Here is a 288,358-nt window from a genome sequence, read left to right on the forward strand (position 1 = left end):
GTGGTCTGTATATGTTGTGATGCACGTGTTTATTAACTTTTCACTGTAAAAAATAGTTTTTGCGCCAACTGTGAGAGCATTGGGTTTCTATTATATTTTTTATGTTCTTTTTATTCTTAGGTCCATAGAAGTTTGTATGTTTTGTGTTTGCTCTTTTTCTTCTACGATTTGTCATTTTCTTGTGTTGGGTTTAGTTACAGTAAACAGAATAGTTTGGTTTGTTCCTGACTAGCACATATATTTGCATTTGTGACACTCAGATGGTATTGCCCAGTTTTGACGATGAATACATGGAATTTACAGGTGGACGAGTAAGATCACAGCTCAATAGCTGAAGATCTTTTAGACTAATCAACAGTGAGAATCTGGAAACCGTCAGCAGGCATTTGAGCTGTTAGAATGGGACACAATCAGGATGGTACTTTTTGATATTCTCTTATGAAATACAGACTCAAAAATGTCAGTGATACGTTTAACCTATTCTCGAATGAATTTGTTATCCATTTTGAGGTACCAACCTGAGTGATTTCAGGAGATGATGTCTTACTTGGGGAATCAGTATATCTGGCAAAACAAAGAGAATGCTTCACACTTCACTCAGAAATTCTATCTAACCGCAGGATAGGAAGCACTACAAATTATACTGTAGCATCCTAAAGAATTAGCTTAAAAAATCCAGGAGAATGCTTATTAAATCTGAAATGGACTCTTCAGATAATAAAATAAAAACAATCTTGAAGGTGCTAAAAATGAGACAGAAAATTTCAGAAGATACAGACTGTCGAAGTATGTCATAATGGAAGCATGGTAGACGAAAGAGAGAGAGCACCCAATATCTTTAAATGGTAGCAGGTCATATTGGTTGCAGAGGTGCTATGGTTTAAGCTATGGACCTTGTATAGAAACCAGTGGAACAAATAGTGAAATGAAATGCATGCAACGTACATCACAAGAGATGAGACTGAAAAGGTAACAAGTCAAATGAAAAACAAAGATGCCACTGGGGTGGGCTATACGTCTATCAAAAGGATCTCTGTTGCATATTTATTCTTAGTCTGTCACACATTTAAGTAGTCTTTAGATCAAGGTTCTGTCTTTAAAAGCAATCATTAAACCATTGTCCAATGAAGGTGGTAATGCAGATGTTTTCAACTACTGGCCAGTTTCATTGCTTACAAACATCTCTAAAATCTTCGAGAAATTAGTGTTCGAGAACTATGAATCATCTTAGAAAATATAACATCCTTAATAAAAATTAGTGTGGAATAAAAAAGGGTATTTCAATTGAGTAGTCCATTTTCTTATCTGTCAATTGATTCCTTGAATCTATAAACAACAAAATATCATCTACTGGAACCTTTTGTGATCTATCCAAAGCAATCTACTGTGTGGATCACATAATCCTACTTAGGAATGCTGAGCACTGTGTCTTAAATGCTTAACTAGGGATGTGGCTAGAGTCATATCTAGATGACAGAAAGCAGAAGGTAGTACTGAATAATTCTGCAATGGCCTCCACCTTCTCACACTGGGGTACAATGAAATGTGGGGTACTGCATGACTCGGTGCTTGGTCCCTTTCTTTTCCTAATCTTCATTAATGACCTGCCGGGGTGGACACAAAGAGCACTCTTCTCTTTATTTGCAGATGACACATCCATTATGATTGACAAAGTACCCAAATGCTGTCTAGAGTATTGTGACTATTATATTCAAAGGAGCTCTAGATTGGTTCACTTCAAGCAATCTGCTCTGCATGTTAACAAGACTTATTTCGTTCAGTTTCAAACAGCAAAGAAAACATTGAAATAAAACTTGGTGACAAATGTTGAGAGATGAGTCGTCCAAATTCATTGGATTACATATTGACGACGACCTAAACTGATCAGTTCTCGTCACCAAAATATGTAAAAGATTGAATACAGCAGCATTGCCATTCACTCTGATCCATCTGTGTGTCTCTTGGAAACCATCAAAGCTCCATACCTTGGAATTTCTATTCACTTATGACAAGTGACATCAGATTCTGGGGAAACCAGTGACAAGCAAATAGTCTTTATTAAGCAGAAAGGGATCATCAGAATAAGCTATTTTCCTATATTAAAAATATGGTTCGGTTTGTTGTTATTCTGATTTATTATAATATTTTAGAAGGATTTACGGTCAATGTTTACACAATGTGTGTTATTTTATGTAATTAAAGCTTATAAATCATTATATATCAAGATCTGGTCACATGATCAAAAAAACACTGTTATTGGCAGATACTCTGTCGATGTCACAGTCTAGGAGTAAGAGGAAGCTGTCAAGTGTGTTATAGGAGCATTAGCCTAAGTTGTGAGGTTTTTAAGTACTTTTTTGGCAAACAGTTTATCAATTTAGTGACGGTAAAGGCAGTTAAACAACTTTTAAGTACCGTATTTACTCGAATCTAAACCGCATTCGAATCTAAGCCGCACCTGAAATTTGGGACTCGAAATTCAAGGTGAGAGAAAAGTTTTAGGCCGCACCTCCAAACCGAAACAAAGTTGGTCCGTTATAATATGAGACATAATTTAGGTCGAATGAATGACGATACAGCTACAGTAGTTTGGTTCGAGTCATAAGCTTAGCAGTTAAGTTTTACCAGGTAGTCATTGCTGTGCGTCAGGCGCTCCGTCCGTATTTATACGGGTACCCTTCATTTTTCACGTGCTTCGTCTGATTTTAATTGATTGCTTATTTTTCTTTGATCTGATAAGTGCCGTTCTCTTTGTTATAGGTGTTTACGTCACTCTAAGCTGAAAATGCATTACTGTATTGTGCCATGCATTGTTTGTCGCTTTCTGGTAATGAGTGTTTACGGCAAGTCGCCGCTCGCCGCATGGCTTGCTTTTGTGCACGGTACCGCCACTTACAATTAAAAAAGAGAGAGAGGAATCGTCTCATTAGCGAAACAATGCCAAGAGACTGCTATTTGTTGTTACTTACACTGCTGTCTTTGATAATGATCAACAAGAACCAAATAATAGACTTCGTATGATAGATGTTCTGAACGAGAGTTTAGCGAAAATTTTCCTCCGTTTGAAAATCTTTGCAGACGCCTCTTTTAGTACATTACATTCTGCACCGAAATTAGTCATATTAGATTTAAAAATCTAGTCCATTGCCGTGCTTCATTTCTGTCTGTATCACTATTAGGCATAAGAATAATACGACTATAAACATGACATGATGTGTATATTCTTCCGCGTTTGCTGTTGTCTCCCTCTAGTTTCGTAGTTTATTAGGCAGACAGGATTTAAATGAGATAGCAGCAAACATGAAAGAATACATGACAAAATGTTTATATTCGTATTATTCTTATGGTGAAGAGAATACTGCATGTGATTCACAATTCATAAAAGTTCTTATTAGCAACCATCTCTTCTCACAGGTAGGAAAAAATTCAGAACGTTAAGTTTCCCATATTGACAAACATCCCAAACAGTCTTGCCAGTCGGAATTTCGTAGTACATTGAAATGCTGCTACATTCGAAGATGAACAATACGAAATTTGTATTGCCTTCGTTGGATAATGGGAAATACAGAAGCGTCCGATCTTACCCGTCGGCTTTGACCCATGACGTCACAAATACCGCGGAAACGACCATAAACAACAATTCCAATATGGCGGATATAAAAACATCGAATACGTATTGTAAACACTGAAATACACAAGTTTCACAAAAAGCCTAATGACTGTAACGGGACAAGCGTGGGAAATTGGGGGTTTTTGGGTGGGGAGAAACTAAATATGTCGTTATGCGGTGGGGGGAGTCTGCAGTGCCCCCCCATCCCCCCACAGGCTTCGTTAGTGTCAAATCAATATTTTCGAATCATATGCGGCCGCTGCCGCGGCCGCATTCCAAAAAAAAAAACTCCCAACCTAACCTCAAGTGGGCTACGCTACAGATCAATATGTTCATCAAATTGCTTCATATTACGTATACATGTTCTTTAAACAAGAGTACATCAAACCATGTATTAGGTTTTCCGCGCCGTAATGACGTCACACACCACAACACGCTTACGTCACGGGTCAAAGCCGACGAGTAAGATCGGACCTTTCTGTTGACCCGGATAATGTATGAAAATGTAGTGGTCGAAACTCGGGGCGGAGAAAAAAAGCTCGTCTTCCACCTTTTTTTAAAATTTATTTTCTGACGCAGAGGTTTTGGCGCCAGTATTTATCTTTGTGCCTGCAAAGCATGTCTGTGTAGCGCTACATATATTCGACGGCAGAAGTTAGTTGTGGCGGCACCTACCAACATTTTTCAGAACTTCCGCTTATTGTGCACTCGATTCTAAGCCGCAGGCGGTTTTTTGGATTACAAAAACCGGAAAAAAGTGCGGCTTAGATTCGAGTAAATACGGTAACTATACAAACGAATTTTTGGGAATGCTGGAAGTCTTGCGAAAGCTGATGCATTTATGCTCCACCCATTTCGAGTGGCGATATGTGCAACGATGGTCATTCCGAAGCATAATTAAACTGGCTCAGAACTAAGGAATTGTAGAACTTTTACCAATGGTTCCTTGTGTTGTAGCTAGATTGTCGACTGTGAGTCATGAGCTCGGACCCAGTGTGCAAAAAATTATACTTGGCAAAACTTAATGCTGATTTCCTCTGTAGAAGGCACTCGGCAGTGACTATTTCTAGCGGGCGTTCGGCCGCACAACAGGTAACGTATCCGACTGCAGAGTAAGAGGTCACATGTTCGAAACCTAGCAGGGTCACACATTTTAAATGTTATACACGAAATACGAAGATAGCGTTAGCAAGAAAAGATTGTAGCCGTTGTTTCGATTGTGGGATGTGTTATTTATAGCTTCACATTAGTCTTTAGTCTGAGAAATGAACAACAGTGGACAAGCGCATTTACTTTATGAACAAACAATTCTCTTTTTTGGAAAGCATTGCTAGTAGTGAAGATATTACCACACGCCCAAAGTACGAGGTTATACAGAGAGATATAAAGCGTGTACAACATGCAGGCGTCACAAACGTATTGGCAGTGATGTTTGTGGGTGTAAACTAACGTTGGCGTCTGAAGCAGACCTATTACTTCCGTGAAATGGGGTAACGTGGAACACTTTTGATCTTCATCTGCACCTGGTTTGTTCAGTTTTGCCAAAATATTAATTTAAATAATTCTGAAGTACATGTGACATTACAGAGCAAATGAATATGTGAAGAAAAACAGTTTTGTAAATTTCTTTATACTAGTTTTTTACCCAAATGTTGGTGTTCCAAGTTACCCCATGGCATGGTGTTACTTGGAACACCTATGCTTTTATAATAGAAACTTGCAGTTTTGCAAGTTTGACTTATTGTGGGATACTTGCAACGTTGAAATAAAGACAAAAGAAGACTTTAGATATTTTTTATTTATAAAAACATCCAAAATTGACCACTGGTACCAGTTGTAATCATTTTGAAGCATTGCCTACTGATGTACATCCAAAATGTGTGTTACATGAGGGTGAAATCTAGTGCAAAATAGTTAAAGAATTACTTGTAAATTTAAAAATAAGCTTATATTTCCAATTGAAAACCGTAGCATCCTCTTCTTTCAAATAAAGTGGTAACAACAGGGACAACATTTTTTATGTTTATAGAGCCCATGTCATCTTGTTGAGGGAATATGTATATGTTTGATGCTTTTGTTGATTTTCTCATGAATTTCACACTACATGTGACACCATTAATGCTCTGTATTTGAGCGACAAAGTGTTTCAAAGTCTCTTTGGGTTTAAGTGACTATGGTCAATATTTCCAGTTCTGGCAGTTGTGTACTGATGAAACTGACTTTCTTCATCTTCCTGGAAGTCTTCTTCTTCTTCTTCTTCTTCTTCTTCTTCTTCTTCTTCTTCTTCTTCTTCTTCTTCTTCTTCAGGGGAACTACAGATAAGGTCTATGTCACTGCTAGAGTCATGTACAGAATAATCACTAGTCTCACTACTGGTGTTACTGCCAGTACAAATCACCTGTGATTTATTCTGTTCTCTCATTTTGTTAGTGCTCTTGACCTCATGTTGTACAGATTGTATTTGTTGGTCCCCAGGAGGGTTATTCAGTCTCTTTTTTCCAGTACTGGAACCTGAGGGCTGCCATTTTTTCTCATTTTGCTGTACCGGTAGTTGCTGAATGTCATCCACTGACACACTTCTCCCTGGTATTACAGCAAGGCGCTTTCTCTTCCTGGGCTGTGGGTTTGAGCACTGGTTAACTGAACGCTTTGCACTGGTCTGTGAGATCTCAGATCTCTTAAATTCTTCCAAAAACACTTTTAAACTGTCAGACCAAGATTCCTCATGTGCAGTCCCTTCATTTACATTTGGTAGGTTCTTCAGAACCTTATCTTTATTTAAAGGTATGATCCCAGTAGTCTCAAACACTGCTATCAAGTTTTGCTTAGACAAACCATCTTTTTCTAAATCATTCAAACATTTCTTCAGTAGATGAGAGAAACAATCTTTTAGAATGGGTCCCCTGTGTTTAGTCTTATATTCATCAAGAACCTACCGCCAAGACCTCTTAAGAGGCCTAAAATATGCTGCATCAAGCAGTTGACACAAATGGGTGCTGTTTGGTAGCAGTAGGACGAAACAAATATTGTTCCCCTTACACTCATTGATAACTTTCATTGAAATATGACTGCTGAGATTATCACCAATGAGTACTTTAGGAGAATCTTTATCCAACTTTCCGAAGTATGGCAAAGCAACACTGTGAAACCAGTCCTCAAAAATCATCCCATTGAACCAACCATTCTTAGATCTGTTGTACCGACAGCCAGTAGGGCCCCCTTCAGTCCACGAGTCATACAGATGTTCTGCTTTGTAGCAAACATAGACAGGTAGAACAACTCCAGAGGTTGAACCACAAAACAGTAGACACACTAGATAAACTTTGAGTAATCAATTATTCGGTCTGGATGCTTATATCCCCTGTGAGTAGGGCCTAATAACTTTTTTTTCCTTCGGGGGTCATCGGTCATGTTAGTTTTGTCATAGTTTACTACTACTTGAATCACCCCACTGAAAGATTTTTTCAATTCCTCAAAATATCCTTCAATCACTTTTGCAGTGAGAGCTGCTCTTGCTCGAGTTATAGTCTGGCACAAACGCTCTGACAGAACTGATCGATGTCTATCAAGGAATCCTCTTACCCAATCGATTCCAGGCATATTGGTTGTAAAACGATTCTCTACAACACCTCTTCAATCTAAAAACCCTTTCACAATGAGACGAACATTGAACTGAGTAAATGGAAACCCCCATTCACTTGCCAGCATAATTCCCTCTGCAAGACATTTTTCATTCTCAGGTGTCAATACTGTTGGTCTACCAACATTTTTCATATTTTTGCCATGTAATTTTCTGCAAAGAGTTGATGCAGTGATTCCATACTTCTTGGCTACCTTATTCAATGAAATAACACCACTCTGCATTTCTTGCAAAGCCTCCTGTAAGGTTTCGTCAGAATAATTTCTATATTTTAGAGCACCAGGGATCCTTTTATACACTCTTGGCATCTTGGACTAAAACAAAACAAACGAAATAAATAAAACTATCATATTCCATTTGTCTGTCTATGTAATTACAATGTAAAATTGTGTTTAGGTTACAACGTGGACTAACTTGAAATGCATGGGGTTACTTGTAACACCCATTCCAAGTTACCCCACAATCTATCTTTAAAATATAAAACAGTAAATACGTCAGAAAGTTTGAGAAATAATGAAAGCGTGTTGATATAGCCATGTTGACAATAAGTGAGGTTAGAAACTGATGAAGTGTCATTAATTTCACTCTCATGTATTTCGTTGTATGGCAGAAGTTTACAGAGCTATGTTTTTGGGTTAAGAAATGTCTCTGTGATTAAAATTGTTTAAAAGGTACTTACTGTAGTAGTTTACTATAAATTTGCGCCAGAAAACACACACAAAGCATTCTTTTTCTGTCTGAACATGAAACAAATGAAATTCACTTCATATCATTGTTGCCAACTACGTAGAAGCAAAGCATAACACAAGTGTTCCAAGTAACCCCACCATTCCATGTTATCCCATTACGGTACTTTATGTGAGGTGACGAAACTGATAAAGTTTAAGGATCCTAGCCGACAGTATAAAGATAAAAACATTGTTCCTCATAAAGTAAAAAGTGTTTGCTCACATTAACAAGCAAATAGTTCTCTGAACAAAGTGTATGAACAGCGGTTACAAATGTAAGTGCACTTAAACAGCAAGGAAAACACAGAATATTCTATTTTTGATTGGTGTTATGAAGTTGTGATTTGGTTATCATACGAGCGGACTGTCGATATTTTTACATATCAGTGAAAATGTTCTTTCGTGTTAGATTCGAACCAGCGATCTATGGACATGAACATGTAAAATTCGACTGTCTACCGCTGTAACAACTTTGGTACCGAACAGTTGAGGTGTAGTTGGATGAAACAGTCCCTATTTTTCTCCATTTTTAAGCCTACTCCCGTCTCCTGTTTGTATTTTATACGGAAGATACAATCTCGCGTAGTTGAGAAAATGACACCGATTAAGATTTAAACCTGCGGCATATTTTTCGAATCTCGTTGCTGGACATCGTTAAAACATCTATTAATCGATACCGGATAGTATTATCGATACTGTTGTTATATGGTATGCAGGGAACATACACGGTGACATCTCGTGGAAATCGGGTTTTTCTGCCGGATATCAGCGTCTTCCAAACACGATATTTCGACGTCATTACTTGACGTCTTCATCAGGTGTTCCCTGAGACGCTGCTGGCTTTTTTTTTTTTTTTTTTTTAATTATTCCCCCTCCTGAGGGGTAGTGGGCAGGCCATTGGAGAGCTTCTCGCTCTATTTGGCCTTAGTTTAACAATTTTTGCTTGATATTTTCTCTTTGACAATGTCCTTATAACTATTACTTACATCTACTATACATTTTGTGTAATTACAATTCTAGGTGTCCTCAGTTGGACGTATTAGGCATACTACAATTATGTGAGGTGATTGACAATATGATTTAAGAGCTAGACTTAAGTTAACAGAGAGAAGTTTGGAATATAGCTAAATTTTTGATATATTTGGAAAATTCATGATATATTTGGTACACTATTACCAGGCCATAAGTACTTCGATGGTTGACAATGTGAAGCAGAAATGTTTTAGTTATTATGATTTTGACTAAATGGGTGACCAGTTTGCTCTGCTTCCTGGCATATACGGTGCAATGTTTGGGTTGTTCTGGTGTGTGGGAGTTCACATTGGATCGGGATCCGGGTCTAGTGCCAGTAGGTGTGGTGGTGTTGGTGGTTCATTTGCTATTAGTGTTATTTGTGCAGTGTGTTCATGGTCGTGAATGGTGTCTGGGTGTGTTGCTAGTATGTTGTGTACAATTGTTCGTGGTGGAAAAGTGTATTTGAATTTCGGTTTGTTTTTGTGTCTAGGTAGGTTTGTGAATAGCTGTGTGAGGTCGGGGCGAGTTGTGAGTATGCGTCGGCCGTACTGTGAGCGGAGGACCGCTAGTCTCGTCTAAAGGGGAGTGACCTTCGCTTCTTCGTATGCTTCTTGTCTGGGGGTGGTGGGTGGCAGTCTCAGAATACTGCGTAGAATGCGTCTTTCGGTCTTATATAGTCTTTCTGTTTTTGTTCGCGACACATAGGCTAGGGGGGCAGCTGCATACTCGAAGAGGGGCCGGACGAATGTTTTGTAAGTGTTGATGGCTGTTTTGTCATTGCAGCCATAGAATTTTCCCTGGACTCTTCTAATTAAGGGCTGTCGTTGTCTGGCTTTGTTGAGTGCGTCTTTGACGTGGTGGTCCAGGTTTAGGTACTTGTCTAGAGTCACTCCCAGGTACTTGGCTTTGTCGGTTATGTTCAGTCTGGTTCCCCACAGCGTTAGCGTGATGTTTTCAGGGTTTTGTTTCGTCTTTTTGGGTCTGTCGCGGTGTTTGAACAGGATTAACTGGGTTTTGTTAGGGTTAGGCTTTGTGCGCCGTTTCTGCATCCACTGTTGTAATTTCGTCAGGTAGGTCGTCGTTTCACGGTTGATTGTTCTTGTAGATGGTCCTGAATATCAATACAACGTGTCGTCTGCATAGAGTTGGACTTGTTCGTTTGGTCTGGTGGTATTGGGTACGTCCGTGGTGTATAGTGGGTATAGTAGCGGGGAGATTATTCTGCCCTGCGCTACTCCTGCTTCCGCTACGGTCGCAGGTTCGAATCCTGCCTCGGGCATGGATGTGTGTGATGTCCTTAGGTTAGTTAGGTTTAATTAGTTCTAAGTTCTAGGCGACTGATGACCTCAGAAGTTAAGTCGCATAGTGCTCAGAGCCATTTGAACCATTTTTACTCCTGCTTGTGGGGAGAAGGGTGGTGATGTTTCGTCATTTACATGTACCTGGGATTGTCTGTCTAGTAGTAGCGATTGTATGAGTCTTACTGTCTGGGGGGGGGGGGGCAGTGCTAGTTTCAGTAATTTGTAGAGTAGGCCATCATGCCAGATATTATCAAATGCGCACTCGATGTCCAGGAAGACTGCAAGCGTGCATTGTCCCAGATTCTGGTATCTTGTTATGTCTGTGGTAAGTCTTAGTAGGGGGTCGTTTGCCGAGTGTCTTTTTCTGAAACCTGATTGGAGGTGGGAGATTATTTGTAATATGTCTGTATAGTTGGTCAGTCTGTCAGTTATTATCCTTTCGAAGGTTTTCCTGAGCACGTCTATTAGGGTCATGGGTCGTAGGATTTTGGGTCTGTTTTCGGTTTGCCTTGCTTGTGAATCATTATGGTTTTCGTCTTTTTCCACGATGTGGGGGTAATTTCGTGCGTCATGCAGTAGTTAAACAGTAAAGTCAGTAGGGGGGTTAGCGTCGTGAGGGGGCATTTCCTGAGGTGAGTTCTTTGGATGCCATTTTCGCCTGGGGCGGAGTTTTTGCCCGACATGATGGCGTCTGCTACTTCGCTTTCCGTTATTTCTTTAAGTAAGTCGTGGTCGTTTTCGGAGGGCACGGTGGGCTTGTGGAGGAGGCGGGAAAGTTCGTCCATGACTGTATGTTTGAATTGCTCGTCGAAGAGGTCTTGGGGGAAACTGTGGGCATTGACCAGTACTTCCTTGAATGCCTCCGCAATTTCTCTGTCGTTGGTGGTGGGAGTGTTGTCGATTGTCAGTTTGTATTTTCTGTCCGTGTTTTGTCCTGTGAGTGTTTTGAATTTCGTCCAGAACTTGCGTCCTTGTCTGTGGTCATGTTTACATGTATTTTACCACTGGTTTTGTCGATGTTCCGAGGCGAGTCGCTTTATTTTCGCGTTCAGTCTGTTCCATTGTGGTTTGAGCTCTGGATTGTTTGTCCATACTATTTCAGTGTGTAATTGTCTTTTGCGTCTGATGAGAAGTAGTACGCCAGGGGGGAGATGAGGTTTCCAGCGCTCGATGGTCTTGGTGGGGATGTTGTTGTTGTTGTTGTGGTCTTCAGTCCTGAGACTGGTTTGATGCAGCTCTCCATGCTACCCTATCCTGTGCAAGTTTCTTCATCTCCCAGTACCTACAGCAACCTACATCCTTCTGAATCTGCTTAGTGTATTCATCTCTTGGTCTCCCTCTACGATTTTTACCCTCCACGTTGCCCTCCAATGCTAAATTTGTGATCCCTTGACGCCTCAGAACATGTCCTACCAACCAGTCCCTTCTTCTCGTCAAGTTGTGCCACAAACTCCTCTTCTCCCCAATTCTCTTCAATACCTCCTCATTAGTTATGTGATCTACCCATCTAATCTTCAGCATTCTTCTGTAGCACCACATTTCGAAAGCTTCTATTCTCTTCCTGTCCAAACTATTTATCGTCCATGTTTCACTTCCAAACATGGCATACAAATACTTTCAGAAACGACTTCCTGACACTTAAATCTATACTCGATGTTAACAAATTTCTCTTCTTCAGAAACGCTTTCCTTGCCATTGCCAGTCTACATTTTATATCTTCTCTACTTCGACCATCATGAGTTATTTTGCTCCCCAAATAGCAAAACTCCTTTACTACTTCAAGTGTCTCATTTCCTAATGTAATTCCCACAGCATCACCCGACTTAATTCGACTACATTCCATTATCCTCGTTTTGCTTTTGTTGATGTTCATCTTATATCCTACTTTCAAGACACTGTCCATTCCATTCAACTGCTGTTCCAAGTGCTTTGCTGTCTCTGACAGAATTACAATGTCATCGTCGAACCTCATAGTTTTTATTTATTCTCCATGGATTTTAATACCAACTCCGAATTTTTCTTTTGTTTCCTTTACTGCTTGCTCAATATACAGATTGAATAACATCGGGGTCGTGCGGTAGCGTTCTCGCTTCCTGCGCCCGGGTCCCCGGGTTCGATTTCCGGCGGGGTCAGGGATTTTCTCGGCCTCGTGATGACTGGGTATTGTGTGATGTCCTTAGGTTCGTTAGGTTTAAGTAGTTCTAAGTTCTAGGGGAATGATGACCATAGATGTTAAGTCCCATAGTGCTTAGAGCCATTTGAACCATTTGAATAGCATCGGGGAGAGGCTACAACCCTGTCTCACTCCCTTCCCAACCATTGCTTCCCTTTCATGCCCCTCGACTCTTATAACTGCCATCTGGTTTCTGTACAAATTGTAACTAGCCTTTCGCTCCCTGTATTTTACCCCTGCCACCTTTAGAATTTGAAAGAGAGTATTCCAGTCAACGTTGTCAAAAGCCTTCTCTAAGTCTACAAATGCTAGAAACGTAGGTTTGCCTTTCCTTAATCTTTCTTCTAAGATAAGTCGTAGGGTCAGTATTGCCTCATGTGTTCCAACATTTCTGCGGAATCCAAACTGATCTTCCCCAAGGCTGGCTTCTACCAGTTTTTCCATTCGTCTGTAAAGAATTCGCGTTAGTGTTTTGCAGCTGTGACTTATTAAACTGATACTTCGGTAATTTGCACATCTGTCAACGTCTGCTTTACTTGGGATTGGAATTATTATATTCTTCTTGATGTCTGAGGGTATTTCGCCTGTCTCATACATCTTCCTCACCAGATTGTAGAGTTTTGTCAGGACTGCCTCTCCCAAGACCGTCAGTAGTTCTAATGGAATGTTGTCTACTCCTGGGGTCTTGTTTCGGCTCAGGTCTTTCAGTGCTCTGACAAACTCTTCACGCAATATCGTATCTCCCATTTCATCTTCATCTGCATTCTCTTCGATTCCTGTAATATTGTCCTCAAGTACATCGCCCTTGTATAGACCCTCTATATACTCCTTCCATCTTTCTGCTTTCCCTTCTTTGGTTAGAACTGGGTTTCCATCTGAGCTCTTGATATTCATACAAGTGGTTCTCTTTTCTCCAAAGGTCTCTTTAATTTTCCTGTAAGCAGTATCTATCTTACCCCTAGTGAGATAAGCCTCTACATCCTTACATTTGTCCTCTAGCCATCCCTGCTTAGCCATTTTGCACTTTCCGTCGATCTCATTTTTGAGGCGTTTGTATTCCTTTTTGCCTGCTTCATTTACTGCATTTTTATATTTTCTCCTTTCATCAATTAAATTCAATATTTCTTCTGTTACCCAAGGATTTCTATTAGCCCTCGTCTTTTTACCTACTTGATCCTCTGCTGCCTTCACTACTTCATCCCCCAGAGCTACCCATTCTTCTTCTACTGTAATTCTTTCCCCCACTTGGTGGGGATGGCTGTCTCAATGGCTGTTTTTATTGAGTCCACGATTCTGTCGTTAATTAGGTCTAACTCGGTGTCGTTAGTAATCGTCAGTGGTGCCTGTAGGTCGTTATTTATCGTCTCTTGGTATTTCTTCCTGTCTGCTTTCGAGTACAGTAGTATGGTTCTTGAGGTTGGTGGGGGTGGAGGAGGATTAATTGCGGTTGTGCTGATGAGAATAGGGAGGTGGTCGCTCGTAATGATGTCTCCTATTGTTGCTGCGGTAATGGTGTCTGTCAAACTAGGACTGTGTAGGATGTGGTCGGGAAGGTTTTCCGTGGTTAGGAAGTCCAGGAGCGCTTCGCCGTTTCTGTTGTTGCCTGTGTCGCCAAGGAGTTCGTGTCTGGCGTTAAGGGCGCCCATTAAGATGTATTCTCTGAAGGTGGCCACGTATCTGAGGAAGGCCCTCGGAATTTCCGTGCCTGGGGTGACGTATAGACAGACTATCAACAATCGGCGGCGTCTTGATCGAGGAATGGTGACCATAACTGCTTCTAGGTGATTGAATTGGGTAGGGAGCGGGGTTTCCTGTGTCGCGAGGAATTTTTTTGCGAGTATTGCAACTCCTCCCCTGCCGTCTGTTCGATGTTTCAAGTAGGTGTCGTAGTCACTGTTAACGTTGATGTGTGATTCTTTGGTCCATGTCTCGGCAATGCTCGCGATGTCGATGTCCTGCCTTGTCAGAATGTCATTTAGTAGGGGTTTTTTGTTCCTGATGCCGCCTGCATTAACGAACATCAGGTTGGCGGTGTGCCTGTTGGGGCGATTGTCCATGTTGAGTCTAGGGGAGGGAGGGGGTCAGTGAGGTCTTTAAGTCCTGAGTGTCTGCGCGTAAGAGCGGCGGGTAATGGTGGTTGTCACTTGTTGTCCTGTTTGGTTATAGATTACGTCTTTGTCGAAGAAGCGCTGGGCCACTTGTCGAATTGTGTATATTACAACCTCTTTGCGGCCTTGGAAGATGTTGGTTAGGGAGAAAGTCATGACTTTAAGGAAGTCCTCGATATTCAGGACTTCTCTTTGTGAGGAGGAGGTGTCAGCCAGCTGAAGATGGGCCTGAAGTCTTTCATTTATGGCTACTGGGGGCCTTTCCTTGCATTTGAAGGATCTTGCGGAGTGTGGTCCTCCTCAGTTTGCGCAGGAAGGGATGGAGCGGTCGTCGCTGGCGCATTCGGCCAGATGGTGGTTGCCGCCGCAGCGACTACATTTTGGGGTGGATGTGCAGTCTTTGGTGTGATGATTAAATTGTTGGCACCTCCGGCACTGTATAGGTTGTGGTTTTGGTGGGTTTGAGGGCTCGACCTTGTGGTGCGATAGGAAAATGTGCACGTCGTTTTCGAGCATAAAGTCTATGTGCTATTGGTTGTGGGAGATGACCCTGTACATCGGGCCAAATCTCCCTGTTCTGCGCGACTTGATGCGCCATGCTGCGCTGATTTCTAGGCCCTCAAGTTTCAGCTCAGAAATCACATCGTCTTTGTCAACATCGAAGTACACGTCCTTTATGACTGCACTAAACGATGGGGGTTTGGGCTTTGGCAAGGGGCCTGTCGGCCTGCTCAGTTTTTTCTCCACTATGACATTGGTTGGGAGAAATTGTCGAAGGGTTCTCTGCAGATAGTTAACATCGTAATGTTTGTCTGCAGTGAGCTTAGCGGTCCTTCCGTCCCTGAAGACGTTAAGGGAGCCGCTGTAGTCCCTAATGTGTTCCCTGATCTGCAGGGACAGACTTTTGTTGGTAATTTTTGAGAAAGTATGTCGTAGTGGTGGGTGCTTTTGTCGTTCCAGCGGGCCTTTTCGGCTCGATGACCTCCCTAGGTCCCCTTTCCGGTGTAATCCTTCTCAGATCTCTCAGATGGTGAGGAGAGAGGGTGTCGCTGTCAGATTTACGCCTTCTTCTTCGGGAGTGCTGCACTGTCCAGCCCTCGTTGTTCTCGTCTACCGTGACATTGTGAGGGTGGTGGCCGACCTCGACGTGGGGGTGATGGTTGATGGTGGGGGTGTCTGGGGGAGTCAGGTGAGTCAGGCGACTCCTGGGTCGCTGGGTCGAGTCTCCCAAACTTCGCCATGTTGGTCGGATGTGGCGTTGTGCGCGGGCGGGTTTGCTGCCTAGTGAGGGTAGTTCACACCTTTCCTCGCGGGTATCCAGCCAGTGACTGGGCCCTGAAGGAGAACTTGCCCTAACAGACTGAGGGTAGGGGGGGGCAGAGAAAGGCTCTGCGGCAGCGTGAGGGGTGAATGTTACCAACTGTGCTCCCTGCGCTCTTGTGGTGGTCCGGCTGTCCACGCGGTGTGATGTTGTGGTAGGGTGCTGTAGGATGGTGCCTCCCGATCGCAGCACAGGGACTCTCGCGACAGTTTTGCTTGTTAAGAGTCACAACAATTTGCCATTCCCTGCGCTTTGCAATCAACTGTGGAGCACCCTTCAGCTTTTTTTTGGTGTGGGAGAACCCCGCGGTGTTCGCTGTTTAGCGACTGCCGGCGTCGGGCCGCTCTGTCGTTGGTGGCGGGAAGGGGGGGAGGGGAGAGGCTGCCTGCTCTTCCCCGCTGCTGCGCTGCTACACGACCCTTCCGCGACGGCGTCCCAGTTACCTGTACCGGGTCGCATATTTATGTCTGACCTGTGCCTGGTGTTCTGTTTGCCGTTCCCTAGTCGGTCCGCGCCCGCAAGTCGCGCTATCCTGCCGCTCTAGATGTTCCCTATTCCGTCCGCGCCCACTCCGGCCGCCTCCAACTGCGATCGTGGCCTCCTGGTGTTGCCCTCTCGGTCCGCGCCCGTGAGTGGCGCTCCCCTCCCACTCTGGACGTTCCCTATTCCGTCCGCGCCCGCTCTGGCCGCCTCCAACTGCGGTGGTGGCGTCCTGGTGTTCCCTTCTCGGTCCCCGCCCGCGAGTGGCGCTCCCCTGCCGCTCTGGACATTAACACTCGCGGCCGAGCCGCCGTAGCGTGAGGTCGTCCGCACGCCGCGCCGCTCCGCTCCGCCACGCAGCAGCTGGGGGCGCTCTCAGCCGCCGCCTACGCTGCCGGGAACGCCTAAAGAAGAGGCAAAATTGTCGTGTCCAGTCAGGTCGCAATAGAAGACAGGCGAGATATTCTGGAAAGCCAGAATTATTAGGGACTGGATACCATAGGGAACGCTGCAAGGTCAGGGCCCCTGCAGTGGCGGGACAAGCCCGCGCTTTGCCAGGCCAGGCTCAGAAAAGTAGGGCATAAGTTGAGTTTCGCGAACAGAGAAAGTAGTTCTCCCACACCAACCATAACCATAGGAAAAAATGCCCTCCCTGTAAGGTATTACCACCACTAATAGCCAGGAAAATGGGGAAAATAGGACCCCACACAAAACTGGCAAACACACAACACCAGACGGGGGAAAATGCCAAGCAGAAGGCACGACCGTGCCAAACTACACACCACCACGACTCCTTTCCTCCGCTGAGCGGCGGGGACGAGAAAAGGAAAGTGAAATACTAGCAAAAGAAATGGCAAAGAAGAAAAGCGCCAAACCGGCGAATGCCAAATACACCATAGCCCGACAGAGCCGCCAAAATCGCGCTCTGTCTGCGAGCAGACCGACGACGAACACACCAGAAAACACCACACCACGACACCAGTAAGGGGCAGGGAAAAGAAAGTCACAGATCCCCACAAGAATAGCGTACAACTTCGAGAGTCGGGCGAGACAACCGCCCCCCTAGATGACAACCCGCCACCGCCACCACAACAAACACCACCAGGGGATATACCAGCAGTCCCCACCGAGGACACCGCTACGTCACACGACGACAACTCGACTCCCGCCGTCGAGGGTCAACAACAGCCCACCGACAGCAGAGAGGACGAGACAAACCCAAGAAATGTACCACCAATAGTGGTGTACCAATTAGAGGGGTACACCAAACTCAACAAAGAGATAAAAAGCAGAATATCAGGCCCCTTAAAGGCCATCTTCCGTGGTGACTCGGTCAAGTATAATTTCGAGTCCCCAAGAGATTACTATACCGTGGCAGCCTTTCTAAGAGAACGGGATGTACCGCACTTTAACCACCAACCGCCTGAGAAAAAGGAATTACACGTGGTCATCCATGGCCTACCAGCCCAAGTCCTAGAGGAGGAACTAAGAGAGGCCCTTGTAGAGGAAGGTTTCAGACCTTCATGCGTCCATCAGTTTAAAAAACGAGCACGAAAATCACGAAGACTCATCAGAGAGCCAACGTACAAAGTCTCCCTTCCCAGGGGCTCGGGCGGTGAGAGGATATACAAAGTGCGGTACATCCTTCACATGAAGGTGACGGTAGAAACCTACTGTCCCAAGGAAGGTCGCGTGCAGTGTCACCGCTGCCAGCGCCTAACGTACACGGCAAACTATTGTAATATGCCGGCGAGGTGCGTAAAGTGCGCAGGCCTCCATACCACAAAAGACTGCCAGAAACCAGAGAGCGAGCTGCCAAAGTGTGTGCTGTGCTCCGGAGACCACCCAGCATCTTGGAAAGGCTGCCCGGGACACCAAAAGTATATGCACCGCCCCAGACAGCCGACAGAGGGACAGCACAAACAGTGTGCGCCCTCGAAAAACAGACAACCCCGATAAAACACAAGAAAGGGGGAAAGACAAACCCCAACCAGGATCTAAAAGACACACCACAGATACAACACGACCAAATGAACAGAGAAAACAACCCAATAAGAGTCCCCACTCCAGGGGAAACAATACAAAAGGCGACGAATGACAAAACAGAAAGAACGACACGCAAAACGGACAGACCAGTCACACACCCAACAGAGGGCGCACGCTCCCCATGCCCCCAACGCTCACAACAAACGCCTCTCCCTGCGCGACGACAGGTCCATCCGGACATTGCTGCAGCCGCACAGGCGGAGGTGGCAGGCACAGACACGAACATACCAACACCTCGCCGCCGCTCCTTCAGAGAGGCATTAACACCACCAACGACCGATACAACACCAAACCACATCCAAACAAACACTACAAACCAACGCAGACGCAAAAAGAGACAACACAAAACGAACAGAAAAACACTGCCACACCACACACAAATGGAAAACGAATGCTCGTGGACACCCTGTGGGAGATTATAAACACGATCCATACCCTCGAGCAGGACTCAAACATCATCACAACAATATTTAACACGGCAAACGCGCTCCGTCAAACATCGGGCCGGACGGAAAAAACACACACAATACTACAGGGTCTGCTTAGTGCGTTCATGTAAAGATGGCGCAACGAGGCAGACAAAACACTGACACAACACTTTGCATCTGGAATGCAAACGGCATCAGAAACAAGAAAACGGAACTACAAACGTTCATATCGGATCACAATGTGGACGTCCTGTTAGTCTCCGAAACACACCTCCGGCCCTGCGATACTTTTAAACTACGGAACATGACGGGTTACTGCACCGACAGACAAAATCAACGAGGAGGCGGTAGGGCCGTGTTCCTAAAACGGAAAATTCCGCACGATGTGGTGGTCGCACCCCCAGTGCAGGACATTGAGGTCACTCTGCTCACAATAAACACGGAAAGAGGGAAACTGACGGTGGGGGCAGCATAACTAGCCCCAAACGGCCAGTTGCTGGAAGAAGACCTCAGAGTGATCTTCGACAGGCACCAAAGGGTGGCGTTGGGCGGGGACCTAAATGCTAAAAATCCAGCGTGGAATTCCCACACAACGAACCCGAAAGGAACAAAACTCCTGCAACTGGAGGACGCGTACCACTACATCGTCTGCGGCCCAGACGACGCGACACACATCCCTGTCATAGCCGGACACAGACCGGACGTCCTGGACGTACTGCTGACGAAAAACATCGGAGACGACGTCACGCTAGATACGATCCAGGACCTAACGTCTGACCACAATCCGGTACTAGTGAGACTCCGCAGGATGAACTCTCTCCCGGATGTCCCGAGAAAAGAGATAAAAATGAACTGGGAACAGTATCGCAGGGTCCTCACAGACACAATAGACCCAACACTGGACCTGTCGTCAGAGGAAAAGCTGGACGATGCTGTCGAATACCTGACATCTGAAATACAAAAAGCCATAAAACAGACCAGGACAACCACAATACTACCGGATAGACACGAAACAGAACTCCCTCCGCTACTGCGGGAGCTCCGATGCCAGAAAAACAGGCAGAGAGAACTGTGGCAAAGAAGCAGGGACCCGCGGGAGCGGAGAGAAATGATCAGACTGTCTCGCGAACTCGAAAAGCGGCTGAAAGAGTGGCGCGCAGAAACCTGGGAAGACAGGATGGAGACATTCTGCCTCCAAACCCAGGACGAGTGGCAACTGGTCAAAAACATTCGACAGCAGCGACCAGCCAAAAGGGCTATGCTAGGACCCCAGGGAACCGTGTTTGATGCCTTGTCGAAAGCCGAACTGTTTGCGGACTCGTACGAGGAGCAAAACACAACACTACAGATCGACCTCACAGCCGCTGAACAGCTTGAGGAAGAAAATGTCACACAAATAGTTCAAAATCTCCGAGACACACCGACACAAACAGCACCAGAACTCACAACACCGACACATATAAGGAAAATAATAGCCTGCAGAAAAGGCAGATCCGCACCAGGAATAGACGAAATTTCAAACATACATCTAAAGAACCTCTTCAGGAAACCACTAGACCTGCTAACACGCATAATAAATAGCTGCATGCTGCTACAAAAATTCCCTGCGGCCTGGAAGGCAGCAAAAGTTATTATAATCCCAAAGGCAGGGAAAGACCCAAAACTACCGGCGAATCATCGCCCTATCAGTTTACTCTCCACAATGGGGAAAACACTTGAAAGAGTAGTATAGGACAGGATCAACAAATGTCTCATAGACAATGAAACCATCAGACCGGAACAATTCGGGTTCCAGAAAAAGGTCTCTGCAGAGCTACAAGTCCTTCGACTAACAGAACATATTACACACACTTTCAACTATACAAATTCAACAGCAGCAGTATTCCTCGACTGGGAAAAGTCATACGACAAGGTTTGGCATGACAACCTGACCTTAAAGATACACCACAATACGACGATCCCCGACGTGTACACAAAACTAGTAGACAGCTTTCTGACAGACCGGACGTTTCTTGTTGAGGTAGACGGAAAACGCTCCTCAAGAAAGACCCTGAGGGCCGGTATCCCCCAGGGGTCGGTACTATCACCCACACTGTTCAACATATACGCAAATGACATCCCCGTCACCGCATGCCAGGATAGGCCAATTCGCGGATGACACAGCCTTCTACACGAGTGGCAGGCAGCACCATTCGAACATAGCACGCCTCCAAAGGCAGCTAGACATGGTAGAAGACTGGTGTAGGGGAAACAAAATGACACTAAACGCAGACAAAACTACAGCTGTCTATCTCACAAGAAAGCGGCCGGTACTCAGAAACCAGCTGTCTCTAAACGCCCAGGAATTACCGTGGAGAGACTCCGTGAAATACCTGGGTGTAACATTAGATAAAAAAAATGTTGTTTCACCTTCACATCGGGGAAAAGCGGAAGAGAGGTATAAACCTCGCAAAAGCCCTCCTGCCCTTCTTCCTCAGCAGGGAGATGTGGATGTAAACAAAGAGAACTCTATACAAAACAACAGTCCTCCCAGCACTAACGTACGTGTGTTCTGCGTGGGGAATCACGTGCCAGACCAATCACAAAAAGTTGCAAAGGGTGCAAAACAAGGTACTAAGGTGGATTCTGGATGCCCCACCATGGACACCCGTACGCGAACTCCACGAAACAGTGGAAATCGAGATGATACAAGATACAGTTAAAAGACTAGTAACAACACTATTTGACAAACTAGAAGAAATTAGAGAAAACTGTAGACAACTCAGGGGCACAGGTACTGTGATACCCCGAACGTGGCACAGGCAGTGTGTGCCACGCCAAATCATACAAGACCCCATAGATTAGCAAGCAATAGTGAAAAGCCTAATAGTTTAATAAGATTTAGTTTCTAGCTTAGTCCAGTAGCACTCCCCTTAACATAATATACCCTTGTTATTGTCCTTGAAAATCCTTGCTCCCTTGTTGGGAACCAATAGGGAACAGAAATATGTTTAAATTGTTTTTGCCTTGATTAGTAGTTAATTTGTCTAGCTGATTGTGCTCCCTTGTTGAAACCCAATAGTGTTAGATAAATGTGTAAATTGCGATACCCTTGGTTTACCGTTTTTATACCCAAGCAACTTAGCGTAGAACCCAAACTAAAACTAAGATGTAGTAGTGACTAAGCCCACTCCCCCCCACCACCCCCCCCACCCCACCCCACCCCACCCCACTCCACTCCACTCTCTGTCGGCTGCGCGACCACCCTTAGCTACATAGAGTAAACTAGACTAAACCACACTAGACTAAAAGTTTTGGGAATAAATGTTAAAGTGAGACGCAGACCTGCTGCAGACCAACGAATGTACGACGCCCGTACCCAGCGGGCAAGCGGCGGGAAACAACGAGCACAGCGGCCGCCACGGAACGACGACCAAATCTCGCCGAGCGGCCGACTGGCGCAACTCTACAAAAGGAAAGCAATGGGAAGCAGCACCCACTGCACAGAACCAAACAACAAAAACCCACGCCTCATAAATCGAGGATGGTCGGGGGCCGCAAGGCCTTATTGTTACCGACCATGCCCTCCAAAGCCAACGATTTGTTTTTGTCAATAAAAATTAATCACAGAGAATAACAAAACCAAACCACACACAAATACACGTAGATTCGGCGAAGCCGAAGGAACTATAAACACCACGTGACACACAAAAAAAAATGGACGTTCACGGGGCACCACCAGTCTGCGCTGAGCCGCCGTAGCGAGAGGACGCTCTGGCTCAACGCAGCTGCTATTGTCTCGCTCGCGCTATTGTTCTCGCGCGTCTTTGTCTGAGCGCCTTTCTTAAGGCGCGTTGGTCAACGGCGTCTGCGTGGCAGAAGCAAAAGCGTGTCTCTCCTGCTGACCACTCGCACGCGAGTTTGTTGGCGGCAGAATTGTCGTGTTAACTGCTACCGGCTGTGGCACAAATCGATTCAGGAATCGAATTGCGTCACGCCTAGGGAACGTTAGGGCACGCCGTGATCCAGGACCCCCCTTCACGTGGGACCAGTCCGCGATCACAAGAGTTAGAAATCTCCATCTTTTCTTTCTCAATTATAGGTGCCCCATGGACCCGAAAAATAGCGGCCTAACCGCCATGGAGGATTCAGTCCCGACAGACAGCGCTCTGTCGGCGGCAACATCCGCCACACAACCCGCCTCTAGCGATACCACGTCCTTGGTCGACGCTTATTGCGCCCCCCCCCCCCCCCCCTCCCCGGGCTACCGCCACCTCTCTGGCATCGAACTGTTTGCGATTATGAATCGCCTGACAAAGGCAACCAAAGTCCCAGAACGAGAGGCCGCGGAAAAAGCTTACGAAATGTTCGTTCGCAGTGGCAGCTGAGGAGGTTATGGACGCAGAACCAACCCCCAAAGCGCGTAAACAGACACGCCCCCCCACCAGTTGTCATGAAGTGGGACGACGACTACATGGACTTTCGTAATAAAATTAAGGAAGTCATAGAGGTTAAGTCCTACAAGGTTACAGGGAACGACCTCTACAAGGTCTTCCCAACTACAATAGACGAGCATAAAGAGCTGATGGAGTTCGTTAGGGCCCAGGGACTCCACTGCTACACACATAATACAGAGACCCTAAAACTACTGAAAGTAGTGATACGCCATCTCCCACTTAAGATGGACCCCAACCACATAAAACAGGAGCTTGCTGAACAGGGATACGCAGGACCCATAAGAAGATGCCGTTGTTCCTTGTCGTCCTGGTGGACAGCGAGGACAACAGAAAAATTTTTCAGCTCGATAGAATAGCGGACATCGACATCCAAGTCGAACTGCTCAAGGCCAAGGGCAAGAGGCCACAGTGTTACTCCTGCCAAGGCCTAGACCATGTGGCACACAACTGCACCATGCCCGCAAGATGCGTGAAGTGTGCAGGTGCGCATCAAAGCCGGGATTGCGCAAAAAAGCGCGAAGAGCAGCCCAAATGCTGCAACTGCAGCGAGCCGCACGTTGCCAGCAGCTGCAGGGGCTGTAACGCATTCAAGTCCCGCAGACGTGGAAAGGCTGCCAAGAAAGTGCAGCCAGGAGTCAGTTTTGCGTCCGTTGCCGGGGGACGGGCTGCTGAACAGCAGGCCCTGCCTCGCGGTGAACGTCGCCCACCTACCTGCAACCTGCAACCGCCTACCAACCCACAGCCGGAACCCAGTGCCACTGGGCTACCCCCACCGCCCTCCCCGACCCGCGCCGAAAATGGACAGGCTGCCCCCACTGTGCAGAGTCCCGTCACAAAACAGTGCCAGCCTAGTACTGCCCCAGCGCCACCCGCCCCCGCGGCCGCGAGCGCTATCACCGATGATCTGCAGACGCTACTGCAAACACTCAACAAAATCATGACCCAACTACCCACTCTAGTCTCCGCAGCTGCGACGGCCCTCCAGGCCATCGCCCAGCCCCCCAGGCCATCGCCCAGCCCCCCAGTCATGGATAACGACCATACCCATGGCCTGACTATTTGCGTTTTCAACGCAAACAGTCTTGTACCCCAGCAGGGTGAATTTAGGGAATTGCTACACAGCGAGGCAGTGGACATCTGCCTCGTCTGTGAAACATTCCTAAAAACACGTCAGGGTGGCAAACTACAGCTGCTACCGCACCGACCGGCCGACCCACGGTGGCGGTACGGCGGCATATGTCAGGTCGTCCCTGCAGCACTACCCTGTGCAACTGCAACAACTCGAACACCTTGAAGCCACCGGCGTGACCGTTAACACGTCGTCGGCAAGATCACTTTCGTGGCGGCATACCGGCCGCCGCGGGGTGTTCTGCAAGAGGCCGATTTCAACACCCTACTGGCCATGGAGGGGCGGCTGTTCATCGGGGGGGGGGGGACTTTAACGCAAAGTCCACCCGCTGGAACTCCCGCCTCACCAATGTCAGCGGGTGCCGACCTGGACGCGCCGCCCTCAGACACGGCGCCATCATTCTAGGGCCCTACGACCCGACCCACATCCCAGTGCGCGGACAACCTGACGTTCTCGACGTTGCTATACTGAGGGGAGTCGATCGGTTTACGACTGCCGAGACGAGGACAGCTCTGTCATCAGACCACTTGCCAGTGATCTTTGACATAGACGTCGTCGTCGGCGCGGCGGTGCGGGCCGGTCGTCCATTCTTCAGGAAAGTCAACGTCGAGCACTTCCAAGCCGAGGTTCGGAAGTACCTCACAAATGCCACTGATCCGGAGGAGGTCGGGGCGGAAGCTGCCATCACCTCCCTAAACCAGGCGCTCCTGCGAGCTGCAGAGACTGCCACACCTGGTCGCACTCGTCAGCCACAAGACAGGTCGCGTCGCCACCCGCAAAAAATACGGAAGTTTATAGTGGCGAAAAACCATCTCTTCCGCGTGTGGCAAATAACGAGACAGCCAGCAACGAAACGCCGCATAAACCGCATGCGTCATGCCATCACTGCGGCCGACCGCGAACACCGCAACCAAGTATGGGCCGACCTTGTCGAGTCCCTCGACCCGGACGACGGCAGTGCATGGCGCGTCGTGAGAGGCTTTCTGCGCCGCAAGCAGCGCATTCCTCCCCTGCAACTCGGACAGGATCACGTCTGCGAGCCGGATGCCAAGGCAAGTGTCCTAGCGGACACTTTCGAGGCAAACTTCCGGCCCGTAGTAGAAGACATTGACGAGGCCCACGTCCGGCTAGTGGAAGAACGTCTCCCAGTCTTCCTCGACGCACGAGAAGAGGGTGACAGCATAGACCCCATCACCGCTGAAGAAGTCGCTCTGCAACTCCGATCACTCAACGCCCGGAGGGCAGGCGGCATCGACGGCATCCCAAACTCACTCCTTAGGAATCTATCCCAGGAGTATGAGCCATACCTAGCCACAGTCTTCAACCAAATCCTTGCCTCGGGTACCTACCCCTCGGTGTGGAAACATGCCGAGGTGGTGGCCATCCCGAAGCAGGATAAGGACCCCCAGTCGCCATCCAGCTACAGGCCCATCAGCCTCCTCCCATGTCTCTCGAAGGTTTTCGAGAGACTATACATGCGGCGACTTCTACAACACGTGGACCAGGAACACATACTGCCAGACGAGCAGTTTGGTTTTCGCAGAGGTCACTCCACGACCCACCAGCTGCTCCGCCTCGTGGAACCCGCGATGAGGGCGCTGCAGACGAGGGAATACCTTGGGGCGGTATTCCTGGACGTCTCACACGCCTTCGACTCCGTGTGGCACGACGGCCTCGTCTACAAGTTGTTTGTACTCGGGGTACCGACGTCGCACGGAGTCCTTCTCAGGTCCTAACTATCTGGCAGGACCTTCCACGTCCGGGCAGAACAGGGAACGTCCACCAACAGGCCCATCCGTGCCGGCGTACCGCAGGGGTCGGTACTCGGCACCCTACTTTACTCGCTCTTTACCGCCGACGCACCGCGAGTGGACAGCGTAGAGTTGGCCCTCTACGTGGACGACACTGCTCTGTTCACCAGGAGCATGAACGCGCATACCATGGGGCGTCGCCTCCAGCAAGGATGTGAAGCGCTTGGTGCTTGGGCCACCATGTGGCGCCTTAAATTCAAGGCTGGCAAGAGCCAGGCGGTGGCGTTCACGAAGCGCAGAGTGCCACCAAATCTAGAAGCCTTACACATCGCGGGAGGCCCCATCCCGTGGTCAAAAACAGCTACCTACCTCGGGGTGAGACTAGACCAGCGGCTCACCTGGGCCCCACACATTCAGTGAATCCGAAACAAGGCGATAGGGCGGCTTCGTGCACTCTATCCCTTATTAAACCCGGAGTCCACATTGCCCTCGCGCCACGGCGTCACGCCGTATCTGACACTGGTACGCCCAGTGTTAGAGTACCCGGCCGTGGCGTGGGGCAATGCCGCCGACTCCTCCATACGATCGCTACAACGCGTACAAAACAAGGCGCTGAAGCTTGCGCTACGCCTTCCCAAGTTTTACCCCACCACCTTTCTCCACGAAGACACTGGTATCCTGACGTTGCGAGACCGATTCCGAGTCCTAGCACGTCAGTTTTATCAAAAAGCGGGTCAATCCCGCAATCGGCTCATTCAAGGCTTGGGCCAGCAGCCACACCACCGACCAACTACACATTGGCCGGACCTGTTGCGGGAATAACCCATTCCCCAACAACACCAGGACACACATGATAACAACCGAGAGAACCCCACCAACGCTTAGGATGTCTTTTCAAAAACATTTATTTCAGGTTCTGCAGGCACAGCACACAAGTGCTTACCCTGCCCACACACGTGCTTCAGGTAGTCGGAGTCGGACGTTCACGGACGCCACGCACGCGGCACGCTGCCGTTCACGCACGCGGAAGCAACTTGTCGTGTTCCTGTACCTGTTGGTTGTGCAGTGCTTTCTTCAGGAATAAAACACTGCACGCCTAGGGACCGTTAGTGAGGGATTTTGCGAGTCAGGGCCCCCTTCGCATGGGACAAGCCCGCGCTCACAGAGGCCAAGGCTAGCTTTCCTTCCTCTATGTGCAAATCTCTTCGCCTTTATTGGCACTATGTTTGACACGCGTAAGGCGCCCCGCTCGTCTGAGGCTTCGAAGAAGAAGCAAGAACTCGACGCCAAGAGGGACACTGACTTGCATCACACTGGCAATGCAACGTCCAACCAAGCCAAGCAAGATCCAAATGAAAGCTTGAAGCTTCTTACCGACTTCATGCCAACGACTATTATGTGTTCTACGCCAACAGAACAACTTCCTGGACCTGCCAAGAGGAAAAAGACGGACGAGACAACCCCGAACTCGTCAGCTAGCGAAAACCGACACAAGAAGTCCCGCCCCATCGCCGATGAGGTGGGATTCATTCCAGCCACTCGGACGGCTCCTGCCCAAATGATTGCAAGTGCTGCTCCTATATCAACAAACAACTCTTTCGTGGCGCCGAACCAACCGACCGAAGTGACACCTTGGCCACCACGGCCCAGACTTCTACAAAAGCACAGAAACCTCCTCCCATCATCATTGAATTCAAGGAGGCGTATAAGATACTATTCCAAACTAGTATGGGCCTTCTTTGCAACCCTTTTCAATTCAGAACAGCTGGTAAAGACCTCTATACGCTTCAAATCGCAAGTACTACGGATTTTATGAAAGTCACAGAAGAAATACCAAAAAGGCAATGGGGATTTTCTACCTATTCGCCTGACAAGCCCATCAAAAAAGTCATTCGAGGGTTTCCCTTCAGTTTCTCGTGTGATGATTTGAGGGAAGAACTGGAAGCCATCGGAATTGTCCCCAGGTCAATCTCCAGAGTGCAATCGCCTAGAACGCATAAAGACACCCCCTCTTTATGGTAGTGCTCACCAACACTTCAGATAACCGAAAATTACTGACAATGAAGATCATAGCCAACACAGACGTCGTAATTGAGGAACCTCGGGGCCAACGTGGCCCCACCATCTGCTATCGATGCCAAGGCATTGGCCATGTAGCCAGACACTGTGCAATGCCCTTCAAGTGTGTGAAGTGCGGCCAAGAACACACTTCCAAAGATTGCCCTAAGGACAAAGACACTCCTCCCACATGTGTCCGTTGCAACGAAGCTCATCCTGCTAGCTACCTTGGCTGTGAGTCATTAAAGCCTATAGGACTAGACAAAAGGCAACCACTCACCAGGGTCTCACTCATGCTATTGCAGCTGCCAGGAGAAGTACAAATGTAGCAACAACCAATAATGCTTCACCCTCTAAGGCCAATGCCTCCACTGCAGGCATACAGAGAATCAACCTACACCACCATAGGCGTACTCAGTTTACTCCCCATCGCCCAGCTCCCCCTCCTCCGACCATTGCTGCACCTCAGCAGCACACAATCCGTGCCGGACCACCAACAACTCAGGCACAACACAATACTTCCCGCCAAGAGTTTAATCTGACCTGAGTCATGCAAGTCATGAGAGAGCTATCACTGATGCCCTTCAGGCTATCATGGCTACTATTCCGCAACAGATTTCTGCTGCAGTTCAAGTTGCACTACAGGCCATTCCAAAGCCAACCTCCACCACCCAACATGGCAGCTAGATTTGGGATAGCTGTGTGCACATGGAACGCCAATGGAATTCGCAATCAAGTAGGAGAGTTCCGTCAATTCCTCCAAGATGAAAGAATCGACATGTGCCTGGTCACCGAGACACACTTGAAACCCGACATCCAAGTACGAGTCGCCAACTACAGCTGTTTCTGGACGGACCGGCCAACTGCTGGTGGAGGAACAGCAGTATATGTAAGAAACTCCTTGATGCATCACCAACTGCCACTTCCAGTTGCAGTCCAGACATCAAGAGGCCGCATACAATTCATTGAAGTGTACAGCCGCCCCCCCCCCCCACCCCCCCGTGGCCATCTAGAATAAGCAGACTTTGAAGTGCTACTGTCACAACAAGGGAATATTGTTCTTGCTGGTGACCTTAATGCCAAAAATACCAACTGGAATAGCCGCATCACTAACATCAGCGGACGTCGTCTCCTGCGAGTTGCTGAAAGAAACCACGCCATCATCGTGACCCCACTTGCTTTCCGAATAGAGGCCAGAGTGACGTGATGGATATAGCCATCATTAAGGGATTTCCCAATGGTGTTACTGCCACTACCAGAAGGGCCCTTACATCTGACCACGAACCTGTCATTTTTGATGTCGACATCGTCGGCATCAATAAACTGCCTAGACACTATCTTGATATTCGAGGAATCAGCTGGGAAATGTATCGTCAACTGCTTGAAAGAGACCTCCTGGATACACCAGACCCAAGGACAGCAGGAGCAGAAGCCACTCTATTATACCTAACGTCTAAAGCACTAGACACTGCAACAGAAGCTACACCTCCGAGACGGCCTATACCACCAAAAACTCAGCAACTGCCTCCACCTATCATAGCAGCCATCAGGGAAAAAACCGAGCATTCAGAGAATAGCAGGCAACGCGCAATCCAGCCACAAAGCGCCTAGTAAATCGACTACAACGAGAAATTAAGGCAGAAGTAGAAAAACACAGGAATCAAGTCTGGGCAGATAAGGTTGCACTCCTACAATTACAAGACCAATCGGCCTGGAAGGTGACGAAGTCTCTACTAAGAAGCGGACAGAAGTTACCCCCACTACATGTGGGCAACCATATAATCAGCGAACCAGATGCCAAAGCAAATGCTTTGGCAGATGTATTCGCAAAAAACTTCACACCGATGAATGACCCTGCCGACGCTGACCACATTGGCCTAGTCAACGAGACACTTCCAAGATTCGTCGCCAGTCGAGCCGAAGATGACCATATTCAACCGATCACGACAGCAGAAGTTACAAAACAGCTCGAAGAATTAAATGGAAAGAAGGCTGGAGGACCAGACCTTCTAACTAATGAGCTGTTGAAGCAATTACCACCTACTGCAGTACCAATAATAGCGGCCGCGTTCAGTGAGATCCTGCCAACTGGTGAGTTCCCCCTTACATGGAAACATCCAGAGGTCGTCGCCATACCGAAGGCAGGAAAGGACCCTCGATCACCTGCTAGTTACAGACCAATCAGTCTTTTACCTGCCATATCGAAACTTTTTGAACGTTTATATATAAAGAGACTTCAACAGCATGTGGAAGCAGAGCATCTGATACCAGACGTCCAGTTCGGCTTTCGCCAAGGCCTTTCCACCACCCAGCAGCTCCCCCGCTACGCCGTCCCCCACCCCCCGCCACACGGCCTCTGCCACTGGCGGCGGGAGCAGGAGGCCGCACATGAGCGGGAGCCGCCACCGTCTCTCCTCCAGGTGCTCCCATTGTTCCCTCGGTGCTGTCTCCCCTTTTCGCGGTATCTTGAAAACCGGACTTTTCATGTCCATACTTAAGATGGTATATCGTCCACCAGACCAATCAAAGCAGGAGTACCTCAGGGCAGTGTTCTGGGACCACCGTTATACATCTTGTATACATCCGACTTACCATCGATGGCCGGAACACACTTATCTTTATATGCCTATGATACAGCCATTTACTCCCGAAGTATGAATGCTGCACACCTCCAGGCAAGACTGCAACAAGCATGTAATAAGCTGAGTGAATGGGCAATGAAATGGCGACTGTCTTTCAACGCCACAAAGACGCAGGCAATAGCAATCTGTAGAAGACCGCTTCCACCTAACATCCAGCCCATTGAGATAAGGGGCACCCCAGTTACGTGGTCAAAAACAGCAAAATTCTTGGGTGTGACCCTTGATAGGCAACCTCATATAGAAGACATTCGAGGGAAAGCCAGGAGAAGAATGAGACAGCTCTACCCATTATTAAATCCAGCCTCAACACTACCATCAAGACTGGGGGTGATATTGTACCTCACACTGGTGTAACCAATTTTAGAGTACGCTGCTGTCGTGTGGGGCAATGCTGCTCCAACCCACATACAACGGCTACAAAGAATTCAGAATCATGCTTTGAAAAGAGCACTCCATCTTCCATACCAGTTCCCAACGAATGAACATCACCAACTCGCGGGTGTACCCTATTTGAAAGACCAATTTAGAAGCAGTGGAAAAACCTATGAAAACACGCAACAGTCAGATAACGAACTTGTACGACAACTTGGACACAGGGTGCACTACCTGGCTTCCACTAGATGGACCGATGACCTACGCAAAAAACTAGATTACACATCTTGTGTGTATATTTTTATACAATTTTAATAATTTTAATTTTTTAACAATTTAATAATTTTACTTTTAATTTAAATATTGTTTTATTTTAACTCTAATTTATTTTATTTTAATTATATTTTAATCTTATTTTATTATATTTATCATTTATTTATTTATTTATTATTATTATTATTATTATTATTTTATCAAAAGGTGAATGAATGAGTGTTAGAATGTTAACTGTATATGTATGTGTGAGTACAATGTATATATTGTGTGAATGTGTGAGTGAATGGAAAAAAAATTAATTAAAAAATAAAAAAAATTAAAAAATAAATGAATTAATAAATAAATAAATAAAATAAAAAATAAAAATAAATAAAAAACAAAATTTACCACACAACTAATGTATTTTAAATCATTTAAAAGCAGAAAAAATATGACAACCAAAAAGCTAATGTTTTAATGTCAATTTTTATTATTGAAGGTGTAGCCGCATGGCTTGAACTTCTATTCTCAGACTGGGCATTTTTTTTTTATTTTTTATTTATTTATTTATTTTTTAGCACATTTCATTCCCTTCTCGGATGGAGAAGGGCGGGCTGTTTTAGAGCGTGCATATAGCTCTTTTCAGCCATTGGGTGAAGTTTGTTCTGTTGGGACACTGTTTATTTTGTTTGCAAGGGGTGCAAAAAAAAGGGGGCGGTTTCTCCCAATTGGGAATTTATTTATTTGCAGGAGTTTGTTGGGGACAGTTCTGGTATTTACCTTAGCGGCCAAGGAAAACCTGCAAAACCCGGCCAGAACTGCCTGTCTTCTCTTTATTTGCCGTCCTGTCAGCTTTGGCGCTGGCGGTCACGGCGGGAAAGAGCGGCTTCGCGCCTTCTGTTGCAGTCCGCCTCCTGCCTTCTTTCTCGTTCTTCTCGTTCCTTCTTGAACTTTTCTGTGCGGGCTTCTGTCTTCTGCCTTACGAGCTCCCGGCTTTGCATATAATTCAGCTGGTACTCGTCGCGCTCGGCCACGTCCAGGATCGCGCTGTACAGGATTTCACTATCTACCAGGTAGTCCTGGAAGTTAACGAATTCCTTGGTCTGGACTGCCGCGTCCTTACGTGATGATGGCGCTGTGCTGGTTGTTGCCGCAGCCTGCGTGGTTCGGATGACCGTCATTCTCTTCGGCCAGACCGTTTGAGTGGCCTGGTCACGATCTGAGTGGCCCGCTTTGGTAGCAAGCCCATCGCCCCTGCGCTGGTCGCAGGTTTGTATTGCCTGCATCTCCTTGAATGGGATGCAGCGGAGGGACTCTCAGAGGGTGAGGCAGGCGGCCTGCATCTCCACATGTAGGACCATGCAGAATCTGGTTTCCGCCTCCCTGAGGGCCAAGTCGACGTCGGGACCCGCTGCCGCCGTCTGCTCCCCCGCTACGCCGTCCCCCACCCCCCCGCCACACGGCCTCTGCCACTGGCGGCGGGAGCAGGAGGCCGCACATGAGCGGGAGCCGCCACCGTCTCTCCTCCAGGTGCTCCCGTTGTTCCCTCGGTGCTGTCTCCCCTTTTCGCTGTGGTCTCTGCCCCCCGATGTTTTCAGTGGCTATGGGACGTTGCCGTCTCCTCCTTCTTCTTCGGTGTCGCCTCTTTCCTTGAGGCGTCGTTTCTGCTGCTGTGGCAGGATTCCGGCCATTGAAGACCTGGCATCTGTGCCAGTTTGCGACGTGCTCTCTGCCGCAGCGGGCGCACGTCGTCTGCTCTTCTTTGGTGCTGGTGCAGGTGTGGCTGTCATGTTGACGTCCGCATTTGATGCACCTGGCGGCGTTGCGGCAGTACTTTGCCACATGCCCTTCCTCCTGACACTTGAAGCATTGGGGCTTCGTGTACAGGTGGGGGGGGGGGGGAGTTTCCGGCTCCATGCGAAAGCCTAAACACTTTCGGACGCCTAATATTTCCCCGCCGTTGTCTACCGCTGTGGCGACGATGAACAGCGGCAGTTTATTTCTTGTTGGCGGCGCAGCCCTTCTTTCACAGCTTGCTCCATAAGAAGCCAAGGCAGTCCCCTCAGGAGCGCCTTGGTGACTTGTTTGCGATGAATCTTGCGATCCATCGCACTTCTTGTCGGGGCGTCCACTAAATGCGCGGCCAAAAGGTCCTTCAGGGCCCTGTAGTCGCTCCAGTTTGCTGCCTGGAGCTTTATGGTGGCGTCGGAGTCAGCTGACTCGACGACGACCTCCTTGACGCATCTCTGCCCCATCTCATCAAAGATTTCCACCCACTCGACCTTCCTGCACTTGATGTACTGGGCGGGAGCGGGTGAAACTTCTTTTTCTGCCACCGAGCTGCCGCCCCTCGTGGCATCGCGTCCTATGCTACTCATCTACACCATACCGCGCGCTGGGGTTTCGACAATTTGCTTCCTTGCTGTTAAAACAGCACACGACAATTTGCCACCCCTCGCGCAGTGCGGCCTCCACAGTCAACTCTCTCACAAAGGCCGCCGCCGCGTGCTACACTGACCCGCGCGCTACGGCTGCCACAACTCGACTCTGAGACTGGGCAATCCTTGATGCCCCAATATATTCTGCAGCGCGGACGTTCCCTATTCCGTTCGCGCCCGCTCTGGCCGCCTCCAACTGCGGTCGTGGCCTCCTGGTGTTCCCTTCTCGGTCCACACCCGCTCAAGGTGTTCCCTATTCCGTCCGCGCCCACTCCGGTTGCCTCCAACTGCGGTCGTGGCCTCCTGGTGTTGCCTTCTAGGTCCGCGCCCGTGAGTGGCGGTCCCCTGCCGCTCTGGACGTTCCCTATGCCGTCCGCGCCCGCTCTGGCCGCCTCCGACTGCAGCTGAGGCTTCCTGGTGTTCCCTTCTTGCTTCGTGCCCACAGTGTGCTGATGTCTGAGGCTCGTTGTTGGTGTTGGAACAATGCTACAGCCCGACAATTGGCAAAATTTCAACGCCTGAACAGCAGAGTGCAACCAAATCATGACACTCGCAAGGTTGTAAATTTGAGTGACAGAACACTGGATGAAGCTACCCTGAAGGTTCTTGGCAGGGGCCTAAATTTCGCTGTCACTCCTAGAGATCTACCGGTAGCCAATTTCATCAGCCCTGTGGAACAAGTCGTCAACACACTACCCTCAAGTACGGCTGAAGAGATTTGGAGAGAGAGACGCAGAGCCCTTACCAGATCCAGGTCGCCTAAGTCTAACATCTCAAGAGACGAGAGGATAGCCCTCAGGAGATTATGAGAAGATGACGACATAGTGGTATTACCAGAAAACAAAGAGAACTCCAGTCATACTGCAGAAAGGTGACTATGATCTGAAGATCCGGCGACTTCTGGAGGACCTGGCTTACAAACCACTAGAGCAGGATCCAACTGACAGGGTGGACAGAAAAACCAAGTCTCTGCTGAACGAAACTGGCTGGCCTGAGACAGTTATCAAACAACTGAAATCCAAGGCCCCAGTACCACCCAGACTCTATGGACTACCTAAAATCCACGAAGAGGGTGTACCACTATGAGCCATTGTGAGCAATATTGGGGCAGCCACCTACCTAGCTGCAACATATCTCAAGAAAATGTTGGCATCATATGTGGGGAAGTGTGCACACCACACCCGCAACTCACGGGACTTTGTGAAACGTCTTAAAAACCTACGTTTCTCAGATGCAGATTTAATGGTCAGTTTTGACGTGGTGTCCCTGTTCACCAGAGTGCCCCTTAAGGACACGCTTGACTTAATCAGTGAGAAGTTTGATGGAGCTGTGCTGGATCTGTTTAAGCATATTCTAACATCGACTTACTTCCTATGTGGAGGTAAATTCTATGAACAGACTGAAAGGGTGGCGATGGGTAGCCCCTTGTCACCAGTAGCGGCCAACCTGTTTATGGAGAAGTTCGAGGACGAGGCTCTTACAACTGCCACTTACCAGTCAACATGCTTCCTGAGATATGTCGATGACACATTTGTCATTTGGCCCCACGGTCGCGAAAAACTGGGAAACTTCCTGGACCACCTGAACTCAAGGCATCCGAACATTAAATTCACCATGGAGCTAGAAAAGGACGGTCAGCTTCCGTTTCTGGATGTCCTGGTGAAGAAGAAGGCGGATGGCACCTTCAGCCACAGTGTGTACCGAAAGCCAACACACACAGACTTATACCTGCAGGCCGACAGCTGCCACCACCCAGCACAGAAGACCGGGGTGCTTAGAACACTCGTACACCAAGCCAAGACACTGTCTGACTCTGACAGCCTGGCAGGGGATCTTGAACATGTTCAAAAAGTGTTTGCTAACAACGGATTCTAATCCAGGGACATCCGCTGAGCTCTACATCCCGCCAGACGTCAGTATACTCCGGAGAACGAGCAAGAAGAAGAAATCAAGAAGCTGGCATTTTTACTGTATGCCGGGCCTGTTTCTGCCAAGATCGGCAGAATACTAATGAAACATAACATCAAGAGAGTCTTCTGTCCACCTAGCAAAATCAGGGCTTTACTTGGAACAGTCAAAGATGACCTGGGCTTAAGGAAGCCTGGCATTTACAATATTCCTTGTGAATGCGGTATGTCCTACATTGGCCAAACGACTAGAACGGTGGAAATCAGATGTAAGGAACACCAGCGAAATACCAGGCTAAGGCAGGCCACAAAATCAGCAATAGCAGAACACTGCCTAGAGTTGGAACATTCCATGGATTATGAGAACACCAAGGTCATGGTCCAGACCCCTAGGTTCTGGGATAGAGTCATCACTGAATCTATAGAGATAAAGATGGCACAGAACCTGATTAACCGGGAAGCAGGATACCAGCTAAGCACAGCATGGAACTTGGCATTTGAAGTGCTGAAGCGATAACGGAGAAAATATGTTTCCAACACCATCAACGAGCCTCAGACATCCACACACTGCGGGCACGGACCGAAAAGGGAACACCATGAGGCCACGACCGCAGTTGGAGGCAGCTGGAGTGGGCGTGGACGGAATAGGGAACACCTAGAGCGTCAGGATAACACGACTCGCGGGCGCGGTCCGACTAGGGGACGGCAAACAGAACACCAGGCACCGGGCAGGCATAAATATGCGACCCGGTCCAGCAAGCAGCCACTCTCAGGGAACACCTTGAAGACGTCAAGTAATGACGTCGAAATATCGTGTTTGGAAGACGCTGATATCCGGCAGAAAACCCGATTTCCACGAGATGTCATCAAATCGCCGGGAAAGTCTAAGAAATTACAATGTACACGGTGTTGCGAGTCACGTTGCGATTATCTTGTTTCTTTGTCGTTCCACCTAATCCGAGTTACACGACATGGATGTATCCAAAATTCCGCATAAAAAGAGAGGAAAGTACTTCTGTACGTATCAGAAGAAATGAGAAGAAGCTCATTTACGATTAAATCCTGCAAATGGAAACAATTTTAAAGGGCAATGCACCCTTTGCAAGCGTGAATTCCGCACATAGTGGTAATACAGTCAGCCAGCAGCACGCCAACACCGAAAGGACACAAGCAGAGTTAGGGGATGTAACACATCTAAGATATCCAGCTATTTTCAGTGCCCAAGCCATAGTGCCGCTAGTGGTGAATCTGACAAAGCTGCAGTGAGTGAGTTATCGTATGTGTATCATAGAGTGAAATACAACTTAAGTTATATTAGCATGGACTGTGCAAATAAACTTGCAAAGAACGTATTTATGGATTTGGATGCGGACAAAAAAATACTTTGTGGTAGGACAAAAGCAGACTCTTCTTTTTTTTGAGTATCAGCGCCTAGAAGTGTAATTGATTTCCTAGGTATGCTTAATGATCCACAGAAGTGTAGCACCTGTTTTTCTGTGGCTTCAGTTGCGTCGAAGTTCAAGACCAGGAAAATGTTTCCTGTAGTAATCAGATAGTTTGAAGCTTGTGTTGGCATCAGAAATAAAATATATTTTGTGAAAAGAAGCAGATGAAAGTGTTAGTGATATTCATGCTTTGATAGTAAACAGTATGGAATCTCATTCATTAAATGTTGATAACGTTTCGTCATATAGTGCCGATAATTATGGCAACAATAAATCTGTGATGGAGAGTGAGAAAAATAACAAAATATTTAAAGCAAACTGCACAAATTACAGAATCCATAATGGCACTAAATATGCTTCTGATATCTTCGATATGTGCATAGAAATGACGTTTGTTAAGATTTATGGACACTTTTCAGTGTCAGCAAAATGCAGGGAATAATGAAGACTTTTTTTAAAATTTTGTTGGTACTGCCTGTTGAGACATTTTAGGCATGTACCTACTATGTAGATGTCCCTCACACCAGCTGCTGATAGGCTAATAAATAACTGGGAGCCAATAATTTATTTTCAAAGCACAAATGAAACACGTAAGGCTTTGAAATTGTATTTTAGTGATGAGGATTCAAGCAAAATGTAAATTCTCGAAGCGTGTCTCCAGTTTTTTTCTTACATTGGAAATATTTTGGAAACCTCAAAAATCAAGAGATTTCAGATTTAACTATAATGGAGTACTGTAGTGCCATTGAAGCTCAGTCAAAGAAAATTGTGCAAAGAAAAGATGACTCGTTTTTTGGAAGCAAGATTTTAAATAGATTAGATCCTGTCAATCAGAAGAGAATTCAAAATAATCTTGTCGAATTTTTTGATACCTTTCATACTTACATTGTAAAAAAGGTAAACATAATCACAATGCTACAATTCAGTCCTTCCTCCCACTGCCCTTAAGGAATTTGGTTAATTTTAATGATTTTTAGAACAGGCTTACTCATATTCAGGTAGACATATATGAGGTTAACCTGTACGATGAATTTTGTTCCTCGAAAAAATGTAATAAATACAAAAATTGCCACCAACGGTTGCACAGTTGAAAAGTGGGTATTCGTGATGATTGAGGCAGAGGGCAAAGAGATTAAAGCCAAGGAGACAAATAAGATTCTTGGTTTGGTTCTCACTATACTGGCATCTAATGCTCACACTGAAAGAATGTTTTCTTTGATGAACAGCAGGTAGTCTGATAATAGGAACCATTGCAATCTAAATTTAATGAAAGCTACAGCATTAATTTTTGTTACAAATGTGTTGAATTTGTCCAATTTGTAAAGAACGATTGCAAGCTTCAGACTGCTGCCAAAAGTGTAAACAAATATAGTTTTAAGTAAAACTTCTGTAGAGCTTCAGCTTATAATTGTTACAAAGAAGTTTTTTGGTTGGTCCAGGCAATAAACCTGTTTTAAGATTTAAATAAATTGTGTTGGATCTAATAATATTGTCGGGTTGAAGTCTCCCTTATTTTTACAAAAAGAAGCTGGCAACCCTAGAAACGACAATTTTCACTAAGAGTTTAATTTCACTGAATGACACTATCCTTCTCTGTAACAGTTGGAAAGTGGATCTTCATAGTGAAACAAATTTGTAATTAGGTTCATAAACTTGTGTGTCGATATGGTTGCAATTTGCCAGTGCAGTGGATCCACATTTTATTCTCATTCTCATTCACTGGAACACTAAAAAACAACATTTCAATAGTTTTTATATATTTATTTGTACAGTATGGTTCTACACACCATTTGCAACTCACTTTTCAAAACGTAAATTCCAAAATAAAACATCACTGTGAATTAGCATTATGACAGTAAGAGCATCGAGCTATACAGCGATGTCACAGGCATCACATGACTCGAAATGAGCGTTTTAGCGCGCTTTCAAATTATTTGAATTTCATTTCCGTGTTTTTAGAAGAATACTGATATTCAAGAGGATGAAAAGCATGCTAGGAGAATAAAATGACATAATTAATCATTCAAGACAATTTCAAGAAAACAATCAAATACCGTATTATGGCTAGAGTGCAACATAGATGCCCTTGCACAAATTTATTCATACAGTTGGGGATCCTCAGCATCCATGCAAGTCCATTTGTTTCACTTTTGTGCTTTGTGAAAAATAATCATATAATTCGCAAAACAAACATTGCATATTGTGATCATGATAGAAGAAGTAAACATGATCTACACAAAGGTATAAAAAATATCAGCATCTTACAGAAACGAGTACGCTATTCAAGCATAAGCACATACAGTTAACTCTCATATATGGTCAAATCAGTCATTGGGAATATGAGTAAAATGAAAAAACAGCTAAATCTTTATCTTTTGGAGAGGTCTTTCTATTCTTTATAAGACGTTTTTGTCACATGCATTTAATTTTAAACATTACTATAAGAACTGACTTTGTAGCACTGGTATATCACTTGTTGATGGAATGCTTGTTATATGAAATAGAATGTAAGCCTTACAATTTGATGATGTGGCCATTACTACTACTACGAGCTATGTTATTATTTGAAGACTTTGACCTCGCTTTTCATATATCTGTTTATATATGATTTAGATTGACGATTTATGTGTATTTATTACTCCATCAATGAGATACTTCTGCAACATAATGATACACTCGTATCAAGGATCTAATAAGTAATGGAAAAAGTGTCCAAGTCTTCATGGAAGATTAACGTTTCGCTGCGAAAGCAAAACACAATAGTAAAAAAAATAAAGGTTTAGAAGATACAAAACCACAAAACATACTCCTATAACTGAAGGAGTTCGTGCGAAAATAGGTTAACTATCGATGGTAGCAGACATCGACATCGTCAGAACTTTCTTCGCGAGAAACCTTGGCATGAAGTGACATGGGGGCCCGTTGACGGCCTATGTGAATGCCGCTATTTATAAGGCATTGAATGTTTTGACTTGATGTGACAGGAAGTGTGAATTGGCCTTTATTTTTATTATTTTTCTTTATTTTCATGGCACATTGGAAATTGTGGTATCTACCACTATTAAATCTGCGCACCCATTAGCGGCACGCTCCATTCAGCGCAGCCGAGAAACTCATTGTTGGCCGAACTTCTCCCAGCGCGGAGCGCTGCTAGCATCGCAGGCTGCCTTCGCGCACGCGCACTTCAACTACAGCGAGTGCTCTCCCAGTACACATAGAGATTGGCCCCTCAGAATGTACAGCGACTCCAGCCTCCGTATCCATTAACGATGGAGCCTTATTTAACGCCACCACGGACGTCTAGAAGCCAGTTCTCATTGAGCCACGTTGTACTTCACAGCTCGGAAATACTATGCTGCAATGGACTGTTTTGTCTCTTGGACTGGTGTACCTGCCACTCGATGTTGACTTGGCAGCATTCTGGACATAGGATCTGGGTGCCATATTGGAACTTTGACTGGGCTTAGTATATCAACAGACCTGTGACATCTGCTGGAATTCCACATTCAACTTGCACTTGCTGGACATAGGTACAACCACCTTCAATTTATATTATTTTCACAAAGTGGTCACCTACCACTTGGCACTGGGTGACAGAATTATTAGTACCAGGGTAGTCTTGATAAACTGCTTTATTTATTGTGTTATTCCTGGTTACAACACAATAAAAATGGCAACGAGGCAGCAACCATCTACACTGGAAGCTATACTCATGCATCTTATTCATCGACAGGACGAGAATCAGAAGCTGGTACTGAACAACCTCCAACCACTTCTTCAAGACTTCTTGCAGACGCAAGCAATGCAGCAAGTGTCGGCTTTTCCTTCCTTTGATGAGGCATTGGAGGTTTGGGAAGGATATGAATCAAGATTAGTGGACCATTTCCATGCATTCAAGGTAACTGATGCTAGCCTCATGAAATCTTTGCTATTTGTCTTGATCAAAGCCTGAGATTTACCAGCTACTGTGCAAACTAACCCCATTATTTAAGCCTTTGGAGCTAACCTTTTGAAATATTCACTCGTTGCTGACCAAGTATTACCAGTGGCATACCCATATTATGTCATGATGGGTAGTCTTTTACTAATGCTAGAAACAGCCAAACCAGACTCATGAAGAATGGGCTGTGCAGTTGCAAGGCTTAGGGCTAAAGTGTCACATTGTTATTCCTAAAAGTAAGGACTTATTTTGAGAAGAAATTATCAGGGACATGATCATCCAGGGTACTCAAAACAGGGATTTCCAGCATGAGTCACTTCAACTCGAGGATTCACCATTAGAAAAAATTTTGGACTTAGTGCAAAGCTTCGAAGTGACCTCAAGCAGCAGGCAAGATAGTAGAGTTGTGGGTCGACATAGCAGTCGTTAATGTAAACACATCCGAGTCAGCAAGCAATGGCCATACGAGTGATGATTTGGACATAGCAACAGTACAGCCAGGATTCAATTACATGTAGACACCAGTGCAGCATCCTGAATTAAGCTACCTATTTGAAACTTGGTGCTCCTCCCTTGGAAGACACAAAGAGCTGTCTAAAGGTATACAATAAACAAACCATTCCAGCTTGTGGTCAAGTCGCACTGCCAACGATGTATCATAATGCCACCTACCACATTACCTTCTTAGTTGTTAACAATGATTCAGCTGGGAACTTGTTCGCACCTGACTCATTTCAGAAATTTGGGTTTTCGATAGACGATTCTGTGAATTTGGTATCTGAAGATGTTCTGAACTCGCACCTAGAGACACTTTGCCAGGATTCACCCCAGAACTCAGAACTACAAAGGATTCTATGGAGTACATCACACTGAAACATAATGCATGGCCTCGGTACTTACGAGCCCATGCTGTTCTGTTAGGTCTGACACCAAGTAAAGGAAGGGTGGGATCGCCTAACTGTAATTGGAATTCTAGAACCTATTGCTTCTAGTCAATGTGCTACCCCATTAGTCAAAATGCGGAAGCCTTTGGGGGAGATTTGCCTGTGCAGTGATTTTAAAGTAGCAGTCAATGCCCAATCAGAGATGGAGACTACCCCATTCTGAAGCTGGAGGTATTACTGTCCAAATTAACAGGTGGAAACTTCTTCTCCAAAACAGACCTAGCAGATGCATACCTGCGACTTCCCTTGTTATAAAATCTCAAAAGTGTCGTACACTTAACACGTCTTTCGGGTTATATCGTTTGCAATGCCTGATGTTTGGTATAGCAAGTGTCCCCGCCATTTTAACGGTTTTTGTAACTATTAATACTCTGAGTGGATGGTTGCACTAACTATTTAGACGACATCATTGTAACGGGGAGAATCAAGGATGAACACCTTTGTGTGAGGGGGGCTGGCGTAAAATGCAAAAAAGAAAAATGATGTTGTTTTCAACCTGAGATGACTACCTCAGTCACATCATTTCCAGCTCTGGCATTAGTCCACTGGATAAACCAGCCACAATCAAACACAACAGACTAACAATGCTTAAGCAACTTCATTCCTTTCTGATGAATGTATTGTATTACTGAAAGTTCTTACCTGCAGCGGCAACAGAGCCACCCCTTGCCCAGTTATGCAAAAAAGGGGTGCCATTCCAGCGGACACCAGCTTTCGAGCGCGCCTTCCACAGATTGATGTCCTGCTTGTTGACGGCCCCTTGCCTCATCCCTTTTGATCCAACAGAGCAGATAGTTTTTCCAACAGACGCATTTGATACATGTGTCAGAGAGATCCTGGCTCTGCGTTCCATGTGGCCTATGCATCGAAAACACGACTGACACTCAACGAGGTATTCCCAAATAGAAACGAAGCACTGGGTATCATCTTCGCTTTAAAGAGATTCCTCCTTTTAGTGTATGCCACAAAGTTTCACCTTATCATAGGTCATAAACCGCTGATTTTATTCAATCCAGCAGCAAAGATTCCAGACTGGACCGCTCACTGCTTCCAGTGCTGGGGTTTATTTTTGGTGCGCTACCAGTCCGAGATTCACTTCTGCAATGTGACTGAGCATGCCAACGCTGATGACCTCTCCCCCCTTCCATGGGGATCCAATGCAGAGTTTGACAAAGAAGAAATTCTGTGCTTTTATATCGACGAAGAATCGCAAATTGCCATGGATACCTTTCCAGTGATTAGCTCTCAGGTAGCAGGCACAGCCGGTAATCAAGAGGCACTCTAGCAAGTCCGCAGTCACATACTTCATGAATGGTCCAAAGGAAACCTGCCAAGGCTTCTGTGGCATTCTGTGAGTTCTTTAATGCTCGCCGTCAGCTGATGTTGATTGACCTAGTAATTCTACTCGCTTCCGACGAGCGATACCCACGATTAGTCATTCATTATTGTTTACATAAGCATGTCCTGCAACTATTGCAACAAGGTCGCTGGTGAGTATCCCCAATTAAACTTCTGGCTTGTAGGTTCACTTATCAGCCAGGCATGAACCACGAGATTGAACGACTCCCCTGAACATGTCCATTCTGTCAAAGCTAGCAGGCAGCCCACGATATTTATTTGCTTCTTGCCCACCATGTGCTTGCCCTTAGGAATGGAAACACACTGATTTGCTGGACCAGTGTTTAAAGCCATATTCTTGATAGGGGTTTATGCTTACTCCAGATTTCTGTGCACTATCCGATGCAATGCCATGTCAACCACCAACACCATCACAAATTTAGAAAAAAATTTTGCGGCTGAAGGTCTGCCGGAAGTGCTCGTAACTGCCAACGGTCCACAATTCTATAGCAAGGAGTTTCGTGCTCTCTGTGCCCAGCAAGGCATTCGCCACGTTATAATGCCTCCCTTCTATCCACAATCTAATGGAGAAGCCGAGAGGATGTTTGCACTTTCAAAACTCAGTTGAAGAAATATCTCCAGGATCACTCCACTAATGCATCACTAGCTTTTTTTGAGCAGTTACAGGTTGACATCCATCAGAGACAAAAGTTCAGCGGAACTTCTTCACAGACAGCAAGCCTGGACCCTCTTCAGCGTGCTCATGCCGACGCTATGGCCAGCTTCACCGCTGCCCACTTTCCAAGTTCCGCCCTAGGACCCCATTGTGAGCAAAAGGATTTTGCCAGCAACCAGCCTGTATTTTGGAAACCATCATCCAGCACCAAGGCCAGAAAGTCTTCAGGGTGCAGCCTCCAGACTGGGAAGTTCTGAGACATACAAATCAACATCATCCCCTATTAGTTTCCTAACAGTCTTTCTCTCCCTCCTCTCTACACTCTCATTACCAGTCACCTAGTTCCCATCGTACCGAAGCCACCCTGCCAACACCACACCGCAGCAAGAGCTACTTATACTAGATATCAACCAGTTGCAAAGCCTGCCCTCCCCAGACACTGATATATCGCGTAGTCATCAACCGTGAGTAATTCTGGATGATGATGTAGAAATGCTGGTGGCTCCTCCTGATCCACCTAATTCGCTGCTGAGGTCAACATTGTACAACTTTCGCCCCCTGCTGAGGCGTTTTCCTTCATATGTCCTGTGTCCCAAGACAGCAAGTGAGAAGGGATGTGGAATGCACCACTATTAAATCTCTGTGCTGAGCAGTGGCGCACTCCATTGATCGTGGACGAGAAACTCATTGTTGGCGCCACTTTTCCATGCATGACTCGCTGCTAGCATCACAGACCGCCTTTGCATGTTCACTTTTCAAACCACAGTGACTGGCCACTCAGAACACACAGCAACTGGCCGCTGAGAATATACAGCCACCCCAGCTACCTTCTCCATTAACTATGGAGGCTTATTTATCGTCGCCACCAACATCTACAAGCCAGTTCTCATCATGCTACGTTGTACTCCACAACTCAGAAGTGCTGTGCTGTAGTGGACCGTTTTGTGTCTTGGACTGGTGTACCTGCTGCTCGATGCTGCACTCTGGACTTCGAATCTGGCTACCATACTGAAACTTGGACTTTAACATTCACTGCATTAAATTCCCCAATATTCTACACAATTTCAACCTATATTCTAAAATAAACAGTCCTACAAGGGTAACAAACATTTCAGAAAGTCTTATAGATAATATATTTTCAAATATAGAAAGCCCAGATACAGAAGTTTTGAATATTGACCTGGGAATATCTGTTCATAATGCACTTATTATTAAAGTGCTCACAGTTCCAATACATGCAAAAACAGTACATCATAATTATAAGAGAATTTTCTCTCCCAAAAACTGCAAGCACTTTGGTATCACACTAACTAACCAATCTTGGGCAGAAGTATTGTCACAGACTGATACAGATGCTGCATAAAATGTTTTCTCCTCTCTTTTCATGACAAATTTTGAAATGTGCTTTCCAAAAACATTAGTTAAAATCAACTCATCTAGCCATAGACTCACACATTCTTGTATCACATATGGCATTAAAAACTCTTCCAAGACTATAAAAAGACTAAACTCTGAAATGAAAACCAATACTGACCCTAATTTCAAAAAACATGTTAGTAACTACAAAAAGGTATATAGAAGGGTAATTAATCTAGCAAAAGTATTGAGTAACGATATACTAATAAGGAATCAGACAATAAATCAAGAACCACATGGGAAATTGTTAAAAGAGAAATAGGAAAAACTCTAAAGACCAGGATACTGTACTTAAATCTAGTGATAACATTGAAATAAAGAAGGACGTCTTGCCCAATTACATTAACAACTACTTTCTAAGTGTACCTGATAAATTAAGCAAGAGCTTTACCAAAGAAGAGAAAACAACAGCTACAAAAGTAGTCAATAGCATGATAATAAGTTCCATTGATAAATATGAAATACTGAAAGAAATTAACAGTATGAAACCCAAAATGACAGCAGGACTGGACGAAGTGCCAGTGACAATAATAAAACAAATGTCGCCACACAAATCTTGGAACCACTGGTACACATTGCCAATTCTACATTCAGTGAAGGTGGGTTCCCCCAAAGGCTGACCATTATTCAAAAATGGGGACATACATAAAGTAGAAAACTATAGACCTATAGCCCACTTTCCATCTTTATCAAAAATTTTGAAAAACTGATGAAAATTAGACTCATAAGCTGCCTTGACACCTTCAATCTTCTAAATTGTAATCAACATGGTTTTCGTACAGGCTACAGCACAGAAACAGCTATACAGGCCTTTACGGAAGAAATTATTAGAAATTTAGACAATAATACATGTGTGGTAGGAATCAACCTAGATCTTCCCAAGGCCTTCGATACAGTAGATCATCAAATTCTCCTTGACAAACTGGAGGCAATAAGCATCAGAAGAATTGGGAGGAATTGGTTTGAATCCTACCTCCAAGATATAACTCAGGTTGTGGAACTCACCTCATCTCAGAATAAGAAAAAATAAAGTGGGTTTCTGATGCTAAAAAAGTGGCAGTAGCTGTTCCTCAGGGTAGTGTTCTTGGCCCCCTATTTTCCTATCTATATAAATGACATTGAAAGGCCCAACAGATCATCAAAAATTATGTTATTTGCAGATGATACAAGCATAATTATAAGTGATGACAGCAAGTCCTTATTCATGACAGCTGAAAAGGTTCTGAAGAGTGTGCAACAGTGGTTTTATGCTAATAAGTTGACACTTAATTTAAATAAAATAAATTACATACAGTATGGTAAAGTAATTGAGAAGGATGATCACCATTTATCATTGAGTGACCATGAAATAGAGAAAGTCTTGTCCACAAAATTTTTGGGCATGTACATTGATCAGAACTTGAGCTGGAAAGACCATGTCGCATACATATTCAAAAAACTCAATTCAGCATGTTTTGCACTGAGAATAATTTCTAGAGCTTACAGTGCAGAATGTACAAGATTAGTGTATATGTCTTATTTCGATTCTATTATATCCTATGGAATAATATTCGGTGTGCAACTAAATGTCGCTTGACAGAGGTTTTTAAATTACAGAAAAGGGCCATTAGAATTATTACACACAGCTCCTCACAAACACACTGCAAGCCCTTGTTCATGCAGCTAACCATACTTACAGTACCATCTCTGTACATATTAAAAAGCATACTGCATACAAGAACACACTTGAGTAGTTTACGTGGAAATTCAAATCTTCATGACTACAATACATGTTTCTGTAAGAATCTGCATGTAGAAAGAACAAGAAAAACGAAAACTCAAAAACACGAGCCACTATGGAATAAAGCTTTATAATGCTCTGCCACTCTGCATCAGGGGAACAGAAGATGAAGGAAAATTTAAGTCAGAGTTAAAAAAGTTTATGAAAAGTAAATGTTTTTATAGCATAGAGGAATATTTTGAATACATAAATCACTAACTGATAGTTGTATCGTTAATATCATGTTCTCATTGTCAGTTCTATGTCTCATTTATACTCTTTTTAACTCTAAAATTATGTGTAATATGTGTTTTCCAAAATGTACTAAATATATATAAATCCATCACATACATTACTTGTTGAAGGAGCATGTAAAAGAACAACACATTAATTCAATGTTTTATTTTTCAACATAGACCTACTATATAATGTTAATTTTGTGTGTTTTAATTCAATGTTTTAATTTTCAACAGAATGTTAATTTTGTGTGTTTGATAGAAATTTGCAATATTCTGCTGTGCATATTCTGGACAGTATTACGACAATTCCTGTACCATGTAAATGATGAAAAGGATGATAATAAATGCAATGAAATGAAATATACTTAGTATGTCAATTGACTTGTAATTTCCACAGAATTCACACATTCCACTTGCACTTCCTGGACATTAGTATAACTACCATAAATTTACACTACTTTCGTAATGTGTTCACCTAGCACTTGACGCTTGGTGTCAGAATTACTTGTGTCAGTGTCGTGTTAATAAGCTGTAGAACTATGATATATTTATTGTGTTCCACGATGACTTCGATATTTTTTCCAGTGAGTGTTCTTTCGTAAGTGTGATCAGATATCTGAAAACGAAAAATGATTTAGGTTTTACAATACTAGAACAGAGTTTTGCTACAATGTGTATTTAGGGGAACATAAGCTGATGAAGCAATTTTCACTAAATAACAGTTACACGATTTATAATTGAAAATGACAGCTCTAATGAAGGAGAAAAATTCAGTTGCTCATGACATTATTAGTAATAGAAGAAAAAAAATTGTAGGTGACGTAAACAGGCTCTACTTAATCCCCTTTAAGTACTGTATGATGTGTTTGAACATATATATTTTCATTAGCAAATAAATGTCAAAGTTCTGAAGTGTTTCACTTCTCAGTGCGTTACCACACAAAACTGACCTATAACATATTTTGCAGACCACATTATTTTAAAGTAACACAGGAAAAACCATAATGACAGAAGAAGAAAAATCACCTACAAAATGAAACAAACCACAAAGTGTCACAACCAGACCTTCACACGCCAAAAACGGTGAATATTACACTGATCCAACAACAGAAGAAGCAGATGCAGCATTAACTGTAGTATTGGTATTGGAACCACAACATTGTAAAAAAAATCAAGATCACAATGTGTCAACAGAAGAACCAGTTTGAGCAGCTTTAAATTTAATAAATGACACATGACATACAAACCGCAAAAAGAATATGAAATACATCAAAGTATGAGAAAGCAGCAAACAGCAACTTCTGAAAAAGTGGACTTCGCAGAGATTACAAGCAGTTCTCCACTACTCAGTACAAGATTTTTTTATTCCACAGCCAAAGAGAGAGAAGAGTGACAAGATAAATATTAATACATATAGGGGGATAACATGTCAGTCTCCAAGTAGAACAGATTTTCAACAGGTCAATAGTCATCAGAAAGAAAATAGCAATCAAGTCTCGAACCAAAACATTCGATGTCTAGGTATCAAAAAGCTAGAAGCAGAAGTGCTCCTGAGTGAAACATGACCAAATGTGTTATGTATTATTAAGCATGGTGTCTACATGAAATAGAACTTTTCAATCTTATAATAAGAGATTATTAATTATTTCTGTAGATCAAACACAAAGGTGGAGATGTTGTTACATGCAAGAAGAAAATCGATAGTCTGAAAACCATAAGTGTATAAATCTTCCAGCATGCATTGAAAAGACTCTGAAATTACTGGCATAATCAGTAAAGAACTAAGAATTTTCAACACTGCAACATTTCTCAAGAAACTAGCAAAATTATTACTGGAAGAATCAAAACCAAAACAAGAATTAAAAGAAACACTACTACAGTGTAACATGAAAATAATAACAAGAGTATCTGATCAGAGTTAGACCACCGTTGTAACATAACTGCTAGTATTGAAAACAGTGATAGTGAAGCAAAAGTTCTGCAAACAACTATCTCCAAGCATTATGGGTTAATGTTTTGTATCTGCCAAAATAGGAGCTCAAAAACCGAAACACATCAGTGTTAGAGAGAAATCAGGGTTATGAATCTATGAAACACAAAAATTTTAAAATAACATTGAGGAAAGGATGTGGAACTGAAACAATGAAAGCACAAATGAAAATTATGATGCATTTCTTAACACCCTAATCCATCATTGTCATGTCTTCCAACAACGGATCTGTGAGAAAAAAGCAAGGTCACCATAGCAAATGAATTACTGAAGATATAATTGAACTAAGGACTAGAGTGAAGTATCTTGGACAAAAATGGAAGATGGAGCCATACAAACAGTATCAGAAGAAGTGCAGGTAATCAATAAGAGAAACAAAAGCCAGTTCAATAAACAGAATCAGAGCAAATTCAAATCATAAAAGGAAAACAGCATGGGTAACAATCAGTACTGAAAGATATAGTTAAAAAGGTAAATAGTAGAAATTTTATTAAGTCAACGAAAACTGAAAACGATATAGTTACACAAGGAACAAAAATTTTTAATATAATCAACAATAGTTTTATAAAAGCTGTGCAAAATTTAAAATTGGAAAGAAATTATCAAGAATTGAAGCATTATAGGACACTTGAGCAACCATCCCAATCAATGTTCTTGGGACCAGTAACAAAAACAGAACTCATTAAAATAATTCAGAAATTGAAATCCAAGAAGTCCACAGAAGATGATGAAATACCAAGTTATCGAATAAAGCATATAATTGAAGAGATAATTGAACCTCTCTTGGATGTAGCAAACAGCTCATTCATAGAGTGTTTCCAGAAAATTTAAAAATAAGCAAAGTGGTACCAATATATAATAAAGGTGACAGAGATGACCTGAATAACTATAGACCAGTACCTTTAATTTCTAGACTCTCAAAGATACTAGAGATGCTCATGTGTGGTAGAATGACTGCATTCCTCGAGAAACATAGCATTCTTATTCCAGCACAACATGTTTTCCCAAAAGGAAAATCTACAGAAATAGCTATATCAGGCCTAACAGAATCTGTTATAAATGCATTAAACAAGAAACTCTGTATCTGCTATGTTTCCAGATTTGCCTAAGAATTTTCATACCATCAACCACGAAACACTAATTTTTTAAAAAAGTTTGAAAACTATGGCATATGTGGACATGCACTGCAGTGGATAAAATCATATGTCAGTAACAGAAAGATGTTTGTGAGAACAGAATCTGCATGTAGATCTGAAGTCATGGATATTCAGTATGGTGTACCTGATGGATCTATACTTGGTTCACTCCTGTTCAACTAATTTGTAAGCATTTTAAAGTCAGTGAGGTGGATCTAAAATATTGGTTGCAGTAGACATGACATTAATGAATGTGGAAGAAAATCTGGAAACACTGGAGAGAAATGTAGTTACGTCTACAAATAACACAGTACAGTGGCTCATAGAGAATGACTTAATTATAAATCTAAAAACACAATGATCATGGTGTTCAAGAACAGAGAAAACAGAGATGACATAGATATAGTCATATATGAAACAAAATTTTTGGGAATTAAAGTTGAAAATAAGCTCCAATGGAGACAACATATAAACAATGTCTCTTGCAAATTAAGCGGCATAATATTTATTATTTAACAGGTTGTCCATTATGCTAATAAACAACTACTATGTACAGTGCACCATGCACTATTTGAACCATATTTACCGTTTGGAATTACTGTTTTGGGAAAAACTCCAACAATAATAACACAAGAAGAATTCTTGTACTGCAAAAAAGATCATTAGGACCATTTTGAATAAAGAACAAACAGGCTCATGCAGAAATGCTTTCTGTAATCTAAAATACTAGTTCATTCATATGACACAAGATGTAAAGGTCAGCTGAGAAGTACACCTCACAGACAGTGAGCTGCTGAAAAAGGTTCTTGATACGCAGATGTACAATTGATAAAGCAGCTTTCCAAGAATCTACAGTACAGTATGAGTGAAAGGACATTCAAGAAGCTTCTAGGGGTTTCACTTAAGGGAAAAAATTTATGGTTTAGAACAGCAGATATGTAAAGAATGAAGAATGCTAGTAATATTTGGATGTGCAATTTGCAATTAATTGAAAATATTGTAGTATGATGTATGTAAATAACTCATAGTATATCGGCTTATATTATATTCACTGTTGCCAAAAGCATTCTTATGTTAACAATGTACATTTAGTTTAATCTGTCAAAATTTATAAGCCTAAAACTAGTAATGAAGTAAAATGAGAGATACAGTATATACATTCTGATCAATAGAGTATATTTCAGTTTTCTGATTTTTATGCATAAATGCGCCCCAGAAAACCGTTGGTAATTACATTGCGCAATTTTTAATCTCATTTATCAACGAGGTGAAAAACCACTATCAATTTTTTTAGAAAATCATGTTGTTGTTGTTGTTGTGGTCTTCAGTCCTGAGACTGGTTTGATGCAGCTCTCCATGCTACTCTATCCTGTGCAAGCTTCTTCATCTCCCAGTACCTACTGCAACCTACATCCTTCTGAATCTGCTTAGTGTATACATCTCTTGGTCTCCCTCTTCGATTTTTACCCTCCCCACTGCCCTCCAATGCTACATTTGTGATCCCTTGATGCCTCAAAACATGTCTTACCAACCAGTCCTTTCTTCTAGTCAAGTTGTGCCACAAACTTCTCTTCTCCCCAGTCCTACTCAATACCTCCTCATTAGTTACGTGATCTACCCATCTAATCTTCAGCATTCTTCTGTAGCACCACATTTCGAAAGCTTCTATTCTCTTCTTGTCCAAACTAGTTATCGTCCATGTTTGACATCGATACATGGCTACACTCCATACAAATACTTTCAGAAACGACTTCCTGACACTTAAATCTATACTCGATGTTAACAAATTTCTCTTCTTCAGAAACGATTTCCTTGCCATTGCCAGTCTACATTTTATATCCTCTCTACTTCGACCATCATTCGTTATTTAACTCCCTAAATAGCAAAACTCCTTTACTACTTTAAGTGTCTCATTTCCTAATCTAATTCCCTCAGCATCACCCGATTTAATTTGACTACATTCCATTATCCTCGTTTTGCTTTTGTTGATGTTCATCTTATATCCTCCTTTCAGGACACTGTCCATTCCGTTCAACTGCTCTTTCAAGTCCTTTGCTGTCTCTGACAGAATTACAATGTCATCAGCGAACCTCAAAGTTTTTACTTCTTCTCCATGAATTTTAATACCTAATCCGAATTTTTCTTATGTTTCCTTTACTGCTTGCTCAATATACAGATTGAATAACATCAGGGAGAGGCTACAACCCTGTCTCACTGCTTTCCCAACCACGCTTCCCTTTCATGCCCCTCGACTCTTATAACTGCCATCTGGTTTCTGTACAAATTGTAAATGGCCTTTCGCTCCCTGTATATTACCCCTGCCACCTTCAGAAGTTGAAAGAGAGTATTCCAGTTAACATTGTCAAAAGCTTTCTCTAAGTCTACAAATGCTAGAAATGTAGGTTTGTCTTTTCTTAATCTTTCTTCTAAGATAAGTCGTAAAGTTAGTATTGCCTCATATGTTCCAACATTTCTACGGAATCCAAACTGATGTTCCCCGAGGTCTGCTTCTACCAGTTTTTCCATTCGTCTTAAAGAATTCGCGTTAGTATTTTGCAGCTGTGACTTATTAAACTGATAGTTCGGTAATTTTCACATCTGTCAACACCTGCTTTCTTTGGGATTGGAATTATTATATTCTTCTTGAAGTCTGAGGGTATTTCGCCTGTCTCATACATCTTGCTCACCAGATGGTAGAGTTTTGTCATGACTGGCTCTCCCAATGCCATCAGTAGTTCTAATGGAATGTTGTCTACTCCCGGGGCCTTGTTTCGTCTCAGGTCTTTCAGTGCTCTGTCAAACTCTTCACGCAGTATCTTATCTCCCATTTCGTCTTCATCTACATCCTCTTCCATTTCCATAATATTGTCCTCAATCACATCGCCCTTGTATAAACCCTCTATATACTCCTTCCACCTTTCTGCCTTTCCTTCTTTGCTTAGAAATGGGTTTCCATCTGAGCTCTTGATATTCATACAAGTGGTTCTCTTCTCTCCAAAGGTCTCTTTAATTTTCCTGTAGGCAGTATCTATCTTACCCCTAGTGAGACAAGCCTCTACATCCCTACGTTTGTCCTCTAGCCATCCCTGCTTAGCCATTTTGCACTTCCTGTCGATCTCATTTTTGAGACGTTTGTATTCCTTTTTGCCTGCTTCATTTACTGCATTTTTATATTTTCTCCTATCATCAATTAAATCAATATTTCTTCTGTTACCCAAGGATTTCTACTAGCCCTCGTCTTTTTACCTACTTGATCCTCTGCTGCCTTCACTACTTCATCCCTCAGAGCTACCCATTCTTCTTCTGCTGTATTTCTTTCCCCCATTCCTGTCAATTGTTCCCTTATGCTCTCCCTGAAACTCTCTACAACCTTTGGTTCTTTCAGTTTATCCAGGTCCCATCTCCTTAAATTCCCACCTTTTTGCAGTTTCTATCTGACACCTTTTAGTATCTCCAGGATTCTTCCATGTATACAACCTTCTTTTATGATTCTTGAACCAAGTGTTAGCTATGATTAAGTTATGCTCTGTGCAAAATTCTACAAGGCGGCTTCCTCTTTCATTCCGTCCCCCCAATCCATATTCACCTACTATGTTTCCTTCTCTCCCTTTTCCTACTGACGAATTCCAGTCACCCATGACTATTAAATTTTCGTCTCCCTTCACTACCTGAATAATTTCTTTTACCTCGTCATACATTTCATCTATTTCCTCATCATCTGCAGAGCTAGTTGGCATATAAACTTGTACTACTGTAGTAGGCATGGGCCTTGTGTCTATCTTGGCCACAATAATGCGTTCACTATGCTGTTTGTAGTAGCTAACCCGCACTCCTATTTTTTTATTCATTATTAAACCTACTCCTGCATTACCCCTATTTGATTTTGTATTTATAACCCTGTAATCACCTGACCAAAAGTCTTGTTCCTCCTGCCACCGAACATCACTAATTCCCACTATATCTAACTTTAACCTATCCATTTCCCTTTTTAAATTTTCTAACCTACCTGCCTGATTAAGGGATCTGACATTCCACGCTCCGATCCGTAGAACGCCAGTTTTCTTTCTCCTGATAACGACGTTCTCTTGAGTAGTCCCCGCCCGGAGATCCGAATGGGGGACTATTTTACCTCCGGAATGTTTTACCCAAGAGGACGCAATCATCAGTTAATCATACAGTAAATCTGCATGTCCTCGGGAAAAATTACGGCTGTAGTTTCCCCTTGCTTTCAGCCGTTCGCAGTACCAGCACAGCAAGGCCGTTTTGGTTAATGTTACAAGGCCAGATCAGTCAATCATCCAGACTGTTGCCCCTGCAACTACTGAAAAGGCTGCTGCCCCTCTTCGGTAAAGTTTCATAATAGCCACATGGATTCTATGTATAAGCACCAGTCTACAAATTTTCAAGTAAAATGTTTATAAATTATTTCAGAGTATGAGGATACTTATGCACACATTTAACACACACTCTGAAATCAACACAACTAATTCCCCCCCCCCCCCCCCCACACCACCACCACCACCACCCCCACCCCCACCCAGAGAGACCACTCTTATGACGTGTATCACAAAAGCTCAAGTAAGATTTTATTTATCAGGAAGAAAAAATTGCACTTCAAGGCATCAGTCAAATGGAAGTATAAACCAAAGTAGAACATCAGGTAGTTGTTGTAGCTATAGTCTGATCTTTGACACAGCATGAGTGGACAGCTTCGTTAACTTTTCCATGCTCTCTGTGTCACTAGAGCATCAGCAAATGAAATTAACTAGCTCTTACAAACACATTTCTCTTTCTCTGCAGAGAATTTTCATGTCATTGAAAACCCAATTTCAAACAAACTGTTTTATGAAAGTCTTTTAGGAAGAACATAACAACAAAGGCAATTTCTGCACATTATGCCCTCAACTGAGCCAGCCCCAAAATTTATTTGTGTCTGCCATAATTGAGTACACAAAGTATTTTTGACCAGATCCAAAACAAAAATCTATAGTTACTAAGTTTGTAGATAAGCACCAGCCCTTCTGGGACTGATGACCTTAGCTGTTTAGTCCCCCTTAAACATCCCAACAACCACCACCACCAGCCCTTCTCTATGAGAAACATGTGGTTTCCATCTATTGGCTGAAATTCAACAAACTGGTTAGGTGCGCCACAACATTCTGTGCATCTACTGAATATTCTCACGGATGTGCCTATAAATAAGGTACATCACTCTCTGCACTACATGCATAGGCAAAAATAATGACCTCTTTCCAGCATCTTATCAAGTTAAATGTGACCCACTTGGCAGCTTAATTTCACATTTCAGGGAACTGCATAATCTTTCATGAAGCCTTAACAAAAATTATCACTTCCTTTTTTCTTTACATCGCAAAGAAACAAGTGAAGAATACCATTTTTCAAAAAAACTAAACTAATCATATTACTCTCATTATATGGAAGCATTCCTATTTGATGCATTGTACAGTTTATAACAGAAGTATCACATTCAATGAGCTGTACAATTAGCAGTCAGTGCATACTTGCTGTGCACATTCTAAACAGAGATATTTCTTACAGCCGCAACATCTATACTTGGTGTATTGGTTTTTTGAAGGACCACATTCACAGCATCTCTGTTGTTTTGAGTGTTGGTCCTCTTCTGAGGGTTGGGTTGCGTCTTCGTCTGGAAAAGACTGAATATCTCGTCTGAAATCTCATGGCAATGATGAACATAGAGAAAGTAGATGCAAGTAAACATCAACTAGATTACGTGCAAGAAGTGTCAGATACACACTACACCTGGTGTAAGCATCAGTATTTTTTGCATCATATATTTAAGCTTTGTAGCTGCAATGTTCATCATGCTATAAAAAAGTCGTCATTGGTCATCAGCTGGTATTTCTTGATACGTTGCATGTAATACACAGCTGGATTGTTGTTATCACCAAATGTGTGAATTGCATTACCATGATGCATTGTGGAATGTATCAGATTTTTTTTCACCTCACAAGGCGACTAGACATTAGAATTGAGTTTTTCTGAACCCAAACAGTGATCCTTTGTCTGTGTAAACTCTGGAGAGATTTCAGTTTTATTATTGGGCTCATAATTCCAACCACAGTAAGATTCTTCTAAAGCATGTAAGCAGTTAACTGTAAGGAAATGAACCAATTGTCAATGGTTATATTATGCTCAGATCCTGAGATCACAGAAGTGAGGCATTTCATAACATCTGTCAGTTTGTTGCTAATTGCAAATGACCCTATAGGCTGTTTACCAGCACATATTTCCTGGTTGCCAGTGTGATACATCCCAAGATCTATCAAAGCAAATATTATTAGCCCATACCTATTTGATTTGCTAGGGGTGTTCTGTCTGAAGAAACATTTGCCCCTGAAAGCTTCTTGTTTTTCATCAGTAGTGCAGTACTTCACAAATGACTAAGCATTTTTACAATTTGCTTCAAAGGTAGAAAATATTTCACATGTGTGATTAAATTATTAGCCTTCTTTTTTTCCTCTCTAGTATATCTGTTGCCGAACTTCAAACAGTATAAGAAGCACCTAAATCATCTTTCACTCATTGTTAGACGACATAACAGAGTTCCCATTTTATTGAAGGCCCATATGTCTTGTGTGTTTGTATGGATTTTTTTCTTGTTGCAAATAAATGCAATATTCCTAACAGAGCGTTTATTTCAGTTGTGTTGTCAGATTATCATCGCTTTCTCTGGAATAATGTCCCTTAGCATCTTTTTCTCTGGAATAATGTCCCTGTACTTCAGTCACCTTTTCGTTAGTGTACAAAACACTGCTAGAGAGCATCTCTTTGTCGAAAAAGCATTCCCAACAGTCCATTTGTGTTCTTGAATTCTTTGCAGATCCTTTCACTCCCAGTGAATAACTGATTTCCTTCCTAGGAAATATTCGTCAACATGATTATCACTGTAACTGTCACTGGAGTTTGCATCTAGCTCGGTGTCGGTATTTTCTTTTCTTGTTTCCACACTCTCTTCTTCTAAAAAAAATGGTTCAAATGGCTCTGAGCACTATGGGACTCAACTGCTGTGGTCATAAGTCCCCTAGAACTTAGAACTACTTAAACCTAACTAACCTAAGGACAGCACACAACACCCAGCCATCACGAGGCAGAGAAAATCCCTGACCCCGCCGGGAATCGAACCCGGGAACCCGGGCGTGGGAAGCGAGAACTCTCTTCTTCTACATCACTGTAAATACCGAAGTGATCATCTGAGAGATCATCTTCCTCAAACAATAGCTACAGTACAATTTCAGTGCCACATACATTTTCCAGATTGTAGGTCTTCTGTGATCTCATATTGGATCTTAAGAGAAGTAAATACCTGATAGCGACAGCTATTACTAACAAATTTTAAAAACTACTAGATTAAATAAAAAATAAAATATTTACCCTTAAGGCTATATTAGATGGAGCGTATTTATTCACTATTCACTGGCGTATTTGGAAGAAGCTGCTAAACTCGAGATGTGTAATAACAGACAGTGAACAAAGTCATTACTCTGAACCGAGAGCGTCAAAAGTTGAAGTGTGCTTTACTTTTTCGCTGGTCGCTGGTTTCTCTCGTCGCCGCCTAGTGTTGGTTGCCCCATGCCATATACAGGAGCATATAAAATAGTCATCAGCTGGGCAACAATCTTAACAGAAAAGATAATCAAACAAAAACAAAATGAAAAGGCAAAAAGAAATGAAACAAATGGATAAGAAGGTGGATTGAGAGGAGAGATAAATATGGTACTTATGCAATTTTTTTGAGGGAATCATCATGCAAAGACCCTTCTGCTTACAGAAAAATAATGAGGATGACATCAGAAAACTTTGATACGTTATTGGAGGTGGTAGAGAATAAATTAAGAAAACAGAACACCTCTCAAGGATGGCGATCTTGCCAAGGACAAAAATAGCGGTAACACTGTGTTATTTGGCAATGGGTGGTAGCTTCAAAACACCAGAATATATATTCCCTATACGTCAGTGTTCTATCTCCAAGTCCATTTCACAAGTCCTGAATGTGATTGCAGAGGTTTTATACTGAAGCGCCAAAGAAATTGATACAGGCGTGCATATTCAAATACAGAGATATGTAAACAGGTAGAATACAGCGCTGCAGTCGGCAACGCCTATGTAAGACAATAAGTATCTGCCCAGTTGTTATATCGGTTACTGCTGCTACAATGGTAGGTTTTCGAGATTTAAGTGAGTTTGGACGTGGTGTTATAGTCGGTGCACGAGCGATGGGACACAGCATCTCCGAGACAGAGATGAACAGAGGATTTTCCCATACGAGTGTACCATGAATATCAGGAATCAGATAAAACATTAAATTTCCGACATTGCTGCGGCCAGAAAAAGATCCTGCAAAAACGGGACCAATGACGACTGAAGAGAGTCATTCAATGCGACAGAAATGCAATCCTGCAAATTGCTGCAGATTTCAGTGTTGGGCTATCAACAAGTGTCATGATGCGAACATTCAACGAAACATCATTGATATGGGCTTTCAGAGCTAAGGCCCACTCGTGTACCCCTGATGACTGCACGACACAAAACTTTACACCTCGCCTGGGTCCGTCAACGCCGACGCTGGACTGTTGATGACTGGAAACATGATGCCTGTATGGAGACAACCTCATAAATCCATGCAGGCCCATCTGGTTGGCCGCATGGTCTAACGCACTGTTTCCCGAGCAGGAAGGCGTGCTGGTCCCGAGCACGAATCCACCCAGTGTACTAGTGTCAAGGTCCGGTGTGTTGGCCAACCTGTGGATGGGTTTTAAGGCGGTTTTCCATCTGCCTTAACGAATGCAGGCTGGTTCCCCTTATTCTGTCTCAATTATACAATGTCGCTGATTGCTGCGCAAGCACTGTCTCCACGTACGCGTACACCATAATTACTCTACCACACAAACATTTGGGGTTACACTCGCCTGGTATGAGACGTTTCTTGGGGGGTCCACTGGGGGCCAAACTGCACAATAGCCCTGGGTTCAGTGTGAGGCGGCAGTGGGGAGGGTGGACTGCTATGGCCTGTTGTGGGGTTGTGCACCACTGAGGGTTATAGTGGGACGAAGCCTCTCTGTCGTTTCTAGGTCCGTGGTTCAATACACCCAATACACATTCGGGTATGGAGACGACCTCGTGAATACATGTACTCTCCATGTCAACAGGGGACTGTTCAAGCTGTTGGAGTCTCTGAAATGATGTGGAGCGTGTGCAATTGGGGTAATATGGGATCCCTGATATGTCTAGATACGACTGTGACAGGTGACATGTACATATGCATCATCCTGTCTAAATACCTCCATCCATTCATGTCATAGTGCATTCCGACAGACTTGGGCAATTCCAGCATGACAGTGCGACACCTGGCACATCCAGAATTGCTACAGAGTGGCTCCAGGAACACTCTTCTGGGTATAACACTTCCACTAGTCACGAAACTCCCCAGATATGAACATTATTGAAGATATCTGGGATGCCTTGCAACGTGCTGTCAGAAGAGATCTCCACACCCTCATACACTTACAGATTTCTGGAGAGCCTTGCAGGATTCATGGTGTCAATTCCCTCCAGCACTACTACAGACATTAGTTCATGCCACGTCATGTTGCGGCGGTTCTGTGTGCTCGTGGGGTCCCTACACGATATTAGACAGGTGTTCCATTTTCTTTGGCTCTTCAGTGTAAAATCAGATAGGCTATACACATAAGTTTATTCATTCATTTGTTAAATATTTTCAAAACGTTTGTCAGGAACAATACCGAAATACAGTTTTTTGCAAATTACATTTTACACCAAGTAAGGAGAATGAAAAGAAAGAAATGAGTTTGTGATAACACTGTCTGTGCGTACTTGAGTAAAGTACTCTTATCTATTTTTTGTCTATAAATGAAACAGCAATGGCTTCAAGAATTCTGTTTTCACTTTGGGCTGAAAGTGTCAAATGAAAAGAGTTGACATATGGCGAATGTGCTTGTGTTGCATCATTTGAGGGAGAGGACGGAATGAACATGGAAAGATTCTCATTGAATTCTTTTCCTCCCAACTCTGCAGAACACTGCCAAAGTTGCCTCAGTTCCGCTGCTACATATTTTCCAAAATGGTTAAATGTGTCTTCATTTTGGACTTAGTCTGAACTTCTCTAATGACTTGGCAATTAGTGATGGTGATTTTTGTTTTCGTGCTGGCATTGCTGGGGATTCATTTTTTCTGGCGATCTCTTAATTGGGGAAGTTGCTGCTTAAAGAGACGACTCCAATTGTGAATCATTATTACTACATTCACATTCATTGTATTCCAGGGATTCATCTGTCTGTTGGTTTATTTACTGAAACAAATTATTATTATTATCTCAGATGCCAAGAAAAAGAGATGAAAGTATTCAAATATCTAATAGTCCCCAGCATTGGTGGAAATTCCCAGGATGCTGTGGAGCAATTGATAGGAAGCATGTCCAAATAAAGTGTCCCCCAGCCTTTTGGTTCTACATTTCTCAGCTATAAGGGAATATCTTGTGTTATTTTATTTAGCTTGGTTAAATGCAGATTACTGTTTCTGAAATTTTGATGTGGGTGGAAATGGATGTGCTAGTGACAGTGCCATTTTCTGTGACTCTACTCTCAATACAGCCATGCAGAATAATCTACTTGACATACAAGAAAAATCAGTGAGTGTTGGTGATGATGCCCTTCCCGTGCGAAAAAGTTTAATGAAATGTTACAGCAGAACTGTGTTATCAAAAGCAGAAAAATATTTAATTACCGACTATCGAGAGCTTGATGTGCAGTGGAGAATGCTATTGTCATACTTGTATTGCGGTTTAGAATATTTCTTAGACCAACTGAGCTTAAATTTTCTACGACTGATAAAGTGATATGGAATGCTTGAAGTCTACACAACTGGTTAAGAATGACATCGCGAAACTATTTCCAGACACAACACTTTGACCAAGAAGATTTCAAAACAGCTGGAGATATTACAGGAGCAAAGTGCGGGTATACAATTAGTATGGAGTCAGTGTTTCGTTTGGGAAGCAACAATTATCAAAGAGAAGCTGAAAATGTGTGATGGGAATATCTATTTCATGCAGTGGGAAAAAGTTGGAATTAAGGAACCATTTTAATAATGTAGGCCTAAACATTTGACATGACAGATGGTGAAGTTGAATAATAAGTTAATGTATGTTCTAAAAACACTTTGTGTGTATCTAAACCATCCAAAATATGTAGCCTATTGATTGTTGCAATGTTATCCCTTTAACAAGATCTACTTATAAATAAAATTACTATAGCGATGCGGTTTCGCTGACAACCTCTTCCATCCAACACTGCACTGTAATGGATGCATTGTTAATGAGCAGAATAATAGGCAAAATAATGTGAACATCTGTACTTAACTTGGGAATGGTTTATTAATAAGGCATTGGACCCCCATTTGCCTGTAATACAGCTGCAAATCTACTTGGAATACTGGAATACGGTGATTGTATAATCCCCAGTGGAATGTTATGCCACTCTTCGATCAGAACCTCTGCTAAGTCCTGTAGTGACGAGAGAGGCGGATATCTGCTCCAGAGTCTGCGCTCCAAAACCACCCACAGGGGGTTCAATAACGTTCAAGTCCAGGGACTGTACTGGCCAGGGAAGACGCTGCAGTTCAGTTGCATGCCCCAGCCTGTCCTGGTTGTGTGAATGGGAGCATTATCGTCCTGAAATTGGCATCATTGTTGGGGAAGAACATTTGAATCATGGGGTGCACATGAATGTCTAAAACGCCCATATAATCGTCAGCTGTGACATGTCCTTTGAGAGTAATGATAGGACCAGCAGAATAGCAAGATATGGCTGCCCACACCATTACATTTCCACCTCCATGCTTAACCATTGGAGTCAAGCAATCAGGATTGTAAGCTTCTTTTGGCGTTCTCCATACGTAAACCCGGCCCAATGTTGGAAATATGAAAACGTTGACTCGTCTGACTATATGATGTGTTTCTACTTATCAGCAATCGAGCCATCCAGCATTTATGCTCTTGACACCGTATTTTACGCTTCTTTGCATTGGTTGTCGCCACTAATGGTTTCAGTAGAGCCCTAGTCCATGCATATTCGCTTTATGGAGTTCTCGGCGGAAAATGTCGATAGATATGGGGTCTCTAAGATGATTATTGAGCTCTGCAGTAATTTATTAACTGCCATAGTTTTGTGTTGTTTTTCACAATTCGTGTTAGCGTACGACGATCTCTGTCATTTAGTCTTCATTTGCGCCCACTACCACGTCTACATTATAATGTCTTTCCATGTTTTGTGTAGGCTGTCGTGAGTTTTGAAACAGTTGCTCTTGAAACATTCAATAACTTGGCTACCTTGGTGATGCTCTAGCTAGTCGGGCCCCCCCACAATCTGCCATCTTTGGAACACTGCTAGTTCTTTTACTGCACGTCTAGCTCGCCTCTGAATGCAATTACGAAGTGTGCATTACTCGTAAGAAACCTCCACTCATGCCTAGTATGCACTACTCGTAAACAACCTGCACTGATGTCTAATAATAGTCCGTAATGAACATGCACAGTCCAGCGCGACATCTGTCTTACCTGCATTGTTGACCGTTAAACACAACCATCCCATTACTACCGCTGTTCACATTATTTTGCCTATCCTCAGAATGTTTGCATTTATATAACTGGGAGGTAGATGACAATAGCGTTGGGCCTACTCGGGCTTACGCTAAATGGAGTTAACCAAGGCCGCGCAGTTAGAGGCGCCATTCACGAATCGGGCGGCCACTCCCGCCGGAGGTTCGAGTCCTCCCTCAGGCATGAGCGTGTGTGTGTGTGTGTGTTGTCTTTAGCGTAAGTTAAAGTAGTGTGTAAGTCAAGGGACCGATGACCTCGGCGGTTTGGTCCCATAGGAATTCATACACATTTGAATAGTAAACCAAGCTGAAAGTTTGTGTAAAGTGTGTTAATTCGAGTTGGGATGAAAAAAAACTGATATAACATTCAGCACTGTGCTCCCTTTTGCCTCTACGCAGATTATGATTCAATTTAGTTAACTAACCAGAGCTTTGCGTTTTCCCAATAGATTACTATACATATATAGTCATGAGCATGATGGATACTACGTAGGTTGCAAGTTTTGATCTTTCGACCTGAAATTTTGAAGACAGACTCGTGAAACATGCTGTATAGATTTTGATAGCTATCGGAAGAGAGTAAGGTTACCGAATGACTGTTCAGTATTATGACTAAACACCACAGTACAGGTTGCAGCATTGGGTCTTTTGGTTTGAAACTTTGAAAATAGCTTGTGAAACATCCGAAATTCGCAGTATGAATTGTTTAACGTCCAGATACCTGACGTCAAAGCTAAATGTTCCACATACTGAAATTTTTTCTTACGAGGTATATACTCGATATTATACAAATTTTGAAAGCTGTATACTTATTATTTTATAAATCTTCTGGCATATCCGTCAATTTTTTCCTTGTTGGGATTAATAATCGGCGATTTAGTAGCCAAATGCATCGCCATGAGGATGAATGGTTACCGTGCAGCAGGCTGGAGTTTCAAGTCTTTAGACATGAAGTTTTGAAAATAGTGATACAGCCAGAATTTGCTGTAATGGTTTGTCGGCAATCTGACGATCTTAAGGTAGCCAAATGCTTCATCACGAGCATTAAAGATTGCCATTTTACAAGCTGAAATTTGAAAACACTCTCATGAGAAGCTTTGAGTTTGCAGTAAGATTTGTACGGTGATCGGACGACCTTAAGGTAGCCAAATGCCTCATCATGTGCATGATTGGCTGCCCTGCAATAGGCCACAATATGAAAATACACTATGTGATCGAAAGTTTCTGGACATCTGGTTGAAAATGAGTTACAAGTTCGTGGCGCCCTCCATTGGTAATGCTAGAGTTCAAGTCAAGTCAAGTCAAGTCAAGTCGAGGGGAGTAATGTCTGGAGAGCAGGTTGACCAAGGTATTGGACTGTTCCAATCCACCGATTCGGACATTACTCCCCTCTCCAGACATTACGCCCCTTGACTTTTTTTCTGGTGCTATATCAAGGACAGAGTCTTCGTCACACCAGTTGCTGACGTCGATGAACTGAAGGCTAGGATACAAGCTGCTGTGGGTACTGTGACAGAACACATGTTACAAAACACCTGGCTGGACCTGGAATACCGCCTCTCCATTCTCCGAGCTACCGAGGGAGCACACGTAGAGATTTACTAACGTAACTGGTATTAAAAAAAAAAATAAAGTAGTAACACTAACCTATGTAACGGCATAAAATGTAACTTAATGTGTCAAACGGTTATTCCGTTATAAATTTTTATAATCAGGGCTAGACTTTGTGCTCACCGTATATATATATATATATATATATATATATATATATATATATATATATATAGTTGCCATTATGCAAATGTTCTTTATAGTCCCACTTGCAACAGACAGTTATCAAATGCTTCGTGAATTTCGATCAAACAAAGCAAATCATAACAAGCTACTACTACGTCACATTCTATAAACTCCAACCTCATGCAAAACCATCACCCACAGAGTCCATCCACACTGTGCACCACATGAACACAATTCAAGTTAATAACAGTCTAACTAAGATTGACTTGAAATCGCCTCAATCTGAGTTAATCAGTTTGGTAGCTCGAGTTGACCCATCTCCAGATGACACTACAAGTCCGCCAGTGTATCTGGTGAACAATACTGATTAAATAACGTGTGCCTGGCGTCTGTGAGATGCCGCGTGACCAGTCCAGGGTTAAATATTTTAAGATATTGGGTTTAAGTTGACCTGTCCTATATTACAAGTACACACTCTGTACATAATGTAATCAAGTAGGATCAAATAAAAATCAGTCAGTCACTCAATGAAGTTTGTTGTGGTCATTAATAAACTTTATCGTTGTTGGTTTCTCAATTCCGATATTCTACTCTGCCTCTTTGTAACTGTACTGGTGTCTCATAACCTCACTTTACCGTACAGTAGCAGGCTTAAGGGGCTCCGGAACGTCCTATACTTGCAATGTTAAAATAACGCTTATAAATTACATCTTTCCTCACAAAGTATTTGAGGTAGGAAGTTGAACTTTTTACAGATTATTTATTGGAATATGAGCTACAACTTAACACAGGGATTTTACAAAATTTTAGTTTAGTTATTAAAGATGATTTTTTTCCAATTGTAATGAAAATTCACAACATTTTTTTGCAATTTTTTATTTATATATTCAAAAATATACAGTTTTTTGGAAAAAGGCTGTGTTAAATTATGCAGAAGGTACTGTGTAACATTTACTGAAAGTTTGAAACAAATATGTTTGGAAGATCCTTAGAAAACATGTAATTAGTATGAGAAAATAAAAGTTTTGGGAATCGAGCGACAAAGATTGGATTAACTTTTTAGTGCATTCCAGGTCCATAGGATGGATTATCTTCATCCTCTGCAAACTCCTCCTCCAGCTTCCTCTTGTTCCTCCTCCTGTTTACTCTTGCTTGTATTTCTAGACTCTTTACAGCCCTGTCTGCAGCCCGAAGGCGTTCCTTGTCTAAAGCAAGCATCGCTCGTACCATGTTAGAACCTATCTTCATTCCCATATTTCTAAATACCTTGCACCTTACAATGTTGCCATCATTGAAAGTCTCAACAGCATCATACACACCAAAGTGTAGTGTTTCTGTTCCAACAAATACAGTCTTGGGGATTCTCGATCATATAACACTATTTACACTTTCATTGGGGTTTTGAGTTTTTCCGTGAATACACTTTTTCAACAGTTCAGGTGCTGCTAAGTCTCTGAAAATAGGTTTTATCACCTCCTTTATTGCATGAGGCAAACTATGCTTATGAGTGTACACTTCACCAGTTAGCAATCCTTTGTTATATTTACACCAACTGTCTTCTTCTTTGGGACACAAGCTATGTTGGGGATTTTCATCGTCTTTATTGTTTACAGTAATAACACATACCTTTGGCTTTCCATTCCAACATTTCTCCTTTTCTTAAAAGCCTTCAGAGGATTTCTAATAACTTTACTTTTACTCATTATTATACTTCAACAAAACAGAGACTCAAGAAACAGAATTAATTACGAATATTTTCGAGATAACGACAGAGTAAATAAACATGAAACAATCGACAATCACACCAGCGATATATATTGAACCATCACAGGTTAGCCACAACACGTACTTTATCTCACATCACTAAAATGTACCTGATGAACACGGACGTTAATAATAACAGCGTTTGACAGCAGTTTAACAGCGCCACAGTGGGTCACGCCCATGTAGAACACATTTCAAAAAAAATTTAAAAATAGTTGTAGTCTTCGGAATTGAATAAATTATATATCTATTAAAAGGTAATAGTCTGCAGATTCAGAAAACGCAAAAAAGTAAAAATTGAACTTTTCAAGATTTTGAGCCTTTCCGGAGCCCCTTAAGTGAACTGACCTGATGTGACAATCAGTGTGAATACACCCTGACATGGCGGTGACGTCACGTAATGATTCGTTAACGAATACTGTGAATCGGCCATACGGTTTATGAGATACGTCATTTGTTTATAACTATTGCCCATACAAGTGCGACAGATACTCATGACGGAATGACCTCATTTCCATGAAATTACAATTGTGTGGTCATGAAAATCAGCATTGGGTATTAAACGATATAATACTGTGTTGTATATCAGGCTTGTTATGAACTCTCTAAAGGAGCCCTCACACGTTCAGTAATATTGTCCGACTGTCAATATATTGATCGTCTGAGGGCGTGTATAGAAGTACCGTCAATAATAGAAAAATTGACGTGCAATACTGATGGACTTCAAAATATTCTCAGTGTTGTCAATACATACTGGATATGTAAGGCCAAGTATTACGGTTTGACATTATTCTCCATTCAGATGGTGACAGAGCTTTAGAAACCAGCCACGCGGCGTTAGTGCACACCATTTATTTTTTTTAATACGCTGCTGTGTATATCGTACCTCGGATTCAGTTTTTAAGAAGTCTTTTAACACGAAAGAATGTCAATACGCCTATGCAATGGAAATCATTGGGTATACCACTTTAGGATGGTTAACGGAGGATTCCCTGTGACACTGTTTACTTCCCTAATTTGAAAGTATAGTGTAGATTGGTGTAATACATTTTGGAAAAACTATGCCATTTCGAAAAAATGCGTCTTATATCTGCAGTGGCTAAATAAGAGGTCTGCGTAATACACCTCAGTTTCGCCAAATTATCTCAAAGTGTAAAAAAAAACATTTTTCGTTAATTGTCTGAACAGGTCCTTGCCAGGCATATTTAATTGCCCCACAGGTTTCCACAGAATTGTACTAATTGTGCTAGCTGATATTACAGAACTAAGCTTCGAGCACTAGAATAACCTGCCTGTCGCCAGAAATCTCTTAAGTTATTCCTAATCTCTTGTCGACTGCGACTGCCTCTCTGATTAACGTGTTTTGCTTCTCTGTTTTATCAACGCTAATAACTTGACGTACGTTGCAGAGCTCATCGGAAAATAATTTATGAAATCTTTCGGGTCTGTAGTTCTGACTTTAGTTTGTAGCGGCCGCGACTAGCAGTTCTGTATGGTGTAGTGGGCGAGTGTTTGGCGCATGTGTCGTGCCACGAGTGTTCGATTTCGCGCCAAATTATTTCCGCGACGACCGGCCAGAGCGCTGTGTTTTGTCTATAAACTCAGTGCCATTATTCTTCGGTTGTAATATTTGAAAATACAGAAGCGTCCGATCTTACCCGTCGGCTTTGACCCATGACGTCACAAATACCGCGGAAACGACCATAAACAACAATTCCAATATGGCGGATATAAAAACATCGAATACGTATTGTAAACACTGAAATACACAAGTTTCACAAAAAGCCTAATGACTGTAACGGGACAAGCGTGGGAAATTGGGGGTTTTTGGGTGGGGAGAAACTAAATATGTCGTTATGCGGTGGGGGGAGTCTGCAGTGCCCCCCCCCCCCCCCCCCCCATCACCCCACAGGCTTCATTAGTGTCAAATCAATATTTTCGAATCATAGGCGGCCGCTGCCGCGGCCGCATTCCAAAAAAAAAACCTCCCAACCTAACCTCAAGTGGGCTACGCTACAGATCAATATGTTCATCAAATTGCTTCATATTACGTATACATGTTCTTTAAAGAAGAGTACATCAAACCATGTATTAGGATTTCCGCGCCGTAATGACGTCACACACCACAACACGCTTACGTCACGGGTCAAAGCCGACGAGTAAGATCGGACCTTTCTGTTGACCCTAATATTTTATACGTTCCTGTATACCATAAGTTTAGTTCAGCGATTTTGCATATCCCTTAGTAACAAGTCAACAAGAGGCTTATCCGTTCTCTGTCGACTTTGTGCAGCATTTAAACGACATTCTGTATTACTTGGGACCTACGAACGAAGAAAGTCATTGTCATGTGTCATCCCAGCAAAGAATATATAGCTTATGCGTTCTAAGTTTTATGTAAACAGGCTGGCTAAGGGGTTGGAATCCCCATACACCCGAAAATCAGTAAATTAACACGTGACTTGTCGCTGTGTTGAGTTGAGTGTACAACGTCTTAACCTTGTAAACTCGCGTTGTCAGCTGACAGTTTTGTCAGTGTTATTGATAGTGTGAGGTCGCTCAATATTTTGAAGTTTTGATAAACTAGGATTGTCAATAAATATTGAGCGTGTGCAGGTTCCTTTTAAATTGATTTCTTGTTCGTCCATCACGTAAAAAAGGACGTAACTGTACTCTGAAACCGTGTTGCAAAAGTAATGACACGTTTCAGATATGCTTAGAATAATCTGTCTGGCGTAAGGGCCACGCGTTTAAGTACCGTAAAACTTAATCTCTCTGTAACTCTAATAAAAAGTACACGTACACTGTAGTAAACTGAGCAAATTCATTTGGCGGGATCTGTTCAGAACGACGATAGTCTGAGTTACGTAAAGAATTTACGTCACCTAAGATTCTTTATCAAGGTACGGCTTCAACTCCATTTAATTCAGAAAAGCAACGCGGACATTAACGAATCACGTTGTGAAGTGTTGTCACGCCCGGTACATTGAAAACCAAACCTAAACATCGAACCAAAAAGGTTCGTTTCAAATGTTATGGCCTTCATACTTCACGGAAGTATTGTTTCTTAATGTAATGTGATGTAAGTGTCTTTGCACCGAAAACTGAGATTAATTGGACTTTGATATTACCGCCACGTTTCATGTTACAGCATTTCCTTCTAGTTTCAGTAATTTTCTAGTGACCTATCGTGTGCCGTATTTCTTTGAATAATCGCATATTGTATGTTTTTATATGCTCCTGCGCAGCTGTCTTCCTCTTTTCGATTTATGAATGCTACCCGGGTATCGGGAACGTAGCGATTCTTGCTAGATGAGAAATTTCCGAACTAGTTAAGGGCGTAAATCTAGCCGAGAATGTTTTTTGCTACTATTTCATTTAGTGTGTTGGATACGTTCGCCAGGCATTAATCTTAAATTGGAAAAACTGCTGTCGAAATTTTCTCCATACGCGGTATGTAGCGCGAAATATTTTTCCAGCAGGTGTCTACAGTATGTGGGGTTTTGCCCGAAGATATATATATATATATATATATATATGGGGGGGGGGCAAACAATGTCCAACGCACGGATTTCGGAAGGGGAGAGTTTCTCGACTTGAAGGACATAGCCATTAGATTGCAAACCTGGTTTACATTGGTCAGTTTTTTGCTTGAGGTAATGACCCTCATTACTTTCTTTTTCAATAAAAGCCCATTCTTGCAACCTGCAGAATGTCTCCACAGTAACAGTCCATAGCTGATGTGGCTGTGGACCATTGTGTAGTATTCTGTTAGTAGATACTGTTGTGATATTTCGTTTTTAGTTTCCACACCAGGTATAAAATCTGTGAGAGTTTGGAATGTACATGGTGGTGTGTTGTTGCCAGATTCACTTGGCATCAACGAAAAATCCACAGAAGCTTAACAGCCGCTGTGTCACCCAGTGCCCCAGTATCACTGAGGTTGCGTATCATTCTCTGTGTTTTGTCTTCAGTAATGTTCATCCTATTTTATGATAAACTAGGCCTTGACCTCACTGAATAGGACATCTGCTTGTTGAACAGCCCGAACTACATTGAGAACATAGTTATCATTTGCAAACTGTAAGGTATACTCATTGGAGACTATGGCATTAACGAAAATTAAGAGCAACAGAGACCGATTATGGATCTGTGTGGCACACTGTGTTTTAACTTCATTTCACTTTAGCCTGCTCCTGGCACCGATACAATCTGCCATCTGTTATTTATGTAGGATTCGAGAGTTTGTAGAACAGCTCCCTCAGTACCATATGATTTTAGCTTGCTGAGCGGGGCCTTAAGTGGGATACAATCAAATGCCTTGCTAGGGACACAGAGTATCAGTGCTACCGGCTCCTCGTCTTCAAAACCCTGACTTGTATTTGTAACCGAGTTAAGTACTGTTGTTGTAGCTAACTTGCCCTTCAAAATCTATGCTGCTCATCACAAAACAGATTATTTCCTTCAAAACAACTTAACAGCTGATCTTTCATTATGGACTCCATCACCTTAGCTAGCTCTGGTATTGTAGATACAGTCCTGTAGTTTGACACTTCATGTGGGTTACCTTTTTTCATAAACTGGTAATGGTACTTCAGGAAGTCTGGAAATTCTCCAGAATGGAGGCACTTCCTAGTTGGTATTGTCAGTGGGCGAGCAATTTCAAACATTACAGTTTAATGTAATTGGATAGATAAAACATGTATAGGCCCCCTACATCAAGCAGTGGCAGAATTCTCACATAAAAGGAGGTTATAGTTAGGCAAGCTTTTTGGAGCCAGTGGCTCCTTCTTGAGGCAGAAGGTTTGGAGGGGAAGGAAGAGGGGTGAACGAAAAGGACTGGAGAGGTCTAGGAAAAGGGGCGGATTTTGGGAAAGTCACCTGGAAGCGCAGGTAAGGGGAGACTTACCAGACGGGGCAAGAAGGAAAGACTGATTGTAGGGGACCACACCGGACAAGATTTGAAAACCTGAGAGCTTAAAGGTAAAAGACAGGGTTATATTAAATACAGTTATTACTGCTTAAACATGGTGCATGAGTTAATAAGAGTGAAAAGCTAAGTGTATTTTATGTAACAGAGGTGGGAGGGGGTGGCAAAAAATAGCCAGGTAAGAAAATGAAAGATGTATAAAATGAAAACAGAATGAAGAAAGGAGTAATTACTGTGCAGAAATGCTGAGGTAGAAGAGATTAACACAAGTTAAGGCCAGACGGGCGGTGAGAACCAAGAACACGTAGCGATAGTTCCCACCTGCAGAGCTCCAAGAAACTGGTGTCTGGGGAAGAATCCAGATGGCTCGTGTGGTGTAACAGGCACCGAGGTCACAATTGTCATGTTATAAAGCATGCTTTGTAACAGGATACTGTGTGTTGCCAGTATACGCCCTTTGGATATGCCCATTTGTCTAAACTGATAATTTGGTGGTAGTCGTGCCGATGTAAAAGGCTGAACAGTGTTTACATAACAGCTGGTATAAGATGTGTTGTTTCACCATTGGCTCTCTCTCTCTGATATTAAGCTTTTTGTCGGTTAAAGGGCTGGTAGGAGGGTGCACAGGGCAAGTCTTGCAGCATGGACGGTCACAGGGTTAGGAGCATTGGTTCTCACCACCCACCTGGCCTTAATTTACGTTAATGTCTTCCACCTCAGCGTTTCTTAACAGCAACTACCTCTTTCTTCACTCCGCTTTAGTTTTCTATATCTTTCATTTTCTTATCTGTCTATTTTTCGCTGCCCCATCCAATCTCTGTTACATACAATACACTTAGCTTTTCATCTTAATAATTCATACACCATGTTAAGCAGTAATCTCTGTCTTGCATATTACCCTGTCTTCCACGTTTAAGATCTCAGGTTTTCAAATATCATCCGGTGCAGTCCCCAACAATTATTCTTTCCTTCTCAATCTGAATGGTAAGTCTCCCCTGACCCGCGCTTATAGCAGACTTTCTTGAAAGACGCTCCTTTTCCTAGACCTCTCCAGTCCTTTTCCTTCACTCCCTCTTCCTTCCCCTTTAACCCTCCTGCCTGAAGAAGGAGCCACTGGTTCTGAAAGCTTGTGTAATTATAACCTCCTTTTATGTGTGTGTTCTGCCATGACTTGGTGAGTAGAAGTTTTATCTATTCAGTTACATTATTTTGTCAAAAATTGATTGCTTTCATTATTATACAGACTATAGTTTGTAATATAGTATGGAATGTGCCATAAATACCTGGGATCCCTGAGTGTTTGTAGTTTTTACTATTTTTTTTATGCCTTTTGGATACTATTTCTTTCACAATACCATGCTGCATTTATTTCCAAATTTCACCGCAAATGCCGTTTCTGTGCCAAAGTCAGGAGTGTTGTGTACTGTGCTTTGTGTTGTGTTTAAAATATATTCATTAAATCTGGACTGCAAGAATTAGAGCAAGAGCTGGGCTTTTGCCTGTGTTCATTAACCAGATACCACACTGCCTTGCAAGGATAATGAGCTTTTTCAATAAATAGTTGTATTTCAGCTAATCTGGAGGTATACCCACTCTTTAGTGTGACAGATTTCTCTGTGTATTTTGATTTGGCAATTGGATACCTCTTGGGCTTTAGTAGAAAACTTTCATAAAATTTCGCTTTAAGAGTCTGGAAAATTGAAGGCATCATTTGGTGCCAGTACTTCAGACATTTGATGCTAATCTGTAAAAGATACTTTAATTATGGAATAATAATCATTTTTATATGTAATAACCCTACTTCCGATTATGTAATTTGAATGCCAACTGGAAATTTGTTGTGTATTTATTGAGTTTGTCCATAGCTTCATGATTACAGCAGTTTGATCTGCAAGCTTAGGATCAATTACACTAACTTTGTAGTCTTAACTATTTAGGTTTGTGACAATTGTACCAAGACAGACACCTCCTCTTGTCAGTTGATATTTTACCACAGATAGTCCATAGCTGCTTAATAAGTTCATCAAAGTGCTCTCTTTGTCACTGCCTTCCCCAGTATGGATGTTGAAGTCTCCGTATAAGACAATTTTTGCTCCTAGAGCCAGTAAATGACATGAATAGCTTTCCAATTTGTTCAAAATTGCCATTTGGGAACAGTGCATAGAAACAACAATTAAGTTAGCATCTGGCAGCCTCAAAGTTGCCAAATCTAGATCGAAGTCCGCACTGAAGTTATTTATGTCAATTTTCTAAGCACTGAGCTTACTTTTTGCATACGCAGACACACTACCATGGATAGAAGTTTGTCTACACCATGGTCTCACTTCCTCAACAAAAAGTGATGATGTATCGAGTTTTGTTGTCAGGCACTGCACATGTGCACTGGCTGTAACTAAGCTTGCATTTTTTCAGTGGTGAAATTTCCTGTTCTACTGGAATATTTTTTGCCTTGGGAGTTTATCTCACTGGAGTACTGGGCATCATCTGGAATAAAAAACATCATAATGCTCTTGGGTCATACATTGCTGTCCATTATTTTATCTTGTAAGTCGAAATGAACACAAAGATTGAAGCATATCCAGCAACTTTTTAACATCTGTATTCAGTTTGGTGTCATTGACAGATTTTGTTTTACTGACACACTTACTGTTTACGCTTGAAATGGTTGGTGCTGCAGAAACGTCTGGATCTTCATCAGCATTTTTTCTTGGAAAATTACCACCTGATGATTTTGCAGTTTGTTTACTAGCTACTATTTTGATTACTGCTTTTGTGATGTCCCTCAGTCATAGAGTAGTGAGGTTTACCTGTTCAGTTTCACTCATAATATGTGGCTCATTATTTTATTTTCAACAACCTTTAAACATTGTTTTTCCATGTTTCTTGAAGATCATTCAGAGGGCGTTTCTCGAAGACCCCTGAGAGGGCTCATGGCTCTTGTGTGAGTTTGTGTATGGCACACACAGACCCCGAGCTATTGTTGCACTTTCTTCCTTCCAGGGCTGCATTCCCTTCCACGTTGCCCTCCCTATTTGTTCTCACTCCTTCCCCTATGCCCCCTCCTCCTCGGTGTCCTTGTTTACACCTTCCCAGCTATCCTCTTTGTTTGTGGCATTCCTTCTAGTTTTTGTCCCTCTTGATTTTCTTTTTCACCTTCCCTTTTTTGGCATTTTTAGTCTCCTTATGGTTTTAAACTCCCCTCTTAAATTTTCTCTCCTTAGTGAGAGCCAACTGGAGAACAACACTTTACTTAGCGTCTTCAGCATGTGGCCTTACCATCTCTCCCATCTTTTCCTCGATGCTGTTGTCCTCTACCACTACACAGCCAGAATGGTAGCCAGTCCGTGTGGTGGGTTTGTTATGTACCCTCTTGGTTGATCCCCCTGACACCACAGAAACCACACTTTTGATACCTGAGCCGATACCTCCCCGTGTATACCTAGCAATCGTTGTTTGTCATTCAGGAGCGTCAGAACTACCAGCAAGGGCTGTCATGCCAGATACTGCTTTCTGTGGCTGGTTGGTGTCTGTGGCGAGTGTCCCTGATTGAATAGGGTGTTATCAGGGTGGACACTTTGAGTATGAAACACTCTAAGCTTCAAACAGCCATTCCATTACGTGCGTCTCTTTAGTTGGCAATGGGTGTTTTAATGCTGCTTCTTATAACCTTGCAGCCTTCCCTGGTTGCATCCTGAGAGGAGTGTCAGACTCACAGATTTGGTGTGAGGCCCTTTCACCGCCACCTGGTGTGCGCCAGAACTCATGGGGACACTTTCACGACCACCAGGGTGATGTTTTCTGTGGACACTACTGAAGACAAGTTTGGCAAAGTGGGGTTTTGATTCAAATGTGGTTGGGTTCAGTGTGGATCTACTTCTGCTGTCCAGTCAGCTGCCCTTTGTGCGTCTGACCATTTTGGCAACAACCCAGTGTCCATTACTCCTCAGTAGTCTTTGAATCTGGTTCTGGCAATCACTTTTCATAGGGACCTCATCCTTCAAACTAATGAGGAACTCCAGGACATCCTTGAATGACAAGGCTTTCATTTTGTTCAGCATGCTCCGGTAGGCCGCAAAAGGATAATTGCATCAATAATGATGCCTGTATTCTGGCATTTGAGGGGGGTACTCTCTCAGAGAAGGTCAACGTTGTGTGTTCTCAGCGTGACAGGAATCTATACTGCCCACCATCCATGACATGAGGAGTTATCAGTGTTTGCACTTTGGGCACATCTTTCTGTGGTGAATGGAGACACACACTCCATGAGGGGAGCCATGTGTTCTGCTCCCCATTTGTGTTAATTATCATGACCATTACTCTCCACACCTGCTGTATTGCCCTGTTTATAAGAAGGAAAAGAAGGTACAGGAGTATAAGTCCCTTGAAAATTTATCCTGCACTGAGGCTTTTCAGAAGTATGACTGTCTTCATCCTGCATCTATGATGCCTAACTTTGCCTCTGTTACATCGTTTCTCCCTTCTCCTTACCCCTTTCCTGCCCCCTCTCTTCTCTCTCTCTCTCTCTCTCTCTCTCTCTCTCTCTCTCTCTCTCCTGTAGTTCCCACACTCAGCACTCTGGGTGTCACTTCCGTTACGCTACCATAGAGATGACCTCCTCCTTCAGCACCTGTTGGTGATTGGGCCCCTTTCCAGGATCCCTCCCCCTGTGTATCCTGGACTGGAGGTGGGAGGTGTGCTGCGAACTTGCCCCCCCCCCCCCCCAGTGTCTCCTGGACCGGAAGCATTCTGCAACCAGTTGGCCACACGACTCACAGACCATGTGGCTCAAAGTTGCCCATTCTGTCAGTTACAGATCTTGATGAAGCCTGCTCTCTTTCTGGGCCCTGCCCTTCTCAACCTATTAAAGAGCAGAAGAAGAAACACAAGTCCCTGGACAAAGCCACTCTGGCACCACAGGATGTGCTGACTCTGCCTTCACAACCTGAGTCAGATCTCATGTTTATGGCTGTCACCCCATTCCTGTTAGTGACAGATGATGACCTGGTGACATGGCTGGTTTCAGCCCATTCACTTTCTGTTTGGGTCCCCGTGCTGTGCTTATTCAGTGTAACTGTGACAGATTATACTGTCACCTACCGGAGTTGCAATTCCTTATTTCCTTCTATTCTGCAACTTGTGTCATTCTCCAGAAGCCTCATTTTACTGAGGCTCACTCACCGACCCTTTGTGAATTCTGTGCTTTCTGTTGGAACTAGGTTGTTCATTGGAGGGCTTCTGGTGCCATCTGAATGTTGGTCTATGCAGACTTTATTAGTACGTTGATCCCCCTTCATTCCAAATTGAAAGAATTGCCATCTGGGTCCACTTGCAATCTCCTCCTCCTCCTCCTCCTCCTCCTCCTCCTCCTCCTGACAGGCCACCTATACCCACTGCACTAACTTCCCTCCTTCAGCAACTACACCTTCCCATCCTCCTCCTTGGGGATTTTAATGCCCATCATCTCTTGTGGGGCAGTGCTAACTGGAGTCTCCTCATAGACCAGCTTTTGCAGACCATGATGTATGCCTTCTTAATGATGGTTCCCATAACATTTCAGTGCTGCCTGTGGCACTCATTCTGTCTTGCATCTTTTACTCACTTCCCCTCTCTATCTCACCTCATTACGCTGATCACAGCACAGTGATCTCTCTGATAGCAATGACTTTCCGTTGATCCTCTCATTTCCTTCCTGCCTCCTGATGGCTAGGTTATTCTGCTATGCTTTCCATCATGTTGATTGCATCTGAATACCTCACAGGTTGTGTTTACCCCCTCTTTGTCAGGTTGTATTGATGAAGTGTTGTCCCTGACATCTCTGATACAACTATTCACGCCGTCGGTGTTGTCGTTCCTCCCCCTCAATTGGCTGCTTTTGCAGCTAGCTGGTCCTGTGGTGGAGCACGGCCATTGCCGTCACCATCGCCATCCATGATCACCATCTGACCTTGCAAAGCCTTAAGTAGCTCCCATCCTCCGTTAGTCTTATTACCTTTAAACATCTTCATACCAAAGCGTGTTATTTAATCAACAGAGCAAGCAGGTGTGTTGGGAACACTTTGTCGCCTCGTTAAGTTCTTCTGTCCCTTTGTCATGGATGTGGACTACGCACCATATCCTCCAAGTTTGCTAACAATAGACATCCATCCTGGGCCTTGCCCCTTCCAGGTGGCCTTTGAATGGATCCATCAGTTCTTGCAGAACATCTTGTAACACATTTCACTACTGCATTGGTGTCAGCTTCCTATCCTCCCGCCTTCTTCCTTTGGAAACAGTGGGCTGGAGCTTCCCAGTTACTTTTTACACCTTGTCAGGGGGAATCCTGCACTGAACCTTTTACTGAATGGGAACTACTTCTGGCCATTTCCTCTTCCCATGATTCAGCTCCTGGCCCCTATTCCATGGATAACCAATTGCCTCAGCATCTCAATTCTCCACAATGATAATATCTACTCTGGGTGTTTAACCTTATTTGGCTGCAAGGTGTTTTCCTCTCTCAATGGAGGGAAATATTGTGGGCCCTGTCCTTAAGCTTGGTGGTCATTTATCATCCCTTTATAGCTATTGACTGATCAGTCTGACCATTGTCATCTGCAAGTTATTTGAACGGATGGTACCTCGTCGGCTCAGTTGGTGCCTTGTATCTCAGGACCTTTTCTCTCCTTAGCAGTGTGGCTATTGGGAGAGATGGTCTCCGATTGACTATCTGCTTCAATCGGAAAGTGCAGTTTGACAGGCCTGATTTAGTACCGCCATCTTGTTACAGTTTTCTTCGATCTTCGTAAGGCCTCTGTCACGGCTCGGCGCCGTAACATCTTTCTTACACTCCGTGAGTGGGAACTTCGGGGCTGTCTCCTGATTTTTATTTGTCAAATGCTATTACAATGGTCATTCAGAGTTTGGGTTGGCAACATTATCAGCTTTCTGCAAACCCAGGAGAATAGTTTTCCTCAAGACTTCATATTAAGTGGCCTTCTCTTTCTCATTGCTATTAATGGACTCGTAGCTTCCATCAGACTGTTGATCACCCTGGCTCTGTATGTGGATGACATCTATAGTTCCCACTTGGAGGCCTGTGCATAGCAACAGCTCCAGGATGCTATCCGGTGCACTTCCGTGTGACGCTATCATGCTGTTTTCAATTCTCACACCTTAAATCGTGGTTGGTGCATTTCTGTCATCGTACTGCAGTCCATCCTTATCCAGAGCTCCGTCTTGATGCCCAAAGCCTCACCATGATCCCCCAGTCCATTTCTTGGGTTTTCTTTCTGACAACAAGCTTACTTAGTTCATATCTGCACTCTGAAGATTGGCTGGTTTCACATACTCAGTGTTCTTCACTTCCTTGCTCACACCTCTTGGAATGTGGATCATTACACTCTTCTTTGCCTTTATAGGGTCTTAGTTCTGGCCTGTGTGGACTATGGTTGTCAAGTTAATGCCTCAGCTGCCCTTTTCACATTGCTGCTCATGGACTCAGTCCACCATCGTGGTATCTGTTTGGCCATTAAGGCCTTTCACACTAGCCCTTCAGGTTGACACTGTGATCCCCCTCCGTACCTTCCCTTTTTCGGTTTGGCAGTCCCAGCTCCTGGTTTTGTATGCCATTGCTATCCACTCATTCCCTGCTCACCCCTCCAATTTTATTCTTTCTGCAGCTTTTGAATGTCACTGGCCCACTGCCCCCCCCTCCTCCCCCTCCCCCTCCCCCTCCCCTCAGACAGATTTACTGGTTGGGCTTTGCCTTGCTTCTCTCTGCCACTATTTCCATCTTCCTCCTCTGTCCTGTTCAACATATTCTCTCCCAAACACGTCCCCATTGGTTAGTTTCTCAGCCACAAATTCAGATGGATCTCTTCTAGCATCTTGTGGTGTGACAGTGTTTGTTCTGCTGCTCTTACAGAGTTTTAGGATGCTATTGATTTTACAGTGATGGCTCTTAAGTCTGCACTAATCTTCTGTTGGCATGGAACACTATCTCTTGCCTGCCATGAGCAGAGTGTTCACCATGGAACTGATGGCTATCTATTGGGCACTCTGCTTTATTAAATAGATCTCCATCGCCATAGTTTTGTTATGTACAGACTCATTGAGTGGCTTTCAGGCTATCACCTGCTGTTTTTCCCGCCACCCTTTGGTCCCTCCCATCCGTGACCTTCTTGCCGATCTTGACTGTGCTGTATGTTTGGTTGATTTCCTTTAGGGTCCTGTCCATATGTGCATCCTGCATCTTGCTTATTGATTGATGGGTGGGGTGGAGTGGTGGGGTGGGGGGCAGCCACGTACCCCCAGTTCTCAATGATCCTTATGGGGTGGATTTACAGCTTGACATCAAATTCCTTTTTGGTCAGTTGTGAGCTGACTCTTAGAGGGCCACCTCCCTGTCTAATAAACTTTGAGAGACCAAGGGGCCTCCCACCACATTTTGTTCTTCTCTCCACCTCTCCCAGCGGGAATCCACCATTCTCTGTTGTCTTTGTACCGGCCGTACCAGGTTGATCCATGGTTTTTTTACTCTATAATGAGCCGCACCCCCGGTTCCCCCCCATACCCCTCCATTCCTCTTGTAGTTGTGGTGCCTCCCTCACAGGGGTCCACATTTTGCTGGAGTGCCCTTGCTTTTTGGCCATTCACACTAAATATGCCCTTCCACCTTTCTTGTACCAGGAGTTAGCAGTGACCCTTGCGTGGTTACACCTGTCGGTGATTTTCTTCATGAAAGTCATGCGTCCTGCCAGATTTAACTACCTGTATTGCCTTCCAGAATGGGATCCCCTCAGTTAGCGTTGGCATTGTTTTTGGAGACCTTTGGCCTTGCCCATACAGCGGCCTTGTTTTCCCCATTTTTCTCATGTTTTGTCTGGTCTTTTATGCCGTTTTGTTTCCACTTTTCTTATATCTTCTTACCCTTGCTCTTATCATGATCATGGTATGGTATGGGGATCAGGATGGGTTTGCAGCGGTGCTGATGCCCCCTCACGTGTAGCGCCTTTGTGGTGTCTCGGCTCTCGCCCTTCCCCACTCCCGCCCCCCTCCCTTCCCCTTTCTGTTCTTTACTCTTCCTGCCACTTCAGTGTTTCTTTTGCCTCTTTGTTTGCCCGTTTTCCTTTCCCATTGACTGAACTGTGATGTTTGTGTTGTTCCTCCATCAGTTTCTGTCACCTTAGATCGTGAGACCGATGACCTCACTGTTTGGTCCCCCGTCTCCTCCTCCACCATCTGACCAGTCAACGCTTCTTCACTTAGTGGCAACAACATTTCTAACCTATAGTTTGTGACAATCACAGAATCAAGTTTTTCTTTTATTTGTTTATAATGGTAAATTGTTTCACTATTCTAGTAAGATTACTCACTATTGGAACTATGTCACCACTAACTTGCTGTCATGAACTCCATTAAGACCTCACATAAAGTAAACCTTAAAATAAGTCTCATATGATGCATAGGAATGTGTTGTAATATGAATTTTGGTATAGAACTCTTTACCAGATACTTAAACAGCGAGCTATTTCATTGTTTTTCTGCAAAGGGAAGAAAAGACCATTTACTGCATCTAATCATTCAGTGGATTCGTTTCTTTCTTGCTTAAAGCAAAGGTAAATAACTGTACATTTGATTTTGTCTGGCAGGCACTGCATATGTTTGAAAGGGGCTATGACATTCAGAACTCTGCACAATGGATTGCATTTCCCACTTTTCTCATGTGAGTGATAGTCAATGCTTTATTTCCTAGATGGCTATTATATGTAATAATATTATCTGTGTATTACACAAAAGGCCAAATATTTCAAATTGAAGATCATTCGAATTTTGCTTAGTCTGTGCAGAAATAGCAGAAAGAAAGGATTCCACTTCTGTTAGTAAGAAATATTCAGTGTAATAATTTTAGTGTTGAGCTATTAAAGTGGACCAATTTCTTTTTTTTTTTCTTTTCTTCCACTAAGCAGCAGTACAGCATGTGTGGTGCTTGAGAGAGAACTATGATAGGCTTAGATTTGCTGAAAAGTCAGTCACGTGATATAGTTATTTTAATTCAAATATAAGCACTTGTCTGAGCCTTACAGTATGGCTTTTTCTGAAATTTATATGTGTTCTTGGAAAGTAGCTTAATAGCTACTTTCCAAGAAAGTCTCTAGAAAAGTCACCACTTTTCAAATGTTTTGTCTTTTGCTCTCCTCTATTATGTATCATATGGTCATACTGTTGAATGCTGCCACTGATAAGAATCCAGTATTGACAACATAGTCAATTAAAATGGCAAACGTGTAACAGCTGCTTGGGGCACCAAACTGAGAGGGGCATTAGAGGTGCCCCTAGGGCAAAACCTGTATATTCGTACATCGAATTAACACTGAAAACAAACAGTTTCCAAGGTCGTTAGACTTACATTTATTTTTAAAGGAATGGCAACTAATGTATGAGGGAGGAACACAGGGGGGCTGTGGGGACTCCAAATGATACCTTGCTTGTGCGACATAATTTAAGCGAGAGTGCCAAATTATATGTTGCTTGTGTGGAAAAATATTATTGAACCTGCCCTGGACAGAAGAGATGCACTGCCCTAAGGCTTAACCACAAGTTTGAGTGTGATTGTGACTGTTATTTCTCTGATTAGAGTGAATCCTTTGCCTGCTCTTCCCCTTCGGTTTTAATAGTAGTATTATTTCTGCTTTGAAGTGACTGTTGGAGTGGGGTGAAGGGGAGGGGGGCAAGGGGAGTGGAAAGTCAGATCAGGACTCTTTGTAAGGGAAGGGTGATGTAACAATCATGGAAGATGCTGTCTTGTTTGTGGCATTATAAACAATTTAAAATTAATTAAATAGCAGTCAGCTTGTGCTATAAAAAAGACAACAGTAGAAACAAGAAATTATAACTGTTTATTGTTATTGCCCTCTTGATATTAACTAAGGCCAAATAACTTTGGTATTGGCATGAGGCCTTTGAATGAATTAACCATAAAAACTTGAAGATAGCAAAACTGGGCGTGTAACGTATGACTATTTCACAGTCTTCATCATACGTCGAAGAGATGTAAATTTGTATTATCCTTTATATGCATTTTTAAAATAAAGCCTTCTATTCTGTCTAAAATTTCAACAACGTGTTACCTGATTTTGTTTTTGTTTTTTTGTTAGTGGAGTCATTCTGTGTAAAATCATTCAGCCCACCTCATCCACCATTTCAGATTTGAATGAAACTTGGCATATTTGTTCGGTCCATACCAAATTTTTGCATTCTATCTGTCTCTGTTTTCATTTTAAGGCACTACCAAGCCTGGAAGTTTTCCTGTTGTTAACATTACGATGGCACAAAATGACACTTGCTAACATTTTGAAAAATAAAGTAGCATTTTCTTTTTCTTTCTTATTTATTTATTTGTACTTATCATCCAAACTGCGTGTATGAAATTTGGTGGTTATACACTTCGTAGTATAAAGTTTTTAAAAATAAGTAACTCTTACCTCTAAGTAAAACCATTATGAGAAAAAGGATGCATACTTAAATCTTTTTATTTTAAATCAGCATTACATTGAATACTGATAATACCAGTACCACATAAAGGGAAAGAGACATGGACTATTGCCTGGGAAAATAAAATTAGTATGGATTTTCTTTCTTTATTATGTTTTTCCTGCTGTATAGGAAATTTTAGCTCATTCCTCATTCAGTTGTTTCATAAAATATGTTGTTAAAATGTCAGTAAAAATATATTTTTTGTGCCTTCTCATTCTTTCCTATGTTGTATTATTTCTGGTTAAACATATTTTGTTTGAAAAACAAGTACCAGTAACAACTGGTGTAGTGTGGCATGTTGTTCATTCAGAATAACAGGTTACACTTCTTTGCCTCAAGCTGATGGAACATGTTCTTGTAGAAACATTGTTTAGGTAGTTAGTATGTAGAGAACGTTCCACTGCGCACATGCTGGTTTAATGGGTGTACAAATGCGGAGGGAGACATGCAAGCACTGAATGTCACTGAGGTGCAACTGCGATTGAGTGTCTCCACCTTCTGTGAAGGAATCAGTTATTCTTTGGCATTGCGGCTTGGTGATGTTGTGGAAGACAGAGAGCAAGAGGTGCTGCCAACAGTGACAGCAACTGGAAAATAGTTGATAGTGTCATCAAAGAAATGCCATTCTATTCTGTTGTAAGAGTCTGTTCAGAGATGTTGTTCTGGTGTACTGATTAATAAGAGAGCTGTTCACCCAGCATTATAGTTGTTAAATTGGAGCAACAAAAGAGTTGATGAAAGACATTTATGTCATTCAGCAGCTTGAATACTTCGAAGCTCTCATCCAGCCCTCAGCTCTCTGCAAGGATGGGAGGAAAGAAGATTAGGGTTTAACATCCCATCAACATCATTATCATTAGAGATGATCAGCCGTTTCCAGACAGAGGAGGAGTCACATGGCTTGGTGGCACAGCATAACAGGTTGCATCAAAAAAATTCAAGAGAGGTGACTGTACAAGGAAGTAATTGAGGTAAAATGTATCCAGGATAACATCAGGATGGCAGATTGTTTGGAAGAGAACACTGAAATTACATTCCATTGGCTAAAGGCATCCTAAATGTCAGAGCAATTGGTAACAGTTGTTCCTATTCAGAGAGGTGTGGCACAGGATTTACCTAGCTTCTGCAGAGCTGCCTATGCGACAATGTTTAACTGTGCTTGTTTGGTATTTGGTACTGGAGTTTTTGTATGGAAAAGTTGTGTGTGTTATTAAGTATCCTTGATTGAGTTGTGTGACTGGTGAAGACTGAATTCACATGTTGCAGTAATAACTCTTTGTTTATTAATCTTGAACTAACCTCAGTATAGCTTTATTGGACGACAGTCCACACAAGAGTACAACTGAAAAATCCACCTTGACAACGTACAGCAGGTGCCTACTGTGGTGAGGTCCACATTCATTGGATGTGGTTGTGAGCAGGGAGGTATCACGGATGATCAACGGCATTGTACCACAAGGTTGTGAGCTCGTGGGCTGTTATGACAGAGGTCCAGGCATGGGAGTGACTGATGGGTGTCCAGCAGCTGATGATCCTGGTAAATGCGTGAGACGGCGCTATCTGCTGGTAGCAGCAGTGTCAGGCACTGTGGTCCAAAGCATAAAAGTGTGGGTGGCAGCAGTCAGTCTGGAGCCCAGAGCATAACTCACTGTCAAGGAGCTGAGCAACAACCTAAGTACCCATTGGCGTAGGAACACAGTTGTGGCGTCACATGGACATGTGACAGCGTGGAAGCAAATAGGTGGCTGTGGCTGCTGCACTGATTACAACAACCTGTGCACCATTCATTGACATGGTTTGTGCCCACAGATTCTATTGTGGCTGCAGGAGGCTTGGTGATAAACAGCCAGCGAATGTTTTGTTGACAAACAACCTCCTGAGGCAAAGCTGGGCCCACACTTGGCACCTCGCCTTCAAATTAAAGCCATGAGTGTGATGGCTGAATATACAGGACTCTAACCCCGCATATGCTACATTTTAGTTTCAGGTTTTACATACAGATATGGCTGTATATGTGTTTTGTTGTTCATTTCATGTTTGTCTGCTGTTAAATATAAGTACTCTAGAGCTTCTATCTCAATATATATAAAATGAATGATGAAAAAATTACTTCTTTTGTCATCAGAGCACTAATGTATAAAAAATTCTTTTTGCGTCAAAACAATTAAGAGATATATTTATATCTGTGAGATGATTCTCTGAACTATGAATTTGTATTTGCATTGTCCATCATCGAAGATAAGTGCATCATGTGGATATTTACACAGACCACATGTCTTCATAAAAACTTGTGCTGAAAAAAGAATTACAGAAAATTAAGTAACTCATGTGAAGAAGACATCAATGTATTTAAATTATGGACAGATAAAGATGAACTTTATTTCTAAAAAAAAATGAAATTCTACAAAAAATGTTGTGACCAATACAAAAAAATATAAACCTGTTAAGAAAACACTAGGAGTTATTCTCTCTACAACAGAGCCAGGGTGCTTTTCTCTCAAACTGATTAAAACTATGAGGAGGAGAAACATTTTATGCATCTTGTCATAAAACATTGTTTAATACCAATGATGGTGATCACGGTATTGATGAATACTTTGAGGAGAGTGACAAGATGGAAATGACACTCACAAGGAGTAGTGATGGAGACTTTTAAATACTGTTTTCACATACCTTGTGTGCTCAGCTATGATATTACATGCCCTTATTGAGGACTGCAAAAAAGTTGAACTTTAATACTTAGAGGAAAAATAAAATTGCTTGAAGTACAAGGAGGACAACAGAAGAGAAAGCTTGGTGCTTTATAACATAGGGAACAATTTTCACCAAACTCCAAAGAAGTAGTAAATGCAGTTGGTATCCCCACAACACTGAACTGGTCTTGGCAAAAAATTTAAATTACATTCAAAATTTCTGAATACTCAGCACAGCAAGCACAGAATCTTTTTAAAGAAAAGCATCTGTTAGTGAAACCAAGCCTCAAAAGAGAGAAGAAACTGCAACCTGAAGTAATTGATTTAGTCACAGTAAAGCCAACCAATGCTCTTAAATAGGCAAGGAGTCCCTTTACCAGTTTTTTGTTAGACACAGTTTCTTCAGGTCTAGTTCTCCTGAAGATTCTGTATCTTTTGCTTTCCAATGCCATGGATTTGAAGATTAGATGTGATGCAGTTTCTTCACCCTCATCACAGATCCTACATTTAGGGTCTTCTTCCAGTACACCCATTGTGTGTAGGTGTTTTTTGAAATTCCCATGGTTGGTCATCAGTCCAGTCATGAGTTTCATCTCTTTCCTGTTCAATCCCAGGACTACAGAGCTTCTTTTTAAACATGGCTTAGGCATCATTACCTTACCATTCTTTTGTTTATGGAACTTGGTCCAATATTCTATGTGCTGTTTCCTAAGCCAGTTCCATAGTTCTAGTTTGATCATTGCCTTGGTGATTGTCAGGACAAGTTCTGGCCCAGTAAATGGAGTTGTTGCCCCCATCCTGGCCAATATGTCATCTTGTTCATTGCCACAGATCCCTGAGTGGCCAGGGACCCACACAGGGTTTACCCTATTGCTTCCCCCTAGCTCCACCAGAGCCCTGTGGCATTCTGCAATACCCTTAGATCTCATTGCAGGAGCTGCCAGTGATTTTAGGGCTGCCTGGCTGTCTGAATAGATGTAGATGCAACGGTTCTTGTAGCACCTACACATGTTCTCCTCCACACATGCCCTGATTGCAGTAATTTCAGCTTGGAATACCAAGGCCAGTTTTCCTAGAGAGATGATGCCCTCCAGTCTTGGCTGAACCCAGTACACTCCTGCCCCAATGCCTTGGTCTGATTTCGACCCATCGGTGAACCAAACAATGTCCTCCGTACATCTCGAACTGTTTTTTCCCACTGCTCCCTGCTTCCTGTTGTTGTATTGTAAGGCTTGTTGAAGCAGTTGAGAGTTATTATATAGCCGGCCGGCATTTTGCCAGCCATTCCTATATTTACCTCACTCACTATCTTAGTGTGTAATTCTGGATATCCCAGTGAGATCCAATTTTTACCATTTTTAAGTCTGTATGCCACAACTGCTGCCTCCATCTTGACCCAAAGGTGTAGTGAAGGCAGGTCCAGCATGGCTTCCAGCCCAGTGGTTGGTGTGCTGCTAATTCCGACTGTTATGGCTAAGCAGGCCAGTCTCTGCACCTTAGCAAGCTCCTTAGCTGCAGCCTGCTGTTCTACCTTCTTCCACCACACTACGGCCCTGTAAGAAACCCTAGGCCTAACCATCCCGATGTATATCCAGTGCATACCTCTGGGGCTTAGGCCTTCTGGTACTCACTAGAGTACCTTTTGCCTTCGAGCAGATGCTGTTAATGTGAGGGGTCCATGTTAGTTGCTCATCTAGGGTTACCCCTAGATATTTCACTATTCCCTTCACAGGTAGAGTTTCATTGAAGAGCTTCAGATTCCAACTTGAGTGTTGGCTATGCCTCTTGGTGAATGGCATCACAACAGTCTTTTTTTGGATTAACCCTGTGATCCTGTTTAATGCACCAGACTTGCACAGCATTGTATGAGGTGTGAATGATTTGATAAACACAAGGAAAAAACAATGAGAAAGAAAATTGTTAATTTTTGGCCGTTTACACAGAATTTTTTAAATTTTAAAGTGAATATCAAGAAATTGAATAGGTTTTCTAAATTTTGTCCTCTTTGCCCCAAGTGGTGTGTTTCAGCAGGTTGTAATGGTACCCATTCAGAACGTGTCTGCCCCATTTATCACTACATAATAATGTTGGAACACGTTAGGCAATACTGACCCTACGACTTATCTTAGAAAATAGATTAAGGAAAGGTAAACCTACATTTCTAGCATTTGTAGACTTAGAGAAAGCTTTTGACAATGTTGACTGGAATACTCTCTTTCAAATTCTGAAGGTGGCAGGGGTAAAATACAGGGAGCAAAAGGCTATTTACAATTTTTACAGAAACCAGATGGCAGTTATAAGAGTCGAGGGGCATGAAAGGGAAGCAGTGGATGGGAAAGGAGTGAGACAGGGTTGTAGCCTCTCCCCGATGTTATTCAATCTGTATATTGAGCAAGCAGTAAAGGAAACAAAAGAAAAATTCGGATTAGGTATTAAAATTCATGGAGAAGAAGTAAAAACTTTGAGGTTCGCCGATGACATTGTAATTCTGTCAGAGACAGCAAAGGACTTGGAAGAGCAGTTGAACGGAATGGACAGTGTCTTCAAAGGAGGATATAAGATGAACATCAATAAAAGCAAAACGAGGATAATGGAATGTAGTTGAATTAAGTCGGGTGATGCTGAGGGAATTAGATTAGGAAATGAGACACTTAAAGTAGTAAAGGAGTTTTGCTGTTTGGGGAGCGAAATAACTGATGATGTTCGAAGTAGAGAGGATATAAAATGTAGACTGGCAATGGCAAGGAAATCGTTTCTGAAGAAGAGAAATTTGTTAATATCGAGTATAGATTTAAGTGTCAGGAAGTCGTTTCTGAAAGTATTTGTATGGAGTGTAGCCATGTATGGAAGTGAAACATGGACGATAAATAGTTTAGACAAGAAGAGAATAGAAGCGTTTGAAATGTGTTGCTACAGAAGAATGCTGAAGATTAGATGGGTAGATCACATAACTAATGAGGAGGTATTGAATAGACTTGGGGAGAAGAGGAGTTTGTGGCACAAATTGACAAGAAGGGACCGGTTGGTAAGACATGTTCTGAGGCATCAAGGGATCACAAATTTAGCATTGGAGGGCAGCATGGAGGGTAAAAATCATAGAGGGAGACCAAGAGATGAATACACTAAGCAGATTCAGAAGGATATAGGTTGCAGTAAGTACTGGGAGATGAAGAAGCTTGCACAGGATAGAGTAGCATGGAGAGCTGCATCAAACCAGTCTCAGGACTGAAGACAACAACAACAACAACAACAACAACAATAATAATTTTACTAATGAATGTAGTAGCATTTGAAGAGAACTATAAAGATCTCATAGAATTACTAGTATGTGAAAACCGAATCCCAGCGTGTATGTTACAGCACTGCATTGAGTGACCTTCAGGAGAAACTTTATTATGTTACCTAGAAAAAAATGAAAACTGTGCTGAAGATGAAACCAATTACTTTCAGCTGACAGAACACGAATATACTGTAAACATTTATGACTTTATTTAGCACCTTTCATCTAAATAGAAAAAGAAAGAAAAAAAAAGGAAAAAAAAAAAAAACGAGTTCCACATTCATTCATTGCCAAGTCTCAGTCAGAATATTACAAGACACTTAAAGTTTCATTTGATGGAAACATAGCTACAGTATCAATGGACGTAAGTGAAACTTACTCTTTCACTATACAAGACAAAGCCCAAAGATACCATTGGACATGAGTCTTGCACTGTGCATTCTGTTGTAATTAATCTAAAAAATACTGAAGATGAAAGATTAGTTTAGTGTATTTGTGTTATATCTGATGATATGAAATATGACATCTATATGGTCCACAAAATTCAAGAAACAGTAATGTAATTTATCAGAGGAACATATTCACATGTTAAAAAAACTTCACTGTTTTAGTGTTGGATATGCAGACCAGTACAAAATAAATTTAATTTTATAAAGATGGAAAAAGAATTACAGTTAAAAGATTAGCATGAAAGGAAGATTTACAAAGTCTGTTGGAAATATTATCTGTGTCAAATTTGTTTCAGTTTCGTAGTGTTAACATCACCAATGTTAAGTTCCATTTTGTGTCTGAAGAGCTGGTAAGTTGGACGCATTCTGAGCTTGTAGAACTTCAAATATTTCCTTTGGCAAGAAGTTTCCGTAACTTTAAGCCGTCAGATCTTCTGCGGATGTTGGAAGCTAGGAGGACACGAATTGGTGGCATCATACCTGAAAATCATAGAGCAGCTGGTAGAAATCATGTACTAGGAAGAAAGAAAACTCCCAAAAATATATAAAATTTGTGAATGACAGAAATGAATCGATAAAAGGCAAAACTGTTGCAGTACCACAATATGGAATATGTAATTGCACCTCTCACATTGCAGAATGGTTCACCACCAAGTATTCTTGTTAACGCGGAGAAAACTGTTGCAATACACCTTCATACCATACAAAACAAACATCCATTATCCCTCAATATAAATCTAGTTAATAAACAATCAGAAACTGTAAACTCGACAAAATTTCTAGGAATATGGATTCAGGAAAACATGAGCGTGCGTTACGCATATCAATTACATCAGCAAGAAACTAAGCACGGTGTTCTATGGAATAAAAATTCTAGATTGGTCCACATCAAAAGAAACATTAAAAAACGTGTACGGTGCCCAAGCACAATAATTGCTGTGAAAAGGAATGATTTTTTGGGGCAACTCATCAAGAATCAAAAGCTGTTTCAGAGTCCAAAAGAGTATTGTAAGGGCACCCAGAAACTCCTGCAATCCCCTTCTAAAGCACTGCAGGTACTACCATTGCCATGCCTGTATGTTCATAAGGTAGCTGTGTACATAAAGAAAATTTCAGAGGCTAAAAACAACTTAGTAGGTGCAAGTCAAGCTGTCCACTTGTGACACCAGGCAGATATTGGAATATCACAGTGAGTACACAAACATAATCCTGAGACAAAATGGACCACTGCAAACAGGCAAAAAACTGTAAAATAAACTTCCCCACCACATCAAGACAAAAAAAAGGAAAAAAAAAGGTCGAAGTGGCTCTAAAAATTCGACTTGAAGAGGGACAGCTTCTCAGCCATGATGGCATTTATAAAACCTTTATTTAGAATGACCGGTTTTGGCAAACAGATTTATCATCATATGATCTGTGATAGTGTACTTAAAGTGTAAAGCATATTGCATTATGAAAAGTAGCATACATTTCATTATATGATACAGCAAGACCATGATAATCTAGTACTCGATAATCCAACAGACCTGATAGTCTGGCACACATCAGAAATTTTTCTGTAGTTTTAGCTCGGCATGGTTGGCAGTGGAGTTGGACAGTTTCAAGAAACATCTGCATCGGCAAATGAACCAAATGCATGTTCAGCAGTAGAATTTGATGAATAGATCAACGCTGACAGAAATTTAGCAATCGAAGAAGAGCTGACTGACGATGTGTTTTTACAAAGTGTATTCAACCCACAGAAGGCACCAGAAATTGAGGGCGATGATGGAGTGCCTACAACTCATATATCTTGTGATGAGGCTTTCAGAAGCCTTGCACATGTGAAATTTACTGAGAGCAGTGAACAATAAAACACTTCTGAAGTCATGAATCTGCACATCATACAAAAGAACTTTTGTCAAAAAGGAACTCAATCCAAGACACAAACATTCTGCATTTCTGCAATGTTCCAAAAATCTCAAAAGAAAATTTCTGATAAACCACCTGTGGTAAATACCAGTCCGACATATTCAAAGTCTTTGACGTCAGATATCTGTGCTATCCCTGAAGACTGTGATTCCACATAAACTGCACCAAATTCTTGATAATAATTTTTATTAATTAGCCCATTCCTGGTATTTTCAAATCAGTGGTGCTTATTTTATTTCATGACTGACAGACAAAAAATTATTTATGTATATTGAACTTTTTTAAAACTTTGGGCCGTACACTGATGTAATAGAGAAGTATAGTTTTCATCTTTTAATTCAATGTTTTTTACAGAAAAGCAATACATACATTCACTTTGGTCATACTGTAATCTCTCCTGTTGAGTTTAACAAATAACATATTCTTGGTTTCATATATTAACCCTATAGGTTTTGCTTCTATGCTGTTTTTTAAAACATGTTTTTAAAAATGATCCTGATAATCTGCCATATTCGATGATCCAATATTTTCTGATCCCCAAGCATTCTGGATTATGAGGGACCTACTGTACATAGATCGAATTTATATTACATATACCTCTGCACTGGTTAGTACATTGGCCCCTTTGCAATATAGACGTACTCCACAAATTAATTAGCTAGGCAGTTGATGTAAGATGCATTGGCACATCAAAGTTAAAACCAGTATATACAATATGTTCAAAGTTTAAACCAATATTTACAAAATGTTTTGCCAAGTGCATCCAACCCATATTACAGATCATGGAGTACGTCACTGATGCAGAAGTGCTACAGAACTGACTCACAGCGAAAGTCACTACAGAATATATTCACATTTAGCATCACTAGAGGTCGTTTGTGTATTCCTGTCATCATCAGTTGCAAATATTAACTTGTCAGGTTAACAAAAATGGGGTAACTGGTATACAATTACAGTTTTTTTTGTAGCAGATAGAAGCTAAAATATTTTCTAAAAACAGCAGTAGATACGTAACCATTTGGAGGTAAAACAGTAAGTTGAGAAAGACAACATGTGATTGTGATCTAAGTCGTATTTCAGAATCTTATTCTTATACGATATTGATATAAGATAGAATGATCACACAGTAACATTTATTGACAATAAGCTTGCCCAGCGGAAAACTAGTTTATGAAAAGATTGCACAGTATAGAGTCCCATATGTAGCTCATGATGTAGGTGACGAAGAGGCAATCCATTATTAAGCAATTTTAACGTCACTGTCCCCAGCACCATTTTAATTAAAGACATTAAAAGATTTTGATAAAATAGGGATACAGTCATAAATGTGAAGTGTAATTACGCAGTATATTGCCTGTGGGTATAACCAAGGACAGAGCAGTGATGTAGGTACATAAAGATCACATCAAAATAAATAGCCTATTCATGATCTGGCTTAAGACAAACGAAACATGATGACATTCAATCCTAAGATAACGTGAAATGTCAAGTATTCAATCCAATCAATAGCTCATGGTCTACACGTGGTGGCAATTTTTTTTTAAAAAAAAAAAAAAAGCACTTCATAGGCCACAGAAAAATGATTACTCCATGCCTAATCCAGCTTAAGATTGGTTAAACAGGGTGGTGTTCAGCTATAAAGTAATATGAAATGTCAAGTAAACAATGCAGTCTGTAGCTCATAGTCTTCGTGTGATGACATTTGAAAAATCGAAAACTGCTATTTGGACTTCAGCATTTAATTATGCATTTTTTAGCAATGTTATGTGTGAAGGCTAATAAAAGAGGCTTAAAAATATTTCATGAGGTACTGTAGTTGCAAATTTTTGGCTTAAGCTCATTTTATGAGGCTTTATGATAATACTGCTAAAATGTATAATTAAATGCTGAAGGCTACTTAGCAGCTTTCCATTTTTCAAGTGTCTTCACATGTAGACCATGAGCTATGTATTGCATTACTTAGTTGGCGTTTCGCTTTACCTTATAGCAGAATGTCACCTTATTTCATGAATCTTAAGCTGGATTATGCATGGAGTAATCATTTTTCTGTGACCTATTTAGTGGCTTTGTTTTTTGGTTTTAAGATGTCATAACACATAGACCATGAGTTATGGATCAGATTGACTACTTTATATTTCATGGTACAGCAGAGCTGAATGTCAGTAGTTTCACCTAACATAAGCTGGGTCATGAATAGGCTGTTTATTTTGCTGTGACATCTATGTACCTACACCATAGATTTGTCCTTGCTTATATCCAAGGGCAGTATACCATGTTATTACATCTCATACTTATTACTATATCCCTGTTTTATTTAAGTCTTGTAGTGTGAATTTTCTTTGTCACAGCTGTCATATTACTATTACTATTACATATTACTATTTTGATTTTGAGATTTTAGTGTTTTCTGTTTTTAATAGATGTTGAGAGTCCAAAATCATACATAAACCTCATGCTATGTATCGTGGTATACTTGGCAGGTGGTGGTGCGCAGATGACCACCTATGGTATTTTTGCAACTGCAGGTGTGTGCTGAAGACAGAGATGCTAAAATTGCTTAATGAAGGGTTGCCTCTTCGTCACCTACATAATGAGCTACATATGGGGCTCTGTACTCTGTAGCCTCATTGTCAACTAGTTTTCCACTGTGCAAGCTTATTGTCTATAAATATTACAGAGTGATTATTTTGTTTTATATCTGACACTGTACAAAGATAGGATTCTGAAACACAACTTAGGTTGTATTCTTAATGACATGTTGTCTTTTTCAACTCACTGCTTTACCTCTATATGGTTACATATCTGCTTCTGTTTTTAGAAAATGCTTTAGCTTCTATCTGCTACAAAAAATTGTAATTGTATACCAGTTACCAGATTTTTATTAAATTTAGATATTTATATTGCCAATTGACAAAGACATGAATATACAAGCGACTTCTAGCGGCACTAGACATCAACATGTTCTCTAGTGACTTTCACTGTATGTCAATTCAGTGGCACTCTTGCGCCAGTGGTATACTCCCCAATCTTTAATGTGGGATGGATGCAGTGGGCAAAAACATTTTGCAAATATGGTTTGAACAATGGATATATTGTATATAATGGTTTTAAATTTGAACTGCCAGTGCATCTTATGTCAGCTGCCCAGCTAATAAGAAAATGGAGTATGTTTATAGTGCAAAATGGCCACATGTATTAATCTGTACAGAGGTGTATGTAATAATAATTCAGTATATTTACTGTATTAACGACATGTTTACTAGTTTACATAATGTAATATGTTCTACAATTTATGTACACTATTCATAGGTCAGATGATGCTAACTCTGGTTACCAAAAGTAGTCATTGTAAATAAAGATTTCACAAATGTGATCTTGGCTGAGAAGTTGTCTTTTTACAAGATGAATATTTACATATCACCCCTTAGTACTCAGTATGGCTCTAAAAACACTTTTGCGAGATAGGTGATATAACATTGTAAGTGAATATCTGTTGACATAAATTTAAATTATTTCCTTTTTTCAATTATGTATCTAATATTGTTTTTGTAGTATATATTAGATTGTACTATTATTTTAATGTATTATATTGCCATGCTTTACTGTATTGTATAACATGCTTAATATTATTTATGGTATTAAATCAATTTCACTGTGAAGTACCATGTATTTAGAACTGTGTATTGATGTACAAGATAAGCTACATCCTGTAAAAAGACAGGATGAATGGATATGTAATAAGTGAATAAAAAACAAATTTACTGTACAGTTTACGTATCCTTGAGGACATGTGCTGTCATTCCATTGGCTCAGATGAGAGGGTATTTGGCCTGTTTCAATTACTCAAAAACTTTATTTTCTTCCTGAAACATCAATGGAAGAATATACCAGTCTTCAGATGAGCAAATATTCTCTATTCAGAAAAAAATGTTACTGTTATAAATTATGTCTACTGTACTGAGTGTTTTCTTATAAACTGAATTAACTTGAGCATCTGTTAAGCCCATTTCATGTATAAGTTTAATCATAAAGAATTTGAGTTTTGTCAAAAGTATATTGTTCAGGATGTTTCAAATTTCAACAGTTTATGATAGAGTCTCAAAAAAATTAGAAACTATTATTTGTTATACAAGAAAAATAACAAATGAACAAAAAATCTCTTAATTTTATTTTCCCAAGTGACAGCTCATCCTTCAAGGATTATTTTGTATGAAAAATTAAAGATCTTACCTTTCTCTTTATGCGATGTTTGGTGTAATGATGAACCACATTTTTTACAAAATAAAATACAAAAATGTAAATATACATTTTTTCCTGTCCTTGTGGTTTTACTTAAATGTATGAGTTATTTTATTTTTATAAACCTTACACAGTAGAGTATATAATCACCAAATTCCACATAGTTTGGAAGATAAATGGAAGAAAATTGTAATTTATATTTCAAATATTAGCAAGTGCTGTATGCCATCACAGTGTTAAAAATGGTAAAAATTCAAAACTTGGAAGGGCTGTAAAATGGAAGCAGAGAGATAAACAAATAAATTTGGTATGGTTGCTTATCTCTGTGGGGAGAATAAATAAGCCAAATTACATCTGAAGCAGAGATGAAGGGTGATAAAATTTTTTCTGGTTGAAAAGGCATGGAATGACCCATTCTTTGTGACATGCACCATATGTACACTATCACAGCACTTAAAAGATATTGTATTGACTTACTGCTGACTTCTGAAAGCTTTCCATTCCAAGCACTGTGAATGGATTATTATTCTTAATAAGGGAGAGAAATTCTGGTATCTTACCCTGAATGTTCCTGAATTCCACTGTAGTTGGCTTTTAAGTCTCTTGCAGATATATGTTCAGTGAACATGGGGCCATGAGCCATTGTAGTACTCCTTCTTTTTTATATTGCAGTTTCCGTCTCCTTCCATTCTATTTCCCCACTCACTCTATCTTTGCCAGCTGTCTTGATGATAACTTGGCTTTCACATCAGTCATGTCTTGGGTTATTCTCATGGCCTCTTATGTTCTTACCTTTCTTAATGTCTTTTGGTCCCTATTGAGGTCTGAGCTCTGTTATTTTCTAAATTTCTCCAAATTGTGCAGGGAAACACACTCAGTCTATCTGCTTAAGTGTGACTGTCCTGATACCCATTTCTGGGGACACTACCTACCAAACCATAAACCTAATACGTTAGTAGCTAGTCTGTTATAGGCATGCCACCATGAACCACATGTTTGTAGCCCCCTGACAATGCAGGGATTGTGCTACTGATATCTGCACTGTCGACATTGCATGCATGGCAAGGAGTACTGCTCGAGTATTTGTGTTTCGTACCAGGTCAGATTAAAGGAAGACATTGGAGCAATTTAGAAGCGGGTTGCTAGATTTGTTACTGGTAGGTTCGAACAACAAATTCAAATGGGGATCTTTGGAGAGAAGGTGATGTTCTTTTCAATGAATACTATTGAGAAAATAGAGAGAAGCAGCACTTGAAACTGATTGCAGAATGATTCTACTACCCCCAGCATACATTGCTGGTAAGTAACATGAAGAGAAGATACATGACATAAGGGCTCATACGGAGGCATATAGAAAGTCGTTTGCACTTGCTTTATATGTGAGTGGAACAGGAAAGGAAATGACTAGTAGTCATATGGGACACCCTCTGCCACACCCTGTACAGTGAATTGCAGAGTATCAATGTAGGTGTAGATATAGAGCAAGTGTCGAACCATATTCTGCATCTGGGACTCCTGACAACACTCATTATACCATGTAGTTCTTGTCATGGCAGGATGGTGTCCATGGAAGCAGTCCCCAATTGAAGTGGGTGGCACCAGACTGGACAGCCTGCCATGAAGTAACTCAAACATGAAGTGCTTGCTCCAATGCGACAAAACCCTCTTGATGTGAGGCACAGTTGACCATTTTATCCTCCCCTATCTTACCAGCATCAGAAACCTATAGTCCCCATCCTCAGCTAGAGAAGCATTCTTCTACTCTGGTGTCCCTGGATAGAGGGTCCCCATCAGGGGAATCCTTTCCTGAAACTCTGCAGGCTTGCAGACCAGCACTGGTCAGTGGCCTAAAGAACTGCAGGCTGTGGGTGATAGAGCCATCCCATCTTCTTCTGACCTCAGTCTTAAACTGGGAATTTTCACAGACCTTTGAAATGTCAACAGTGTCAAAAGACAAGCCAATGTAAAATCCAAGATGAAGATGATTCTGGCAGGTCCGTGGCCCCAGAGTCTCCTACTGTACCTTAACTGGAACCTGCATTCCTCGGCATGTAACCACTGCAGGTGCTGGCGAGTGAAGACTCTGAAACATAGTTTAATACTCTGGCCTATACGTCATCGTCTCCTCTTCAGCCCCCCCCCCCCCCCCCCCCCCGTTTTTTCCATAGCAGTTATATAGTTTGACTGAATGGGTATTACTGTCACCTCCTTCAATTATGATGCCTTCTGTCGTGCTATCCTAAAATCTGTATTGTCCTATTGCCCTGATAGAAACCCATATTTCCAGTAAGAGTGAAACTCAGTTCGGACTATGATAACTGTAGGAACAGTACCAGCCCCGAGAGATTTCCTGCATAGTCATTCACACTCATTATAGTGAATGAGTTCCCCACTTAACATTGTTAGAGGTGGTTGCTGTGCAGGTTCAAATGACCATTGCAGTCACAATTTGCAAAATTTATCTCCTCCTTGGGGATTTTAATGAGCTTAACTCCTTGCAGGGAAGTTCCAGACAGTCTGGTAGGGTCTCCATAATGAACCTCAATGGCGACAGATTCCCTACTGGTTTCAGTGCAGCACAGCACAGCACAGTATATGGTTCATGTCCATTATAATTATCCGGGCTGTTATGCCGTGGTTGGTTGATGATGAATTCTGTGTCAATTCCCAACGTTTCGTCTCTGACTGCGGGAGACATCTTCAAGGGGGTCCATAGCTCGATAGAAGGTCCAACACACCCACTGGCTCGCTACTGACTGCCACTAAATTCCGTGTCCACACACTTCTGTGCCGCGGTGTGACGTAACGTGTTTTGAAAATGAAAATGTCAGTGCAATTGGCCGCTGTCCGTCGCCGTCGATCGCCGTTGCCATCACCCAGTAGTGGACGGGTGGTACACACCTTCTTTAACACCAGCATCCATATACTGTTTAATTTCACGCCCTCCTCCTTTCGATTGAAATTATTAGGGTGTTTAGCGATTTCGATTGCCTCCCTGTAGAGCCTTTCGTAATATCCGCTTGTGGCCGCTAGTACTTGCGTCTCCTCAAAACGAATATTGTGGTTTCCTGGCTGGAAAGCAGGCTCCGCAACAGCTGATTGTTCCATTTCTCCTCTTTTACAATTGCCCTTGTGCTCTCCCAAACATTTAGAAAGTTATTTTAGTGGTACCCACATAAACATCTCCACAGCTGCATGGGATCCTATACACTCCAGCTTTTTCCAATGGTTTGCGAGTGTCCTTGGCAGGCTTAAGGTATTCCTGTATCTTCCTGGTGGGCTTGCAAATTATGGTAATATTCTGCTTCGTCAAGATCCTCCCTATTCTTTCTGTTACATTTTTAACAAACGGCAGGATAACCTTAGATTTTGCAGTAGCCTGTACGTCACTATGACTTCTGCGTGGCTGCCTCAACGCACGTTTTATTTCAGCGGACGAATATCCGTTCTTCATTAGTGCATTGTGGAGATGTTCCATTTCGGTGTTGAGCAACTCAGGTTCACAAATATTTCTAGCTCTGTCCGCTAACTTCTTGGCGATCGACGGCGACGGACAGTGGCCAATTGCACTGACGTTTTCAAAACACGTGATGTCACAATGCGGCGCGAGGGTGGGTGGACACGGAATTTAGCGCAGTCAGTAGCAAGCCAGTGGGTGTGTTGGACCTTCTATCGAGCTATGGACCCCCTCGAAGATGTCTCCCGCAGTCGGAGACGAAACGTTGGGAATTGACACAGAATTAATCAACCGACCACGGCAAAACAGCCCGGATAATTATAATGGACATGATATTTCCAGCCGTGAAAGTCTACATTTTAGTATCAGTACATGGTTCGTTCTTGACCAGTGATTTTACACTTTGCTTATCCAACTTAGTTACCTTATTACAATGGGCTGCACATAATGATCTCTGACAGTGGTATTCTAAGCCACCCTCACTTCTTAGAACAAAGATTGCTCCACTCTATCACCATTCTATCAGGTTTTTGTTTCATCACAATGGAATAGTAGATGCCAGGCATATGTTTCAATGACACGGTGAGCATTGCTAGATACAGTTCACTATTGTGAAGTAAGACTTGCCATCTGTGCTTTCCAAATGAGCTCAGTGGACAGGCTTGTGCCAAAGCCTGGGATTCTACTCTTGGAATTTCAGTGTTACAAAGTACGTCTCAACTGTGCCTCCACTGTCCACCAATTCCCTCCACCCAAACTATCATGTTCTTTTTCCTCCACAGGAGTTATGAGCCCTGACACAACCTAGGGGCAGGCCTCCAGTCATTTGAATGGGAAACCACCATAGAGATCTTGTATCTGGGAAGATTCCTTTTTCGAGACATGAGATGACTAAGAGACAGAGGGGTTTAGCAATTTCGCTAGTAGTTAACTTCAAAATTTTACTTGACGTGCCATTTATGTCTGTGGATGCTTTACTTTTTAGTTTCTGTATTATTTTTCTTTTCTCTAGTTCAGTTGTTGGATACAGGTAACATATGTTACCCTTACCAGATTGCTGGTGGGGCAGTTATAGAATGAGTGCCTCTCATTGCATAGTGAGCCTCAGGGTGGTGATGGTGGTGGTGGTGGTGGTGGTGAAGGGGGGGGGGGTTATGTTGGCTCTGTTATGATTGTTATGTCTGCTGGCCAAGCATTTTTCCTTTTATGTCATTTTACCATCATCTGTGTCTTTCTGATCTTTATCACACTTGTAGCCCTTTCCTCTTTTACTTGTATTGACTTCCCCATGACTAGTCTAGGTGGATGTTGTTTATTACGGCACTGATTTATTTCTGCAAGGTGTTGGTTGAATGTTTTGTGTGGGAGTGGTGTCTGTACCATTACCATGTGCCATGGCATTATGACCAGTTGATCTTATCTGCAGTTGACCTTATCTGCACTCCACAAGCCACCAAACGATGCGTGGCGGAGGATACCTTGAAGAACAACTAGTCGTTCTGTGATGAAGCAAGCTGGAATATTTTTACTTCCCCTCTTGTTTTGCCATCTGCCTCTGTAAAATTCAGTATTTTAAGTTCTGACTAATTACCATTAGCATAGTGAGTATATTCTGTATTTTCATAAAAGAGAAAGATTGACCCTCAGTTTTAAAGAATATAACACCAGATCTAATTTTGTGCTTGGTTTTATGTATGTAATTGATTTTCTAAATTATTTTCACAATTCCTAGTTAATACTGTTGTTATAATGTGAAATCAGTAATTGTTTCATAACTTAAATTCTATTGTTGACTTATAACAAATATAAATTCTGTACTAATTATAAACATTTGGAGGAACAACTAATAGTATTCTTAAGGGATCTGTTTGGCTCTATTCGAAAACATGTTAGCAAAGCCAGCTCTTAATTAATTCCGAAGTAATTACCAGTTTTGTCAAATGTATTGTTTGCGTAACTGTATCTGTTAATTTCATGATTTAAATAAATGATTCACCTTAACTCTTGTAATAGAAGAAACTGTTAAAAAGATGGAATTGTTCGATGTATTCAGTTAATTTAATGAGTTAAGTTTTAATTGTAATTACTGTAAATTAAACATCAAACAATGTGTAGTTTCAATGGCTATTATTGTGATGATATATTAGGGCCCAATTTTTGGTTCTGAGACAGTTATTTCATGGCCGAGTTTCAAATAAGAGACCTGTGTTGGTTAGAACAACAACAGTGCGCCAACTTAACCATTAAATAAGTGTTACACCAGCGGGCCATGTGTTAAAGTAATGGCAGTGTCTGTTCAATTTATTTGGAAGACTGTGAAATGTGTGGTTAGGTTTTTACTGCTTATAGATGTTCAACAGTAAATTATTGCAGCAGTATGTTGATGTTTCCCTGCCAACTATTAATGAGGCTTATCGAAAGTTAAACAATAGTTCAATGACCATATAACTGTGTATTATTCAGGTGCTGTGAACAGTGAAAGTAAAGAACTATGAAATACTAATGTGCACAGGTCGGCTACATCATTTAAAGTAGCCAGTGTTGAATTTCCAGCCCCCATTTTTTAGCCAGTATTGCAGTGCATTACATTGACACCGAGGACCATCAGTGAAGAAATAAAGCAGCTGAATGTCACAATTCCATTTCTAGTTTCACATGCACATAGAACAGAGGGAAAAACAAATGCCTGTATGCTTCATACAAACCCTAGTTTCTTTTTGCTTGTCTTCAGAGTAGTCATACGGAAAGTTTGTCTGTGACTGTAAAATTATTCTGCAGTCAGCCACAATTCCAGTTCTCTAAATTATCTCAATGGTGTTTCACAAAAAGAACTTCATCTTACCTCCAATGATTCTCATTTGATTTCACAGAGCATTTCCGTAATACTTGTGTGTTGATTGAACATACTGGTAAAAAATCTAGCAGCATGCCTTTAAATTGCTTTGATGTCTTCCTTTAATCCAACCTGTTGGGTATCCTGAACACTCAAGCAGTACTCAAGAATGGGTTGCTTTAGTGTTCTATATGTGGTCTTCTTTATAAATGAGTTACGGTAACTAGAATTCTCCAACTAAACCAAAGTCTACCATTCACCTTCCCCATGTCCAAACTTAGGTGCCCATTCCATTTGATATCACTTTCTAGCATTACTTGTAGATATTTAATCAGCATGACTGTGCCAAGCAGCACACTGCTGATAGTGTATTTAGACATTGCAGGTTTGTTTTTCTTACTCGTCTGGATTAGCTTACATTCTTCTACATCTAGAGCAAGCTGCCTTTCATCACACCTGTATAAATACTGTATAAATCATCCTTTGTCCAACTATAGTCACTCAATAATAACAACACTTTCCTGCTATCAGCAAATAACCACAGATTGCTGCTCACCCTGTCTACCAGATCATTTGTTTATCTAGAAAATGAGCAGTCATATCACACTTTCCTGGGGCACTACTAACAGTACCGTTGTCTCCGATGAACATTTGTCTTCCAGAACAACATACTGGGCTCTAAGAAGACTTCAAGCCATTAACATATCTGAGAAGCTATCCCATATGCTCCGACCTTTGTTAACAGTCTGCAGTGGGACACTGTGTCAAATGCTTTTTGGAAATTAAAAAATATGGAATTTTCCCTTTGTCTTTCAACCATGGTTTGCTGGATATCATGGGAGGAAAGAGCAATCAGAGTTTCACATGAATGATGCTTTATAAATCCCTGCTGCTTTGTGGACAGAAGGTTTTCTGTCCCAAGGAAATTTGTTCTATTTGAACTTCCAATATGCTCAAGAATTCTGCAGCAAAACAGTATTAAGGATATTGGTCTGTAATTTTACAGATCCATTCTTTTATCCTTATACACAGGAGTCATCTACGCGTTTTTCTACCTGCTTTGCACTTTGTGTTACGCAGGAAATTTGCAATAAGTGCAAGTTAAATAAGGCACCAGTGCTGACAAGTACTCTTTCTCCTGAACTGGCAACTTGTTTTCAACTCTGTCAGTTGCTTCTCAATAGCAGGGATGCCTATTTCTATATCCTCCACATAGGAGTCTGTACGTTGGTCATATGATGATGTGCCTTTATGATACCCTCCTTGAATGACTTTTTAAATGTGAAATTTAAAACTTCACCCTTTCCTTTGCTGTCTTCTACTGCCACATCGGACTGGTCAACAACTGACTGAAAAGAAGCCTTCAACCCACTTGATTTAAAGTGAGATGAGAATTTTCTCAGGTTCTCAGCAAGATCTTTTGCTAATGTGTGACAGTGGATATTGTTGTATGCTTTGTGCACTGACCTTTTTGTAGGTGCGTTAATGTCTGCTAACTTCAGCTTTCCATGTTCTTTTTTGATCCAAAGTGCAGCTATCTCAGTTTCCTCAGCATTTTCCAAGTTCTGTTATTAAACCAAGGTGGGGCTCTTTTGTTGTTGTTGTTGTTGTTGTGGTCTTCAGTCCTGAGGCTGGTTTGATGCATCTCTCCATGCTACCCTATCCTGTGCAAGCTTCTTCATCTCCCAGTACTTACTGCAACCTCCATCCTTCTGAATCTGCTTAGTGAATTCATCTCTTGGTCTCCCTCTATGATTTTTACCCTCCACACTGTCCTCCAATACTAAATTGGTGATCCCTTGATGCCTCAGAACATGTCCTACCAACGGATCCCTTCTTCTAGTCAAGTTGTGGCACACACTCCACTTCTCCCCAATTCTATTCAATACCTCCTCATTAGTTATGCTCAGCATTCTTCTGTAGCACCACATTTCGAAAGCTTCTATTCTCTTCTTGTCCAAACTATTTATCATCCATGTTTCACTTCCATACATGGCTACACTCCATACAAATACTTTCAGAAATGACTTCCTGACACTTAAATCTATATTCAATGTTAACAAATTTCTCTTCTTCAGAAATGATTTCCTTGCCACTGCCAGTCTACATTTTATATCCTCTCTACTTCAACCATCATCAGTTATTTTGCTCCCCAAATAGCAAAACTCCTTTACTACTTTAAGTGTCTCATTTCCTAATCTAATTCCCTTAGCTTCACCCGAGTTAACTCGACTACATTCCATTATCACCGTTTTGCTTTTGTTCATGTTCATCTTATATCCTTCTTTCAAGACACTGTCCATTCCATTCAACTGCTCTTCCAGGTCCTTTGCTGTCTCTGACAGAATTACAATGTCATCAGCGAACCTAAGTTTTTATTTCTTCTCCATGGATTTTAATACCTACTCCGAATTTTTCTTTTGTTTCCTTTACTGCTTGCTCAATATACAGATTGAATAACATTGGGAAGAGGCTACAACCCTGTCTCACTCCCTTCCCAACCACTGCTACCCTTTCATACCCCTCGACTCTTATAACTGCCACCTGGTTTCTGTACAAATAGTAAATAGCCTTTCGCTCCCTGTATTTTACCCCTGCCACCTTCAGAATTTGAAAGAGAATATTCCAGTCAACATTGTCAAAAGCTTTCTCTAAGTCTACAAATGCTAGAAACGTAGGTTTGCCTTTCCTTAATCTATCTTCTAAGCTAAGTCGTAGGATCAGTATTGCCTCACGTGTTCCAATATTTCTACGGAATCCAAACTGATCTTCCCCGAGGTCAGCTTCTACCAGTTTTTCCATTCATCTGTAAAGAATTCGTGCTAGTATTTTGCAGCCGTGACTTATTAAACTTATAGTTCGGTAATTTTCACATCTTTCAACACCTGCTTTCTTTGATATTGGAATTATTATAGTCTTCTTGAAGTCTGAGGGTATTTCGCCTGTCTCATACATCTTGCTTATCAGATGGTAGAGTTTTGAGCTTTGTCAGGACTGGCTCTCCCAAGGCTGTCAGTAATTCTAATGGAATGTTGTCTACTCCTGGGGCCTTGTTTCAACTTAGGTCTTTTAGTGCTCCGTCAAACTCTTCATGCAGTATCATATCTCCCATTTCATCTTCATCCTCTTCCATTCCCATAATATTGTCCTCAAGTACATTGCCCTTGTATAGACCCTCTGTATACTCCTATCACCTTTCTGCTTTCCCTTCTTTGCTTCGAACTGGGTTTTGTCCTTAATCCACTGATTCCACACATATTTCCTCAGATGCAATTTACAGTTAATTTAAACTTTACCCTTAATTCCTCTATGTCCATCACATTCGAACTGAATGATGTCCATTCGTTGGGTAAGAGGGCACTAACAACTGCTTATCTGCTCTTTCCAGCACAAAAATTTGCCTATCCTTCTTGGTGGATTTATCAACTTTAATAATCATTGTTGCTATGGTGATATCATGATCAGTAATCCCTGTATCTGTACAGACAGTATAGATAAGGTCAGGTCTGTTTGCAGCTGTTGTTGTTGTTGTTGTTGTTGTTGCTGCTGCTGCTGTGGTCTTCAGTCCTGAGACTGGTTTGATGCAGCTCTCCATGCTACTCTATCCTGTGCAAGCTTCTTCATCTCCCAGTACTTACTGAAACCTACATACTTTTGAATCTGCTTAGTGTATTCATCTCTTGGTCTCCCTCTTCGATTTTTACCCTCCACACTGCCCTCCAATGCTAAATTTGTGATCCCCTGATGCCTCAGAACATGTCCTACCAACCGGTCCCTTCTTCTTGTCAAGTTGTGCCACAAACTCCTCTTTTCACCAATTGTATTCAATACCACCTCATTAGTTATGTGATCTACCCATCTAATCTTCAGCATTCTTCTGTAGCACCACATTTCGAAAGCTTCTATTCTCTTCTTGTCCAAACTATTTATCGTCCGTGTTTCACTTCCATACATGGCTACGCTCCGTACAAATACTTTCAGAAACAACTTCCTGACACTTAAATCTATACTCGATGTTAACAAATTTCTCTTCTTCAGAAACGCTTTCCTTGCCATTGCCAGTCTACATTTTATGTCCTTTCTACTTCGACCATCATCAATTATTTTGCTCCCCAAATAGCAAAATTGCTTTACTACTTTAAGTGTCTCATTTCCTAGTCTAATTCCCTCAGCATCACCCGACTTAATTCGACTACATTCCATTATCCTCGTTTTGCTTTTGTTGATGTTCATCTTATATCCTCCTTTCAAGACACTGTCCATTCCGTTCAACTGCCCTTCCAAGTCCTTTGCTGTCTCTGACAGAATTACAATGTCATCGGCGAACCTCAAAGTTTTTACTTCTTCTCCATGAATTTTAATACCTACTCCGAATTTTTCTTTTGTTTCCTTTACTGCTTGCTCAATATACAGATTGAATAACGTTGGGGAGAGGCTACAACCCTGTCTCACTCCCTTCCCAACCACTGCTTCCCTTTCATGTCCCTCGACTCTTGTAACTGCCACCTGGTTTCTGTACAAATTGTAAATAGCCTTTCGCTCCCTGTATTTTACCCCTGCCACCTTCAGAATTTGAAAGAGAATATTCCACTCAACATTGTCAAAAGCTTTCTCTAAGTCTACAAATGCTAGAAACGTAGGTTTGCCTTTCCTTAATCGTTCTTCTAAGATAAGTCATAAGGTCAGTATGGACTCACGTGTTCCAACATTTCTACAGAATCCAAACTGACCTTCCCTGAGGTCGGCTTCTACCAGTTTTTCCATTTGTCTGTAAAGAATCCACGTTAGTATTTTGCAGCTGTGACTTATTAAACTGATAGTTCAGTAATTTTCACATCTGTCAACACCTGCTTTCTTTGGAATTGGAATTATTATATTCTTCTTGAAGTCTGAGGGTATTTCGCCTGTCTCATACATCTTGCTTACCAGATGGTAGAGTTTTGTCAGGACTGGCTCTCCCAAGGCTGTCAGTAGTTCTAATGGAATGTTGTCTACTCCTGGGGCCTTGTTTCGACTCAGGTCTTTCAGTGCTCTGTCAAACTCTTCACGCAGTATCGTATCTCCCATTTCATCTTCATCTACATCCTCTTCCATTTCCATAATATTGTCCTCAAGTACATCACCCTTGTATAGACCTTCTATATACTCCTTCCACCTTTCTGCTTTCCCTTCTTTGCTTAGAACTGGGTTTCCATCTGACCTCTTGATATTCATACAAGTGGCTCTCTTTTCTCCAAAGGTCTCTTTAATTTTCCTGTAGGCAGTATCTACCTTGCCCCTAGTAAGATAAGCCTCTACATCCTTACATTTGTCCTCTAGCCATCCCTGCTGAGCCATTTTGCACTTCCTGTCGATCTCATTTTTGAGACATTTGTATTCCTTTTTACCTGCTTCACTTGCTGCATTTTTGTATTGTCTCCTTTCATGAATTAAATTCAGTATCTCTTCAGTTACCCAAGGATTTCTACTAGCCCTTGTCTTTTTACCTACTTGATCCTCTGCTGCCTTCACTATTTCATTCCTCAAAGCTTTCCATTCTTCTTCTACTGTATTTCTTTCCCCCATTCCTGTCAATTGCTGCCTTATGCTCTCCCAGAAACTCTGTACAACCTCTAGTTTAGTCGGTTTATCCAGGTCCCATCTCCTTAAAATCCCACCTTTTTGCAGCTACAGTATCAAAAATATTTTGATTGTGTGCAGGTTGTCAAACTAGCTATACCAGCTGCAATCAATCCATCGACATCCCAGCCTATACATGTTAGGTTAAAGTTGCATCCAACTAAGGCTGCATGAATGGGGTAATTCTGCACTACTTCATATAGACTTGTTTTTGCATGATTCTACAATGGTCATGATCAAATTGGGTGGCCAGTAGAAACATTTGATGATTAATCTGACTTGACCTACACCATTCATTTGCATCCAGATAATTTTGCAGTCAGACTCAGCTGTGACCTAGACAAACACAACATTTTTGTTGATTGCAATGAACACTTCCCCTTGTCTGGTGTCTAACTTGTCTTTTTGATATATGTTCCTTGATTTGTTACATATTTTGTTGCTTTATACTTCATATTTTCTCCAGTTTTCGGTATAATTTGAGTGCAACAACTTTCCCTATGGGTGGTAAAGTTGAGGACTTTGTTATGAATGCCTCAGCAGTTTATTGTTAAAATTTACCACTAATTGAAGACAATAACCTTTCAGGGCTTGTTTTGTGAATGAGGGTCTGATGAGATTACAGTTTGGTCCCTTAACCTCCATACAAAAAACCAATCTCTAGCATTTTAGTACTATGAACTTAGATTTTCTCTCTGCAGTGGTTGATTATCTCCCACTTAATTAATGTAGGTAGCTTATTTATCCATCAGAATGGTATTTCACAAGTATTCATTGGACTGACAGAGATCTTTCTCCAACATAAAAAAATCTCATGTTAGAACTACAAATACCATAATGACCCAAGCAATTGCTTTCTACTCTCTTACTGTTGTGACAGTGCCACGACATTTAAAAGTGCCGCTACGTTAGTACGCGAACACGGCGATAGAGGCGCTCCGCAGCTCGGCCGAGCGCGAGAGCGCCACCTGGCTATGATCGGCGCCGGCCGCATGTCACGGCACGGCAGTCGAATGACGGATACGGAGTTAGTAGTATGTAACACACTAGAGTTTCTACTTTTGCAGATCCACGCAATTTATTAGTGATTAAAGGTTATAACATTTTGGCGACGAGGATGGGATATTTTTTTCCTGCGTTGTGGCATTGTGTGTTCGTGTCGGGGCTGACATGGAACAGCTTATGCAAGCGCTCATTGAACAACAAACACAGCTGACGGCTGCTATTCAGGCACAACAAACACAGCTGGCGGCTGCTATTCAGGCGTTGTCGACGTCGCTTACTCATCGTCTGTCTTCCTCTTCTCCGCCTCCGTTCCCTCCTTACGACGAGGCCGCTGAAGACTGGGAGGATTATGAGAAGCGTTTGCGGCAACACTTCTTGGCTTTTGGCGTCATCAACACTCCTTGTGGGTTGTATCAGTACCAGCGGTTACCATTTGGCGTCGCTAGCGCGCCAGCCATTTTTCAGCGGTTTTTGGAACAGCTCACGGCTTCCGTTCCCGGCTGCATCAACTACCTGGATGACATTGTTGTCACGGGAGCCTCCACTGAGGAGCACCTTCGCAATTTGCGTTCACTGTTTCGGGTCCTGCATTCAGCTGGGTTGAAGTGCAATCTGGACAAGTCACAGTTTTTCCAACCCTCCATTGTGTATCTGGGTTTCCACTTGTCCCGTGAGGGTATACGTCCTCTACGACAGCACGTTGCGGCCATTACCGCTCTACCCCGGCCGTCTACGGTCAAAGAACTTCAGGCGTTTCTCGGCAAGGTTGCTTATTATCACAAATTCATTCCATCTGCGGCGGCAGTGGCTCATCCTCTGCATCAGCTGTTACGCAAAAACGTTCCTTTCTGTTGGTCGGACGAGTGTGAGCAGGCTTTTGTCCGCCTGAAGGCTCATTTGCGGTCGGCACCTTGTCTTGCTACATTCCGTCCGGGTCAGCACTTGGTTCTGGCGACTGACGCGTCACAGTATGGCCTAGGGGCTGTTCTCGCCCATCGGTATGAGGATGGGTCGGAACGACCCATCGCCTACGCTTCCAAGACCCTCAACGATGCTCAACGGTGTTACTCTCAAATCGAAAAGGAGGCACTCGCTATCATTTATGCTCTAAAAAAGTTCAGCATTTTTTTGTATGGTTCTAAGTTTCACCTCATCACCGACCACAAGCCGCTGGTCTCCCTGTTCAGCCCCTCGGCGTCGCTTCCGGATAAGGCAGCTCACCGCCTGCAACATGGGCCACATGTAATTCATGTAGGAAAAAAGGCCACATTGCTTCTGTGTGTCAGTCCTCTAAAGTTCCTGTCGACGAGGACGAGGCATCGGACATGGATCCAAAATGTTATAACCTTTAATCACTAATAAATTGCGTGGATCTGCAAAAGTAGAAACTCTAGCGTGTTACATACTACTAACTCCGTATCCGTCATTCGACTGCCGTGCCATGACATGCGGCCGGCGCCGTTCGTAGCCAGGTGGCGCTCCCGCGCTCGGCCGAGCTGCGGAGCGCCTCTATCGCCGTGTTCGCGTACTAACGTAGCGGCACTTTTAAATGTCGTGGCACTGTCACAACACTTACCATAGGGCAACAATATAAGATCTTTGGCCAAATAATAGATGGGTATTACAGTGTTGCTCACAGTCAGATAACAAGGAAGCCTATCATTGTGGATCTTTTGTAGGCACTGAAGGGAAGGAGTCCTAATAATATAGCTTTGAGGGGCACACTTCTTAAGGAGGCAGGTCTTACTCTGAGCCTTGTGACACTCAGAGTGCAGCTATTAGACCTATTACATAGTTTTGATACAAAGTGTCCATCTATATGGGGAGGGCTTCTACTGCTTAAGTGATAGACAGTGTGGCTTGAGGCCTGTGCTACCTGTTCAGCATAAGCAACTACACAATCTGTATTTGTAAATCCATACTCATTCCTAATGCATTCCTAACACCTGAATCAATCAGTACTCTCTCAAGTCTCTTTCATATTACTACTTCATATTTCCTAGAGTTGAGTTGCAGAAAAAAGTACTTTGTACTCATGTGTTGAGTTAGTAAAATGTCTGTAGAAGTAAAGTGATATATTTTATGGTCTGTATGTACTGGTTATTCTTGCTAAATAGTGTCTTTAAGTACTGACATGACATAAATCAAAAACTACACATAAGTATAAATTGTACTACACATAAGTATAAATTGTAAGTTTTGTGTGTATGTGAAAGAATATGTGATAACTTTGAGATCCAAATGTAAAACTACAGTTTGTAATTATCTTATTTTCCAAATATTTGTTGTAAATCAAATTAAGAGTAAGCTGGCCTTTGCTGTATTACAACTGCACACTCTACAACAGTGTAGTCAAGTGGGACCAAATAAAAATCGGTCAATTAAGGATGGAAAAAGCAAGCAAGAAATCAATACTGACAACTTCTCACCTACAGATAAAATATGGATGGCACAGTCACGTTTATGGACCAGAAGTTACTGGCTTTCAAACTTTCCTAGTTTTCCTCACTGCAGAGTGCATGTGCCAAACAAGTACACATGTCAGTGCACACACAGAAGCATATGTGTGAGTGCAGCACCCCATCCCCACCCCCTGTGCATGTGCCCCTGCCCTCATACCTCCTCACACACACACACACACACACACACACACACACACACACACGTTCGTGTGATTGTGCGTGTTTACCTCCTGTGGCACAGAGTGTCTTGTTGTCTGTGCCACAGGTAGTGATTATGTGTTCATCTGTTCTGAATAATTAAATATTTATAATACTCTCTCATATTGTGTTCTACTGCTTATTGTACTGTCTGTGTTGGTTGCTCACTTGATTGTGGATAAATGAACTTCTGTTCTTAGTGGCCACAGTACTGGTTGTGTCTAGCATTACAACACAACTGGGGACAAGTGTGATGTTCATTTCTGTGTGCTCATTGTATCTGGTAGTTTCATCGGCTCTCATGTCGATGGACTAAGTGATCAAAACCCTCCTCAAGCAGCAGCAGGCTATCACAAATTTGTCAGCTAAGTTGGCTATACACATTTCTAAGTTGTCAGCATGGCCGCCATCCTTTCCCCCTCTTATGATGAAGTGGCGAAAGACTGGGAGGCTTAGGCGAAGGGGCTTCAGCTACACTTCCTCACTTTTGGTGTTGCTGATACGAACATGCTTAAGGCTTTTTTCCTTTCTTGGATTTACCCTTGGGTTTACCAGTTTTTGTGCCAGCTATCCCTGCTCCAGGAATGTGCATCATTTTGGTTTGACAAAATGTGTAAGTTGTAGTTCAGTTATTACCATAATCACATGCATGTCATTGCACCAGGTCCTGAGTCATACTGTTGTCATTAACAGCCCTTCCACATCTACCGCAATTGGGCGGCTGAACTCCACAGCCTCATTTGCGAATGTCAGTTTGTTACCAATGCTCATAATGACTCATATTGATTCCTCTACTGATGTTATGACCCCTCACACCGTCATTCAGCTGGCTGCTGGCAAGGAGGTGCATCAACATTCACTAGAGTCGAGGAATGTATCTTTGGCTGAAGTGTTGAATATTGCTTAATCTTTTGAGGTATCTTGTGCTGCTGTTGATCAGATAGAGGCTTGGAGTGACACTGCTGCAGTGGCTCTTATTTCTGGTTGGCAAGCATCACTTATTTCTCTGGGATGGTGGGGGGTGGGGTGGGGGGGGGGGTGGGGGGATGCCCTGACAGCCGTACAAATGGAACCACCATGCCACACTGAACAGCAACGTGTCAAATAACAACAACAGCAGCAGCAGTGGTCCCATCTTGTCCATACTGTTTCATGCAACATGGCAGGGCCATGTGCCCTAAACACTGGGCAGCTTGAAACAACCATAGGAAAAAAAGGACATACAGCATCTGTGTGTCATTCTGAGCCTCCTTATGAGAACAAGGACAAGTCAACATGGATTTAGAAAATGTTGTCCTTGTGAAACACACTATCTATATAAACAATTTAGGAGACAATCTGAGCAGCCACCTTAATTTATTTGCAGATGATGCTATTGTTTATTGTCTAGTAAAGTCATCAGAAGATCAAAACAAATTACTAAACAATTTAGAAAAGACATCTGTGTGGTGCAAAAATCAGCCATTGACCCTAAATAATGAAAAGTGTGAGATCACCCACATGAGTGCTAAAAGGAATCTGTTAAACTTTAGTTACTTGATTAATCAGTCAAATCTAAAGGCCATTAATTCAACTAAATACCTAGAAATTACAATTACAAACAACTTAATTTGGAAAGAACACACAGAAAATGTTGGAGGAAGATAAACGAAAGACTGCATTTTATTGGACGTACACTTAGAAGATACAACAGATCTACTAAAGAGACTACCTACACTACGCTACTCCTTTGGATTACTGCTGCGCGGTGTGGAATCCTTACCAGATAGGATTAATGGAGTAGATTGAGAAAGTTCAAAGAAGAGCAACATGTTTTGTATTATCAAGAAACAGTGGAGAGAGTGTCATTGACATGATGTGGGATTTGGATTGGGGATCATTAAAACAAAAGCGTTTTTTGTTGTGGTGGAATATTCTCACAAAATTTCAATCACCAACTTTCTCCTCTGAATGAAAAAATATTTTGTTAATACTGACCTAGACAGGGAGAAAATATCATCATAATAAAATAAGGGAAATCGGAGCTCACACAGAAAGATATAGGTGTTCAATTTTTCTGCGCCTTGTTCAAAGTTGGAATACTAGAGTATTATTGTGAAGGTGGTTCGATGAACCCTCTGCCAGGTAGTTAAGTGCGATTTGCAGAGTATCCATGTAGATGTATGTCTCCAGTGCTTATGAATAATAACAAACTGTTTATTGAAGTGTGAATGATGGACAAAGTGCTCAGACTGCAAATGGGCAGGTGTGCTGTTATGACATTGCAAAACTCACAAACTTATGTGGACTCGGGATCTCCGTCATTATCTCAATGTTTGATGAATTACATTGAGCAGCATATCTCAATTTTGGTACAATTTGTGGCTCTAACCTCTGTGGTTTGTTCTTTGACTCTTCTGGCAGTGGATGATGCTGGCGGTGACAATTTGTTTGGTCTGGATGCTATCAATGCTTTTGGTTTTCCATTGCAGAAGTGGTGCACCTTGTTTCCAACAGGGTCTTTTACAGCAATTATATTCTCTCTGTTTTGAGTTCTTGTGTCTCTTTTTCGGATGGATTAGGTTGTGCCACTAATTTTATGGTCCATATTACCTTGAAACCTACAGTGTGGTCCCACTTTTTCTGTGCATGCCCTATTCCAGTGGCTTTGCATGTTTAAGTGAAATCCAGATTGGGCATGTTGACAGCCTATTACATCAAGTGAGTTCTCTACACCCCTCATGATTGTTAAAAAGCCAAATCATCAGCTTCACCTCTGCGGTTACTTTAAAGTTTCCATTAATGCTCAGTCTATCACTAATACCTACTCTTTGCTCTGTCAGGACAATAAATTGGCCAAACTCACCAAGGGTGAATTTTTTTTCTCCAAAATTGATTTATCTGGAGCCTATTTGGTGTGACTAGTACCCCTGCATTGTTTCAGCATTTTATGGAACAATTGACAATGTCTCTTCTGAGGTGCACAACTATCTCAGTGACATCGTCTTGACGGGTGCATCCTTGGAAGAGCACATACTCAACTTACGCTCCTTGTTCACGGTCTTAAATACTGCAGGGTTGAATTGCCACTTAGACAAGTCTCACTTTTTTCAACCATCCATTGTGTATTTGTTGTTTGACATTTCTCGGGGTGGTATAAAATCCTTAAATCATTATGTTGCCACTGTCACAACTCTGCTTCTCCCTTCCAATGTGAAAGAACTTAAGCATTTTTTTGGGAAAATTGCCAACTATCACAAAACTGTTCTGGATGTAGTCGTGTTGACCCATCCTCTCCACAAATAGCTCCACAAGAATTTTTTTTTTTCAGTGGATGCTGCCCTGCAAGTGCATGTTTATGTTTTTGAAAATTAAATTACATTGTTATCCTTGTCTGACCACCTTCCATCCTGGCTGCCACCTGATCTTGGCTAGAGACAGCTCTCAGTATGGGTTTGGAGCTGTTCTTACACATCACTATGAGGATGGTTCCATACATCCAGTAGCTTACCTGTCAAAAATGCTCAACTACAGGCAACAGCACTACTCTCAAGCTGAAAAGGAAGGACTTGCCATCATCTGCACCACAAAAAGTTCCATGTATTCTTGTATGTGTCTAAGTTCCACCTGATATGGACCACAAGCCGCTGGTTTCATTGTTTAAATCTTCTGCTTGATTGGCCAACAAGGCAGCCTTGTTTCTGTTTCATTACAACTATAAAATACATTTTTGGTCTTCCACACAGCTTGCCAATGCTGTTGTGACTTCTGATAGGGCTGGATCCTACATTTGATCAGGATTTGTTCGTTGATTTCCACTTAGATATTGAGGTGCAACATACAGTGGAAGGGCTTCCTATTATGGGCTTATGAATCACAGCTGCTGTTGTTGCTGATCCATTTTGGCACCAAGTTGTTCACCTAGTTCAGCATTGTTGGCCAGAGAGGCCTCTAGGCAGAGCTTCTGATTCTTAATATAACTATTTTTCCCCTCTGTCATCATCTTTCATTATTTGATGGTGTTGCTGTCTTAACTATGGACAGGCTGTCACTCAAGGTTGTGATCCTGACCGCCATATGGCGCGATGTGCTTCAGCTCCTACATCTACGACATTTGGGGGCAGCGGGGGTCTCTTGTGCCAAGTCATTGGGCTGTAAACACATGTCTTGGCCCAGCATTGGCATTAACATTGTGCCTCTTGTCATGGCCTGCTCTCAGTGTGCTACACAATGAATGATGTCATGGGTGACACTCTCTCCTTGGCCTGCACCACATCATCAATGGAAACTCATCTGTGTTGATCTGTGAGACCCATCCTAAATTTTTACTGGTTGTTGGTTGTTGATGCTTTCTTGAAATTTCCATACGTTATCAACTGCCATTCTACATCAACTGTGACTACAGTTTGTGCCCTCTGAAATTTTTTCATTGAAGGACTGCCTAATATGCTTGTGATGGATAACAATCCACAGTTTGTGCCTCAGACCTTCCTTGATTTTTGCACCTGTCAAGGCATTTGCCACGTAACTGCTCCTCCTTTCCACCCCAAATCTAATGCCAAGGTGGAACAGCCCATCTGCACATTCAAGGTTCAGATGAAGAAATATGTTGCGGACTCTTCCACAGACAATGCCTTGACATGGTTCTTTATTTGCTACAGGTTTACACTGGTGGTGGGGATCGGAGTCCAGCTGAGATGCTCCACGGCCGACAACCCTATAACCTCACGCAACTGCTCATGCTGCCCTCCAACGTCTGTCAGCACAGCCCTAGTTGCAGTTTACTCCTCGTTTTGTGATCCGGGCTTGGGGGCTTAGCCACTGACCAAAGTAGACTTCGGCCACATTCCACAGCTTCCGTGGTAGCCGCCTCTGTATAGTGTGCACCAGTGAGGGGTGATGGTGCACCACCATGATCAGCCGCCATGATCATGCCTGCCTCTTCCCTCAGTGCCTGTCCTGGCCTCACAGGCCATCCATGTTACTGGGGTAGACCCATCCTCCTTGTGCATGTGTCCACCTCTTGCTTCTTCTCCAGGGTCCAGTGCCCTAATACGTACTGCCAGCCATTTCTGTGATGCTTCGCTGCGACCTGCATTTTCACTGCCATTTAGGCCCGTTGGTAACAGTGTCATCAATGCCACCACTCATGTGGTCGGCACCACGACCATCAGTGCAGTTCCACCACATTGAGGAGCCAGATGTCGAAGTGGTGTCAGTCCTCCCTTATGGTACTTTGCAGAGGGCAGCCATCACATTTGTCTTTGGATGCACCACTTCCGCCCCTGCTCACCAATTCAGGCCCAGAATCTCCTTTTGCTGCCTCTCTCATACCACCTGTGGCACCCACTGCAGAGGCCCTGGTCCCCACATTGGTGTAGCAACTTTCCCTATATAGGGAGGGGTGCTATAGCCCTGTATGCAACATCTGGATACATGCCACAGCCCCAGACTTCAAATAGTCTGCCAACAGCAGCTGCTGGGGCCGGACACCAGAAGCTGCCTGCAGTGGGTCACAAGACTAGTGTGCACAGTGTGACACATGCCACACCACCTACCAGAGCCCTCCTCTACATAAACACAGCGCATTTGGTGCTCCATATCAGATTGTGTTTTACTTCCTATTGCAAAGTTTGTGTGTTGGTTGTTTACGTGAATGTGGAAAAATAAACTTTTGTTCTTAGTGGCCGAACTATTGGTTTTGTGTAGCATTATGAACTTGCGTTAATTGTTCCAGCTTTTAAATTTATATTACTTAACTAAAAAAGGGAGAGAAGGAAACATAGTAGGTGAATATGGATTGGGGCTAAGAAATGAAAGAGGAAGCCGTCTAGTAGAATTTTGCACAGAGCATAACTTAATCATAGCTAACACCTGGTTCAAGAATCATAAAAGAAGGTTGTATACCTGGAAGAATCCTGGAGATACTAAAAGGTATCAGATAGATTATATAATGGTAAGACAGAGATTTAGGAACCAGGTTTTAAATTGTAGGACATTTCCAGAAACAGATGTGGACTCTGACCACAATCTATTGGTTATGAACTGTAGATTAAAACTGAAGAAATTGCAAAAAGGTGCGAATTTAAGGAGATGGGACCTGGATAAACTAACTAAACCAGATGTTGTACAGAGTTTCAGGGAGAGCATAAGGGAACAATTGACAGGAATGGGGGAAAGAAATACAGTAGAAGACGAATGGGTAGCTCTGAGGGATTAAGTAGTGAAGGCAGCAGAGGATCAAGTAGGTAAAAAGACGAGGGCTAGTAGAAATCCTTGGGCAACAGAAGAAATATTGAATTTAATTGATGAAAGGAGAAAATATAAAAATGCAGTAAATGAAGCAGGCAAAAAGGAATACAAACGTCTCAAAAATGAGATTGACAGGAAGTGCAAAATGGCTAAGCAGGGATGGCTAGAGGACAAATGTAAGGATGCAGAGGCTTATCTCACTAGGGGTAAGATAGATACAGCCTACAGGAAAATTAAAGAGACCTTTGGAGAAAAGAGAGCCACTTGTATGAATATCAAGAGCTTAGATGGAAACCCAGTTCTAAGCAAACAGGGGAAAGCAGAAGGTTGAAGGAGTATACAGAGGGTCTATACAAGGGCAATGTACTTGAGGACAATATTATGGAAATGGAAGAGGATGTAGATGAAGATGAAATGGGAGATATGATACTGCATGAAGAGTTTGACAGAGCATTAAAAGACCTAAGTCGAAACAAGGCCCCAGGAGTAGACAACATTCCATTAGAATTACTGACAGCCTTGGGAGAGCCAGTCCTGACAAAGCTCAAAACTCTACCATCTGATAAGCAAGATGTATGAGACAGGCGAAATACCCTCAGACTTCAAGAAGACTATAATAATTCCAATATCAAAGAAAGCAGGTGTTGAAAGATGTGAAAATTACCGAACTATCAGTTTAATAAGCCACAGCTGCAAAATACTAACGCGAATTATTTACAGACGAATGGAAAAACTGGTAGAAGCCAATCTCGGGGAAGATCAGTTTGGATTCCGTAGAAATGTTGGAACATATGAGGTAATACTGATCTTACGACTTATCTTAGAAGAAAGATTAAGGAAAGGCAAACCTACATTTCTAGCATTTGTAGATTTAGAGAATTCTTTTGACAATGTTGACTGGAATACTCTCTTTCAAATTCTGAAGGTGTAAGGGGTGAAATACAGGGAGCGAAAGGCTATTTACAATTTGTACAGAAACCAGATGGCAGTTATAAGAGTCGAGGGGTATGAAAGGGAAGCAGTGGTTGGGAAGGGAGTGAGACAGGGTTGTAGCCTCTCCCCAATGTTATTCAATCTGTATATTGAGCAAGCAGTAAAGTAAACAAAAGAAAAATTTGGAGTAGGCATTAAAATCCGTGGAGAAGAAATAAAAACTTTGAGGTCCGCTGATGACATTGTAATTCTGTCAGAGACAGCAAAGGACTTGGAAGAACAGTTGAACGGAATCAACAGTTTCTTGAAAGGAGAATATAAGATGGACATCAACAAAAGTAAAACGAGGATAATGGAATGTAGTCGAATTAAGTCGGGTGATGCTGAGGGAATTAGATTAGGGAATGAGACACTTAAAGTAGTAAAGGAGTTTTGCTATTTGGGGAGCAAAATAACTGATGATGGTTGAAGTAGAGAGGATATAAAATGTAGACTGGCAATGACAAGGAAAGCGTTTCTGAAGAAGAGAAAGTTGTTAACATCGTGTATTGATTTAAGTGTCAGGAAGTCATTTTTGAAAGTAGTTGTATGGAGTGTAGCCATGTATGGAAGTGAAACATGGACAATAAATAGTTTGGACAAGAAGAGAATAGAAGCTTTCGAAATGTGGTGCTACAGAAGAATGTTCAAGATTAGGTGGGTAGATCACGTAACTAATGAGGAGGTATTGAACAGAATTGCAGAGAAGAGAAGTTTGTGGCACAACTTGAGTAGAAGAAGGGATCGGTTGGTAGGACATGTTCTGAGGCATCAGGGGATCACAAATTTAGCATTGGAGGGCAGTGTGGAGGGTAAAAATTGAAGAGGGAGACCAAGAGATGAATACACTAAGCAGATTCAGAAGGATGTAGGTTGCAGTAGGTACTGGGAGATGAAGGAGCTTGCACAGGATAGATTAGCATGGAGAGCTCCATCAAACCAGTCTCAGGACTGAAGACCACAACAACAACTAAAATTTCATAGTTCCTCCTTTTAGTTATCTGTTAGCAGCAATTACTATGCTTAGGTTGCTAAATTTCTTCTAAGCATCATCACAGTTTGTATACATCTTGAAGATACTTGGAAATTATTCCACAAAAGCATACCTACAAATTTTCAAAAAGCAGTACTAAGTAAGAACCTAGACACATCCTTCAGTTCCCCGTGTATCAGTTTGGTAGGGTATGGGAAGACAAAATTAGACTAATATGAGCAAGCAGAGAGGATTTTAAGCTATCATTCTTAATGCACTCCACACCTAGTTGGAATGGGAAGAATCCTTAACATATGGTATTGTGCTAAGTACCCTCTGCCATGCAGATTATGTATGTAGACATAGATATCAAGGCAGGTAATATACAGAAACAAAGCAAAATCAAATGAAAAGGGCCCATATGCCATATCCTTGAAGATTTTCAGTATCTTGTATAGCGCAGAAAGAAAAGGAGCTCTAATAATGTAGCCTAGAGAGGCACACTTCCAAGGTGAGGCATTTCGCACCCAAGAAAGCCCATTTGCAACTGTGCCATTGAGTGGGATACCATTGCAGTGCTGCAACCTGCATGTGGTTAGAGAACCCAAAACTTCTTGCACTCATTAATTAAATCAATGGTAGAGTTGCATATTAACTGTATATAATGCTGACCTTCTTATACTCTGTACAGACACAGTCACACAGTGTATCTAAGTTTTGGGGACATGTTTTACATTGTGTGCACTTGTAGGTAAACAGCATACATAAGGATTCCTTGTAGGAGCACTGTTCCACAAAAATGATGAATGGGAGAAAGAAAAATGTGATGAGCATAAAACTACAAATTCAACTCTGACTGAAGAAATTTGGAACCAGAAACTAAAGAAGTTGGTACTACACTAGAAGAAAGCAGGAAAACATTTGATCTTTTTTGTAGACAACAATCAATGTCTATTTCCACATAACTCGTGGTATAATCTCATGAAGTAAATGTGACAATGAAGAAACCCTAACACAATCTAAGTCCCAGTACCAGTCTAGTTCAGGGGATATAGGGAAAATCTGAAGGGCAAAGAAACAATCACAGGCCTGAGGATCAATAATGTATTTTCAGTATCTGTATCCAGCGAACCAGAGGAGGGGGAAGGTGGGTTCTGAAGTGTCCTAACCATTAGGGATAGGTTTAGGGACAAATAATAAAATATACTGTGTGATAAAATGGATGTAGAGTTCGTATTCAGTTAGTTATTTGCATGTTTCATGAGTCATAATGGTGAAGTCTCACTATGAGGTGGAAAGAGTCAGTTTTACAATTATAGAATACTTTATCAGCGAGAAATATGAAACCAGCTGATCAGTTAAATGGTTCCCTATACATATAGTGATTTATATTTCACGATGTTCAATCTCTCTCTCTCTCTCTCTCTCTCTCTCTCTCTCTCTCTCTGTCTGTCTGTCTGTCTGTCTTCTTCAGAAGCTCTGGCATGGAGTAGTAGGAGTGGTCATGCAGATATGATTTCAGGTTGTGTTTAAAGTTAATTATGTTATTTACTAGCTTTTTCCCCAGCTGCTTCACCCGCATATGTGTTTGACACATATTGAACACACCACCTCTTCCCTACTCTATGTCTACTTCTTCCTCCCCATCCACCTCATTCTCCCTTCTCTGTCTATTCACCCTCCCCACTCTCCCTGTCTCTTCATCTCTTTCTCCTCCTCCTCATCCTCCACCTCTCTTTGTCCATTTACTCCTACCCCTCTCTCTTTCTATCTCTGCCTCCCCCTCTTTCTGTTCCATACATCAACTCCCCTCAACATCTTCTGCCTGCTTCGTGCATCTCATCTTCCCCTTTCTCTGTCCATTTCCTCTTCTTCCTCACTCTGTACACCTTGTCTATCCACCTCAACCTACCCCTGACCATGCTCCTTGGCATGTATAGTCCCTGCAGTACAGTTCGATAAAGCATGTCGATACTACTTCCACAAGATGCCTGTCATGAAGGGCAGGCTACACACTAGGGCCTTGAAAATAATTTGCCCCCAATGTATATGTCACCATGCAAATCAGGTTGATAAAGCAGGCCAATACTAGACCAACACAATACACCTTTCATGCAGGGCAGCACACATATCGAGGCTCTAAAAGTTTTTCTTGCCCGTGATATGTAGGCTGCCCCACAGTGCACATTAATTTGCATATCAGTGCTGTTCCCATGCAACATGATTTTCATGCTGGGCAGCCTATCTACACATCAGAGACTAGGGAAAAATATGTTTTTGTCCATATTTCCAATCCTATTAGAGCTAGGAGGTTATAAACCACAAAGTGCTGATACTCATTATGCCTGCCGTTTCTTTGTCACATATGGTTTAAATTAATCCCAGAGTTTTGGAGGGGACCGTGGACACACACACACACACACACACACACACACACACACACACACACACACACACTGTACTTTATATATGTATAACAGATCAAATTCTATAAATTCTTTACATCACTAAGTATGTGATAGAAGAGTTTTGTGGCTGAATATTTCCTCTTTTCTCTGCCACACTATGGCTGAGTGACAGCAGGTGTAAATAATTTTTCCAGTAACATGTTGGGCAATTCAGTTGCTTCCATGCGCTCTTCATGCTGTTGCTAGATGACTGCAGTTTTTTAGATGTGTGTGGTGGAGATACATTGTCACATGTATGTAGATACCTGTTGCCACCCTTACTGTGTGTTATCTATGTGGAGTAGTCATAAAGTTTTAATTTCTTCCTGGAGAAAATAAAATTATGTAGTTAATTTTTCGCTTGCTTGCAGATAAATGTCTGCATTTCTGGTACTCATTGACATCCCCTTGCCACAGTACCATAGCACACCACTAGAGGAGCTAAAAAAAAATTATGCAGTCCATTTCCACTTTATTAAGATGGATGTGGAGAAGGGCTGTACCATTATATTTTATCTCCTCAAGTGAAATACTACAGTACTGTGGTGTATGGATTTCAGTTTCACAACAGCAGACATGTACATTTGTAGCTAACACAGAGTGGGGAGGGGGGATAAAAATGTGACTGAAATGAATAATAAGACACCAAAGTCATTCTGTCTACGTGGGTGACCACTGCCAAACTGTGGCCAAAAGACAGCTGGATCATTCAGATACTGGACATGCTGCCCATCATAATATGCTTCATTTTAGTGACTGCTTTACAGCCTGTGCAATCTGGATTCATCCCACCAACACCAGCTTTTCTGAATGGTGCAGGTGCATGCTCTCTCTACGAGCTATCCTTCATTACCATAACACCCATTGCCTTAACTTTTGCTAGCCCCTGCTCTACATCTACCTATCCCCTTCCCTGTTCCCACTCCAGTACTACCCACACCTTCTATCCCACCAATGCACCTACATAGTTCTTTCTCCTCCTCTACTTCTCTCCTCTTGCTTTCACCTTCCTCTCCCAACCCCTCTCAGAAAAGCCTACCGATGCTGAACCTAACAGCCCTTTCCTGTCCCCATCATGTCCCAGCACTCTTTCACAGACAGCAGTAGTATGTTCACCCACCCCTACCCTCCCTACCTATCCCAGATCTTTTCCTTATCCCTATTACTCACACCAGCTAGATTGCTGCTCACATCAGATGAAGTTGCAGTTTGGCCCTAGTGCCTGCTGGAGACAGTGTCTCTCTCTCTCTCTCTCTCTCTCTCTCTCTCTCTCTCTCTATCTATCTCTCTCTCTGTGTGTGTGTGTGTGCGTGTGTGTGTGTGTGTGTGTGTATTTCCTACTTTGGAAGAAGTACTTTGTTCAAAAGCTTCTATATTTTAGCTCTCTTTTCCATTGTGCCTGTCTGTGTGGCCTCTTCTATGTGATGAATAGAAATCTATTCTTTCCATATTATTGTTATTCCATCCTGGACTTTCCATTGTTTGAGTACATCATTCTAAAAGTTTCTTTCACAATAAAATGCATGTTATTGGAAAATATTAAGTCCAAGATCTTAAATTATAATACATATCTACTTTTATCTCTGTGAGCTCAACTTCTCCTTAGTATGAGAGGAAGTAGGCTCAAGTTTTTCACACATATGAAATGGGAGAAAGGGGAACCACAACGGATATACTAGAATAACAGCAGTATCTCCATGGCCTTTATGTCAGCAAAAAGTTTGTAAATATTTGTGTGCAAGTGCACATGTGCGATGCACACAATTGTATTTAGTATGTACAGTGCATAATGGTGAGATACAGAGGGTTGACAAAAGTATCGAGACACCAGAAACACAACACAATTTGTCATTAAAAATATATCACTTTTTCAAACCAACAGCTCAATTCATGGAATCAATACTAGAAATAAGAATAATCTTCACAAGGATTTAAAGTCACTTAGTCTTGTACAAAAAGGTGTGCATTATTCAGGAACACACATTTTCAATAACATGCCAGCAGCCATAAAAAGCTTAACAACCAATGAAATTCAGTTTAAGAGAAGCCTAAAGGATTTATTGGTGGCCAACTCCTTCTACTCCATTGATGAATTTCTCAGTAAAACCAACTGATTTGTATATAAGTACAATATAACTGCTGCACAATTTCAGTGCAGTAATGTGTTCATTGAAAATTTGTGTGTGTGTGTAAGTAAAATCTAACTTCTGCACCATATCAGCGCAGTAATGTGTTCATTGTAAATAAGTATTATAGTAGTTGTATTACATGTTTATTACCTTATAAATAAAAAACGTTTTTATTTTAAATTCAGTGCATTAGTATTTGTAAAATGACTCTTTCATATAGTGTTCATTAAAAAATGACGATCACTCCACTTGGGACCTGTGTGATGGTACATTAGCTTATTTGTTTTAGTTGTAAATATTTGTCATGTATTGTTGTTTTTCTGACATGTTCCACATCCTGGAGGACCTCCTCTCTACGGATCAATTGGAATGAAAGTAAATCTAATCTCATCTAATCTAATTACCATAGCTTAAATGGTGTCGGAAAAGTGTAGGTGATCAAAACAGCTTCCAATTGCTCCAGAATGGATAAATATAGGCCTTGGGTGTTTTTTATGGGAATCTTATACCATTATTCCTGTAAAACAGTGGCAAGTTCCAGTAACAATGATGGATGTGGATAGTGACAATGTACCCTTCTCTCCAAAATAGATCACAAATGCTCAGTAATACTGAGATCTGGTGACTGGTGGTGAGGAGTGATGTGACAATTCAGCATTGTGTTCACAAAAACAGTCCTGGATGGTGCTTGCGAACAGGGTCACTGTAGTTTTGAAACATAGAATCACCATTGGAAAACAAATATTGTATCAGGGCTGGACTTGATCAGTCAAAATGATCACATAATTGTTGGCAGTAATTTGACCTTGCAGAGTAACCATGGGGCCCATGGAATACCATGATACGGCTGCCCAGATCACTCCCAGCATGTTCCACTCTTGGCAGCAAGCAGGCTGAATTGTAGACTTTAGACAGCATATGCCAGACATAAACTCAGCCACAAGTTGGAAACAGAGTGGAATAAGACTCATCCATCCAAATGAATTTCCTCCATTTCTCCATAGTCCACATTTTATGGCTTCTGCACCATATTTCCTGATATGGGCATTTGGATCATTGATGTGTGGTTTTGGAATCCCACCTCATCCTGCAATGCGCAGCTTGTGGTGCTCCCTTCATGTTGTTTTGGTGCTGACAGTATTCATGCCTGCAACATTTAGTTCTCAGTGAATTTTGCAGCTTTTGTGGGAGAAAAACAAGAAATGAACAAAGAAAAGGTGGTAAAGTTGTCGATGGAAGCGGGAATGCAGGAAAACAAAGGAGAGAAAAAAGCAAGGGAATAATAATCATTGCGAGTATGGTAAAATCTGTAAACTTATTTCAGATGCCCATAAGAAGAATGTTTTACTGATGCTGCGAACATTTGTTAATGCCCAGTCATTGTCTTTGGTATATAGGCAACAAGTTCAACTATTAACCTAGTTCTGAGACTGACAAGGGGAGGCCGCCAATTGTGAAATACAGATTCGATTCATACTGCGCGCAATAAAAGCTCATGGCCAGAGGTGTAATGTGGCAAAGCACCAAGATGCACTTCTCAGCCGTTGTCAAAAAAATCGACAGTTAAAAGAAACTGTTGTGTTGAAATACTCTCTACAATTAATAATTTTGTGTTTGTTTGTGTGTCTATCGACCTGCCAGCGCTTTCGTTCGGTAAGTCACATCATCTTTGTTTTTAGATATATTTTTCCCACGTGGAATGTTTCCCTCTATTATATTAAAAACAAAGATGATGTGACTTACCGAACGAAAGTGCTGGCACGTCGATAGACACACAAACAAACTCAAACACACACACAAAATTCAAGCTTTCACAACAAACTGTTGCCTCATCAGGAAAGAGGGAAGGAGAGGGAAAGACGAAAGGATGTGGGTTTTAAGGGAGAGGGTAAGGAGTCATTCCAATCCTGGGAGCGGAAAGACTTACCTTAGGGTGAAAAAAGGACGGGTATACACTCGCACACACACACATATCCATCCACACATATACAGACACAAGCAGACATCTCACAAGCAGACATATTTAAAGACAAAGAGTCATATATATATATATATATATATATATATATATATATATATATATATATATATATATATATATATATATATATATATATATATATATATATATATATTGTTTTTTTCCTGGCAATCACTTGCAACAATTATGCATATAATAAGTTGTTTGTCGTGGAAAAACTGGCGACTTCGAACATCAGTATGTTTTCCGCAATCAAAGTTGTATTTCACAAATGTTATTAATTGTCTTCATAATGTATACCACGTATAGTTAATGGAAGACGCAGAAACGATATTATGAAACGAATACGTATACTGTAAGTCAAACGTTCGAATTAGAATAGAGTCCCCACGAACACAAATTTGCTGTGGCAGGTATGAAATATAAACTCCGTTACTCGCTCATTACACTTGAAGGACAGATGTTGAATGGGCCGAAACGAGCCGCCGCATAACAGCGTAGTTTCCTGCTAACTTCGAAAGAAGGTAGATGCGGTCCCTAGCGCAACTTATAACATCGTCAAAAATCAGTGCATACGTGAGAGCTTTGGTACACCCTGTTAAACAAACGGAAATATGGAGACGGTACAATTGGAGAGTGATCCGGGCCCTTCGCATGAAAAGTGATGTGATCGAAGAAGATTCTATACACAGTGAAGTGGCGAAACAACAATTGAAAGATGCGTTGGTGTATTTTGAAAGCCTCCTTCATAACAGTAATTGCATCACAGCAGAACTGTCATCATCAATCAATGAAGAAGCCATGGTAATTTGGGAAGAAATGTTCCAGAATATGCTGCAAATGCTCACCGAAAAAACCCTCATTCATGATGAGGAACTGATAGACATTAATGAAATTGACAATAATAATGCGTACGAAGACGTTGAAACGAGTCCCATTGCCAACGAATCATCAGACGAATACGAGCCGGATGAGAAGAAAAAAAAGGGTATGACTATATTTCTATGGATTACAAAATTAGAGCTGTCAATCTGGCCAAAGAACATCCAGGATGGAGTCTCAAAACTCTACAAAAAAAGGGGTGCTCTCGTTTGACAAATATTGGCTATTTATCCATGTGCGAAGAGCAAATCAAACGTGGCGGTAGCAAATTTGATAAATATTGTACCATCGATTCATGGGTGCATGATCGCTTTGTAGAACCTCGACAAAACTTCCAGCAAGTTACTACCAGAAACCTGCAGCAGTGGTCCTTGGGCACTGCAAGTCAGTTCCCAGATTTCAACTTCAAAGCTTCAAAAACATGGGTCACCGAATTTAAAAAGAAGCATGGGATTCGGCAATGGAAAATCACAATATTTGTTTCCCGCAAAGAGATGGCTACCCAAGATGAAATTTTGGCCGCAGCAGACACCTTTCGGATCCAGACGCGAACGTTGATAACTAATTTCGACAAAGATTTCATAATTAATACTGATCAAACAGGTACGTAAAGAGCTGTTCACAAATGTCATATAACATGATGATAGATGATAGACAACACAGATTTCGTATATTTCTTATATAAACGATATTTTTATATTTTGTTTGTCAGGGTGCCAGTACCAGTCCACGTTCAACAGAACTCTCGCTGAAAAAGGGTCAAAGGCTGTCCTGGTAACCCGACACAACATGAACAAGGTGACGCATTCATATACGGCACAATATTCAATCACAATGTCTGGACGAGTCTTGCCTCTTGTATTCGTATGCCTCCAAGAGTCCACAGGTACGTTTGGACCCAGAGTACAGAAGATAGTCAACGAGTACGCCAAGAAGTATACCAACGTTGATATTACATCCTCCAAATCCGGTAAACTAACAATGGGTTTGTTCATGGACTTCTTGCCTAATGCTTTGCAACCATACGTACAAAAGAAAGAATTTCTCCTTCTGATCGACTCTTGGGGTGGGCAAACGAACCTGGCGTTATACGATGAGATATTCCAGGACGATAAGAAGTTACCAACGTGCACTATAAAAGTCATTCCTCCAAAGTGTGCTCCCTGCCGCTGTTGGATAAGCAGCTGCCAGCAGAAAGTCGTATACTCCTAGCTCACTTATTTGTTACATAGTTTAATTCTTAATTTCGTTGTGTGTTTTTGGTACTTGCATTGTTTAATTCATAAATTTCGGGTGTATTATAGTATTGGAGAGTTGTAGCATTGCGTTTTAGTACCTGAATAGTGTAAATTCGCGTAGTCGTCTGTCTTCTGTTTTTGTTTGAATGGCCAGTGTCGGTTGGTCACAGCCAGAGTACTCCCTGCCGCCGTTGGATAAGCAGCTGCCAGCAGAAAGTCGTATACTCCTAGCTCCCTTATTTGTTACATAGTTTAATTCTTAATTTCTTTGCGTGTTTTTGGTACTTGCATTGTTTAATTCATAAATTTTGGGCGTATTATGGTATTTGAGAGTTGTGGCATCGCGTTTTAGTACCTGAATAGTGTAAAATCGCGTAGTCGCGTAGTCTCCTTCCGCTGCCGAGCAGTGTGTCAGCAGTGCGCAAGTAGCAGCATTACTGCATTTACTAGGCAATCTTGTATTTTAATAACCGTTTAAATTTTGTGTCGATTTGTTTGTGCTCTCTGTAGATTAGTTCAGACGTTCTTTGCACAACAGTTTTTAGCATGGATAGGGACTGCAACTGCTGTGTTCGGATGTAGGCTGAGTTTGCATCCCTTCGCTCCCAGCTTCAGGCAGTGTTGGCTTCGGTCACACAGTTCGAGGCTGTTACCAATGGGCATCACTGTGGGGGTCCGGATGGGGGTTTGTCGGGGACCGCCAGCTCGTCCCACGCATCCCCCGATCGGACTAAGACTGTGGCTGCCCAGGATACTGCCCACATTGAGGCTGATCCCTCACCTGTGGTAGAGTGGGAGGTCGTCTCGAGGTGTGGCAGGGGGTGAAAGACATTCTGGAGGGCTGAACGGAAGGCCTCTCCAGTTTGTCTGACGAACCGGTTTCAGGCTCTGTCTCAGGCTGATACTGATCTTCGGCCGGACACGGCTGCTTGTCCTGTTCCAGAGGTTGTCCCTCAGTCTGCAAGATCCGGACGGTCGCAGAGGGTGGGCTTACTGGTAGTTGGGAGCTCCAACGTCAGGCACGTACTGGGGCCCCTTAGGGATATGGCAGCAAGAGAGGGGAAGAAAACCAATGTGCACTCCGTGTGCATACCGGGGGGAGTCATTCCAGATGTGGAAAGGGACCTTCCAGATGCCATGAAGGGTACAGGGTGCACCCATCTGCAGGTGGTTGCTCATGTCGGCACCAATGATGTGTGTTGCTATGGATCGGAGGAAATCCTCTCTGGCTTCCGGCGGCTATCTGATTTGGTGAAGACTGCCAGTCTCGCTAGCGGGATGAAAGCAGAGCTCACCATCTGCAGCATCTTCGACAGGACTGACTGCGGACCTTTGGTACAGAGCCGAGTGGAGGGTCTGAATTAGAGGCTGAGACGGTTCTGCGACCATGTGGGCTGCAGATTCCTTGACTTGCGCCATCATAGGGTGGTGGAGCTTCAGGTTCCGCTGGATAGGTCAGGAGTCCACTACATGCAGCAAGCGGCTACACGGGTAGCAGGGGTTGTGTGGCGTGGACTGGGCGTTTTTTTTTGGTTAGATGGCCTCGGGCAAGTACAGAAAGGGCTACAGCGTCAAAGGGTGCGGGGCAAAGTCAACGACATGGGGGGACCAAGCAGCAATCGGTACTGTAATTGTAAACTGTCGAAGCTGCATTGGTAAAGTACCGGAAATTCAAGCGCTGATAGAAAGCACCGAAGCTGAAATTGTTATAGGTACAGAAAGCTGGCTGAAGCCAGAGATAAATTCTGCCGAAATTTTTACAAAGGCACAGACAGTGTTTCGAAATGATAGATTGCGTGCAACTGGTGGTGGCGTGTTTGTCACTCTTAGTAGTAGTTTATCCTGTAGTGAAGTAGAAGTGGATAGTTCCTGTGAATTATTATGGGTGGAGGTTACACTCAACAACCGAGCTATGTTAATAATTGGCTCCTTTTACTGACCTCCCGACTCAGCAGCATTAGTGGCAGAACAACTGAGAGAAAATTTTGAATACATTTCACATAAATTTTCTCAGCATGTTATAGTCTTAGGTGGAGATTTCAATTTACCAGATATAGACTGGGACACTCAAATGTTTAGGACGGGTGGTAGGGACACAGCATCGAGTGACATTATACTGAGTGCACTATCCAAAAATTACCTTGAGCAATTAAACAGAGAACCGACTCATGGAGATAACATCTTGGACCTGCTGATAACAAACAGACCCGAGCTTTTCGACTCTGTGAGTGCAGAACAGGGAATCAGTGATCATAAGGCCGTTGCAGCATCCCTGAATATGGAAGTTAATAGGAATATAAAAAAAGGGAGGAAGGTTTTTCTGTTTAGCAGGAGTAATAGAAGGCAGATTTCAGACTACCTAACAGCTCAAAACGAAAATTTCCGTTCCGACACTGACAATGTTGAGTGTTTATGGAAAAAGTTTAAGGCAATCGTAAAATGCGTTTTAGACAGGTATGTGCTGAGTAAAACTGTGAGGGACGGGAAAAACCCACCGTGGTTCAACAACAAAGTTAGGAAACTAACTGCGAAAGCAAAGAGAGCTTCACTCCAAGTTTAAACGCAACCAAAACCTCTCAGACAAACAGAAGCTAAACGATGTCAAAGTTAGCGTAAGGACGGCTATGCGTGAAGCGTTCAGTGAATTCGAAAGTAAAATTCTATGTACCGACTTGACAGAAAATCCTAGGAAGTTCTGGTCTTACGTTAAATCAGTAAGTGGCTCGAAACAGCGTATCCAGACACTCCGGGATGATGATGGCATTGAAACAGAGGATGACACGCGTAAAGCTGAAATACTAGACAGCTTTTTCCAAAGCTGTTTCACAGAGGAAGACCGCACTGCAGTTCCTTCTCTAAATCCTCGCACAAACGAAAAAATGGCTGACATCGAAATAAGTGTCCAAGGAATAGAAAAGCAACTGGAATCACTCAACAGAGCAAAGTCCACTGGACCTGACGGGATACCAATTCGATTCTACACAGAGTACGCGAAAGAACTTGCCCCCCTTCTAACAGCTGTGTACTGCAAGTCTCTAGAGGAACGGAATGTTCCAAATGATTGGAAAAGAGCACAGGTAGTCCCAGTCATCAAGAAGGGTTGTCGAGCAGATGCGCAAAACTATAGACCTATATCTCTGACGTCGATCTGTTGTAGAATTTTAGAACATGTTTTTTGCACGCGTATCATGTCGTTTTTAGAAACCCTGAGTCTACTCTGTAGGAATCAACATGGATTCTGGAAACAGCGATCGTGTGAGACCCAACTCGCTTTATTTGTTCATGAGACCCAGAAAATTTTAGATACCGGCTCCCAGGTAGATGCCATTTTCCTTGACTTCCGGAAGGTGTTCGATACAGTTCCACACTGTCGCCTGATAAACAAAGTAAGAGCCTACGGAATATCAGACCAGCTGTGTGGCTGGATTGAAGAGTTTTTAGCAAACAGAACACAGGATGTTGTTATCAATGGAGAGACGTCTACAGACGTTAAAGTAACCTCTGGCGTGCCACAGGGGAGTGTTATGGGACCAGTGCTTTTCACAATATATATAAATGACCTAGTAGATAGTGTCAGAAGTTCCATGCGGCTTTTCGCGGATGATGCTGTAGTATACAGAGAAGTTGCAGCATTAGAAAATTGTAGTGAAATGCAGGAAGATCTGCAGCGGATAGGCACTTGGTGCAGAGAGTGGTAACTGACCCTTAACACAGACAAATGTAATGTATTGCGACGACATAGAAAGAAGGATCCTTTACTGTATGATTATATGATGGCGGAACAAGCACTGGTACTAGTTACTTCAGTAAAATATCTGGGAGTATGCGTGCGGAACGATTTGAAGTGGAATGATCATATACAATCAATTGTTGGTAAGGCGGGTACCAGGTTGAGATTCATTGGGAGAGTCCTTAGAAAATGTAGTCCATCAACAAAGGAGGTGGCTTACAAAACACTCGTTCGACCTATACTTGAGTATTGCTCGTCAGTGTGGGATCCGTACCAGATCGGGTTGACGGAGGAGATAGAGAAGATCCAAAGAAGAGCAGTGCGTTTCATCAGAGGGTTATTTGGTAACCATGATATTGTTACGGAGATGTTTAGCAAACTCAAGTGGCAGACTCTGCAAGAGAGACGCTCTGCATCGCGGTGTAGCTTGCTCGCCAGGTTTCGAGAGGGTGCGTTTCTGGATGAGGTATCGAATATATTGCTTCCCCCTACTTATACCTCCCGAGGAGATCACGAATGTAAAATTAGAGAGATTCGAGCGCACACGGAGGCTTTCAGACAGTCGTTCTTCCTGCGAACCATACGCGACTGGAACAGAAAACGGAGGTAATGACAGTGGCACGTAAAGTGCCCTCCACCACACACCGTTTGGTGGCTTGCGGAGTATAAATGTAGATGTAGATGTATAAAGTGCACTCCTCTTGTCCAACTGTGTGATGTGTAGTTTTACCGGCAGGTAAAAAATTTGATCAAGCGCCTTCAAAATTGTGCTTTTTTAATCGAGCAAAACCGTGACATCAACTCCAGAGACAATTGTATAAAAATCCGATCCATCATCCAACATCAATTGTCTTCTCCGATTTTTGCCGATATGATACGACACGCGTGGTATGCATCAAACCTGACGAACGATAGAACAATTTTTCAGTATGTCAATCAGGTGTGTTTCCCAACACATAATTTAAAAAACAATTGTTCTTGTAAAAACACATTGTTTATCAGATGTGCTCGATGTCGTGCTGTTTTCTGCTTTCCATGTTTCTATGGTAACTATCACTCTGGTTCGTGTGATACTCCAGCTACTTCTGGTCACTAATTGTTAATTAAGTGCGAGTGTATACTGAACTTTTCAATAAATTGTATCCACTTGGGTATTATTTGTGATTCTGTGTGTTATTTCAAGCATTATTTTTCCAAGACGAATGACTTTCAACAACCTATTATATGCATAATTGTTGCAACTGATCGCCGGGAATTATTTTTATATACATATAAAGACAAAGATGATGTAACTTACCAAACAAAAGTGTTGGTATGTTGATAGAGACACAAACACACACACAAAATTCAAGCTTTCACAACCCACGGTTGCTTCATCAGGAGAGAGGGAAGGAGAGGGAAAGACGAAAGGATATGGGTTTTAAGGGAAAGGATAAGGAGTCATTCCAATCCCGGGAGCGGAAAGACTTACCTTGGGGGAAAAAAAAGGACAGCTATACACTCGCGCACACACACACACACATATCCATCCGCACATATACAGACACAAGCAGACATATGTAAAGGCAAAGAGTTTGAGCAGAGATGTCAGTCGAGGTGGGAGTACAGAGGCAAAGATGTTGTTGAATGACAGGTGAGGTATGAGCGGCGGCAACTTGAAATTAGCGGAAGTTGAGGCCTGGTGGGTAACGGGAAGAGAGGGTATATATATGTGTGTCTGTGTATATCTGTGTGTCTGTGTTTGTGTGTATATATACATTTGAATTACAAAAAACAAATAATAAAAGAAAGTTGCATGGCGCGAGATTCGATCCGGCGAACTTCGGATTATGAACCCGAGCGCTTACCGCTGCGCCACGACGCTGTAGAAAATTATTAATCGTAGAGAATATTTCACCACAATGGTTTCTTTTAACTGTCGATTTTCTCGACAATGGCTGAGAAGTGCATCTTGGTGCTTTGCCACATTACACCTCTGGCCATGAGCTTTTATTATGCGCAGTATGAATCGAATCTGTATTTCACAGTTGGCGGCCTCCCCTTTTGAGCAAGGTTACAGAGTAGGTAAGATATCAGGCTCTGTTCAGTCGTGTTTGCTTCACATTTTCCACCCCTGTATCCACTCCCTCCTACAACAGCCTCCTCACATCCATTCCTTCTGTAAATCAGTTCAGGCAGATTCTGTGATAGTTCCTTCATCAAGATTGTGGCACATTCCCTGTTCATTCTCTGTTTTTTTGAGCTATTGCTCTGTCTCTTATCTCCTCAATGTTAACAGAAAAACAATACAAGATTTGTGAGGCTGCATTGGTTATCAAAATCGCATATTGTTTTTTCTGTAGACATGGGTCAATTATGAGAGTAGCCTGTGTGTAAAATGATCATCAAATATTATCAAATAATATTTTTATTTATCTGTTTTCTATTCTACCATTTATTTTTTATTTATGCATGTACAGTACCTGTATATTTTTAAGTTAAAACTGTAGAGAGTTAATATGACCAATTTATTTTCTTATTTCTCCACAGATTTGCAAGTTATTTTTGAGACATGAGTTATCAGTACTACGAAATCCCTGATCATGCTATTGTTTATAACAAATTCAGACCAAGCACACCAAAGGAAATAGCAGAAAAAATTGTTGATTATCTGAAACAAGAGGTAGGTATGATTGTGTTTGTTTGTATCTTTATCAGAATGCTATATATGTGTGTATTTTTGTGTTTGTTTTTGTATAATTTGGGGGTGGAGGAGGTGGGGGGGGGGGGGAGAGGGAGAGAGGAAGAGGAGAGAGAGAGAGAGAGAGAGAGAGAGAGAGAGAGAGAGAGAGAGAGAGAGAACAGCATCATAAATATCACTGTTGGAACAAATAACTGCTTCATGTGGAAGACTGTAATTAGTTGCTTAGACCATATTTCATTCTGAACCACTAGACAGTGGAATTGAGGGAGTAATGCATGTAGCTACTGTGGGAGCAAAAGCAGTTTAAAGAGACTGTAGGCATGCCATCAGTCTGGCAGTGAGAAACTGTGTCCAACCTCATTAACAAAGTTCTTGGAGATGACATATTGTGGCTTTTACATTGGCTTTCAGGTAGATCATAAAATAACATTACAAAATTCTGTAAGCTTCATGGCATTATTGCCCCAACAATGACAGATTACCTCAAAAACAGAAAATATGCAGTCATGTCAACAAGCCGCATAACGGGAACAAATTATACACTTACTGGACAAAATACCAAATTAGACAATGTCATTTCAGATACATGTAAATATGATAGTCACTTTGCTGTCTGTGCCATCTGATCGCAATGGCATATTTATGGGACTGTCTGGCATTGGGAGTAATACCGTACTCTATCCGATCACCCTGATTTAGTTGAAAATGGTTTTCCCAAATTTGGTGATCATCATCCTCTTATCATTAAACATTTGTGGTATATTACATTTCTTGACATGTCTTTCCTAGTATAACGCTGAACATCTCCTACATCATTATAAAATGATCCATTGAGTACTTCATTGTTGTTGTTGTTGTTGTTGTTGTGGTCTTGAGTCCGAAGACTGGTTTGATGCAATCCTCAATGCTATTCTATCCTGTGCTAGCTCTTCATCTCCAAGTAACTACTGCAACCTACATCCTCCTGAATCTGCTTACAGAATGGCTTTCTTCGTTTCCCTCTACATTTTTTACCCCCATGCTTCCTACCAGTACTAAGTTGATGATCTCTTGATGTCTCAGAATGTGTTTCGTACCAACTGATCCCTTCTTTTAGTCAGGTTGTGCCATAAATTTCTTTTCTCCCCAATTCTATTCAGTACCTCCTCATTAGTTAGGTGATTACCAATCTAATCTTCTGCATTCTTCTGTAGCTCCACATTTCAAAAGCCTCTACTCCCTTTTTGTCTATACTGTTTATTGTCCATGTTTCACTTCCATACATGGCTAAACTCCCTTCAAATACTTTCAAAAAGACTCACTGATAGTTAAGTCTATACTTGATGTTAACAAATTTCTCTTCTTCAGAAACACTTTTCTTGCCATTGCCAATCTACATTTTATATCCTCTCTATTTCAGCCGTCATTAATTATTTTCTTGCTGAAGTAGCAAAACTCATCTTCTACTTTAAGTGTCTCATGTCCTAATCTGATTCTCTCAGCATCACCTGATTTAATTCAACTATGTTCCATTCTTCTTATTTTGCTTTTGTTGATGTTCATCTTATATGCTCCTTTCAAGACACCGTCCATTCTGTGAATTCTCAACTTTTCATGGCGTAATGAATAGTCCATTCTGTCCAGCTGTTCTTCCAAGTCATTTGCTGTCTCTGATAGAATTACAGTGTGATCGACAAACCTCAAAGTTTTAATTTCCTTTCCCTGGACCTTAATTACTACTTCAAATTTTTCTCTTGTTTCCTACTACTACTTTATTATATACAATACTCTATGCAAACCAGGACATTGAGACTACTAATATATATGCACATAACAAATAGTGATGAAGGCTTGGATTATTTATTGGAGTTACATGCTCTTCCAGATTAGTCTCCTTGTGAAGCACATTAAAATTTTTTGCATTTCTCAGTACGTATCTTTAAAGAATGCTTTCCTATCACAGATACCAAGAAAGCATATTGAGAAACAGAAGGAAGCAACAGCACAATTAAATAATCTGTTCCTCCCTATGTAAACTTAAAATGATGTGCTCCAGAAGTTATATTATGAAAATCCTTGCTGTAAAGGCTAATGGCAACTTCATACTGGAGTCGAATAACAGATGCAGTGCTGACGATTATCAGAGTCTGGGATCTGTGCAAAAATCAGCCTAATTACTTTAGCCCAGATTGAGATAACATTAGCATTGTTAATTCAGGGAAGTACACTGTATGTAGTGATAAGTCAGCGGCTACTAATGATAAAGTACTAGTCAGTCAATATAAGTACAGTTAGTATCATTACAATAAACATCAATTCATGCTGTAGATTTTGCTACCAAGATAGCAAACTACTCCAAAGTAGCTACTGATAAAATCTGTATAGCCAGGTCTACATGGACTAAACTAATAAAATTCTCTCTCAGACCAAGATATGAAATACCGTATCTCCAATATTAATACCGAGATACAGCTAGCCTCTTTAACGGTCACTTTCTAAATGTAAGTGAGAGGCTCGTTACAGCCAGCTCGAAAGAAAATCAGGACAGTCAATATCACAAGCCCTAAATCAATTTGACAACACTTCAGCTACTTTTAGGGAAACCAGAAAAATAAACTTAATTCTCCTAAAAGCAAAATTTGTCATCGGATTGACATTTCAAGTGAAATATGAAAAGCTTGTTCTCAGCCATATATTTAATTCATCATTTTCATAAATTATATTTCCAGACAAAACTATGCCATTACTAAACTCCTCTTTTAGGAAGATAGTTGGACAGATATTAATAATTATCAAAACATTTCACTGTTAGCTTCCTACACAAAATTTCTGTAAAACCTAATATGTTTCAGAATGGTTGAGTATATCTGCAAATATAAAATTCTGAGTGAGCCATAGTTTGATTTCCAGAAGGGCCTCACCATTGAAGATGCCATCTTCCTGTTTCACTGACCAAGTATTAAAATATCTGAATGATAAGATTGCAGCTACAAGGATCTGTTGTGATCTGTCTAAGGTATATGACTGTGCAAATCAAAATATTCTTTTGTAGAAACTTGGAAAATCTATAACTTTCAAGGCACAGTGAGGAAGTGCTTTACTTCATATTTATCTGAAGGGAAGTGATGAGTCATGTTGGGTAGCTCATGCAGCTCTCATGATCAAACTTCCTCTGACTGGGGACAAAATACTACTGGGATTCCACGGTTTTCAGCTCTGGGAGCACTCCTGTTTTGCTACATATAAATGACCTCCAATCTTACACTTATAAAGCAGGAATAGTGCCCTTTGATGATAAAGCAAGCATCATAATCAAGCCCAACAGAGCTGCTACAGCACAAGGGGCAATAACTAAAACATTCAGAAGTATTGTTAAATGGTTCTTGTTAACTCAGTTAGAGAGAGAGAGAGAGAGCAGCAGCAGAAAACACCTCCCAAAAGGGAGAGTCTCACTTACTGTACCTCCATAGAGAGAAATTTTTGCCCTTATGGGCCAATATCTTCAGCTTATTTCCCATAACCTACTGTCCTGGAGTAAAACCCTCTTTTTACACTTTTCAGTAGACTGACTCAAGAAAGTGTAAAATGCAAGAAAGTGTAAAATGCAGGAAATCATAGGAATCACAATAAGCAAAAATGAATAAATTACTCTTACTGTCATTTATTTTGTATTGTTCAAAATAGGAATTTAAAACAAATTAAATTTTACCTATTGTTTTAGAAAAAATTGAAGTAATTAATTGGCTTTGTTTCTTTTTAACAGCAATTAGTTCTACTTGTCTCTCCATACTATACAAAGCATCAGTCACAAAGGCAGTGGCTGAGTGCTGACATACAAATACACTGGCAAGTTTCCCATTTCATTCCAATCGTGTCCAACCGAGTAAATAAAACGCAGAAGCAAAAGTCTTTTGTGACACTACATTAAAAATATAGTCATGTTCTAATATGAAACTTACTATTGATAATCATTATAAAATTATGGTCAGTAAAACTTGTAGCATGATATTGATTAAAACTCTAAAGTTGGCAGTCTTCATAAACAGAGAACAATGTGCACAAAATATACAGCTTGTTGCCAACAAGGAGGTAACTCAGTTCAGGGACATCCTGGATGAGAAAGAGGATGGAAATTGTCATCATGTTATGGAGCGTCTTGAGGAGGAATGTTTATATCTGACATCAGGTCGTACCAACCTGAGACTGTGTGTCTAGTTTGGTTTATAGTATATTTCTCCCACAGAAATAATGATCCATGAAAGCCCTTATAGAGATGGATGTCTTCAAAATTTGTGTTTATTTGTATAAATTACTCTGAAATTAAATCAAGGCTGTGGTAATAGATTGCAGTGAGCAGAAGAGAGATTGCTACTAAAGTCACTATCATCAGATCGTGATTATCATTAAGACAGTGACTCAGCATACTTTCCCACTCTTGCAAACACTGCAAACCAATAATATAGGTGACCATGACCCAACATGCCAACAATGAGAATCTTGCTTACCATGCTAACACTACATTACATGATCAGTAACTTTGCATATAGACTGTTTACTTCTTCGTTTCGAGGCTGACTCTGAGTTTTTTCAGAAATCTGTGTGAAAATCAATATTAAAGATTGTAATGACATCAAAGAAAACCTAAAGTTGGGAAATGCTGTAACACTGAATCATTAATGGTGGGAGAGCATTGTGTTGAGAGAATAAAACTTCCATTGGGACAGACAAAAATGAATGTAAAATGTAGGTAAACCTAAAATGTGGAAAATAATAATGGACTTTTACAATATATAAAAAACACTAATCATTTCCTCTACTGACTCTCCATAGTATCTGTTCTTGATCACCTGATGCCGTGCTCATCACTGTGGATTCCACCTCCATCTGCACTAGCATCCCCCAGTGCCCATGGCCTCACTGCTACTGTACTCAACCTTTTCCAATGCCCGACTGACTCTAAACCTACGACCTCCTTCCTGTCCACCATGACCAACTATACTGAAGTGCCAGAGAAACTGCTATAGCTATGTGTATTCAAATACAGAGATATGCAAACAGGCAGAATACAGTGCTGCAGGTGGCAACACCTGTATAAGACAACAGGAGTCTGGTGCAGTTGTTAGATCAGTTACTGCTGCTATAATGGCAGGTTATCAAGATTTAAGTGAGTTCGAATGGCACATGAGCAATGGGACACTGCATCTCCGAGGTAGCAACGACGTGGGGATTTTCCCATATGACCATTTCACTAGTGTAGCATGAATATCAGGAATCTGGCAAAACATCAAATCTCCAACTTCGCTGTGGCCGGAAAAAGATCCTGCAACAATGGGACCAATGATGACAGAAGAGAATCGTTTAATGTGACATAAGTGCAACCCATCCGTTAATTGCTGCAGATTTCAGTGCTGGGCCATCAACAAGTATCAGTGTGTGTACCATTTAGTGGAACAACTTTGACATGGGCTTTCAGAGGTGAAGGCCTGCTCGTGTACCTTTGATGACAGCACAAGACAAAGTTTTACACCTCACTTGGATCCATCAACACTGATATTGGACTGTAGATCACTGGAAACACATTGCCTGATCAGATGAGTCTCACTTCAAATGTGCCTCACAATGTGCTGTTCAGAAGAGATCTCCACTCTCTCGTACTCTTATGGATTTATGGACAGCATTGCTGGATTCATGGTGTCAGTTCCCTCCAGCAGTACTTCAGACATTAGTTGAGTCCATGCCACGTCATGTTGCTACACTTCTGCATGCTCGTGGGGTCCCTACAAGATATTATGCAGGTCTACCAGTTTCTTTTGCTCTTCAGTGTATATCCTTATTCGCAGTCACTTCTCCTTTGAAGATATAACCTACAAATAAATGTGTGGTTCATCAATGGGCACTAATGTGGCATCATCCTACACCAACCTACTTGTGGGCTGTCTAGAGAAGTCATTCCTGTCCACTCAGGATCCCAAACCCCTCACCTGATTCAGATTCACTGATGACATATTCGTAATCTTAGCTGAGTGTGGGGGTGCTTTATCGACATTCCTCGGAGACTTCAACACCTTCCCTCTCATTTGCTTCACATGGTTGTCTTCAACTCGACAAGTCACTATCCTTAATGTTGACTTCCACTTGGAGGATGGCTGTATCAGTATCTCAGTCCACATCAGCCCTACTGACCACCAGCAATACCTTCATTTTGATAACTGCCACCTACTCCAGACTTAGAAGTCCCTTCCTAATACCCTAGCCACCAATGGTCATTGCATCTGTAGTGAAGACCAGCCCCTCTCCAAATATGCTAAGGGTCTTACTGAGGCCTTCAGAATCTGAAATTCCCTTCATAATCTTGCACAGAAACAGACCTCCCATGCCTTGTCTCTCCAGTCACCTACCACCTCCCAAAGTCCCACTGTCTAGCCACAAAGGAGCACTCCCTTCATGTCTCAGTACCATCCAGGACTGGAGCATCTGAATAAAATTCTCCACCAGGGTTTTTGACTACCTCTTGTTGCATCCTGAAATGAGGAATATCCTACCCACTATACTCCACATCCATCCTACAGTCATGTTCTGCTGCCCACTGAATCCCTGCTCCCAACTCATTGCCTCATGGCTCATATACCTGCAATAGGCCTAGATGCAAAACCTGTCCCATACATCCTCCCATTACACCTCCTCCAGTCCTCTCACCGGCATGTCATATGCCATCAAAGTCAGTGCCACCTGTGAAAGTGGCCATGTGGTCTACAAACTAAGCTGCTACCACTGTGCTACTTTCTATGTGAGTATCACAACTAACAAGCTCTCTGTCCATATGAAGGTCCACTGCCCAACTGTGGCCAAGAGACAACCGGACCACACAGTTCCTGAGCATGCTGTCCAGCACAAGGTGCTTTACTTCAACTGCTTCAAAGCTTGTGCATTTTGGGATCTACCCAACAACACCAGCCGTTTGGAACTGTGCAAGTGGGAACTCTCCCTGCAACTTACCGTTTGTTCCTGTAACGCCTCTGATTTCAACCTTCACTAGCTCCTGTTTTCCAACCGTCTGTATCATCTTTCCTCTTCCCATTCTCATCCTGCACATGCCTTCTATCCCACCAGTGGAGCTGCATAGTCCTTTCCTCTTCTCTGCTTCACCCCTCTACCCCCCCCCCCCCCCTCCCCGCCAAATGATGCTACACCTAGCAGACAACTATCCTGTTTCTGCCATGTCTCTTGGCATGTTTCCACAGGCAGTGATACTAATCTATCCCCACTCTTATCCTCCTGTCCCTCCTCTTGCCATCCTTTGCTTCTCCTCTTCTGTACCCCAATATCCACCCCAGCTAAGAATGCTGCTACCCCAGATGTGCTTGCAGCCTGGCCTTAGTGCCCTGAGATGACAGTTGCCTTGTGTATCTGAGTTATGATTGTGTGTGTTTGTGGCAGGGCAGCTGAAAGAAGAGAAGGAAAAAGGCTGTGGATGTGTTGGTTTAGTGCTAGATTGGGAACAGGAAATGATAGGTGGGTGTAGGACAATGACTGACTAAGGTTGAGGCCAGGAGGGTTACAGGAATGTAGGATATATTGCAGGGAGAGTTCCCATCTACACAATTCAGAAAAGCTGGTGTTGTTACAAAGGATCCAGATGGTGCAGGCTGTGAAGCAGTCATTAAAATGAAGAACATTGTGTTGCACAGCATGCTCAGCAACTGGGGGGTCCGGCTGTTTCTTGGTCCCAGTTTGCCAGTGCCATTCATGTGGACAGATAGCTTGATGGCTGTCATTCGCATGTAGAATGCAGCACAGTAGTTGCAGGTTAACTTGTAGATCAAGTGATTGGATTCACAGGTAGCCCTGCTTCTGATGGGATAGTGATGCTTGTGAATGGACTGGAGTAGGTAGTGGTGGGAGGATTTATGGGACTGTTCTGACATCTAGGTCTATCACATGGATATGAGCCATGAGACAAGGGTTTGGGAGCAGGGGTTGTGTACAGATGGACAAAGATATTTTGTAGGTTTGGTTGGCAGGAAAATACACTGTGTGTGGGAAGGGGGGGGGGGAGGATAGTGGGTAGGACATTCCTCATTACAGGGCACAATGAGAGGTAGTCAAAACCCTGGTGGAAAATGTGATTTAGTTGTTCCAGTCTTCGGTGGTACTGAAACATGAGGGGAATGTTTCTCTGTGGCCAGATAGTGGGACTTACGGAGTTGGGGGTGACTGGAGAGATGAGGCATGGGAGATCTATTTCTGTACAAGGTTGTTAGAGTAATTATAGTGTGTGAAGGGCTACATTGCCATAACCCTCCTGGCCTCAACCTTTGTTAGTTCGTTAGTCATTGTCCTAGACCCACCAGTCCCCTTCCTTGTTCCAAATCCAGCACTACACAGCCCTCTATTTCACGAACAGAGCCACAGTCTTTTTATTTCTCTCCTTTTCCACCACTGCCAATGCCAGCCCTCCATATAACCTCCCAACTACACCTAGCTGCGTTACCCTTTCTCCATCTCATCCCTGTGTGGTCCCACAAGCAACACTTTACTGTCTCCCACCCCTACCTTGTTATCCCTGCCCACCCCAGTCTTTTTGTTGTGCTTATCTGTGACTCAACATCTTGTTTGGTTACTCTATTAGTAAAGTACAGTTTAAAAGGACCTTAAGTGTTTACTGATTGCCATCTCCTCCTACTCCACTGATGAACTTCCCAGCAGAGGCAATAGATGTGAATGTTATTATGCAGTGATGTAATTAGTGTAACCAAGCCTGAAAGTTTTTGTATTGACAATGGTTGGCTACAATAAACTCCAGATTCTTATTTCTCAATTAGAAAACAATTGCGGTTACCTTCCATTAGGAAAGAGGGTGCATTCAGCGACTGTTATGTGATTTATAAATTATAGAGCGCAGCAATCAGTCGACCTATTTTTTGCAGGTTTTATTAAGAAAATCCAGATTTCAGCTAGTGCCTAGCCATTATTAATGCAATATTTTCTAATCTCAGTGCATATTAGTTCCATGTTATTCAGGCGTCAGTCACAGTTCTTTGAATAGTGGTATTCAAAGAACTGTGACTGACACCCGAATAACAGGGAACTAACATGCATTGAGATTAGAAAATATTGCAATATTGCATTAATAATGGCTAGGCACTAGCTGAAATCTGGATTTGCGTAATAAAACTTGCAAAAAAAAAAAAAGGGGGGGGGGGGGGTTGACTGATTGCTGCACTCTATCATTTATAGAAAACAATTGTAACAGACTTAAATAAAGAAACTGTAGTTTTCCAAACATGAAAAATGGAGTACTCCAGGAATTTGTATTGTGGTCTATTCTGCTTATTATCAAGGTGAATGATCTGAGTTGTGTTTTATCTTTCAAAGCAGTGATGTATACTAATGATCCTACATCTCATTATACCATATATATAAGATGATGTGACTTATCAAACAAAAGCGCTGGTACGTCGATAGACACACAAACAAATACAAACATACACACAAAATTCAAGCTTTCGCAACAAACTGTTGCCTCATCAGGAAAGAGGGAAGGAGAGGGAAAGACAAAAGGATGTGGGTTTTAAGGGAGAGGGTAAGGAGTCATTCCAATCCCGGGAGCGGAAAGACTTACCTTAGGGGGAAAAAAGGACGGGTACACACTCTCACACACACACATATCCATCCACACATATACAGACACAAAATAAATGACTTTGATAGAGAAGTCATGTGACTGATTTCAGGCAATAGGTCAACTACAAACAACAGTAGAATGAGTATGTAATTTTCTTTGTGAAAGCTGAAGGTAAATATTGTGTTGACAAAGACTCTGTCATATTGTTATGTATCCATCCTGACACTAAACTGAACTGCACTCATAGGTAAAATCTTAAAAAACTGTGGTGTGTTGTACGTCATCAAAGATGTAGAGTTTTTTATTTTTGGAAAACTTCTACTTCTTGGGTAATATGTCTTATCATGCACAAACGTACTCTATAGTATAGTGATTTGCAGTAACTTTGTTGGATCCAAAAAAGTTCTGCACTGGCAGAAGAAAGTCATCCAGTAAACATATGATTCCAGTGTCACCACTTCTTGCAGAACATATTTAATTGAAAACAGAATTCTAACTGTCTTAAATCATGTACATTTTCAGATACTGTTGCCTGCTGAAGTCAGTTGGTATGAGTGTTAAGCAAGATCTAGAGACAGAAACTCCTTATATGGTACTGGGATTAGTGTATCAAAAACACAAAATGTTTCTGCATGTTGGAAAATCTTTTTCCTAATGTCTTGAAATCCATCAAACTGAATTCAGAATATCAAACAATTGACCGGGTTTGTTGGAGCCTGCCACTCGGTCATCTCTCTGTTATTGACCTACTTAAGTGATGCAATTAAAATACTGACTGAAAGCTTCAACTTGGTGATACCAAGTATTATCAGGGCAATAGCTCATTTGTTTGTCAGAAAATATCAAAATCATGATCTTCTAAAAGTCTCTAATGTGATCACAGAATATAAAATCAGCTAAAGTTGTTTGTCAGAGGACAGGGAATTTGACATAATAAGATACACATATGACTCTCTATAGATAATGCAAATGAATTTCCTTGACTTTAGACAGCAGTCTATTGCTCAGTGTAACAACAAAGAATTCAAGAGTTCCAGTTCATTCCAATGTCCTTCGACATCTGAAAAGTGTTCAGTACGCTTTTGGACAGTCAACTGGTGGAGATCTTATGAGCTTACTGGATATTAGACCAGCTTAGTGAAAGGATTCTTGACTCCCTAATGTACATGATGCAATGTCATTCTTAATTAGATGAAACCGTAAGATGAAAAGTAATTTCAAGAAAAGCTCAAGGGATTGTTGTTGGGCTATTACTGTTCAAAATATTTATAAATGATTGCTAACACAAATCAAGAATAATAAGGGCTAAACAGGCAGAGTCATGAGGGAAACAATGGTGAATAACTCCTGTCTTGTATGCAACGGCTCTCCAACTTTAAACAACACCATCTCAAAAAACTCTCCACCCTGCTCACTTCCTACTCCTGCCTTGGAGTAACATTGCCTACCACCTCTACAACAACCTCCAAACCTCCTCCATGTCCCCTCATAGCTGACAGACCCTGTCTTGCAGACTTACTACATTTACCCCCCCCCCCCCCCCCCCCTCCAAAACTCCCTCCCATCACCACATAGAATCCAGAACCTAAACAGACCTGAAACACCGTCATGAACCTTTCCTCCAGTAGCCTTATCCCCACAGGAATATCAGTCCTTTCGAAAGGCCTCAACTTTTGCCCCACTACCAAATTCAATCATGCAGTGCAGGACTTGTTAAACACCTTCTCCCAGTCCCTACAGTGGAAACACATTTAAATATGTCTGCTTGTGAGATGTCTGCTTGTGTCTGTATATGTGTGGATGGATATGTGTGTGTGTGCGAGTGTATACCCGTCCCTTTTCCCCCCTAAGGTAAGTCTTTCCGCTCCCGGGATTGGAATGACTCCTTACCCTCTCCCTTAAAACCCACATCCTTTCGTCTTTCCCTCTCCTTCCCTCTTTCCTGATGAGGCAACAGTTTGTTGCGAAAGCTTGAATTTTGTGTGTATGTTTGTGTTTGTTTGTGTGTCTGTCGACCTGCCAGCACTTTCATTTGGTAAGTCACATCATCTTTGTTTTTAGATATATTTTTCCTACGTGGAATGTTTCCCTCTATTATAACCATATTATTAAATATTATATTAGAAACTGGCATTGGAATGACGTAAATGATTTTCTGATTAGTGATTGGCTCAGGCAAGTTTTGCTGTGAAATGATCTAGAAGGATGATTCTGATTGGTCATCCAAACCATTAGCCAATCAGAATCAAGCTGTTCCTGCATGCAGAAAGTTAGATAGGCATAGAGTGGGGTGGCATCGAGAGAGTCGCTCGTTAACCTTCGTACATGTAATATCATACTAAATGTTGCCGAAAAAGTAACTTGTAAAATGAAGAACTGTTGAGTTCATTGCTGATAGGAAGTGTCATGACTTAGGCAGTTTAAGTTATGAACATTGTGAGGACAATTTGATTAATTAATTGATGTGTTATGAGCGTGTGATATTTCGGTCCTAGAGAAATTCTGCATGGCTTATTCCGTATACTTTATGGAATACTTGGGCGAGCACTTCTAACTTTGAAGACCACTAATACAATCGAAGTTTCAACTCGCTATAGTAGTGGGTCAGTAACTGTCAGATCAAATATTAATTGGGTCAGACTGGTAGTTATTCTGGCTGCTTTTTTCGTGTGAGAACATTTTGTACAGACTGTGAGATGGGAATAGTAGAGCAGTTAAAAATAGTAAATTTGGACTTGATCTCAAATTTATGGGCCTCCTTAAGAATAAAAACCAGTTTACTAAAATTTCCGAAGGCTTACTGCAGGTAAACTGCTTTTACCCGTCACCCAAAATTTGGTAAATGAACTCACAGGAACTGATTTGCAACTTATGTGCAACTTGAGTTATGCGGCCTCTGTGTGGTAGGTATTAGGTAGTGGTTTAATCAATGCTGCTTTACATGGCCTTGTGAGTATCTACTACTGCAGAGTGAAGGGACATTCTAAGGAAGCCGTACTGAGGTAGGTGGACAATGAATGAGAGAGAGTGTACAATCGAGAAACAACGACAAAACCCTGCCCCCGCCGCAGGTTGATCATCTCCTCCAAAGTGTGTGAATAGCTCTGGGGACCACCCTATCTGGAGTAGGGACTGTAGCATATATCTTGAAGAATGGAAGATATAAGTGCTTAAAACTATGAAACACAACCTATATCTACGAGGCCATGCTGTCCCCAGTGCTTGTACATCATTTGCTTCAGCTCTTGAAAAGCTTGTTCAGAAAACCGATGCTGCTATGCGAATGGAGGTTCCTGGTGCCAGCACTAGTACCTGCGTTTGTCAATGCGCTTGGGCTGCTGCAGCTATTCTGAAGACTGTAACATTAGAAAAGGTTGTGGTTGTCAACATTGCAGAGTTTTTACCCCTCCCAAGGTTCAGTGTGGTTCACAATTGAGCAATGACACTACCAGTGCCACAGTTGTGGCTGTGAAGCCCCCCAGGCCAAAAAATCACAGGCAATGTATCAATCACTGACTGAGATGGAAAGTGAACAGTTTGATGATGTCAATGTTCTTCTGGATTATGTCTCTGATGGTTTATCTTCTGAACTAGTGGCCGTTGATGTCAGCCTTGGGCCTCATCTCATCCCAAGACTGAGCCTCCGCGTGTTGTGGGCTCTCCTTCCCCAGTGAAAAGACATAGTGAAAGTGCAACCACATGACAAATAGCTCCCCTATTGCAATGGAACATTAATGAATTCAGGATACATGTGAAAAAACTAAAACTCCTAGCACAGGAAGGCTGCCTGTGCGTATTTGTAGGAAATGCATTTTAAAGTCCCTTGTGCCCCTGTAATATGGAGTTATAAACTCCATCGCAATGATGACCAGACTCAGGAAAGGACTTAGGAAGGGGTTGCTTTGTTTGTCAATAACGTGCACCACTCCTCTTCCCTTCTCTTGGCTACTCACCTGCAGGCAATTGCAGTTGAAACTCATGTATCAGACGATTACTGTTTGTTCACTGTATTTTCCTCCACAAGATTCAATCAACTGTGAGAATCTCACAGATCTTATAGAACAATTCCCCAAACCATTTCTTGTATGGGGAGACTTCAGTGTTTTTGGAGTTGGGTTTTGGAGAGCATCATGCTGTCTCATACCATTCATTTCTGTACTGTTGCTGGGCCATTTTCTGCTCTCCAGCCCTCGCGGATTCTGTTCAGTGGGAATTCATTGATGACCTTTATTCCAGTGACCATTTCCCACTGAGGACTCACCTCCTTCAGAGAGCACTCCGTGAAAGGATGCAGCAGCGATGGTTGACTGGCAAAGCCAACTGCAAGCCATTCAGCCAGCTGGCTGTGTTTGAACACTGCAACAATATCCAGGAGTGGATGGACTACATCACATGAGTGATTCAGCATGCACCTGGTGTCTCCATCCACAAGTCCTCTGGTCATCTTCATAGACAGGGTCAGCCTTGAGACTCTATGATGGTTTAAATACTGCCCAACAGTGGAAAACCTCACAGGCTGTTGAGTTGCAAGACCTGAGGCATTTGGCAGCAGCATGAAAGCCAATTCTCCTCAAATGTTTCAATTTAATATGGGAAAGAGGCCACTTTTCCAACTCATATAGAGAAGCCATCTTGATACCTCTCCTGAAACCAGATAAGAACCAAGTGTGTCCCAGTAGTTACCGGAATGTCTCCTTATCCTTGGAATGAATGGTTAACTGCCATCTGATGTGGATGTTAGGGACCAGCTAACTTCTTAGCCACTCTTAGTTTGGATTCTGGAGATTTCAATCCATGGTCGACAACCTGACCTTGATAGAGGTGGCTATCCAGCAGGCTTTCCTACATAACCATCACTGATAGGTGTATTTTTTGATATCAGTTAGGTATATGATGCTACTTGAAGACACAGTATTCTAGAGCAGCTCCAGCAGTAGGACTTCTGTGGCCACTTCCCCATCTTTATACAGTCTTTTCTGTCTAAGCACCTTCCTGAGTTGGTGTTGTGCTGTTGAGTCATTTTAAGTAGTAGAACGATGTTCCAGAGGGCAGTGTTTTAAGTGTTACTGTCTTTACCATAGCCATAAATAGTATCATATCTATGGCAAGGAGTGCTGTACAGTGCTCCATATATGTGGACAACTTTGCAGTTTTCTGTCCCTCCTCCAGTGTTGCAACAGCAACTCCTTAGTTGCAATGTACATTAACGAGGGTTGGGGAGGGGGTGGGCTGCAAAGATTTGTTTTACATTTTCTGTAGAAAAATGTGTGTTTGTGTGTGTGTGTGTGTGTTTTCACTTTAATCAGTCTTGTCATATTTTTAATGTACCTGAATTGCATATGTGGAATACCATTCTTCCTTTTAAAGTCTATGTGACATTTCTGGGCGTCATTTTTTACTCCAAACTATCATGATTACCACACCTAAAGGATCTGAAAGCAAGGTCCCAGAAGGCACTGACAATCTTAAAGCGTCTTAGCCACAAGTCCAGCAAAGCAGATAGGGCATGTCTGCTTCAGTTTTATAGGGCTTTCATGCGACTGTGGCTAGACTACAGGTGCATAGTATATGGCTCAGAGAAACTTTGTTATCTGATGATTATTGGTGCTATCCAATGTGAGGGAATTAGACTGGCAATAGGCTCTTACAGGACCACCCCCATACCCAGTCTCCGTGCTGAGGCTGAGGAACCACCATTTATCATCCAGCAGCAACTCCTCATGGTGCGTCAGGCATGTAAATTTCTCGCTACTCCCAATTCACCAGCATACCATTCCATAGCTCATCCTGCTATGAAATGCCCCTTTACCAATTGTCGATGGGCAACTAGATCATTTGGGATGATCCGCATGAAGTGTGAACTAGCATCACTTGGTATGGAGCAAGTTCAATCCCAGTCCTAGGTTCTAACTGCCTGCCATCCTGGTTACTGCAGAAGCCCAGAGAGAGTTTAGATTTGGTGCGGTGCAAAAGAGGTTGCACTCCTGCATATGTTTTTAATGCATTGTTTTTTGACATTTTAACTGTGCACCACAACTTTGTAGTTGTATTTATGGATGGGTCTAAAATGAGGAATTCCAGTGGTTGGTTTGTAGTTTTCCCTGATCATCTCCTCAAGCTCTGATTTCCTCACAAATTTACTGTATTCAACACAGAATTGTATGTGTCCTTGCAGGCACTGAAGCAGATGAGATGTGTTATGAGTGGTAAATTCGTTGTCTATTCAGTTTCCCTGAGTGCTCTTTGTTCTGTACAATGCTTGTACATGGCAGATAAAGTAGTTCAGAACATCCAGGATGCCTTCCTCCAACTACAAAGGCTGGGGAAAGAGATGTCTTCCTACTGAGTGCCAGGACATGTCTGTATTGTAGGGAATAAATGGGCAGCTGTAGCAGCCTAGGAGACATGTTGAGATCCTTAGTTTGTTCAGTGTGCCATTCACCTGCATACTATCACCTTCTTGTTGAGGTATAGTCATGCATCAGTCAGAGGAATGGGGCTAGAGTGATGGACAATAAGCTGCACATAGTAAAGTTCACACCACAGCCATGACATAACTCCTTTCAGCAATGCAAACAGGATGTCGTCCTTCTTACTCATCTTCACATAACACATGGCTTCTTGCTCCGACGAGAAGACCATACAATGTGTGATGCTTGTGGTTTATGAATCACTGTGGACCACATTTTATTAGACTGCATTTTGTTTTCAGGCCAGAGGACAGTGGCAAATTTGCCAACAGTTCTGCCCCCTATTTTCAGTGATGTTCAAATGAATGTGGTGAGAGTTTTAATATTTTATAATATGTCCAACTTGTTTCCTAAAATTTTAGGAAGATGTTCTTAATGTGTTAACAGGGTGAATGGCTCACCATGTGTTTTGTTAGTGATCAACCAGTCACATTTCCCTTTACCATTGTTTTAGCTCCTCTATAGCTTTACTTATGTCTTAATCCCAGGTATAGTACCTTTTACACTTTCTCTGCTGTCTTAAGGCATATGAGATAGAGTGATTGTATGAGTCAACACAAGTGAGGTGGGAGTGAGTGTCATTTTGTAGGTTTACTCTTCACTGGTTGATAACATTTTTAACCATTTTATCCATGTCATTTCCTTTAATATTTGTAAGGGCACTGATAACCAGATATGTTGGCAATTCCAGAAGAATGTTTACTCTTTTGTGAAATCCCAGTTTTCTTCTCTTCCCTATTTGTTGGTGGAGATAACACTAATTTTGTGAATAGTAATAGGGAGTTGATTCTTGAGGATATGTACTGGATGATTTTAACTAACGTGCAGCAGCTCATGAAGGTCCACTGTGGGCTGTAATTGTTGTCAAAACTTGATATATATGCTGATGCGTTAATGCATAACCAATTTTTGTTGAGAAACAAATGACTTCCAGTTGTGGCTATGAGGAGCTGTACACTGTTTGTATGATGATATGACATACTTGCTGTCATTTAATAAGCCATAACATGAGTGAACAATGTTGCTATCGAGAAGAGAGACTGTGCGCTGTTAGTGAAACCTTCTTATGTTAACGGTAGTAATTATAGTGATACATTGAGAAATTATTGCTTATTTAATGCTATGAGAAGAGACTAAATGCCATTAAATGATTCAAAGGAGATGATAGTGAAGTTCAGAAACATGGGTGAGCTTGGTGTGGCACCTGGAAAAGATATGTGTCCTATCCCAGAGGAACTCTCTACAGTAAATTGATTTCTTAGGATGGATAGGATGTGTGACTGCTGTGTACAGATGCAGGAGGAGCTGGCCACTGTTCGTGAACAGCTGAACGTGTTGATGGCCGTGGTCAGCTGTCTTCAGGCTGCTGCCTCGGAGTGTAGCGGCAGCGGGGAGTCTGGTGCGTCGCATGGTACACCCCAGGGTTTACATGCTTCACCCACTCTCCCTGCTGTCGAGACATCTTCGTGGGTACCGGGCACGGTTGGACCACCATCTCCCCAAGGGGAGTGGGGGATTCAGTGGCGTTCACAGCCCACGAGGCGGAGGGTCAATGTGGAGGCTGGCCATGTGGCATCGCCCGCTCTGCCTGTGAGTGGACATGTGGCCGCTCCTTCAGCAAGGTCCGAGCAGGCACACGGGGGGAGGGGTTTATTAGTTATTGGGAGCTCCAACGTTAGGCGGGTGATGGAGCCACTTAGGGAAATAGCAGAAAGGTCAGGGAAGAAGGCCAGTGTTCACTCTGTCTGCTTGCTGGGGGGTCTCATCCGAGATGTGGAGGAGGCCCTGCCGGCGGCGATAGAGAGCACTGGGTGCACCCAACTGCAAATTGTTGCTCATGTCGGCACCAATGACTCCTGCCGTCTGGGTTCAGAGGTCATCCTCAGTTCGTACAGGCGGCTGGCGGAATTGGTGAAGACGGAAAGCCTCGCTCATGGGGTGGAATCAGAGCTAACTATTTGTAGTATCGTTCCCAGAACCGATCGCGGTCCTCTGGTTTGGAGCCGAGTGGAAGGCTTAAACCAGAGGCTCAGACAATTCTGCAGAGATCTGTGGTGCAAATTTCTCGACCTCCGCTATCGGGTGGAGAAATGTAGGGTCCCCCTGAATAGGTCAGGCGTGCACTACACGCCGGAAGCGGCTACAAGGGTAGCGGAGTACATGTGGAGTGCACATGTGGGTTTTTTAGGTTAGAGAATTCCCTCCCTAGGCCCAACAAGACACCTCCTGAGACGCGGCAAGGTAGGAGTAGGCAAAATGCAACAGGGAACAACAATATTAATCTGCTAATAGTAAATTGTAGGAGCACATATAGAAAGGTCCCAGAACTGCTCTCATTAATAAACGGTCACAACGCCCATATAGTACTATGGACAGAAAGTTGGCTGAAACCAGACGTAAACAGTAATGAAATCCTAGACTCAGATTGGAATGTATACCACAGAGACAGGCTGGACAGTGAAGGGGGAGGCGTGTTTATAGCGGTAAGACGTGCAATAGTATCGAAGGAAATTGACGGAGATCCGAAATGTGAAATAATTTGGGTGAAGGTCATGGTTAAAGCAGGCTCAGACATGGTAATTGGATATCTCTATAGGCCCCCTGGCTCATCAGCTGTTGTGGCTGAGCACCTGAAGGATAATTTGGAAAATATTTTGAGTAGATTTTCCCACCATGTTATAGTTCTGGGTGGAGATTTTAATTTGCCGGATATAGACTGGGAGACTCAAACGTTCATAACGGGTCGCAGGGACAAAGAATCCAGTGAAATTTTTTTAAGTGCTTTATCTGAAAACTAGCTTGAGCAGTTAAACAGAGCACCGACTCGTGGCGATAACATATTAGACCTTCTGGTGACAAACAGACCCGAGCTATTTGAAACAGTTAACGCAGAACAGGGAATCAGCGATCATAAAGCGGTTACTGCATCGATGATTTCAGCCATAAATAGAAATATTAAAAAAGGTAGGAAGATTTTTCTGTTTAGCAAAAGTGACAAAAAGCAGATTACAGAGTACCTGATGGCACAACACAAAAGTTTTGTCTCAAGCACAGATAGTGTTGAGGATCAGTGGACCAAGTTCAAAACCATCGTACATTATGTGTTAGATGAGTATGTGCCAAGCAATATTGTAAGAGATGGAAAAGAGCCACCGTGGTACAACAACCGAGTTAGAAAACTGCTGTGGAAGCAAAGGGAACTTCACAGCAAACATAAACATAGCCAAATCCTTGCAGAGAAACAAAAATTATGCGAAGCAAAATTTAGTGTGAGGAGGGCTATGCGAGAGGCTTTCAATGAATTCGAAAGTAAAGTTCTATGTACTGGCTTGGCAGAAAATCCTAAGAAATTTTGGTCTTATGTCAAAGCGGTAGGTGGATCAAAACAAAATGTCCAGACACTCTGTGACCAAAATGGTACTGAAACAGAGGATGACAGACTAAAGGCCGAAATACTAAATGTCTTTTTCCAAAGCTGTTTCACAGAGGAAGACTGCACTGTAATTCCTTCTCTAGATTGTTGCACAGATGAAAAAATGGTAGATATCGAAATAGATGACAGAGGGATAGAGAAACAATTAAAATCGCTCAAAACAGGAAAGGCCGCTGGACCTGATGGGATACCAGTTCGATTTTACACAGAGTACGCGAAGGAACTTGCCCCCCTTCTTGCATCGGTGTACCGTAGGTCTCTAGAAGAGCATAGCATTCCAAAGGATTGGAAAAGGGCACAGGTCATCCCCGTTTTCAAGAAGGGACGTCGAACAGATGTGCAGAACTATAGACCTATATCTCTAAAGTCTATCAGTTGTAGAATTTTGGAACACATATTATGTTCGAGTATAATGACTTCCCCCCCCCATGAACCATGGACCTTGCCGTTGGTGGGGAGGCTTGCGTGCCTCAGCGATACAGATAGCCGTACAGTAGGTACAACCACAACGGAGGGGTATCTGTTGAGAGGCCAGACAAACGTGTGGTTCCTGAAGAGGGGCAGCAGCCTTTTCAGTAGTTGCAAGGGCAACAGTCTGGATGATTGACTGATCTGGCCTTGTAACAATAACCAAAACGGCCTTGCTGTGCTGGTACTGCGAACGGCTGAAAGCAAGGGGAAACTACGGCCGTAATTTTTCCCGAGGGCATGTAGCTTTACTGTATGATTAAATGATGATGGCGTCCTCTTGGGTAAAATATTCCGGAGGTAAAATAGTCCCCCATTCGGATCTCCGGGCGGGGACTACTCAAGAGGATGTCGTTATCAGGAGAAAGAAAACTGGCGTTCTACGGATCGGAGCATGGAATGTCAGATCCCTTAATTGGGCAGGTAGGTTAGAAAATTTGAAAAGGGAAATGGATAGGTTAAAGTTAGATATAGTGGGAATTAGTGAAGTTCGGTGGCAGGAGGAAAAAGACTTTTTGTCAGGTGACTACAGGGTTATAAACACAAAGTCAAATAGGGGTAATGCAGGAGTAGGTTTAATAATGAATAGGAAAATAGGAACGCGGGTAAGCTACTACAAACAGCTTAGTGAACGCATTATTGTGGCCAAGATAGATACGAAGCCCACACCTACTACAGTAGTACAAGTTTATATGCCAACTAGCTCTGCAGATGACGAAGAAATTGAAGAAATGTATGATGAAATAAAAGAAATTATTCAGATAGTGAAGGGAGATGAAAATTTAATAGTCATGGGTGACTGGAATTTGAGTGTAGGAAAAGGGAGAGAAGGAAACGTAGTAGGTGAATATGGACTGGGGCTAAGAAATGAAAGAGGAAGCCGCCTGGTAGAATTTTGCACAGAGCACAACTTAATCATAGCTAACACTTGGTTTAAGAATCATGATAGATGGTTGTATACATGGAAGAACCCTGGAGATACTAAAAGGTATCAGATAGATTATATAATGGTAAGACAGAGATTTAGGAACCAGGTTTTAAATTGTAAGACATTTCCAGGGGCAGATGTGGACTCTGACCACAATCTATTGGTTATGACCTGTAGATTAAAACTGAAGAAACTGCAAAAAGGTGGGAATTTAAGGAGATGGGACCTGGATAAACTGAAAGAACCAGAGGTTGTTCAGAGTTTCAGGCAGAGCATAAGGGAACAATTGACAGGAATGGGGGAAAGAAATACAGTAGAAGAAGAATGGGTAGCTTTGAGGGATGAAGTAGTGAAGGCAGCAGAGGATCAAGTAGGTAAAAAGACGAGGGCTAGTAGAAATCCTTGGGTAACAGAAGAAATATTGAATTTAATTGATGAAAGGAGAAAATATAAAAATGCAGTAAATGAAGCAGGCAAAAAGAGATACAAACGTCTCAAAAATGAGATCGACAGGAAGTGCAAAATGGCTAAGCAGGGATGGCTAGAGGACAAATGTAAGGATGTAGAGGCTTATCTCACTAGGGGTAAGATAGATACTGCCTACAGGAAAATTAAAGAGATCTTTGGAGATAAGAGAACCACTTGTATGAACATCAAGAGCTCAGATGGAAACCCAGTTCTAAGCAAAGAAGGGAAGGCAGAAAGGTGGAAGGAGTATATAGAGGGTCTATACAAGGGTGATGTACTTGAGGACAATATTATGGAAATGGAAGAGGATGTAGATGAAGATGAAATGGGAGATACGATACTGCGTGAAGAGTTTGACAGAGCACTGAAAGACCTGAGTCGAAACAAGGCCCCCGGAGTAGACAACATTCCATTGGAACTACTGACGGCCTTGGGAGAGCCAGTCCTGACAAAACTCTACCATCTGGTGAGCAAGATGTATGAAACAGGCGAAATACCCTCAGACTTCAAGAAGAATATAATAATTCCAATCCCAAAGAAAGCAGGTGTTGACAGATGTGAGAATTACCGAACAATTAGTTTAATAAGCCACAGCTGCAAAATACTAACATGAATTCTTTACAGACGAATGGAAAAACTAGTAGAAGCCGACCTCGGGGAAGATCAGTTTGGATTCCGTAGAAACACTGGAACACGTGAGGCAATACTGACCTTATGACTTATCTTAGAAGAAAGATTAAGGAAAGGCAAACCTACGTTTCTAGCATTTGTAGACTTAGAGAAAGCTTTTGACAATGTTGACTGGAATACTGTCTTTCAAATTCTAAAGGTGGCAGGGGTAAAATACAGGGAGCGAAAGGCTATTTACAATTTGTACAGAAACCAGATGGCAGTTATAAGAGTCGAGGGACATGAAAGGGAAGCAGTGGTTGGGAAGGGAGTAAGACAGGGTTGTAGCCTCTCCCCGATGTTATTCAATCTATATATTGAGCAAGCAGTAAAGGAAACAAAAGAAAAATTCGGAGTAGGTATTAAAATCCATGGAGAAGAAATAAAAACTTTGAGGTTCGCCGATGACATTGTAATTCTGTCAGAGACAGCAAAGGACTTGGAAGAGCAGTTGAACGGAATGGATGGTGTCTTGAAGGGAGGATATAAGATGAACATCAACAAACGCAAAACGAGGATAATGGAATGTAGTCGAATTAAGTCGGGTGATGTTGAGGGAATTAGATTAGGAAATGAGACACTTAAAGTAGTAAAGGAGTTTTGCTATTTGGGGAGCAAAATAACTGATGATGGTCGAAGTAGAGCGGATATAAAATGTAGACTGGCAATGGCAAGGAAAGCGTTTCTGAAGAAGAGAAATTTGTTAACATCGAGTATAGATTTAAGTGTCAGGAAGTCATTTCTGAAAGTATTTGTATGGAGTGTAGCCATGTATGGAAGTGAAACATGGACGGTAAATACTTTGGACAAGAAGAGAATAGAAGCTTTCGAAATGTGGTGCTACAGAAGAATGCTGAGGATTAGATGGGTGGATCACATAACTAATGAGGAGGTACTGAATAGGATTGGGGAGAAGAGGAGTTTGTGGCACAATTTGACCAGAAGAAGGGATCGGTTGGTAGGACATGTTCTGAGGCATCAAGGGATCACCAATTTAGTATTGGAGGGCAGCGTGGAGGGTAAAAATCGTAGGGGGAGACCAAGAGATGAATACACTAAGCAGATTCAGAAGGATGTAGGTTGCAGTAGGTACTGGGAGATGAAGAAGCTTGCACATGATAGAGTAGCATGGAGAGCTGCATCAAACCAGTCTCAGGACTGAAGACCACAACAACAACAACATAATGACTTTTCTGGAGACTAGAAATCTACTCTGTAGGAATCAGCATGGGTTTCGAAAAAGACGGTCGTGTGAAACCCAGCTCGCGCTATTCGTCCATGAGACTCAGAGGGCCATAGACACGGGTTCACAGGTAGATGCCGTGTTTGTTGACTTCCGCAAGGCATTTGATACAGTTCCCCACAGTCGTTTAATGAACAAAGTAAGAGCATATGGACTATCAGACCAATTGTGTGATTGGATTGAAGAGTTCCTAGATAACAGAACGCAGCATGTCATTCTCAATGGAGAGAAGTCTTCCGAAGTAAGAGTGATTTCAGGTGTGCCACAGGGGAGTGTCATAGGACCGTTGCTATTCACAGTATACATAAATGACCTTGTGGATGACATCGGAAGTTCACTGAGGCTTTTTGCGGATGATGCTGTGGTGTATTGAGAGGTTGTAACAATGGAAAATTTTACTGAAATGCGGGAGGATCTGCAGCGAATTGACGCATGGTGCAGGGAATGGCAATTGAATCTCAATGTAGACAAGTGTAATGTGCTGCGAATACATAGAAAGATAGTTCCCTTATGATTTAGCTACAAAATAGCAGGTCAGCAACTGGAAGCAGTCAATTCCATAAATTATCTGGGCGTACGCATTAGGAGTGATTTAAAATGGAATGATCATATAAAGTTGATCGTCAGTAAAGCAGATGCCAGACTGAGATTCATTGGAAGAATCCTAAGGAAATGCAATCCGAAAACAATGGAAGTAGGTTACAGTACGCTTGTTCGTCCACTGCTTGAATACTGCTCAGCAGTGTGGGATCCGTACCAGATAGGGTTGATAGAAGAGATAGAGAAGATCCAATGGAGAGCAGCGCGCTGCGTTACAGGATCATTTAGTAATCGCAAAAGCGTTACGGAGATGATAGATAAACTCCAGTGGAAGACTCTGCAGGAGAGACGCTCAGTAGCTCGGTATGGGCTTTTGTTAAAGTTTCGAGAACATACCTTCACCGACGAGTCAAGCAGTATATTGCTCCCTCCTATGTATATCTCGCAAAGAGACCATAGGGATAAAATCAGAGAGATTAGAGCCCACACAGAAGCATGCAGACAATCCTTCTTTCCACGAACAATACGAGACTGGAATAGAAGGGAGAACCGATAGAGATACTCAGGGTACTGTCCGCCACACACCGTCAGGTGGCTTGCAGAGTATGGATGTAGATGTAGATGTAGATGAAGTTATGGAAGAGGTTGCTGTTGTTGTAACTGACCACACAGCACATGCCCTGGGTAGTGCTAGTACTTGTGCAGTGTCACGAGAATTGTTTATGCCACGGTCAGCAGCAGGGAAAGTGTTACGGTTTATTTTACACTAGTACCCCTGCAAGATCCAAGTGGTGCAGCAACTGAAATCTCATGATCCGCAGCAACGTTCTGAATTTTCTCTTCGGCTTTTGACACATATTGAAGTTTGTGTCCTCAGTGTTTTTCACAGTGGCATGAGTGGATAAAATCTTCTTGGTTTTCAAGCAGCATCAAGTCCAATAAAATTCTTGAGCTTTCGATTGCAAGCTCCACAATCACCATCACGAGTAAAACTACTGACTGCCACTATTTACAGCTTGTACAAGTATATCTATGATTACGGCCACTGGCACAAATCAGAGAGAGCCGAAATGATGCATGCATGGAAGGCGAATTGGGCAGCTCATAGCATCTTTGACCCGCTGTGGGATCAAGTGATGTCAGATGGCATGAGGGGCCGGCACCACATTTGAAACTGCCAGTCCCACCTCCCTACAAGCATTAAGCATCCACCATTGCTTCCTTTCGACATCCAAAGCCCACAGCCACACCCTACTTAGTGTGTAGCCTTGGTCTCTGTTGAAATTGTTGCTGTTCATTCTAATGTTGGTTGCCTCTTTTATAATAGAGTCCGAGTTTGTTGACATAAGAGCCAAGATGCTTGTGTTCTCAAACTATATTTTGTGTCCGTTTTTGAGGCAATGCTCAGCTATGGCTGACTTGTCGAGCTCCCTTTGCGTAATATGTCTCTTGTGCTCAGTACAATGCTTCGCAACTGTGCGAATTGTCTGGCCTATATAGCTGCTGCTGCAATCGCAAAGGACACCATACACACCAGTCACACAAAGAGCTTTGTTATCTTTAATAGAGCACAACATACCTCGTATCTTGGGGACGGGCCAGAACACTGGTCTCAATCCATGTCTCTGCAGTAGATGTCCTAACTTGCTGCTCATTGTCCCACAGTATGGCATGAAAGCCACTGTCTTGGCTTCTGGTACCAGTCCCGGCAGTCAGTAGTTTTCCTCCTGATGACGATGGCAGAGCTAGCCATTTAAAGCTTGAGAATTTTATTGGAATTGACACAGCTTTTATACATATTGAAGTTGATGACAAATGACTGGGCAATATTCTGTGGAGAGACAGTGCACATTTTACACTACAGGGTACAGTGAATACACAGAACTGCCAAATTTGGGGTTCTATCAAACCACATGTTGTGCACAAAGAACCATTGCACTCACTACATGTGACTGTCTCGTGTGGATTCATAAGCATCTTTACTCTCAATTGATTGTTCTTTGAATTTAATTATACACTCCTGGAAATGGAAAAAAGAACACATTGACACCGGTGTGTCAGACCCACCATACTTGCTCCGGACACTGCGAGAGGGCTGTACAAGCAATGATCACACGCACGGCGCAGCGGACACACCAGGAACCGCGGTGTTGGCCGTCGAATGGCGCTAGCTGCGCAGCATTTGTGCACCGCCGCCGTCAGTGTCAGCCAGTTTGCCGTGGCATATGGAGCTCCATCGCAGTCTTTAACACTGGTAGCATGCCGCGACAGCGTGGACGTGAACCGTATGTGCAGTTGACGGACTTTGAGCGAGGGCGTATAGTGGGCATGCGGGAGGCCGGGTGGACGTACCACCGAATTGCTCAACACGTGGGGCGTGAGGTCTCCACAGTACATCGATGTTGTCGCCAGTGGTTGGCGGAAGGTGCACGTGCCCGTCGACCTGGGACCGGACCGCAGCGACGCACGGATGCACGCCAAGACCGTAGGATCCTACGCAGTGCCGTAGGGGACCGCACCGCCACTTCCCAGCAAATTAGGGACACTGTTGCTCCTGGGGTATCGGCGAGGACCATTCGCAACCGTCTCCATGAAGCTGGGCTACGGTCCCGCACACCGTTAGGCCGTCTTCCGCTCACGCCCCAACATCGTGCAGCCCGCCTCCAGTGGTGTCGCGACAGGCGTGAATGGAGGGACGAATGGAGACGTGTCGTCATCAGCAATGAGAGTCGCTTCTGCCGTGGTGCCAATGATGGTCGTATGCGTGTTTGGCGCCGTGCAGGTGAGCGCCACAATCAGGACTTCATACGACCGAGGCACACAGGGCCAACACCCGGCATCATGGTGTGGGGAGCGATCTCCTACACTGGCCGTACACCACTGGTGATTGTCGAGGGGACACTGAATAGTGCACGGTACATCCAAACCGTCATCGAACCCATCGTTCTACCATTCCTAGACCGGCAAGGGAACTTGCTGTTCCAACAGGACAATGCACGTCCGCATGTATCCCGTGCCACCCAACGTGCTCTAGAAGGTGCAAGTCAACTACCCTGGCCAGCAAGATCTCCAGATCTGTCCCCCATTGAGCATGTTTGGGACTGGATGAAGCGTCGTCTCACGCGGTCTGCATGTCCAGCACGAACGCTGGTCCATCTGAGGCGCCAGGTGGAAATGGCATGGCAAGCCGTTCCACAGGACTACATCCAGCATCTCTACGATCGTCTCCATGGGAGAATAGCAGCCTGCATTGCTGCGAAAGGTGGATATACACTGTACTAGTGCTGACATTGTGCATGCTCTGTTGCCTGTGTCTATGTGCCTGTGGTTCTGTCAGTGTGATCATGTGATGTATCTGACCCCAGGAATGTGTCAATAAAGTTTCCCCTTTCTGGGACAATGAATTCACGGTGTTCTTATTTCAATTTCCAGGAGTGTAATCACCTGGTATTTCTTCACATGCAGGTGACCCAAAGCTTATCTGTTCAGTTACATTACAGAAGTGTTCATAGAATATCTTGGTAGTTTTTCCTCATTGTCAATTTCATCATCATCAGTATTTAGAACAACATTTGGGGCCCTATAAGGTGTTTAACCTGCCTCGCTTTTTACTACATTGCACACAGTTTTAACATTATTTCCAGAGTTATTAATTTTTCCCAATAAAACATATTTTAATATCAATTTATCAAGAATTTTATAGTATTTTTGGTGCAAAAAGAGTTTTGATGTTCATATAGTTCATTGCTAATTCCAAAAAAGAAATAATGTACAAAATCTTACTCCATGGGAAAACAGTGTCTTAAGTATGGTGTACCACAAGGCTCCACCATAGGATAATTTCTAACTTTTATCTTTTGTAGCAGAGTTATAATCATATGTCCTATTTTCCCATAAAATAAGTACATTGAATTTGCCAGCCAATGTAAATGTCCTAATGAAAGGAACAACCAGAGAAGAGCTGCAGGTTGAAAATAAAATATATATCAGGCTACAAACAATAAGATCTACCAACACACACACACACACACACACACACACACACACACACACACACAGTGCTGGTAGTCACAGTTCAAATAAAGCACCTACTAACTCTGAGTACCATCATTTATGGCCTGAAAATTCTTTCTGTGTGCACAACTAGAGAGGCAGTAAATATATGTATTTTTGCAAAGAAGAATCATTATGTAAAGTAGTGTAATTATTTGAGGAAACTCTTCAGCCAATAAAACGTAATTCATATTCCAAATGAGAATTTAAGAGCCTTGCAAATGCAGCTGCAGAAGCTCTGGGAGACCATTACTTAAGAAACTCCATATCCTTCCATTACCATGCTTATACATTCATTAGGAAAATCATAGATAATTCTAACAGTTTTGTATATGCAAACCAGAACATTCATTCTGAGGACCACAGCACTAGAACAAAATGCTTAAAGCACCATGTATAATAACTGTTCATAACCGCTAGCTGCAAAAATAGTATTACAGCAGAGATGAATACCTTGCAATGTAAAGATTTATATCAACTTTGTTAATGAAAAAATTAAAAGATTTTATGTGTGCAAATTGACAGCACCTTTTATAAACTATTTTAATTTGCTGTTGAAAGCTTTATGACTTTTGCCTGTGTGCTATACTGAAAGATTGTGGGTAATTTATTAAAAATACCCCATAGAGCGACATCATGAAGATAATGAATCTGTAAACAAAAAGTTTCGAACACTAGGCATATTTTTTGATTTGACTAAGGCTTTCGATTGTGTTAATCACAAAATATTGCTCCATAAGTTGGACCATTATGGAATACGGGGACTAGCTCACAATTGGTTCACCTCTTACTTTAACAACAGACAGCAAAAGTCATTATTCACAGTGTTGAGAATGGCTGTGATGTGGCATCTGAGTGGAGTTCAGTCAAATGGGGTGTGCCCTAGGGATCAGTGTTGTGGCCACTCATGTTCCTTATTTATATAAATGATATGCCCTCTAGTATTATGGGTAATTCTAAAATATTTCTGTTTGCTGATGACACTAGTTTGGTAGTAAAGGATGTTGTGTGCAACATTGGCTATGTTTCAAATAGTGCAATTTTTTTATTTATTCTCTATTTGCCTGTGCCACATGTAATGAAATAGGCTTTATAATGATGTCAAGATACATAAGAAGTTACTATATTAGTTATTTTTTACATTACAAGTACAAGTTATTTATGCTACATTAATCAGTTGTGCAGTATTGCAATCACAGACTTAAAACTCAATTTCTATGTTAGAAGTATCCAAGAATTCTGTAAGACTGTAGTATGGATTGTCTATTAACCAAGTGTGGATTGTCTAGTGCAGTTCATGACATAAGTTCATGGCTTGTAGAAAATAATCTAATGCTAAATCACAGTAAGACTCAGTTTCTGCAATTTCTAACACAGAATTCAAAAAAACCCAACATTTGTATTTCACAGAATGGGCACTTATTTTCATTCACACATGTCATATGGTACTATATTTTGGGGTTAATATTCCCATTCTAAAAGGATATTTCTGGCTCAGAAATGGGCAGTTCGGGCAATAAGAGGTGTAAGGGCGTGAACCTCTTATCGACCCCTGCCCACTGGTCTGGATATTTTGACATTAGATTCAAAAAAATAAATAAATAAATTATTCCCAACAAGTAGCAGCTTTCACTCAGTTAATACTCGGCATAAATCCAATCTGCATTTGGATCACACTTCCTTAACTCTTGTGCAGAAAGATGTGCAGTATCCATTTTCAATTAGCTACTACAAGAATCCGAAAATCTTAGTAGTAATCCACATACTTTGAAATCGAAACTGAAGAGTTTCCTCATGGGTCACTCCTCCTGTTCTGTTGAGGAGTTCCTTTAAAAAATTAAGCTGATCTTATGTTATATTGTTGATTGTGTTTACTTAACTTATGGCTTGACTTTTTTGGGTTCATAAACATTTTATTTTATTTGTGATTACTTTGATGTTGTAATTTCATGTACTGGCGTATTCCATGATTTTGGATACCTGCTCCTCAATTTGGTCCTATGGAACTAGTCATGTAAATAAATAAATAAATAAGTAATCTCCTTAAATATTATTGTGCATTTCACATGTGTTTATGATTTTACCATCCTCTCATTATCATATAACATGTCATCTCATTATGCAATATGTTCCCCTCTATTTTCTTTTTATCATACATTGACTTATTCGACATCATTTTGTACATCATGCAACGGTTCATTTAATTTATAAATTACATCATCACTGATCTTCAGCTCCAAGATGTCTGCAAACCCTCAACTCATTGATAATTCTTCTTGTGTCTGTAGAAGAATTCAGCTTCTACCAAAGCCAGTACTCATCAACTCTGATTTGTAGGAATATAATGTAATTGAATAGATAAAAAAATATACTCACCAAGTGATGGCAGGAGAACACACACATAAAAAGGTTTTACTTACACCACCTTTTGGAGTCAGTGGCTCCTTCTTCCAGCAGAAGGGTTGAAGGGGAAGGAAGAGGAGTGAAGGAAAAGGTCTGGAAAGATTTAGGAAAAGTGGTAGAGTTCAGAAAAGTCACGCAGAATCCTGAGTCAGGAGAGACTTATTGGATGGGATGAGAAGGAAAGCTCTAAATGTAGAAATATGTAAGCTAATGTGGATGGATAGGAAAAGCAAACACGTAATGTTTTGATACATCACATCATTTACATATCTGAGTGTAATGTTGCAAAATGATATGAAGTCAAGTCAGAATGTGAGGATCATGGTAGGGAAGGCAAATGGTTATCTTCAGTTTATTGGGAGAATTTTAGGAAAGTGTGGTTCATCTGTAAAGCAGGCCCCATACAGGATAGTGGTGTGACCTATTCTTGAGCGCTGCTGGAGTGTTTGAGATCCACACCAGGTTGGACTGAAGAAAGACATCAAAGCAGTTCAGAGTTGGCCTGCTGTATTTGTTACCAGTAGGTTTGAACTACACACAAGTACTACAGGGATGCTTCAGGAATTCAAATGGGTTTTGAAATTTTAAACATTTGAGTAGCTGTGATCCAGCAACCACATGCTATTTAATTACAGGATGTATATACAGCCACTTCAGTTGCACAGAATTTTGTCAATTGACCACGGTTTCAACTGCACTAGGGCAATCTTCATCAGAATAAAGAGTTACTTTTGCTCAGACGTTTTAAACGATGTTGTGATTACATGTATTCCATGTAACAATCTTCATCAGAATAAAAAGTTATTTTTGCTCAGATGTTTTAAACCATGTTTCCTGTGTAACTTTTTATTCTGATGAAGAGTGTCCTAGGGCAATCGAAACCATAGTCAACTGACAAAATTTTGTGCAACCGAAGTGGCTGTATATATGTTGTGTAATCAAATTGGTATCCATGGAGGTAAGGCAACATTCTTTTCAAGAACACAGTGAAAAAATTTAGAGAACCTGCATTTGAAGCTGACTACAGAACGATTCTACTGCTACCAGCATACATTTCGCATAAGGACTGCAAAGGTAACATACAAGAAATTGGGATTTGTATGGGGGCATAGAGACAGTTGTTTTTCCTTTGCTCTGTTTGTGAGTGGAATAGGAAAGGAAATAACTGGTAGTGGTACAGGGTATCCTCCGCCAAGCACCATATGGTGGCTTGTGGCGTATGTATGTAGATGTAGATAGGTCCATTTTGATTGATTATGTTATACAAACATTTTAAAACTGCATAATAATGAATAATAAATAATAAACGGATATTTTTACTCATCCAATTGGAGTCAGTGTGGTAGAATGTTGTCATTCCAACAGTTTTGAAAATCGTGTTCAGAGTTAGTGAAACATTTTGTTACTCATTAAAGTTAGTATACAATTTCATCTAAAGTGCAGAAACACATGAGATGTTAAAAAAAATAAAGTGATGATTTGCCAGCAACGTTATGATACATACTGGAAACAGTTGCAAAAATATTTAATGTCAGTATATTCTTGTCTCAGTTGTTATACTTTTGTTTATTTATCTGTATATTCTTACTTCTGCAATGCAGAAAATTATGTTATCTAATAGTCCCAGACTAAATAGATGGAAGATATATTTGATAATGGAAAACCCTGTATGGAATATAAATAAAGAAGACAGCAAAGATAATCATTCATAATACAGTTAGGGCATTGAGTGGTCAACAGGCACACAAAAGAGGTTGAAAACTTCAATTTCTGTTGACCACTCTATGATACATCTATACAATGGGTACTATTTCTCATGTTAGTGACTGCTGTTATTACTCTTGTTCATTTTATTATTTGTAGGTTACTGATTTAGCCCTGGCTGTAGATGTGGGCTGTGGTTCAGGTCAAAGTACTGAAGTACTGGCACCATATTTCCAAACAGTCATTGGGATTGATCCAAGTGAAACTCAGATTGTTGAAGCCCAAAAGAACAATACCATCCCAAACATTGTTTACAGGTATGGCTGTTGTTAATTACAAAAGTTCTGTTAATCTGAAATATAACTTTAAAGTGAAAGGCAATTAGTGCTGCATTACAAGCTTGGTAAAGTTGGGGAAAGAACTCCTGTTTGTTTATTTGCAAAGGAATCATCTTTACATCAAGGAATTTTGAACATATTTGTCATCTTCTTCATGCTATTTTGTATTGTTATAACAGTTGCATTAAGATGTTTGGCTGAGAAAATTGAATTTCATAGAAATTTTAAATATTTTATTGCAGAATTGTTGAAAAGGAGAAAATTGTTAATCCAACAAGCAGAAAGTACATTTAAAAATGATGATATTTGCACCAAATAAATTCCAAGAAAATAGTTTTTATGGTACATTTTTATCAATGCCAATATCTTCATTTTTGGCACATCACAGATCAGGTTTATGATGTTTAGTGCACCTTGCAACAAGACACATAGAAAATCTAAATTCATGTTAACATCAACACAGAGAGAAGAGATTCCATCCCCCTGATGTAATGCTCCCACTAGTGCCCCACTTTGTGCTACATATAGATCTTCTTCACAGCCGACTGGTGTGGCCGAGTGGTTCTAGGCGCTTCAGTCTGTAACTGCGCGACCACTACAGTCACAGGTTCGAATCCTGCCTCGGGCGTGGGTGTGTGTGATGTCCTTAGGTTAGTTAGGTTTAAATAGTTCTAAGTTCTAGGGGCTGATGACCTCAGATGTTAAATCCCATAGTGCTCAGAGCCATTTTCTTCTTCACATGTTGTGGACTGTGAACTTTGTTTTTGAAGGTAGATTTGTAGGTAGTTTCCATGATGATAAAGAACTGCTTCATCCCTCATTGTAGCACAAGCAGTTCAAATGAAGAACAACAAAATGAAGTGTAGAATTGAACATGGTTACTACAATGCTACTGCAAACAGTCTGTTTGATCCCCAGTGTTGGGAGGGCTTCATTGATAGAAAATACTAGCAGCTTGAAATCTTGTCTTCCACTACCCCAAACACAATATGAGACACAGCCAGGATAGTATTTGCCAAGCCTTACAGTGGATTCACAGCCAATGACTTAAATCTTAATCTTCCAAAAAAGCTATACTATGCTATTCCTGGTTAATAAAAATGATGTACAGGTTGCCAAAATAGAGATAAATGGGCACACATTGAATGTAACTTCATGTGAAGTTCCTAGACATCCTAAACATGCATAAATGAACCAAAAAGCTCAGTTCTTTATGTGTTACATTTAAAAATCTCCCTAATTGTATTGCCTTGCAGATGAGATTGCTGGCATACTTTTCCTTAATACTATCCTCTTGTATCCCCCCCCCCCTCCCTGCCTTCCCCTTAACCAAGGACCTTGCCGTTGGTGTGGAGTCTTGCATGCCTCAGCGATATAGATAGCCGTACTGTAGGTGCAACTACAATTGAGGGGTATCTGTTGAGAGGCCAGACAATCATGTGGTTTCTGAAGAGGGGCAGCAGCCTTTTCAGTAGTTGCAGGGGCAACAGTCTGGATGATTGACTGATCTGGTCCTGTAACACTAACCAAAACTGCCTTGCTGTGCTGGTACTGTGAACGGCTAAAAGCAAGGGGAAACTACAGCCGTAATTTTTCCCGCGGGCATGCAGCTTTTCTGTATGGTTAAATGATGATGGCGTCCTCTTGGGTAAAATATTCCAAAGGTAAAATAGTCCCCCATTCAAATCTCCGGGTGGGGACTACTCAAGAGGACGTCGTTATCAGGAGAAAGAAAACTGGCGTTCTATGGATTGGAGCATGGAATGTCAGATCCCTTAATTGGGCAGGCAGGTTAGAAAATTTAGAAAGGGAAATGGATAGGTTAAAGTTAGATATAGTGGGAATTAGTGAGGCTCGGTGGCAGGAGGAACAAGACTTTGGAACAGGCGAATACAGGGTTATAAATACAAAATCAAATAGGGGTAATGCAGGAGTAGGTTTAATAATGAATAAAAAAATAGGAGTGTGGGTAAGCTACTACAAACAGCATAGTGAATGCATTATTGTGGCCAAGATAGACACGAAGCCCATGCCTACTACAGTAGTACAAGTATATATGCCAACTAGCTCTGCAGATGATGGAGAAATTAAAGAAATGTGTGACGAAATAAAAGAAATTATTCAGATAGTGAAGAGAGACGAAAGTTTAATAGTCATGGGTGACTGGAATTCGGTAGTAGGAAAAGGGAGAGAAGGAAATATAGTAGGTGAATATGGATTGGGGGGAAGAAATGAAAGAGGAAGCCATGTAGTAGAATTTTGCACAGAGCACAACTTAATCATAGCTAACACGTGGTTCAAGAATCATAAAAAAAAGATTGTATACATGGAAGAAGCCTGACAGGTTTCAGATAAGATCATCTAATGGTAAGACAGAGATTTAGGAAACAAGTTTTAAATTGTAAGACATTTACAGGGGCAGATGGGGACTCTGACCACAATCTGTTGATTATGAACTGTAGATTAAAACTGAAGAAACTGCAAAAAGGTGGGAATTTAAGGAAATGGGACCTGGATAAACTGACTAAACCAGAGGTTGTACAGAGTTACAGGGAGAGCATGAGGGAACAACTGACATGCATGGGGGAAAGAAATACAGTAGAAGAAGAATGGGTAGCTTTGAGAGATGAAGTAGTGAAGGCAGTAGAGGATCAAGTAGGTAAAAAGATGAGGGCTAGTAGAAATCCTTGGGTAACAGAAGAAATACTGAATTTAACTGATGAAAGGAGGAAATATAAAAACGCAGTAAATGAAGCAGGCAAATAGGATTGCAAACATCTCAAAAATGAGATCGACAGGAAGTGCAAATTGGCTAAGCAGGGATGGCTAGAGGACAAATGTAAGGATGTAGAGGCTTATGTCACCAGGGGTAAGATAGATACTGCCTACAGGAAAATTAAAGAGACCTTTGGAGAAAAGAGAACCACTTGTATGAATATCAAGAGCTCAGAAGGAAACCCAGTTCTAAGCAAAGAAGGGAAAGCAGAAAGGTGGAAGGAGTATATAGAGGGTCTATACAAGGGCGATGTTCTTCAGGACAATATTATGGAAATGGAAGAAGATGTAGATGAAGATGAAATGGGAGATACGATACTGCATGAAGAGTTTGACAGAGCACTGAAAGATCTGAGCGAAACAAGGCCCCAGGAGTAGACAACATTCCATTAAAACTACTGACAGCCTTGGGAGAGCCAGTCCTGACAAAACTCTACCATCTGGTGAGCAAGATATATGAGACAGGTGCAATGCCCTCAGACTTCAAGAAGAATATAATAATTCCAATCCCAAAGAAAGCAGGTGTTGACAGATGCGAAAATTACCGAACGGGGAAGGGATTGAGACAGGGTTGTAGCCTCTCCCCAATGTTATTCAATCTGTATATTGAGCAAGCAGTAAAGGAAACAAAAGAAAAATTCGGAGTAGGTATTAAAATCCACGGAGAAGAAATAAAAACTTTGAGGTTCGACGATGACATTGTAATTCTGTCAGAGACAGCAAAGGACTTGGAAGAGCAGCTGAACGGAGTGGACAGCGTCTTCAAAGGAGGATATAAGATGAATATCAACTAAAGCAAAATGAGGATAATGGAATGTAGTCAAATTAAGTCAGATGATGCTGAAGGAATTAGATTAGGAAATGAGACACTTAAAGTATTAAATGAGTTTTGCTATTTGGGGAGCAAAATAACTGATGACGTTCAAAGTAGAGAGGATATAAAATGTAGACTGGCAATGGCAAGGAAAGCGTTTCTGAAGAAGACAATTTGTTAGCACCGAGTAAAAATTTAAGTGTCAGGAAGTCGTTTCTGAAAGTATTTGTATGCAGTGTAGCCATGTATGGAAGTGAAACATGGGCGATAAATAGTTTGGACAAGAAGAGAATAGAAGCTTTCGAAATGTGGTGCTACAGAAGAATGCTGAAGATTAATGGGTAGATCACATAACTAATGAGGAGGTATTGAATAGAATTGGGGAGAAGAGGAGTTTGTGGCACAAATTGACAAGAAGAAGGGACCGGTTGGTAAGACATGTTCTGAGGCATCAAGGTATCACAAATTTAGCATTGGAGGGCAGCGTGGTCGTAAAAATCATAGGGGGAGACCAAGAGAGGAATACACTAAGCAGATTCAGAAGGATGTAGGTTGCAGTAAGTACTGGGAGATGAAGAAGCTTGCACAGGATATAGTAGCGTGGAGAGCTGCATTAAACCAGTCTCAGGACTGAAGACCACAACAACAACAACAACAACAACAATGATGTGGAACGAGTCATTTAACATTCACATAACAAATTAATTTGTACATATGGCTACATGATGAACATTTAAAAGTCTTTTTTTCTTTTAAAAAAAAAATCATTATTATTAAATATGCAGATGTGAGTTAATAGTTCCTACCCACCATGCACTGAAAGGTTAATTTGAAATAAATGGAGACACACCAACAGAGGGGCATGACAACAGTGAGGGCAGGTTATTAATCACTATAAGAAACAAAAATGTGCCCAGCACAGATCCCTGTGGAATATTTACTTTAACATGTACTACACTGGATATTTCTTTGACAACACAGACAAACTGCTTACAGTTCGGTAAATAAGATTTTAATAGATTAAGGTCATTATCTCTAAAGTCAAAAGTTTTTTTTCTGGAAATGTAAGACCAAGACATTGCTTAAATCATAAAAAGTGCTGGGTGTGAGAAGGAAGTTAGACTCAGCACTCTCTGGACTGCTTCCTTCTACATGCTTCCTAAAATATATAAAACCAACCACTCAGGACATCCCACTGGATGGATACTGCGCCACACTTGTTGTCAAACATCTTCAGTGTATTACCTGTAACCTAGCTTTTTATAGAAAATGCCTTAAACATTTCCTCCAGCAATTCTCCACAGTTCCTTTCCTTTACCACCCAATACACTGCTCATTACTGTCACTGCCACTTCCCTCTATACCAACATCTCCAATGCCCATGAACTTGTCACCATAGAACAGTACCTTTCTCAGTGGCAGACTGACTATAAATCCACAACTTCCTTCCTGCCACCATGACCAACTATATCCTCACTCTCTATTACTTTTACTTTGAAGGTATAACCTATAAACAAGTCTGTGGTACAACTATGGGCACTCTCATGGTACCAGCCTATGCCAGTCAATTCGTGGGCCATCCAGAGGGATCCTTCCTAGCAACCCAGAATCCTAAGCAAAACCCCTCACCTGGTTCCAATTCACTAATGGCATCTTCATGATCCAAACTGTATGTGAGGACATCCTATCCACATTCCTTCAGATCTTCAACACATATTCAAACGTTTGGTTAACCTGATACTCCTCAGCGCAACAATTTACTTTCCTTCTAATGACCTCCACTCATGGATTATTCCAGCAGTTTCTCTATTCACATCAAACCTACTAGGCACCAACAATACATCTATTTCAACTGCTGCAACCGTTCCACACACCTAGCCATCCATGGTTGCCACACCTGCTGCGATGAGCAGTCCCTCTCCAAATATGCTGAGGGTCTTGCTGACTGAGTGATAGTTCTATTTCATGATGCACTTTTGCAGATGGTGAATTAACATCACTGATGGATTAATACATAGCCAGGACTTGGTCATTGGCATTTTACACTAAGTTACCATATATTTTTTTAACTTATTTATGCAATAAATGCCAAACTCTGTGTATGTAATTAGTGCTCGCCTGATGAAACCTACTTATGGTGGCTGGTGCTGTTATTAAGGCATATGTATAGCAGTGCAAGACCCATCACTAAGACTGCAGAGCCACACTCTCTCTCAGGGCTTGTTGACTAGTCCAAAACCCAATAAAGTTCTACCAGTCTGAACAAGATCCTTTGCTTGGTCTTTAGTTTCATTTGTTTTCTGAAAACATAACAGATCACTCAAGAATACCCGAGAACATTGTAAATGTGAATATTCAAAGAAATCTTAAAAATGTTAATATTTCACAAGAAAAATACTCTTGAATACTCAAAAATACTCTGTTTTACAAGCAAAAATACTCTTGAATACTAAAAAATACTCTTAAGTGTTCTTAAATCCACTTAGGTATTCAATAAAATCCTAATTTGGAATAAAGTACTCTGTCACTTACTTACTCTTTTCTTTTTAGAACATCAAGAATATTCTAGAACATTCTCAAACATTCAGGAGAATTCCAGAACATTCCTGAACCTTCTTGAAGATTCTTTAACTTTCTGGAACATTCTTGAACCTTCTGGAAGATTCTGGAACATTCTCAAACATTCTGGAAGATTCTATAATGTACTGGAATATTCTACAAGGTCCTGGCCAGTCTTGGCCACTCCAGCACTCGACTCCTGACTGTTGCATTGCCTTCCCACAAGAAGCCTTTTTGGTGAAATGCTCCCTTTTGACACCCATAACATTCAGTCTGACCCCTGCAGTTCCCATCTGAAACCTTCTTCATGAATGGGAGGTGGAGGGCTACCATATCGTATAGTCACCACAGGGCTGCAGTAATGGGTTGTAGAGCTATATCACACCATGCACAGCCAAAACACATTCATATTTGTTACGTATACTGATCTGAGAACACTGATGTCATAGGCCTTTAAATGTTTCACAGAAAGGGTTTAGCTTCCACTTGGGGAGTCTCTGGGCTGGGGTAAGGTTATCCCACAGTGCTCCACCACAGGTTAAGTTGAAGTCTCTTGCATGGGGGCTTATGAGTGGTTGCATATTGTGTAGCAATTGTGTAGTGAATGCCAGAAGTCAGGTATGATGTGTTTGAGTGATACAAAGACACTGAAGAGTGTGACAGAAGCAGCTGACATCCAGCCAGCAACAGTTCCACATTGCAGAGATAGCCCAGATGACAGAACAGGTAAATATTACACTGATAGCATAAATGTATTTGTAACTTGGTTTCCAGAGCTGCCTACAGGCAGAGATTGTGGGGGTGCCGACTAAGCAATTACTAAGTAAGTGTTTGTGGGTCAGAGGAGCTGAGCAGTCCTTAGTAATGACATATGAGAGTGAAGCAACTCATCCACTATTAAATATAATGCAGTCAGTCAGGACAATTGAGCCAGGTGATAACTTTCTTGGTACTATGTTTTGTCCGCACAAGAATGGCAAATATGTAACAGGATAGATATCATCTTGCTGCTTGTAATGATAATTTTGCTGCAGAGATGTCTGCTGCAGCAAAAATAAGATAAATGAAGTGGTCCCTGCATGACATTGCTTTGTCATGGGCAAATGAGAATGCTGACAAATTTAACACTGCATTACTTTGTTGTGAGGGCAACGGCCTTGCCACAGTGGATACACCGGTTCCCGTGCGATCACCGAAGTTAAGCGCTGTCGGGCGTGGCCGGCGCTTGGATGGGTCCCCATCCCGCCGCCACGTGCTGTTGCCATTTTTCGGGGTGCACTCAGCCTCGTGATGCCAATTGAGGAGCTACTCGACCGAATAGTAGCGGCTCCGGTCAAAGAAAACCGTCTTAACGACCGGGAGAGCGGTGTGCTGACCCCATGCCCCTCCTATCCGCATCCTCACCTGAGGCTGATACGGCGGTCGGATGGTCCCGATGGGTCGCTTGCGGCCTGTAGACGGAGTTAGTTAGTTAGTTATTACTTTGTTGTGGGTAAACTAGAATGCTGACAAATTTATAGATAATAAGGCTTATATGAGGTGTTTTAAACTTAAGTTTTAAGACGATGTGAGGCAGACTCACCTGCAAAAGTAGCTCTTAAGTGGGGCTTTATGTAGAAATTGTCAGGCCACTATAAAAGAATTTTGTGTGGAAAAGAAAATCAGATGCATATGAACATGGTGCCTTAACAGAAATATGAACTCTGAGCAGACATGATAGTAATGGGTGTAGTGAGAACGACATGTGCTGATGTGTGAATAATCAGGCAGTTCCAGTGCACAATAGCTGTGAACACAGCCCATTCAATTCTCCATGGAGGAGAGAGAATTTCAATACATAGTCTACTGGTAGTAACAATAACAGTCTGGGAAACGAGTGTGAAAGAAAATGATGACAATCACAGGCACTGGCAGTTGGAAAACTAATATTTTCTGCATTTTTAGAACTGAAATGGATTAACAAACCAATGAGAAAAAGGATTATGAAAAGGATAAATGCAGAAGTGTGCAACCAGCACAGGCATATGCTATTGACGCAGTTTTGACTAACAAGCAATTCTGGGAAGTCTGGATAATTCATGTGCATTGGAGAGTGAAGAAATCAGTACAAAATGGTTGTAATTTTAAAGATATTTTCTGCATTTTTAGAACTGAAATGGATTAACAAACCAATGAGAAAAAGGATTATGAAAAGGATAAATGCAGAAGTGTGCAACCAGCACAGGCATATGCTATTGACGCAGTTTTGACTAACAAGCAATTCTGGGAAGTCTGGATAATTCATGTGCATTGGAGAGTGAAGAAATCAGTACAAAATGGTTGTAATTTTAAAGATGTTTCTCAGACCGATGGGCTATCTAATGATTCAGAATATGTTTCTGAGAACTGGATGGAAGCAACTAGTGTGGAAATTTGTTTTCCTGAAGCAGAGAGGGGAAGGAAACTAACTGATGTAAAAATCGGGTCTAAGGAGACATTGAAAGAGATTGGATGCAGTATTAATGTGAGTGATATTGTCCGCTGTGTTATGAAAAGTGACGGAGCTGAAGGCACATCCATTGGAAAGCAGGTTACAGAATTGATGCTTGAGGTGGACAGGATAGAGTCACGTATGTCAGTCAGAGACTGGTAATGCATGTAGTTAATGGAAAAGGTGACAGGGACAGTTAATGGTGGGTCACTGTAAGGATTAGAACTTGAAAATAATGTATTTCATGTTAATTCAGATTTTGTAGCGCCTGCATTTGGCACCACAGAAGAAGGTATTTGCACTTTTGTTTCTGTGGAGTGAGGTGACCCTCACATCTTTGGACTGTAACATAGATTCTAGCTGGTTGTATTAACGAAGAACATGAATTCAATTGGTTGAAGTCATGTGGCTATGAACAAATTGCTTATCCCAGCTTGGTGGGAGCAGAATGAGTTCTGAGTAGCAAGGAAGTTGGAGCAACATAAGTGTGAAGCAGGGACCAAGATTTTATATAAATTGTTCTGTGATGATGAAGAAATACATAAACTGTTGTAGGCAATGATATTTATGGAATGTACAACTATTCATCAAAATTCAGACAAATGAGGTAAAGATAGGGCATTTCTGTACTCTGGCAGTTGTGTATTATCTTTAACGGAATCCTTTATGTGAAGTATAAAGGAACAAAAACCTGTGATGTTTCATGGTGGGAGGGGGATAAAACAGCGGCAGGAGATGTGAGTGAGGGACATTATTAGAATTTAAAGTGATGTTTGTGATTTTAATACAGGTTATCTAATTGTCCCACATCAAGTGAATGACATAATTTTAGATACCAATTTCTTGATGCAGTATCAAAGAAATACAAAATATAGAAAAAGGATGGATAAAAAATCTACTCACCAAGCAGTGACAGGGGAACAAACACACAAAACTTAACAAGATTTTGACACCAGTGACTCCTTCTTCTGGCAAAAGAGTTGAAGGGGAAGGAAGAGGAGTGAAGGGAAAGGACTAGAGAGGTTTAGGGAAAGGGGTGCAGTTCACAAAAGTCACCGGGAACCCCAGGTCACCGGAAATTTAGCCGACGGGATAAGAAGGAAAGACTGATTTTGGGGACTGCTAGCAGAAGACTTGAAACGAAAGGAAGAGGGTGAATGAAAAGGACTGTAGAGGTTTAGGGAAAGAGTTACAGTTCAGAAAAGTCACCCAGAACCCTGGGTAAGGGGAGAATTACTGGACAAGATGAGAAGGAAAGACTGAGTGTTGGGGATTGCACCGGATGAGATTTGAAAACCTGATAGCTTAAATATGGATGGCAGGGTAATATGCATGACAGAGATTACTACTAAAACATTGTGCATGAGTTAGTAAGAGTGAAAAGCTAAGTGCATTGTATATAACAGAGATGGGAGGGGGGATGGAAAAAATAGTCAAGTCAGAAAATGAAAGATGTAGAAAACTAAAATAGAATGAAGAAAGGAGTAGTTACTGTGAAGAAATGCTGAGACAGAAGAAATTAACATAAATTAAGGCCAGGTGGGTGTGAGAACCAAGGACATGTTGTTGTGCTAACTTCGACCCACAGAGCTCTGAGAAACTGGTGTCTGGGGGAAGAATCCAGATGGCACGTGTGGTGAAACGGGCACCAAGGTCACGATTGTCTTGTTGTACAGCATGCTCTGCAACAGGATATTGTGTGTTGCCTGTATACACCCTCTGCCTATGTCCATTCATCCTGACTGATAATTGGATGGCAGTTATGCCAATGTGAAAGGCCGAACAGTGTTTACGTAACAGTTTGTTTTCTTCTCATCCCATCCGGTAAGTCTCCCCTTGACACGGGGTTCTGGGTGACTTTTCTGAACTGCTCCCCTTTCCCTAAACCTCTCCAGTCCATTTCCTTCACTGCTCCTCCTTCCCTTCAATTCTTCTGCCAGAAAAAGGAGCCACTGGCTCCAAAAGCTTGTAAGTATTAAACCCTTTTGTGTGTGTTCCCCTGCCGCCACTTGGTGAGTAGATTCTCTATCTGTCCATTTAATTATTTATCAATAATTGATTATTTTCATTGAAATATAGAAAAAGATATTTCCAATTTGACAGTGGTTGAAGCTACAAATGAATACAATCCAAAGAAGTATTAAGAGGTGAGGCACAAGTAGCCCATATAATTACTACGCATGAAGAATGTGAGGAGCTTTGTTTGCATAAAGAGAATCAATAAAACATATCTCTGAATCACAATGTGACAAACTAAACAGCATGTTGTGTAATTATGTAGAGATATTATCACACAGGCCTAGTTGGGTAGATGATTTCAAATACCCACTCAAAGACTTGTCATAGAAATTGATAACAGTGAACTCAATGGGAAGCAAGCACCCCCAACAAGGCAAGTGAACTGTTAGCCATGGATTTATTTGGACTACTTCCCAAAGTTTTGGTATGTTGTTTTAGTGGTCAAGTGTTCCCAAAATATATCAAGCTGCTTGCCCTCAGGAAATCAAACAGTAAAACAATCATTGATGAACTTGAAAACGATTACATTTGCAATGTTGCCAGGCTAGCTAGGATCGTATCTGACAATGGACCGTAGTTCATTTCAACCACATGGGAGGCATTTATAGCAAAACACGGCATCAAATATGTACAAATATCTGTACATCACCTGGCTAACAATCCAACTCAGCACTACATGTGGAAAATTGTTCAGTTATTTTGGTCTTACACTAGTTCGAAGTATGCCATTTGCGTGGAACAAGTTCCTTATTTTGCAGATGTACTGAACAGCAATAAGAGTAGTGCAACAGGCATATCTCTGCTTGAGGTGACTGATTGGGTGAAGCTGGCAAACTTGCTCTATGAAATCACTGAATACCTCCCAGGACAGGAGATGACATCAGCAAAGACACATGACTGCTAGGAAGCAGATGGAAAATGCAGCTGAGCAGAAGAAGCAATATGAAACTTCAAATAAACTTGTAACTTACCACATTGAAGATTCGGTTGTAGTGAAAAGCAAAGAAAAGTCAATCTATACATAGTGTGAAATCAAGAAATAGTTGAAATTGTATTATGTGCCATTTCAATTTACAGAATGTTTGCAACTAAATATTTAGAAGCCACAGTAACCAATTTTCAGAAAACCAGAGTTTAAAAAAATTGAAACACAAATACAAATATTGATGTTGCTAATAATGTGAAAGTGGGGAGCAATCGGGTAGGATGGGGGCAGGGTGTGCAGATAGGCAGATAGGGTTAGGGGTGGGATCAGGAGTACAGACAGGGGCTCAGAAAGAACAGAGAGGCTTGAGAGACAGTGAATAGTGGAGAGTGAGACCATCAAGACTGGGAAAGTGGGTGGGTGATGGTAGTGGGGGGAGGGGGGGCAGGGGGAAGAGGGGCGCAACTGAATATTATGCAAGAGGATGTTGTTGTTGTTGTGGTCTTCAGTCCTGATACTGGTATGATGCAGCTCTCCATGCTACTCTATCCTGTGCAAACTTCTTCATCTCCCAGTAACTACTGCAACCTACATCCATCTGAATCTGCTTAGTGAATTCATCTCTTGGTCTCCCTCTATGATTTTTACCCTCCACACTGCCACAAATTTCTCTTCTCTCCAATTCTATTCAATACCTCCTCGTTAGTTATGTGATCTACCCATCTAATCTTCAGCATTCTTCTGTAGCACCACATTTCGAAAGCTTCTGTTCTCTTCTTGTCCAAACTATTTATCGTCCATGTTTCACTTCCATACCTGGCTACACTCCATACAAATACTTTCAGAAACGACTTCCTGACACTTAAATTTATACTCGATGTTAACAAATTTCTCTTCTTCAGAAACACTTTCCTTGCCATTGCCAGTCTACATTTTATATCCTCTCTACTTCGACCATCATCAGTTATTTTGCTCCCCAAATAGCAAAACTCCTTTACTACTTTAAGTGTCTCATTTCCTAATCTAATTCCCTCAGCATCACCCAACTTAATTCGACTACATTCCATTATCCTCATTTTGCTTTTGTTGATGTTCATCTTATATCCTCCTTTCAAGACACTATCCATTCCGTTCAACTGCTCTTCCAAGTCCTTTGCTGTCTCTGACAGAATTACAATGTCATCGTCGAACCTCAAAGTTTTTATTTCTTCTCCATGGATTTTAATACCTACTCCGAATTTTTCTTTTGTTTCCTTTACTGCTTGCTCAATATACAGATTGAATAACATTGGGGAGAGGCTACAACCCTGTCTCACTCCCTTCCCAACCACTGCTTCCCTTTCATACCCCTCAACTTTTATAACTGCCATCTGGTTTCTGTACAAATTGTAAATAGCCTTTCGCTCCCTGTATTTTACCCCTGCCACCTTTAGAATTTGAAAGAGAGTATTCCAGTCAACATTGTCAAAAGCTTTCTCTAAGTCTACAAATGCTAGAAATGTAGGTTTGCCTTTCCTTAATCTATCTTCTAAGATAAGTCGTAGGGTCAGTATTGCCTCACGTGTTCCAATATTTCTACGGAATCCAAACTGATCTTCCCGAAGGTCGGCTTCTACTAGTTTTTCTATTCGTCTGTAAAGAATTCGCATTAGTATTTTGCAGCCGTGACTTATTAAACTGATAGTTCGGTAATTTTCGCTTCTGTCAACACCTGCTTTCTTTGGGATTGGAATGATTATATTCTTCTTGAAGTCTGAGGGTATTTCACCTGTCTCATATATCTTGCTCACCAGATGGTAGAGTTTTGTCAGGACTGGCTCTCCCAAGGCTGTCAGTAGTTTTAATGGAATGTTGTCTACTCCTGGGGCCTTGTTTCGATACAGATCTTTCAGTGCTCTGTCAAACACTTCATGCAGTATCGTATCTCCCATTTCATCTTCATCTACATCTTCTTCCATTTCCATAATATTGTCCTCAAGAACATCGTCCTTGTATAGACCCTCTATATACTCCTTCCATCTTTCTGCTTTCCCTTCTTTGCTTAGAACTGGGTTTCCATCTGAGCTCTTGATATTCATACAAGTGGTTCTCTTTTCTCCAAAGGTCTCTTTAATTTTCCTGTAGGCAGTATCGATCTTACCCCTGGTGAGATAAGCCTCTACATCCTTACATTTGTCCTCTAGCCATCCCTGCTTAGCCATTTTGCACTTCCTGTCAATCTCATTTTTGAGATGTTTGTATTCCTATTTGCCTGCTTGATTTACTGCATTTTTATATTTCCTCCTTTCATCAATTAAATTCAGTATTTCTTCTGTTACCCAAGGATTTCTACTAGCCCTCGTCTTTTTACCTACTTGATCCTCTGCTGCCTTCACTACTTCATCCCTCAGAGCTACCCATTCTTCTTCTACTGTATTTCTTTCCCCCATTCCTGTAAATTGTTTCCTTATGCTCTCCCTGAAACTTCGTACAACCTCTGATTTAGTCAGTTTATCCAGGTCCCATTTCCTTAAATTCCCACCTTTTTGCAGTTTCTTCACTTTTAATCTACAGTTCATAACCAATGGATTGTGGTCAGAGTCCATATCTGCCCCTGTAAATGTCTTACAATTTAAAACTTGGTTCCTAAATCTCTGTCTTACCATTATATAATCTATCTGATACCTTCTAGTATCTCCAGGATTCTTCCATGTATACAACCCTCTTTTTATGATTCTTGAACCAAGTGTTAGCTCTGTGCAAAATTCTACCAGGCTGCTTCCTCTTTCATTTCTTACCCCCGATCCATATTCACCTACTATGTTTCCTTCTCTCCCTTTTCCTACTCTCGAATACCAGTCACCCATGACTATTAAATTTTCGTCTCCCTTTGCTACCTGAATAGTTTCTTTTATCTCATCATACATTTCATCAATTTCTTCATCATCTGGAGAGCTAGTTGGCATATAAACTTGTACTACTGCAGTAGGCATGGGCTTCGTGTCTATCTTGGCCACAATAATGCGTTCACTATGCTGTTTGTTGTAGCTTACCTGCACTCCTATTTTTTATTCATTATTAAACCTACTCCTGCATTATCCCTATTTGATTTTGTATTTATAACCCTGTATTCGCCTGTTCAATAGTCTTGTTCCTCTTGCCACCGAACTTCACTAATTCCTACTATATCTAACTTCAGCCTATTCATTTCCCTTTTTAAATTTTCTAACCTACCTGCCCGATTAAGTGATCTGACATTCCATGCTCCAATCCGTAGAATGCCAGTTTTCTTTCTCCTGATAACGACGTCCTCTTGAGTAGTCCCCACCCAGAGATCCGAATGGGGGACTATTTTACCTCCGGAATATTTTACCCAAGAGGATGCCATCATCATTTAACCATACAGTAAAGCTGCATGCCCGCGGGAAAAATTATGGCTGTAGTTTCCCCTTGCTTTCAGCCATTCGCAGTACCAACACAGCAAGGCCGTTTTGGTTAGTGTTACAAGTCAATCATCCAGACCGTTGCCCCTGCAACTACTGAGAAGGCTGCTGCTCCTCTTCAGGAACCACACGTTTGTCTGGCCTCTCAGCAGTTACCCCTCCGTTGTGGTTGCACCTACGGTACGGCCATCTGTATCGCTGAGGCACGCAAGCCTCCCCACCAATGGCAAGGTCCATGGTTCATGGACATCATTATAACTAATTCTGCAAACGATCCATGCAACATGAAACTAGCTAACATCTACATAACTCTTGATGTCACAATAACCTCTGCATATAAACAGTACAAATTTTTAACATTTTCAGTTCTTTTAAAAACATTTAAAATTATTCCTTTCTTCATATAAGTTGTTTCAGTAGTACATATTTGGTTAAAAATTAAAATTGTATCCACGACACTATTGTATTGACAGCAGCCACAAACACTGGCACAACAGACAGGAAAACAGGATAGATGAACACATATTGAACAGCGATGGTGTGTGTCAAGTACACTTAGCAATAGTTGCTAAGTTGACCTCATGTATGAAAGTCAGTTGTGCTAAGCACAGACAGTTTGAATGTATACTGTAAGAATAGAACAAAACTTTTGTATATTTCACTGGAATTATTTTACAATTGTGTGATAAAGACACAAGTATGTCATAGTCATTGTAATGAACTTCTGTGACCTTTACATATTGGATGCTAGAGAAATTCAGCACATTTCAATGTTTCATATTTATACTTTCACGGATGATGTATTTTTTGGACTAGGCAGTGTTTCAAAAATAAATGGACTTATTCTCATTCCAAACTAGTTACCATTAAAGAATATTTTTGCAACTGTGACAGGAAACTAAATAAAAAATGAAGTTGGCAGTCCTTTATGCCAACACAATGTTGGAGTTAGACAAATAAAATTATAATTATAATTGTTATTTCCTCCTCAAGTTTATTTTGATAATACACAGCATTTCAATTTTCATTTCAGTTTTATGTTGCTGTAACCATTGTAGAATTTTGAAAGATTGTTTGTCTTAGTATTTAAAAAGATGAAAGAGTCATATTTTAAAGTCCAATCCTTTTTAAAGGGTGGGCTCAGCAGAGAAAATAACAAGTCCATCTGGTAGCGTTCAACTTGTAACAGCAGGACAGTCTTGTCACTGGTTTGATATGAAAAAGTTTTATGCTGAAGTGGAGAGGCTCTTGGTACCTGGAGGAGTTCTAGCTATATATGGCTACTTTTTGCCAAGGCCACATTTCCCAGGAAAATCAGAAGACTTATGCAGTGTTGTAGACAAGGTGAGAATTCTGTTATTTAGTGTTTCTGTCCTCGGTGCACACTGCACAGCAAAATGTATCAGTTTTTTTAAACCCTCTATTTTTCTCCCATTGGAATACATAAGTTTGAAATTTGGCTCAAAGGTGTCAATTACCTTCCCCTGTAACGGTGAAAAGCATAGTGCCCCGTGATGTCACCCTCAGGCTCATGACACTTCAAACACAGCTCAGAAGGTCATGTGAGATGTATTCTGGCCAATGCCTTGCGGATATGTCACATGATGGAAAGGTTGTCACATAGTCTCTTGCCCACATTTCACTGCTTCTTGTGACAGCTCTGCTACGTAGGTCAGTACTGCGACACCCAGCATTGAAATAAAATATTTTTTTGTATGGGTGGTGAGGAAAACATTTCACACACACCACCTCTCAGAACTGGCACAAAAAGCCCTTAGGAGGTAGTATAAAAGTCAGTAAAACCACCCCTTTCCCTGGGATGTTGATTCCCACACATTTTGCAGTTGAAAATGACAATTTGCAATGCACTGAGCAATGGGACAACATTCTTGATAACTTTTAACATTGTTGAGAGTGACCCCCCTTCCCCCCCCCCCACCCCCCCCACCCCCACCCCCACCCCTACCCCCCTCCGTGGACAATCCAACCCTGCTCTAAGGACAGCATGAGGTTATATTCCATTGAACATGATCTGACCTCTTGGAGTAAAGTGCAACTGCAACATCTGGTCTGGTATTCAGGATGGAACCAGTAGGTTCTGTTCAAAACCATCTGATGAAATTTGAATGTGATCTGAAGCAGCAATGGTTGCTTATGCTTTTTCGGCCCTCCTGTTTCACACCATCCTGTTGCATGATCACAAAGGGGTGCAACATTGACAAATGAATGAATAAAATGGCAAATGCCCCCTCTAAGACACCACAGCTTGACAATACCATCTGTGCTACCCACACACTTAAGCTGATCTTGTTAAAAATGTATCTGTCAAAAACTTTGACACTTATTCAACTGAGTTGTGCCTTGGAGTTGCTCTAGCTTCTGAGGACAGGCAACCCCATCTAAGGATTATTGAAGGAGTTACCTGCTTGTTCATTTAATCGCATGACATTTCGCAAGGTATGACTTACTGCGACAAGAAATCACTCCCATTGAGCTAATCTCCTCTTTCCTGTGAATATTTTGATGAAGCTGTAACCATCTTACAATGAACTATATGAGAATGACTCACAACATCCTACTGCATTATGTTTTATTTTTATCTTGACAATATTCAACTAATTATTAATTAGTGTGAGTATTTAGAGAATGATGATGTACAGAACTGCATGAGAACAATTCTCAATACCCTATTGCATTACATAAAATTTTATTTTGGTCAATGTGAATTAAACTCTTATAATTTTCAGTTTTACAGTGATGTTCTGGGGAAATATGTACTTCCAGAGAGTAAGAAAGTATACATTGACAATTACAAAGGAGGTGATTTTATGCATTTTCCATTCACAAAACAACCAGTTATAAGGTGAATTTTTATCTAAGACTGTATGTGTTGTGTATAATATCCAACTGTTTTGTTGATGACCTCTTTTTACTTAGGGATGAATCTGTCACAACTCAAATTGATGCTACTGTTGCTGATCTTGTGGGATATGTAAGCAGTTGGTCAGCATTTCAGAATTATGTGAAACTGGAAGGAAAGACCCAGGGAACAATGGTCCTTCAGAAATTTGAAAAAGAGTAAGTATTTAAATGTCGTAATGTCAATGTCTGTAAGTAAGTGAGCATAAACACGCATCCACACCTTGGTTTACAATGTCAGTTTGGTTTATAGGCATTATTATTCCATTTTCAATACCACTACTAAAAGTTGGAGATTAGTGATGCACACATATTTCCTGTTGCAGCTGTTATATATACTCAGAATTAATCTGAAGCTTTGTTACTGAATGTAACACTGAATTAACTTTTTTGACTGATTAGCACTCTGTGTGTACTGGAACAGGGCACAAATGTGGGCTGTGGTCTTACTAACTGCTCTATTGAGGTATGTCTCATACTCCAAACCCAAAGAATCAACCAGCCAATGTCTTTCTCCTAGCCTTTCTCCGAAGACACCCAAACAGGAAAGAAGTCAACAATCAATCGCAATTCAGTGTGTACTTGATTGCAGATGTAGAATTCAGCTGCAGTATAGCTGTCGTCAGTGCATATGAAGTGAATCATGTAGACTCAGCAGGCTTGTAAGTGAACATGTAATAATACATGCATTTAGTAGCCTCTTGAGTCTATATGACTCGGTGCACACTGAATTGTGACTGATTGCTGACTTCTTCCTGTCTGAATTACATCACAGCCACTGAGCGCAACATTTCTGATGGATTCCAGCCTGATCCAAAGACACTCTCCTGAACAAATATGGTTTTTCCTGAGTGGCTCTCTGGATAAAAGTGATGTGTCTAAAAGGAAAGGCTCTGGCGACAAGTCCTAGTCTAGTTAACAGTTTTGATTTGCTGGAGTTTATTGCTACTTCAGTTAATGTTACTCAGAAAAATATAAACTTAATTGTGACTGTTGTTGTTGTTCTTGTTGTTGTTGTCTTCAGTCCTGAGACTGGTTTGATGCAGCTCTCCATGCTACTCTATCCTGTGCACGCTTCTTCATCTCCCGGTACTTACTGCAAGCTACATCCTTCTGAATCTGCTTAGTGTATTCAACTCTTGGTCTCCCTCTACGATTTTTACCCACCACACTGCCCTCCAATGCTAAATTTGTGATCCCTTGATGCCTTACATGTCCTACCAACCGGTCCCTTCTTCTAGTCAAGTTCTGCCACAAACTCCTCTTCTCCCCAATTATATTCAATACCTCCTCATTAGTTATGTGATCTACTCATCTAATCTTCAGCATTATTCTGTAGCACCACATTTTAAAAGCTTCTATTCTCTTCTTGTCCAAACTATTTATCGTCCATGTTTCACTTCCATACATTGCTACACTCCATACAAATACTTTCAGAAACGACTTCCTGACACTTAAATCTATACTCGATGTTAACAAATTTCTCTTCTTCAGAAACGCTTTCCTTGCCATTGCCAGTCTCCATTTTATATCCTCTCTACTTCGACCATCGTCAGTTATTTTGCTCCCCAAATAGCAAAACTCCTTTACTACTATAAGTGTCTCATTTCCTAATCTAATTCCCTCAGCATCACCCAACTTAATTCGACTACATTCCATTATCCTCGTTTTGCTTTTGTTGATGTTCATCTTATATTCCCCTTTCAAGACACTGTCCATTCTGTTCAACTGCTCTTCCAAGTCCTTTTGCTGTCTCTGACAGAATTACAATGTCATCGGCGAACCTCAATGTTTTTATTTCTTCTCCATTTTAATACCTACTCCGAATTTTTCTTTTGTTTCCTATACTGCTTGCTCAATATACAGATTGAATAACATTGGGGAGAGGCTACAACCCTGTCTCACTCCCTTCCCAACCGCTGCTTCCCTTTCATGCCCCTCGACTCTTATAACTGCCATCTGGTTTCTGTACAAATTGTAAATAGGCTTTCGCTCCCTGTATTTTACCCCTGCCACCTTTAGAATTTGAAAGAGAGTATTTCAGTCAACATTGTCAAAAGCTTTCTCTAAGTCTACAAATGCTAGAAATTTAGGTTTGCCTTTACTTAATCTATTTTCTAAGATAAGTCGTAGGGTCAGTATAGCCTCACATGTTCCAACATTTCTGCGGAATCCAAACTGATCTTTGCTGAGGTCGGCTTCTACCAGTTTTTCCATTCGTCTGTAAAGAATTCGCATTAGTATTTTGCAGCTGTGACTTATTGAACTGATAGTACGGTAATTTTCACATCTGTCAACACCTGCTTTCTTTGGGATTGGAATGATTATATTCTTCTTGAAGTCTGAGGGTATTTCACCTGTCTCATACATCTTGCTCACCAGATGGTAGAGTTTTGTCAGGACTGGCTCTCCCAAGGCTGTCAGTAGTTCCAATGGAATGTTGTCTACTCCCGGGGCTTTGTTTCGACTCAGGTCTTTCAGTGCTCTGTCAAACTCTTCCCGCAGTATTGTATCTCCCATTTCATCTTCATCTACATCCTTGTGACTAGATGGAAAAATTTGATTGGTATGCAAGCATTTGTGAGAGAAAAAATCATAGTTCTGTTCTGAGCTTGGGAACCATGGGATACATAGACATATGAACCTGCAGTTATAGCAGCAATGCATTGAAGGTTTTTGTTCTTTTTCAGAGTAGAAAAGAGATTTACATGGATAGATTACAACACCCTTATAATGCTGTGGCATTTGTGATACAAAGGACTCAGAGGGTGATGAGGAAAGGAGGACTCAGAACAATACATCCTTTTCAATGATGCCCACGTTATAGTAAGGCAGTTGGTCACGAACACAAAGATATCGATATGCATTTTAAATTGTTCAAACTCACAGATTTGCATTACTTGGAAATGCTATAGACAGTGAAACTGCAGAGACATAGAACAAAGAGGTAGAAAATAATAATACTCACAGAAAACAGAGAACTGAAACCATGAATTATTAATAATACTGAAATTTTATGATTAACAGCATAATACTTTGATACATATGACAAGATGTGAAATTTATAGTAATGGAAAATGCATAAAATAAAAATGTGTTGATTAATCTGATCGTAATCTACAGAAATGAAGAAAAATTCATAGAAAGTGTTATCTTTGCAGTGATAAATCTGAGGGTCAAAGAAGGGCTTCATTGATGTAGTTCCACAAGTTTGGATCATATGTCTGTTACTGTTCACATTTGTAAATTATTCTTCATTTAATGTACTACAAGCAGAATCTGCATACAGATGGCAGAGGTAGTATAACTAGTCATAACAGTTACATCATCAAAACAATAACATTTCTTAAAGACTTATTAAGTAGTGTTCTGCAAATTGTCTCTGCCTTTACTTTAAGGAATCATACTCAGTTTCCTACATAAATGGCTGCATCAGAAATTATACATCTATCAAAATGACAGTGAAAAAATTGTTGAGCAAAAACAAAAATTCATGCCATTCTTTAACATTATACATGTTACAAGTTTGTAAATGAAATCCATCATGGAAAAGAAAGAGATTTCACTTTGTTTGTGTTTTAAATGTAAGAAAGATTCAGTGACATTATCAAAATTCATGAGAGGGTTTTTTGCACCTCTTGAGTTCTGAAATAGTGTCAGGAGAAGATGCTATCCTAGCTGCACTATGTCTCTGAAGATCCTTAAATATTAGTGTGCTGTCCAAAATTCGGATAATCTGCTGTGACTTAGCTAAAAAACCAATAGGCAATGGTTTGTCTGGCCATGATGCTCAAATGTCAACAGTAAAATATGCTGAGCAGTTAGGTGCAGATCATAGAAGTAAACTATTGTATTTTAGAATCATAAACAATTACTTAATCATTGTGTTTAGAGAGAAATTACAGAAAGACAACTGGGGAGAAATTTATGAAGCAGACAGTGTAGATGGAAAATTTAACTCTTCCTTAAACATTCTTCTACATCACTCCCTAATTAAGATGACAAAATACCATCAATGTTTGAAACTCTGCTACATCCATTATTGTAAAATCCTCAACTGTGTTATGCTCCAAAAATTAAACACTTTAAGAATGAAATGAAAACGATTTGTAATGGGAAACAAACAAAAATGGTAATCCAAATGAAACTGAGCTCTCAGAAAATAGCTCAAGTAGGATTGGTGATATGTTCAATGATTAGTTCCTCACAGTAGCAGCAAATGTTGCACCTACTAATAAACAAACATTTATAGCTGCCATGCATTACTTGTGCAATCACTTGCATGCGCCACCAACAGACTTTCGTTTCAAAAGTACAAACCATAAGGAGATTACAAAATTCATTAAGCCACTAGAAAGTAGTAATTTTGGTCGATTGATTGCACTTCTAGCTGAATCCTGAGATCTTGCATTGATTTGATTCGTTTACTATTAAGTTATCTTTGTAATAACATGGGTATATTTCTTGACAGACATAAAAATACCATAGTAACACCCATCTATAAAACTCTAGTTAAAGATCCAGTTCACTCCTGCCAATCTTTTCCAACTTTTTTGATAAAGTTACATATGATAGATTACTGGGCATTTAAATAAGTAGTACTTGTTAAGTGCTTCTCATTTAGGCTTTCTGAAATGATTCACCACAGAGAAAGGAATACAAGACCTCAAAAGTGAAGTCCTTGTGGAACAAAATGAGAAAAATTATGATGTTGGTAAATTTTGTAACCTTGCCAAATCCTCTGATTGTGCTGATCACAAAATTCTACTTGTCAATCTAAAGGGTTATGGCATTAATGACATCCCTCTGTCATGGATTCAGTATTATCTCCATAATGGAAAACAGAGGGTCTCACTGACTGTGTCATGTCATAGCAGTGGAACTAACCTCAAAATGGGGGAACATAGCAAATGATGTCCCACAAGATTGGGACTGAGCTCACTCCTGTTTTTAACCTACAGGATGATCTTTCAATTACTTTTAAAGAGTGATTCAAAAACTATAATGTTTACTGATGACAAGCTCAACCGTAGCAGGCACAGCTCAGATGAAAGCTGAACAAGCCTGCAAGTGGTTCAGAGCAAGGATTCACCTTGCCTATTGCAGCAAAACACATGCCACGACATCCAAACTCAATAAATTCGCACCTATTTCTCATGACACATAGCATCTCATCGAGCAGCCTACACTGATGCATTTGTCTGTTAGGTGGTGCAGTATTTTCTGCTGTGCTGATGTTTGCTTAATGCAGACTGGATTTTTCACAATGCTGCTGTACAGCTGCCATGTTTCATAGAGCATATGTTCATGATGTCCACAGAGAAACTAATTCTTTCTCAAGCTGTTTTGAGGAAACTGTTTGGTTAAAAAAAGGTGATTTCTTATCTTGCAATCTTCCATCCTCACATACTAAAATTATTTTTAAAGCTGAAAGTAGTCATATCTAGTTCCAGTAAAAACTAAATGGGTTTTATGTAGTAGACGTATGTTGTCCCATGCAGCACTGAAAGCTGCGGATATAGACTATCGCATATTTACTTTTGCGATAGATATTTCATATTGTTGTCAGCAGTGAGAAATTTTTATTCACAAGACAATACCTACAAGGTTTTATTTGCAATAATATGTTAAAATCAGATTAAAGTAAGAATAAGTGCAAACGTGTCTAATAATGTTCAGTATTTAATGTGACAGGAATGAGTGACTTTCTTTCTTTGAGTGATATTAATAGACAGGGACAAGTACAACTTTTTCTTTTATTGAATTTATTTATGCGAAATAAATTCAACTTTGGACTTAGTGATGAGAAAGAAATTTGAGGTGTCACAAGGTAATGACCAGTGATTCAGGATAATTCATATTCTATTTTTCAGTGTGATTAATGGTATTCTAAATCAAAGAAAATGATGAAAGGCCATTCTGAAGTAAATATAAAAGTGTTTTTGATCCAGATGAACCTGAACACATGCCTTTAGTAATGGTAGCTTTTTAAAGGTATGTCATGCCCCTACCTACTTGTTTTTCTGCATATATCTTTAACATTAATTGATAAATTTTTTAGCTTACCCCAGCTGTTTTTCATATGAGGCATAAACATCTTTCCTATGAGTGATTACATCTTTCTACTTCTTCTTCTTCTTCTTCTACTACTACTACTACTACTACTACTATTACTGCTTCTATTACAATTAATAATGTTATTTCTTCCATCCATAGAGTATTTAATTCCTAGCATTTCAATTTTTCTCCTCAGCTGTAGGCCTATGTGTTTTTGTGGACATCTAGGATCTTGAAATGTTGAGTCAGTATATTTTTCTGTCTTCAGCATGTTCACTACTGTATTTATTTTCACTTACTGTCGCTTCTCAGGAATCAGTAGTACTGGCATTTTTCACCATGACAAAGACGCCTTACAGTGACTCCAGAATTGGTATATTCCACACTTTTTTTCCACTGTGATTCCAATAGAAATAATGATCTGAACTCAATATATAGAAATATTTGTCACAATGCTTATTTTAATGTCTCCTGACAAAATTGTACTTTACTATAATTATTTTGAACTCATATTATTCTTACGTATGTAAAAAAAATCATCTTTAACACTTTCAGGACTGAGCAGCCAGTGTGTAGCTCAGTTGACAGACAGCTTTAGTTTTTGGGAATTTTGCGTAACAGGTTCTAATGCACAGAATATTAGTCAGTTGTATTTCATTTGAAAGAGGGGTCTTTTCTCTATGTCCTGCTGCAAAGAAACATAGACTTACATCTGTGTCCAATTTATTACATGGGAGTGAAAAGGTTGTTTTTGCAGCAACAAAACGGTTTTTTGCTTTCGTTTCCTAAATGGAGATAGAATTTGTTGGTCCTAAAAGTAAAACTTTTTTATTATGTAGTTTTTTTAATTGAAAATCACCTAGTTTCGTTTGAAAAATTTTGGAGCATTTTGGGGAAAAAAAGAGTTCTGCATTACATTCTTCCCATAGTGCCTGGTATCTTTTCTTGCTATTTTCTCAGATTTTGCCTTGCTTTGTTCTGGATGAACCTTACTTCTCCTCAGAATACATCTTGACATTTCTGTAGGCAAAATCAATTTAGGGAAATGTTTTTCACTGAGTTTGTACGCAAGTGAGCTATTTTGAGTCCCAAGTTGATTCAGCCATGGCTCCTTTGTTCATCAAAGACAGTGCCAGTTCAGTGACAAATTCAACAAAATGCTTATTTGTAGGCCTCAACTTGTTATATAAAACATACAAATTTACAATCCACCCTGATGAAAAAAGTATTTCTGCCACCATTTTATTTGCTTCGCCTCAAAATGGTAGTAGCCCTTTATCTGGTAGGTAGCTGTGGTCCATACCAGCCTTGTTTTTACTATAATCCAAAATTCAGGGAAATTTCATCTCCTCTATCTTTCCTAATTTTGTTCTGACACTGACATTTGATGCAGTCATTTTGAGTTTTGTTGTCAAAGGAATACATTCCTAGTGTCCTCCCAATCCACAAACAGCAAATAGTTTCATAAGTGAAATGAAAGACTTTTTTTCCAACTTCTGTGCAATTGATCTTTAACAAGCCGTTTTTCTATTTTTCAGTTGTAAGGCCATCTAAAAGAAATAAAAAGTGGGTAGCTGACAGCAATTGATGCCATTTGTACAGTGTTTGATATCTTGAGGCATGGCATGTGGCAATAAAGGGGAATGTGAACAACACAAAGAAAGTTACACACAGTGTTTTCTGTATTTGTTTTCCACAAATATGAGTGCAACGAGATGCCATTTGTGTCTTTTCATGGTAGTAGAAGCATCATAACATATTTTTATACAGAGGTCAGATGTAAGAAAAAAGTTGGAATACATTTACAAAACTGAAAAGCAGCTGACCTACATTACTCATCTTCTTTCAGTATAACGTGTTTGCAATATAGGAGCTATGTCACTCATCTCCAAAGTGTTAACCCAATTTTTCATATATAGGTAATGGAAGTGGGCGTTTAAATCCCCCATTACTATCATATTCTTCCTTCCCATCTGCTTCTGCATTTCCTCTTCAAACTCTTGCTTCTCCTCAGAAGTGCAACCCACCTGTGGTGCATACACTTGTATTACCTCTGTGGTTGTCCCCTTGAGTGATATTTTGGTCTTCTTCATCCTCTCACTTATTCTCTTCATTTCCTCTTTTAATCCATCTCTTACTACTATTCCGACTCCATTTCTCCTTCCCTCCTCATTTCCACTCCAGTGCAGTTGGTAGCCTTTTCTCAGTTCTCTCCTTCTTTCTTCTTTCTATCTCATTTCAGCTAACCCCAATAGGTCTAACTTCCTTCTTTCCATCATGTTCACCATCTCCTCCACATTTCCAGTCAATGTTTGTGTATTTAATGTTCCAAATCTTAGTCCTTGTTTATAGCCAGTTAGTTGTTGATTAAATCTGTCCTTTCTGAGGCCCATTCTATTTTTGAAAGCAGAAATCATAATCCACAACTGGCTAAGAGAAGACAAGGCTGCAAAAGTGTGCTTGGACCAGGGGATTGGTGCTGCTGAAATGAGGAAGGTGAAAGACTATTGGAGTTCTGTTAAAGGAATGGCTTGCTTGGTTGGGAACTCTTGGTTCACGAAAAGGGAGAGCCTGGTACAGTCAAGACTTAAAGAGGAAGTCGATAGTTGACTGCGTCCTGTGTGATAGTGAGATGAATAGGAACATCATTGACATTAAGGTTTAACCATCAGAGTCCTTGGATAGCGACCACCGTTTGCTGGTAATGAACCTGAGAGGGACTAAGGATAATAAAGGGACAGAAAACCAGGAAAGATGTATAAGGGCATATAAGTTGAAGGAGGAAGAAAGCGGGCTATATTACCTACAAGTAGTAAAGGAAAGCATCCCAAAGGATGAACCAAAAACAGTAGAAGAGGAATGGGGTAGATTCAAGGGAACATTAGTAAGTGCGGTGGAAGCAATATGTGGGAGGACAAGCAACAAAAAGAGATGGAAAGAAACACCCTGGTGGAATGATAAAACAAAGGATACAGTACAAAAGAAGAATAGAGCCTTTAGGGTATGGTTCCAGGAGAGAACAGTAGGGATGGGAAGAGTACCAGGCAAGAAAGAAAGAAACAAAATGAGTGGTAGCAGAGGAAAGAAGAAAGTGGATGGAACAGTGGACCAGAATGATGGAGGTGGATAGTGAAGGTTCAAAATAGGTGTTATATGGGATGATTAAAAGTAAGAGGAAGAACGGTGTGACAGATTATGCTCGAATAGGGAACAGAAGTGGACTAGATGTAGAGAATAAGGAGGAACTCACACCAGGTCTGGATTAGGGTAGTGTAGAGATGGTGAGAGCAGCAGGAGATGTAGGGATACTATAGCTATATTGAGTAATGAAAATTGTGTGGAGACCGAAGATGATCCCAGAAGACTGGAAGAAGGGAATAATTGTCCCGATCTTCAAGAATGGAGATAGAAAAGAGTGCAAGAACTATCAGGGGATAACATTGATGAGTCACTGTGCAAAGATTTTTGAGAAAATTTTGGAAGCACGAATTCGGGCAAAATTAGAAGGAAGAATGAGGGAAGAGCAACATGGCTTCAGAACAGGAAGGCTCACGATGGATCTAATTTGTGCTTTAAGGCAACTACAGGAAGAGCAATATGAATATGGAATAGATCTACTAATGTCCTTCCTGGACATTGAAAAAGCGTATGACAGTGTACGTAGAAGCAAAGTGTGGAAAGCCCTGGAGGACAGAGGAGTAGCAAAACAGATTATTTAGAGGATAAGGGAAATGTACCATGGAAGTGTGAGCAGTGTGAAAGTGGGAGGAGGGAGATCAGCTTGGACTGAAGAATGGCTTGAGGCAGGGAAGTGCGCTTTCACCATTACTCTTCATTGTAGTGATGGATGATATAATGAGTGCAGTAGCACAAGTAATTGGTGAAAGGAAGATGAAAGCTATAGTGTTTGCAAATGATCTGATGATTTGGGGCAATAAGGAGGAGGAAGTACAAGAGCAGTTGGACATTGGGAACGAACAGTGCAAGAACATGGGATGAAATTATGAAATTTATTATAAGTAAGAGTGAGATGATTATCACAGCAAGAAAGAAGGAGCGAGGAACAACTGGAATAACAGTTGGTGAGGAATGATTGAGGAGAGTGGAGAGTTTCAAGTACCTAGGAAGCCTGATACAGAAAGATGGAAAAAACAACAGAGAAATAAATGAGTGGGGGAGAAAAGCAGAAGCATTTTGGAAGAGTGTCAGAAGCCTGATATGGAGCAAGGATGTACCCCAAATCAGTAAAAAGGTTATATACCAGTCATACTATGTCACAATCCTGACATATGCATCAGAAACCTGGGTTATGAAAGGAACAGAGAAAAGCAAAGTACAAGCTAGTGAGATGAAATTCTTGAGAAACAGTATTGGAGTGACAAAGATAGACAGGTTAAGAAATGAGAGGATCAGAGAGTCAATGAAGGTGGAACCGTTACAGGAGGAGGTAGAGAAATCAAGGCTGAGATGGTATGGACACATTAAGAGAATGGAGGAGAAGAGGATACCAAGGAGGATACATGAGATGAAACTGGGAGGAAAGAGACCAAAAGGAAGACCGAGAGACAGATGTCTGAAAGGAGTAGAGGAATGTGTCCAGAAGAAAGGAGAAGACTGGAACAAGGTGAAGATGGAGAGATGGTGGCAAGACAGAAGACAATGGAGAGGCTTATGTTCCATACAGACCTGGCCAGAGACTGAAAACTGTCCAAGATGATGATGATGATGAGGTAAGGGAAGTGGAGGGCATTGGCCATCCAGCGTGGCTTAAACTGACATTAGGTGTACAGGTCTGTAAACAGCAGCCTCAGTATGACTGATGCTTGTAGATGCCACAGTTAAATGGTAATATGTGCTGTTATAATTATGCTGAGTCTACATCATTACCCATAACAGCATGTAATTGTACAATTGGCATTTTCTACAACTGTGGCATGGTTGATGATAACTGTACTGTTAGCTGAAATCTAGATCTGTCATGAAATACAACTTATAGTACAACCGATGCGATGCTGACCTTCTTTCTGTCCTGGATTACATTATCGTCCTGTGGCACAATTATTCCCAAGGAATCAAACCTGACTTTTTCAGTTGCTTGACATGTGCTTTAAAATATTGTAATTTACATAATCTCTTTAAAGTGTGCAGAAGAAACTAAAAATTGCTCTGTTTCAGAAGCATTGCAAGAATCTTCCATGACTCTGTATCTAGCACTTCAGTAACATTACCAGAAAAGTTGTTTTATTTGTACTTTAATAATAACAAAAGTGGAATTATTAATTTTTCAGAGTTACTTGTAACTATGTTTCATGTGTTTTGTTTATAGGGTTATGGATATTCTGAATGCAACATCTGCTCCTGCTGAAACAAGAATAACCATAAAATATAAATATTTTATTATTATGGGAAGAAAATGAACAATTTCATAGGAATTCTAGCTTTTGTATCCTACTATGTGCCAAATAAAATGATACAATAAGTGTTGAAAAAATTGGATGTGGTTGTTGTTTGTACCCATTGTGTAACTGAATTCAATAAAAGTTCACCATATTGTGACATTACTTTATGGAAATAAGCTTAGTATTAAAACTTCCAGAATAAATTATTTACTAATGAGCCAAAACATGATGACCACTGCCTACAGTGAGACTGAATGCAAACTTGTAGTGATGCGAGCTGTGACACAGTAAGAAAAATATGTAAGAAGAGCAAAGATGGATGGAGAATCCTTCTGATGCCAATATGGGCCACAAACTGAGAAATCCAGTAACATAAGTGACTGGCAAAGGGCAAATTTTTAGGGCCCAGCACCTGGAATTATAATATCTTGAAACAGTGAAGATGGTTATCTGTTCTCTGGCTGCTGTTGTGAGATAGTGAAACTATGAGTATGTGACAAGGTCTTGGACACCTCTTCACAAAATGTGAATGTGGAGGTTGGGGGCTTGCCAACTCTGCAAACAAGGATAGGCAGTGATTTGTGGCATGGTATCATTGAGACTGGGCCTTGGATCAATACAGATGTGTCAACTAGTCGGATTAATCACATTTCACATGACACCTGGTTGATAAGCCATCATGCAGGTGGACCACTATTTCACATGTTCATTTGACCATGGACTCATGCCATAGGGAACAGAATTACATGATGGTGTACTGCAACTGGAGTTCCATTGGATCTGTGGCATAATTGAAGGCACCATGATAGCCATGGGATATATGACAATTACTGTGAGACACTTGCATCCCTTCACGATTTGCCTTTCCCTACGGCAATGGCATCTCCTAGCAGGAAGAAGTCACAAGGACAGAATTGTGCTACAGCACTTTGAGGAGCTTTATAGCAAAACTGACCACCAAATTTACCTCATTTAAACCTAATGGAACACGTCTGTGACATTATAAGTCACCAATTCCAGGCCCACAAACCACCGGCCCATAATTTATGGGAATTGCATGATCTGTGTGTAATCATCTGCTGACAATTACCTCCAAAAATCTACCGATGACTTGTCAAATCTATGTGATGTAGCATCACTGCTGTGTTGCATTCCAAAGGTGGACAAATCTGCTATTAATGGTTTGAGTCATCAGTCTATATCACTATGAGCATGTTTCAAATTACACACATTATGAATTCAGTCTCTCCCTTCCTTGCTCCCCAGCCTCTCTCTCTCTCTCTATTTCTTTTTTTCTATCTATTTATCCATCTGTCTGTCTGTCTATCTAATCTATCTATCTATCTATCTATCTATCTATCTATCCCTTCCAGCAGGTTGGACTGAAATCAGGTCCAAGCTGTTGGAGATGGCTGTCATGTGTACTTGAGGTAAGTTTGCTTGTGTGAATGTGTGTGACATTTCTTTTCTGAAGAAGACTTTGGCTGAAAACTAAACATGTAACAGTCTTTTTGTTGCAACTGTCTGCAACTCAACATATCATCCTTAAGGCATATAGCAATCTATCTTTTCCATAATATTGTTGAAATTTAACATAATTTTTTTTTTGTACTCATCTGGAGGAACTCAAATTGTTATCGTTTAGGGTCAATTGCCACTTTCTGCACAATTTAGATATCTTGTATAAATCATTTTGCAATTGTTTTTGATCTTCTGATGACTTTACTAGATGGTAAACAACAGCATCATCTGCAAACAATCTAAGAGAGCTGCTCAGATTGTTCCCTAAATAGTTTACACAGCTTAGGAACAGCAGAAAACCTATAACACTTCCTTGGTGAACTACAGATATCACTTAGGTTTCTCTAGATGACTTCCTGTCATTTACTAACCTTTCTGAAAGTAAATCGTGAATCCAGTTTCACAATTGAGGTGATACCCCTAGAATGCAATTTGATTGAAAGTTTTTGTGTGGTATGGTATCAAAAGCCTCCTGGAAATCTAGAAATAAGGAATGAATTTCGAGTCCTGTCAGTAGCACTCATTATTTCATGTGGATGAAGAGCCAGCTGTGTATCGCAAGAATAATATTTTCTGAATATGTGCTGGTTAGATGTCAATAGATTGTTTACTTCCAGATATTTCATAATGTTGGAACACAGCATATGTTGCAAAACTCTATTACAAATTCGACAATGGTATTGACCTGAATTCAGCAGATTACTTCTATTTCCATTCTTGTGGATTGATGTGACATATTCAATGTTCCAGCATTTAGGTACTGATGTTTCATCTATCAAGCAATGGTATATGATTGATGAAACTGGACATATTTCTCCAGCATCTTCTGATTTCTTAAGTGACTTAAGTTGATTCTCCACACCAAGAGCATCTGCTTCAACATTATTCATATATTCTGGATTCGAATTCTAGAATACTTACAGTATTATCTTTGGCCATGGAATTTCAGAAAACTCTGTTTAGTTACTCTCCTTTTGGTGCTGTTTCCAGTAACATTACAATTGCCATCACATAGTGAAGTGTTTCTTGCCACTAGTATAATTTACATATGACCAGACTCTTTTTAGATTTTTTTGCTGCTTCTGCTACAGTGTCCTGACCTGTCTTGTGTACCATGAAGGATTTGTTCCACTTCTTATTTATTTACTTGGTATAAAACTTTCAATGCCATCATCACTATTTCTTTGAGCTGAAGCCATACTTGTTTTACACTTACATAGTTAGTGTGGAAGAAATGGCGAGTGTGTCTTTATCTGTTATTTAAATAGATATACACTCCTGGAAATTGAAATAAGAACACCGTGAATTCATTGTCCCAGGAAGGGGAAACTTTATTGACACATTCCTGGGGTCAGATACATCACATGATCACACTGACAGAACCACAGGCACATAGACACAGGCAACAGAGCATGCACAATGTCGGCACTACTACAGTGTATATCCACCTTTCGCAGCAATGCCGGCTGCTATTCTCCCATGGAGACGATCGTAGAGATGCTGGATGTAGTCCTGTGGAACGGCTTGCCATGCCATTTCCACCTGGCGCCTCAGTTGGACCAGCGTTTGTGCTGGACGTGCAGACCGCGTGAGACGACGCTTCATCCAGTCCCAAACATGCTCAATGGGGGACAGATCCGGAGATCTTGCTGGCCAGGGTAGTTGACTTACACCTTCTAGAGCACGTTGGGTGGCACGGGATACATGCGGACGTGCATTGTCCTGTTGGAACAGCAAGTTCCCTTGCCGGTCTAGGAATGGTAGAACGATGGGTTCGATGACGGTTTGGATGTACCGTGCACTATTCAGTGTCCCCTCGACGATCACCAGTGGTGTACGGCCAGTGTAGGAGATCGCTCCCCACACCATGATGCCGGGTGTTGGCCCTGTGTGCCTCGGTCGTATGCAGTCCTGATTGTGGCGCTCGCCTGCACGGCGCCAAACACGCATACGACCATCATTGGCACCAAGGCAGAAGCGACTCTCATCGCTGAAGACGACACGTCTCCATTCGTCCCTCCATTCACGCCTGTCGCGACACCACTGGAGGCGGGCTGCACGATGTTGGGGCGTGAGCGGAAGACGGCCTAACGGTGTGCGGGACCGTAGCCCAGCTTCATGGAGACGGTTGCGAATGGTCCTCGCCGATACCCCAGGAGCAACAGTGTCCCTAATTTGCTGGGAAGTGGCGGTGCGGTCCCCTACTGCACTGCGTAGGATCCTACGGTCTTGGCGTGCATCCGTGCGTCGCTGCGGTCCGGTCCCAGGTTGACGGGCACGTGCACCTTCCGCCGACCACTGGCGACAACATCGATGTACTGTGGAGACCTCACGCCCCACGTGTTGAGCAATTCGGCGGTACGTCCACCCGGCCTCCCGCATGCCCACTATACGCCCTCGCTCAAAGTCCGTCAACTGCACATACGGTTCACGTCCACGCTGTCGCGGCATGCTACCAGTGTTAAAGACTGCGATGGAGCTCCGTATGCCACGGCAAACTGGCTGACACTGACGGCGGCGTTGCACAAATGCTGCGCAGCTAGCGCCATTCGACGGCCAACACCGCGGTTCCTGGTGTGTCCGCTGTGCCGTGCGTGTGATCATTGCTTGTACAGCCCTCTCGCAGTGTCCGGAGCAAGTATGGTGGGTCTGACACACCGGTGTCAATGTGTTCTTTTTTCCATTTCCAGGAGTGTATTTCCATCTACTTTTTGTAGATTTAGATGTTAAAGTATTAAATCTTGCTACAACAATCTTGTAGTAACTAATTCCTATATCCATCATGATGCTCTCTATTGCCTCAGCATTGTTGTTGCTAAGAGGCTTTATATGTTACTGTTGCCATTAACACTTTGTTTGGTCTCCTGAGCTAACAGCTCCAAATAATTGTTGGAGAAGGCATTTAGTACAATTTTTGACAATGTTTTGTGCCTCCCACCAACTTTTGACATGTTGAAGAGGATTACCGGGTTGGTTGCACCGATAATCACACCCATTTAGCAATAGCCTCTCAAGAGTACTCCGTACTGCGGGGCAGGGAGGGGTGACTATGGCGTCGGCAGGTGTGGTCCGTGGGAGCCGGACCACAGTCAGCTCAACAGTGTCATCGGGGAGCTGTGAGGGTAGATGTCGTGAAGGTTGCGTGTTCATATCACGTCGGGGTCACCAGCGAGGAGGATTACTGGGTTGGTTGCACCAATAATCACACCCATTTAGCAATAGTTCATTTATTAACCTTAACACATACAAGGATCACAAAGAACTGAACTGAACATGACGGAACAGCCAAAGATAATGCTTAGAGTCCAAAGATGAATGCATATCGATGTTGGTGTCGATTTCATTGGCGCCACAACGTATTTTTGTCAACATATTGAGGGTAGATCGTGGCCACCGCCAACTAGAATTGTATGAACTGAAATGAGACTCAAATTTTACTTTCACCTTTCAGTAACTATATCATATGACTCAGCAGTTTGGTAAAAGGAACCAATTACTAATTTATTCCAGTTATTGAGTATAATCTCTACCCATACAATGGGTATCCATTTCTGTTTCACCTTTAACAGTAATGAACACCTACCTTGAGACCAGAGAAAGATTAATGAAAAGCTATACTTGGAACACAGCCATGTTCAGGTGCAAAACATAATTAATGGAGATGACAAAAAAGAAACATCTGGATGTCTTAAAATGTGGTGTTACTATATGCACACTCTAAGAAGACACTCAGGAAAATGGCTGATGTGATTAGATGTTTCAACAAAAATCAGCAACTAGTATTGAGTGATATCTGATTGCTTCCAAATTTAGCTAGCAGATGAGATTGAAATAACCTTATTTATTGAATTATTAGAACAATTAAACACAGTGTTGTCATCTAGCTAAAGTTTGTAGCTAGTGGAATGGAATCAGTACCAGTTAACATCATTCGATTTCTACTAGTTCAGCTACTCCCATTTGGATGTGTATATATAGAAGGAGAAAATGTTTTTATAACAATACACAGCCTTATGCATTTGTCCTAGAAACATGAAATTTTGAGTGAATATCCATTACGTAAAGTAGTCAACTAATAAGAAAATATTACAACATTCAACCCTATTCACAATTCAATACACAGACTAAACATTGGTCCTAGAAACATGCAATTTGGAAGTGACATTTATTGTTTACTTTAGGCATCCACCAAGAAAACATTTATCAAAACTCAACCCCTATGTTAATAAAATGTGAATTAAAAATTTCTTTACACATTTTGCAACACAGAAAACTAATAGACACTCGGTTTGCCTATACATGCCTTAGATAAAGGCAATCTGAACAGCAACAAATGTAAACAATATGTATTAATGGAACAAGAATAGCAACTCCCCCCCCCCCCCAAATGGTAAAGAACATTGTTGACAAATATGTATTGTATAAAGCCTAGCATACAACATATACATATACCAATAACATACATCATCCTGAGTGTGTGTGCGTGCATGTGTGTGTGTTTTATTTTGTTCAATTTGCATTCAGTACCTTGCACTGATCATCTTCTTGGCCATCAGAAGACTTTAACCATCAGATGCAGAAACAGGTATGTGAATATCTGGAGCATTTAACAGACGTAGTGTTCAATAAATGGCAATCTGAAAAGGTCTAACTTTTGCAGTTGTACTTTGTATATGACTACACAAATACCTACTCTTTTTCTCACTGTCTATCCATGATAAACCAGCCAACTATGCCAGCAACTGATTCCTGTAAAAACTGGTGGAATGCACAGCCCTTTCTTTAACTTCCATTGTGAAGCACAGGCATACAGCTAGAGAGAGAGAGAAAGTATAAAGGATGAACCTGAGCTCCACTGACAGAATTTCAGGAGTTGTTCAGGGATATTTTCTTTGTATACTGATATGAGGGAAATGTAGTGTCTGGCGATTCTTTATGGAGTAATTGCATTTCATCTAATCTCAAACCCCCATTTATCTTTGCAACTGTACCGCACTGAAACTACCTGTACAACAATTTAAATGTCAATAGATACACTGTTTTTCTTGTTTGGAAACAAACTTGTTCCATACATTCATCGTACTTACCATTGACAACAGTGATGGCCACTTTACTCTCTGCCCTTAATCTTACATTCAGTGCTGCTCAATTCTCTCCTGTGTGTGTGTTTCCAGTAGTGTTAGTTGTATGTTTCACAGCATTATGGATAGGTTACTGATGAAGAGTTGGCTCATAAGCACCTTGTGTATTGGTTTTGCTGAAGGCATCGGAGAATGCCACAACAACAATTTGCTGAGCAGTTTCTGCAGCAATAGCAACCTGTTGCAGTACTTTTGCATCTGTAACTTTTTCAACTTGCAAATGTCTTTCCTACATCCACAGCAATGATTGTGGCCACTTACTGCAAAGAACAGGCGTACCAGGCTTTTCCCCAGACTCCATCCTCTTTTTGCTTTTGCTGGACAGAACACTTCTGAGGAAGGCCCAAATATATAACTATCACATCATTTCAGGATCAGATTTGTTTAACCATATTTCATCACCAGTAACAATGTTAAATACTGCTTTTAACAGCCCAGAATCAGTTTTTTTCTGGCAGATACCAGAAGCCAATTCCACAAAATTGTTTCCATATTTTCATTTTATGCAGGTCGTTTCACAGTGGTCAAGCAAGTTGTCTTAGAAAACTCCAGTATGTGGATTGATCAAAGAGACACGTTATGCCTTTAAGCACACAACTGACACCATCGTGATTTAGTTGATTGTTGGCATCATAAGAAGGGGAAGAGTTTCTTTCAGCCTGCTAAAAGGAAGATTGGTCATTTGGAAGACAGCTTTGGAAAATATCATCAGATGTGTGGTGACAACTGCCACATTTCTGTTCACCATGTATTTGAAACAGGAGATTTTAAGTGTCCAGTGCTATCTTTCATTAGTTTTCCATTCCATTATCTTGTAATTCTTCTTAGCTTTCACTGAGGATAGCAATGTCATCAGTGAATCTTATCATTGATATCCTTTCACTTTGAATTTCAATTCCACTCTTTATTTTTGACATTTCTTCTGCAATGTATAGATTGAATAGTGGGGGCAAAATACTATGTCCCTGTGTTACAAACTTTTTAATCCAGGCATTTCATTCTTGGCCTTCCACTCTTATTGTTCCCCTATGGCACCTGTACATATTGTATATTCCCCATCTTTCCCTAACTTACGCCTACTTTTCTTGGAATTATGAACATCTTACACCATTTGACACTGCTGAACTCTTTTTTTTCCCAGATTGACAAATTCTATGAATGCATCTTGATTTTACTTTAGTCTCGCTTCCATTATCAACCTCAGTGCCAGTCAACCAAGCCTAAAGTCAAATCGATCATCATCTAATACATCCTCAATTTCCTTTTCCATTCTTCTGTACATTATTCTTATCAGCAACTTGGATTCATGATCTTTTAAGCTGATTGTGCAATAATTCTCACACTTGTTGGCTCTTGCAATTTTTGGGACTGTGTGGATGATGTTTCTCTGAAAGTTATTCATACATTTTACACACCATCATGAACAGCCGTTTTGATGCCACTTCCCCCAAAGATTTTAGAATTTTTGATGGAATGTTCTCTATGACTTCAGCTTTATTTGATCTTAAGTCTTCCAAAGCTCTTTTAAATTCTGATTTTAATACTGGGTCCCCTTTCACTTCTATACTGATTCCTGTTTCTTCTTCTATCACATAATCAGACAAGTCTTCCCACCCCATAGAGGCCTTCAGTGTACTCTTTCCACCAGTCCACTCTCTCCTTTACATTTAACAGTGGAATTCTCATTGCACTTGTGGCACCGATGAGGTCGACACCAGCATCAATATGCGTTCATCTTTGGAATCTGAGCATTGTCTTTGCACTCTGAGCATTGTCTTTGGGCTGTTCCACCATATTCAGTTCTTTGTGAGCCTTGCATATGTTTAGGTGAATAAATGAACTACTGCTAAATGGGTGTTGTTTGCTGTAACCAACCGAAACTCACTCCTCACTGGTGACCCCCAGTTGTAACATCTTCCGTTTTCGCCGTTTTACTGTGTCCGCGACCTCCACGTCTGTTATTTTTGCATGTATTACATCGACACAGCATTCAAACAATGACTTCAGCCCAGTGCCTAACGCCGGATTTTCTGATCGACATGCATCGTGTTGCGGGCGATGTACATCCACCAGGACTGCAACACGATGTCTCTCACTCGACGATCCGCCGGACGTTTTCGAGCCTGCAACAATAAGTGAGGTTAGGAGTGTGTATGACTTTGGCTATCAAACGCCTTTGTTCCCGCCACATGTGCCCTCCCACATCGACTGTGCAGTTACCTCTTATGGATCTCCATGCAGTGCGGAACCAATGCCGATTTCTGCAAATGCTTCGTTGGACAACCTACTACCGCCAGGACAACTATTTGCTACACCGAAATCCTTGCAGTACCACGCAGATACCTGCCATGTGGCTGGAACTGCTTCGTCCACAGGTCAACCTCCCCAGCATCCGACCATGCCCGTGCTTGCCTCGGTTCAGCATCAGCACATGCCTTCCTACTTCGATACCTCGTCCTGCAACAGGAACAATTACTTGTTATCTGTGCCTGACCCCACCTCCGTCCCACTGTTACGCCTCAGTGTTTCGTACCATGACATTCACCTTATCTGCACACCATTTTGAGTGGAGTGACGATGAACAGTGAACATTCACACACCCCGTCCCATGTTCGACATCATTTCCCACACTGTGCTTCAGGACAGCCCGCACCTCCACAGCCTTTCTGCAACAAAGGTGGCCCCGACTCTGGTCATACGTCAAGCTTTCCGCAGACTAACACACGTTCTCAAACGTTGAACTTTTGCTCACCCATCGCCCCCTCGCCGGCTCCAGTCGAGCTTCCACTACCGTTCTCGGCACATCTCAGTGCCTCATCCGCATCGGTCCTCCGCTACGCATCAATCCGAACACACCCGCAACATGTTGAGCTTTCGCAACTGCAATCGACACATTACGGTGTTTCACCTGTGTCGGCCTTCCACGTCGTGACGGATTGCGCTAAACCACAACATGTCACCTTCATGCTACCACCCGGACAGCCATCGTTGCCACATCCCCTGGAGGCACACTCTACTGGCATACTACAGCAACAACAGCTCGATTCAGGCAGTGCACGACGAACTCAACTCAATCTGTTCTTCCGAACATTCTACAACGCTTACCGACGCTGCCGCTGTTTAATCCCGACAGAGCTACAACCTGGTTCAAAATTGTGGACGAAGTGTTCGACCATTACAAACTCAATGAGTCAACCAGGTTTCTGTGCCTCATCACCCACCTGCACGACCAGGAGGACTTGATTGCTGACCTGGTCGATGCCCCGGACTCATCTACCTGTACACTCTAACCAAAAAGACAGTTCTACGTCGGCTTGCATGCTCAACTGAGGCAGCAATACGGCAAGTGCTCCACATCAAGCAACTAGGCAACGACAAACCTTCCCAGCTCTGGAGACGGCTATGTGCCCTGGTCAGCGCCGATCTACTCTCTGACACAGCTCTCCTCGCCATCTGGTCAGATAAACTATCTCCTCACATCCGCTTTGCTCTGGCTCAAATGTCTCCCGAACCTGTCAGGCAAAGAATGAAAATTGTTGACAAGCTACACGATGCATCACTGCTCTATTTTGCCAGCCACTGCCTACCTGACAAGTCTCGGGTTCAGGATCATCGTCCTGTGGCCGGACACGGCTGGGGCCGTATTGTGCCGACCGTTCAGCTCGCTCCGGAAAGCAGTAAACAAGCAACTGGGACGTCACTGGCTCTGCCCACGGTCACGCCCCCTCCTGCAACCGAACCTGCCATGGCCTCTGAACCTCGGCCACCGCCACTGGCAACGAACGTTCCGCAGGAACCGCACTACCCGTACTGTTACTTCCACATACGGTTTGGTGAGGCGACACAGAACTGCAGACCACCCTGCTACTTCCCAAACGCCAGTCGTAGGTAGGTCCGGGTGCCGCCTCCTGCGCACAACGTGACAAGCACCCCCCAGTGCTCCATTCTGTCCGGGAACAACCGGATAATTGCGGACAACTTTACATTAAAGACATTTCATCGGGATACCTTTGCCTAGTGGACACCGGCGCCGATGTTTCGCTACTGCCTACGTCCTTAGTGTCATCGAACATCCGCCCTCATCATACTTCACTGCAAGCCGTGAATTCAACTAAACTAAAATGCTCAGGTTCAACTTCCCACGTCGTCTCACTCTCCGCAAACTCACTTTTTTAGTGTGCGAAATTGACGAACCTATACTAGGCATTGACTTCTTGCGACACCACAAACTTTCACCAGACCTAGTGCGAAACACCATGTTTCATCATCCATCCGTGACTCACTTCCCCTGTGCTCTGTCGAGCAAACCCCGCCCCCCCCCCCCCCCCATGACACATCGGTCTGGGCTCATCTCACCCGTACATGCTCGTCTCTGTCGACGACATTACAAGAAACCACGCATAAGTGCCTTGTCGAGCTTGAACACATTGCTCGCCTATGCAAGGAAAACTTCGAGCTCTCGCTCCGGCTCCACGAAACACAGCTCCAGCTCTCCGATGCAGCAAAGGAATTTCAGACACTGCAGCAAGGACAAAGCAAGGTCAATAAGTGCGATGAATCTGCTTGCAGTCCCAGCAATCGAGCCTCCGTGTGTTTATCTCCCGCTACCCCTCGCAACTGTGCTATCAAGACTGCCATAACATGTACTGACAGTTCCACAGGGCAACACCCTCCTAACACAGCAGCGTTTGATACTCGGCCGGACACAAGTGCGCATGCGCGACGAACGTCACTTGTTCCTGAAATGACGGCTCCTATCCTGCCCCTCGTGGACAGCACCTCAAACCATGCAACTTCGGCTCCTGCGCTCCTCTGTGCGACCGCCACTGACAACACAAACAGTGCACTCGCGCCAAGCATTTTGCCCACGACCGTGCTGCCTGTGCCTGCACAGTATACATGTAGATGTGAATACGAGAATATTACCACTGTTTCTTGTGTTGTAGTTATGAATATAATCATTAGCAAACAGGATACACTTATATATGTACAGGCTTATTATTTTCAACTGAACAAAGTGTGGTCTGTACTTTTCCAGTTTCTTAAAGTTGCAGATAGCCCTCACTGCTGTTTTTTGCATCCTAAAGATTGTTTTGCTGGAGGGCTGAGTTTCCCCAGAAGATTAGCTCATACTGCAGCACTGAATGAAAGTACACTACATTCCAGTTTCTTAAAGTTGCAGATAGCCCTCACTGCTGTTTTCTGCATCCTAAAGATTGCTTTGCTGGAGGGCTGAGTTTCCCCAGAAGATTAGCTCATACTGCAGCACTGAATGAAAGTACACTACATGTAATATGTTTGAATCACTGTTGACCTGCTCGCACTTTATTTTAGCACACAAAGTGCACAACAAGCTTTTCAGACTTTTGTTTCAAGAGTTGACAGTCCCATTTTAAATTGTTTTGTAGTCATATTCCTAGAATGTAAGTTTCACAAACTTATTTCAGTAACATATTGTCATGATATGGTATTGTATCAAATTCTTATAGAAGAGAAGAAGAATGCAAATTTAAACAGATAGTTGTTTTCCTGTATTTATTATCATCTAATTTTTTAACCAGTTAGTAACCAGAGACATTGAAGTATCTATTGCTCATTCCATAAACTTTTGTATGTAGCTGTTATTAAAATGTTGGTTTCATCTGCAAATAATTTTTTTTTTCTTAAATAAAGTCATTTACATCATTATGATACAGAAGAACCATAAATTGAGGCGAACAAATACAGCATTTGCTATACTATGTTTCCGTATTGGTAATTCAAAGTAAATGTTAACAACAGTGATATTTAATTGCCATCTAGGTCAGTTCTAAAGCCTGTGACAGTCAGTTTATTTGTCACCAATTCTGCTGCTCAGATGTAGTTTACTTTGAAAGGTTATGTTGTTCAGTTTTTAAAGCACTGGAAATATGCTCACTAAAGAGCTGAATTTCTTCTAAAAGGTAAGGACTATATTTATGATCAATAACTTGTTACCGTTATTCCAAATTTGACAAAGATTTCTTTAAAAAATAATAATTAAGAAAAATGGTTTTGTACTGAGCAAAGCTACACATCTTATCCCATTCAACCTCAATTCCACTGAATTCATTTTTTTCTCGTTTTCCAGCTAGAATAAGATGCCCACATGAAGTGAAATTTGGAAAATTAACTTTGTATGCTACTTCATAAAATCATCACATACACAAGATGAAGGTATTTCAGAAATACAGAAATGTCTCTTGTTGGGCAGACAACTTTGAGTCCCATGGAATTGTCTATTTTGAAAAGTAGGTCTTATTAATTTGCTGCAGTAAAATACACTATAGTATTCATACCTAGCCCTTGACAGTATCTAAACAAACAGGTTGATTATACGTTTGTATGTTTATTTATTAGCCATTCAGCATGTTTACCATGCAATTGGCTTCGTCAAAATAATTTTACATATTCATAAAAGTATAGTTGTTACTAATTTTTACATTATACATTTTGCATATACATACAAACATCTTTTTATTAGTTAGTAATTTGGATTTTACACACATAATAATTTTACACATACACACAAATACATAATAATAAACTTCTACTGAGCAATGTGGCGCAGGTGTTAGCACACTGGACTCGCATTCGGGAGGACGATGGCTCAAACCTGCGTCTGGCCATCCAGATTTAGGTTTTCTGTGATTTCCCTAAATTGCTTCAGGCAAATGCTGGGATGGTTCCTTTGAAAGGGCACGGCTGACTTCCTTCCCCATCCCTCCCAAATCCGAAGGGACTGAAGACCTTGCTGTTTGGTCCCCTCTCCTGAATCAACCAACCAACCATAAACTTCTTACTAATCAGAAGATTTCAGTAATAATCATTATATAGTTTACATTGAAGAATGAATTATACAGTTTTACACATTTAGTTAATGATAGTTACATTATTTCATTGTTTATACATTACTTCCAAGATATTCTTCAACTGCGCTATTTTTAAACCATGTGTCTAATACCTCCTTAAATTTAAAAAAAGGTGAGGGTTTTGACTGATTGTGGCATTTTATTATATAACTTTAGACTTAGGTGTTTGTGACTGTTGTGTGTTAGTGACAGCTTAGAATATGGTATACCAAGCATGCAGTTGTTTCTAGTGCTGTGCAAATGTAAATTCATTCTCTGTGTAAATTGGTGTATATTTTCTTTTACATATATTAAGCAGTAATACACATAGAGACTTGGGAGGGTCATTATGTTTAAGAGGCTGAAGTGCGACAGGTTTCTCTTGGACCTAATACTTATAAGTTGTTAAACAGTTACCATAGGTAATTACGATATCAGTACCAGTAACAGTAGTACAGGTACTATGTACAGACAAAACACCTCTAAGCCTAGTGTACCACTCTGTAATTAAATTATCAAATAAGACAAACATAACATGTTATTGAAACTATTCTGACCCACTGCCCCATCCACAATAATATCATGCTTCTCAGAGAATGCAGTTTTCCGTTAACATACAAGGATTTGCATGTTGTTGTTAAAGGATTTTTCGACAAGCAAGGGAGTACCAAAGGAAGTTCAAAAATAATTTTACAGGTGAGCATTGGGTCTTTTCCTGTCTGATGAGACACAAAGAGCAGCTTAGCTCAAGAACGAGCGAAAATATCAAAGGGTGCAGAGCAGGTATTTCTGCACGAACAATTAATGATTATTTGGCAACCTTGACAAAACTTTTAGTGTGTGGACCGTTCAGCATCGTAAACTATGATGAAACAAATTTAACTGATGATCCAGGAAGCAAAATAAACAAATTTACAAAACCTGTAATGATCTTGATGTTTGCGTGAAGCAGTGATGGTAAATTGTTATTGATTTTTGTTGTATACAAAGCTGAAAATTTGTATGATGCTTGGCACTTTGGAGGGTTTAAGGGCACACATTACGGGTGATGAAGAATGTCCAGTTCTACCAAAAGCATTTTGAGGACTGGTATACTTTACAATAACTCGCCTTACCTGCAGAAACAGCCGCAACCAAGAATTCTTATTGGTGACAATCTCTCAAGCCATTTTTCTGAGGCTTTTTTGACATCTTGTGGAGATAAGTCAGTCATATTTACAATGCTTCCCAAACACACAACTCATCTGGAGGCACTAGACATGATCCTTTTTAAACTTTTGGAAAGGAAGTGGAGGTCGCTCTTTCAAACGTGGTGAAATAAGGGTAACAAAGGCTCTCTGACTAAGATCCATTCTCTATCAATGCTGAAAAAAGTCGTTAAGAGCTGAGTGAAAGCTGCTGGTACAACAGTATGGCTGCATTCGGAAAAACAGACGTTGTCCTGTTGGACCACCAAAAAATATTGAATCAACAATGAAATCAATGCAAATCCTGTTGAAATTGAAGAAAAAGTGTATGATTCTGTAAAAGGTTTGCGCCTGGTATTAGATTATGGAAAAGAAAAGCTGAGAGCAAAAACCAGGCAGAAGGAAAAACTCCAGGTTGAACCAGGTAGAAGTGTCAACAATGATAGAGAGGATGAACCAGAATCAGAAAAAGATTTTGGAAATTTTGAATAAACTGGGTATTTGGTCACATCATTGTAAACTATTGCCATGAAGAGTACCACCGCAAGTTGGTCGAAGTGTCAGCATTTTAGTTGTTTTTCTTGTTTACAGTGACATGGCCCAATAACCAAAATTATTTTATCCAAAATGATACCAGCCATGGAAATCTATGAACATATACAATATTTGGAAATATTTCATGGCAGCAATGAAGAATACCTTATGGATACCTCAGAAGAAAGTGATAAGGAAACTAAATTAGTGAGCCAACCCCAGAAGTAGATTATATGGCTCTCAATATAAGAAACAAATAAGAAAAAGAGACAAGCTGTATTGTCTCATGTGTTTTGGAAACCAGCAGTGATTGTAAGAGGATAATAGATGTAAGTTTTCTGAAACAGTGCAGATGCCATAAACTCACTTTTGTATGGCCAGAAATCAAGGAATCGAACATTGTATAACCTCATGAGGGTGTCGCATGGCTTCCAAAGCCAGAGACTCTTCCCTATGGTCACTTTTATTCGCTGTGGTCGCCTTTCACCCTCAAAAAATATTTTCTAAGATTTTTGTAAATAAAATTGTTACTAACGACATACTGTGTGCCTCAGTAGAACATGAGACAGTGGTCATTTCATAAGTTGTATCACATTACCCACTTACCAGGGGTCAAATGATATGTACAAGGATTTAAAAAAATAGATAAAGAAAATTTAAAAAATAATTGCATGGGTAGAGAGTCCTGAGATACATCTAATAACCCATTATAAATCTATTAATTTTTTTCAGTCTTTGTTAATGTGTTTTCAATTTACAAATTGTATTGCTTCACCCCCTTTTATAGGAACAGTAGAGGTCCCAGGAAAGTGCCATGTAATAATCTGTACTCAACAGGTGATTTATTAGACAGATGTGTTGTTGTAAAGATATTTTCTTGAATGTTGTGATGCCTCAATGTCACCATTTTCTGCCCGTCTTCTAGGTAAGTTCTTATGCACCAATCAGTGTATTCCTCTGCACTATTTTGGGCTGATGGTCAATTACAGGAAATGATGTTTTTGACAGTTCTATAAAAAAAAACCCGGTACCTAGTGTGGTAAGTGTTATCCAGAGATTTATAGAAAGCTTCTAAGTACTCACATGTAGCTATTAATATGGATCGGGATATACTAAATGCATGCTGATTTAGTGATACTTATGATTTTTTTGTAGTGCAGCTTTAAAACCTATTACAGAAAACTGTTTCAAATATTTGGAGGAAGCACTGAGTTGGGGTACTGGATGATTGTTATTTATATTTTCAGTGTTCCCATTATTGAATGGAGGAGTGAGTTTAGATGTTTCTAAGCTACTGAGGATAGTTGATAAGGACATGTTCACTTCGTACATTAGTGGTGTCATTGTATATTCAGATAACTTTGTAATAAATAATCAGGCACACCATCCAACCCTCATGAATATTTGTTTTGGAGCGACCTTATTATTTGGTTTATCTCTACCTCTGTGACTTCCTGAAGCAACACAGATTCATAAGTACCATTTAAATAATTTGGTAGGTCCATAGGACTGCTTGCATACTGATTCTGGATTAAGTGATGTGCTTTATTACTAAAATACACATTAAATTTATCAGCTTCTGCTTTTGGATCTGAGAGTTCATTAATTCCTATGAAGTAATAAAAAAGTAATGCCTCCTCTTTTTTGCTCCTTAAATAAAGTTTGTTAATTGAAAAATTCGAATTTGGCACTATTCCTCAGTGTTTCTTCTCCAATCTACTGTGTTACCAGACGCCAGTACTGCAGTTGCTTGCAAAACAGCTGACATCGATGTTTGTATTTGCCAGTGTTTTGTGATGGAATTCCTGAGTGCAGAAGGAGAAACAGACATTCCCATTAATGAAAAGCTGAAAAATGTGTGTGGTGATAAAATAGTGGATATCAGTGCTGTTGGATGATGGGTTTTTGGAGACTGAGGTTATAGTTATTCTTCTTAGGAATGTGCTTATTCTTACACTGGGTAACTATTGTTTTGCTTTGTTTGTTGTGGGCTAAATACAGAGCTATTCATGTTTCTCGAGGGAAGATTTTACTTGTAAATAACACTTCTCCAAAGCCATTAATTCCCAATTCCTTCTTGTGCCAAGCAATAAAGTATTTGTCCATTCCTGTAAGAGAGTTTATATTTTGTACGCCAGCCAGACGAGGCCTCGATCTGCATTGTAATGACAGCTAGCCTGACAACTGGTGATCTAATATGATTTAGCCTGCACTACAGCACAGGAAGAACTCATGTTAGTGAACCAAGCTTTCTACCATGACTGATAAACTGGATGTGACAGAATCGTTGGTTTCCAAAATGTCCATGTGTTTATTGCCTTTCTAGCACACATCCCTGTGCTGTGATTTGCGCAAGTGGAAGCCAGTTACCTTTATGTGGGGACTGCAATGGATTTGCGGAAGTGGCGAGACAACTAGACCATTGGTATGATGCTGAGGTTGAAGATATGATAACCATGCCCTCTACGACAAACTCCTATGAGAACCTGAAGATGGAACTGATTCGTAGAGTCTACATCTCAAAAAGAGTACATAAGGCAAGTTTTAATTCAGGAAGCTATCAGTGACTAGAAGCCATCACCGTATCAAGGCACTTGAAGAACGAGGTTTACACGCAACAACTTGTACCTGCATCATGGAGTAGTTGAGGCCATGAAAACGTCTGTGCTCCAATGGCTTTGGAAGCAGGACCATGCATTTTACCACTTTGGAATATACGCCCTTGTTAAAAGGCAGGCCAAAACTGTGGAAATGGATGGAGATTAAATTGAGAAGATATAGATTAATTGCCAGTGTTGTGGTTCGCAATCTATGTAATTGAATTTGCATCCCTTGACAAAAATAAATAAATAAGAAGCATTGCTTTTTGACTGACTCTTGTATTTGCAAATATTTTCTTAATATGACTGCCCTGTGCCAGTTTCTGATCTGATACCTTTCTGTACTGTTTTTGTCATATTTTTTGTATTTGAAATGTAGCTATCATTATTACTTCTTTTGGTCTCTTTCTTTACGTTGCTGAACATTTGGTTATATTTTTTCCAAATAATTTTTAAATTCTGGCGTAATATTATTGTGTTTGATTAAAGAGTAGAGAATTTTTTCTTTCTATACTGCCTTCTGTTATCCAAATCCAATACTTGTTTTTAGCTACCTCAATTCTCCTCATTTACATTGGAAATGGTAAATGAAAATAATGGAAACACATATTGTGGAAACTGTCGAACATGCTATTTACTTCGGTATCTTTACAAGTCAGTCCACAGCGCTAAGTCTATGGTTTTACCATTGCATAGAAATATCTGACGGCGCGAGGATTGCGTTCTGCACATTATTGTCAACATTAATGCCGTGGGCACACGGGATGAGTTTGCTAAAGCTGACGTGGCGCTCTAAGAGTTATGTGACATCTTTTCCCGCTATGTCACGTCGAGAAGCCATTCCATCACGTGAAATACGAAATAAGTTTTGTGATATTTCGGCAATGTGGCTCGTAAAGTAGAACCATTAAGAAGCAAGCACACTCTCTACGTCACACACAGATTGTTCCCGCCAAAGCTGGCATTGTCACGTCCTCTCTTGACAACGCTGTTTGTTTAAGAATGCCAATTCACATTGGTCGTCACATCATGCCACATCAAAACATATCACAGAGCATTTCAAATGGCGGCATTCAAACAGGTCATCAACGGAATGTCAAGTTACGTCACAGCACGTCAAGGTTTCTCGGGAAGAAAGTTTTAACATTATCGTCTGCTAACACCGTACGTTGTCCTATTCTTACCTCACTTACTTTTGTTATGGTAGTGGATTTTGCGCTTTTGTTTCTTTGTAATGTTTGTTCCCTTACTATTTTATTTTGTTTTCATGGTAAGTTACAAGTGCTCCATGTCCGCTTGGCCTTTTCTCAACTGTGTGTTCTTATACAAGAGGGTTGGATATCTGAAAGTGAAACATTGTTTAGATTGTACAGTAACAGAACAGAGCTGACGTTCACAATGTACGCAAACAAGAACATAAGCTGACGAAGCAATTTCCGGTACGTGACATTTTAAGTTAAAAGCTCCGTTTTAATGAAGGAAAAATACAATTGTTTATCACATTATTAGCTGCGTAAAAAAGAAACATAATGGATAAAGTAAACAGGCTCCGTTTATTCCTTCAAGGTATGTCCACACGATGCCTCTTTCGACGTGTGTAATCGCAGACGCAAGTTCATGCACAAAAATTTGTGGAGGTAAGCCATTTATGCTTGGGCATTCTACACTTTGCCTTATTGTGCAAGCAGTATGTTATGAAGACGTTCTGTTCTTGGGAACTTGTGTTTCGTTTATTACGATGAAGTAGCGAAAGAAAAAAAAAACGCAAAGGAGACTGAAGGTAAAAAATTACATAACCGATATAGGGACGAGAAATACAAAGAGATAACGTTTTGTCTCCAAATTTCAGAGGTCAAAACGAGATTTTAGATTTTCTACTTGAGAAACTGCAATAATGAGGTTGGCAAAAAAATTTTGTTACCTAGTAACTATATATTCGTTTGAATTATTTATTACTCGTTGCAAAACAAAGTATTTCGACTCTATCAAATTTGTAGATTTATGTAGCACCCGTATCATCATATTCATGATATTGGACTTGTCAAGGTACAGAGCAGTATTGTCATGTAGAAGAAGGTGTAATTGGATGAATGGCGAACACTAACGTCACTTAACGAAGGTTTATTCGGCACTTGAACATACAAGAGCGCAGAGTGAACTGCCTGTGGCCAGAACACAAAAAGTATATATACAGCTACAGAACATTCCAGTACAATGATTCTAGACATATGTGGACGCTTCTGAAATGTACTCGAACCGAATATAGAAATTAAATTTGTACAGTCCAGGTGACTTGCAACAGTATCATAACCACTACACCTAGGTGCCACTCAGCATTTTCTGCAATATTGCTTCCTCCTTAAGAGAACATTGCCTCGCTGTTACGTCCTCCTAGTCTGGGAACGAGTCATTGATCCTGCATACTCCGACTCCTGATGACTGATTCTCGCTCTGGCGGTGATCTTCTTAGAACTTTTTGCCGCGATACTCTTCGTCACCTTTCCTCTTGTTACCTGTTGCTGGAGCTACGAATTTACCCTGTGTTGCAGTATCCTTATAGGGCTTCATTCGAAGGACGTAGACCGTATCTCTGATCTTTCGTTGTCTTGTGTCGGGGTCGAAATCTTCAACTTCATAAGTAACATCAGACAACTGTCTTACAACCATATAAGGTCCAAAGTAGCCCCTGAGGAGCTTCTCAGAGAGTCCAACCTTCCGAACAGGAGTGATGATCCATACGAGGTCACGAGGCTGGTAGACAACAGGGGGGTGGTTCGCGCCATACCTTCGGCGAACGTTTTCTTGAGCCTGCAGCGTCCGAAGTCGAGCTAACTGCCGAGTTTCATCAGCTCTGGTTGCCACCTGGCCGATGTAGTCGTCATCCACGTCATCAGGATGTAACGGAAACACAGTGTCCATCGTCGTAGTCGCCTCATGCCCATGCAACGGGAAAAATGGCAAAAATCCTGTGATGTCTTGTTTGGCGGTATTATAGGCAAACGCCACGAAAGGTAGCACCTCATCCCAGTTGCTCTGCTCAGCATTGACGAACACTGATAGCATGTCGGCCAAGGTCTTATTAAGGCGTTTAGTAAATCCGTTAGTTTGCCGATGGTAGGCAGTAATGTTGCACCGACGGTTTATTTCTGTCACAAGATTCGATTGAAAAACTTTACCTCGATCCGTAATTAACGACCTTGGGGCACCGTGTTTTAATATAATGTCTTCCACGATGAATTTGGCTACCACGGATGCTTTGGCTGTTTTCACGGCTTTTATAATGGCATAGTGTGTCAGATAACCAGTGCAAACAATAATCCATCTATTGCCACAAGCAGACGTTGGAAATCGTCCAAGGAGGTCAATCCCAACACGCTGGAAACGCGTTTCGGCTGGTGGAATTGGTATGAGTCGGCCAGGTGGATCCTGAGGAACTCCCCATCAGGAAATTTTCATCTATTTCTGAAAAATTTGGACTCCTTGTTGTGCTATCTGTCAGACAGGGGGAAGCATATTATTATTTGTGGGGACTTCAATGTAGATTCTCTGAAAGAGGGTAATATGAAAAATGACCTTGAAGTATTACTCGGTTCTTTCAATTTGACACCCGTTATTGATTTTCCTACTCGGGTTGTAAAGGATAGCAGCTCACTGATAGATAACTTCTTTATAGACCAAGATAAGTTTAACCAGATAAATGCTCAGCCTGTTGAGAATGGTCTTTCTGATCATGGTGCACAGCTAGTTACAATATATGACATAGCTCCATTCAGCAATACTAAACAGTCCTCCAAAGTAGTACATTCAGTCAACGATTTAACAATTGCAAATTTCAGGGAAAGCCTACAGCAGTTAGACTGGGATGAGGTGTACCGTGAACCTGATGCCAATTTAAAATATAATTTATTTCATGACATTTTTGTAAATGCATTTGAAACTGCTTCCCCAAGAAAATAGTTAAATATACTCGTAAGAAACCTTGTAACAAACCATGGCTTACTAAGGGTATAAAAATATATTGTAACCGGAAAAGGGAAGTGTATCTGACAGCAAGAAAGAGTAGTGACCCAGAAACTATCAAACATTATAGAAACTACTGTGTTATATTAAGAAAAGTTATTAAAAAATCCAGGAGTATGTGTATCATGTCTGAAATCAGCAACTCTGATAATAAAATTAAAACAATTTGGAATATTATTAAAAGAGAAACAGGTCAACCAAGAGCAGAGGAAGACAGTATTACCATAAAATTGAACGAAAACTTTACGAACAAAAAGTCAGAAGTTGAAAATATTTTTAATAATCATTTTCTAAATGTTGTGGATATAGTAGGATCCAGGTGTTCATTAGAAGATGCTAGGCTGTTAATGGAAGAGGCCATACCTATGCAATTTGATACAATTGAAATCTCACCCACTTCTCCCTCTGAAATTAGGAAAATAATAAACTTGCTTAAAAGCAAAAACTCAAATGGAATTGATGACATTTCCAGCAAAATACTAAAAGCTTGTTCTCAACAGATAAGTAAGATTCTCAGCCACCTGTGTAATAGCTCTCCGGAACAGGGCATTTTCCCTGATAGACTGAAATATGCTATTGTTATACCTTTGCATAAAAAGGGGGATAGATCTGATGTCAACAATTACCGTCCAATCTCCCTTCTAACAGCTTTATCCAAAATTTTTGAGAAAGTAATGTATTCAAGAGTAGCTTCACATATCTGTAAAAATGAAGTACTAACAAAATGTCAGTTTGGTTTCCAGAAAGGTTTTTCAACAGAAAATGCCATATATGCTTTCACCAATCAAATTTTGAATGATCTGAATAACCGAACACCACCCATTGGGATTTTTTGTTATCTCTCAAAGGCTTTTGATTGTGTAAATCATGAAATTCTGCTAGACAAGCTCAAGTATTGTGGCATGATTGGGATAGTGCACAAATGGTTTAATTCGTACCTAACTGGAAGAGTGCAGCAAGTTGAAATATGTAGTTCTCATAACATGCAAAGATCAGCACATTTCTCAAACTGGGGAACTATCAAGAATGGGGTTCCACAAGGGTCAGTCTTGGGTCCTTTGTTGTTCTTAATATGACTTGCCAGTCTATATTCATGAAGAGGCAAAGTTAGTTCTCTTTGCTGATGATACAAGTATAGTAATCACACCTGACAAACAAGAATTAACTGATGAAATTGTCAATACTGTCTTTCAGAAAATTACTAAGTGGTTCCTTGTAAATGGACTCTCACTGAATTTTGATAAGACAAGTTACATACAGTTCCGTACAGTGAATGGTATGACGCCATTAATAAATATAGACCTTAATCAGAAGCATATAGCTAAGGTAGAATATTCCAAATTTTTAGGTGTGTCCATTGATGAGAGATTAAATTGGAAGAAACACATTGATGATCTGCTGAAACGTTTGAGTTCAGCTACTTATGCAATAAGGGTCATTGCAAATTTTGGTGATAAACATCTTAGTAAATTAGCTTACTACGCCTATTTTCACTCATTGCTTTCATATGGCATCATATTTTGGGGTAATTCGTCACTGAGGAATAAAGTATTTATTGCACAAAAGCGAGTAATCAGAATAATAGCTGGAGTCCACCCAAGATCATCCTGCAGACATTTATTTAAGGATCTAGGGATATTCACAGTAGCTTCCCAGTATATATACTCTCTTATGAAATTTGTTATTAACAACCAAACCCAATTCAAAAGTAATAGCAGTGTGCATAACTACAATACTAGGAGAAAGGATGATCTTCACTATTCAAGATTAAATCTAACTTTGGCACAGAAAGGGGTGAATTATACTGGCACTAAAGTCTTTGGTCACTTACCAAATAGTATCAAAAGTCTGACAGATAACCAACAAGTATTTAAGAAGAAATTAAAAGATTTTCTGAATGACAACTCCTTCTACTCCATTGAGGAATTTTTAGATATAAATTAAGAAAAAAAAAACAAAAAATATTTAAAAAATAAAAAATAAATAAATAAAAAACACAAAAAAATAAAAAAGTTGTTATATTAACTTAAGTATGTTGTTAAATTAACTTAATTATGTCATGTATTGGAAAATATCGTATTCATGATCCATGGAACTAGTATTAATCTAATCTAATCTGCCTTTCTCCTCTGGCACTCTCGTCAGTGCGACACATAGTGATGGACACTCCTAAATAAACCTGGCCAGAAAAATCTCTTTCGGAATTCATCGTATGTCTTAATAAATCCTAAATGTCTGGCCTAATGTGAGTCATGGAATTTCTGTACAACATTTAAGCGCATGTGCTTAGGTATCACTGATAGCCACCTCTTTCCAAACAGATCATTTTGCAAAGTAATCCATTAACTACCATATATTGTCCTTTCACATCCTCTGACCGATTTAAGGCAAGCATAATGTGAGATATCTTGGCATCCTTCTTCTGCGCAGCAGAGAGATCCTGGAGTGCAGCGAGACAGTCACTATCTTCATCAAAGACTTGATGGTCTTGTACAGGGTTTCTTGTGAGACAGTCGCATTTTGGTCTTTTCTTCCACTTTTGTGCACTATGTTAATGTCATACTCTTGAAGACGTAGTGCCCACCTAGCGAGTCGTCCTGTTGGATCCTTAAGACCTGTCAACCAACAAAGTCAATGATGGTCTGTAACAACTGTGAATTGCGTTCCATGGAGATACTGTCGAAATTTGCACATGGCCCAGATCACAACAAGACATTCTCTTTCTGTAGTTGAGTAGTTTCTCTCGGCTTTTGTCCTAGCAGTACAGGCTATAACCTTCTCTTTTCCATACGAAATTTGCACCAGAACAGCACCGATCCCATACCTGCTGGAATCTGTGTGTAGTTCTTTAGGTTCTCTCTCATCATACAGACCAAGTACAGGGTCAGTTGTCAGAGCTTTTCGCAGCACATTGAAAGAATCTTATTGAGCGCCACCCAATATAAGTTTAAAATCAGCTTTTAACAACTCTTGGAGTGGCCTGGATTTGATACAAAAGTCTTTGATAAAACGACAGTAATAAGAACATAATCTGAGGAAGCTTCTCACAGCTCTAATACTTTTGGGAATAGGAAATTCCGTTACAGATTTCACCGTTTCTGGGTCTGGCCGCACACCTTCGTTTGATATAAGGTGTCCAAGTGTTTTGATTTCTTTTGCTCCAAAGAGACACTTTCTTGGATTAAGTTTCAGTCCACGTTGTTGGAGACACTTAAGAACGGCCTCCAGTCTTTTTATATGTTCATCAAATGTCTCTGAGAACACTATAATGTCATCTAAATAACAAAAGACACATCGTCCACTTCAGGTGCCTTAGAAGATCATCCATCATTCGTTCAAAAGTTACTGGTGCGTACACAAACCAAACGGCACTACCTTAAACCCATACAGGCCCTCAGGGGTGATGAATGAAGTTTTCTCACGATCAGCGTCATCTACTTCGATTTGCTAGTATCCCGAGTACATGTCCATGGTTTAGAGAAACTTAGCCACCTTCAGACAATCTAGTGTATCGTCAGTTCGTGGAAGGGGGATAAACGTCCTTTTTAGTTATCTTATTAAGCTTCCTGTAATCGACACAAAAGCGCCAACTGCCATCCTTCTTCCTGATGAGCACCACTGGTGACGACCACAGGCTCTGCGAAGGCTGAATAATGTCATTCTTCATCATTTTCTCTACCTCGTCGCGAATTATTCGACGTTATGTTGCTGACACACAGTATGTTCCCTGGTTTATTGGCTGATTATCTCGAGTGCTAATCCAGTGCTTCTCTGTCTATTTGTCTAATTTGCTCTTCACCTGTGGATTGAAGCATTCAGAGAACTCTTGAAGAATGGCAAGTAGCTTCTTCTGTTGTTCCTTAATGAGATCTGGTGATAGTCGAACTTGTTTTGTAGTGGTAGTGGTAATTTCGCCCATAGACCCGGCATGGTAGGTTTCTATGACTCTCAGCTGTTCTTCACATAATGGCTCAGCATTTGCTACGTTCATGCGTCTTGGAAGGATCTGCAGTTCTCAGCGACAGTTAACTATCCACAATTTACTGAATCCGTTCTTAAACGAGACAACAGAGACTGGGATGACCAAGTTATTCCTCAGTGGTATGCTTCTCTTACATTCCCATACGTGATCCATGGGTTGATGCATGGCATGACACGTGACAGTTACCTTTCTAGCGTTGACTGCAGGAATGATCACTTCATCCGGGACACATAGTCTCCACACACTCGGAAGTGCATCTTCCTGTCCACATTATCTCATCTGGTCTAGCATAATCTTCGAACGACCAGAATCTATAATTGCTTGAGAAGCTTTCAAAAAGCACAATCCGAGAATGACGTCATGACTACACTCTTGTAAGACAATGAATTCTAAGGGCTGGGTATGGCTACTTATACCCACACAAAAGGTACATCTTCCTGTAGGTTTTACATATTTCCCATTAGCCAATGGTACTTCTCTGAAATGACTGAATATGATGCTCCAGAGACCACAAGAGCTTGGGCTGGTCGGCTATCCATGAGGATATCAATGTAGTTTCCTATCATTTTTGTAGTGGTTGTTGGCATAGGATTTTTCTCCTTGGCAGCTGAAATGTAACAGTCTAATCAAAACCTATTTAAATACGTAAATTTTAACCATAAACAATAATTTCTGAGATAGAGGTGTATGAAAATGTGTACTTGTGAAAAAGTTACGAAGAAAACAACCACGGAATCTTAATTACACTAATGTGTAGAAGTCCGTTAATTGGTAGGAACATTTTATGTGATATGAATCTTCTGTAATTAGTAAATATAACAAGTGTATTGTTAACATTTGATACTTAATGTTTATACACACTACAATTAATATAGAGACTAGAATTTACTCATGTGTTTAATATATAAGAATCAAGGTAATCATTGAGATATATCATTTGTTTTAGATTGGGAGTTTTAATTGTTAATTAATCAAAAATGTTTCTAAACAATGCCGAGGATTGTTCAGGATTGTTAAGAACGTATATAAATAGTTACAGCCATGTTGACAGTGGGTGTCTGTACTCTGAGTGTGTTTAGACAGAAAGCATGTAGCTTGTTGTGCATAATTTATTTCATTATTGTAAGTATGTTACAACTTATTTCATATTTGACAAGATGCTTTTAATTAATTTGAGATTATAATAAATGTTCAGTGGAAACAAAAAAAACAGGATTAATTATTTAAAAATAACTTTATAGTTTTTTTTACAGTTACTGTTCGAGAATTTCTGCTGTGACAGATTGCCAGATTCTGTAAACTAATCTGGTATTTTATTTCAGAGTTAACCCACTTGTTGAAATAATGTTCCATTTTTTTGAGAACAGGTCAAAAAAGAACGTGTGTAACACTACAAAGGACTTGAAGATACTTAAGTGAAAACGCAACTTGGAGAACCAACTGTAAGTACAAAATTTATTTGAACTTTTACTCTTGGAAATTGTTTTTCGTCTGCATTGTCATTATGGAGGATAATAGAGAGGTTAACAACAATAGGGAAGTTGATGATAATGGGGAGGTTAATGGAAACTAGCGAAACAGCGTAGATATTACTGATAATAATGTAGTTAATCGGGACAATGAAATCGGAGAGGGTAGTGACCACAGTAGTGTGTGTTCACACTTTTGTGGGTTTGAACCTGATGTGTCGGCCTTGGACAGGTTAGTTCAGCTTATGGAAGAACAAAAACGGTCAATTGAGGAGCATAGAATCACTCTTGATCAAAAGCTTGATTCCATCGATAACAAATTAGACAAACAAGGAACCCAAATTTGCGAGACAAAAGAGAGTTTAGAAATATGCTGGGAAAATGTACACGAAAATTCCAGAAATGTGTCGACTATAGAAGGGGAAATTGTCACCTTGACACAGGAACACCAAAAATTTAAAGAGAGGCTAAATTCCACGGAAAATTTCGAAAAAGTTGCTACTGTAGAGGTGGTACAATTGAAACAGCTCAACACAGATATTGTAAAGAAATTCATAGAAACAGACCAAAATATACAAAATTTCACTAAAATTGCAAATGAGAATTTCGCAGAATTAAAAGAAGATGTAGGTACTTGTTTAGGTGAAATTTCGAACTTCAAATCTAAATTACAAGAAATCGCAGATTCTGTTGCGGTGAATTCTTTCTGTAGTTACAGTCCATTGTGGAACAATGTTAACATAAAAACATTTTCATGGAAGAGCATTATACACCCAGTTGATTTCATGTGCCTGATTAAAGAGAACATCGAATATAAAATAAGTGAGAATTTGAAAAAAAAATTTTTTTAAGTTTTTAGATGGGGAGGCTTTGTCATGAGCGAACCAAGAAATTAAATCCGAAATGTCGTTTAATGAGGTAGAACGAGCTTTCATGAACAAATTCTGGTCAGAAACTAAACAAGCCCAAATTAAGTCAGAATTTCTGAATGGGCGAAATTTCGAACCGGGTAGTGGACACATGGAAACCTTTTGTGAACAACAGTTAAGAACTTTAGTTTATCTTGATAAACCACTTGATGAAAGAATCCAAATAGATGCTTTAAAACGTAGATTTCCACACAGAGTACAGTGGAGTTTGGCCTATGGGCCTGACAACACCATTGAAGAATTTTTAAGTTCTGTAGACAAATTGGACTTAGCATGGGAAAGAAATGAAATCTATAGTGACAGCCAAGATGACAGTAGAAACAGAAACAGAGCTTACAATTTCAGAAAGGGAAGGGGTAAAACAAACAGGATGTACTAAAACTATGCATCCAAAAGACAACCTGAAGTGAACAGAATAAATTTTGATGGGGAATTTTGGGAGAATTTTCTATCTGAAATCAAAGATGAACAAAGAAAGAAAGGAAAATCTGAATTAAAATTAGAAGAAAACATTTTGAACAATTTTTCTAACAGTAGTAATGCAGTAGTAGTTGTTGATAGTGGTGAGAACAGATCTGATGAATATGGTTTAGTGATAATGTTGAGTGACTGTGAAATGAGTGAAAATGCTGATATTGGTGTTGTATATGTAGAAGCAGATGTTCACGTGCTAGACAATGGAAGTGAGAATAACAGAGGAATTCCAGATGAAACTGCAGTAGATAATAGACAGGAAAATGAGGATGTGGTAAAACAGAGTAGTCACAGTGTTGAAGTTGTTGAAGAAGTATGTGTGAGAGAAATGAGTTTGGTGTTGAAAATAATATTAAGTGTGATGATAATGTTTCTGATGAGAATGTTCAGATGATAATGATGTCGATAATATGTTACTTACAGAATTAGATTGGCTGGTGTATGTAGAAGTTAAAGTTGATGATTTCATGCTGAATGATTCTGGAAATTCTGGTGTGTGTTCGAGTAATGAGTTAGAAATCAGCAGAGCAGTGCCTGATAGATTAATGTTACCAGTTGATTTTAGTGATGTTGTGTCTGAATGCGTTTTTGAAAGTGGAAAAGAAGATCTAATTAGTGATAGAGTACTAAGTTTAGTCAATGACTGTAGTAACAAATGTCAGTATGGTGATCAAAAGTGTAAGGTCTTAAGTGAAATTTGTCAAAAGGTACACTCAGATGATAAAATTGCCATGAAAAATGTGGAATAGTCTCCTGGTGGTAATAGTTTAGTAAATATGTGGAATCTGTAGTAAAAGGTAGTGATTGTGATAAAGTTGAGAAAATAATTAGTGACTATGGTGGCAGATGTAACCATAGTTCCCAAGAGTTTGAAACCATAAATGAAATTTGTCAAAATGTGCATTTAGGAAAGGAAAGTTGTTTTGGAAATTTGCAACAGGCATCTCATAGTAACTCAACTAGTGAATGTGTGCAAGTAGTGAAGGAAAGGAAATCAGTAGCTTGCAGACAGATTTGAGGGAGCTCTGCAAAAACAATTACCTAGTTAATGAAAGTACCACAAAACTGAATAAACAACCACCAAATAGTAAACTTGTGTTGAAGAATGTATACGCTATGCCACACAGAAAAACCCATGCTGTTCCAATGGCTCAAATGGCTCTGAGCACTATGGGACTTAACATCTGAGGTCATCAATCCCCTAGACTTAGCGCTACTTAAACCTAGCTAACCTAAGGACAAATGAAAATGAACTGAAATCACATAAATCAATGCCTGAGGCAGGATTCGAACCTGTGACCATAGCGAAACCCATGCTGTACATCTTAACATGCCACGCTATCAAATTTCTGACCCTATAATAATGAAAATACTAATTGAAAGAAAATTACAACTCATAAAATGTACAGTTAAAATTCACTGCTTTCTGCAAATGCAAACACTGACAAGTGAGAAATTGGATAACTTAAGGGGCTCCAGAAAGGCTCAAAATCATGAAAAGTTCAATTTTTACTTTTTTGCGTTTTCTGAATCTGCAGACTATTACCTTTTAATAGATATATAATTTATTCAATTCCAAAGACTACAACTATTTTTAATTTTTTTTGAAATGTGTTCTACATGGGCGTGACCCACTGTGGCGCTGTTAAACTGCTGTCAAATGGTGTTATTATTAACGTTCGTGTTCATCAGGTACATTTTAGTGACGTGAGATAAGGTATGTGTTGTGGCTAACCTGTGATGGTTCAATATATATCGCTGGTGTGATTGTCGATTGTTTCATGTTTATTTACTCTGTCGTTATCTCGAAAATATTCGTAATTAATTCTGTTTCTTGAGTCTCTGTTTTGTTGAAGTATAATAATGAGTAAAAGTAAAGTTATTAGAAATCCTCTGAAGGCTTTTAAGAAAAGGAGAAATGTTGGAAAGCCAAAGGTATGTGTTATTACTATAAACAATAAAGACGATGAAAATCCCCAACATAGCTTGTGTCCCAAAGAAGAAGACAGTTGGTGTAAATATAACAAAGGATTGCTAACTGGTGAAGTGTACACTCATAAGCATAGTCTGCCTCATGGAATAATAGAGGTGATAAAACCTATTTTCAGAGACTTAGCAGCACCTGAACTGTTGAAAAAGTGTATTCACGGAAAAACTCAAAACCCCAATGAAAGTGTAAATAGTGTTATATGGTCGAGAATCCCCAAGACTGTATTTGTTGGAATAGAAACACTTCACTTTGGTGTGTATGATGCTGTTGCGACTTTCAATGATGGCAACATTGTAAGGTGCAAGGTATTTAGAAATATGGGAATGAAGATAGGTTCTAACATGGTACGAGCGATGCTTGCTTTAGACAACGAACGCCTTCGGGCTGCAGACAGGGCTGTAAAGAGTCTAGAAATACAAGCAAGAGTAAACAGGAGGAGGAACAAGAGGAAGCTGGAGGAGGAGTTTGCAGAGTATGAAGATAATCCATCCTATGGACCTGGAATGCACTAAAAAGTTAATACAATCTTTGTCGCTCGATTCCCAAAACTTTTATTTTCTCATACTAATTACATGTTTTCTAAGGATCTTCCAAACATATTTGTTTCAAACTTTCAGTAAATGTTACACAGTACCTTCTGCATAATTTGACACAGCCTTTTTCCAAAAAACTGTATATTTTTGAATATATAAATAAAAAATTGCAAAAAAATGTTGTGAATTTTCATTACAATTGAAAAAAAATCATCTTTAATAACTGAACTAAAATTTTATAAAATCCCTGTGTTGAGTTGTAGCCCATATTCCAATAAATAATCTGTAAAAAGGTCAACTTCCTACCTCAAATACTTTGTGAGGAAAGATGTAATTTATAAGCGTTATTTTAACATTGCAAGTATAGGGCGTTCCGGAGCCCCTTAACACATTTAAAGCTAACACTGTAAAATATATTTTTTGTAGTTTATATTCATATTTCTTTTATGTGTGAATATTTGCATATTTTTACCTACATTTTATCTATTCATAGAGTGGGGGTTGATAAGGGTATATTTCAGCATTAGTGTATTGTTTTACCTGGCATAGATGGGAGATTGCTTCATTTTTACGTAGGACCATTTTAATTTGCGGCTATTTTGAGGAATGTGACACAGCTGAAATTGTGCAGACAACCTTAATCACACGTTTAGCATCATGATATTTGTTCTTTGATCTTTGACACACCACTGGAAATTTGTTATGCATCTTACTTTCCACAGTCAAGATCATACCGTATACTTTAGCAAACTCTACGGTGAGTACTTTAACCCAGTGAAAGTGAAGTAATCGATAAGAGGAAATTTATTTTCATTTTTGTTATCACTGAATATTTTAACATTTTTTTATTCTTATGAATTAAATAGTGATTTGAGGAGTTGAAATAGTTGAGAATACATTCTGTGCACTGTATAGTCAAGGCAAAATCTGGGGGTGAACATCCTCTCAGGCTCTGAGCTGGTGTGACTCTTTCCTTTTCAGGTCACATCCTCTCTTACTTTTCTGTACAAACTCATCCTCTTCCACTTTCTGATCCAACAAATAGTTAGAGACTGGATGCCAAAAGGAACTGGTGCACATATTTTATACTAAGCAAGCTGCCTTTTTCTGGTTATCTGGATACGAGTACAAACTTTGGGCAGGTTTAATAATGTGTTGTGTAATAATACAATGAGACAATGAATTCTGAGGAGAGTTGGTTTAATATTTACTTATGATGTCTGTACAGTTATTCTCATTATGTTGATAAAATTATGATCTCATTGTGGTGATGATTTTATGAAAAGCTGAGAAAATGTTTAGAATTGGTGTGAAGTTTACTTAAGATATCTGTGCTTTTATAGTGACAATTTATTACTTTACAACTGAGATGTGATTACAATTAGGTTAGACTGTTTGTAGCCTTGTATATGTGTTCTCATTTGGTTTGACCTATTACTATGCCTATGATGTGAGTCACTGGATAGACGTTGATTCCCTATCAAGTATGAAAATACTTTATGTCGTAATCTTATCCTTAACATGTATTAGATCTACTGTGTAATTGGAAAAGGAACAATTCTCAGAAAAAATTATTATGTTTAAATTACTAGAATGGCTCTGTCTGTGGAGCAGAAAGAAAATGGAATTTTATGTTGGAGTTAGTTATTCGGACAGAAGTGTTTTGATTCCCAGGATTTAAGATTCACACAGTTTTATTTTCACGTTATTTCTACTGCTTCAATGACCATTATGACCAAACCATTGGTAGTCTTATTTAATTATTCTTTTGCCATCTTAATACTATGAGATATGTTTGCAAGATGTCTGATATCTGTATATGTCATGCTATCTCCTTAGTATAGATAGGAGGTGTTCTTTGTCAATGTCTAAATGTCTACACATATCTGAACTGTTGAATACTGCTGTATGTTGCAGCAAGTCAATGCTTTTCAATATATACAAATGTTAGCTTACTATCTGATTCTTAATGAAAACTGGTAAAATTTCTCCAATATCTTATTAAAAAAAAGTCTAATGACCACTAACGATTCATATGTAATGAGTAGCAAAGGAAAAGCTAAAGATTGAGGGTTCAAATTCATGATATAGTTATGGTTCTTGCAGACGTCTTCTTTCAATTGAAGACTAGTTGATTCATTAATACGTAATTGATGAGGAAATATATATATTTACCATACCTTTAGAGTGGCTGAACTGATTATTTTATTCCTAATATTAACCCATTCATATTTAACCACTAGTACTTTACCGTTTGCCTTAACCTATGTTGGAATTTATCTTATCTGTGCCCATTTTTATTTATTGTCTGATCTGATGTTGCTACATCATGTCTAATGTGGTGATGACCAACGAGAACTCTGTCAACTAATTGTTGAGCAGTATGTATTCGGGAAGTAACCTGCTGGTATTTAATTTACCAATGTAAATCTGATTCTACGATGGCATGTGGCCATGGTGGCTCTCAGTCTCTACGAGAAGATGCTAAAAAATTTGGGATGACGACCTTCAAGCTACAAGAACAAGGTGCCTTTGACTGTTACTGTGGGCAAATCCCTTTACCTGTCCTTGTGGTTTCCTGACCTGAAATGTCCATGTAGTTCAGTTTCTCTAAAGTTGGAGTTTGACTTGTAAAGAAATGAGGAAGTTTGGTCCTACAAGTGGTACAGTAATTATGTCTATGTGCATTTCAACAGTTGAAAACTGACATAATTTTTCCATGAAAATCGGTGTCTGAAAGGCTAAAAATTACTGTTTCTTGTACATTGCTTGACAACTACCTTTACACGAAAAGATGCATACTATATCATCTGTTTACTCTTGTCTATCTAGACTTAATACAGTGATATACTGTTACATGCAATATGGTTTTCAGTAATCACTTACTATCAATGCTCTATTCCTTTCAAAAGAAATGCACTCACTGTAATTAGATGTACAACTTACAGGCACAAAATTAGAAGTAGTGACATATTGACATATATTACACCATGATGTGCTGTCACATGCAACCTAATTCTCTGTAATTATTCTTTATCTATGAGGTAAACTGCTTTCTTGTGGCATACAGCCAACCCCAGCAATTATCAACAGCAACATCATAATTATAATTAATTCTATCACCCTGCTAACTACTATTTATTTATACATACTGCCACTTGATATATATATATATATATATATATATATATATATATATATATATATATGTATATATATATATATACACTCCTGGAAATGGAAAAAAGAACACATTGACACCGGTGTGTCAGACCCACCATACTTGCTCCGGACACTGCGAGAGGGCTGTACAAGCAATGATCACACGCACGGCACAGCGGACACACCAGGAACCGCGGTGTTGGCCGTCGAATGGCGCTAGCTGCGCAGCATTTGTGCACCGCCGCCGTCAGTGTCAGCCAGTTTGCCGTGGCATACGGAGCTCCATCGCAGTCTTTAACACTGGTAGCATGCCGCGACAGTGTGGACGTGAACCGTATGTGCAGTTGACGGACTTTGAGCGAGGGCGTATAGTGGGCATGCGGGAGGCCGGGTGGACGTACCGCCGAATTGCTCAACACGTGGGGCGTGAGGTCTCCACAGTACATCGATGTTGTCGCCAGTGGTCGGCGGAAGGTGCACGTGCCCGTCGACCTGGGACTGGACCGCAGCGACGCACGGATGCACGCCAAGACCGTAGGATCCTACGCAGTGCCGTAGGGGACCGCACCGCCACTTCCCAGCACATTAGGGACACTGTTGCTCCTGGGGCATCGGCGAGGACCATTCGCAACCGTCTCCATGAAGCTGGGCTACGGTCCCGCACACCGTTAGGCCGTCTTCCGCTCACGCCCCAACATCGTGCAGCCCGCCTCCAGTGGTGTCGCGACAGGCGTGAATAGAGGGACGAATGGAGACGTGTCGTCTTCAGCGATGAGAGTCGCTTCTGCCTTGGTGCCAATGATGGTCGTATGCGTGTTTGGCGCCGTGCAGGTGAGCGCCACAATCAGGACTGCATACGACCAAGGCACACAGGGCCAACACCCGGCATCATGGTGTGGGGAGCGATCTCCTACACTGGCCGTACACCACTGGTGATCGTCGAGGGGACACTGAATAGTGCACGGTACATCCAAACCGTCATCGAACCCATCGTTCTACCATTCCTAGACCGGCAAGGGAACTTGCTGTTCCAACAGGACAATGCACGTCCGCATGTATCCCGTGCCACCCAACGTGCTCTAGAAGGTGTAAGTCAACTACCCTGGCCAGCAAGATCTCCGGATCTGTCCCCCATTGAGCATGTTTGGGACTGGATGAAGCGTCGTCTCACGCGGTCTGCACGTCCAGCACAAACGCTGGTCCAACTGAGGCGCCAGGTGGAAATGGCATGGCAAGCCGTTCCACAGGACTACACTCTGCATCTCTACGATCGTCTCCATTGGAGAATAGCAGCCTGCATTGCTGCGAAAGGTGGATATACACTGTACTAGTGCCGACATTGTGCATGCTCTGTTGCCTGTGTCTATGTGCCTGTGGTTCTGTCAGTGTGATCATGTGATGTATCTGACCCCAGGAATGTGTCAATAAAGTTTCCCCTTCCTGGGACAATGAATTCACGGTGTTCTTATTTCAATTTCCAGGAGTGTATATATATATATATATATATATATATATATATATTGTCTTTGCATTCTATAAAATATGTCCTTGAACTTATTCCAGTAACTTTATTTTTTTTCTCAGATCTGCTTCCTGCTTACTTTTGAATGTGTAACAAAAAAATTTCCCTTTGTCATTACCACACTTGACTCTGTGTTGTTTAGGAAATATATGAAAGTACTTCGCATAATGTGAGCATTGTAACATTTGGATGAACTGCCCAATGAGGCAGTTGACCTCGTTCATTTTTTGATATGAGATATGCTATAATTCGATACATTTGGCTACCTTATTTCTATATTATTATGTTTATATACTAATTTATGTTTGAGCAGCAACATATATCAGAGGAAATCAGTAATTTTGTACCTTGCTTTAGTAATTTTCATATATATGTCTCAGATATGTCATAGGTTTCAATATTTTATGTTTATGTAATTGATTATGTTTGATCAAACCCAGATACTAGAGGGACTGCTTATAAGACAGCTGGTAGGATCTAGCATTTGTTACTTGGTTAAGCAATACAGCATTATATTTGTCATTTACTCTGTCCAGCAGAATGCTATTTATTCACCCTTCGTTGATCAATCGATAGGGAGTGTTGGGGTTAATTTTCGGGGACTGGGAAGGTGAAGCTGTGGCAAGTCCGTTTTGCAGGGAATGCCGAACACTCTTCTCCCTATGGTGGCACAGAGAAGTACTGGAACAATGGGGGTCCTGGTAGGGTGGTAGGGGTTTTCCTGTCTTTGGGGTCTGTCGTCTTTTCTTCTTCGACTCCAATACTACGAACCTTCTATTTCATTTCTTACTTCTCTTTAGAGTACCAAGCTATCCTTCCCTCTGTCCACATATGTATGTCTCTATTGCTGAGACTCTTCTAATTTACCATGTCAGCTTTAATAAGCGACTAAAACCTTCTTTATAGGAGGATCTGGGGAACAAGCTATCATTTCTGCATTATTATATATAACTATGCTGTCACATTATTTATTTATGTCTGATTTTGTTGTATGTTGTCACCGAATTGGTAAACATTTTGTTTATGTATTTATTTTGCTACATACCAGCACGCAAAGTTGTGAACACTTACTAATGCTTTTTTTAATATCGTGGGAAATGACTTACTTACAAAAGTTTGTTAAAAATTGTGAGGAATGGTTCACTTACTAATGTTTGTTAAATATCGTGAGGAATGGTTCACTTACTATGATTTGTAATTATCGTGAGGAATGGCTCACTTACTAACTTTTTTTAACTATCGTGAGGAATGGCTCACTTATCATTACTCTCTATATTTATCAATGTCTAAGTTTGTTGCATGTAATTTTTTTCCTTTTGCTATATACCAGAACTCGAAATTGTGACCACTCACTAATAGACAAGTATGCTTTGTAACCATACTGTCGACAGGAATGACTATTCTCAGTCACATAATTATGTTTCATTTGTTATGCTGTTCTATTTTATTTCTTACTTCTAATCAGAGTACAAAGTTATTCCTCCCCCTGTCAACATGCATATACATCTATTGCTGAGATCATTCTAATTTACTGTGTCAACACTTATCATTGTTGACTAAAGCCTATTTTATAGGAGAATTCGGGAAACAAGCTAGTATTTCTGCACTATTGAAGATACAGAATTTACTTAAATTTGTTATATATATATATATATATATATATATATATATATACATACATATAATGCTGAAACCAACTTATCAATGTATAAAACCTATTCATATTATTGTCATGATGTATCTGCCACTTATGATCCACTTACCAATGTATAATGCTCAACCATATAATTGTCATGATGTATGTGTCACTTATGTACCAATTTTCCAATGGATAATGCTCAACCATAAATATGAACCAAATACCAATGTATAATTTTCAACCATATAATTGTCATGATGTACCAATTTTTTATGATTATTCATTTATCGTGTATTCACACCTAAGTGGTTATTGTTAGCACTTACTGTGATAGGAAAAGCAATAACTGTGTTGCGTAAATATTCCTGAAAAAAATACATTAAATAATGTTTGAATGATTATAAAGGTGGGAAAGCGGCATTGGAAGTGTCCTGACAAATGGAAAAAGGAAAGATTGGACAATGGTCAGACATTACATTCTATATGTGTAGGGTGAATTATGTTAACTGCTGAGTAACTGTACTCCAAGAATTTACTTGTAGTATATTATTCAATACTAAATGTAAGTGTCAATATAAATTGCACAGAATAGTGCCATAGCACATAAAAAATTTTGTGCTAGTATGATTTTAGTTATATGTAATCAAAGAACAAGTTAAAATTACAATATGAGATTTAAGACAGGAAATGTTTAAGTATGAACAGTTCGGACTTTGCTGAACTGCACTATTCTATTTAAAGCAATCAATTACACAATATATATGATGGTCATAAGGAGTGGAGTATGAGCCATATTTCAGGTTTTGCAATGAAGAACGTCCGACCAGCAGAGATCTACAGTATACTTCAGTTTAGTGCTCTTCATTGCACATAGAGGAGACTGAACACTTTGTTATATTATGGTCTAATACTTGGTATACTTGCCAAAGATAGGAGGTGGCTAAATACAAACTAATATAGATTTAGAGTATTGTAGTATCCGATACTAACATTTATTCCACAATGCGTCGAAAATATTGAGAAAGGGCTATACACACTCCATTGCACTCAGGAGAACCTGGAGGATCTAATGACAGACATAAATATACAGAAACAAGGCCAATTTAGCTAACTTCCAATAGAGAATTTTTCTGATTGAAATAGCTTTACCTCACATTCATGCTGCAGACAAATCCTGCGAATTAACTTGTTCTTTCTTTGTTCTTTGTTTAATCTAGTTGAATCTGATACAAAATAATTTATGATAATTTTACATATTTTGTTGTACATATTTTTCGCATATTGTTTGTTCATCCAATTGATTATAAGATGAGGACTGTTACATAGATATGTCAGAAAAGGTTTTGTTCAACTTTCAGTTGCACAAATCCTTTTGGTGGTTGTTTAAACGTAACAGTCTAATCAAAACATATTTAAACACATAAATTTTAACCATAAACAGTAATTTCTGACATAGAGGTGTGGAATCCATTAACTGGTAGGAACATTTTATATGATATGAATCTTCTGTAATTAGTAAATATAACAAATTTATTGTTAACATTTGATACCTAAGGGTTTATACACACTATAATTAACATAGAGACTAGAATTCACTCATGTGTTTAATATATAAAAATCAATGTAATCATTGAAATATATCATTTGTGGAATCCATTAACTGCTAGGAACATTTTATATGATATGAATCTTCTGTAATTAGTAAATATAACAAATTTATTGTTAACATTTGATACCTAAGGGTTTATACACACTATAATTAACATAGAGACTAGAATTCACTCATGTGTTTAATATATAAGAATCAAGGTAATCATTGAAATATATCATTTGTTTTGGGATGAGAGTTTTAATTGTTAATAAATCAAAAATGTTTCTAAACAATGCCGAGGATTGTTTGGGATTGTTAAGAAAGTATAAATACACTCCTGGAAATGGAAAAAAGAACACATTGACACCGGTGTGTCAGACCCACCATACTTGCTCTGGACACTGCGAGAGGGCTGTACAAGCAATGATCACATGCACGGCACAGCGGACACACCAGGAACCGCGGTGTTGGCCGTCGAATGGCGCTAGCTCCGCAGCATTTGTGCACCACCGCCGTCAGTGTCAGCCAGTTTGCCGTGGCATACGGAGCTCCATCGCAGTCTTTAACACTGGTAGCATGCCGCGACAGCGTGGACGTGAACCGTATGTGCAGTTGATGGACTTTGAGCGAGGGCGTATAGTGGGCATGTGGGAGGCCGGGTGGACGTACCGCCGAATTGCTCAACACGTGGGGCGTGAGGTCTCCACAGTACATCGATGTTGTCGCCAGTGGTCGGCGGAAGGTGCACGTGCCCGTCGACCTGGGACCGGACCGCAGCGACGCACGGATGCACGCCAAGACCGTAGGATCCTACGCAGTGCCGTAGGGGACCGCACTGCTACTTCCCAGCAAATTAGGGACACTGTTGCTCCTGGGGTATCGGCGAGGACCATTCGCAACCGTCTCCATGAAGCTGGGCTACGGTCCCGCACACCGTTAGGCCGTCTTCCGCTCACGCCCCAACATCGTGCAGCCCGCCTCCAGTGGTGTCGCGACAGGCGTGAATGGAGGGACGAATGGAGACGTGTCGTCTTCAGCGATGAGAGTCGCTTCTGCCTTGGTGCCAATGATGGTCGCATGCATGTTTGGCGCCGTGCAGGTGAGCGCCACAATCAGGACTGCATACGACCGAGGCACACAGGGCCAACACCCGGCATCATGGTGTGGGGAGCGATCTCCTACACTGGCCGTACACCACTGGTGATCGTCGAGGGGACACTGAATAGTGCACGGTACATCCAAACCGTCATCGAACCCATCGTTCTACCATTTCTAGACCGGCAAGGGAACTTGCTGTTCCAACAGGACAATGCACGTCCGCATGTATCCCGTGCCACCCAACGTGCTCTAGAAGGTGTAAGTCAACTACCCTGGCCAGCAAGATCTCCGGATCTGTCCCCCATTGAGCATGTTTGGGACTGGATGAAGCGTCGTCTCACGCGGTCTGCACGTCCAGCACAAACGCTGGTCCAACTGAGGCGCCAGGTGGAAATGGCATGGCAAGCCGTTCCACAGGACTACATCCAGCATCTCTACGATCGTCTCCATGGGAGAATAGCAGCCGGCATTGCTGCGAAAGGTGGATATACAATGTACTAGTGCCGACATTGTGCATGCTCTGTTCCCTGTGTCTATGTGCCTGTGGTTCTGTCAGTGTGATCATGTGATGTATCTGACCCCAGGAATGTGTCAATAAAGTTTCCCCTTCCTGGGACAATGAATTCACGGTGTTCTTATTTCAATTTCCAGGAGTGTAGTTACAGCCTTGTTGGCAGTGGAAGTCTGTACTCTGAGTGTGTTTAGATAGAAAGCATGTGGCTTGTTGTGCATAATTTATTTCATTATTGTAAGTATGTTACAACTTATTTCAGATTTGACTAGATGCTTTTAATTAATTTGAGATTATAATAAATGTACAGTGGAAACAAAAAACAGGATTAATTATATAAAAAATAACTTTATAGTTATTTTTTTACAGTTACTGTTCCAGAACTTGTGCTGCTACAGATTGCCAGATACGATGATTAAAACAACCCCCAAGAATGTTATACAGCCTCACCTCCAATGATGGTCGCACCCTTTAGTTATCCAGGTTGCGGCTGCTAGGTGATCGGGAGGAGCTTCTAAATGGCGGTGGAGACCTTGATCGACGTGTTAGGGAGTGGAGTTTCTAAATGGCCTTGGAGGCCTTGATCAACGTGTTGGGGAGCGTCCTCTCCAGCGGATAGATTGCGACGATGGTGACCTATGTCGTCCTGCTCCCACATCTTGTTCATCTTTGTCGTCCCAGAGTTGACGTCAGCTAAGATCGGTCTGCTGTATTCTGGCGCGTGTGTCATCAAATATCAGCCACCTTTCTCGACAATAGCGCACCACATGTCCTGACTGTCCGCAGTGGAAACATACTGGTTGGTTATCCTGAGTTCTCCAGACGTCAGTCTTCCTTGGTGCCCAAACAGGTTCCTCATGCGGCATTGTAGGAACGTAACTTTGCCTGGCTCTCGACTTTTTCAACGTTTTAAGGGGAAATAAAGGACGAGAGATTGGGTTCAATGTCTGTTACACTTCCTCCCTTATGACCTCTTGAAGTGTTTCGGTTTTTTTTCACCGTGCTTTCTGAAATTGCTCTCTCTTCATCTGACGAAGAACACTTGTGAAATCAGTTGCTCCCTCCATCTCAGACATCGATACGACGTTTGGAAGCCGTTCAAACTTCTTGGATGTAATTCTCTTTTGATGCATTGTCTCCATATACTGGCACCATTTTATTAAGTCGTCTGCTATCGAAACATCATTCAGGAGTAGGGCTTGATACATGACCTCAGCAACCCCCTTCATGAAATGTGCAACCTTATCTTCCTCCTTCATTCTGGGATCCAGTATCTTACTCAGCTCCAAAACGTCTTGAATGTAGATTGCTGTAGTTCCTCCTGGACGCTGTGCCCTGCACTTAAGTTAATCTTCAGCCTTGCACTTCTGTCGTTGTGTTTCACCGAAATACATGCGCAGTTCCGCCTGGAATACTTCCCAGCTTGTGAACTTCTCGTTGTTCCCATACCATTGCTTGGCAGTGCCCTCCAAGTAGAAAAATACGTTAGCCAAAAGCACAGTGTCATCCCATTTGTTAAATTTGGCTATACGCTCATATCCCTTCAGCTACTTGTTTGCATCTTGGCCATATTCACCAGAGAACATAGAAGGATGTCTCATGTGGTGGCACACAGTTGCTGTCATCGTAATGTACTCTTCTTCTGTCTCTGATAGATTGCGATCTGTTGAATATGGCTCGAACTCGGGTTTCTCGCCACGTAAACGGCGGCTCTGTCGTTGCCTGATGGGAGCCATTGTGTCGTCGATAAGGTGTGCTATCACAACCCCAGTAGTCGGCGCCTCCACCAGAATAATGTCACGGAGAAAAAGGTGTCATTAGATGAATGACGAACACTGACTTCACGTAACCAAGGTTTATACAGCACTTGATCATTCAAGAGTGCGGAGTGAACTGCCTCCAGCCAGAGCACATATAGTATATATACAGCTACAGAACATTCCAGTACAATGATTCTTGACATTTGTGAACACTTCTGGAACGTACTCGAACTGAATATAGAAGTTAAAATTGTATAGTCTAGGTGAGTTTTGAACTCGCGACCATCCATGCAACAGTTTAGTATAATAACCACTACATCACGGTGTTACTCAGCTGTTTCTGCGATAGTGTAAAGTAATACATATTTACATCATGTATAAAATCTTATCTGGTATCAACACATCTTTGTAACAAAACATTGTTCTCATTAATTTGATTATAAAATTATATATGTACATACAGATAGAATAAAAAGTAGTGAAACCCCTTGGTTGATTATACTAAAACTATTAAATACCCGTACTTTAGTTAACTAGGCATAGTAAGATATGGCACAAAAGGTAGGTGCGTAATTGGACACATACATGAACGAAAGAAGTTTGGTTTTATGTAGGAATGGTTGATAATTATGAATTTTGTTTAGGGAGTTATAAAGCAGACCTACAGATTTGAGCAAAATTCCAGGTATTCACTAATACTGTAGAAGCTGTTGTTTATTAGTAGGTTTTTTAGTCCTTTTTTGAATGTATTAATGTTGGTATTTTTTTGATGCTGTCTGGCAATGCACTGTACAGAATATTTGGTTTGTAAACAGCACTGTCCTGATATATTGATGTTCTGTACACATCCCTATGATAGGCATTGTTGTTCCTTCTTTGATAATTGTGGATCTCACAATTCAAAGCTGAAACTTGATGGTTTTTAACGAAGAAGATGCTTTCAAATATAAATATAGATAATAAGGTCATGATTTTTCATTCCTTAAAGATATTTCTACATGGTGCTCTGTAAGCAACATTACTTATTAATCTTACAGCTTTCGTTTGGAGCTTAAAAGACTGCTTTGCAATTCCCCAGAACACTACACCATACTACAGAAGACTATGCATGTATGTGTAATAAGCACTTAACACTGTTTCGGTATTGCAGCAATCTTTAAGCACTTTTAATATGTAATAGTACTTGCGTAATTTTTTGTGAAGCATTTCTACATGTTTTTCCCATCTTAGATACTCATCCACCAACAATCCTAAAAAATTTACGTGTTTCTTTTGCTGAATTTTGCTATTCGATAATGTGAATTTTACATTGGTCCTATTGTTGTTCCTTATATGGTTGAAGTTCATCCGTACAGTTTGCTTGTCATTGACAACTAGACAGTCTGCAGTGATTCAAAAATTTCTGTGTAAATTCTAGAACCACTCAGCCTTCTACCGTCTCGAACACACGATATTCTGGATATGAGTGTGGGATGGTAGAATCCTACCTTCTGCACGTCCCATGTTTGTGTGTGCAGGTTTAAAATCAGTCACATGAAGAAAGTAGACGTGGTGGTTGTATGGCACCTACAAGTACCTGTTAGGCAATCCACAGATGTTTTAGTGAGTGTGTAAGGAAGAACCATGGAGTTTATATGCAGCTCTGTGCTTATTGTGTCACTGACTATTGTTATTAAGACAAGAACAGTTGAAAATGTACTCTTGTAGACTCTTGACACAACCTTGTTAGAGGCAAGACCTTCTTAATGATTCATGTTAAGAAAGGTCATGGTATCCAAGCCAACTTTGTTTTAACTGTCATTCAATTTGTTTCTAACGTCCGACCGTACGAGACACTGCCAGGAAGTTACACATTCATGTGGAAAGTGAGATTTTTATTGTGTATGGAGGTCAATTTATGGTTAGTTGACGAAAATTAGCTTGTATTTCTACTTATTTCATAAGCAGAAAGAGTCTAAAAATTCCTGTATCTAGCCTTATTTGACGGAGAAGAAGTCAAGAGGATTTCCAGCAGCTGGTTATTCAGTAAAGAAGAGTGGCTTCAAATTCCAAGAAAGTCGTCTTGTAAAGTAACGGAAGGTGGTTTGGAGGAATAAGCCGATATAACTCAGATCCACACTTACACTTTAAGTCGTCAGAATGTTAGAACAATCCCCCCTCCCCTCAGATCGAACACACGATATTTTATACATAATCATTATGCAAATAATATCACTTGTAACAAGATTTCATATCTTAACAGTACACATCTCTTACATATGTATATATACGTATCTTTCCTTTCAATAACAATTCTCTATCCCCTCTTGAACAACCTTTCGCTTACTGTTTCTCTACTCTTTCCTTATTTTACTTTGCTATTAAAACACGAGCATTTACTCGTGGTTTTAGTCAGCTTTACTAATATTTAGGAATTCTGAGGACTCTTCCTATTTTCTTTATTTCCTTTTTCTTTTACAATCGTAAATTCAGTCGTTTGTGACACACGAGTAAACTATTTCCTAACCTTTTCTTTTGCACTACCTTTTTCCTAGTATGTACTATTTTCATTATTTGTAGCTTGGAGGAACTCTGGACGAAATGAAAGTCTTCTTTTTACTCTCATTTAGTTTCACGAAACATAATAATACTAGTCGTTCATAGAATTCACACTCCTCAGAATAATCCCTATAAAATTTGTAACTTTTGTCACAATACTGTTCCCTTCTCGTAGGATCAGCACCTATTGCTTGCTTGTGGATTGACCTTCTGAGAGCACTTCCTCTTTCCATTCTGGTAGGTGCACCCCTTAAAAAACATCCCTATTTTTATGCCACAGATCGTCCTATCTCCACGTACATACGCCAGCCCTTTAGGCTTAGTGAATGCCAGGTACGCCCCTCTTATGCTCTCTGAGTACGCCTCATGGTTCATTACCCTAGTATATATTTCTATGTATACCCTAATTATCTTCTGGTAAAGATATAAATCTGATTTAATCTTCGTATTCATTCTTTAATATATCATTTACTCCCTAGATTCCTCCTCTACTTATCAGCTTCTATATTTTTAAGAGATACTATCTCTACGTATACTATTTATGTCCCACTATACTTCAGTTCGTCAGAGTACTTATTACGCTGACGTCTCTTAATGATCAACATGACTGATTCTACTCCTACTTTCGTTTTCTTTCTTTGGACACCCTTCTCTCTTATTTATCCGTTACTCATTATTACTTTATAGTTGTTCGTTAAGTATATGCACCTCTTCTTATGTATATTCGGTGTAGAACCGTCATAGCTTCGTATATATGTGTGCACATATATGTACACACATATGTACACACATTTTCCCTACAGTACCTGGCAGTTCTGACATCGTGACAGACTTCCTCTTATGTGATTTAATGTTTGCGTATCTGTGGATTTGTGTTCATGTAGTCTGATTCTTTGGCCTTTTTATCTATAGATAAGATTTAGGTTTTTAGTAACCACGGAAAGAAGGAAGGACCTTGGCGATACAAGTTTGTGAATATGGAAAGAGGGAAAAAATAGACAGGTCCTCAAATGAGAAATAAGAAATGAAAGAACAGATATGGATGCTAGGATCGAAGAAGAGAAAGAAGACAGCCCCAAAGACAGTAAACCCTTCCCACCTCCCTTACTTAGGATTCCTACCCCTCAGGTAGTTGAGTGAGATGCCAGAGGAGGTTTGGTGTTTAATTGTCTCCTACAGAACGGAATTGTGCCACCTTCACACTTTGAGGTCCTCCAAGGAAATCCTTACAACCCTATGGAAATGGCAAATGATGAAAAATCAGGCACATTTGTTTGTTAGGGTTGTTTGAAAGGTATGATGTGTGTTTTGCGTTAATCATGATTTATCTGTTCTTGTGAATAATGCGCTTAACTACAATGGCCACCCCTTTCAAAATTTATACAAACCCTCCCATCTATGTCACATCTTAGGAAAGGTATAAAATACTCTATACAAAATAGAAAATCTATACACTATGGTGTAACAGTTGTGCAGCTAGTCACATCTTGTTATGTTTTCTACAAATATAATACTCTATTTAGTGTATTTCGTCTATATATCTCTTTTTTCTATGGTTCTCTGAAGTTGTTCTATATTTCATAGTCGTATCCGGTTTTCTAAGTAGTAAGATTACAGAGTAGTTATAGATTTTAAAGAAATTCGGTGCAGGATCCGACAGTCGTTACTCCACCTGTTAACTTAGAATGTTAATGTCCCTGGGGCATATACAATTTTACATCCTTTACATTGTATTTCCCTTCTTTTTTTTGCAAAATGCCAAACGAAATATTTCCTTATAGTACTCGAAGTATTATTGTAATATGTTGGGTCCCATAGATCTCATTTTATATTTTCTTGAGCACTGCCAGACCGATAGTTCTCTTTAAATTTCCTTTGAAAGTCTTCCCAAGAGGAAAAATTCTCAATATTTACTATTCCCCATTCTGAGACTTCCCCTAGAAGGTACCCCACAGCAAATTAGATCTTCTAGGAATCTTTCCAATTTTTTGCAAAGCTTGGTTAAATCTTTTTAAGAAATGGGTCGGTGTACATCTTTGTCTGGCTTAAATTTAGGGAATTGTCTAGATAACCCTGAATTAGCTCCCCATTGCAAATCAGTCACTGCTTCACTACTTAAGACAACCCAAGGTGAAGTTACCCTTTTTGTTTACTTTGTCTTGGAGAAGCTTAATTTCTCTCTACAGGTCGTCCAAACCCCTCCTGGTATCATTACGTTTAGAGGAAGGAATAGGCGCCACGTTCCTGAATGTTATTCTCTCACTAACCTTTCGATCTATAATTTCTCCAAATGGTTACATTTATAATATTGGAGTTAGCTATTTTCTCTTTGAAATTCCTTTCTACATTATCTACCCATTTAATGACACCTGTAATTTACAGGTGAATTAATTCATTATGCTTATCTACACTCTCTTTCAAAGTATTCATCCCCTGTCTTTCATAATTATATTCAATATTGTACTTGTTTTCAAAAGATCCTAACTTTTCAGTAAGTTCTGATTCTACATTATTATATTTGTTCTCAATGTCAAGTTCTAACATTTTCGATAAATCTTGAAAGTGTCATTCTGTTTCTGACTAAACTTTGTAAACGTAAGATTTATATGAGTGGTCAAAGAATTTGTCAACTCGTTCTTTAAATCTGCTTTTAAATTCTCTACTTTAGTACTTATGGTGTTGAGTTCAGTCTTCAAAGCAAACATGCCTCCACATAGATTACTAAATCCCTTGCTTTGAGAGACAACTTGGGCATTGTGTATTTAACTGAGAATTTACCAAGTCTAATTCTTTACTTAGAACCGTACTATGAGCATTTAATTGAGAATTTAATGAGTTTAACTTAAGACTCTGCGCTTTGATTAAATTTATAAACTCAGCCCAGGCAGACACTGCTTTTCTAATTTTCATGGCTATAGCTGGGTCTTGAGATTCCCCAACCTGTTGTATATTTTCCATACTTTTATATGCCTTAGCTCTTGTAAGCATGTAAAACTAACTATAAATATGATAATTACACAATAACGGTTCACTCAACAGTACCTTGTTCTACTTCATACTAAAGTAATCAAGTTTTGTTTCACGCTCAGCCGGCGTAAAATTCTAGCTGCGTAGGTGAACGGATGTGGAGACAGGTCAGCACTGGTGAACTGCAGCTGGTGCCGGCGGCGTCAGATGTATGTTGGTTTCCACGTCTGCGTCCCCACGATGTTTGTGAGGGCTGTATAGTCACCACACTGGATCTTCTTGGCTGAAGAGTTTTATGCGTACCTCTTCTTAGAAAAATACGTTGGAATCTTCTTCACTATTTTTATGGTTGTGAATATTTCATTTCTCCAATGTTTTTCCATTTAAATTTCACTCCATTGGATACTTGAACATATTCTAATTTCTCGAACTGCTTCCCTTGTCTTATTATGTTTGGTTGCTACGGCAACACATAACAGCTTCTTCTCTCGTTTTCGACTTAAAATTCCTGCTTTCACGGCCCTGTCACACAGGTTGCCACGTTCTAATGTTCTGAAGACTGAAAGTGTGAGTGTGCTTATGGGTTATATCGGCTTATTCCCCCAAACCACCACTCACGTGTTTATGAGATGACTTACTTGGAATCTGCAGCCACTCTTCTTTACCGAATAGCTGGCTGCTGGAAAACTCCTGACTTCTTCTCCATCGAATAACGCTAGGTACAGGAATTTTTAGACTTTCTACTTATGAAATAAGTGGACAGATAGACTTTACTTTTCGTCAACTAACGATATATTTGACCTCCATACACAATAAAAATCTCACTTTCCACATCAATATGTAACTTCCTGAAAGTCTCTCATACAGTCAGACGTTAGAAATAAATAGAATTAGAGTTGAAAAAAAGTTGGCTTGCATACCATGACCTTTCTTAACATGAATCATAAAATGAGTCTTGCCTCTAACAAGGTTGCGTCAATAGTCTACAAGAGTACTTTTTCAACTGTTCTTGTTTTAATAACAATAGTCAATGACACAATAAGCACAGAGTTGCATATAAACTCCATGGTTCTTCCTTACACACTCACTAAAACGTCTATGGATTGCCTGACAGGTACTTGTCAGTACCGTCCAACAGCCGTGTCTACTCTCTTCCCACAACTGATTTTAAACCTGCACACACAAACATGTGACACACAGAAGGTACGATTCTATCATCCCACACTCATATCCAGAATCTCATGTGTTCGACACAGTAGAATGCTAAGTGATTCCAGAATTTACACAGAAATTCTCGAATCACTGCAAGTAATCTTTAAACCATTTTTCTGCCACTTTTGCTGTTTTGTCGATTTTTTGCTGTATCTCATAATTATTCTTCTCTTTTATAATGAAGCTGGTATCATCAGCAAACAGTATAGTATCAGATGTTGAAAACGGTTGTGGTAGGTCATTAATAAAAATAAAGAATAACAATGGCCCCAATACCCAGCCCTGGGGCACCTCATATTCAGAATGGTACACATATCCATCCTGAAAATCTGTACACTCTGTTTCCCATCAGTTAAATATGGCTTGAACCACTCATAGGAAATACCATGGACACAATTATTATGCAGATGTAACAGCAGTACATTATGATTTATAAGATCAAATGCTTTAGAAAGGTCCAAAAACAACCCACAGATCAGTTCCCTGTCCTCAATAGCTTTGTAAACAAGTTTTAAGAAACTGAAGAACGCCGTTTGTGTAGAGTTGCCTTTTCTGAAACCATTCTGTACATTTCCAAAAATATTATTTTTGTTTAGAAAGTCTAGAAATCTGTCATACATTATTCTTTCAATTATTTTCGAAGATACAGATAACAATGATAGTGGTTGGAAAGTTTTAATGTCGAACTTGTCACCACTTTTATAAACTGGTATTACTGTTGACTGTTTAAATTTACTTGGAAATACACCAGTATCAAAGGAGTCATTGATTATGTCCACAAGTTGAAGACAACATTATTCGTACTATATTGAACAATTTTGTCAGGGATACCATCAAATCCGCAGGATATTTTATTCTTTAATTTGCTGATAGCCATTTGTACTTCTTTGGGTGCTACAGAATATAGGTACATTATCCTTTCATTTACTGGAGTAATTACCTTTGTGTTTGGATTATATTCAGTGGTGATCAGGTTTTGGGCTACATTAATATAATGATCCTGATAGTGATCATTAAATATATTAACTATTAGAAGTGGATCAACAATTTCATTTCTGTGTTTGATGGTGATTTTATAACATTATATTGCATTTTCATGTTTGCCTGTATTATTATTAATAACTTTCCTCATAGATTTCATATTGTTATTACCATTTCTGATATATGAATCATTGTGCTTCTCTTTTGTAGCAACTATAGCTTCCGTGTGCTTTTTCCTACAACACTTTATATATGGTTTCAAGATAGTATTTTGCTTTGTACACATATATTGCATTCTAAGACTTTCTGGTGTCTCTTTGATTTCACTTGTGATCTATGAATCTGTTTTTTTTGTTCATTTTCATTCTCTTCAGAGGGATTGAAATATCATAGCAGTATTTATAATTTGACAAGAACGTGTTGAATTTTATATCTACAGAACTACTGATTTCCTTGTCCCACTTTACATTTTATAACATTATATTAGAGACCCTAATGCTGTTATCATTAATTAATCTACTCTCAATATATCTCCTGTTGTCACTTTTCCAATGAGATTTTTCTCGAGTCAATATATTGGGTTGATGATCAGAGAAACCTATATCTAATACCTCACATTTAAAGCCACATTTTGATTTGTCAATGAATGTTCTAATTTCCTTTGATTTAATATCTGTTCTTACATATATACGTGTTCCACCCCCTCTATATGTTTCCCTGCAAACGCTGCTGACCAATTGGAAGTCTGAACTCTGAACTGCACATTTTTGTGTTTCTTGCAGCCAGTGTTCAGTTAGAAATCTCCTTCAATGAGCCATTCAAAAGGACCTCTAGCTCATATAGCTTACTGGTTAAGCCTTGTACATTATGATATAGGAGAGTTAAAAAATTATTCAGTTCTATGAGAGATATATGATTTTCACCTCATGGGAGCCCTGGATTTCTTCTTGGTTGCTTTCTTCTGCAGCGGATTTGGCCATAAAAAATCGTTCGTATGTTGTTTGCATGCTAATTTGTGCCTGGTTCCTCGTCATGATCTCTATTTTTTAACTTCTGTCCACTCTGGTACAGTTTCCACCTCAGTCTTTTTACATGGTGAAATTGTCTTCTGTGCTGGTTTCCTGCCATTTGTTTGTTTCACTGGAAGCATATTTACTGTTAACCTTTTGGTTTCTTCTTCTGTTTATTTCGTATACTGTGGTGATATTGTCTTCTATGTTGCGCCCTTGTCACTTGTTCATTCCCTAGTATGCATATTTGCTGTTAATTTTTCGATTTCGTCTTCTGTTATTTGCCTGTATTCTAAACATACAGTTTCAGTGAGTGACTGATGTGTCTGTTGCAAGCAGTTAACAGAGATCAGTGATGGTAAGGGGGGCTGAATCATGGCTGAATGATAAAGGTTCCTGCATAGTTTTTCTTTCTCTTTCAGCACCAAATGTTGCGTATGCTTCGTATAATCAGTCCTCCTTAAAAACAGATTAACATCCAGTACCTTAGCGTCGCTGTACTAGGCAACATATTCCATCAAGGACGTGTTCATTCTGTATATTTTGTCGTTCCAGTCCGCCCTCTCAAATTTGTATGGTACTGTACACAGAATCACTTTAGTGTTCGTAGTTTTTATTAGTAGCATATTCACAGTGCATTGGTAATCCTTGATATTTGATTCTACATGATTTTTTCCAGCCAGAACAGTAACAGAGTCAAATAAACTGAAGTCCTTTACTTTTTTTCAATGTTATTAACAAAATATTGCAATTTTGCGTTTAGTTGGACAATGGATGTCGCAAAATACCTTGGTGGTAGTGTTTGATTTAATAATCTAGGGCAGTGTCGACCATGACTATCAGGTAGAAATTAAATCTTGCGCCTCGTGCCTCCACCCTTTCCAGTATTTAAAACTTTCTTGTAGCTGTCGTTGTTTATTTTACAGGAGTTACCAAACACACTTGTTCTTGACAATGCAAGAGCACTTTGTTTACTTTTGTAGTTTTTGTAGTTTACCGTAGATAACACATCACAGCCGTTGCTGTGCACTAAATTTACGCGGCTTTCTCATTTTTTTGTTTCCCTACACACCCCGTGAACTGTTTATGCACGTATCTTTTGTCAACTTATCGGCGTAAGTCGGGTTTTGTTTCGTCGTTCTCTGCATCAACATCAGCTCACGGTTTTCGAATGGAAGTTTACTAATATTCACTTTCAGTTGACTGATCATAGGTTGTAATTTAGAAACACAGTCGTTTAGTTTCGATATTTCACTTTTATATTGTACACACACTGTCTTCTTACCAGCAAAATTGGCGCTTTTTTGACGAGATACACGATAGACTTTTACACGGGCCGCCATCTTGAACTAATGTGGAATAGTTGTAATTAATTATTTGATTGTTTTATACCTCTTTTCAGTATAGGAAATCCCTAAGATTGTAATTATCAACATATTTTGTTCCAATACAATGTTACAATTTGTGCTTAGAAACATTTATAAGAACTGTCCTCATGTATAATTATGACTCGCTTCATATCCACGTAACTCTCATGCATAATGGGTTAACGGAAAACAAATAACTAAATCAAAATAAAAGTGATTATTCTTGAAACTTAGAAATACTTTAGGTAGGTTTTTAGTCAGTGCGGAATTTTCCTTGGACAAATGAAGTTTGGCTGTGGTTGCCCACCTTAGAAAACAATATTATGTGAAGATTAACTTACTTTCAATACATCATTTTATTTAATCATGAGGTATGATACATATGTTAATGTCCTCAGACTTTACGAATTTTGGAATTCCGTAGAGCCCCGAATCCGTTGGAATAGAGGTTGTCTTTTTCAGTTTCGTATTTTTTTTTGCATCATTAGTGTACTTCATTTTTATTTTGTAGTTTGTTGAGAAGCTACACATATCCCATCACGTCTTTTGTTCAAATGTCAGGCTCCTCAGTTGTACTTTTAAGCAACCATAGCATGATTATTTGTTCAGTTTATATATAAACTTTTCATGAATTTTTCGCTTATTATTCGTAGTTTTTCTACTTCAAAACTTACGGTATCTTATTTTTAACAGAAATATGACTGGGGATTTTTTATCAATTACGTGACGCTCAGGGCTATACATCTCTAATTTTTATTCTAATCTTGAGAAGTGGCATTCCACACAACTATTTTCTTTGTCTGTAATCATCTATTAATTTGAGTATGCTTCCATTGGAGTCAACTGACATTATTCCACATAAACCACTTAACAGTATAACCTCAACACATTACACAAGCACATATGGGCCCAGTTCCACGTCGTCTGCTAAAAGGCGCAAAAATTCTCACTGAAGGCTGGTAGCAATGCGTTTTAAGGCCCCCATAAACAATCAAACATTTTGCCAAACTTATCTATGCTTGTCAAATGTTTGACTGTGTACGGTGCAGTTTGACGTGTTTGCCAACTATAGATCGTGTTTGGGGGAAATTTTGATTGACAGAGAGTTTGACAAGGTGGCAGACGTTTTTGTGTTGACATTTCGCCGCATATTTTTTGTGAAATTTTTTTTATTACGATTTATCTTTCTTTATCATGAGTTTTCACTACTATGAAAATTATGATCAAGTATAAAAGCAAAATAACACCAACAACTATAAAAATGATAGAGATGCCACATCTTTCTCAGCCATGTATTACGCATGAAGAGGTTACGAACAAAATCAATATTTTAAACATACAGTGACATATAAGCGGAGTGAAATGAAATAAAAGAAATAGAAGTTCTCTGGTTCTTACATGGACGATGTGGGCTGTTACCACGTTGCGGTGTTTTAATGACCTGTCAGTTGAGCATGAAGCGAATAAATTTTCGCATACTTGAGTCTTCTTTTTCACTGTGAGAGTGAAGGAACACTAAACAAGTTATCAAACGTTTCACTGTCCATCTGCAAAAATTTGATGTAAACATCAGGTTCTGAGTGAAATATTTCCATAACAGGTAAGTTGATTGGTTTGGAGAATGAAGGGACCAAACTACAGGGTCATCAGCCCCTTCCATTAACAGGTTTCCAGATGCATATTTCTCTATTGAAACATTTCCCTGAACCAGTATCTTGTATTCTTCTTCATTAAACACATTGCCAGAGGCATTGTTAGAAACGTTTATCTACATTTGTAGCCATTCCAACTAGTGCCAAAATACAGCATACACGAAACATGTCTGTTTCAAAAGTATGGTTAAACTGACAACCTATCTTAATACATGAGTGTGCTTGTTTGACACGTCCATGGCTAGACTAGAGTGAACTTGACAGGCAAATTAGCTCTCTTAGGAGGGACTTAGTAAGTTTTAAAAAGTTTCACTGTTCATTTAAAGACGGTTGATGTAATCATCGGATTCTGAGAGAAATATTTCGTTTAGCATATTTTCATGGGTAAATCTCTTATTTTATGTCTTTCCCTGGACCAGAGTCTAGTTTCTTTTCTTTTTCTTTAAGAACAGTACCAAACTCAATGCCAAGACTGCTCTGTCTGCATTTGTGGAATTACTCACTACCATCAAAATACACATGCCCACGAACTCTGTCTACTTCAAAGTGAGGTTAAACAGATAACCATTGCTTGAATGTGTGCGGGCTTGCTTGGAAAATTTGTGGCTTGATAATAGCGATTTTGTCTAATACGTTTGATCGTTTATGAGGCTTTTACGCAGGGTCTCCATTTCGAAGAAATTTTGCATGCACAAATACATATGCATAATTGTGCTGTTGGAAATACGTGTGCACAAAGTTGAACACGAAAAGGGCTATTTTTGGACGCACTTTTATAGCTATTGCTTGATGTATTTGTATATGTATATTTTCCTAACACATAAATGCCAGTGTTTTGAAATGTTATGTCACTTCTCAGCACTTTAACTAAACAAAACTGACAAGAGCATACATTCTCAAGTTTTCTTTGGCCATTAATAATCTTTGTCGTTGTTAGTTCCTCAATAACGATACTATGACTCTCTGCATCGGCGATGGTGACTCCTAATTTCATTTTCGCCGTTCAGAATTGGGCTGCGTGAATTGAAATGACGTGATGGACAGTGTAAATACATGCTGACGTGATGGTGACATCATGTCATGCCTGCGCATTTTGCTCTTCAGAGTTAAAAGCCAAGTTTATTGTAGATATCAATGGAAATGGTACCTGCAAAACCCTTATACCAATTCCGTGGCATCTATGAAACAGTGGCATTCGACAGTTATAGGACGGAATATAGACAAACCTACACTCTCTTGAGATCACATGACCACAGTGGTAGCATAAATGTTGACAACACAGGTCAGTAACTGAATGTTCACTCCAGAGATGTTTCTACTCTATGAGTTTTACCATAGAAAAGAAACATCTCTGGAGTGAGCATTGCGTTCTGCATACGTTGTCAACATTAAGGTATGTCCACATGATACCTCTTTCATCATGCACAATTGCAAACACACGGTAATAAAAGGGTCATCATCATCATCATTTAAGACTGATTATGCCTTTCAGCGTTCAGTCTGGAGCATAGCCCCCTTATAAAATTCCTCCATGATCCCCTATTCAGTGCTAACATTGGTGCCTTTTCTGATGTTAAACCTGTTACTTCAAAATCATTCTTAACCGAACCCAGGTAACTTCTCCTTGGTCTACCCCGACTCCTCCTACCCTCTGCTGCTGAACCCATGAGTCTCTTGGGTAACCTTGCTTCTCCCATGCGTGTAACATGACCCCACCATCTAAGCCTGTTCACCCTGACTGCATCTATAGAGTTCATTCCCAGTTTTTCTTTGATTTCCTCATTGTGGACACCCTCCTGCCATTGTTCCCATCTACAAGTACCTGCAATCATCCTAGCTACTTTCATATCCGTAACCTCAACCTTGCTGATAAGGTAACCTGAATCCACCCAGCTTTCGCTCCCATACAACAAAGTTGGTCGAAAGATTGAACGGTGCTCAGATAACTTAGTCTTGGTACTGACTTCCTTCTTGCAGAAGAGAGTAGATCGTAGCTGAGCTCTCACTGCATTAGCTTTGCTAGACCTCGCTTCCAGTTCTTTCACTATGTTGCCATCCTGTGAGAATATGCATCCTAAGAACTTGAAACCGTCCACCTGTTCTAACTTTGTTCCTCCTATTTGGCACTCAATCCGTTTATATTTCTTTCCCACTGACATTACTTTCGTTTTGGAGATGCTAATCTTCATACCATAGTCCTTACATTTCTGCTCTAGCTCTGAAATATTGCTTTGCAAACTTTGAATCGAATCTGCCATCACAACTAAGTCATCCGCATATGCAAGACTGCTTATTTTGTGTTCACATATCTTAATCTCACCCTGCCAGTCTATTGTTTTCAACATATGATCCATAAATAATATGAACAATACTGGAGACAGGTTGCAGCCTTGTCTTACCCCTGAAACTACTCTGAACCATGAACTCAATTTACTGTCAACTCTAACTGCTGCCTGACTATCCATGTAAAGACCTTTAATTGCTTGCAAAAGTTTGCCTCCTATTCCATAATCTTGTAGAACAGACAATAAGGGTATGTAGAAAAATTTGTGGAGAGAACTCATGTCCACACATTGCCTCACTGTACAATAAGTTTTCTTTGAATCCCCTTCTTTGCTTGGGAGCTTGTGTTAAGTTTATTGCGATGAAAAGGCGTCAGAAAAAGGATATGCACAAATGACTATAGGTAAAGAAGTATATAAAAACATAGATACGTTTTGTCTGCATATTTTAGGAGGAGGTCACAATGAGATTTTAGATTCTCTGCTTGGGAAACTGCAGCGATAAGGCTGGCAGTAAAATTTTGTCATCTAATAAGTATATACTCGTTTGGATAATTTATTCCTCCTTTCAATATAAAGTATCCCAATTCTATCAAACTGGTAAATTGTACTGTGAAATAATTGTAATTTATTATTTGATTGTTTTATACCTCTTTTCACTGTAGGAAATTACCTCTTGTAATTATTAGCATATTTTGTTTCTATATAATGCTACAATTAGTATCTATTAGCATCTGTAAGAATTGTTCTCATCTGTACTTATGACTCGTTCAATATCAATGCATTTTTTGTTGTTTTGTGATAAGTTCCTACGGCACCAAACTGCTGAGGTCGTCAGTACCTAGGCTTACACACTACTTAATCAAACTTAAACTACCTTACGCTAAGGACAATGTGTACACCCATGCCTGAGAGAGGACTCGAACTGCCGATGGTGGGAGCTGCGGGAACTATGGCAAGGCATCTCAGATTGTGCGGCTAACCTGCAAGGCCCATGCAATTCTGTTGCATACTGGATCAACAGAACACGAATAAATAAATAAATAAATAAATTATTTTTCCTGAAACTGAGAAATAATCAACGAAAGTTCGTAGTTGTTATATGTCGGTTAATTTACTTTCAGTGCATCATATGTATTTAATAATGAAATATGATATGCAGAATAATATCCTTAGACCCTACAAATTTGGAAATTTCATAGATGCCAGAATCCACTAGAACTGAGAGTTTTTTTTTTGCAGTTTCATAAGTTTTTGCATCATCAGTATGCTTTATTTCTGTTTTTAGTAGTTTCTTGAGGAGCTACACATACCTCATAACTCCTTAGGTTCAGATGTAAAGCTTTAAGTCGCCATAGCATGAGTATTCGTCCACAGTTTTCATGTATGTACACATTTCATAAATTTTTCACTTATTCTTCTCAGTTTTCCTATTTCAAAGCTTACGACGGCTTCTTTACATAAACATATACAGAGACTTTTCATCTAATACGTGATGCTTAGTGCAACACATCTCGAATTTTTATTCAAATAATCTTCAGAAGCAGCATTCAACACACCTTTCTTCTTTGTCTGTAATCATATATAATCATAAATGTGCTTCCTTTGGAGTCAACAGACATTACTGCACATAAATCGCTTTACAGCATAACGTCAACGCACTACACAATGGGTTGCAGCTGCCTGTCGTCTGCTAAAACGCGCAAAGATTCCCACCAAAGATGGATAGCAATGCACCTTACGCATGGCCTCGCTGATGAAAATTAAAGCACATGCACAAAATTGAACACAAAAAAGATATAGTATGGATGTCCCTTTAAACTACAGTCTGGTTTAACAGTCGCAACACTAAGTATCGTTTCTGTTATCCTGATGATAGCAGTGCTCCTTGCGGCCACCAAGCGACACTTCTGAATACAATTTCGGATGAGAGGGAACACTAAGGTTTATATTGATTTGTAACACTGTTTTTACAACAAGGGGTGTATGTCATATAAAAAAAATCGACAATAACCAAAAAATTACACCCCATTTGGGATTATTTTGTTTCCTAAGGACCCGGTGAGATACAAAATCGTGCATTACATGACAGTGTATTTCTGTTGGTCTTGGAACATAAAGAAATTTTCTGAGTATTGCCGTTTTCTTTTAATAATAAAAACTGGTAGTAAACACCAGTAGACCCAACCTTTTAGAGAAAGATGACTTATGTCCATCCAACAAAGCAGAGTTTTGTTCACTTGACTTCCAGCCAAATTAGAGAATGTGGAATGTAGGAAACACAAATGGAATAAAATGCCTACCTTATTTAATGTATCAAATAAGACACCACAACTATAACTTAGAAGAAAACCACACAGACGTTATAATAAATGGTAAAACGCAATAAAACTGTTTCCCAACACAGGAGAAAACATTTCAATAAGTGTTGATAAATCTGAGCCACAGATGGCAAGAATATTACACATGTTCACTTTTTTGCAAAGGTAATTTCACTTGAAAAATATTCGTGTATTAGTAAGCCAGTGAAATGTCAGACTGGGGAAATCATTGCACTCCATAAAAAATGTTTGACCATCAAGGAAATTGCCTATTATAATAACAACAGACAAAACAGAAATATATGCTTCTCATGTGTGAAATGTGTTTATATTTTCTTTCTTTCAGCGGAATAAGCTGCAAATATAGACTATTCAGAAGTATTTTTCTCATGAATGAGTTGTTGCTTCTGTCAATGGATCAATGTGATTCAGCTATTTTTTCATGTATTTCATGATAATTCATGTCTCTTGGTTACTTACTAAAGCGGGCAGGCAAAAATATAATAACTGTTCCATTAACTAAGTAGAAAATAATTAAAAACGGACATTTTTCTTATGACACATGTGAATGCTTTCTCACCACCTGGAGAGCTAGTGTCACCCCAGCTGTCAAACGGTACCAGCAACAACTTTCGCACCAGAGAGTGTCTTGACTATATTTATTAGATAGTGGTTAGACCGTGAGTGGCATGTGATCTTGAGATGACACTAATTGTTTGTGTTTGCGGCAGTGCTCGAAACATGTAATATTACATGTGTTTGGTCCATTTTTTACCGTTAGTTTACTCATAACAGCAATGAAGAATTACGAAGTTCCTAGAGATGCAAAGAGAAATACACATAAGGAGAAAAAGTTGGTGTTGTACGAATACTTTGATGTACTGATACTGTCCTGTGCTGTCTTGGATGCATTTTTAACAATTATTTTAAATGTATTATTATGTATACAAAATGTGTAGGATTGTTGAGGGAATCTTTGATCTTCTGTAGCAATCATTTCTTGGTGTTCGTACACATTAAAGGTAGGAAACTCACAGCTCGAAAAATAACCTATTCTTTTGACAGTGGCGATTCTCATAAAGGACTGGTAGAAGGTAGGCTTTTTTTCCTGTTCTGCTAGATCACACTTGCATAATTTATGGTCAGTTTGTCTGTTTTAAACTGAAATATGCTTCTCATATGTTAATACGTAACATGAAACAACAGTTTCGTGTTTGATTCAAAATCAAAATATTCGTGAAATATTCCACTCATGGTTGGATAGCATGTTTCGCAGAACTGTGTGTGAGTGTGTGTGTGTGTGTGTGTTGTGTGTGTGTGTGTGTGAGGGAGGGAGGGAGAGAGAGAGAGAGATAGAGTTAGAGGGAGGGAGGGAGAGAATTGGAGACAAGAAGGAAGCTCAGTATACACTAATGTCAATATGAAATGAAGATCTGTGAAGTGTATGAGAGTTGAACAATACATCATGGTCTCCTGAGTGAAATATATGTAAACACATTTTCTGCACAAGTCTGATACTCTTCCTTTATTTATTTTTAGAACAACACTGGCATCCTCACACATTGGTTGTATACTCTGTTTTGCGTGTTAGTCAATAAGAAATCAACAAGTTGAGTGTGAACCATAATTATAAGGACAAATATCAGACACACTCTCTGTAATCAAAGTAAATTCAGCTGCCTATTTGATTAATAGGCATAAACATTAGTACATAAGACGCCACCAAATTCCTTCATGTATGTCATTATTCACTTCCCTTCATGCTGTTACATAGTCTATGCCTGAACAGATGACACTAAGGACCTAAAATAAATGTTATGGAGGCAACTGTACTGTAAATTCACGTTATCTTCAGTAAAGGGGGGGGGGGGAATACGGCAAGAAGAGCGTGAGAAGTGTCATATATCTTTTTATGTTTGGGATATATTTGGCTTTACAGTACATTTAACGAGCGATCTGATTCTTCCCAGTTCTACTTAGTCTGTAATGTAGTGGGAATATGTACATTAAATGCGCTATATAAATATGTCATGCAGGCCACTGTGGCCGAGTGGCTCTAGGCGCTTCAGTCTGGAACCATGCTGCTGCTACGGTCGCAGGTTCGAATCCTGACGCGGGCATGGATGTGTGTGATGTCCTTCGGTTAGTTAGGTTTAAGTAGTTCTAAGTCTAGGGGACTGATGGCCTCAGATGTTAAGTCCCATAGTGCTTAGAGCCATTTGAACAATTTTTGAAATATGTCAAAGTATTATTGTGAAGCAAAATTGTGCTCTATTCTATGAGAAAGAGCAAAATAAACATATAAAAACTGGAGAAAAAAGGACGACAAGCCTGGGGGTATAATCGCTAATCTGCGGGAAATTCGGTATTTTTGGGACACTTTGAAAGGCACTGACTTGCTTATAAGCCGTTTTCCAATGTGTGTGATAGGAAAAATGTACATTAGACTCGGTAATACGATAAAATTCAGTTTAAAATCCAAAGAGAGTGGTGGCTGTCCCAGATATCAATAAATGAGTGCAGTTGGACTATGACACGTGGGAAAAAAGCAAAAGTGCCCCTATATTTTTTCTTCAAACATGGAGTCTGGTTTATTCCAGGTATAAAATTCAAATTTTTATCATGTTAATGAAATGTCTACACCAAATTCATAGCACCTACCAAGACAATTTGTTTGTACTAGCGATGACACAAAATCTGTTGTGCACACCAGAATGCTAACTTCAGAGAAATTTCTACTCTATTAGTCTTACTAAAGTCGTCCAATGCTGTTCAACTGATAGCATAAAAATAAATATTTTGATGTTGTCATCACTGAACTCTCTGTTCAATTATTTTTATTTTTGGTCCACATTTCCTGTCTATGTTTGGATCAGCTGTCAAAAGCTGAGTTTCATGGTCATTGTAGCCCATATTTGTAATTATGTTGTTATACTTAAATCTGGTAGTCCCTTGACTTACTTTCAGCAGCTGGAACAAGCGACATGGGGCGACAGCGAATATATATATTACAGCCATCTTGTATCTGCAAAGCTCTTATTTTCGCTGTTCAGTTAACGTATACAATATCATATATACAGCCTCCCCCCCTGAACCATGGGGGGAGCCGTTGGTGGGGAGGCTTCCATGCTTCAGCTATACAGATAGCCGTACCATAGGTGCAACCACAATGGAGGGGTATCTGTTGAGTGGCCAGACAAACGTGTGGTTCCTGAAGAGGGGCAGCAGCCTTTTCAGTAGTTGAAGGGGCAATAGTCTGGATGATTGACTGATCTGGCCTTGTAACACTAACCAAAACGGCCTTGCGTGCTGGTACTGTGAATGGCTGAAAGCAAGGGGAAACTACAGGCATAATTTTTCCCGAGAGCATGCAGCTTTACTGTATGCTTACATGACGATGGCGTCCTCTTGGGTAAAATATTCTGGATGTAAAATATGTCCCCATTCGGATCTCCGGGTGGGGACTACACAGGAGGACGTCGTTATCAGGAGAAAGAAAACTGGCGTTCTACGGATCAGAGCATGGAGTGTCAGATACCTTCATCGGGCAGGTAGGTTAGAAAATTTAAAAAGGGAAATGGGTAGGTTAAACTTAGATATAGTGGGAATTAGTGAAGTACGGTGACAGGAGGAAAAAGACTTCTGGTCAGGTGAATACAGGGTTATAAATTCAAAATCAAATAGGGATAAAGCAGGAGCCGGTTTAATAATGAATAAAAATAGTAGTGCAAGTAAGCTGCTACAAACAGCATAGTGAATGCATAATTGTGGCCAAGATAGACATGAATCCCATACCTACAACAGTAGTACAAGTTGATATGCCAACTAGCTCCGTAGATGATGAAGAAACTGATGAAATGCATGATGACATAAAAGAAATTATTCAGCTAGTGAAGGGAGACGAAAATTTAATAGTCATGGGTGACTGGAATTCAAGAGTAGGAAAAGGAAGATAAGGAAATGTAGTAGGTGAATACGGATTGGGGATAAGAAATGCAAGAGGATACCACCTGGTAGAATTTTGCACAGACTATAACTTAATCATAGCTAACACTAGGTTCAAGAATCATGAAAGAAGGTTGTATACATGGAAGAGGCCTGGAGATACTGGAAGGCTTCAGATAGATTATATAATGCTAAGACAGAGATTTAGGAACCGGGTTTTAAATTTTAAGACATTTCCAGGGGCAGGTATGGACTCTGACCCCAATCTGTTGGTTATGAACTGTAGATTAAAAATTAAGAAACTATAAAAAGTTGGCAATTTAAGGAGATGGGGCCTGGATAAACTGACAGAACCAGAGGTTGTGGAGAGTTTCAGGGAGGGCGTTAGGGAATGATTGACAAGAATGGGGGAAAGAAATACAGTAGATGAAGAATGGGTAGGTTTGAAAGATGAAATAGTGAAGGCAGCAGAGGATCTAGAAGGTAAAAAGATGAGGGGTAGTAGAAATCTTTGGGTAACTGAACAAATATTGCATTTAATTGATGAAAGGAGAAAATATAAAAATGTAGTAAATGAAGCAGGCAAAAAGGAATACAAACGTCTCAAAAATGAGATCAACAGGAAGTGCAAAATGGCTAAGTAGGGATGGCTAGAGGACAAATGTAAGGATGTAGGGGGATATCTAACTAGGGATAAGATAGATACTGCCTACAGGAAAATTAAAGAGACTTTTGGAGAAAAGAGAATCACTTGTACGAATATGAAGAGCTCAGATGGAAACCCAGTTCTAAGCAAAGAGGGGAAAGCAGAAAGGTGGAAGGAGTATATAGAGGGTCTATACAAGGGCGATGTTCTTGAGGACAATATTATGGAAATGGAAGAGGATGTAGATGAAGATGAAATGGGGGATGCGATACTGCATGAAGAGTTTGACAGAGCACTGAAAGACCTGAGTCGAAACAAGTCCTCATGTGTCGACAATATTCCATTAGAACTACTGACAGCCTTAGGAGAGCCAGTCCTGACAAAACTCTACCATCTGGTGAGCAAGATATATGAGACAGGCGAAATACCCTCAGACTTCAAGAAGAATATAATAATTCCAGTCCCAAAGAAAGCAGGTGTTGCCATATGTGAAAGTTACTGAACTATCAGTTTAATAAGCTACAGCTGCAAACTAATAACGAGAATTCTTTAGACAGATGGAAAAACTGGTAGAAGCCGACCTCGGGGAAGATCAGTTTGGATTCTGTAGAAATATTGCAACACGCGAGGCAATACTGACCCTACGACTTACCTTAGAAAATAAATTAAGGAGAGCCAAACCTACGTTTCTAGCATTTGTAGACTTAGAAAATGCTTTTGAGAATGTTGACTGGAATAATCTCTTTCAAATTCTGAAGGTGGCAGGGGTAAAATACAGGGAGCGAAAGGCTATTCACAATTTGTACAGAAACCAAATGGCAGTTATAAGAGTCGAGGGGCATGAGAGGGAGGCAGTGGTTGGGAAGGGAGTGAGACAGGGTTGTAGCCTATGCCCGATGTTATTCAATCTGTATATTGAGCATACAGTAAAGAAAGCAATGGAAAAATTTGGAGTAGGAATTAAAATCCATGGAGAAGAAATGAAAACTTTGAGATTCGTCGATGACGTTGTAATTCTGTCAGAGACAGCAAAAGACCTGGAAGAGCAGTTGAATGGAATGGACGGTGTACTGAAAGGAGGATAAAAGATGAACATCAACAAAAGTAAAAGGAGGATAATGGAATGTTGTCGAATTAAATCGGGTGATGCTGAGGAATTAGATTAGCAAATGACACACTTAAAGTGGTAGATGAGTTTTGCTATTTGGGGAGCAAAATAATTGATGATGGTCGAAGTAGATAGGATATAAAATGTAGTCTGGCAATGGCAAGGAAAGCGTTTGTGAAGAAGAGAAATTTGTTAACATCGATTATAGATTCAAATGTCAGGAAGTCGTTTCTGAAAGTATATAGTATGGAAGTGAAACATGGGCGATAAATAGTTTAGACAAGAATAGAATCACCCTTGGTAAGAGCTGTTCCAGTTTGACGGTTGGAGCGATCCTAGCACTCCAAGCGGCGGAAAGGAGAATGCCAAATGCGTCGCAAGTATAATGTTTGTTTTGCATCATTTTCGTATGTGATTTACGGAATATTTGAATTACCTTTTTGTCTCCAAGAGTTTGTGTAATATCAGAAGACAGAGATGTTTCTAAAAATGATTTTAAAATAAGTTCAACTTGGGATAAAAATCACGAATCCAGCCGCAAGCTACAACACATTTATGAAGAAACACTTATGAGGTTGCATGAAACAGCAGCTTACCACGTTGATATCAAAGGAATATAAACATAGAGATTCACACGTAAAGCCCGGTCCACACGCAACGATCTGTCTGGACAGACATCGGCGCAGATGTCTGTACATGCAAAAGATCGCTGCAAATGTGGTGTGTTCACACAACGCCACCTAGGTGGCGTTGGTTCACACGACACAATCCCCAATCTACTACTCGCTCGCCATCTGCGGTGTAGAAAAGAAATATCAGTGGCAAGCGACTACGCTCCCCGTAAACGTCAAAAATTTAATTCAGTTATTTTGAAATATAGAAATGGAGGAAGTTCTGTTGTGGTCTGTGTTCACAACTTGTGTTGCAAAAAACGTTCAGACCAACCACAGGAAACAGAGAAAGCAGTCAAAATGGTGTACACAGTGGCTGCTAAAGCGAAAGCAGTTTTCTCACGTAAATTTACTGCGAGATTTGCAGGGCGAACCTTAAGAAAGCCAAGCAGATCAAAATACCAGAACATTGGTTGGTATACTTGATCTACTCCTACACCAGATCTTCTAGATTTCTGAACTTTGGATAACACTTTTCGGTAAACAGTTCGCAACGAATAATTTTTTTTTTTAATATTTCTGTTTCACTGTTTGCCGAGGCGTCAACTGCCCGCAATTTTTCAATTAGAGCATTGTATGCTGCTGTCATTTTGTCTCGGTCACTATAGTCTTTACTTTTAATCTTCCACATACATGGATGGTTTCTATATATTTCGATGAATTCACTAGCAAACTCTCGAGAACACTGACGAGTAGAGGTGGCAAAAAATAACGTAACTGATAGAAATAACCGCTTACTGAGAAGTAACGGTTACTGCGATAACCGTTCCTCTGATACATGCAGTTATTTCAATAACCGAAGATCATACTACGCTTTCCCGTCAACTCATCGGAGATCTGGCTAGGAACTACGGAGAGGGTAGACCATTTGGAAGGCGTTCTATAGGCTATGAGAATAACTGTGAGACTGCGCGCCATCTGTGTACTATATCGTGCGTCTTCATTACTTTTACCACAAACAATTAAATAAAGTTAATGTCCGAGCGGTGGCTGATAGGAGATGCAGTACAGGCATTAAAAAGTACGGTCGTTCCCTTAAGCCACCGCCTATTACGTCAATTTAGCTTGGACTGATAGTATAAAGAGAGGTACCATAAGGAATTCGAGTGACTATGGAAATAACTGTCAGAGATCTGTATTTTCCTCTGGCAGTTATCGTTATTGGCTCACAGTTCTCGCTCTCTGGCAGTTATCGGGCTACCATTACGGGTAACCTGGAAGTTGGTAATGGAATAACTCTGTGTCTGTGTTCCTGACACAGTGACTCCAGTCTTAGGCCCCGGTGATATTTCAGAGACGATAGTTACTGGAGCGAACAAATATTTATGTACTTCTTCCGATATACCCGCTGGCCATCGCGAATGCCATTAACATGTCAGGAAGTATAACATAATACAGTTGAATATAATAATTATTATCCTCATCATTTGTCAGGAGATTGTCAAAATATGTGAATATATTACAGTAACTGCTAATATTTACATAATTGATACACTGTCAGAATAAAACACAGTTACACACTTTTAATAAATTCATCATACACAGAATACCCGATCTTGACTGTTGCAACCAAGTGCTGTCAAAACTGAAATACAGCAGAATTTTTACCTAAGCTGGTCTATCAGTCTTTGTTACGATATTCATCTACAGAGTAGGAGGAGGGGTCAATGGAAGCGTCCGATTCCACCCGTCTGCTTCGACGTAAAAAGTTGTTGTTGTGTGTGAATGTCATTACGGCACGGTGTTTATGAGTTGGTTTTTGTTTGTGTGTGTGTGGGGGGGGGGGGCGTGGCTCGCCGATCTAGTTTGTAGTGCTGGAATTTGCTGGTGGTAATTAATTTTTTTTTCTAGCTGTGATGTTTTATGTATTTATGGAGTATTGAATGTGATTTAATTTATGTAGGGCTGATTAATTTGTGGACTTTTGGGATTGTGGTTTTATTTTTCGCAGTTGTAGGTGTTGGTTTTTTGGCATCAGTAGCTGTGGTGGACCTATATCGGTCACCGGAAATGACCGATTCCCATTTTCATAGTTGTACGTGTTGATGTTTTGGTATCGTCATCTGATTTTTACCTATGTAGGTCAAGGGAAATGTCCGATTCCAATTTTCCTGCTTTTAGTTGTGGGCATTGGTGTTTTGGTATGGTCACCTATGGTTGACCTATATTGTTCAAGGGAAGTGTCCGATTCCTGCAGATTTTTGTTGGTGTAGCAGAATGCTGTATTTTTTTTCTTTTTGTTCTTCATTTTGTGTTTTGGGATCGTGGTGTGTTTTTTTTTTTTTTTACTACCTTGTCCTCACCCTATTACCCCCAACTTCCCGCAGTTGTCCCATTGGTTTGATTGTATTTTTAGTGGGAGATGTTATTGTATTATTTATATGTATCTTCGTGTTTGTTGCCATGTGTATGTAGTGTTGTCATGGACACACTTAAAATAGCCATTTCCGGCATATTGATGACGTGTGGAATCAGACACTTCTGTATCAAATAGTCTTTCAAACATACTGTAAACCGTGCTTTATCTGAAACCAAGTTTTTAATGGTTGCTGACTTGCTGGCAGTTTATTGAAAATGCATGTTCCTGAATATTGGACCCCTTTTGGTCCAAGGTAAGTGATTTTTTATGTAGATTGCTGTTCCCATTCCTAGTACTGAAATTATGTATTGAGCTATTGGTTGGAAATACTTGTAACAAATTTCATTAAAGAATAAATATACTAGGAAGCAGTGGTTAGAATACAAAGATCCTTGAACAGGTTCCTACATGATGTTCGTGAATTTATACCACAAACGATTTTTATTACACACTGTTACATGCGAAAAACTTTCGCTACGTTTGATACGTTACCACAGAATATGCTCCCTTATGAAATAATAGAGTGAAAAAATGTGGTATGCCCTTCCCAACTGAATTTATTATCGAGTTGTAGTCCCAGAAATGTAACACTGTCAACCTTTTCGATCTGCATGTCTTCGTATGTTATAAACATGCTGTAGCTGGAGAAATCGAGCAGTTTCCAAATCTCACATAAAACTTGGATTAGCGTGCTCACACTTTCCCCAATAGGACTAGCTTTTACAGCACAGGAGTAAACGAATCTGTCACATTACGTATATTTTTGTTGTATTACAAAGCTGTACACTTTATTCTATTATGTGAACAGCACAAGAAATTAAGCTTCGAATTTAACCTACAGTACTCAGTTTACATATTACTTCATACTTAAAAACGCACGCTGTTAACATGTTACTTAAACAGTGCTGTGGTGAAGTTCCGCGTACTTTCTGTCGCAGCTGCGAAGATAATATTTCTAATAGCGACCGATAACCTACAAACATATAATATGAAACACTAATAATCGTTCTAACATCAACTAAAATGTACCCGGAGTTAATAAGCTAAGGTTATGACTCGATTCATACGACATTCCTGCCATTTCACACTACTCGCAGTTATACTGACTGATAACTAAACTGATGGATTCCAACTATGCCGTTATGTAACTGTAGCCCCTCGGAGTATTCGGTATTCGCTAGCGAAAAATAACTTGGCAGTTATTAATAACCGTTAACGATAACGGTTATCAACGAATAACTGGAACTTTGATAACGGTTACCCCAGAACAACCGTTTGGCCCACCTCTACTGACGAGTATCAGCCATTTTAATGCCCTGTGCGCACAAATACAAACACAGACTGAGCAAACAGCTGTTTCGCGCCAGATTTGCGGCGATCTCCTGTCCACACGCTCCAACTTGTCTGCGCAGATGTGGTTTGAACCCACAGATTTGAGTGCTTTCGCTCAAACCTCCAATTCCAACTTCCAGGTTTGCACACACCTCAGGTTGGTGCAAATCTTCTCTCCACACGCAACGATCTGTCTGCGCAGATGTGGACGGGCCTTAAGACGCACAGACGTGTGCCTCTACGTACAAAAGGGATCGACGCCCCATTTGTCGTTCCATAGGCCTACTGTGTTTTAGTCTTTGTCACCTGTTGCCACTAGTATGACCTTCATCTTTATATTACTCTAAGTGCGACAAGCAACTGCAAAATAATGGGAGAAATATACAGTGAATGTAAACCCCAAGTCCTCAAAGCCATAACACTATCAGAAGTGCTGTCAGATGTTAAATTTGTCATTAGAGACATTTCATCCACACGGTCCATAAGTAAAAATTATCAATATACCATAACATATTCACTAGTTTATCGATATCGCAGAATTGACGTAACTTATGCTTTAAAAGGTAGAATATATTGTCACTCGTCTCACATTTTATTTGTGTGCCTTCCACATATCTCTGTAATGTATGCACGGATGAAAGCATAAAACATTCAGACAAAACCTGGATGTCTGAGTGCTAAATTTTGAGCAGACAGCTCGTTTTCGTCTTTCCATGTTGCAGCACGTCTCTCCTTCAGTGGCATGCTAATCTGGTTTAACAACAATTCAAGGATGTCTGTTTTTAAACATCAGGATCTTATGGTCTTCAAAATTTGTTTGTCCTTCTTTACTTTATTCTTCTGAAACAGTTTCTGTTGCTATCTGTACTTAAAACGATAGGCACTTTCCCAGTCCAGTAATAGTTTTGCACGAAGTCTAGCGATGTGCACATCCTGATGCTTCATACGCTTTTGCAGGGTACGAGTAACTGCACTTAATCTAACCACTTCATTGTCAAAGCAGGCCTGTGTTGACGATTCAGATGAATTAGGCACTGATTTGAACTGAGTTAAACTGGCTGCTTTTGTGACATAGGACTGTTTTACAGCTTATACGGATTGCCGAACCTTTGTGGAAATTTCCTCTATGTCGTTAGGTGAGGTGGCTTATGTGGGATATCAAACAGTGTGGGTTACTGCATTCAACACGAGTTTGTTATTGCCCACACTCATGAACTGGTTTTGTTCGAAGTGTAAGTGAACAAAACATTATATAAAAAGATTAACAGGGTCTTTTTTCATAATGTCTTCTCACCCGCCATTCACTAGCCATTTCCTGCTACTAAAACGAAACATTAATCACCAATACTCATGTAGTTTGCCAGCGAATCCTCACGATAGAGCTTAGTAACATGATGGTGTATACTTCTCAGGGTCCTTAGGAATCATGCAAAAAGACAGATGAGGTTTCTTCTTCTTGTTGTTACTGCAATTTATTGCGCTATAGACGCTCCAGTTTGTAAAAACCATTGTGCAAATCAAAATAAACAATTATTCTTTTCCGCTTTTACATTACGCGCCGAACTCAACAGTTACTGGCTGCTTGGCGCGCCGCTGGCGCAGTAGGTAACAAAATTGAGCCGAAGTGTTAGACTGTTCGTAGACTGTGGTTTGCACTTTCCGCAAGCGCTTTTGCGCTAGTCTGTTTATACCTCCTTGGTTAGTACATTGCTGTACCCTTGAAAATGAAGCTATCTTCATATTTGGGTGGTTTTTTATGAGGTTAGGGGGGGGGGGTAGATGAGACTTTTTTATTTTCAAGCTTGTGTTCATTGAGATCGTAGGTTTGGGTGGGTGCTACTACCGGGTACTATAGTGCTTTGGGTCTTGGGAGTGGGTACGGTAGATCAAAGTTTGACACTGTTAGTAGTACAGTGCGAAGTAGTAGTTGACGTCCAAGAGATGTAGGCATCTGCTAAGTTAAAAGATGTATCGTCTGACGCGAATAGCATTTCAGGTTGAGCGCAAATGGTTATCATCGTCAAAGCTATGTAAAAAGCGATTCAATGCATCTAGGCGTGACTACAGTACGAAATTAAATACATCTTTTGTGACTGAACACGAGTATCGAAACCGAAGTGAAAACTTCCCTTCACTGTTGGTATGGGGTGGCGTGTTTTCATTTTTCCAAAGCAAGGAGGAACCCGAATTAATACAAACTATCAAACGAGCAATTTTATTAATCCAGGTGTGCATCATGCGCGATACTTCGCTCACGACTAGCTTTTGTACAGTGTTCCGCACTTAGAAATTTGTTATGACATTTCTTTCTTTACAGAAAGACGAAATGAAAAAGGCAGAGCAGATGCTTCATATTGCATTAAAACTTGCTCAAGAACAACAGAACGAAGATGGTATTGTATATGTACTGGATCTTATGGCAAATTTGGCGTATGATATGAATGAGCACGATAAAGCACATAAATTATTTGTTAGCGTTATGCAGCATCTTTTCAGAAAAGGTGTGCAGCAGGATGACAATAAAATCATTCATATAAGCCTGAAACTTGCTGACAATTACCATAAACAGGGAGAAAAAAGGTAAATGCAGAGATTAGCCTACCAAATACAGGCCAATAGTGGAGAGATGGAGATGTTAATTTTTAAAGATTTGTCGACGTTTTACGTATCTTATTCCAAGTTACATAATGTACTTGCCAGTGATTTCATAAAAGGACACGCAATCGTTATGTTACCTGGTGGTATCAAATGTTAACTAATAAAAAAGAAAAGATTGGCATGATTTCTTACGTGCTAAAAAAACTACTAGTCTCACCACATTAATGGATGATTACATCCCCCACCCCTGAATTTTGACATCTTGATTTTAAAAAAATCACATGTTTTACCTTCACAGTGTTTCCTATATGTTGCTTGGTAGCTCTTTCAGGCATTTTAGTCCATTTTTTTAATACACATACCCAGTTGGTGTTTAGATTAGATTAATGATTCATTCCATAGACCCATAAAAGAGGGAATCCTCCTGGATGTGGAACATGTCGGATAAACACATTACAAAAATGTAATTAGAAAAACTTGAGTTTCATTAATTTTAATGATCCTCAGTCAGTAAGCAGTAAAATTATGTACATGAATTAAATTTAAACTTTTAATATTTACACGTTTAATACTTACATCTGCTTTCATTAAATTCATCATTCAGACATTTGCTAGTTTCTTGGCAATTACAACCAAGTATTGTCAAAAATTAAAGTAAATTATTCATTTCAATGATCCTCAGTCAAGAACAGTCAGATTATGTACAAGATTTAAAATTGAACTTCCACTATTTAAAGACTTAAGACTTACATCCGCTTTCCATACATCCATCATTCACACAGTAGATAGTTACTTGGCTGTCATAACCAAGTATTGTCAAAAATTAAAGTATAGTAAATTTTCATTAAAATGGTCTACTGCACTTGTTGAGAAACTCATGGATGGAATAGGAGGAGTTGGCCACAAAAAATTCTTTTAAATTATGTTTAAATTGTGCCTTGTCTGAAACTAAACTCTTAATGGTTGCTGGTTTCAGTTACAGCATTTTATTTGTAATTTATGTAGGTGCACTCATGTTGGGTTCCTCCTATAATCCTGATAATTCTTTGTTTGGGTCCTCACTCTAGTGACCATTTAGTTTGGTTTCAGTTGACTTTCATGGTAAATGGGAAAGTTAACATGTGTCATTTTGCCTTCCTTCTGATTATTAGACGGGCACAGCCAGAAAATGAGCTTCTGTGCTCAGTTTAGAAGCAGAGCACCAGACACTGGGAATCATGGGTCTTATTGCAATATAGATTCCCAGGAAATGACTTGTTAGTACTGTAGTGATTTAATAGCAACATTGGAAAGTGTTAGATTGCAAAGCAGATCTTACTTATTTGCCATATAAAATATTAACCACATAATAACAGTTTGCCTTCAAAGTCACAGATACTATTTATATTGTAAGTTATTGTGTCTCACGAACACAGTAAAAATTAAGGGGGAAGCAAAATAAATATTTCTAGATCTATTCATCTGATTTTAAGGGTGTTTAATTCCTGAAATACAACCTGATTATTAGGAAAGAACTTTAATCATATCTGAAGGAAAATTCACTACTAACTATAAAGTCATGAGACAATTTCTGTCGTGTAATTACCTTCTGGAGGTGAAATGTTAAGTACTGCTGATGAGAGAGACATGAAAGTACATGGTACTATCCTACCTTTTGGGCCTATTATTTCCTTCGTCATGGATGAGAGAAGGACTGGCTAGATATGGTAAGAAGGAAGAGTGGGTAACTTGAGACTCTAGGATGAGAGTCTTCTCCCTGAGGAATGGATCATAGAGCTGAAAGCTAACATAGTTTCATGTACTTTCTCAGAGATTTTGCCTCCTGAAGATAAGTAAACCTACTGGTCAGCATTTCATTATTTTATTAATCTTAGGAAAGAAGTAACTTGTTAAAACAGTGGAGGCTTGGCTTAGATAAGTACAACGTATTATAGATATGATTGATTACAGCTTCACTTCAAGCTGAAGCACTCAGTGATGGACAGGTCTGTAGTAAGTACAGACAAATGTTTCTTCTGTCATTTCGAATCTGGCATTTCTCCAAAGTTGATAGTTTGAATTTATAAATGTGTACACACTCTTCCATATGCAGGTGGAACTTTTGTTAAAGGCTGAAAATAGTGATGGAGGCCATTGGTAGAGTTTATGGAGAGGGTTTGCTTGATTATAATAGTAGTAATATTAAATACCATAGCAGTAATTTACCCAGTATCGTATAGTCTGCTGAATTCGTAAAATATTTTCTTGATATAATAGAGATAATTTTCATGAATTTGTCAAACTGCATAAAAGTTTTGAATGTATGAATACAGTGTGCCCTATTTACAGATGCAAATACAATACAGTTTTCAGGTTTCACTTCAGTTCAAATTTATTAATACACGTGGACTGTGTTACAGTTTATTACTTTTTAATAGCCTTAAATTTGTTGCAAATTTGGAAACATCATATTTTATACAATGAAACTTAAACTGTGATCAGGAGAAGTATGGAAAAAATGCAGTTGTAATTTAGTAGGCTACTGACTTATTGTTAATGGCATAAATTTCTTGTTTGGATAAAAGGCATAGCACCTTTCTTATGTGTGAAATACATTTGGGGTCAAAATGAAAACTAAATAGAATTAAAATCGTGATATATGCAGAGTGGTAGTGGTACAGAGCTGGAAGGAAATTTAACAGACAAGGTAACATATATTGAAGGCATCTTGAAAAAGAATAGTAAGACTTGTTTTAACGATGAACAAAAAATATTCCATTGAAATCATAAAAGTCTTGTGATAAAACACAGCAACACCCACTACAAAATGCTCAATGCTATGGTGTACAGGAAGGTGTCACCACTGAGTGATGGTAGAAGGATACAAGATGACTCTGACAAAATTTCTACTTGGTATGATGAGTGGCAGCTTGCTCTAAATGTAGAAAAATGTAAGTTAACGCAGATGAGTGGTACGAACAAACCCGTAATGTTTGAATACAGCATCAGTAATGTGCTTCCTTACAGTCATGACAGTTAAATAATAAAATAGTAACTCTCCACAATGTGGTAGTCCTAAAACATATTAGAATTTCCAGTAATAGTAGGTGACAAGTAACGATAGACACAAATGTAAAACTAATTAAAAGTAAATGCTGTGCAGAGGACCTGCCGGGCCCATCGGTGCTGATTGATCGCTTCTGCCAGTGGTGTCATTTTATGCAGTGTGGAGGGGTGTGGGGTCAGTACACTGCTCTTCCAGCTGCCGTCAGTTTTCATGACCTGGACCCAATACTACTCGGTCAAGTAGCTCCTCTATTGGCCTCACAAGACTGAGTGATCGCTGTTCCAATCCTGCCACCAACGAAAAATCCCTGGCAGTAGTAGGAATCAAACTTGGGTCCTACTTATGGCAGTCAGCTGTGCTGATCCCTCAGCTATGAAGGTGGGCAAACATAATTGTAGGAAGGGGGAAAAAAGAGCCGTCGTGATGTAGAAAATTGGACATATAGATTGTGATAATTTATTTAAGAATATAACAACACATTACATTACATCTACATACATACTACGCAAGACACTGTGCGGTACATGGCAGAGGGCACATTGGGCAACTACTTGCTACTTCCTTTCATGTTCCAGTCGCAAAAGTAGTAAGGGAAAAATAATTGTCTATATGCCTTTGTACGAGCACTAATTTCTCTTTTCTTATCTTTGTGGTCATTACGTGAAATTTATTTTGGTGGCAGTGGAATTGCTCTGCAGTTAGCCTCAAGTGCTGGTTCTCTAAATTTTCTCAGTTGTGCCTAATGAAAAGAATGTTGTCTTCCCTCTAGGGATTCCCATTTGACTTTGTGATGCATCTCTGTAATACTTGCATATTGATCAAACCTATCGGTAACAAATCTGGGAGCAAGCCTTTGAATTGCTTCGATGTCTTCCTTTAATCTGATCTGGTGGAGATTGAAACACTGAAGCAGTATTCAAGAATAGCGTCCTATGTGTGATCTCCTTTACAGATGAACCACACTTCCCAAAATTCTCCCAATAAACTGAAGTCGATCATTCGCCTAACCTACAACCGTTCTTCTGTTTTCGTTCCTTTTCATATCGCTCTGCAACATTACCGCTTTGATATTTAATTGTCGTGATGCATCAGGCGGCATACTAATGGTGCTGTATTCGAACATTACGGAATTGTTCTTCCCACTGATCTGCATTAACTTACATTTTTCTACATTTAGAGCAAGCTGCCACTCATCATACCAACTAGAAATTTTGTCAGAGACACCTTGCATCCTTCTACCATCACTCAGTGGTGACACCTTCCTGTGCACCATAGCACTGAGCATTGATAGCAAACAGCTGCAGATTGCTGCTCATCCTTTCTTTCAAGATGATATAAACAGGGAGGGGCATTATGTAACAAAGGTACTTTGGGAGGCGGTAAAAGGTGTCATGTATAAAGAAGGGAAATGAAAAGAAAATCTCAAATAGATCAAAACTGCCATTAAAGAGAATTTGTAGTTTTTTTTTATTTATTTGTCAATGAGACCATGTTGGTACATAGAATGTACATGAGACATCGTTGTATCTTATGGTTTCATTACTTATTATTGGTACATTATTTGTATTTGTTCACTGGTTACAATGTTGCTACGGATTCAGTGGATAAGACTGGTACATTATTGTTCATACTGGCACATTATTATCAAAATACTCTTTTGGACTGTAGAAGCAGTGATCAACTGATCAGCTTTGAACCCTGCTATGTTGTTTATTGACTGCATTTTACTTGGTAGTTTCCTGAAGATCTTTTTTCCAAGGAGTAGAACTCCATTTTTGCAGAGCTTAGTTTTTGTATGGTGCATATGGAGATCCATTTTCTTGCTTATGTTGTGTGTGTGTGTACCTGTTCATTTTTGAGGAAGAGTGTGGGATTTTCAGTTGTGTATTGCTGTATGAATACAATGGTTTCATATATATATGAAGGCATGGAAGTGGAGAATTTGCAGTTTTCTGAAGAGTGACTTGCAAGATTTTCTGTATTTGGCATCTTGTACAATTCTTATGATTCTTTTTTAGATTCTATATAGCTCGATTGTGTTTGGAGAAACTCCCCAGAAAATGACTCCATACTTCAGGAATGATTGGACACTTGGCATAGTACAAACTTTTCAGGCAGTCTTTGCTACAGCAGCTTTCAAGGATTCTTTTCACTCAGCATGAGGTGTTCAATTTTTTGCTGGGATTGTTAATGTGATTTCCCCACCTGACATTATCCTGGATCCAAGCCTGAGAAACTTTGTCAGGGCAACTCTATTTACAGCTTTGTTTGGCAACTGGCAATTTATAGTTTGTGGAACCTTTTCCTTGATGTTATGGAAATTGATTGCTACAGTTTTTCCTTATTGTATGTGAAACATTCTGCTATCCTATCCAGTGTCTTTGTTATGTTTTCTTGTGGTTTTCTGATTTTGCTGTAATGAGAAAGCTCGCGTCGTCAGCAAACCGGTAAGCATTTTGTTGGTCATTTTCATGTAGTAGGAACTTGGGGAGCATGATATTTGTTGTCTTGGTAATCTGAGTATGGGATTGTGATTTTGTTGCAGTCAGTGTGTTGTATTTCCACTATTTGTTTCCATACGCAAAGGTATGACTTGACCCCGTCATGAGGTGTGCCTCTGATGCCTAGTTGGTTTCATTTCTGTAGAGGGCCTCATGATCTATAATATCAAATGCTTCTGACAGGTCAAGGCATACACCAGTGATATATTCACAACTGTCCACTTTCTGGTAAACTTCACTCAGGAATTCATAGATAGTACTGTTAGTTGAGTGGTTCTTCCTATACCTGTGTTGTGCTGTGGATAAGATTTGATATTTAAAATGAACACTAACAAGAATATGACAAAATATGCTGAATCAAACAAAAAATCAGAAATGCCTTCTACAATATGTGAAAAACTATAAAGAAAATTGGAAACAATTGAAAACTATAAGTTCATGATGAAAATAAAACAAACTTACATACTATGAAGATAACATTTCATCTATGTTGTCATAAAATTTCTGTAAAGGCTGGAAACACACACAGTTAACAGGAAATTTTAGCATTTTTGTGGAGAAAATGGAATGCTCCCTAAATGAAGTAGGTGCAATAAAATAAGAGGTTATAGTTTGTGGAGTCCTTCTCAGTAAATGTAAACAAAAAGCTACTGTAGCCAGCCTCATCTGACTGTCACAGCAAGCATTGCAATGAACATAAAAAAAGCAACCAGCCTTGCACCAAATTCTGATTTACAGAGAGAAACTTAAGTGGTCCATAAAAGTTTACAATCAGGGTTCAGTGGTCATTAAATCTTAGCACTTACAATTACTGTTAAAGGAGAGCAAGCAAAAAATAAAGTAAGAAAGATCAAATTCAGGAATTTCAGCTAGGTTAATGTAAATCTCTCAAATTATTATTAGATAGTGTAGAATAGCATGCTGCCCATGGAACTAAAAATCTGGCTACAAAATTATATATGTAGGAAAACAAGTGCAGCGTTTTGATATTACATTCCCCCCCAGAAAAGGTATTTAACTGCCCAAATAGTAAAACTCATCTACAACTTTTAGTGACTCATTTCGTAATATAATTCCTTCAGCATCACTTTATTTAATTTGACTTCATTCCATTACCCGTATTTTACTGTTCTTGATGTTCATCTTAATAACCTTCTACATCTACATCATGCTCATTAAGCCACCCAGTGTTGTGTGGCCACCAACTGATCCCCCGAAATCTCTTCCACTTGTGAATGGCACTTGTGAAGTGACTCTGTATTGGCTCTAATTTCTCTAATTTTTGTATCATGTCATTATGTGAGATGAGATGTATGTGAGAGGAAGTAACATGTTGTTTGACCCATATCAGGAAGTGCTTTCTCAAAATTTCAATAGTAATCCTGTCCATGATGTACAATACCTCTCTTGTAAATTGTGCCAGCAGAATTTTTTGAGCATATTGGTAATGCTCTCGCACTAATTAAATGATCCTGTGACGAAACGCACTGCTCTTTGTTGGATCTTCTCTATCTCTTCTATCAGCCCTGTTTGGAAAGGATTCCATATTGATGAACAATACTCAAGAATCAGTTGACCAAATGCCTTATAAGCCACTTACTTTGTGGATGAGTTACGTTTCATTGAGATCATTCCTATGAATCTCATTCTGCTTTTTCTGCAATGTGTTTTATGTGGTCATTCCACTTAAGGTCGATCTGGATAGTTACTCCTAGATATTTTACAGTAAACACTTTTTCCAACAGTTTCTCATCAATAGTGTAGCTGTACGGCAGTGGCTTTTTTATTCTATGTATATGCAATATGTTACATTTATTAACATTCGTGGTCAACTGCCAGAGCCTGCACCGTGCATCAGTCCTCTGCAGGTCATTCTGGAAATTAATACTATCATGTGCCATAGCTGCTTTGTTACAGACAACTGCATCATCTGTGAACAATGTAAATGAGCATCTGATACTTTCTACAATTATACACTGTTAAAGAAAAGGGTCCTATCACACTTCCTTGGGGTACTCTGGAACATGGGATGCACATGTCGATTTTCTTCCATTATGGGTGATGTGTTGAGCTCTATCCCCAAGGAAGTTTTGATTCGAGTCTTAAATCTGGTCTGATACTCAATAAGCTCATTTTTTTCACTAGAAGGCAGTGTGGGATGGTGTCAAATGCCTTTCTGAAGTCAAGGAACAGGGCATCATCCTGAGTGCTGTTGTCTACAACACTATGGATCTCGGAGAGGAACAGAGCAAGCTGAGTTTCGCAAGATCTCAGTTTGCAGAATCCATGTTGATTTTTATACAGCAGATTTTCATTCTCCAGAAAATCCTAATTTTTGAGTGTAAAACACCTTCCATAACACTACAAAAGATTGATGTCAACAATATGTGTCTATAATTGTGTGCATCTGTCCTGCGGTCTCTCTTGAAAATGGGAATAACCTGCACTTTTTTCCAATTGCTAGGTGCCCTTTGTTGCTCTGGCTATGTACAATAAATTGCTGCTAGAAGTGGAGCAATCTCTTTTGTGTAATCTTTTTAGAAACTTAGATGTACCTCATCTGGTCCTGATGCCTTTCCATTACTAAGCAGTTGCCGCTTTCCTTTTCCGTCGTCGGTTATCTCAGTATCTGCCATATCGACTTTGGTGCAGTGACTGAAACGAGGGACTGTTTTATGATCTTCCATGGTGAAACAGTTTCAAGACTGAATTAATTATTTTGACCTTGACTCTGTTATCTTCTGTTTAGGTGCCAGTATGATCTCTTGAGTGAATGAATTGATGATTTTGAAGTGCTTACTGATTTTACATAAGACCAAAATCTCTTGGGGTTTTCACTCTGCTCAATTGTCAAAATTTTATTTTCAAAATCATTGAAAGCATCTCTCACCGCTCTCCTTACACTTATTTTTGCCTCGTTCTGCATGTGTTTGTCAGCTTCAGCCAAGACATTATCCATTCTGTTCAACTGCTCTTCCATATATTTTGCCCCTCATAACAGAATTATATTGTTAATGGCAAATCTCAAAGTTTTTATTTCTTCTCCGTGAACTTTAATTCCCTCCCAAGATTGCTCCTCGGTTTCCTTTACTAATGCTCAATGTACAAATGGGGATGGACTACAATCCTGTCTCACTCCTTTCTCAACCACTGCATCCTTTTCATGCCCTTTGACCCATATAACTGCAGTCTGTTTTCTGCACAAGTTGAAAACAACCTTCCTCTCCTTGTATTTTACCCCTGCTACCTCCAAAATTTCAGTTAGTGCATTCCAGTCAACATTTTCAAAAGCTTTCTCTCAATCAAGAAATGCCATAATCATAGGTTTGCCTTGCTGTAACCTACCTTCTACGATAAGTCATAAGGTAAGTGGTGTCTCATGTATTCTTACATTTCACTGGAACCCAAACTGATCAGCTTCTACCAGTTTTTTCCGTTCTTCTGTTAATAACTTGTGTCAGTATTTTGCAAGCATGACTTATTAAACTTATAATTTGGTAATATTCACACCTGCCAGCGCATGCCCTCTTTCGACTTGGAATTATCACATTCTTCTTGAAGTGAGAGGGAGTTCGTGTCTCTTATATATCTTGCAAACTGAACACATGAGTTTTGTCAAGACTGGCACCCCCAAAGACCTCAATAATTCTGAGGGAATATCATCTACTCCTAGGTACTTGTTTTGACGTAGGCTTTTCAATGCTCTATCAGATTCTCCTTGCAGTATCATACTCCCAACTCCTTTTCATCAACTTCTTCCACCCTTTGTATAGTATTGCATTTGAATTCATTGCCCTTGTACAGCACTTGTATGTATCCCTTCCACTTTTCAGCTTTCCTTTCCTTGCTTAGTACCGGCTTGCGATTGAGCTCTTGTATTCATACAGCTGCTTCTCTTTTCTCCAAATGTCTCTCTAATTTTCTTATAGGCAGCATCTATCTTTCCTCTAGTTATGCATGCTTCTTCGTCCTTGCATTTCATCTGTCTAATTGAATAGACGTCTCTATTTCTGTTTGCTGCATGTTTATATTTTTTCCCTTTTTTCACTTAGATTCAGTATCTCATGCGCTATCCAAGGATTTCTACTGGATTTTGCCTTCCTGTCTATTCGATCCTCTGCTGACTTCACTGTTTCATCTCGTAAGGCTATCCATTCATTTTCTGTTGTGTTCCTTACCTATGTTTTGGTCAATCATTGCCTAATTCTCTCTTTTAAGTTCTCAACGACCTTTAGTTATTTCAGCTTATATAGGCCCCAGCTCCTGAATTTTGTACCTTTTTGCAATTTCTTCACTTTAATCTGCACTTTACAACTAACACATTATGATCAGAGTCCACATCTGCCCCAGAAAATATTTTGCACTTAAAATCGGATTTCAAAGTCTCTGTTTTACCGTTATGTAATTAGGTCTCTCCAGATATACAGCCTTCTTTCATGATTCTAAACCAAGTATTAACAATGATTAAATTACGCTCTGTGCAGATTTCTACCATGCGGCTTCCTTTTTCATACCTTTCCCCCGGAAAAAATTCTCCAACTGTCAAATTCCGTCACCCCCCTCCCCGGTCACAATTTTTTCTCAAAGTATTTTATATTCTGGGGATCTGCAGCTGTTGAAAGGCATGATGTTGAGAAGAATTCAGCTGATAACTGGTAAAATTCTTGTTTTATTGATACACAAGCACTCCTAGTTGAGATATATTATTCAGTGAATATTGTGACTTTATATTGTCGAATGAAGTGCCCCTTGTTCCAAAATTTGGGTGCATTCATGTGACAGCAGTGCAACCTGGGGTTGGAAAAGGGAGAAGCAGTCCACAAAGGCGACTAAAGTGATCTCGTGAATCTGTTATAAAGGAATCCCTTGAGTGCGAGGTCTCAAAAGGCCAATGATGTTTATGGCATTTGACATCCAACATATTGTCTACCATAAAACCACAATATTGTCTGCTAATGGCAACAGAGGGGAGGACTGGAGTTGTCCAATGGTGAGCACAGCACTAGGCTTCATGGTGAACTGCTTAGTCAACGAGTAACTCACAACGGTGCTAAAGTGTTAGTGATATTGACACAAAGCATAGCAATGGTAATAATAAACAAAGCAAACATTGCCTTATATCTACAAGAATAGTTGACATGTTGTCAGAAAGGAACTGAAGGAATTTCGCAGAGTGAGAAAGAAGTGGCAGATGAAATATTAGCATTTCTGCAAGGTGAGTCAGTCAAATGTGTGTGCCGTATACACTCATCTGTGTGGACAATGTACATGAGGAGTGCAGTCATAACAAAATGTGCTTAACAAGTGAAAGTGATAGTGAAACAGGTATCGAGCCCAGTAGTTCTTCATCCTTGTTGAACAGGTAGCCACAAATCCCGTCTCCAGTGAAACATAGTCAAGAACAACAACTGTTCAAGGAGCAGGAACTAAACATAATTACATACAGAGGAGATCTACCACAGCCTAGTAAAAGGCAATATGAACATGTACTGCTTAAGAAAAACTATGGATATTCAATGGAGGACAGGGCACACTTGTTACAAAAACTGGCGTTTGCATGTTTCAAGGCCACTCAATACAATTACATGGTGTGCATGACAATGACCTGCTACGTTATGCACATCAAATGGCATGCAACATAGATTACAGTGATGTCAAGGGAAGCAGTGGATGTTTGCATAGCTTCAAACCAGAGCAAACTGTGGAATCGACCCAAAAATTTGTAAATGAGATAAACAAACTTATTCCATCATTCAGTAACGAGTTTGTTTTCAACTCTGATCAGTCAAAATTTGAAAAGGGAATGCCTGTGAACGGACCCCTGGAAATTAGAGGTTCCGAGAGATTGTATTAATGTCACTAACATCAATGTCTTAATGCATTCATATACAATTATGCCGATTTGCTGCAAAGTTATTTATTGTGCTGGAAGAAGTTGGAACTGCTCTGCCTCATATGATTCTTTCTCATGTGCTTGATATTCCAAGGGCAGTAGGGAATATTGATGTCACAGCAAGCAAGAGTGGGAACATAGGAGTAAGAGAACTACTACTATGATACAAGCATGGCTTTTGACCAGTAGCTGGCCAAACTTGCTTTTGCTTGATTCCTTGTCTGCATATAGAAATCATACTCCTTTAGAGCAAACTGTCCCTCCAGAAAAGTGTGTGTTATTGCATTTCATACTACCTGGAACCGTTGGACAAATTCAGCCTTTGGATGTTTGTTTTTTCCATGCTTGTAATACATATTGTAGCACTATCTGCAGCTGTGGCTTAAAGGATAGCCAGTTTCACGATAAGCTCCACAACAGACTGTTTTCGCAGTTGATTGCATGCAGTCACATTCCATCAGTTCTTATCACTCCATTATACCAATATGATTCTATATGCATTCTTTAATAGTGGATACCTAGCTGAATGTTTTGCAGAGTTCATAACTCCCAAGGAGTTTGCCTTCAATCTCGACAGTTCGAACCTTTGTAATCACTGTGACAGGCCATTTTTCATTCAGTGTTCATGACGCCAGTTAATGGTTCATTTTTTGAACATTTCTTGTATGTTAACAGTGTCCATTTTGTGGATTATAATACATACATCCCATAAAAGTTTGATTGCTGAATGTCCGCCAACACTCATTTTCTGTCGTCCTCCTGATGCACATGTTGAGTCATTAGCACCTAATTTTTTTCCTGTCATTACTGTTAACACTTACAAATGAGCCTCACTGAAGGCTGAACTTGTGACTTCGCCCTCAGTGGATTCCCTGTTAGACACATGTGCGGGCTGCTTCTACCCTCCCCAACACTGGGTTGCCCTCCATCACACTGATGCAGGCAGATTTTAAAATAGTGGATCCTTCATTCACCAATATAGTGACAATATTCACTGAATAATATATCTTGACTAGGAGCAATGGTCACACCTATGACCTTTTAACATTTTTGCATCTGATGGTGCAGCTTTAGGCCACAAAACTGGTTGTGTATCAATAAAACAAGTTTTACCAGCTGTCAGTGGAATTCTCTGTATCATCATGCAAGTAATACTTTGTGTCCCGTAACTATATCAGTAATTTATTTTGTCTCATCATATGGTCTTTCCATTTCAGCATCCTTGGCAGTGCTAGCTGGCATATAAACTTGTACTGTTGTGGTTTGGGAGGATTTTAACATTAAGAGTGGAGAAGGCTACAATTGTAGTGGAAGAACAAAGTGATGTTTGAAGAGGCAGGTCATGTTTGGATAACGTCTTTACCCTAAGACAAATAATGGAGAAGAGAGTGGAAAGGGATCTAAGCTGTCATTTGGTCCTCATAGTTCGTGAGAAAACATATGATACATTGCCACTAAAGATATTGTTCAAGTTGCTGCAATCAAGGGAATTCCCAAAAATTTATGTAATTAAGTATCATAAACATATGCAAGTCAGCAGAATGTGTCATTAAAGATGGGAAAGAAATTTCTTGGAAGTCCTTCAGAATAACTAAATGACTAAAACAAAGTTGCGCCGTGCCTCCCATACTCTTCAAGATTTACACGCAGAAGGCAAAACTATATAACTTTATACTGAAACATTATTTTTTCAAGAATCGGAGCTATAAGAACAAATGCACACACAAAGTTTCATTGAAAGGTTCTATTAACTACATCAAAACCATCCACAGGAAGGAGTCATCCTTGTAAATATTAGTGTCAGACCATACTTTTATTGAGAATTAATGATACTTAGTTTGTATTTATTCAGTCTCACAGAACAGTGCCATGTTGTAAGGTTCTTGATGGCATTTACTGAACATGGTGAATGAATGTAGAAAAATTTTCAGTAAAGGACCTTCAGTTGTTAACGTGTACAAGCAAACAGCGTTGTTCTTTGTACATCTTCAGTCTTCATGAGAGAATTCAGCCAAATGGTAACCTTCCACTAGTCCTTTCTGCAAGAGAGAGATGTATGGTGGAAAGTACAAATACAAAGAAATGGCTCAGGGAACAGACTGGAGTGGATGATGTAATTATGGTTGTGACATAAATGAAATTGTGGTTGGGGTTCCACAAACTATAAATTGCCAGTTGCCAAACAAAGCTGTAAATGATTAGATGGTGAATGGATTAAGGAAGTTCTTTCATGGATCTCAAATAATAGGAGGAGATTGAAATGATGTAGTGGAAGGTGAGTACATGACTTGGAAAAACGAACAGGAGCAACTTGGATGAGTATTGCTGAAGACCATAGTGCATGGAAAATTCTGTACGAGGCATTCACCCAGCAGTGGGTGTAAAATGGCTGGTAATTCATTATGATAACTGTTGTGATTGGTCCTATATTTAGTGTGGAATTAGTAGTAGAAATAGTGACAGCATATATAGTAAAAACCATAATAGCTGTAACAGAAAAAACTATAGCTTATACTTGTTAATGAAAAGTAGAATATCGGTGATCTCTAGCAGGCAGAGTGATGTTATTTTATTATGTTGCTGGTGGCAAGCTGCTGTAGGCCATAATTTTAGTTTGGTATCATTGTTTTTGCAAACAGTATACATTTAATATATGGTAAACACACCAAGCTAAGATATTACTTTCCCTGTCGAACATCACAAATAATTTTTGCAATTTTTCCTGCCTTCTTTAGACTGGCATGAACTGTTGTGCCCCATATTTATATTACAGAGTCAAAATTTGATAAGAACAATGTACAGTATGAATATTTGAAGACATAAATGTTCTTATAGTGTTTACTAATCGTGTTTACGGCAAATATGCTTTTAGTCAGCTTACAGGCCAAAGGACCTATACGCATGTTTGATGTCAGAATCTCCTGCTGTGCTGTTTCTGAAACTTTTTATCCAGATTTATTTTTAATTAAAGTCTTTGTCATTTGCAATTAGATGGCTTTCATTGAAATACTGGACTACTTCATTTCTGGAACTGTTGTAAAAAAGTTAAGTCAGCTATAATCGTTGTGTTTGCACATAGTGGCTGTGGTATATGCATACAATTCTTTTGAAGTTGGGAGAACACAAAAAAGGGAGAAAGTGGTTGTGAGACAGCCTTGTAGAATCTCATATGTTTTGTAAGTGTTTTGCGTTTCAAAAGCCCTGTATTAATTTTAAACAACACAAATAGTCTCCTGTTGCTTATTTAAGATTTTTTTGACTTGTAACTAGTTTCTTTAATTGCTAGTTTTCATAGCTTGTCAAGCAACATTGTAATGGTGACAGTACTCAAATGCTTTTTCTAGGTCAAAGAACACTCCAATAATGTACACTGTTCATAATGACAACTAACATCTCGATTATTGTCTATGCTACAGTTATGAATGTTGACTTGTATTTCATAAAGTCATTCTGATTTTTGAATATTAAGTTGTATTTGCTTAGAAACTTCATTTGTTCTGTGTTAATAACTTCTTCAATTGTTTTAGCAAATAAAGGTAAAATGAAAATTAGTTGGTAGTTTTCAGTTTTAGATTTATCACTATTGGTGTACTTAGGTATTCCTGACATACATGGGAAATTGCCCAACACATTATGCTGAAGATATGGCTCATGAAAAGTTTATGTTCTTTTTAATGCCTTTAATGGTTAGCCCCTTATAGCCTGCAGACTTCAAGATTTTTAATAATCTGTTGTTATTTTATTGTTGTTTCTTGAAGCCAAGTATATGCAGTATTTAACAAAAATGTAATTTTACCTTTACTGGAGATTGTTGAAGCGGTCATAGATAGATTTTCTAATAAAAAGAAATATTCATTAGAAACATTTGCAATCCAATATTTTTATTTCATGATATGCAAATATGCTTTTAGGCAGCTTACAGGCCAAAGAATCTACACACATGTCCGATGCCGGAATCTCCTGCTGTGCTTTTTCTGAAACTCTTTATTCAGATTTTTTAAAATTACAGTCTTTGTGTCATTTGCAATTAGACAGTTTTCATTGAAATATTGGACTATTTCATTTATGGCACTGTTGTAAAAATATCAAGTTATAACCGTTGTGTTTACACATAGTGGCTGTGGTATCTGCATACAATTCTCTTAAAGTTGGGAGAGTCAAATTTGTCACATGTCTACATGCACTTGATTACTCTGCGGTTCACACATAAGTGTGCGGTAGAGGTTTCATGAAACCACTTTCAGACTATTCCTCTACTGTTCGACTCTCAAATAGTAGAATAACAAAAACACCCCAAATCTTTCTGTGCAAGCTCTGATTTCTCTTATTTTATTATGATGGTCATTTTGCCCTGGGATTCAGTAAATATTTTGGAATTCAGAGGTGAATAATCTTGTTATGATTTCTTGCCATCTACTTCTTTACTGATTTCATCTATCAAGAAGATATATCAGTCTAGGCTGAGGTCAATAGGCAACATTGATGTTTTCTATTACAATGTAATTGCTATATTGCACAGTGACTTCTAGTGTGCCACCACATTTTCTGCTGAAAGCAAACCAAAAATATCATGAAGATGGACTGAATTATGTTTAATAACTCATTTGAATGTTAGGATGCTTTGACTTTCTGGGTTTTGAATACAATTTTCGTATTACCAGGACTTGGATATGGCCCTTGTTTTGGTGTACAAACTTCTCATTGGTATCCTCAACTACATAAGAAGATATGTATGATCACAGTACACATATGAGCCAAGGCACTGTGATCAATGCTAATTGTGAGAGTGAATGTCACCTGTGGCATTGCAGGCATGTAATACATTAAGGAAAATTCACTGAAAGAAAAACAAATTGGAACACCAAAAAATAATTATTGTGGTGTAATGAAATTTTGGCAAAAAAATTTTCTGGGTAACACATTTAAGTGATTAACAATGCAAGTTTATAAGTTAATGTAAGCATAAGATAACCGTTGCAAATCCGAAATGTCGGTACATTAATAACTGGTGTAAATACCAGAATGTTGAATGCAAGCATGCAAATGTTCATGCATTGTGTTGTACAAGTGCAAGGTATCAGTTTGTGGGATGGAGATCCTTGCCTGTTGCACTTGGTCAGTCAATACAGGACAGTTGATGCTGTTTGTGGATGACGCTGGAGTCCCATATGTGCTCATTTGGAGACAGATCTGATGATCAAGCAGGCGACTGTAACATGTTGACTTCCTGTAGAGCATGTTGGGTTACAACAGTGCTATGAGGATGAGTGTTACATTGTTGGAAAACACTCCCTAGAATGCTGTTTGTGAATGGCAGCACAATAGATCGAATCCCCAGAATGACATATTAATTTACAGTCAGTGTGCATGGGATAACTGTGAGAGTGTTCCTGCTGTCATATGACATCACACCTCAGACCATAACTCCACACCGAGCGAGGTGGCGCAGTGGTTAGCACACTGGACTCGCATTTGGGAGGACGACGGTTCAATCCCGTCTCCGGCCATCCTGATTTAGGTTTTCCGTGATTTCCCTAAATCGTTTCAGGCAAATGCCGGGATGGTTCCTTTGAAAGGGCACGGCCGATTTCCTTCCCAATCCTTCCCTAACCCGAGCTTGCGCTCCGTCTCTAATGACCTCGTTGTCGACGGGACGTTAAACACTAACCACCACCACCACCACCATAACTCCACATGTAGATCCAGTGTGTCTAGCACACTGACAAGTTGACTGCAGACCCTCAGTTGGTCTCCTCCTAACCAACACACAGCCATAACTGGCACCGAGGCAGAACCAGATTTCATCAGAAAACACAACAGACCTCCACTCTGCCATCCAATGAGCTCCCACTTAACACCACTGAATTCACAAATGGTTTGAGGTCAATGGAATGACTGCTACAGGGCATCTGGCTCAGAAGTATACTTGAAGCAACCAATTTGTAACCATTCTTTGTGTCACTGCTGTGTCAATTGCTGCTCAGATTGCTGCTGCAGATGTAGTATGGTGCACCAGAGCCATATGTCGAACATAATGGTCTTTTCTCTCAGTAGTGGCACATGGCCGCCCGGAGCCCAGTCTTCTTGCGACCATACATTCTCGGGAGCACAATTGCCAGCAGTTATGTACAGTAGTTACATCCCTGCCAAGTCTTTCTGCAGTATCACAGAAGGAACATACAGCTTCTCATAGACCTTCAACACAACCTCATTCAGACTCAGTGAGGAGCTGATAATGGAATCTTTGTTGCCTTAGAGCAGTGATTCCCAACAGGTGGTCCGTGGACCCCCAGAGGTCTGCGAGCTATGCCAGAGGGGTCCGCAAGATGCTATTAGAATAAAAAATATATTTCAAAGACAAAGATTTTGAGCAATAATAAAAAAATTTAACAATAACAATGATAGCTAACTTGAAAAAGTTTTAAGCTCAATATTTTTTCAATAATGAATATGCCAATGTTTTTTCTAAGTACTAAAAATAAAAAATGTATAAAAAGACTCTTAATTTGGCTTTTTTAGGTACTTGATACTGTAATATGACAAGGTACCAATCACGTTCGATGAGGGGGTCCTCGAGAAAATTTTGTTGGGGACCCCTGCCTTAGAGTAATTCTTGACTGACATCAACTCACCATGTCCAATCTCAAAGGTAACTAACACTCGTGACCATTATGGTGCATGTTTAATGCAAACCTCATATGAATCCTCATAGTGGTGCTCCTAATGCCACTCTGATGCATCTGGCACTAATTTGGATAGACATCATATTTCAGATGTATAAACATGCCTACCAACTTTTGTTCATGTCGCGCAATTCCTTATTGGTGTTGAGTTTTCTTTTCCCACCAGTGTTTATCAGCACAGCAGAGATGAATGGGGAATCACTGTAGTGATGATCTGAACTACAAATGGGGAATTTATTGACATAAGAAATTTTGACAAAATATATATTATTATGGACCAGCATCTGCAAATGAGCATTTTGGAGATGGTAAAGAAAGTTGGCTGTTTGTTGCTACTGTCTTGAGAATCTATGTTAAGTGGTTGAAGGATGGTGAGACCATGAGTAGATGACAAGGTATTGGATGCTCTCACCTCATCACAGAACATGGAGGTTGGAGACTTGTCCACTCCGTAAAGCAGGATAAGCTACAATGTATGGAAGATCTGACAGAGTACAGTGCTGGTTCGGTCACTAGTGTATCAGAGCACACATTTCGGTGCCAATGTTGAACATGAGGCTCCACAGCGGATGACCCCACATGTCCCCATGATGATCCAACATCACCATCACCATCATCATCATCATCATCAATCTAGCAGTCATGGGTTATCAAGATTGGACTGTGGATCAGTGAAAATATCTCTCTGGTCAGAGGAATCACATTTCTCATTACCCCATGTCAGTGATCATGTCTGGACATGTCATTCACATGAAATGTTGCTGAAAGTGTGAACTGTACCTGGATGCAAACTGGTGGGTAATATCCTGCTGTGTGGAACATTCGTCTTTGCTCCTGTAGGATCTGTGGAAGTAATTGAAGACACCATGACATCTGTGGACTACATGTGTCTTTTCACACTTGATGTCTTTCCCGATGGTGACATCAACCTCCAACAGGATAACTGTCTGTGTCACAAGGCCATAATCATGCCGTAGTTGTTTAAGGAGCATGATAGTGAACTCACACTGATGTCTTGGCTACCAAATTCGTGTGATTTTAACCCAATGGAAAACATCTGGCACACTATCTGGTAACAATTCTGCACCCACATAGGACTGGCCCATAATTTACAGGAGCACTGTTATCTAAGTGTAGATATCTGGTGCTACCTATCTCTGGAAACCTACCAAGGACGTATCAAATCCATGCCGTGCAAAATCGATGCTGTTTTGCTTTCCAAATGTGGACTAGCATTCTGTCAGGCAGGTGGTCATAATGTTTTGGCTCATTGTTGCATGTAGGTTATATGTTGATCACTCCCTGGGGTGTAGTTTTTCCTTCACTTGTTTATATTTGTTCAAGTGCACTTCATATACAGAATGTATTGTTGCCAAATCTTCTTTTATTATGTAATTTCCTTTTCCTGTGGCATAAGTGAATACATTACATCAACTTAGAATGTTTTTGTCAGAGGAGCTTGAAACATGTTCATCATTGTCACTGATCTCTGCTTTTTACGTATGTATGATTTGCATTCACACATTTACCATGATATAAGCCTTGCATTCGTTCTATATAACCTCACTTAATACTTCCTGAAGCACTTATTACTAAAATAATTACACTGAAGTGCCAAAGAAACTGGTGTAGTGATGCTTATTCAAATACAGAGATATGTAAACAGGCAGAAAATGGCGCTGTGGTCAGCAAGACCTATATAAGGCAACAAGTGTCTGGCACAGTTGTTAGATCGGTTACTGTTGCTACAATGGCAGGTTATCAAAATGTAAGTGAATGTGAACGTGGTATTATAGTCAGCACATGAGCAATGGTACACAGCATCTCCGAGGTAGCGATGAAGTGGGGATTTTCCGATACAACTGTTTCATGAGTGTACCGTAAATGTCAGGAATCCAGTAAAATGTCAACTCTTAGACATCGCTGCAGCTGGAAAAAGATCCTGCAAGAACGGGACCAACAATAACTAAAGAAAATTGTTCAGCGTGACAGAAGTGCAACCCTTCCACAGATTGCAGCAGATTTCAATGATGGGCCAGCAACAATTGTCAGCATATGAATCATTCAACAAAACATCATCAATACGGGCTTTCGTAGCTGAAGGCCCACTCGTGTACCCTTGATGATGGCATGATACAAAGCTTTACACCTGACCTGGACCTGTCAACACTGACATTTGACTGTTGATGTTTGGAAACATGTTGCCTGGTTGGACAAGTCTCATTTTAATTTGTATCAAGTGGATGGACGTGTATGGATGTGGAGACAACCTCATAAATCTATGGACTCTGCATATCAGCAGGGGA

At 40.6% G+C, this 288,358-nt stretch overlaps 2 protein-coding genes across 12 annotated transcripts in view; both read left to right on the forward strand.

Annotated features, from left to right (window-relative positions):
* Positions 1–68,298: 68,298 nt before the first annotated feature.
* LOC126263221 (putative methyltransferase DDB_G0268948) lies at positions 68,299–196,570 on the forward strand. Of its 11 annotated transcripts, XR_007546867.1 has the most exons (9): positions 69,466–69,778; positions 127,790–127,875; positions 134,575–134,707; positions 166,871–167,028; positions 183,167–183,377; positions 184,781–184,896; positions 184,971–185,111; positions 190,826–190,946; positions 196,336–196,570. XR_007546867.1 is itself a non-coding variant. In XM_049960304.1 (8 exons), the coding sequence occupies exons 3-8, from the start codon at positions 134,597–134,599 to the stop codon at positions 196,424–196,426; spliced, it is 828 nt and encodes a 275-aa protein (XP_049816261.1). In that variant the 5' UTR covers positions 68,300–68,318; positions 127,790–127,875; positions 134,575–134,596; the 3' UTR covers positions 196,427–196,570. The 11 variants fall into 11 exon arrangements, 10 of the variants coding, with proteins under 10 accessions (XP_049816263.1, XP_049816261.1, XP_049816262.1 ...); XM_049960304.1 differs by lacking the exons at positions 69,466–69,778; positions 190,826–190,946 and adding an exon at positions 68,300–68,318; XM_049960296.1 differs by lacking the exon at positions 190,826–190,946 and having other exon boundaries at positions 69,471–69,778.
* Positions 196,571–267,135: 70,565 nt separating this feature from the next.
* LOC126262974 (tetratricopeptide repeat protein 19 homolog, mitochondrial) overlaps positions 267,136–288,358 on the forward strand; it is a 23,690-nt gene continuing 2,467 nt past the window's right edge. Inside the window, exons 1-2 of the mRNA XM_049959925.1 lie at positions 267,136–267,558; positions 267,649–267,911. Coding sequence (XP_049815882.1) covers positions 267,298–267,558; positions 267,649–267,911 — 524 coding nt within the window. The 5' untranslated portion in view covers positions 267,136–267,297. The remainder of the gene's footprint in view (positions 267,559–267,648; positions 267,912–288,358) is intronic.

The sequence above is a fragment of the Schistocerca nitens genome, chromosome 6, assembly GCF_023898315.1.
Source record: "Schistocerca nitens isolate TAMUIC-IGC-003100 chromosome 6, iqSchNite1.1, whole genome shotgun sequence".
NCBI lineage: Eukaryota > Metazoa > Arthropoda > Insecta > Orthoptera > Acrididae > Schistocerca > Schistocerca nitens.

What these genes read in the sequence shown, in the direction of transcription:
- LOC126263221 (XM_049960306.1), top strand. Translation starts at nt 134,597, where the DNA reads ATGAGTTATCAGTACTACGAAATCCCTGATCATGCTATTGTTTATAAC. An exon ending in TTGATTATCTGAAACAAGAG is followed by an intron (nt 134,708 to 166,870) that starts GTAGGTATGATT and finishes TATTATTTGTAG; the next exon opens with GTTACTGATTTAGCCCTGGC. An exon ending in ATCCCAAACATTGTTTACAG is followed by an intron (nt 167,029 to 183,166) that starts GTATGGCTGTTG and finishes TCCTTTTTAAAG; the next exon opens with GGTGGGCTCAGCAGAGAAAA.